At 44.4% G+C, this 288358-nt stretch overlaps 1 pseudogene; it reads right to left on the reverse strand.

Annotated features, from left to right (window-relative positions):
• Positions 1 to 159404: 159404 nt before the first annotated feature.
• Positions 159405 to 159477, reverse strand: LOC134938225 (U2 spliceosomal RNA; annotated as a pseudogene).
• Positions 159478 to 288358: the final 128881 nt, after the last annotated feature.

The following is a 288358-nucleotide window of genomic DNA, read 5'->3' on the forward strand; positions in this document are numbered from 1 at the left end:
AATACTCGTGTGTCCAGCAACGTGTGGTGGTGTCTCCCCCCCATCTGGGTTTCTGCCTGCCGAACCCTGCCAGCAAGAGGTCAACGTGAACTAGCCAAGCAGGTATGCAACAAAGCAAGAGTGGTTTTGCATGTGCCCATAGCTGGTTATAGGTAACATATAGGTAATGTCATTTGAAGATGGAGCGACCTAGCAGTGATAAGCAAAGCTTTTTGATCTTGGTAAAAGCCATCGCCCCCCGCCTAGAGTCTACAATCTGTGATTTGCCTGGCGTCAACTCTTTGTTAATATGGAGAAGTGGTTATAGAGACTTTGCTGGTGATTATGCTTCACTGCTTGATAAATACAGAACACAGAGTTGAAATAAAACACAACTCACCTTCTTCAAACTGATGAGAACTGGATTCACATAAATCAATATCTAAATATATAACAACTGAGTTATCTGTCATATAGACACAGTCAGCATGGCATTCGTCCATTCATGTACTATGTCCCTCTGTGGCCTAAATGTTCTTAAACTTTAACTTTTTGCCACTGTTGTGTAATCCTATTTATTTTAACTGCCAACAGTATCGGACATAAATTGTGACAACCCTTGGACATCTAAATTCAGCCATGTTACCATCTACTATGTGCACCTGTGTCTACTGATGTAACACAGTTTGAAGAGCCATTTCTCTGAGACTTCAAACAACATAAAGTGTTTCAGCATTATGATTCTGTCATCACATAAGCAGACCCTGCAGGCATTAAGGATTCTGTTGCGAGTGGTTAGAGTTGGAATATAGGGTAATATTGTTTTTCTTCTTCACCTCGTCTTGTAAGATATTCAAAGGATACAGAATTTAGGCAAGGCAAAGGAAGACCTGTGGAGGACTTCCAAAATAAAATCATCAGGAATCAAAGCTATTTCAGAAATAAAAAGTACGCTGGAGGCAACTGTTTCCTTCATTTATTTTTCTTTCATTTTATTTTGAAGATGATTGCTTCTCCACTCAACCTCCCCCTGTGATTAAGAAGGATGATTAAAATGCATTTGTACCCCTTCCCTGACCTGTTATGCTTTGTGAAGTAATTTATTAGCACCGAGAGTATTGAGTAAAGAAGTGTCTGGAAAATGTTAAACATACCAACCACAGGAATTCACAAATCTGTGCTATTACATTTTATGTATCTGATATTATCCGTTTGTCCCAAATTTCCAAGGTCTGTGTCCTTCATTTGGATTCTATCAGCCAGAGACGAGCGAACACTGGTTATTAAGCCATTATGCTAAGCACATTTCAATGAGGGCTTTTGGTTTTAACAAGTGAGAAAGAATGCTCTCATAAGAAAGGCAATTTTCATTAAAGATTCATTATGAAAAAAATTACCTGCAGTTGAAAAGTATGAAAAATCTACTGATTCATTTAGCTAACAATAATCCTCCAGCAATTAGAAAATGAATCGCCTGAAAAAGTGTTTCTTCTTCCCAGTCAATAGGCCTCATGTGGATTGAGATTATGAATAATGCTTTGCGTTACAGCAGGAATACAGAACCTGTGGCACTAGAGTCCAACATGGCATGGAAAGACCTTGCTTTTAGCATGTAATATCAGCTCTAACCTCACCACCCATGAATACCATGTACCCGCTCAGCTTTGGAGAAACATTGCTCGCAGGCAGGTTTATTTTAAAAAAAATTTCTAACTAAGAATGGTCGAGTTTTAATCTGAGGTATCTCAGTAGTGATAGTCCTTTATCTATCTGAGGTACCTGGTTAGTAATGGTCCTTTGTCTATCTTAGGTACAGTAGTTCAACAACAATGGTTCATTAACTAACTGATGTACTGTACCTCAGTAGCAATGGTCCATTATATATCTGAGGTACCTTAGGTGCAATGGTCCATTATCTATCTGTGGTACCTTACTAGCAATGGTCCATTATATATCTGAGGTACATCACTAGCAATGGTCCATTATCTATCTGAGGTACCTCACTAGCAATGGTCCATTATATATCTGAGGTACCTCACTAGCAATGGTCCATTATTTATCAGAGTATCACATTTTAAAAATGTACAAACTGGTGAACAGTATTCTTACATATTTTGTTTACTTTTTATTAGTTCCAAATATTATTATTATTATTATTATTCAATTGTTAGCATTGCTGTCTGACAGTAATGAGCCCATAGGCCAAATGAAACGAAGTCCGAGTTGGCCGGAGGTGCGGATTCCCGGCCAAACTTGGACTTTTTTTTAAAGCGGCAATCATGTACAAGGCAAAACGATGCCTTGTAAATGATTGCTGCTTTAAAAAAAAAGGCAGAGTTTAGAACCACAAGTGTTTTATTTGGACAGTATTACCCAGGTAACAAATGGCCAAGGGTACCAGTAAGGGCCCAATATTAGTTTAAAATTGGGCTGATACTCTTTAAATGTGTAGACCTAATCAGTGTCGGACTGGGGTAAGAAGGGCCCACCGGGGTAATGCAGTGGTAGGGGCCCATGCTTAAGGGTGTGGCCAGGCAATAGTCCTGTGCAGTATACAGTAACATATGTATAATGTATAATTAAAGTGCACTAGGATACAGTCTGGAACCTAATCCCTAGAGGAGGAGGTGGGCCCACAGGTGTTCCCCTGTGGGCCAGTCCGACCCTGGGCCTAATCACTTTTTTGGCTGTTCGCCTAGATGACTAAGTAGGGTTACCACCTTCTCATCTTCTGATTCCCAGACATGGAGCATGGCCAGGGACAAGATGCAGTTAAAATTCTGGCCACCGGGATCCTGACGTTCAGGATACTGATGCCTGAATCCCACCAGCTGGCATTTTACAGACGTCCGGAATCCTAACACTCACCCAGTATTCCCACTCGGTTGGTGGGTCCACGCCACCAACTGAGTGGGAATAAAATCTGTTTCGCACAAAGCGTGGTGAACACAGTGTGCCCCTTTTCTGGGATTCTGGCAGATGGGATGACACTGCCGCTATACTAACAGCTGGCATCCTGTCTGCTGTTATATCATACCGGATCCCCAGAGACATGACCAAAACAGCAGTAGGGTTACAACTATTGTGCTGCTCAAATTTCAGTCCCAAAAATGCCCCTTAATATGCCATTACTCCACAAGAACTTTATATGCCATCACACCCCATATACGTTTCTTTTTATGCCATCTACAACATTATAATAATAAAATATAAAAAAAAAACATAAAAAAGAGATGCATCCAACTCTGAATATCAGCAGATGTGAACTATGAGTGATTTTAGACTCCATAACCAAGAGTTTCATTGTTTTGTTACTTACATACAGTAAGGAAGGATTGCGAACATATTACATGTGACCTAGATTAGGTTAAGAAAACCTGCAACAGAATATGAAATTACTCATATCGCTCAATGTACAAATTAATTCAACATATTAGATTAGAAAATTACTTTCCTATGGACAAGCATTACACTATTTTCATGAAAGGTTTACATTAATCACACTTTGAGGTCAAGCTAAAAATAATAAAACAAGCAAATAGTTAAGAATAGAAGTATTACAGTGACCTGATCCCTTGCCGTTAAGGCATATCATGTAAACAACATACTGTATTCCATAAGAGAAGTACAAATGCGATATCAAGGATCCTGCAAAGGGTGATACAGATCTAATAAACAGAGTCCAGAGAACCTTGGCCAGTTGGCAGGCCCAAAGCAAACATTAGGAAATACATGCTGAAGGACATTGTGCTCACATCTGATTGTGGAACAGTGAAGTCACTGTACTTTCTCAGTCGACTTAAATATTAGAGAAAAACTTATAACACTATCATTCAGCTGATAGCACAAAGGGCTGTTGTCACTTGCTATTATCTTACCATTTTCAAATACAGTGTATATGTTCTATGGTGGCCAATCCCGGGATTGGCGGGATCCCGGGATTTTGGCCTAAAATTTGGCGGGGATTGCATCCCGGGATTGGAGCTTCCAATCTCGGGATTCAGAACAATGCTTTTTTTTAATGCCAGGCAGCATCTGAGCCAGTTCAGCATACGGCTCAGACGCTGCCTGGCTCCCCCTGCCCCCGGCAGTGGGACTGTGTGCACTGCGCAGCATGACATGGTGTTAGAGGTCACGCTGCGCAGCACAGCACAAGCCTCGCCGCCTGCCTGTAATGTTGCACCCGCCTCCTGAGGCTCCTGATGCACATACTTACCGTCTGCTGGGCCCGCCGAGAGCACAGCCGCCTGCCGCTCGGACCCGCCAACAGCACCGCTGACATCTGGAGGAAGAGTGTTTTTTTTTTTTTAACCCTAGCCAATCCCAGGTATCTCGGGAATCCCGGGATTGACTGCTTTTCAATCCCGAGTCCCGGGATTGAAAAAATGGCCTGGGATTGGCCTCCCTAATATGTTCCCTTATTGAGTTGTTTTTTTCTATCACTATAATTATTGGTTCTTCACACTGAGCCTAATTCAGATGTGGCTGTTCTGGCAATTGCTGGTGCTATCTTTTGCCGTTTGCAATTGTGATTATATGCTAATATAAGCAGAAGCTATCCTGAACGTAGGGACGCCTTCTGCCGTCGCATAATTTCTGTCCGATGGCATATAATGGCTGATACATCGGTACCATTGTTGCAATTTGGGTCACATTGCAGAATCTGAGTGCCTCTGTAGATGTGAAGGCTGAGCTGCTCTCCCGGTACACAGAGGGCTCTCCAGTAGCAAGTAAGATCGCAACTGCTAATTTATGCATGGCCAGAAAACTCCATCTGAACGGCCATGATACTCCTGTGTTTATCCGACCCCTATCCTTTCACACCCCCAAACACTGTCTTCCTGTCACTCACTTTGCAACTAATTTCTTGGTGTGAATGCAACCACAATTCAATCTCTGCGAGTGCGTATTGCGGCTCAGATGCATGCATAGTAAGAATACATCTATTTGTGCACAATAGCTGCTTTGCTACCGCATAAGACTTAGGCACATTGTGATACTACATTTTCTACATAAAAGATTTCTTCAGGGGTCACACTTTAAATCTCTTGCAGACATAAAATTGGCCACACACATTGCAATTAGATTGTTTTTCTATTTAATTACTTAATAACTGGCACATAGCACTCAATCCAAGTAACTTGCCAAATTGAGTGAAAAATTTGACAATATTCCTCCAAAATCAATTGGGCTGCAGCTGAATGAATTCTATGGGGGGGAAATTGTTGCTCGGTTTGTGCGCAAAGGGACACATTTAATTTCTCCGCCTAATTATTTACGTGCTGCTAAACCCATTACTTTTGGGTATGTCAGAAGTAATGGGAGCCCGATCGGAACAACAATTGAATTGCTCTGTCGAGTGCACAAAGTAATGCAAGGGTTGAATCTCCCACTACTGTATGTGTTATATTCATGGTGAAAGAAAGTCTAAAGCCGTGGACAGCTTCGTGGACAATGTGCCTGATTCCCACACATCGCTCACGATATCATCTAGTGTGTGTATGCACTATGGGGATAATTCAGACCTGATCGTAGCAGCAAATTTGTTAGCAGTTGGGCAAAACCATGTGCACTGCAGGTGTGGCAGATATAACATGTGCAGAGAGAGTTAGATTTGGGTGTTTCTGTGCAGGGTAAATACTGGCTGCTTTATTTTTACACTGCAATTTAGATTTCAATTTGAACTCACCCCACCCAAATCTAACTCTTTCTGCACATGTTATATCTGCCCCCCCCTCCCCCCCCCCCCCCTGCAGTGCACATGGTTTTGCCCGACTGGTAACAAATTTGCTTCTACGATCAGGTCTGAATTACCCCCTATGTCGCTAACGATGAGCGCTCCCATACGTTGTCAGTGCTGTCATCCTCCTTTAGACGATGACATCAGCAGCAAGGGCCATGCTACGGAATGCACCATGGCCCCTGCTCCTGTCCGCCGTCGCTCAGTGACGGCAAGTGTATCCCTGACGATATCATTCTGGGTATACATTGTTTAATGTGTACACAGCTTACTCTTACATCGGTCCTATATTACAGTTTTTTGCAGGTCAAAATTGTAAAGTGTGAGGCAATCACTTTTTTTCACAATCTAATAAAAACAATGAACAGGTCGTTAAGAATGTGACATTAATGTGTGTACCTCTAATTGTACATTGGTGTGACGTAACAGAAAAAAAATCATTTGTTCAGAAGTGAAAGATGTGCATATGACTAGCTGAAGAAGTACCAAATTTAAATGAGTCTGATGCTTCGTTACCTATGTGTCTAATTCTCTCATATTAAAAATATCTGCACTTTTACAAAGTTTTAGTCCACCCAAACCTACTTGTTGTCTGAATCTCCTCCTGATAATAACACTCCCTTCAAAGCTTTGAATGAGCCTCGGGCTGACTAATATTTTTGCTTGAATCAAGCCAGTGCCCAGTCTGGCCCACATGAGGTCTCCATCACCACAGACATATCCTCAGGGGCAAAACTGGTTCTCTTTTTCAATTCTCTTTGTCAATGTGATCATAAATCCTGTTTTTTTCTTAAGCATGTAAACTACCCACTGTTCAAAGCGTTAGAATAAAGTAAGGATGTGCATAAATCACGCCAAGTCCGGACTTGGTCTCCCCATGATCTTGGTATGATTGTCAGTCCTATAAACTTCAGAGATTTAAATGGAGAAGTTTTATGACCGCATTATCCTTGCTTAGGGATATCACCTTCATTAAAATAAAACTATTATTATAGTGGTATTCTGAATTCAGAATGTATCAGCCAAATGAGTGTAACAGCCAACAGTGGTACTAATTGGCTTTGTAAACTAGTGATAGGAATTTGCACTGCAACAATGCACTCCGATTATCCCAAGAATGTCCAATTCTTGAAGTTAAAACTAACCCTAAGAAAGGTTCTCAAATAGAAATCAAACTTCTGGATTATTAGGGTTATTGGACAGAGGGTATGATTCATGTTTGTAAGTAAAGCAAAAAAGCAAGCAACTGGGCAAAACCAGGAACTGGCCGGAGGTGTGGGTTACTGGCCGAACTTTTACTTTTTCTTTTGAAGTGGCAGTCATGTACAAGGCAAAACCATGCCTTGTAAATGACTGCCGCTTTAAAAAAATGTCCAAATATGGTCGGGAACCTGCACCTCCGACCAACTCGGACTTCATTACATCAGGCCCCATGTTGCACTGCAGGTGGGGCAGATGTAACATGTGCAGAGAGCTTTTGATTTGGGTGATTTATAGTTTTTCTGTGCAGGGTAAATACTGGCTGTCTTTGCATGTAACCCACAAATACTAGACAGCTTTAGTTTTACACTGCAATTTAGATTCAGTTTGAACACACCCCACCCAAATCTAAATCTCTCTGCACATGTTACATCTGCCCCACCTGCAATACAACATGGTTTTGCCCTGTTGCTTGCTTTTTTCCTGTGCTTACAGACATAAATTAGGCCCATAGGTGCAAAGGTAGCTGACCCAGATGTGTATACTTTTACCCCCTGACCCTGCAGCTCTCTAGGCCCCAACATCCAACATGAGCTATCTTTATAAATGTAAGTTGAGAACATATTGCTGTTGATACGATTGTAACACTTTATATAAGTAATACCTTCAGAACAAATTTATGAAAACATCAATATAAAAACACACCATAAAAAATAAGAAATTCTATGTTTAGGAGGTTACCATCATCATGGTACATGTACGGCATCAGAATAGATGTAGTTGACCCAAGTACATATTTTCTCACAATGTTGTATACCAATTGCTAGCAAATAATGAAAAAAAATGCCCACACTGATATGCCATGTCTAAACTCCTAAAAGAGATTGGAGAAATTGAGTTTAACAAAAAGAATGGATGACAATCAGTATCTAGAACATCTCCAGGGGTTCAGAAATCTGGGTGAGATGTATCAAGACTCCTAAATATTAGAAACGTGAAAAAGCTATCATCTACCTTTATACATCTACCACCAAATCTATGGAGATTTGTAGTATCCCACAGCAATTAATCAGACACCTGTTTCCATTATCCACCTGAATCGATTAAAATGAATGTTTGTTTGTTTAGTTTAGTATATGCTAGGGTACATTTCTACGTTCCCACTTTGGCCCTCATTCCGAGTTGTTCGCTCGCGAGCTGCTTTTAGCAGCTTAGCACACGCTAAGCCGCCGCCTACTGGGAGTGAATCTTAGCTTCTCAAAATAGCGAACGAAAGATTCGCAATATTGCGAAAAGACTTCTCTGTGCAGTTTCTGAGTAGCTCGAGACTTACTCTGCCAGTGCGATCAGTTCAGTGCTTGTTGTTCCTGGTTTGACGTCACAAACACACCCAGCGTTCGCCCAGACACTCCTCCGTTTCTCCAGCCACTCCCGCGTTTTTCCCAGAAACGGTAGCGTTTCTTCACACACTCCCGTAAAACGGCCAGTTTCCCCCCAGAAACACCCACTTCCTGTCAATCACATTACGATCACCAGAACGAAGAAAAAACCTCGTAATGCCGTGAGTAAAATACCTAACTGCATAGCAAATTTACTTGGCGCAGTCGCAGTGTGAACATTGCGCATGCGCAATAAGCGGAAAATCGCTGCGATGCGAAGAAATTTACCGAGCGAACAACTCGGAATGACCACCTTTATTTGTATATAACGCCTAAGTACCTATCATACACCAGGTAGAAAGTTCAATTGATGCAGTGCTCTCTGTATTTTAGGTTGGTGGAATTGTGGCAGCTCAGTTTGCATTACTTCTACTTAAAGTGACATGTTATTTATACACTTTTCTGTATTGCAAATAAAACTTACACAGATCAGTATTTAATGGTGAACAGTTTACTTACTATTAATTACAGATTTTTTAGTAATAACATGTTTGCTTGCGGAAGTATTTAACCCTTATGCTGTGAAAGCTCCAAGTTTACACTGATGAAAGATATTTCCCTAACAATTTACTTTCAATCGTATTGTGATTCATGGAAAAAAAAAGCTGGCTTTTATGACAAAAGACCCCTAATTCAAGTAATATTGGTGATAACATGAACCTAAAGAAAAGCTGTGGAAATGAAGACCAAAGTGCTTTTTAAAAAAATTGAGTGCATCTGTGCTCTGTTATGGAGCTAAGTGATGCCCACGGCTCACATCTCCCATCTGCCGCTCATGTACATACAGTAAGTGTAAACATGAGACACACATCGGTTGCAGCATCGGACCTCTAAGCAACCTGATGCTGTCTCGTAGTGAGCGGCTCTGCAAAGATGCCGGGCCTCTCCAGGTGTGAACAGTGTCCAAGTCAAAGTCTAGATTTCAGACCAACTGAGAATCAGTGGCACTATTTAAATATTGCATAAGCGTTATCCAACCAAGCTGAACAACCTGGAGCAAATCTGCAAGGCAGGTCGGGCGAAAATCACTCCCAAACAACCTACAAACCAGGTACAGGCTTACCCCAACAGACTTAAAGATATTGTTGCAGCAAAATACGGTTCTACTATGATCTAATCATGTGTCTTTATCCTTCCCCCCTAGTCTCCTACACCTCCTCCTCCCTCCCCTCCTCTGTATCCCCTCCATCTCTCTGTTTTCTTTCCCCTCTTTTCCTGTTACCCCAGTTTCACTCACATCTGCCCAATGGTCCTGCTACCCCACAACTCAGCCCTGCTCCATCCCTCCCTTCCCTGTCACCTCCCCACACCCCCATCCACATCACACTGACCTCCCTCCCTGCCCACCTCCTGCAGTCTCTCCTCCTAGCTCAGGCACTCGCACCATCACCACTCTCTCATCATCCCTGCCCTCAAACTTAATCTCTCATCGCTACAGCAACCCTGATAATCTCATTCACATCTCTCCCACAAACTCATACCCCCTATCCTGTGCCGTCTGGAATGCCAGATCTGTTTGTAACAAACTGGTTCCCACTCATGACCTTTTCATTTCCAACTCCCTACACCTACTAGCCATTACTGAAACTTGGATTACGCCCTCTGACACTACTTCTCCTGCTGCTCTCTCTGCTGGGGGCCTCGCATTCACACACACACCCTGACCTGGGGGTCGCCATGGTGTTGGGGTCCTTTTACCTTCTAGTTACTCCTACCAACTCATACCACCAGAACCAATCCTTACATTCTCTACATTTGAGGTTCATACTATATGCCTCTTCCAACCAGTCCATCTTAGAGTAGCTGTCATTTACCGCCCCCCCTGGTGTTGCTTCCAAATTCATCGACAACTTTGCTTCCTGGCTTCCTTACTTCCTCTCTTCTGACATTCCCTCCATTATCCTAGGTGATTTCAACATCCCTATTAACATCCCCACACAATCCCCTGCCTCTAAACTCCTTAACCTCACCTCTTCACTTGGTCTCTCCCAGTGGACCTCCTCACCCTCCCATGTGAATGGGAACTCACTGGATCTGGTCTTCACTCACCGCTGTGATATTTCTGATTTTTCCAATTCCCCATTTCCCCTCTCTGACCCCCACCTGCTCTCCTTTAAACGATCTCTCTCAACTTCCCCATCTCTGCCTCCCAAGGCTACCATCACTAAGCGTAACATTGAGGCTATTGACACCACATTCCTTTCCTCCCCGTTTGACTCACTTCTCTCTCCTATTCTCTCTCTCTCTCATGCCCTGAACAAGCCACTTCCATATACAATGCATCCCTTACTTCTGCTCTTGACTCGGTTGCTCCACCCACCACTAATCACCCTCGCAAATTAACACCTCAACCCTGGCACACCAAATGCACCAGATATCTGCAAAAATGCTCACGTACTGCTGAGCGACACTGGAGGAAATCACGCTCTAAGGCAGACTTCCTCCATTTCAAACTTATGCTCTCATCCTTCAGTGCTGCCCTTTCTCTTGCTAAACAGTCATACTTCAAGAACCTCATCTCCCAGTCTTCCAACCCCCAGGGCCTCTTTGCCACTCTCAACTCACTCATCTGCCCACCTCCATCTCGTCTCCCTTCCTCACTCTCTGCTCTTGACTTTGCCACTTACTTTACATCCAAAATTGACTCCATACGTAAGGACATCACACCAGACCATCAGTAACCAGCTCTCTCCCATCCCTTGCCACTCCTCCCCATTCCTCCCACCAACTCTGATATCTTTCTCCCATGCATCTGGAGAGGAAGTCATGGCCCTTATTCGTTCCTGTCCCCTCACCACCTCACCACTTGACCCTATCCCCTCCCGCCTCCTCCGCTACCTCTCTCCTTCTGCTTGTTCCCACCTTTCCCACCTTCTCAAAATCTCCCTCTCATCAGGCACTGTCCTCTCTGCCTTCAAGCATGCACTCATCTCTCCTATTCTTAAAAAAACCTACCCTTGATCCAAACACTCTCTCCAACTACTGACCCATCTCTCTCCTCCCTTTTGCCTCCAAACTCCTTGAGCGTATTGTCTAAAACCGCCTTACTTCCTTTCTTTCCTCACACTCACTGCTTGACCCATTCCAGTCTGGCTTCCGTCCTCTCCACTCCACTGAAACTGCCCTTACAAAAGTATGCAATGACCTTCATGCTGCTAAATCTAAGGGACACTACTCTATACTTATTCTACTTGATCTCTCTGCTGCTTTTGACACTGTGGACCATCCTCTCCTACTGCAAATCTTTCACTCCATTGGTCTGTGTGACACTGCCCTCTCTTGGCTGTCTTCCTACCTCTCTGACCGTTCATTCTCTATCTCCTCACATGACTCCACCTCCCCCTCACTTCCACTAACTTTAGGTGTACACCAAGGTTCTGTCCTTGGTCCTCTTCTCTCTCTATATGTTCTCACTTGGTTAGCTCATTAGTTCTTTTGGTTTCCAATATCATCTCTATGCAGATGACACCCAAATCTATCTTTCCTCTCCAGACCTCTCCCCTGCTCTCCTCACTCGTATCTCCAACTGTCTCTCTGCTACCTCTTCCTGGATCTCCCAGCGCTTTCTTAAACTTAACATGTCTAAGACCGAGCTGATCATCTTCCCTCCCTCCCGCATAACCTCACCTCCTACAATCTCATTATCTATTGATGGCACTACTATCTCCTCTACCCCCCAAGTGCGCTGTCTTGGAGTAATCCTTGACTCCTCCCTCTCCTTCAAACCACACATTCAGCACCTCTCACAAACCTGCCGTTTTCATCTAAAAAATATTTCCAGGATCAGACCCTTTCTGACCCAGGATGCTACTAAGACTCTTATCCACTCACTGGTCATCTCCAGACTGGACTACTGTAATCTCCTCCTGACTGGCATTCCTGACAAATACCTCTCTCCACTCCAATCTATCCTCAATGCTTCTGCCCGGCTCATTTTCCTCACCAAACGAACTACGTCTACCTCTCCTCTCTTACTAGACCTTCACTGGCTCCCCTTCCCTTTCAGAATCCATTTCAAGCTTCTCACACTTGCTTACAAAGCCCTCACCCACTCCTCTCCAATCTACATCTGTGATCTTATCTCCCTTTACACTCCCACCCGTCCTCTTCGCTCTGCTAATGCACGATGACTCTCCTGCCTACGGATTACTTCCTCCCACTCCTACCTCCAAGATTTTTCACATGCTGCTCCACTTCTCTGGAATTCCCTACCTCTCCCCCTCAGACTCTCCACCTCTCTACAAAACTTCAAACGGGCTCTTAAGACCCACTTCTTCACCAAATCCAGCCAAATCTCATCCTAACCCTCTGTTCCACGTTCTCTATGTACCCCATCTGTGTCACCCCTGTATGTCTACCCCTTCCCTTTAGATTGTAAGCTCTCACGAGCAGGGCCCTCTTCCCTCATGTGCTTATCCTTTGTCTTACTTTAATAATCTTCAACTGTACCACATCCAGCAGTCTTCTGCCACCTGATACTTATTCCAGTGTCATTTGCTGATGTAACTGTTTATTTACCCTGTACTTGTCCTATACTGTCATCAACTGTAAGTTGCTGTTTTCCTGTTTGATTATTTATGTACTCTGTAATTGGGCGCTGCGGAACCCTTGTGGCGCAATATAAATAAAGGATAATAATAATAATAATAATAATCTAGTCTGAAGGGGTTTAATGCTTCAACAAGCGCCTTGAGTCCTGTTGGTGAATGAGCGATAATATTGTCATTATTATTATCATCAGTTTTTGGTTTGTAATAATAATCACATGAAAATAATGAATTGTAAATTTGAAAATTCACTTTAATTGAATAGAATAAAAATACTCCCCAGGACAATCTGTGTAAGTGTTATTTGTAAATAGACAAATCTGTTGACTTGTGTTTCTCTTTTCTCCCTCCATACAGGAGAAATCAAATGAAAAATACTATTAATACTAGTATTGCCTACTATGCACCTGAGTTATACGCTAGGCTGATTTTTTCTCAGTTGTGCGATTATCGGTAAACTGAGCATGCATCACTGCCACTACGCCCCTGTGCAGCAATTGATGTGCGATTATGCTTGCAGTGAGGATTCATTATCAAGTGATTGACAGAAAGCGTGTGTTATCTGGAAGGTAACAGAGTGTGGTGGTCAAAAATTGCGAGTTTTCAGTATCTTAATAACCGCAGCAGCAGCCACCATGGCTTTCAGTGGAGATCATGAAATTGAATTATCTTCCTGTTAGCTACATTTTGCTCCATTAGCACATTTTATTTCCTCCTACATGCTTGCACAGGCATGGTAATGAGCTGGGTCCAAACCCAGAAATAAACTTTTTACTCTTCCTATTTACCCTTCCATGTCTAGTCCATGTCCATCATAAAATAGCCCTGATAAAAATCCAAACATTCCAAATCATTGCAGTGGCAAAAAGGAATGTTACTTTTCCTGGTCGCATTACAAAAAAATAATACATGGGGGAGAGATGTACTAAGCTTTAAAAAGTGATACATTTCTTGGTGATAAAGTACCAGCCAATCAGCTCCTAACTGCCATGTTACAGACTGGGTTTAAAAAGTGACAGGTAGGAGCTGATTATCTGGTACTTTCCCAGCGTGAGATTTTTCACTTTTTAAGGCTTAGTACTTCTCCCTCATAGGCCCCTATATCAGAGCATCTTTGCCTGGCATGTGTTTGCCTAGTAGTGTGACCAGAAGCTGTCCGAGATTGACCGTAGCGTTATATGCAGACGCACTCGATTTACTGTAGCACTTGCATGAACTGCATTCTATTTTGTTTTCTTTTAATATACAATTTATTGTGTACAAATCTGAGATATTTTTATTTTTTTATAAAAAGTGAGTGGTTGGCTTCAATACATTCAGATTTGTCCTTTTCATTATTTTTTAGGGGGAATCATTTTGATGACAACCTGTTAAAATATTGACATACTGTAGTAAAATTCCATTCGATATCTATTTTCACTTATATAACAGGTCACCCAATAACGGGATTTCTGTTAGTAATATCCAGGTTTTATTTTTATACTTGTGCTCTATGTAATAAATAGTCAGTACACAGGCTTTGCATAATACCTACACTCATATCATAGACATCTAATTCTTGTAAATAGTGCAGGCACACGCATCTAACGTATGCATATAGCATGCAGCGATCTATAAATTAGGTGATTACATTTGTCAAGCTAGTGTTCTGCTTTGTGTACGGTAAGGCAGAGATCATACCTCTGCTGGGCTCTATTAGAAGCGCGAGCTGGTTACTGTCCACAAATCATCCCCGAGCTGAAGTTTTTGGTGGCAGCAGGGAAAAGCGGATGGAAGGAAAAAAAAAATTAGAAAAATTTCAATTTCAGGAGCATTATTATTTTCATTAATCATTGAAGGCGCTGTCACCTCTGTCCTTATACTTTAGAGGGAGATCTATTAGACGGTCCATTTAGCCTGAGCCATATTACCTCATATGTTTTCCTGGCTGACCAAATAAGACTTAAGAGATAAAACAATTTACTGTTCATTATGATCCGTGTCACTGGAATCAATCTATTAACCTACGTTAACTGGATGTGTGCTGGGGCCCCTTGCACGTGCGCTGTGTGGATTAAATAAAAAGAATAAAATAGAATATCTAATTAAATAAATAAATAAAGGAGGGGGGAAGGATGGGAGCAAAAGGGAAAGCCGCGGCCATAAAACGCAGCAGATGTATAATTTGCCAGCCGAATACAACTTCATTTTCCAGCAGTAACGGCTGTGCTCCCTCCATATCTTCATGCAGCCCCTGACCTGTGAAGAAATCTAACAAATTGGCTTCTATTGTGAAGCCAAAAGGTGTCATCAATGAAGGGACGGTTCGCTGGTCCTAAAGTATGATGGGAAATCGTTTGTGTGTGCCGGAATAAAGAGCTGGAGCTTTATGAAGTTAACCCTTCCATGACCAAAGGATCCACTGCCGGTCCTTCAGCAAGAGTGACACCCTAGATACGATCTGTGCAAAGCAGAAAGTTCATTGCAAACCGCTATGCAAACGTCTTCAGCTGGTTGTGCTAGATGGGTTTGAACCCCTTATTGTTGACGCTATGCCATTTTAATGTGTATGCCTATGCAAACACAATACAGTATATAAGGTTACCGTAACCTTTTTCTGCCCCTGACCCACATTATTCCTTTGAATCAACTTTGTGATTGACGATTCAGTTTTTCATCTATAATGCATTTCCGTGAAGTGACTTTTGACTACAAATCAAGTACAGTTATTAAAAATAAAGTAATATATAGCTCATTTATAGCGGCAGTACACATTCAGATCTTAGGATCCTACAGTAAATTCTCTGGCAAGCCATGTTTTGAAATAAGGCCCAAATGATGAAACAAGCCTGCTACTCCTGGATAGCACTGGCAGTGTGATAAAGTATTGTAGATTATATTCTTACACTCAGTTTCAGAGATGTTATAATCGGAGAGTAGTGACATCATCAGTACAGTACGCAGTATTCTAATACGTACTGGGTCCAGTACAAAAATGTAAAACGGATAATAGAAGCAACATTTAACTGTTGTTAGCACATACGATCATGGAACTGGTTATGTCATACAACAGGGGTAGCATAATGTTCTATATGACATGCATATGATTATGTACCCAGTTATCCTGTATATACTGCACAGTTATATGATAATGTAATTTTTTTTTTAAACTACGAAGAAAAACAAACCTGATAAAAAAAAAATCACTTCAAACATGAATTTTACATTTCAATGTTAGAAATATTATCTTCAGGTAGCAGAAAATCAGGCGTAAACAAAATACATTTTTGACCCAATTTTATATGAGAGAACATGATTTATGAAAGCCCCACTGAATGCTTGAAGTAAGCAATGTTACTTTGTTGTGTCTCTGAAACTCCTGGTTTGGCGGAACGTCGCTTGATCCCTTCAGGGTTAAGGGTTAAGGATGCATCCCCTTCTCTCCACCAAGAATAGCATCCTGGCAAGGCTTATGACTTCATTCACAGGCAATGAAATGACTCCTGCTGTGCCACAGGCCACTCTGTCTCTGCTTGAGGGATCATAAGCATCCTCGGTGAGGAAACAGAATCCATAGGTGGTCTTGATGCACTCTTGCACAGCAAAATAACTTTTGAGTAAACTGTAGATGAGTTAAAATGGTCCATTCTGCACAACTCACTCATTCCACGGCTTGTCTCTAATGGTGCATTCACAAATACGTTTTCAGACAAACAGACTGAAAAGCACAGTCCAACCATAAAATATACAATGTTTAGACAGGACAGGAAATGAAAGTACTTCAGAACATATATACAATTCTCCTTTGTGCTTGGAGAATTCCCATTATACATCTATTTTGCAAATAAGTATTTTATATTTCCCTAAAAGCTATTATTACTGACAATGCAAACTTTGCCCAGAGCTTGTAAATATGCACATGGTTACATCTTATCAGAAGGATGCATTCTTATTGGACAGTCAGTTCGCTAACTGCTAGAGGACTGAATTGTGCCAGCTAGCTAGATGCATTAGGGGCAGCCATTTTGTTGGGTGAACCAATATCCTTGTAAATTCAACCAATTTATTAGGGACCTGTGACTTCACTGAGGCCCCATTTATTAATCTGCCATGATGGCTTGATGATGCCACGGTTGCATAGTGAACTCTCCACAAACTGGCTTGAACGCTGCACCAACTTAAAACACCTGCATAAAGAGTGCACTAAGTAATGTATATGTATACTGTATTTGGACAGTGTGCTCTCCTAAAATCTCAACCATACTTGCCTAATCTACCAGGAATTCTGGAAAACATCCAAATTTCAGGAAGTTTCATAGTCTTTCAATTAAGAAGGTCACTCTCATAAATCCCAGCTTTCTTTCTTCTGCAGTTACATGTATCATGTCATTTGTGCAGCAGAGGGCAAAATTGTGGTAGTAACACAAGAAAAAAAAAAATCATGTTGTCAATCCCCACACTTGTCCTTTGAAGTTCATACAGGGATTTTCCAAAATATCTGAGACCCTAAAGACAGTATCAGACTGGAGCATGCAGGGCCCACCAGGAAATTAATTGCAAGGGACTCGTGCTTAGGGATGTAGTCAGTCTCCAGAGGGTTGTGGCCAGCCACCCTAAAGGCTTGGCAAACCATTAGAGAGTTCATGGTCTGGACATTTGAGATATATATATATCATATATATCATATGTCATATATACACACTGCTAGTCCATGAATGATAATGTACCAGACTGCTAATAACAAAATTGCACTTGTTGTAAATAAACCATAGTCATGTGTAGTGTAATGTAATATATGTGAAAGTTCACAGTCTGGAACCTGATACATAGAGGAAGAGGTGGGTCCTCAGGCAGTGGGGCCCACCGGGTTTTCCCCTGTACCCCCCGTGGGCCAGTTGGACCCTGCCTGAAGATGCAACATTGTTAACATAGTAGTACCAGTATAATGTACAGTATACAAAAAAAAAATAAGAAAACAGATTATATACAAATTTTCCAAATAAATTTTAATAGAAAGCTCATCTTTACTAACCCCTTATTTAAAAAAAAGTAATTATCTTCTCTTTTGATTCTTTGTAATCTAAATTAGGCCAACCCAAAAAATAAAAAAATGACACATTAAGTAACAACTGATATAAAATAATCAAGGCTGGGATTACTCAGGGCTTTACTTCACCTCAGTCCGATCACAAGTGCAATTCATGTTATAATGCCTACACACATACCTATACTAAGCATACATAGAATTATGTATATACAGATTGAGCCACCTTTATCTTGGCCTTTAATAGGTTTAACTGAGCTATGGCAGTTAGACTTAGTGGGTCATTCCGACCCGATCGCACGCTGCACTTTTTCGCAGTCATGCGATCGGGTCGGAACTACGCATGCACTGCGGCTGCAATGCGCAGGCACGTCGTTACCCGGAGACGGCCGTCGCTGGGCAACGACAAGAACTACAAAAAAAGACTTTGCAGCGGTGAACGCAAGAAGATTGACAGGCAGAAGACAAATCCGGGCGTCAACTGACCGTTTTCAGGGAGTGGGGAGTCCAACGCAGGCGTGTCTAGGCGTTTGGAGGGCGGATGTCTGACGTCAATTCCGGGACCTGATAGGCTGAAGTGATCCTACTCCTAAACTGCACAAAATGTTTTTGCATACCTCGGCTGCACAAGCGAACGTAGCCTTGCTATGCAAAAATACACTCCCCCATAGGCGGCGACTATCTGATCGCACTGCAGCTAAAAACAGCTACCGTGCGATCAACTCGTAATGAGGGCCTTAATTCCCCTGCTGTAATGACTTAATCCCCTGATGTATTGTTCTCTGTATTGTATTGCAGCTGAGAACAATAGATGAAAGGCTTATGCTAATAAACCATGGTGTGCCTAGACACAACATAGAAGTCAAGATAATCGTGGCTCCATCTGTATGTTATTTTGTTACTTTGTTTCCCTTGTTTGTATCATTGTTCTGTACTGCGCTATGGAAATTTGTGGTGCCTTCAAAATGATTTATTCATCACCAGTTATTTATATAGCACACATATAAATAAATGTAAATAAGCAATAATTATATAATGGAACCGCAACAGACTGTACAGCTATGGTGCTGGTTGAAGATTTGTGTTCTCAATACTTTAAAAGCGCAATATGATCATATCAATGTTTTTTTTACATTCAGTTTCAATATGTTTTGTAAATCTCCAATTATACAATTACCATAAACTGGCACATTACTTTCGGAAGCATTATTAAACCTTATATGCATCGGTCTAGACACCATTAAAACCAATAAAAACAGTTTAATGTGCTTTTCATATGCTAATTAGCAGATGAAGAGGGAATTTACACCTGATCAGTATGAACAAACCATAAGGAGTGGAGGTGTCAGCCTGATATGCCTAGCCTCCATCCTACTGTAGCAGTATGGGACCGCACACCTGCTGCTGGGGGCTGTACACCTGCTGCTGGGGACTGTACACCTGCTGCTAGGGACAGCACACCTGCTGCTGGGGACTGTACATCTGCTGCTGGGGACTGCACACCTGCTGCTGGGGACTGCACACCTGCTGCTGGGGACTGCGCACCTGCTGCTAGGGACTGCACACCTGCTGCTAGGGATTGCACAGCTGCAGGTTGGGACTACACACTTGCTGGGCCTGCACACCTACTGCTGGGAACTCCACAGCTGCTACTGGGAACTGCACACCTGGAAACTGCTGGGGACTGCACACCTGCTGATAGGGACTGCACACCTGCTGCTAAGGATTGCACAGCTGCAGGTTGGAACTGCACACTTGCTGGGGACTGCAAACCTACTGCTGGGAACTGCACAGCTGCTGCTGGGAACTACACACCTGCTGCTAGGCATTGCACAGCTGCAGGTTGGGACTGCACACCTGCTGGGGACTGCACAGCTGTTGCTGGCGACTGCACAGCTGCTGCTGTGGACTGCACAGCTGCTGCTGGGGAATGCACTCCTGCTGCTGGGAACTGCACAGCTGCTGTTGAGAACTGCACATCTGCTGCTAGGAACTGCACACCTGCTGCTGGGAACTGCACAACGCAGTTGTTGATACAGAGATACAGTATATGCATCTCTGTGGTTGGGTGACAGCTATCTGTGTGCTAGGTTTCAGCGTCAACATCCCTATCTTTGCTCACATCCACTGGGCCTATGCTCTGTGCAGAAGGGCTCTGGAAACAGGTGCATTTATGTGCACACTCTACTCTGCCTAACTGGCATGAGAACGCCTTGTTCCACCTGCTCATTTGAATGTAGTGATGCGTCTGAGTTACATATAATTATGCATAGCCTGTAGTTGCATGCACTTGGCTCCAGAGCAGGAACAGGGTGAAAAAATGCAAGGTACACTCAGCAAACAAATTTGCCTTCAGCTGAGCATTGCTTGAAAAGTGTGGAATACCTTTATCTAGAGAGCATCAGCAGTGCAGGAGAAGGGAGATTTTCAACCCTATGCTGGCCTAGCCCCTTGAACATGTGACATCATGATGTCATGCAGAGCCACCAGCACTGGAAAGAGGTGCACAGATGGTGTAATGGTTAGCATTACTGCCTCACAGCGCTGAGGTCATGGGTTCGATTCCCACCACGGCCCTAACTGTGTTGAGTTTGTATATTCTCCCCGTGCTTGCGTGGGTTTCCTCTGGGTACTCCGCGTTCCTCACACAATCCAACAATATACCACTAGGTTAATTGGCTCCCTACAAGATTAACCCTAGCATGGAATGTGTGTGAGTGTACATGTGGAAGGGGATATAGATTGTAAGCTCCATGGGATTGGTGTGAATGGGCAAATATTGTCTGTAAAGCACTGTTGTATATGTGTGTACTATATAAATTACTGGAAATAAATAAATAAATCTACAGGCTGAAAGGTGTGTGTCCAGGAGAGTCTCTGCTGACTTCATGGCCAATCTAGGCTTGCTGCAAGCCCATTGCAATTGTGCATTCCCAAGGGTATTGCACCCCCAAGAGGCGACACCACTTGCACTCTTCTAGTTATGGCCCTGAGTATCAGGGTAGTCACTGCCATCTTAACCAAGAGAGTAAGACAAATTACAGTATGTTCAAAATAGAATACTCGCTATTTGGTTCTGTCTCTTAGGACTCCAAACCCTCTAGAAGAACCGACCAAGCGGACTTACCACTCATGCACAATATCATTCTTTAATCAAGTCTTAAACGTTGTTTCAGAAAGGCGCTACATTCTTTTCCCCCATTAAAATAAATATAATCTTGAGTAACCTCTTTACTGCTGGAAATGTCGAGTCTTTTGTTGACCATTCTAGAGCTGAAAAGGTCAGTGTTAATTTCAGCATAAGACGCTTTATGACTTACAAATTCATTTTTGGCTCAGCAAAAGATCTTTTTCAATATTCCCCACAATGCTCATTATAGTAAAACAGCTTTGCAATAAACTATCATTGTTTGTTTCTGCTGCGGGTTTTACAATAGGACGCATTGCTCCTGAAATATATCGTAGAGCAGGGCTAGCTTGCGAGCTCTAAATTGCCTGTGTGCCTACAGGGACGCTGTGTACAATCATTAGGCTTTAACTGCATCCATTCATTCCAGGAGCAGGTAGCGCGTGTGCATGTGTGTCATAGTGTTTCTCTACGGCTACACTTAAACCATCACCTAGGCATTTATAGTGTCCAACTGGCAGTGGTGTGTCATACAGTAAGTACAATTATAGTAGTAATCAGCTGAGAGAAAATATTTTTTCATTTGTTTGTTTTGCATTCTTCTTACCTATCTTTCCATTTTTTTTAAACTTTGGTTCTTAGAGAAATGTTCCTTTTGCGCAAGCATAAGCATTACATATATTAGCACGTGATTTTTCACAAGACTATACATATCGTGCTATATCAGAAAATTAGAAGGGCTCAAACCTCAAGGCACTATTACACACATAACACAAAAATACAATGGTATCATTATTTACAATATGTTCCTCATAAAGCAGTGAATTTTGATGGTAGTCCTTTTTTTTTCCTTCCAGCACCACCAAGCATTTTTTTCTCCAAAGTTAAAGATGAGGAAAACATGCAATGTAGAAAAAATGTAGACGTGTGTAGACCAGTTTATAGACTAAAATACAATTTTCATCCCAGTCTGCATATGGGTAGAGTAATGTGTTTCGGTGAAGCGTACCAAAACTCACACTCTAAAGGGTGGTATTTTAACATATCAGGGTCTCACACCATGGTTTAAAACATTCCCATCAATAGTCACTGTCTTATATGTGCATATCCCAATAATAATGGATGGGCGTACCCCACTCACTGTTAGTGCAATCAGGAACAAACGCATAAAGGTTTCTTTAGTATATATGGTGATATCAGTGATAGATAAGCATACCCAACTCACAAGAGTGCAGGTGGTTCAAAGCCCGTAAAGGTATCTTTAGTAAATGTCCATACAGATAATCAGAAGAGAGTGCTTTCCAGTGTCCCAGTTGTATATTAAAAAATGGCATTAAAAAAGATGATAAAAAGCATGGTTCCTAGACAATAGGGACACAAAAAGATACATAAAAACTGAAATATCATTCTTTTTTATATAAAGTGGGTTCAAATCAAGTTCAGTCAGAAAAAAAAATGCAGCATGGCATATGTACCTTGTAAGGTAAAATAGAAATAAAAATGGCTGTTGACACTCCTTCTTATCAATGTGTTTTGGTTATGGACGGACCTTTATCAAGTCTTGATATGAGTGTGAAAAGCCTGATATTTAAAGGACAAACAGCCAATGAGCATTGATAGGAAATGACCTCATCAGTTGAACCACAATTAAGTTTAACATTCTACTTTTACTATATAAAACCATTCCAAAATATAGTTTACATCAATAGATAATACATATTTAAATAATACAGATGATTGCATATTAAAATAAGAGATATATACAGAAACAAAACATCGAAAATGTCTCTTTTGACATGGCAATCCGCCTGTTCATTAAACATCTTAGTGATATTTGGTGGACCCCTTTCTTTGAAAGTAAAGCATTCATAACCATAACCAGAAATAACGACACAGAGACTTGAATTTGGCAGAAAATTGCTAGCTATTTATTTGTCCCTAACCATTAGGAAACCTGTAATAAAAGAGATTAATTTAATATGCCGCTCCAGCTGGCATATGGTGGCGGCCCAAAAGAACGGCTCCTTAATCTAAATTAAACTTAAATAACTCAATCCTATAAATTTACTAAAAGCTTACCATAAACCGGTAATAGGTGACAACTCAACCCCCACAGTGACTACCCACCGCTCCTGGGTGCCCTGCCGCTGCCTTCCCGGACGGGTGGTCAAGCGGCCATAAGTCGATGGAGGTGAGTGCACCTAAACCACAACAAACTGTAAAACACTACAGTTTTCTCTACCATACGAAACTGCCGTTCTTTTCCGCCAATAAATAGCCAACGAAAAACAGCCAACAACTTAGAGCCAAAGCACCACGTGCCACCATTTCCAACTACCAGGGCGGGTGGGTGGGAAACCGAATCACCAAGAGACTTAAAATGGCTTCACCTTCCCTATATATATCAAGCCCTCCCCTTAAAGAAGGCTGTACTTTCCTTACAGCTAGGTCCACCCCTCCCCAGATGTTTAACCCTTTCCTCTCCTATGCAGTCAATACTCTCTTCTAAACATCTTAGTGATATTTGGTGGACCCCTTTCTTTGAAAGTAAAGCATTCATAACCATAACCAGAAATAACGACACAGAGACTTGAATTTGGCAGAAAATTGCTAGCTATTTATTTGTCCCTAACCATTAGGAAACCTGTAATAAAAGAGATTAATTTAATATGCCGCTCCAGCTGGCATATGGTGGCGGCCCAAAAGAACGGCTCCTTAATCTAAATTAAACTTAAATAACTCAATCCTATAAATTTACTAAAAGCTTACCATAAACCGGTAATAGGTGACAACTCAACCCCCACAGTGACTACCCACCGCTCCTGGGTGCCCTGCCGCTGCCTTCCCGGACGGGTGGTCAAGCGGCCATAAGTCGATGGAGGTGAGTGCACCTAAACCACAACAAACTGTAAAACACAACAGTTTTCTCTACCATACGAAACTGCCGTTCTTTTCCGCCAACAGCGAAAGACTCATCCCCAACAGTCTTTCGCACCGCCACCATAAACCTACCCTAACTCCTGCAAAGCGAAACCTAGATCCTCCAGAAAAAACATCATCCCCTCATTGGATAGATGTACTCCATCGCGCCGGAAAAGGTGGCTGTCTTTTAACCGACTCCTCGGGTGGCGAACCACCCTCCCACCGTGGGACAGCACCCACTTTGCCACCGCTCCGTTCACCTTTTTCCGGGCCTCATCAATCTGGCGACCATCCGCCACACCCCTCCAACACAATCTTGGCACCATCATGGAAAAAAAAAAACCAACACACAATCGGTCCATGCCGCGGTCACACTTGCCAGATCCTGTATCATGGCCCACCGCAGATCCAAGGATGTCCTCTTCCCCAGGTCGTTGCCACCTAGATGGACAACCAAAAACCCTAGGGACTCCATGCTTGCTGGCCTGACTCACTAACCTACTCCTCAGCTCACCCCACATCATTCCTCGCCAGCCAAGCCATCTGACACCCTGTGCTCCAAGCAATGCCTGAGACCCTTCCGAGGCCACAAACCTGGCCGCCCAGTAAATGTAAGAGTGGCCAACCACCCAAATGGGCAAATAGTCTCCGAACCATCCTGAAGGGAAAAAGAGGGGTAGAATTGATTACTAAGAGGCTTATTAATTGTTTATACTGAAGGATCTGCCAAAAAAGAAAACTTTAGATCTCGCTATTGCAGCAGTCACGGCCTAGCCGACTGCACCATGTTTCGTAGCCAATTTAAAAGCGCAATTAAAGACACAAAGGAGAAAGATCAAATAAAATAAACGAAATAAAAACAGGGGGGGTGGGGGGGGGGGGGAGGCGGGGGTATAAAATGGGAAACACATGTAATAACTCAGCTGGAGGTGAAACGTAAAGACCTGCTGAGGGACTCTGATTAGACCAAATTAGCCGAATTGTAGATTAGAATTCAGTCCGTCAAGTCAGGCAAAAAATCGCAAATAACTCCAGACCCCCGCTGCCGACTCATGCCAGCAACGGCGAGTAGCTAATCCCTGAGTAGGATAAAAAAACAAAAAAAACAAAAGGGGTAACACCAACAGACGCACAACACCATAAAATCACAGAACTGTAACAACATAATACATTGCAAATTTAAACAAAGCCCAAGCGCAAACCGACCTCTCATGTGACGGGGCGAATATATCGTCTATAACTTGACGACTTCCATCGCCCCACCGCCTGTATTTCAGTTCTGGAGCAACCCGCCGCAGCAGCCAACGTCGCTGCGCCTATGCGAAAGGAATGGGCCAAAAACAGTGGGTGGGAGGCCCAAGCCCGCCAAACAGCGACTCAGCATCCATCGAAACTGGTATTTCGTGACTGGCAGCCCATCATAATGCAACAGCCAAGACCCCTCCTTAACGGGTCGCACCACCACGTATTGCCTTGCCAGCCCCACCGGGCAAACGCTCTCCTCCAGCGCTGGAACCATTGTAACCCAGCGCCCTCTCCCCCCTTGATCCGTCTTGGAGCGTCGCAACCTGCACAGCAAGGACCTCTCACCCACTACTACGTCTCCGACCAGCATGCGCGAATCTGCTCTCTTGGAAGGCGCTACCAACTCAGAAACTCGAAAGGCCCCGTGGTAAGCCATTGAGAACGCCAAACTAAACAAAAGCGTCTCAAACCTGGACGACGCGACTCGCCCTACTGCCTCGATGACGGCCGGCAACAACGCCGCATCGATGGGCCACCTCCTATCCGGTGGCGACGGCGCGACTCGCGCCCATCCTTTCATTGCCTTCCGCAGAACCTCGCTTTTTGTTACGTCAGGGACGCCTCGCTGCTTGCAGAAAAATGAGATGCCTGCCAAATACCGCGAAACCACTGCTCGTGACCTACCGGAGACGTAAAGCTGCCACATAAAAGAAAGCATCAGCCGATGCCTGCTCTTACCTTGTTGCTGACGACCTTGGACAAACTCGTCCCACTCATTCCAAGCATGTCCGTAAGTCTTGAGCGTGGCTGGCGCGACTGACCGCAACGCTATACCCTCCAGTCCGGCCCGATCACCTGCCAAACCTAACCGGGACAGTGAAAACCCTGCTCGTTGGCCTCAGGTGCCAACAACCAACACCTCTCCCACTGTCCTCGCGACAAAGCGTCGACAATACCATTCTCCAAACCGGGCACATGTTGCGCGCGGAACCACAGGTTCCTACGCAAGCATGTCAAAAGCAATTGCCCTAGCACCCGCATAACCACCAACGAATTTGCCCTTTGGTTATTAATCGCATGCACCACGCCCAGATAATCGCATCTAAACAAAATGCTGCGATTAGCCAGCCGATCGCCCCAGACCTCCAACGCCACCATAATGGGAAAAACTCCAGAAGCAAAAGGTCCTTCGTGAAACCCCCGCGATGCCATTCTGCCGGCCACGCGCACCAAGATCCCTCCAGATGGCAACCGAATCCAGAGGCGCCCGCTGCGTCGGTGAACAGCTGCAACCTAGCGCTGTCCGCCATTGGGGCCTGCCATATACACACCCCGTTGAAGTCCTCGAGGAACGAGGCCCATATTGCCAAATCCCTCTTAATCTCTGAGGACAAACGCACGAAATGGTGCGTTCTGGCACACCCCGCAGTCGCCCTTCACAGCTTCCGGCAGTACACACCTAAAAGCGAACTCAAATGAGCCGGAAGGCGCCTGGAGCCTTCTTAGGAACCACCCCCACTGGAGAGATGACCAAGTCATCCCCCGAAGGAACACACCGCGTTGTTAAACGCGAAACATTTTCCTTTTGTGGTGGCACGCCCCCCTGCGCGGACTGCCGACCTACCTGACTTGGCCAATCCGCCGTCCGCGCCGAACCCCTGGGAGGACGACCCTGCGTGGTGCCCGTCCGCCCCCGGCTTCCGGGGCTCCTCCGCCTGTAGCGAAGCCCGGGTGACCTTGAGCCCAACCTCAACGTCCTTGAACCCGAAGTCCATGACCTGCAAACCTTCCTGTTGTTCCCTGAATTCCTGATCGTACCTGCGCCACTCCGATCCCGAAGACGTGCGCTGCATGTCATGTATGAGATGCAGGTACCTTATTATATTCGTGTGCTCTGCTGGCCTGTCCTCCAGGTAAGATGCCGCGAAGACCCAGAACCCGGCCATGCAATTATCGAAGGTACGGAATGCCTCAGCCCCGATGCCCTTCTTTGCGCCGCCACCTTATACTCTTTCTTCGTGACCTTCGTCAATACGAACACGTCCACGAAGTCCCCCCTCCAAATCTTCTTGCGGCAGCTATCTCGCAGCCCCCGCAGTACAGCAGTATAGACGAATCGCACGACACCGGGCAAATTGCGAGCTTCTTGGCCCTGCGCGCTTCCTCGCTAAGCCGCTTGCGCCTGTTCCGCTGCCCTCTTGGCGAATTTAGTTGCCCGCTTCTTTGCCCTAGTTGTGCTACTGACTTCGGACGCCTGTGACGACATTGAAGATGAAGAGGAGGAAGAGGAAGAACTACGCGAACTAAAGCTCGTGGAGGAACCCGAATACCGACTGCACCACCTTACCTGATGCCGCCGACTCCCCCGACATGGAATCTTCCGGCGCGTCCAAATCGTTGCCTTCCTCCTCGAAATCTGCCATCGCCTCATCCCCGAGCTCCCTTGAAAAAGAGGAAGAAGCGGAGGACCCCTCCAGTACTCGCGGCACATGCCGCGGCCTCCGTGCTGGGGGCGTTGCGGCCGTGAGCTCCCCCGCGTCCTGCCCTGGACCCTGTTGTAATTCTGCGGCGACCGTCCCGAGCTCACGGCAGGCGCGTGCCACCCGCTGCGCCGCCATAGCCCGCCGGAACGAACAGCCGTTCTAGGGGAGGCAGCCGCGGCTAGCGGCCCTAACACCTTCACCGCTGTGGCCAGGGCCGAGCCAGCGCTCCGGAGGGGTCGTGACTGCCCCAAAGCGCGGTCCTGGGTCCTTCGCCGGGGCCCGCGTGCGACCACGCGCTCGCCGCCCGACATGCGTGTGCCGGGCATCCGACGCACGCTGCCCTTGCGGGAAAGCGGAGGCACCGCTGTCGGCGCCCGCACTGCCCTTGCCTCTGAATTTGTCCCCTCTTCCCGTGTATCGGAACTATCCGATGCCGCAGAGGGGGGGGGGGGTGACCGCCGCGAGTTCCTGCGGCGCGTGCAGCAGCCCCGCGGCCACTAACCCATTCCCTGTCCCCCCTCCTCCCCCGCAGGCCGCTAGATTCCGGCCCCGGGGGAGTGATCTGAAAAGACCGGGAACCCCGCGGCGCAGCAGAGCGCGTGCGCACCGCTCCGCTTGCAGTGGACACGGGCTCGCGCACCTCCTGTGCACGCACCCCGTGACCTCTTGCTGCCGCACCCCTTCTCCTTGGTATCGCACTGCCCTGCCAGTGATCATAATTGCCCTGTCTCCCCTCTATCCCCGGCTCCCGCCGGATTCCGGCTGCCTGGGAGATAGCAGGGGAGACAGCAGGGCCGGCGGCGCTGCTGCGCACACACGTGCGCGGCTAGCGGCGCCAAAGGCGAGCGTGGGCGCGCGCGCACCTCGGGCGCGCGCCCCACTGCTCTCTGTCACCACAAGGCCTCTTGTCTGGGCTCCTGCATTAAGAGCTCCATTAGCTTAACCTGGTTGATCACTGCCTCTCCCCCTCCCTCCCCGCTCCACACCGTGTTCCGGCTGCGGGGGAGAGGGCTGAGGAGACAAGGAGGAAAGCGGCGCCGCTGCGCGCACACGTGCGCGAGCGGCACCGCCGGAGCCGCGCGTGGGTGCGCGCGCGTCCCACCGCTTCCGGTCCGTGCTCTCTCAGCCGAAGCGTTTGGGGATGACGTCGTGCGAGGCCCTGCAACAGGCCTCGCTCAGCTGGCCACCGTCCCCCGCCCAGTGCCCTCCCCCCGCCTGGAACCACTAGCCGGCCCCGGCAAGGGGGAAGAGCTGGGCATCGAACTCAGTCTCCGGTCCCTGGATGAGCGCCCAGTGCGGCGCGCTCCCGCGGGCACCCGGCACTGGGGCTTCCCCGGCCATGCCCGGAGGCAAGGGCTGCTGCCCGCCCACCTCCGTGCGGCCTGACTCCCTCTCTGATCCTCCTCGTCGGCCGCTCCCGCCAGTCACAGCCGGCCCGGCTTCCGCCAGATCCCTCTAGGAGGCCCTAGCCAGCTCGCCCCCGGAACCAGCCCCCACCGCCAGATGAGCGGTAACGGGCTGGGGTCCCGGCGGACCGTCGTGGGCGAGTGGCAGCCAGAGCACTGATGTGTGACCTAAATGCAGGGGGCTGACAATAGAGATGTCTACTGACTCTCTGTCTCAACACAGTAGCTGGAATCATCAGGAAGTGTGAATGACTCGAGTCACTCACTGTTTCATGAGTGGAGACAGCAGCAGCAGCAGCTTCTCTCAGACAGAGGGAGGAAACTCTGTGTCCTGTGTCCTTCAGTCAGTGTGTTCTGCTGTCTTTAGCTGTGATTGGCCAGAGGCTATACCAGGTGACACCCAGTGGGAGGGGGGAGGGAGCAGTCACGACTCACCAGTCAGTGAGTGCTCTGCTGCTGTGCCTGATCCATGTCATGAATCATGATTCATCCTGAGTCTGCCAGTGAGTGAGACAGTTGTACACTGTGTAGACTCAGTGACTCAGTGAATGAATCTGATTCATGCAGCAGGAGGTGGAGCCCCTGTGGTACAGGGCTCTCGGCTCAGTGCTCACTGATCCTGCTCAGTGTGATTGTGGGTGGCAAACTCCCTGGAGGCTAGATAGTGGATAATATAATAAATCCAAGGCCACCTAAAATCATCCAATCAGCAAAGTATGCAAGATAAAAAAAAATGTTTTTATTTGGTTTAGTTACAGAATGAATGATGTGTTTCATGGCTGTTAAGCTTTCTCTCCTCAGCCAAAAGTAATGTCATATTCTATAACTAGTATGCAATAAGTGGTTATTAATAATATATCAACATAACAGTAAATCTATGTTAATATATTATTATCAGGGCATAAGCAGCTGCCTCCCCCAGATACACTGTACAATCACTGCAGCTGAATAACTCCATGAGTCCAGCACTGATCCTCCAGCACTGGCAACTCACTGATTCATGTGCAGTCTCTGCAACACATTCCACTACAGATGAGTCATGACTCATGTGCCGAGACACTGACTCCAGACACTTCACTGAACTGTAACTGTAACTTGCACAGCAAGAATCCCCTAATAAAACAAAGTTTTGCTTGCACTGCAGCACTCACCTAACCGAATCACCAAGAGACTTAAAATGGCTTCACCTTCCCTATATATATCAAGCCCTCCCCTTAAAGAAGGCTGTACTTTCCTTACAGCTAGGTCCACCCCTCCCCAGATGTTTAACCCTTTCCTCTCCTATGCAGTCAATACTCTCTTCAGATTTATGTATTGCAGTAAACAAGTCCAAATGATCTCCCTATGTTGTAATCCAGGGGGGTACCGGCTGTAAAAAAATATGGTTTCAGCTGTTAATGCTGGCCAAAGCACTATAAACATCTTCTATCAGCCGACTCTTGTTCCCCCCAGTCGGGTACAATGTAACCAGGAAGTGGTATGGCCCTGGAACGCATTGTATCCTGGCAATAGACTTTTTCAATGTTTTGATGCTTATCTATCCCTAATATCACCATATACAGTATACCAAAGAAATCTTTATATGTTTATTCCTGCTTGCACTAATAGTGAGTGGGGTACGCCCATCCATTACTATTGGGATACACATATATAAGATGGTGATTATTCATAGGAATGTTTTAAACTGTGGTGTGAAATAAACCTTGATATGCTTAAATACCATCCTGGTCTACACATTCCTATAGTTTTTCTACTATGTATCTCTTCCTCATCAATAAATTTGGAGCAAAACGCTTGGTGGAAGGAAAGAAAAAGGACTACCAACAAAATTGAATCCATCATGAGGAACATACTGTATTAATGATGCCATTTTATATTTTCTGTTATGTGTATAATAGTGCCTTGAGGTTTTTCTGATATTGTATATGTTTACAGGAAATGTGATGACATTTCAGGTTGTGACACAGCCTCGGGCAGCTTCTTCTTTGCACCAGTGTTGTAGAATTCCTCCAATCTTTGTTTTTTACAAATATTGTGCTGGCATGAACCTTAATTAGAAATAATTACATATAAAGAAAATAAAGTGAAATGCTTATGCAATCTATAGCAATATCTGAGTAGATGCAAACACATACGTGCTATAGGTCTAAGAACTATGGTCCTGATTCATAGTTGTGCGCTATACCTACAGACACTGCATGTTCCTATGCAGCAGCTGTGCTAAATTATGCAAAAGCCGCAGGAATGGGGCCATCTTAATCTGTAGGCACACTGGGCAGCTGCTCAAGGGTCCCACAATTCTAGGGGTCTTCGGCAGGGATGGTTGGTGGTCACACAATCCGGCAGCAAGGCAGTATTTATCTGCCCATCAGCCTACAGTCAGACAATGGGACCCATTTATCAAAAAGTTTTAGCTATTTAAAACTTTCTGTGTATGATAAATGATGCTCCAGCCAATTAGCTCCAAACTGTCATTTTTTTAGCACATGAAAGGAGCTGATTGGCTGCAGCACCATCTATCATACTCAAGTTAGAATAGCTAAAACTCGTTGATAAATGGGCCCCAATTAATGGCTATCAACATGCTAATTGGTGGATGGCTAGAGCTATCCCGCAATCACATTGCTGACAGCCATTCACTATATGGAAGCATGTGGATAGACAGCGCAGAACTACAAGAGGGGTAAGTTGTGATTTTTTAAAAACTAATTCTCATGAAAGGGTGCGTAAGGGGCCCCAGTGTATTGCTTTGCCCAGGGCTTACATTGCTTTTAAGACAGTCCTGCGCACGAGACGTTATAAGTAAGAAGATGCTTCCTGTCTGCTTCTTTGATCTGCTGCTGTGTCCGAAGATGCAGCATCGGATCATCTGTGTGTGACCATGGGACATCTGAGTAACTGTTATGTTACTCAGGATGTCTGGTTAAATCACACCGCTGGAGCCAGTAAAGCTATATCCAAGGGCACAGCCAGATGTAATGCGCCTGACATCTGCAGCTGCACTGCGGATGTCATCACTAGCAGGGCCGTCTTTTCATATGGGCTCAATGGGCTCTTGCCCAAGGGCCCCATGAGTATAAGGGCCCTAGGCTGATAGCTGAGGGTCCCCTCTTTCCAGGGGTACCAGATTTTTGAAAATCGGCCCTGGGGAACCGGAGATATCTGACTTCAAAGCAGTGGTCCCCATCCAAGTCTGTTAATTGCAATTCCCAGCCAGATATCTCAGGTTCTGTCTAACTTAGAGTGTTTCTGATGATATACTGCAAAAGTTGGGGCTCTCCTCTTTCAGTAGACACTGGCAGCTTGTCTCTACTATGCACATAACCAGAGATATCAACCATCAAGCAACTGGTCCCTGCTCCAGCTCCACACGCCTAATATGCAGTTTTATATTTTTGTTGGTGGATTGCTCTGGCTCCTGAACGCTGATCCCCAAGTCCCCAGTACCTCCTGACAGGTGAGCTCTATAGTTTTTTTTTTATCCCATTCAAAGCTACGAAATCAATTTCCAGGAACTTGAGATATGAGTCTGCAGTCAAGCAAGATGCCCTCTCACCAGAAAATGATAAATATTAAGCCCATTAAACTTCCTACCCTACCCTACGTATTAAACACCCCATAGCACCCTGGAAGTCATGTACCAGGGCCCCTTCATTCAGCCCAATGCACCCTTCTACAATTTAGTGTTCTCCCTCCCGCCCCTTCTGTGCAGTAAAGGAGTAATTAGCAGAAATTACTGCTCCAGGTCCTACATGCTGAACGGAAGACAGAACCCCCTACCGCTCGCAGGACATCAAAGCTGTCGCTAATAGCACCCTCCACCCCTACTGCTGGAGGATGGGTAGGGGGCCCAGTGCATTGCTGTGCCCAGGGGCCTACACTACTGTTAAGACAGCCCTGAACACTAGTCCTGATCTGCCATGCGTAGTGCAGCTCCTGAGCAGATAAAAAAACTGCAAAAACATCGCTCCAGAGTACAACTCTGAATCACGTGGTATACTGTAGCTAAAGATGTTACTAATAAAGGAATACAAACAATAGATAAGTGTATAAATAATCTGCATATACTGTCAAGAATGTCTTAACATTTTAAAACTCATACTGTATTGAAACATTGGGGCTGATAATTGGGGACATTGGCATCACAAGGGGGGTGCAGGCTGCACCCGTGTGTTATCCGCCGAGGGGTGGAACCAAAATGTCAGCTCCTTCTCAGTGATAGGAGCTGGGTGCTGCACTCGCCTCCTGATACAGCGTAGGAGCCGGCACTGCAGCCACAACACTCCCCGTGGGCAGCCTGCATCTACCAAACCCACCGAAAATGGGTGTTCGAGCAGTGAGGCCATACCACCTCCAATAAGACACGCCCCTTCATATGATGCCATGCCCCCTTCTGTGGCCTGCCACACCGGGTGTCATCAGGGGGAAGTGACGCCCCTGCACTATTGTACAAGTTTGTGCATTTGCAATTAAAAAAATACATTTTCAATAAAAATTAAAAAAACAATCAAAAGATTAAATTGTACAATGTGCCTTTGTTTAATATAAAATAGTGGATTCAATGCAAAAATATTAAAGTTTCAGGTCTTTCCAACTTTTGCACAGCAATGGTACTACCACTTGGAGTGCTATAATTCTAGAATACACATTACTACAAATGTTCCAGACCGCAGTCTCCAAACCCAGATTTGACAAATTGTTTATTTCTATTTAAATAATACAAAATAGAAACAACTTAAATCATTTCATATTTGTTGCCAGACGCTTTGCCTTGAGTATTTTGTTTGTTATTCTGTTATCAAACAAATGCAATCCAACGTAAACCAGCCACCAATATTGCTGTGCAATACGCTAGATCTCTGAAACGTAACAAGACACAAGAGATCCACACACTGCTACTACACCTGAAACTGAAAGGCACTTGCGACACGAAATTTGGAATAGAGTGCTGTATAAATAACATCACTTTGACATTTACCTCTTTGGGTTTTATGAACTCCATTTATTCTAAGTATGTTAGCTGACCGTCTCTGAGTGTTTCTGTCACAGGCTTTTAATTAAACACCTACTCGCTCATTAAGACTCTGTCCTTGGCCAGCACTGGCAGAGGAACAAGGATGTTACAGAGCTTTGGCAGATATCTGTTCGCATTGAGCAAAGGAAAGCTATGAGCAGCAGCTGCCAGCAGCAGGCAGAACAGGAAATAAAGAAATTGGTTCCTTCATCAGTGGCATGTCATTCCTGGCGTGAAGCAGGCAAACACGGGAATAAAAGGGAATCAGAGGGCCATCTGATCCGAGATCTGCGCTCCCCAGTGACTAGGCACGCTCGTAGCTCTGCTGTTGTATGGCTTTATAAAACATTACCTTGAAGGCAGACATGTCCCATCACATAAAGTCTGCGTGTTGTGGGGAGGTAGGGGGGATTTACCACTCAGTATTTGTTATGAAATATATTGATACAACTTTACAGGGAACATTTTTGGTAAATAATTCTTATTGATGCCAACTAAAATAAAGACTTGATATTTTTGAATGCAAACCTTAGTACGACTTTGCATTGCTTCTTTTTGAATGGTGGAGATATTTAACAACACAATACAGGTGCACAAGGAAGAATTGTACTGCAATAGCACATCATCAGTAGGGTAAACTACCGACAGTCTTAACCCAGCTCATGTTTCCTCTTAGTGAGAGAACATTCCTACTATTGAGGGGTAATGTATTAATGATTGCAATATTCCACCAATAAAATTAGGGGTACATTTACTAAACAGTGATAAGAGTGGCGAAGTGAGCCAGTGGAGAAGTTGCCCATGGCAACCAATCAGCACTGAAGTAACATCTATAATTTGCATACTATAAAATGATACAGAGCTGCTGATTGGTTGATGGGGAAATATCTCCACTGGCTCACTTCTCCGCTCTTATCAATGCTTAGTAAATGTACCCCTTAATTTCTTATCACCACATATCACGCAATAAAAAATATAGGGGGAGATGTATCATGCCGCTATAGCTTCTCCTGTTTCAAACTCTTATCGAAGTGAAACAGAAAGAAACACTACCCTCTATGATTGGTCCATAAATGCTATCAGACCACCAATCTCAGTGCACCAACAGATTAACCCTTCATGCTCCTAAATGAGACCTAACCATTGGCCTAGAGTGGTTTATGCTATGCCGGTCAAATAAAATTACCGCTGCACTTCCATCTCAGCCACTGGAGTGAAGGAGAGAAAATCCCCTTTTGTGGTGATCTGTACAAGACCCACAATGCATCAGTCTAGTGTTGTAGGACTGTGTCTTACTGCCTGGCTGGTCTCACTGTGCATGCGTGTGATTTCGCAAACATCACAAGATTTCTCATGTGCAGACAGATCCTAAGAAGCCGCCACAGGTTGTATGCATTCTTGCAGGTAATTCTGGTAATAAGTGAAAAAGAGATAAGCCACAGTACTGTAGGTGCGCTTATTATCATTTTTTTTAACATCTAAATAATATCTCCGAAATCACTTGATGTTTGCAGATAACATGGAGAAAATCACTTTTTGGTGTATTATCTGCTTTGTACATAACAAAGGCCCGATTTATCAAGCCTTGGAGAGGGATACAGTAAATTGCACGGCGATAAAGGACCAACCAATCAGCTCCTTACGTCCATGTCACAGGCTGTGTTTGAAAAATGACAGTTATGAGCTGGTTGGCTGGTACTTTATCTCCGTGCTATTAATTACTCTCCAAGGTTTGATAAATCTGGGCCAAAGTAAGTGTCAAATAGTGTTGCTTAAAGCATTTAGCACTTACCACTTCTTCTTACACCTTCCGCTAACTGCCAGCGGTATGTAGCCTCAATTCCTGTTAGAGAAGGTCTTACACACTCACTTTACTTCTGATTTTCATACCTGACCAAACTAATGCATGGGTGCTAGGGGTCATTACTGGAGAAGGATTCTAAGGCTATAATGGTTATATTGTTACAGCGGCCCCTTGGGGAGTTATCTTTCTCTATGACAGAAGGAGCAAACATTGAAGGATCAATAAGTGACGTTGCTTTTCTGTATCAAATTATTATGGTAAATTACAATTTTACAGCCATATCTAAATTAGCATTAACATACTGTAGCTTAAGCAAGTCTCTCCCTCGTATTAAATAGGTGTATACAATATATTCTTTTAGGAGGATATAAGAATCACCTGATTGTTTACTAAATCTAAAGTGCAAATTTGCACTGAATCAATTGTTAACAATCAGCCAATAGCTTATATCCAGCTAATGCTGGTCAGACTATGAATGCAAATGTTTTATTGGTACCAAGATTTTCACCTTTGAGTAATGCTAGTAAATTATTGCCTGTGTCGTAATAATAGGTAAATCATACTGTGGGGCTGAGTCGCAAAAAAGAGTAAGTAACTTTGGGGCAGATGTATTAAGCCTGGAGAAGTGATAAAGCAGTGATAAGTTCAAGGTGATAACACACCAGCCAATCAGCTCATAACTGTCATTTTTCAAAACCATAATGATTGGCTGCTTCGTTATCACCTTACACTTATCCCTGCTTTATCACTTCTCCAGGCTTAATACATCTGCCCCTTTGTACCTTGGAAAAACCATGCTACACTACAGCTGGGGCAGATCTAAAATGAGAGAGAGATTTGGGAGGGGCATTTCCAAACACCAACGTAAATTGCAGTGTACAAATAAAGCTTTGTGGGCTACATGCAGGAGCATCCAGTATTTACCCTTCATGCAAAATAAATAAATGCATTTGCATTCTTTGCAATCTAGATTATCCAAGTGCAGAGTTACTTGCTTCATTTGCTTTGCTCTCAAGTCAGAATCAGCCAATGTGTGCTCATTGCAGTAACAATATCCATCATTTAGGACTCTTGCCTAATGTATTTCTATAGTATGCAGCTCTGTACTCACAAATGCAGATAAACATTCACTTCAATTATATAGTATATAAGAATCACCTGCTACACGGATACCATTTTAAAATATTTTTGGAGATACACCCCAAGCTGTTCCTCATCCTATTTTAATGACTCTACAGCAGCAGTTTTACATTTGTGAATATTGCCTCTACTCAATACATCTCACAAACTAGAACTATCATAAATAATGTAGGACAAAAACATATTGCTCAGTCTTTTATTCTCCTAATTGTCACTAGTTTCTGAGTTGCTCTGCTGAAAAGTATTAGTGAGCTAATTAAGGTATGCTATGGATATCGTCCAAATCCCCTTCTTAAACCTCTGTACGCTGGATCCTCTCCATCATCTCTGCGCATTACAGCTGCCTTTTTAGTCATCATATTCAGTCCCTCTAAAATAATTCTTCAGGTCACAGTAAGCAAGAAAGGGCTCTAAGGCACGCTATATTTTATAAAAGCATTATGATGCTGATGCCATGCATTGATTTACAAAAAGGCTATTCATTTTTATAGACCTCAGTAGGACTGCAAAAGAGGACCATATCCTTCAGATCATCAGAAGCCGTGAATGATATACTGAGGTTTACTATAATGACAATATAAAAAAAGGTTTTCAGGAGGTTAAGTACATCCGTCCGTTATGAAAGAAATACAGATAAATAAAGTTTGGAAAATCCAACAACATTATAGATTGTTCTCCTGCCGAACATGACTGCAAATAGATCATATATTTTATGCAAGAGCCTACTGCCTGATAGTATTACATGACATTTAAAATATAGATAATTATATATGGAGATAACAGAAACTCAGCTTCTATAAAGGATACATTTCTGAATGGGAGAATTATTTTTTTGCAATTGTTAACACTACTTAGCACAGCAAACATTGACTAGTATATTATCACTATTAACAGCAATAGCATGAATCATAACATAAAATATGTTATATATAAAGGTCCAGACATTGTATTGGGTTTGTTGCAGACTTCACAATTCAGCAAATCATTTATATACTGTATGTATCCAAGTGTAGCTGGATTTTCTGGAAATTACCTGTCTCCTCTAATCTATAAACTTAAACAATGGAAAATATTATTTTCATCTGATTGGATCATGAGCTTTTTGTTGCCGCCATTATATCAGAAGCACAACTACAACTCCCAGAAGTAGGGGCATCTCTAGAGAGGAGGGGACCCATGTGCAGACTCCATGTGTGGGCCACCTCCTCTCCCGTAGCTGTCACGCCGTTGCTAGCGCTCTGAGTCTACAGCTTATGTGCAGGACTCTGAAAAATGGCCGCTGCGCCATTTTTTCGGAGTCCTGTGCATGAGCTGTAGACTCTGGCACTGAGTCTCTAGTGGTCAGTGCACTAGCAGCAGCGCAACGGCTATGGGAGAGGAGAAATTGGTGCAGTGGTGTGCGGTGTGCCCCCCCCCCCACCCGGGGAAACGCCAATGCCCAGAAGACAGGGCACATGACAGCATGACAGGACTGGATCAATCAATGAGCATTAAATGCTTGACTACTTATAAAGAGTCTGATTCTGAGTGGCAGGCACTCAACGTGCAATGCCGGCGGTCATGTAGTTGTGCTTGTTATGGGAGTAGTTCGGGGGTGCAGATGAAGGAGGCAGAGTTCACAGTAGCAGGTGTAGAGGCCATGGGCAGATGAAGGAACTGCATCTGCCATAGGGGTGGTGGTGTATCAGAAAGGTGTTAAAGCATTCACGGATACTAGAAGAGGGTGTCTCAGTCCTTGAACCTTCAGCCAACGAATGTACTACATGGAAGGAGTTTGTAGCACCATTTTCCTAAAGTAGCAGAGAGGCAACCAGCAACAGATGCTGCTGTGTGCACAGAACCAGGCCCAAAGATACAGCCTTCATCTCTGGTGGTCAGATATTTGGAGGAAAATGACCCACCAGCTGAGCATCAGACCGAGGGTTCCATGTCTGTAGGGAGATATAAGAGAGGCATGTAATTTCTTTTATTTTTTATTTTATTTCATCTTTATGGAAAAAAATATATATTATGCCAAAGCCTACTGCCTGACAGTTTTACATGACATTTAAAATATAGATAATTATACCTGGAGATAACAGAAACTCAGCTTCCAATAAAGAATACCTTTCAGAATGTGAGAATTTTTTTTGCAATTGTTAACACTGTGTTTGATCCATCTGTCTGTATGGTTTGCCACACCCCAGCACTTTGTGTTCGGTTAGTCATGGCTCTGTTAGATTATTATTTTTATAAACATTTAGGGATCTATTCACAAAGCAGTGAAAGAGTGGAGAAGTGAGCCAGTGGAGGAGTTACCCATGGCAACCAATCAGCTGCTACATATAATTTTATAGAATGTACTTGATAAATGTTACTTTAAATCTGATTGGTTGCCATGGGCATCTTCTTCACTTGCTCAATTCTCCACTCTTTTCACTGCTTCATGAATAGGCACCTTAATGTATATACTTGTCTTTCTGTTTATATTATGCACTTAATGGTTAATGAGTCTTGTTGGTAGAATGCATATCCGGGCAGTATGCATCTTCAAATTTCTGAAATTCATAACATTCTGGGAAAGAAGCAAATGAATCAACTTCCAGCGTAATAACCATTGTTCAGTGGTCTCGCACTGGAAAATGTGTATGGCTAATTGCGCTAATTAAAAATAAAGAACCAAGTTCATATTATAACTGAATAGACTTATACACCGTTCTTAGTTAGAAACAAATTTATTTTTTTATTTTCTATACTTTATCTTTAAGAAAAATAATTTTCATTAATAAAATATACAAATTAAATCAGTGCTGTTTGAAAAAGTACCCTGGGGTGCGAAATGCGTTAGGGGAATTACTATCCTATCATCCTTGGCAGTATACAGTGTCCAGTGGCACCCGCACTTCACCATCATAGAGGCAAGTGACCTTTTTGTATGGGACATGGACAGTGCTGAAAGTAGGGGGGTATGGGGTGGTATGGAGTACCATTAAGAAATAGAAATATGGTGGTGTTACACAGTACCACCAGCCCACCACTGGGGCATAATTTATAAGGGGCATTTTTGTGTCTGGGACATAAAATGGTGTCGATGGCATAACTGTGTGTGGCATAATATGTAACAGGCATTACGGTGTGTGATATAATATGTAAGGCATTATGGTGTGTGGCATAATGTGTAATGGGTGTTATGGTGTCTGGCATAATGTGTAATGGGCATTACAGTGTGTGGCATAATATGTAATAAGCATTACTGTATGTGGCATAATTTCTAATGGGCATTACAGTGTTTGGCATAATGTGTAAGGGGCATTAAGGTGTGTGGCATAATGTGGCAATGTCCGATTGTCATGTAGCCACTCCCCTAGTTTTGTGTGACTACGCCCCCTCATGACACAAGACCACGCCCATTTTACTATCAGTACTACTAAGAAAAAATTATACTTGCAACACTGGACACGGATTCTATCTACAGCGCAACAGAGAGGCAATACAAGCCGTAGCTAGCCTGCTGAGAAGTAAGCACCATCTGTGAGAGGCAATCTCAATCAGCAGTACAGCTGATGAACAATGTCACAGGATCAGAGACACACAGGTGGGAAGCGGGCGCCTCCGGTGTGAGAAACAACCAGCCGGGAGGCAAGCTCTGTGGCATGTGGCCACTGTTTTAAAATTGTTTTTTATTCTAAAAACAAAGTATAGAAAATAAAAAAAAAATACATTTGTTTCTTACTAAGAACGGTGTATATTTCTATTCAGTCATAATATGCACTTGGTTCTTTGGTTTCAATTAGTGCAATTAGCCATACACATTTTTCTGCTGTTTGTTTAGGAGGCTGAGCGTCCTTTAATTGCACCAATCAGCTTCACTCACTAGGTTTGTGCACACAGACACAACTGGGCTATTTTTGCTGCTGAGATAAAAATAAGCAATTTAATTATTACTCATTTATTAAGTCTGAATTTAAATTGGCCTCGCATTGGACCTGATTCAGAGATGGATGCAGAAGTCCCCGCAGCTGCGTCTATTGGCAGTCACCCATCTGATACTTTATGCAAATACCGCTGCCAAGTCCTTCCGTAGAATTGTACATGCATTGAAGCTAAGACCATCCCTATGGCAGATGCAGTTTCTCCATTTGTGTATGACCTCCTATGTGAGTGGTTGAGAGTCTGTGTACGCGACCACTTTCACTGACATACCCCATGACACTCCCATAACACGCCCACAAGATCGACCATCTCCGTGCATGCGCTAAGCCACCTCCCGGTCACTGCTCAGAAAGGACCACTACATTATCATTACACTTCTCCCTGCATGCTCCTGAGACCATGACAAATTCTAGGTGAATGAACAATGTAGTACCTCTGGAATAAGTACTGGGTCCTGTTCAGTTTAATGTACTGTATTCATTTGTGATATTAAAGCTGTCTTTTTGCAGGTGATGCAAATATTTGTGTTATGGTTCAAAAGGAATAAAAAAAAAAAAGAACTGTACAGTATGTTATACATCAAATAAAGTACCAGCCCGTCATCTCCTAACTGCCATGGTACAAGCAGTGAAAAATGACAGTTAAGAGCTGGTTGGTCGGCAGTTTATCTTTCTCTCCACTTATACTGCTTTTCCACCAAATTCCTGGGACTGACTTAGATTTTTTACCCAGCATTTTCCGGGTCTCACTCTCCAATGTCCCCGTTTCCACTGCACTGTATTCCCGGGTTTTTCCTGTATTAACACTGTTTACACTGAATAGGGAAAACCCGGGAAAGCACAGTAAAACCTGTATTGTCATAGCAACTCTCCATCTGCCTACTCTCTGTGTGACTAGCACCCTCCTCTCTGTGCTCTGTCACCTGTGCCCAGTGCCCAGTCTGTAGCCTGTGTGTGCCCAGCTCTCCCAACAGCGACCAGCATGTACACAAGCCTCTCCCAGCATCTCCTCTGGTCCCTGGGTGATGACATTAGCTACCAGGACCCAGGAGGGACCAATCAGCGACTTTTTGTAAATTCCCGGGTCAAAAATACCAGGTAAGAGCTGTTTGTACAGCAGCTCACACGGGAAAGACCCACTAAAAACCCTGCTTGTGACCAGGGTAAAAATCCCAGGTCATTTTACCCAGGATTTTTGACTTGTAACTGACAAAAATCTTGGGTAGGAGTGCATTCATGTGAAAAACCCTGGGATTTTCATATCAGTGGAAAAGAGGTATTAATCACTCCCCAAGGCTTAGGGCCTAATTCAAGGTTGATTGCAAAACAACATTTTCCTCTAATGGGCAAAACCATGTGCACTGCAGGTGGGGCAGATATAACAGGTACAGAGAGAGTTAGATTTTGGTTGGTTATATTGTTTCTGTGCAGGGTAAATACTGGCTGCTTTATTTTTATACTGCATTTTAGATTTCAGTTTGAACACACCCCACCGAATCTAACTCTCTCTGCACATGTTATATCTGCCCCACCTGCACTGCACATGGGTTTGCCGATTAGAGGAAAATGTTGTTTTGCAATCATCCTTGAATTAGGCACTTAGCACAATATTTCTGCTCCAAGATTGTATAGGAAGGTTTATTAACAGCATAAATAGGGAGTTTAAATTGGAACATCATACAGTAGGTATTCAGCCTTCACCTTGAGTTTACTGTAAATCTGGAAGTTCTATTTCTAAAAAGGCATTCATAAAATTTACAAAAATTTATTGAAGGGCTCCTAAAATGGAAAACAGGTTTACCACAAAAAGCATAGAGTGCAGAGAAGTGGAAGATGTAACAGACAATATAAATATATCAAAAATATTAATAGAACTCACAATGACATAGTTAGTATTTACAACAGAAAGAAAAAAAAACAACAGGACAATTTTTACAAGAGTCCAAGCTTTCAAATTGGAGTGAGAAAGACTTAACGGTAATGTAAGAAGAAATTTTATATGCTTATAGTATTTGCCATAGCAATGTCAAAACATGCATACTGGCCGGATAATGCAGCATATAGTCAGGATATGGCAGAGGACCACACCAAGAAGCACCTGTTAAATACACTTTGAGTGTGTATCTTGCCAATAACTGAGGGTAGAATAGAGGTCCCATTCAAAACGTAGACCTTTTGGATCTATTATACAGATTTATGTGCAAAATAATCATGAAGGGTGAACATGACCTTTGACTGGATAAATACAAAGGTACAGAGCAGCACTGGTAAAGATCTGATTAATGAGCGTGGCAAAATGACTAGTCTGACAGGTTCTGTTGGCAGACATCCAGAAATTCTCACTTGGCATCGAAACAAGTATTCAGCCAAACTACACTGCAACTCAACAATGCCGCTTACATGATACTGTAACAGGTACAATGTTATCAGAGATTCTTGCACTCAATAATCTTATAATAAATATGACTTGTCAACAATGAGCTCTTTCTAAAGAAAGGAAAAAAAAGGAAACTTGTTAGTCTTGTGTCCTTCTTTTCATTGATGTATCTGATTGCTCATATGTACTGTAGAGTTATTGTTTGTATTCAAGCCAATAACTAAAACATAGATAAAAAGTACATCTAAACTTATTCTACTACAAAACTTTGTCCCTTTAACATATAATTGGTTGTTAGTGATGCAAGGCTACTTTATAGCATATCATATTGTAAGTTCATCATCACTGTTTATTTGTATGGCGCCACCAAACCCCACAGCGCCAGACAGTTTGAGTTACAAATCATACAACATACAATTGCACATAGAGACAGAACACGTACAGACAAGGTAAGAAAGAGGTGCAGACATGAGACAGTAGGTGGAGAGGGCACTACTCATGGCAGCTTCTAGCTGAGAGAGAAATGGTAATGCTGAGACAATAGGAGCTACTTGAGCTTGTAGTTGACCTGAGAATGGATAGAACAGAGAGACGAATCAGTGAGATCATGTGCTGGTAGGGCAGGCTCTAGTGAATAGAGTAGGTGTTTTTTGAGAGAGCTATGGGTTAGGACAATTCATAAGTGGGGATCAGTGTGGGAAAAGTCATGGAGGTGGGAGTGGAAGGTGCTTGAAAAAGAGGAGGAGAGGCATATGTCTTAGGAAGATTGAAGAGGGTAAGAAGGTAAAGATGGTAGGGTAAAGATGTGTGATGAGGAGGAGTTGCTGAGGGCGTAGTACAGTAGGTGAAAAGCTTGAATTTAATTCTGGAGGAAATGGGGAGTCATTGTAGGGATTTACAGACTGGTACAGTTGATGTGGTGCGGCATCAGGAGAAAATGAGTCTCACTGCGGAACTGCAGAAAGACAGATTTCAAGATACAGGAGATTTCATATAAAGAAGAGGATACAGGAAGTGTCCATAGCAATGGGTGTGAGATTATGTCTATAACATTAACTATGAGGAGTTTAGGGATGGCAGTGCCTTAAGGTTGTCTATGGGGATGTCGAAGTCCCCCAGAATAATCAATAGGTCAGTGCAAAGGATTTAAAAAAATACAGATGGAAAAGTTGTCAAGGAATCAGGAAACTGGGTCTGTGTGTTCAATGGATGACAGCTATGAACAGGTAAAGTAGACAAAGCTGTATTGTATGGACTTTAAAGGTGGAGAAGGATAGGGTGGGATCAGGTGTGATAATTAGGAAGGTTTAAACAGGGGTGCTGGAATGCCTAATATATCACCTTGTTGGTCATCTATATGAGGAGTGTGGATGAGGCAGAGAGCTGAAGGGGATGAAGTGTAAGAGGGTGGAAATTAGTGTTCAGTAACTGCAAGTAGTGAGTAAGAAGTAAATCATAAATGGATACAGATTTAATTCATAAAGATTTAGCATTGCAGAATGCCCATTAAAAGAGGTGATGGGAAAATGAATAAAGCATAATGAGGTTGGAAGGTTTAGAGGTTCTTGGATGATAGGACAGTTTTTGGTTAAAGAATAATTGCACAGGATCCTGTTTGGGGATATATCCATAGCAACAAGGAAGAGTAAGTGTGTTAAAAAAGGGACCAGGGATGGAGATATGTAGGTGATAGTACCTTTTAAGGGTCCTACACAATGGGCGATTTTGCAATTTTGATGACGAACGATATGATCGGTGATTTTTTAATAACGATTTGGAGCATACATACTGGACGATTTTAATGAACGATTTGAATGATCTGCCATTGCATACAAAGATATCATCCAAATTGGCCTGCAGTGATAAGCGATGATAGACCGATGATGAACGACTGTGGGGATGTGCATCGTTCATCATTGATGCCTCCACATTGAACAAAATGAACGATTTATCATTCATTTTTTATCTATATTGTTCTATAAAATTGCCAAGTGTGTAGGGCCCTTTAGTGTAGGCTAGGCAGAGGTGAGGATGCAAGCAGCAGAGCATATGAAACTACAAGCAGTGGCATAATGAAGGAAAGGTACAGCTAAGATCTTAGGGAGAGCGGAGGAAGAAGTTTGTTCATGAAGTGGTGGTGACTGAGCAGAAGATGTGGTATAAGAGGGATAATAGGGGTGGAATTGGATCATTCTTAAGGAACACTTACATGCAAAAACAGAATGTCATAGATTTAATGAAAAAAATTACATCTTAGAAACTGTCTAAGAAACAAGTAACTTAACATCACAGCTGGGTGGGTGAAATGAATGACCACCCAATTGCAATGTCTAACCGACATATCAAGCTTCCGATTGGCAAGTGTGTATACTGTACTTACCAAATCAGCATCTCTATCGGCATTTGCTGGATCTGTCAGTATAGTGTGTACCCATCACCTGACATGCTCTAGCTGAACTTTGCCTAAATTACAGCCCAATTACGCATAGTCCACTCCCAAGTGTAGATGTGAGTTGTGGCGAATTTCCCATTAGGCACATGAGGCAGGTGCCTAGGGGTGGCACTTGTTTTGGGGCGGTACTTGGCTGCTTGTGTTGGTACTGTCAGCTCAAAAAGTACCAATAACTGCCAAATATTTCCACTGTACTGTACCATATGCCATCTAGAATGAAGCGTAAACAGGAAGGACATGCACATACTGCTCCTGTAGGCTGTCCTACTTAGTAAATATGTATAATAATTTGTTATTATTCTATTACATTGGCTATCATCAAATGAGGGCCTATAATTAATCGATACAATAATAAAATTAGGCAGGCGCGGGGGTTGGGGGGTTGGGCAGCCGTTACTGTTATGCCTAGGGGTGCCCTCACCCCTCAATCCACCCATGAATATAAAGTATACGGCTCTGCCTGGCCAGTACTGCTTATGCATGGTTTCAGGGCATGTGCAGTGTGAGAACACACAAACACTCACATGTTCAATTCAGCATCCGGCCATTAGTAGGCAATGTGGACCAAAGTGAATGAAACAGGTAGGCAAATATATCATTGCAGGCATGCACAGAAGCGGTCATTTAATGCACATTTTAGCTGTCATTAGTAACATTAATAATCCAATATCTTTGCTCCGAACAAACCATATGGTGTGTACACACGGTGAGATTTTTTCTTACGATTTTGACTACATAGTCAAAATCATAAGAAAAGTTAGTGCAGATCGCAAATTGAAAGTCACCTTGCGATCCCGGTTCGATGCCGATGCGCGGTCCCGCGCGGTCGGCATCGCAGGAATAGATAGACTGTGCAGGCAAGTCAATTTTGACTATCTCTATAGAAGAGATAGTCAAAATCGACACTTAGCCAAAATCGCACGTGGGGGTCATTCCGAGTTGTTCGCTCGCAAGCTGCTTTTAGCAGCTTTGCACACGCTAAGCCGCCGCCTACTGGGAGTGAATCTTAGCTTATCAAAATTGCGAACGAAAGATTAGCAGAATTGCGAATAGACACTTCTTAGCAGTTTCTGAGTAGCTCCAGACTTACTCGGCATCTGCGATCAGTTCAGTCAGTTTCGTTCCTGGTTTGACGTCACAAACACACCCAGCGTTCGCCCAGACACTCCTCCGTTTCTCCAGCCACTCCCGCGTTTTTCCCAGAAACGGTAGCGTTTTTTCGCACACACCCATAAAACGGCCAGTTTCCGCCCAGAAACACCCACTTCCTGTCAATCACATTACGATCACCAGAACGAAGAAAAAAACCTCATAATGCCGTGAGTAAAATAACTAACTGCATAGCAAATTTACTTGGCGCAGTCGCACTGCGGACATTGCGCATGCGCATTAGCGACTAATCGCTCCGTTGCGAGAAAAAAATACAGAGCGAACAACTCGGAATGACCCCCATAGTCAGTATCACAAGCACATAATGAGTGTGCTTGCGATACTGACTATGTGCCGACATAGCCCCTGTCGCATAGTGAGAATCGGGCATAGCCCGAATCTCACGGTGTGTATGGGCCATTACAACTAGGTCAAAAGTTTATAATATTACAGAAAAGGAACATTTGGAAATAATCAATTTTATCTTTTGTTTTAATTCTTTAAATTGGCCTCATTTCTTATACAATATAAAGGAAATACTTTTTCAGAATTGATTTTTTTTTTGTTTTGTTTTGTTTTGTTTATTCCACTTCTTACAGTATCTTTATCACAGTTATCACCATAGCACGTATAAAGACAGATTTGATTACAAATGCAATTAATATCTTTGAAATAGATCCCCCCACCATCCTCTCTCTTATTGTTCTTCAAGTATCAATTAAAGCACTGGCTCACCTTAGCCTATCTTAGCGCATAAACTTTAATGTCACTCACAGGAGTTGCCTGCAAGAGAACTAATCAGGAATATTCAAACTATAGGACGCTCTTGCCATTATAATTTATTCAGGCCAACAATGAAATTCTCATTGTCAGTGACACAAAACAATGCAGACAGTGTGCAGACATTGCATCTTTTACAGAGAAGTGTCTCACTCAGTCCATGATTACAATATACTGTAGATGGTGTATGCAATAACTAACTTATCTGTTCTACTAAGCCGATATCAATCTTTTAGCCTTTATTATGTTATTATCTACAACACTTGTGATGATCAATGCTTTTTCTTTCTATCAACAACATTGCTGGTACTCAGAAAAGGTGCCAATACTCCCCTAATATTACATGTCAATCAATACAAGAATTCTAGTCTATCCACACACTCTGATAAATCTTCAGCCAGGTGCATCCATCCTCAAGCAGACAGCTAAATAGCTTTGCTACATTGCCGGCTTTTAGTTGTAACACTTGCCGTCCCACACATTTGGTTTGGCATCCACTACAGGGGCATATGCAAGTGCCAATCAATCAGCCCCTAACTGCCATGTTACAGGCTGTGTTTGGATAATGACAGGTAAGCTGAGTACACACTATGCGACGTATTGACCATCCGGCCAGTCCACTGACCTATCTGAAGAGTGGTAAGTGCACACAAACTCACAAATCGTCAGTCCGATGTTTTGTGCTTGATAACGCAATTGAGAAGGCATTTACATTGCCCACACACCAGTGGCGGAACTAGCGAGCGGTGGGCCCAGGTGCGACAAAATGCTTTGCCCCCCCCCCCTCTCATCCTATCCAAGTCCACCCCCTCACCCCTGGAGAGGATCTGGTGAGGGGGACCTGCTCAGGGCCAGAGAAATGGATACCTAGCAACAGTGCCGTAACTAGACATTTTAGCACTGTGTGCAATAAACAGCATCGGAGCCCCACCCCTGCATGCAAAACAGGGGCAGTGCGCGCCGTAGGCGCGTGCAAAAATACATAGGGGCGTGGTTTCATGGGGAAGGGGTGTGACCACAAAATAATACCAATTCATAAAACGGTGCACAGTAGTCTCCATTATTGAAATTACGCCGCACAGTAGCATCACTACACCAGGTAGAGACCCTTTTACACCTTACGGCGGACAGATTCCCCTTTTTACACATTACGGCAGACAGCGTCCCCCTTTTTACACATAACGGCAGACAGCATCCCCCTTTTTACACATTACGGCAGACAGCATCCCCCTTTTTACACATTACGGCAGACAGCATCCCCCTTTTTACACATAACGGCAGACAGCGTCCCCTTTTTACACATAACGGCAGACAGCATGCCCTTGTTACACATAATGGCAGACAGCGTGCCTTTTTACACATTACGGCAGATAGCGTGCCCTTGTTACCCATAACGGCAGACAGCGTGCCCTTGTTACACATAACGGCAGACAGCGTACCTTTTTACACATTACGGCAGACAGCCCCCCCCAGCCACAACATGCGCCCCCCTGCAAATAATCGATCGTATATTGAGGTGTCATGAAATAACCAACGTTTCAGGGCCCATGTGACAAGCTCTAGGACAAATAGGCAGATTTGAGCATAATGAACATCTGTGCACATGTGCATTCTGGGTGTATAACTGAACTATACCATAATGTACAGACCTATTTTACCCCCCCCACACACACACACACAAGTTAGCAACCACAGTGTACTCTGCTGCTTTGATGGATTAATTCACCTGCTTTTATGGCTCTTATTGGCAGGACTAGGAAGCCCGTTGAATCTTCTCTCCAGCACTAGGGATCCTGCCTGGAATGATGACATCCCCTCCCCACAGGCACGTGAATCGCGGGTAAAATGCCACGAGTCGGCGGAGCCTAATGCCGCGAGTGGGCGGAGCTACGATCGTGACCAGCGTGCCGTTTGTGAGCTCTGATTGGCTCACGAACCGGCACTTCCTTTATTAGACCGGCCGGAGAGCCAGGAGGGACACGGGAGAGGCGCGCGCTATGCGCTCCGTGTCCCTCCAACACAAAGGAGGGGGGGGGAAGCAGGCACTGAGGAGGGCATATGTGGCACTGTGGGGGAATATCTGGCACTGGGGGCATATACCTGGCACTGTGGGGGAATATCTGGCACTTGGAGCATATACCTGGCACTGTGGGGGAATATCTGGCACTGGGGGGAGCAGGCACTGAGGGGGCATATGTGGCACTGTGGTGGAATATCTGGCACTGGGGGCATATACCTGGCACTGTGGGGGAATATCTGGGACTGGGGGCATATACCTGGCACTGTGGGGGAATATCTGGCACTGGGGGCATATGTGGCACTGGGGGGGGGGTATATTTGGCACTGGGGGCATGTACCTGGCACTGGGGCATATGTGGCACTGGGGGGGTATATTTGGCACTGGGAGCATGTACCTGGCACTGTGGGGGAATATCTGGCACTGGGGGCATATGTGGCACTGGGAGCACGGCCCTAGCAACAAGCACTACCCCCTAGCAACGAGCATGACACCCTGAGCATGAAAATCCCTGGCACCATGCATGGAACCAAGAGCATGAAACCCCTGGCAACGAGCAGGTAATTTAAAAGTAATTAGAAGCCTTACTGTAGAACTTAATGTGTAATGGGCATTACGGTGTGTGGCATAATGTATCACGGACATTGTGGTGTGTGTCATAATGTGTCAGGCATTACGGTGTGTTGTATACTATATCACGGGCATTGTGGTATGTGGTATAATGTCTCAGGATCATTGCGGTGTGTGTCATACTGTGTCACAGACATTGTATGTGCTATAATGTATCAGGGGCATTGCAGTGTGTAGCATAATGTATAACGGGCATTGCGATTCCTGTCATAATGTGTCACAGGCATGTGTGGCATAATGTGTCGGGGGCATTACAATGTGTGCATATTGTGTCATGTGCATTATTGTGTGTGGCATAATGTCTGAGGGCCTTTGCAGTATGTGGCATAATGTATACTGGGCATTACTATAAGGAGGAAATATGACAAATAATGTAAGGGGTATGAATCAGGATTATTTTTCTTTCCTGTGGTGGCTAACGTCTGGGCGTGCAGGTTGCAAAACTGGGGTATAAGGTAGTCTTTTCCTGCAATACCACGCCCCTTTACGCGAAGCCACGCCCAATTAAACAAAGCCACGCCCCCTTTTTGGCGGCACGCGCGCATGTATGTCCCTTTACTAGTGCCAATTATGGGGGGGGCGCCAAAGAATTTTTTGGCTTGGGGGAGAAAAATTTCTAGATACGCCACTGATTGAGTCCTACTTTCACTTTTGAAAGGGAGAAAGGGGAAGAGAGGAAGCTATGGGGAAAGGAAGGAGACTGTTGCCCTAATTTATCAACAGCCCTGCAGTGAAGTGATATTTACCGTTTTTTCTCACCGTGGTATATTGATTTTATGCTCAACTATTTAAGATGAGCTCATACCATGATGAACGATATCGTTATTTCCCCTGTCAGCGCTGCTGTTTACTTGCCAGCAGCGCTGACGAATGAATGAAAGCACTGCTGCCTGGCTCAGTGCGCATACGCCGTCCTCTGCAAATTCCGGCACATACGCAGTAGTGACTTCCAGACGCCGCGGCCGTTTCGGGGCTGTGTTCCATGCGGGTGGGAGCTGTGGTACATCCTCTCCACCCCTCGGTAAGTATAATCTTTTTATTAACACTGCCAGCCTGGACACTAGGCACAGAATTCTCAGCCCCCGGCCATGCATCTAAACCTAGCTGGAAGCCTAAAGACAGGGTACCAGAGCATAGCGACGGTCAGCGCTAACAGACGAGAGCAGCAAGTGAAGTGAAAATAGCGCTGCGGGTGCAAAAACATGCTCTGAAGAGAATGATAAATGAGGATGCAATATACCTTCTGTGAAAAGGAGAAAAAATAAAGCCCAAACAAAAACAGTGCAGGGGGATTATACTAAATCAAGAAAAGCATGAAATTTAGGAGCAAACATGGCTTGATAAATGAGGGAATAAATGTTAAATAAAAAGATTGCCTTGAAATAATGACACTTATTTTTTACTTCTGTTGTCAGCCACCATGCTTCTTCTATATTGGTTGCAGAAGGAAGCTCAAGGTACTGTGTTCTTCCATTTTATGAGTATGTGTACTATCTGTATTAACAGTGCTACTATACAGTATATGTTGTATGTGTTGATTTAACACTAGGTTTACACCCTACAGATATGTACATAGGGTGCATAAAAGAATATTGAGACTAGAAAAATAACTTAAGGAAATAGATCAAGGACCCAAAGAAAGAAGACCATGCACAAGGATCTCACAATCTAATTTCTATATAATTTAATCAGATGATTGGTTGCACAGGGAGAGGAATCAGTAGCAGGAAAAAAGAAGTGATAATGCCACTGTATAGGTCATTGGTGTTGCCTCATCTGCTATACTGTGTCCAGTTCTGGAGACCATATCTCCAGAAGGATATAAATACATTAGAGAGTGTACAAAGAAGGGCAACTAAAATGGTGCATGGCCTACATCACAAAACTTACCCTAAACAGCTAAAAGATCTTAACATGTATAGTTTGGAGCAGAGAAGGGAAAGGGGGGACATGATAGAAATTTTCAAATATACCAAAGGTTTTAACAAAGTTCAGGAGGGAAACATTCTTCAAAGGAAGAGAAGTATTAGAACTCGAGGACATACACTGAAACTGGAGGGAGGCAGGTTCAGGGGAAATTTAAGGAAAAATTACTTCACAGAAAGGGTAGTGGATAAGTGGAATAACATCCCATCAGAGGTGGTAGAGGCTAAGACTGTAGAGCAATTTAAACATACTTGGGATAGGCATATGAATTTCCTTACAAAGAATTAAGAATTAACAAAGAATTAAGGTTCAAAAAGGGTTGAGATTACCTAAAGGATAAAAAAAGGGGCAGACTAGATGGGCCAAGTGGTTCTTATCTGCAGTCAAATTCTATGTTTATATGTTTCTAATTACATGTTACTGTATGAGCGCTATGTGCACTCTGCCTGTTGTATTGTACTGTATTTCAGTTCTGCCTATTATATCCCTTAAGCTACCAAGTTTATTTAGTGTTGCAAAAATCCCATGACAATAAATAATTAATACACATCTATTGCGCCTACAAGAATATTGAATGAGATAAAACAGTACCAAAAGAGGATAGATCCACATTTCCCAGAAAGGGAAAGATTCAAAATGTGAATGGGTGCTGTTGGAAAATTATAATTGCTATTTATCTAAGTCTATTGAATTTTATGTTTATTTAAGTTACTCAGAAAATAGAAAGTATTCCGGAGTAGATTAGTTTATATAAAAAGGCTATGTGTGTTTTTTTTATGAAGAGCAAGATAGCAAACATAAAATATAAGCCTAAAATAGCTAAATGTTGGAAACTAAATTACTAATCTTTAAAAAGGACTAAAGTCTGATGTCTCCTACCAGCAGAGAGACACTTAAAAAGATCTCGAGTCCTTAAAAACAGCAGATAAAAGTAATCTTGAAAGTGAATGAAATGCCTCTTAAAAAAGGGTTTTTAGATGTAGAATATTTAATTCTCTGATAAAAGGTACCTTATTTCCTCGGAAAGAACATTACAAATAAAAAATGCACATCTTAAAAGGAAAAGCAATGAGCAAAATTGACCTTTCTAGGAGCAGGTAGATGAGAAGAAGTAGTTTGCTAATCCTAGCTGTCGGTGATTGGCTAGAGAGGAGCGTGTTAAAAATATTTCCATCTGGACTAATCTGCTCCCAGTTGAATGAGCTGAGCCCTTTAGAGTTAACCTGACATTTAGCAATAATTACCCTCTACTGTAACCTTGACCCAATCTACTGCTCTCTTTTTGTGACCAGAGATTCCCCACCTTGACTTGTATGTTAGGGATAGCAAAAATAAAGATATAGAAATATATGAGCCCATTTCAGTTAGGAAAAAAAAGCCTTAATTTCATAATTTACAGTTGTATGTGTTCCTGTGGCTTTTCAAGAGCTGCGCCGATCAAGTAATAGTGACATCGTATTTATAGGATAAAATGCTGCCTGTGCTTCGGCTTGCTACAGACATGCACTTAGACTCATGTCGCCCAGTGTCACCCTGTACAGTGTGCGACAAAGAGGCAATGTTGATAAAGATCATGGAACAATAGCCCAGTGAATTGGATATGAAGAAACGTGTTTAACCAAGAAGACAAGATGCTACAAGATCATGCACAGCTTGGTACTCAGAGCCTAATCCATAAAACGTGAAATCACCTGCAAGCATAAAGATATATTCAATGCTCGTAACATTTAGATTACAATCAGAGGCTAGGACAATATTTGTCATCTTTTGTGTAAGGGTGAATAAGGAGCTAGGCTGGTCCAAATTACAAATTGCAGTAGGGACATCAAACTGTCAGGCAATAAATACCAATAATGATAAATAATAGGGAAAAAAACGGCTAAATGAAAGGTGGTGTTCAATGAACTTAACACACTGGCCCTTTAACCTTTCAGTTAACAAGGTAATCTGATGGGCATTGATTTTTTCCAAACCTATTACTAACAAGGTGATAGAATGATGTCCACACAGATGTACTGAATCAAATATTAAACAAAAGCACAACATAAAATACAATTATCAGTGCCCTTTTCTTTCAGCCGGCTGATTATGACATTACTGAATATGCAGCGTCCAGAGGATTTACAAATAGGCGCGTTCTGCCTTTATTTGGAATCTCTTTATAAATAATTTAATAATAACTGCATTCCTGCTTGACTTTAAAGGAGCAGTTTGCTGATATGCATTCATGGGTTCACTAATTAACTACTTTATTCTGCTGTACAGCAGAGCTAAAAGAGAGGATGGTACAGACTCGAGAGATAAAAGAGCTTGCAGAAAGTGGGAAGCGTCGGCAAGGTGAGACTCAGGCCACTTCACTTGTCATTTATCCCGGGAGGTTAGGGGATAACTAAGCAGGGGCTCAGCCTTCAACCAGTTTTAGAAATTTACAGGTCACCGTGGCATCTAATTTGTGGAAAATGTCTAGGGGAAAAGAAAAAAATGTTCTTTTCAGTATCTTGATAATAATCTCTTTTACTCATTCTTCCTTTTATTTTTTTTTCTACCCCTAAAAAACTAAAGATATTTTGTTTGAAAAAAAAGACAAAAAGATGAATAAAGACAGTGAAGACAAAAAAATGGCATAGAACACAATGAGTGTAAAGAACAAAAGTAAAATCACTAGAGGGAATTCAGTTAATATGTGTATCTGAAGACAAATAAAATCCAGGGCAGGAATTTCTGTGAGCAACAAAAAAAGAAATAACACCTAAAATTAGCCAATGCACTGAGGTAGGAGGCACTTCCTGTATTACATTATATTGCTAGCTTAAACAAACTAGAATCTCAAATCCATTATTCATGTATTGGTTCTTTAGATATGTAGCGCCGACATATTATGATTGTTGTACAGAGAATATGCAATTATTCACATTATTCCTCCATTATTCAAACTATTGAAACATTGAGAGGTGAACCAATTTCTTTAATACTACCCTATTGTTATTTTCTGATTGTTCTCTCTCTCTCTCGTTTTATATATATATATATATATAGTTCTAGATGTGGTCGCACTCGCACAAGAAAAATATAACATCGACTGGGGTGACTCCCAAGAGGTCCAGAGCATGAGTCCAGACATCAACGTATAGAGAGACAGCATAAAGGGGCACTCACCAGAATTTTGCACGTAAAAAGCATTGATTTTTAATTTATAATTATCAAGGTGATTTCACAAAGAGAGAGTTCATTCAACGTTTCGATCCCTCAGGATCATCGTCAGGAAAATGCAGCAAGGGCAGCATGTACAGCAAGTTGCATCTGTTCATATAGATACTGGTGTATATGAACAGATGCAACTTGCTGTACATGCTGCCCTTCATGCATTTTCCTGATGATGATCCTGGGGGATCGAAACGTTGAATGAACTCTCTCTTTGTGAAATCACCTTGATAAGTATAAATTAAAAATCAATGCTTTTTACGTGCAAAATTCTGGTGAGTGCCCCTTTATGCTCTCTCTCTCTCTCTCTCTCTCTCTCTATATATATATATATATATATATATGTACAGTACATGCTAGTGACTGCACATGATGGAGACAGGACCTGAAGGTGACAAACCCTGATTAGATACACCAATGAATCAAGACATTAAGACTGCCAATAGGGGACACAAGGGGGAGCAGGGGTGTGTACCTTTTCTGGATGTCACCTTTCCAGGGGTGACACCAAAATGCCGGCTCCTCCACAGTGACTGGGAGCTGAATGCTACAATGTGACATTATTATGCAGCGCCAGTGGCAGATCCAGGGGGGGGCCCTCGGGCCCGTGACCCCTCTGTCATTTGTGGCCCCATCCGTCCCCCCCCCCCCTGCTTGTGTCACTGAGACACGCTGCTGCTCAGTCCAGCGGCAGCGTGTCTCAGCTGTCAGGAGGAGAGCGCGGCTATCTGGCGGCGTGTTGCAGACTTCAAACCAGCCGCCGGTTCGTGAGCCAATCAGAGCTTGTGGACCGGCAGCCAATCAGGAGCCGCCGGTCCGCGAGCTCTGATTGGCTCACGAACTGGCGGCTAGTTTGAAGTCCTACACGCCGCCAGACATAGCCGCGCTCTCCTCCTGACACCCTCAGAGCCGGCAGAGAAGCAGCAGCAGCAGTAGGCAGCTGCAGAACTGCTGTGGGGGCATTTGTGTAGTATACCTGCTGTGGGGGCATTTGAATACCTGGCACTGTGAGGGCAATTGTATACCTGGCACTGTGGGGGCAATTGTTTACCTGGCACTGTGAGGGCAATTGTTTACCTGGCACTGTGGGGGCATTTGTATACCTGACACTGTGGGGGCATTTTTGGATCTGGCACTCTAGGGGCATTTTTGGATCTGGCACTGTAGGGGCATTTTTGGATCTGGCACCGTGGGGGCATTTTTGGATCTGGCACTGTGGGGGCATTTTTGGATTTGGCACTGTGGGTGCATTTGTGGATCTGGCACTGTGGGGGCAATTGTGGATCTGGCACTGTGGGGGCAATTGTGGATTTGGCACTGCACTATTGGGGGCATATGTCTGTGTATTACGTCTCATTTTAATTGGCCACACTCACTAAATGACTGCGGGCATTACTACAGGCAACATTACTACTGGGGGCAATACGGGCATTGCATAAGGGGCACCACTACTATGGGGTCTATATAAGGGGCACTACCAGTACAGTGGACATTGTATAATGAGCGCTACAACTGTGGGCATTGTATAAGAAGCGCCACCTCACATGCACCGAAGCCGCACGCAAATGTACTTCCCCTTCCATGGTGCCCCCATCATTTTCTTCTGGATCCGCCCCTGTGCAGTGCCCAGCTCCTGTCACTGAGAAGGAACTGGCAATGCAGCCAGAGGCTCCAGGGGCATCCCAGAAAATGTGCAAGACTGTAGAGAGCCTGGCTGGGCCCAGGTACTTTTCAGGGGGCGTGACCTAACCACAAGAGTCACGGCCATGCATCTTTAGAAAAAATTACAGAATAAATTGTATTTTAAGCACCACCCTGGCTACACTGCAGCCCATTAAACAGCAGCATGTCCTGGGCTGAGAAGAAGAGCTGCAGCTGCTGCTGCCAGATAAGAGGGGGTGAGCATGGGACATAGGCCCCCAATGAGCCCCTCCATAAGACTTGGGCATGGGTAATTAGTACCCTTACCCCCTATCGATGCCACTGGGGATTCGGGGCACCCGCCCCAGAGGGACGTAACCTGGGGGGTTCCGTGGGGCCATGCCCCTTTCCATCAGGACATCCCTCCATTTTGGCAGAGTGGCTAATGGCCGTTCCGGGTGTCATCGGCCCTGTTGCCACCACTGCAACTACCGGTTTAATATGCTGTTGCTTCTATGTGTACCTCCAGAGTAACTCTAGCCCACTGAGGCGCAGCTGCCAGGACGTTACCAACAGGTGCTTAATTGGGTTGAGATCTGATTAATTTAGAGGCAAGCGCAATACCATGAAGTCTTCATCATATTCTTGAACCATTTTCAAACAATCCATGAAGTGTGCCAGGAGCATTAAGCTGCTAAAAGAGGTCACTTCCATCAGAAAATACTGTTTCCATGAAGGGATTACCTGGTTGGCAACAATGTTTAGGTAAGTATAGGCCTCAAATTAACATCCACAGCTAAGACCGGAACCAGAGTTTCCCAGCAGAACAATGTCTAAAGCAGTGGTTTCCAAATGAGGTCCTCAAGGCACCCCAACAGTCCAGGTTTTAAGGATATCCCTGCTTAGGCACAGGTGGCTTACAGGGTTATTCAGAGTTGTTACAAAACAAAAAAGTTAGCAATTGGGCAAAACCAAGCTGCACTGCAGGTGGGGCACATGTAACATGTGGAAAGAGAAAGAGAGAGTAAGATTTGGGAGGGGTATGTTAAAACTTAAATCTAAATTGTAGAATAAAAATAAAGCATCCAGTATTTACCTTGCACAGAAACAATATGACCCGCCCAAATCTAAATCTCTCTACACATGTTACATCTGCCCCAACTGCAGTGCAACATGATTTGGCCCAATTGCTATTTTTTTTTTTGGTTTGCTAACAACTCTGAATAACCCCCTTAATTAATACCCCAGTCAGTGCCAAGGCAGGGATGTCCCTAAAACCTGGGCTCCTGGCTTCTTGAGAACTGTGTTTATGAACAACTGGCCTAAAGTATCATACTCTCTCCACTAGCTTGATAGCTCACCTCTATGCATCCTTGTGTTATCTCTTCCTAGGTAAATGATGCACACATGCCTGTCTGCCCACATGATGCAACAGGAAATGAGATTCATTGGAAAGGCAACATTATTTAATTTATCCAAAGGTTAGTTCCAAAGCTCATGTGCCCATTGTAGCCACTTTCAGTGGTAGACACCAGTTAGAATGGGCACTAACCTGTACCCAAAACACAGTAGGGTTGGCTCATGGTATACAGTATATATTTACAGTAATTGAAGTGGAAATTTGGAACAAACAATAAAGAATTTGTTAGTTATTTGATTTTGATAGTATTAGAGTTGAAGCAGTAAGAGAAATGGTCATATATAAAGGCCAACCCAGGTATGTATGTATGGATGTGTGTGTGTGTGTGTGTGTGTGTGTGTGTGTGTGTGTGTGTGTGTGTTTGTATATATCTGTGTGTATTTCGAAATACATTTTTGTTAGGGGTGAGATATTTCGGTTCCCTGGGACCTGAGCCCGCCCAAACTTGGAGTTCCGAGCTTTGATCCGAGCCATGATTTTGGATTCTATATATAGTCCCAGAGATTGGCGCCATCTTCACTCTGGACTTGGAGAGTGCACAGTAAGGACGTGTTCCTTCTGTGCTGTAATTAGGGAAGGGGGCAGGAGAGAGCAAAGAGGGGCAGGAGAGACAGAGGGGTTGCAGGAGAGTTGAGTTAATCTGAGGTGCTGCTTGTGTAAGTGTGCTGTTACTGTGTTAGGGCTCTGCATAGTGGCGCACTGCATATAGGATACTGTGGCTGTGTATAACACCAGGTGTTGTTCTCTTTCTGTAAGCAGCTGTGTACTGCCGTACACTACTGCTATATATCCTCTGTGTGTGATCCAAAGCAAAAAATATATTTCTATTGGTGCGTCACTCTGACTACTAGTACTGCGGCTGCTGTACACTACTGCTATAGTTGATTCATCCTCTGCGTGTGATCCAAAGCAAAAAATATATTTCTGAGTCAATTGAGCGACACTGTTGCTGTACCATATGAAGCATATGTATGTTGTAACTAGAGATGTGCGGCGGGGACTTTTTGTGTTTTGGATCTGGATCCCCGCTCGTGTTTTGGATCTGGATTGGTTTTGCCAAAACCACCCTTTTGGGTTTTGGATCCAGATGATTTTTGAAAAAAACACAAAAACAGCTAAAATCACAGAATTTGGGGGTAATTTTGATCCTACGGTATTAATAATCTCAAATACATTAATTTACACTCATTTCCAGTCTATTCTGAACACCTCACAATATTGGGGTTCATTCTGACCTGTTCGTTCGCTGCTGCGCATGTGCCGGCGGCGTAGAGCGCCGGCGCATGCCAGACGGCCGAAAGCCGTAGCAGGGATGTGATCGCCTCTGCCTGATTAACAGGCAGAGGCGATCGCTGCGCGGGAGGGGGGCTGAACAGCGGCGTTTGGCCGCCGTTTCGTGGGTTTGGTCCAGCCAATGCAGGCGTGGCTGGACCGAACGGGGGGCAGGCCGCAGCGGCTGCGTGATGTCACAGCGATGAGTAGCTCCCGGCCAGCACGCTAATGCTGCACTGGTCGGGAGCTACTCGTGAAGTGCAAAGGCATCACCGCTATGCGATGCCTTTGCACTTCTACGGGGGAGGGTGGCACTGACATGTGGGGTGGGCTAGCCCTGTGCTGGGCGTCCCCCCGCATGTCTGGGAAGATCGTAGCTGTGCTAAATTTAGCACAGCTACGATCAACTCGGAATGACCCCCATTGTTTTTAGGCCAAAAAGGTTGTGCTAAGGTCATTTGATGACTAACCTAAGCGACACAAGTGGGCGGCACAAACACCTGGCCCATCTAGGAGTGGCACTGCAGTGTCAGACAGGATGGTAGTTTTAAAAACTAGGCCCTAAAGAGCACATGCAAAGAAAAAAAAGAGGTGCACCTAGGTCACTGATTGACTAAGCTAAGCGACACAAGTGGGCGGCACAAACACCTGGCACATCTAGAAGTGGCATTGTAGTGGCAGACAGGATGGCAGTTTTAAAAACTAGGCCCCAAAGAGCACATAATGCAAAGAAAATAAAGAGGAGCAAGATGGAATTGTCCTTGGGCCCTCCCACCCACCCTTATGTTTTATAAACAGGACATGAACACTTTAACAAAACAGTCATTTCAGCGTCAGGGTCTGACACACGACTGTGGCTGAAATGATTGGTTTGTTTGGGCCCCCACAAAAAAAGAAGCAATTAATCCCCCCACCAAAAAAGAAGCAATTCATCTCTCCTTGCACAAACTAGTTCTACAGAGGCAAGATGTCGTCCTCATCCTCCGATTCCTCACCCATTTCAGTGTGTACATCCTCCTCCTCACAGAGTATTAATTTGTCCCCACTGAAACTCACCATCACAGGTCCCTGAGTACTTTCTGGAGGCAATTGCTGGTAAAGGTCTTCCTGGAGGAATTTATATTTCATTTTGATGAACATTATCTTCTCCACATTTTGTGGAAGTAACCTCCTACGCTGATCGCTGAGAAGGTTACCGGCTGCACTAAACACTCTTTCGGAGTAGACACTGGAGAGGGGGCAACTTAGGTAAAATAAAGCCAGTTTGTGCAAGGACCTCCAATTGCCTCTTTATCCTGCCAGTATACAGTACATATGGACTGTCTGACATGCCTACTTGGATAGTGTCACCGATATAATCCTCCACCATTCTTTCAATGATGACAGCATCATATGCAGTGACAGTAGACATGTCAGTAATCGTTGACAGCTCCTTCAGTCTGAACCAGATGGCAACACTTGCTCCTGACTGCCCTGCATCACCGCTAGCAGATGGGCTAGGAAATTTCATCCTGTTCCTCGCAGCCCCAGTTGCGGGAGAAAATGAAGGAGGAGCTGTTGAAGGGTCACGTTCCACTTGAGTTGACAATTTTCTTACCAGCAGGTCTTTGCACCTCTGCAGACTTGTGTCTGCTGGAAAGAGAGATACACTGTAGGCTTTAAACCTAGGATTGAGCATGGTGGCCAAAATGTAGTGCTCTGATTTCAACAGATTGACCACCCTTCAATCCTGGCAAAGTGAATGAAGGGCTCCATCCACAAGTCCCATATATGTAGCGGAATCGCTCCATCTTAGCTCCTCCTTCAATTTCCCTAGCTGCTTCTGCAAAAGCCTCATGAGGGGAATGACCTGACTCAAGCTGGTAGTGTCTGAACTGACTTCACGTGTGGCAAGTTCGAAGGGTTGGAGAAACTTGCACAACATGGAAATCATTCTCCAATGCGCTTGAGTCAGGTACATTCCACCTCCTTTACCTATATCGTAAGTGGCTTTACAGGCTTGAATGGCCTTTTGCTGCTCCTCCATCCTCTGAAGCATATGGAATGTTGAATTCCACCTCTTTACCACCTCTTGCTTCAGGTGATGGCAGGGCTGGTTCAGGTGTGTTTAATGGAGCTCTAGTCTTCGGCACACAGTGACTGAATATTGAAAGTGGTCCGCAATTTTTTGGGCCACCGACAGCATCTCCTGCACACCCCTGTAATTTTTCAGAAAATTCTGCACCACCAAATTAATTATATGTGCAAAACATGGGACGTGCTAGAATTTGACCAACTGTAAGTGCAGTACAGTTGCACAATATTGGTGGCGTTGTCTGATATCACAAATCCCCAGGAGAGTCTAATTAGGGTAAGCCATTGTGCGATGATGTCCCTCAGTTTCCATAAGAGGTTGTCAGTGGTGTGCCTCTTGTGGAAACTGGTGATTCACAGCGTAGCCTGCCTAGAAACGAGTTGGCGTTTGTGAGATGCTGCTACTGGTGCCGCCGCTGCTGTTGTAGCTGCGAAAGGCCATACATCTACCCAGTGGGCTGTCACAGCCATGTAGTCCTTAGTTTGCCCTGCTCCACTTGTCCACATGTCCGTGGTTAAGTGAACACTGGGTACAACCGTATATTTCAGGACACTGTACAGTCCGGGAATTGCTTTTCCAGTGAAGTTGAATCTAGACGGGATTTGGTACCGGGGACACAGTATGTCCATCAACTGTCTAAATCCCACTGCACTAATGGCGGATACCGGAAGCTGCTGCTGCCACCAGTCATGACATTGACGATGCAATTCCAGCATCGTCGTCTGCTAAGGCCAATGCACAATGTCATAGAGGGCATGTAAAATCCAAGAAGCAAAAATTAATAATCAGAAAAAAAAAGAAATTATCTGACAAGAAACATAAAATTGGCAATATGCCATTCACACCATGAAGTGGTAAGGAAAGGCTAAGGCCTTGGCATATATTCATGACTGGTGGCTCAGCTTCTCATGAGGATGGAAGTCCCCCTCCCTTTTGAAAAATTAAAAAAATTAAGCTTGTTAAAGCACAGGAAAATACAACTGTGCGTTCAGAGATATCACAATTTCCCAAGGAGTCAAAGTGTGTACGTGGTTGCGATGTCTAGGCCTGACCTTCCCAAGACTGTATGGAAAGAGTAGGCTCCTACCACCATTTGCATGCCCCCTGCAAGTGCTGGGAAGAGCACCACTAGTCCAGTTGCTGATATTAAGATTGAGGATGTCACTGTAGATGTACACCAGGATGAGCCGATGAGGAGGATATAGGTCTAACACCAGCATAGATGTTATGGCCTCAGTAATCTGTTTGCAACAGGGTGACTGCTGTCATATTTCATCTTCCTCACAAAGGACTGTTGGACAGTCAATTGCTTAGTTGAAGTAGTACAAGTGGTCTTCCGACTTCCACTCTGGGATGGCGATCGACTCCCAGCAGCAACAACAGCAGCGGCAGAAGTAGGCGTACCACTCAAGGATCCTCCGGAGGAATCCCGGTTAGGAGAGGACTCGTCAGTCATGCCAGTGACTTGGCTTGCAGGACTACTAATGTTCCTGATTGAGGAGGAAATTGACATTGAGGGACTTGGTGGTGTGGCATGCAGGAGCTTGGGTACAAGAGGAAAAAGGGATTTAGGTGTCAGTGGACTGATTACACTCTTACCCAAAGTTTCTGAACTTGACAATGACTTCTGATTAATGCACTATAGGTGAAGTATAAGGGAGGATGTTCCTAGGTGGTTAATGTCCTTACCCCTACTTATTACGGATTGACAAAGGCAACACACAGCTTGACACTTGTTGTCCGTAGCTAGTACTAGGAACTGGTAGTAGTTCCTGATCTTACATTATTTTTTTCTCCAAATTGTTATTCTCCATTTCACAGGACAGCACCCATTTATTATTACAGCACACAGAACAGTGCCCCTTTATTTTCACAGCACCCCTGTATACTTAGAGCATACAGGGCCAGTGTAATGTTATTTGAACAGCAGCACCCCTATATTTTAAAGCATACAGGAGCAGTGTGCTATTAATTTTTAACAACTGCACCCCTGAATTTTTACACTATACAGGGCCAGTGTAATGTTATTTAAACAGCAATACCCCTATATTTTAATATTTAACAACTGCACCTCTGAATTTTTACAACATACAGGGCCAGCAGCACCCCTATATTTTAAAGCATACAGGAGCAGTGTGCTTTTAATTTTTAACAACTGCACCCCTGAATTTTTACAACATACAGGGCCAGCAGCACTCCTATATTTTACAGCATACAGGAGGACAGTGCCACTGTACCCTGTACAACACAGTGACAGCCAGGACAGCAACACCCATGTACAGCTGCAGCACATGAAACACCAGTGACAGCCAGGACAACACCCGTAACACAGCACAGGTACACCACAGTGACTGCAGCAGCACCCCTACAGAGCACACAGTAACCCCACCCAACGCCACCACCCACCACCCACAGAGAGAGACAGAGGTCTGTCTCACTCACTCTCCAAGTCCAGAGTGAAAATGGCGGCGACACGCGGCTGTTTATATGGCATCCAAAACCCGTGAGAATCCGACAGCGGGAAGATGACGTTTTGCCTCGTTCTGGTTTCCAAGTCTGGCGGGAAGTCCCGAGCTGGGCTTGGATCTGGGCTTGGGACGTGGTGTTCGGGGGAATTCGGTTCTCAGGTAACCGAACCCGCTCATCTCTAGTTGTAACCATTCAAAGAATGTTTGCTGATTATTTTAGTTATAGCATCTAAATAGGCATGTTAGATAGTTCGTTTCAATACTGGCAGGAAAAAGAGGCAATTTGGAGGCCCTTGCACAAACTGGCTTTGTTTTACTTAAGTTACCCACCCTCCAGTGTGTACTCTGAGTTTTTAGCACAGCCGGGAACCTTGTCAGTGATCGGTGTAGGAGGTTACTTCCCCAAAATGTGGAAAAGATGATGATCATCAAAATGAATGACAAATTCCACGAGGAAGACCTTTACCAGCAATTACCTCCAAAAAGTACAGAGGGACCTGTGATGGTGGATTCCAGCGGGAATTAATTTATAGTCTGTGAAGAAGAGGATGTACACTGATGAGGGTGAGGAATCAGATGCTGATGACGACATCATACCTATTTAAAGTAGAGATGAGCGGGTTCGGTTTCTCTGAATCCGAACCCGCACGAACTTCATGTTTTTTTTCACGGGTCCGAGCGACTCGGATCTTCCCGCCTTGCTCGGTTAACCCGAGCGCGCCCGAACGTCATCATGACGCTGTCGGATTCTCGCGAGACTCGGATTCTATATAAGGAGCCGCGCGTCGCCGCCATTTTCACACGTGCATTGAGATTGATAGGGAGAGGACGTGGCTGGCGTCCTCTCCATTTAGATTAGGAGAGAGAGAGAGAGATTGACCTGAGGCTGATACTGTAGAAGAGAGTGCAGAGTTTAGTGACTGACCACAGTGACCACCAGCAGTGCAGTTGTTTTATTTAATATATCCGTTCTCTGCCTGAAAAAAACGGTACACACAGTGACTCAGTCACATACCATATCTGTGTGCACTGCTCAGCCCAGTGTGCTGCATGCCTGCATCATCTATGTATATATTATATATCTGACTGTGCTCAGCTCACACAGCTTATAATTGTGGGGGAGACTGGGGAGCACTGCAGTGCCAGTTATAGGTTATAGCAGGAGCCAGGAGTACAAGACAGTCACATACCATATCTGTGTGCACTGCTCAGCCCAGTGTGCTGCATCATCTATGTATATATTATATATCTGACTGTGCTCAGCTCACACAGCTTATAATTGTGGGGGAGACTGGGGAGCACTGCAGTGCCAGTTATAGGTTATAGCAGGAGCCAGGAGTACATATTATATTAAAATTAAACAGTGCACACTTTTGCTGCAGGAGTGCCACTGCCAGTGTGACTGACCAGTGACCTGACCACACTGACCACCAGTATAGTTAGTAGTATACTATATTGTGATTGCCTGAAAAAGTTAAACACTCGTCGTGTGACTTCACTTGTGTGGTGTTTTTTTTTTTATTCTATAAAAAACTCATTCTGCTGACAGACAGTGTCCAGCAGGTCCGTCATTATATAATATATATACCTGTCCGGCTGCAGTAGTGATATATATATATTTTTTATATCATTATTTATCATCCAGTCGCAGCAGACACAGTACGGTAGTTCACGGCTGTAGCTACCTCTGTGTCGGCACTCGGCAGTCCATCCATAATTGTATACCACCTACCCGTGGTTTTTTTTTCTTTCTTCTTTATACATACATACTACTACATCTCTTTATCAACCAGTCTATATTAGCAGCAGACACAGTACAGTATGGTAGTTCACGGCTGTGGCTACCTCTGTGTCGGCACTCGGCAGTCCGTCCATAATTGTATACCACCTAACCGTGGTTTTTTTTTCTTTCTTCTTTATACATACATACTACGACATCTCTTTATCAACCAGTCTATATTAGCAGCAGACACAGTACAGTACGGTAGTTCACGGCTGTGGCTACCTCTGTGTCGGCACTCGGCAGTCCGTCCATAATTGTATACCACCTAACCGTGGTTTTTTTTTCTTTCTTCTTCATACATACATACTACGACATCTCTTTATCAACCAGTCTATATTAGCAGCAGACACAGTACAGTACGGTAGTTCACGGCTGTGGCTACCTCTGTGTCGGCACTCGGCAGTCCGTCCATAATTGTATACCACCTAACCGTGGTTTTTTTTTCTTTCTTCTTTATACATACATACTACGACATCTCTTTATCAACCAGTCTATATTAGCAGCAGACACAGTACAGTACGGTAGTTCACGGCTGTAGCTACCTCTGTGTCGGCACTCGGCAGTCCGTCCATAATTGTATACCACCTAACCGTGGTTTTTTTTTCTTTCTTCTTCATACATACATACTACGACATCTCTTTATCAACCAGTCTATATTAGCAGCAGACACAGTACAGTACGGTAGTTCACGGCTGTGGCTACCTCTGTGTCTGCACTCGGCAGGCAGTCCGTCCATAATTGTATACCACCTACCCGTGGTTTTTTTTTCTTTCTTCTTCTTACATACATACTACTACATCTCTTTATCAACCAGTCTATATTAGCAGCAGACACAGTACAGTACGGTAGTTCACGGCTGTGGCTACCTCTGTGTCGGCACTCGGCAGTCCGTCCATAATTGTATACCACCTACCCGTGGTTTTTTTTTCTTTCTTCTTCATACATACATACTACGACATCTCTTTATCAACCAGTCTATATTAGCAGCAGACACAGTACAGTACGGTAGTTCACGGCTGTGGCTACCTCTGTGTCGGCACTCGGCAGTCCGTCCATAATTGTATACCACCTAACCGTGGTTTTTTTTCTTTTCTTCTTCATACATACATACTACGACATCATCTCTTTATCAACCAGTCTATATTAGCAGCAGACACAGTACGGTAGTTCACGGCTGTAGCTACCTCTGTGTCGGCACTCGGCAGTCCGTCCATAATTGTATACTAGTATCCATCCATCTCCATTGTTTACCTGAGGTGCCTTTTAGTTGTGCCTATTAAAATATGGAGAACAAAAATGTTGAGGTTCCAAAATTAGGGAAAGATCAAGATCCACTTCCACCTCGTGCTGAAGCTGCTGCCACTAGTCATGGCCGAGACGATGAAATGCCAGCAACGTCGTCTGCCAAGGCCGATGCCCAATGTCATAGTACAGAGCATGTCAAATCCAAAACACCAAATATCAGTAAAAAAAGGACTCCAAAACCTAAAATAAAATTGTCGGAGGAGAAGCGTAAACTTGCCAATATGCCATTTACCACACGGAGTGGCAAGGAACGGCTGAGGCCCGGGCCTATGTTTATGGCTAGTGGTTCAGCTTCACATGAGGATGGAGGCACTCAGCCTCTCGCTAGAAAAATGAAAAGACTCAAGCTGGCAAAAGCAGTAGCACCGCAAAGAACTGTGCGTTCTTCGAAATCCCAAATCCACAAGGAGAGTCCAATTGTGTCGGTTGCGATGCCTGACCTTCCCAACACTGGACGTGAAGAGCATGCGCCTTCCACCATTTGCACGCCCCCTGCAAGTGCTGGAAGGAGCACCCGCAGTCCAGTTCCTGATAGTCAGATTGAAGATGTCAGTGTTGAAGTACACCAGGATGAGGAGGATATGGGTGTTGCTGGCGCTGGGGAGGAAATTGACCAGGAGGATTCTGATGGTGAGGTGGTTTGTTTAAGTCAGGCACCCAGGGAGACACCTGTTGTCCGTGGGAGGAATATGGCCGTTGACATGCCTGGTGAAAATACCAAAAAAATCAGCTCTTCGGTGTGGAACTATTTCAACAGAAATGCGGACAACAGGTGTCAAGCCGTGTGTTCCCTTTGTCAAGCTGTAATAAGTAGGGGTAAGGACGTTAACCACCTCGGAACATCCTCCCTTATACGTCACCTGCAGCGCATTCATAATAAGTCAGTGACAAGTTCAAAAACTTTGGGTGACAGCGGAAGCAGTCCACTGACCAGTAAATCCCTTCCTCTTGTAACCAAGCTCACGCAAACCACCCCACCAACTCCCTCAGTGTCAATTTCCTCCTTCCCCAGGAATGCCAATAGTCCTGCAGGCAATGTCACTGGCAATTCTGACGAGTCCTCTCCTGCCTGGGATTCCTCCGATGCATCCTTGCGTGTAACGCCTACTGCTGCTGGCGCTGCTGTTGTTGCTGCTGGGAGTCGATGGTCATCCCAGAGGGGAAGTCGTAAGCCCACTTGTACTACTTCCAGTAAGCAATTGACTGTTCAACAGTCCTTTGCGAGGAAGATGAAATATCACAGCAGTCATCCTGCTGCAAAGCGGATAACTGAGGCCTTGACAACTATGTTGGTGTTAGACGTGCGTCCGGTATCCGCCGTTAGTTCACAGGTAACTAGACAATTTATTGAGGCAGTGTGCCCCCGTTACCAAATACCATCTAGGTTCCACTTCTCTAGGCAGGCGATACCGAGAATGTACACGGACCTCAGAAAAAGACTCACCAGTGTCATAAAAAATGCAGTTGTACCCAATGTCCACTTAACCACGGACATGTGGACAAGTGGAGCAGGGCAGGGTCAGGACTATATGACTGTGACAGCCCACTGGGTAGATGTATGGACTCCCGCCGCAAGAACAGCAGCGGCGGCACCAGTAGCAGCATCTCGCAAACGCCAACTCTTTCCTAGGCAGGCTACGCTTTGTATCACCGGTTTCCAGAATATGCACACAGCTGAAAACCTCTTACGGCAACTGAGGAAGATCATCGCGGAATGGCTTACCCCAATTGGACTCTCCTGTGGATTTGTGGCATCGGACAACGCCAGCAATATTGTGTGTGCATTAAATATGGGCAAATTCCAGCACGTCCCATGTTTTGCACATACCTTGAATTTGGTGGTGCAGAATTATTTAAAAAACGACAGGGGCGTGCAAGAGATGCTGTCGGTGGCCAGAAAAATTGCGGGACACTTTCGGCGTACAGGCACCACGTACAGAAGACTGGAGCACCACCAAAAACTACTGAACCTGCCCTGCCATCATCTGAAGCAAGAAGTGGTAACGAGGTGGAATTCAACCCTCTATATGCTTCAGAGGTTGGAGGAGCAGCAAAAGGCCATTCAAGCCTATACAATTGAGCACGATATAGGAGGTGGAATGCACCTGTCTCAAGCGCAGTGGAGAATGATTTCAACGTTGTGCAAGGTTCTGATGCCCTTTGAACTTGCCACACGTGAAGTCAGTTCAGACACTGCCAGCCTGAGTCAGGTCATTCCCCTCATCAGGCTTTTGCAGAAGAAGCTGGAGACATTGAAGGAGGAGCTAACACGGAGCGATTCCGCTAGGCATGTGGGACTTGTGGATGGAGCCCTTAATTCGCTTAACAAGGATTCACGGGTGGTCAATCTGTTGAAATCAGAGCACTACATTTTGGCCACCGTGCTCGATCCTAGATTTAAAGCCTACCTTGGATCTCTCTTTCCGGCAGACACAAGTCTGCTGGGGTTGAAAGACCTGCTGGTGAGAAAATTGTCAAGTCAAGCGGAACGCGACCTGTCAACATCTCCTCCTTCACATTCTCCCGCAACTGGGGGAGCTAGGAAAAGGCTCAGAATTCCGAGCCTACCCGCTGGCGGTGATGCAGGGCAGTCTGGAGCGACTGCTGATGCTGACATCTGGTCCGGACTGAAGGACCTGACAACGATTACGGACATGTCGTCTACTGTCACTGCATATGATTCTCTCACCATTGAAAGAATGGTGGAGGATTATATGAGTGACCGCATCCAAGTAGGCACGTCACACAGTCCATACTTATACTGGCAGGAAAAAGAGGCAATTTGGAGGCCATTGCACAAACTTGCTTTATTCTACCTAAGTTGCCCTCCCACAAGTGTGTACTCCGAAAGAGTGTTTAGTGCCGCCGCTCACCTTGTCAGCAATCGGCGTACGAGGTTACATCCAGAAAATGTGGAGAAGATGATGTTCATTAAAATGAATTATAATCAATTCCTCCGCGGAGACATTGACCAGCAGCAATTGCCTCCACAAAGTACACAGGGAGCTGAGATGGTGGATTCCAGTGGGGACGAATTGATAATCTGTGAGGAGGGGGATGTACACGGTGATATATCGGAGGGTGATGATGAGGTGGACATCTTGCCTCTGTAGAGCCAGTTTGTGCAAGGAGAGATTAATTGCTTCTTTTTTGGGGGGGGTCCAAACCAACCCGTCATATCAGTCACAGTCGTGTGGCAGACCCTGTCACTGAAATGATGGGTTGGTTAAAGTGTGCATGTCCTGTTTTGTTTATACAACATAAGGGTGGGTGGGAGGGCCCAAGGACAATTCCATCTTGCACCTCTTTTTTCTTTTATTTTTCTTTGCGTCATGTGCTGTTTGGGGAGGGTTTTTTGGAAGGGACATCCTGCGTGACACTGCAGTGCCACTCCTAAATGGGCCCGGTGTTTGTGTCGGCCACTAGGGTCGCTAATCTTACTCACACAGTCAGCTACCTCATTGCGCCTCTTTTTTTCTTTGCGTCATGTGCTGATTGGGGAGGGTTTTTTGGAAGGGACATCCTGCGTGACACTGCAGTGCCACTCCTAAATGGGCCCGGTGTTTGTGTCGGCCACTAGGGTCGCTAATCTTACTCACACAGTCAGCTACCTCATTGCGCCTCTTTTTTTCTTTGCGTCATGTGCTGATTGGGGAGGGTTTTTTGGAAGGGACATCCTGCGTGACACTGCAGTGCCACTCCTAAATGGGCCCGGTGTTTGTGTCGGCCACTAGGGTCGCTAATCTTACTCACACAGTCAGCTACCTCATTGCGCCTCTTTTTTTCTTTGCGTCATGTGCTGATTGGGGAGGGTTTTTTGGAAGGGACATCCTGCGTGACACTGCAGTGCCACTCCTAAATGGGCCCGGTGTTTGTGTCGGCCACTAGGGTCGCTAATCTTACTCACACAGTCAGCTACCTCATTGCGCCTCTTTTTTTCTTTGCGTCATGTGCTGATTGGGGAGGGTTTTTTGGAAGGGACATCCTGCGTGACACTGCAGTGCCACTCCTAAATGGGCCCGGTGTTTGTGTCGGCCACTAGGGTCGCTAATCTTACTCACACAGTCAGCTACCTCATTGCGCCTCTTTTTTTCTTTGCGTCATGTGCTGATTGGGGAGGGTTTTTTGGAAGGGACATCCTGCGTGACACTGCAGTGCCACTCCTAAATGGGCCCGGTGTTTGTGTCGGCCACTAGGGTCGCTAATCTTACTCACACAGTCAGCTACCTCATTGCGCCTCTTTTTTTCTTTGCGTCATGTGCTGATTGGGGAGGGTTTTTTGGAAGGGACATCCTGCGTGACACTGCAGTGCCACTCCTAAATGGGCCCGGTGTTTGTGTCGGCCACTAGGGTCGCTTATCTTACTCACACAGTCAGCTACCTCATTGCGCCTCTTTTTTTCTTTGCGTCATGTGCTGATTGGGGAGGGTTTTTTGGAAGGGACATCCTGCGTGACACTGCTAGATGGGCCAGGTGTTTGTGTCGGCCACTAGTGTCGCTTAGCTTAGTCATCCAGCGACCTTGGTGCAAATTTTAGGACTAAAAATAATATTGTGAGGTGTGAGGTATTCAGAATAGACTGAAAATGAGTGGAAATTATGGTTTTTGAGGTTAATAATAATATGGGATCAAAATGACCCCCAAATTCTATGATTTAAGCTGTTTTTTAGTGTTTTTTTAAAAAAACACCCGAATCCAAAACACACCCGAATTCGACAAAAAAAATTCGGTGAGGTTTTGCCAAAACGCGGTCGAACCCAAAACACGGCCGCGGAACCGAACCCAAAACCAAAACACAAAACCCGAAAAATTTCAGGCGCTCATCTCTAATTTAAAGTACTAAAGCCAGTTAGTGCACTGCCCATTGCCAGCGTGTTTTGTGGGGGACCAAACAAACTAATAATTTTAGCCACAAGTGACAGCCCCTGTCGCTGAAATTATTGGTTTGTTAAACTGTGCATGTCCTGTCTAATATATAACACTTAAGGGTGGGTGGGAGGGCACATGGACAATTCCATTCTGCACCTCTTTTCTTTGCATTATGTGCTCTTTGGAGCATTTTTTTTGCCCATAGTTTATAAAACTGCCATTCTATCTGGCACTGCAGTGCCACTCCTAGATGTGCCATGTGTTTGTACCGCCCACTACTATCGCTTAGCTTAATCATCCAGCTACCTTGATGCAACCTTTTGGCCTAAAAACAATATTGTGAGCTGTAAGGTGTTCAGAATAGACTGGAAAATTAATGGAAATTAACGTTTTTGAGTTTAATAATACTGTATGAACAAAAACACTCCTAAATTCTGTTATTTCAGCTGTTTTGATGATTTAAAAAAAAAATACAGATCCAAAACCCAAACCTGCAAGGGTGGTTTTGACAAAACCAATCCAGATCCAAAAAACGAAGGTGATCCAGATCCAAAACCAAAACCCCAAAAATGGCCCGGTGCACACCCCTAATTTTTGTGTATGAATATATATATATATATATATATATATATATATATATATATATAAATAAACAAATGTCCTGACTCATTGACATTGATCAATGCCCAGCCCACACCCATGGACCTAGAAGCATGAAATTCGGGGGGAGGGGGGGGGGGGGGGTATATTCCTTCCATGACATAAGCACCCACTGAGCAGGGTTTTTCTGAAATTTCTCCTCTTGTCCGAGGTGATTGGTTGACAAAGCAACATGTCCCAAATGCTGCACTCATCTCTTGAGTGGCAGCTCAAGAGATAAGGCTGCAGCACAGTCCAATATTCAAATAGTGGGAGCCACACCAACTGCCGGTGATGTTTGGTAGCATTTGCAGCGGCAGTTTGTGTGGTTCCCCTATTTGAATATTGGACTACACTGCAGCCCCACCCACCTCTCTAGTCACCACTGCTAAAGTACCACAAATCAGCTCCTAACTGTTTTTTTTCAAACACAGCCTGTAACATGACAGTTAGGAGCTGGTTAGTTGGTACTTTATCACTATGCAATTTATCACTCTCCAAGGCTTTATAAATCCGGTCCTTGGCTCAATTTTTTCATTTTCTCAAACACAGCATTTCAGTTTTGGCCCAAAATGTATTAAGCCTATATAAGTGAGAAAGTGGAGAGTGATAAAGAGTGATAAAGAGTGATAAAGTGATAAAGAGTGATAAAGAGTGATAAAGTACCAACAAATCAGTTGGTACTTTATCAGCTCTATCACTCTTCACCTTATCACTTTTTAAGGCTTAACACATTTGGGCCTTTGAAAGATTAAGAGGAGATGATGTCTCACGCCATGACAGAAGATGGAGCCCCTCTCCTGTCTCAGGTATGACACTCAGCTAATAGTTAGGGAGGTGCATGAGTTAATCGTGAGGCACGTGGTGGACAACTCAGGACTTCTCCATCATTTCCCATGACAGCGAGGGTGACAACTAAACAAGCTCCGCTATGTGCCTCCTTAACATGTACCAACCCTTAATTTATGGTGGTTTATACAAATTTATGGTGGCTGGACAACTGTTTGATTTTGGCTTCAAGGTTAAAGGCAGTGGTGAGCTCTGTGAGAGTTTCGGTGCTGAACATTTCACCGTGAGGTGGTTACGGAAACAGTAGATATCGAAGGTCTACCAAGGTGAAACTGGGCACAACAGCTAATATATATATATATATATATACTGTATATATATATATATATATATATATATATATATATTCAGATACAAGGCAAATAATGTTTATAGTAAAAAAAATCCCTTACAATACAAAGCTTTGGGCAATTTCTCAATAAACCAAGCAGTATAATGCAGAAGCACATTGGTATTAAATAGTGACAATAAATCACCCTTTAAATATTCGACTTAATATTTATACAATCTACTTGTTTGACTTTGATAAATTAATGTGTTCATATCTGTGTTTTCATTCAAAACCCTGTAGGCCTTTCAGATTCTGTCTTTTGGCCGGGATTATTAGTATACATGGCTTCCATTTTGTGTTCTTGTCCTTTCTTGGCCCTTTTACTTCATCATATCCATGACTTTCATTAGCAAATCCATGGAAGGTTTGCACATGAGACAAAGGTGATTTATACCGTTGCTTTAAAAAAATACTCTCTCCAAAAATGTTTTAATTTTTTCAATAAAATATCTTTTCATCTTTATATAAGAGATTCATGATATAAAAGCATTCTGTCTGTCATCAGTTCTTACAATAACATTTTCAATTATAACAACTAATCTCATTTAGGATAGCCAGCTCATTACTTCTAAATGGAAACAAAAACCTAATCATCTACGTATACACAGAATACTGCTCACAAACTATAAAAAGTGAAATAAGTGAAATGGTTGGGCTCCTGTCTCTTTTTCCTGGTAGCTACTCTCTGGTCCAGTGCACTGATTGATGGCTCACACACACACAGAAAACTTGGTAGAAGAAGCTGCTACCACTGGGCATGTGCAGCAGCTCTGCTCTGTCCCTTAAACTGCATGTTGTGGCTGCAGCTCTAGTAATCTTATTATATACCATTGCTATCGTTTTCATAATTTGAGCCGCTTGCTAAGAGGAGGAGGATTTCCTGGCAACCAGAACCCTCCCCTGCATTTGCCTCTGGTTCCGTTTTCAGCAAAACTGAACTACTCATTTAATAGTAACACATTTTCTACATACATTGTAATGGGTGGTCTTCTGGTTACCGGCGGTCGGGCTCTCGGCGCTCAGTATACCGGCGCCGGGAGCCCGACAGCCGGCATACCGACACTTATTTTCCCTCGTGGGGGTCCACGACCCCCATAGAGGGAGAATAAAATAGTGTGGCGCGCGTAGCGCGCCACCGTGCCCGTAGCGTGGCGAGCGCAGCGAGCCCGCAAGGGGCTCATTTGCCCTCGCCACACTGTCGGTAAGCCGGCGGTCGGGCTCCCGGCGCCGGTATGCTGGTCGCCGGGAGCCCGACCGCCGGCCAGCCGTAGTGAACCCCATTGTAATAGGTATGTGCTACATTTCATGATGAACAAAATACAGGGTTTTTGTAGACCTGTATGGAAACAACCACAGGAGGAGAGTAGGTGCCACTCAGTGACATGCGGTGGGGTGAGGCAGGCGAGGCAGAGCCTTTCCTGTCATACTAACGTTTGTGCCAGAGTTTTGACTGTATAAAGTATATGAAACATATGAATAATATGTTAGAAATATCTTCTTTGCATTATTCTAATCATTTTTATAGCCAAAACTCTGGAGTAAAAAGTCTATGGCAAGTGAGGCAGTGCCTCACCTGGCTAACTTTTCCGCACATCTCTGATCAAAACTAAGCAAATTTCCAGGAGTTTATACTGCTGCACCTGTGTATAATGCCCAGATGTACCCTTTGGCTCATATATTGCATGTAAATCTGGCTCTGGGGCTAGCCAGTGCCCCCTGAGCTATTTAGCTCACCGCACGTCCCTGGCTGCCACTAATATCTTATTACAATCGATCAAATTCCTTATTTATTCAGGCATACTTCATTGAGTAAGCTCACTTACAGAGGGGACCGGCATGCTTGCTGGTGATTTCAAATACATGATTACCTGCATTAAATGGGAGATATCATTCTTCTGCTCCATAAAATGTCTGTTTGCTGAAAGTAATGGAATCAGTTTGATGAGTTCCTCAATGCCCAGCACCTAAACCGTGGTTACTACTGTACCTTCAATATGGTATATCACATTATTATGTCCAGGCATTTCTGTTGGACCGCATTACATCATTGCACAATAACCTTACAACTAAATGTAAGCTAACTTAACTTATCTAGAAATAATGACAGAGAAATAACAACACAGACCACTGAAATGCCATTAAAATTGGCCAACCATTATTTATTTTAATTATAATACTAAAACTAAGTATGGTGGCAAATAAGAGAATGGCCGGATCAGCAGTGACATTACGACTTATTGCCGCTACACATGTCCACGACATGACTTTATTTATCTCATTGGCTACGCCAATAAGCGCTGAGCCTCCAACTCTCTCCCCAATACACCGCAATAGGGCCGGCCAGACAGCCAAGCCCAATGACCCCCGATAATGAGGGCAAGAGTATACAATGTATTGGGCAAAGAGTGCACCTCCAAACAGCGGCGCAAAAGCCACTGTAACCAACGTTTTTTCCCACCACAGAGATAGGTTGACAAACCCCAACCAGCAAAGAAAACGAAAAATGGGCAGGAAATGTAAGGTGACCTGGGGAGCGAGGGCGGGAAAATTCTGGACAGAAAGAGGCAGATGAAACCCCTGTCTCTATTAAAATGTCTGATAGCTCCTCCCTAACACTCCCCTTATTCTAATTAAAATCCACCCCCCCAGACCTGTTTAACTGTTTGCTAACCTGCTAATTGTGCAAGGCCCATGCAATCCTACAGCCTTGAAGTTTACAAACGCTTGCGTTATTTGCACTCGCTTTTCATAAACTTTCTATCGGCCGATGTCGGACCGCATGACATCATTGCACAATAACCTTACAACTAAATGTGAACTAACTTAACTTATCTAGAAATAACGACACAGAGAAACAATGACACAGACCACTGAAATGCCATTAATATCGGTCAACCGTTATTTATTTTAATTATAATACTTAAACTAAGTATGGTGGCAAATAAGAAAAAACGGCCAGCCGCTACACATGTCCACGACATGACTTTATTTATCTCATTGGCTATGCCAATAAGCTCTTAGTCTCCAACTCTCTCCCCAATACACCGCAATAGGGCCGGCCAGACAGCCAAGCCCAATAACCCCCGGTAAGGAGGGCCAGAGAATACAATATATTGGGCAAAGAGCGCACCTCCAAACAGCGGCGCAATAGCCACTGTAACCACCGTTCTTTCCTGCCACACCGGCTCGGCAGGAGCCGGTGCCGCCACCATACTACAGCACAACTAACTATACCCTAACTAACTCAAGCCATACCTTCGTCCATCAAATGGACGTCATAAGTTCTCAATAAATGGGCATCCTTAAAACGAATAAGTGGATGGGGGACTACTGCACAACGAAAATCCTAAACGCACTACGGGAATGGACAGGGGAGGAGAGGGGAGGGGAACGACCTGTCCAGAAGTGAAAACCTGCAAAACCTGCCACTGAGGGCATGAGCTAATAGCACCCTCTGGGTTCTCAGGAGAAAAGCAGGGCAAAATCTGACAGGACCCTCACCGTTTAAACGGTGACGAGTGGCCAAAAAAGGCTACAGGTCGAGATCTAGTTGAGGAAAAACAAGCAGACGGGGGAAACAAGACGGAGCGGAGGACACCCTCACAGACTTACACAGAAAATGACATGAAGTCAAGCGAAGGCACCCCCAACACGCCCCGCCGGCCCATTGCTCCGCGAGCAAACTGAAAGCAAAACAAAACTGAAAATTAAACTTTATCCAAATCCCCGGAAGGGCCGGCCCATTATTGGACAGAAACTGTATAGGCATCGGATTTCCAGTGACCAAGCGATTTGATCTTGGCTTCTGAGAAACCCAGTGATGCTGCTGTTGTCGCAGCCCCAATGCGAAAGGAATGCGTGCCATACATTGATGGCGACAAATCCAACGCAAGGAGGCAATTCCATCGAAAGTGGTAGAGCCAATGTGATAGGGCAGGTGATAAGGCAACCCAACGCCTGCGCCCCAGCTACCTGCGCTCAATAACTGCTACCCAATGAGTGAACACTATTCACAAGTGTGGCTGGAGCCAGAATTCAGAAAAGAGCGCTTTTAAGGAGTAAAGTAAGCGCGCACACCTGTCTGAATTGGAAGGCCCTATGCACAGGAAATCGTCCAGATAGTGGGCGACTCCTGTTTCACCCATTCCAGCGCAAACGCACCAATGGAGAAATTAACTAAAAGCCTTGAAAAAAGCACAGGAGACCGAGCAACCCATGAAAAGGCATTTGTCGATGTAATATCCATCGTCCAGCCGAAAGCCCATGAAACAAAACGAATCAGGGTGCAATGGCAAAAGATGAAATGCAGATTCAACATCAACGCATGGGGGCCCACAGCCCTGACTAATTTCAACGCGTCAAACGACTGATATGTAACTGAGGATAGCGCCATAGCGCCTCAGGCATTGCATTGTTAACTGACGTGCCATGCGGGTAAAACAGGTGATGGATTAGTCTAAATGCGCCTGGAGTTTTCTTAGGGACCACTCCGACCGGGATCGGCAAAAGGGGTGAAGCAAAGGGGCCGGCCATGCGACCCAGCTGCACCTCCTTGGCCACTTTGCCTTTCAGAAAGTGGGGAAGGTCTCTGGCCTAGTGTAAGTTCCGAGGAGCCGAGTAAGGGACCTCGCCGCTAATAGGAAGGTGAAATTCCCCGGTAAAACCTTCCAGCAAAAATTGCGCCTGAGGGCAAAGTGGGTACCAGTTCCGCCATTTGCGCATGGCATTCGCCCTGATGGAGGAAAGGGCTTTACTGAGCGCTATTAATGCTGGGTGATCTGCCACCAGAACCCGCATTGGCAGGCTTGGGACATTCCTTCACTGGATGGGACGCTCTGCAACGCAGGCAGCGGTGTCAAAAAACGACATGGGGACCCGGATCTGCAATTACCGCTGTTAAAAGCAAAACAACGACCTTTGGATCTTTTTCCTGCATTGGCCCGAAAGGAACCTCTATCGTGTGGCCGAACAGGCTGTGCAGCAGAGGCTACCTCAAGCTCGAGGGAGCTCTCAGTAACCTCAAGCCACACTTCAACGTCCTTCATTCTGAAGGCTATGATGAGCAGCCCATGCTGCTTGCACCTGAACTCCGTATCATACCGAAGACATGCGAGAAGCATGTTAGAAAGAAACAGACCATGAATCATGTGCAGATAGCGCACAATGTTCATGACCTCTTCGGGGCGCATCTCCAGATAACAGGCTGAGAAGGTATAGAACCCTTTGGGGGAGATTCAAATGTTTGAAAAGTCAGCTGGAAGTCTGTTTTTTCCTATCTAATAGACAGGAAAAAAAAGACACCCAACTGACTTTTCAGACATTTGAATTCCACCCTTTGAGCCAGTTAACATAGGACCTATTAGCAGTGGCGTCATGAGGTGGGTGCGGCCCGCACCCGGGTGTCACCCTTCAATAGGGTGACACCAAAACGAGCCGCGCACTCACACGCACCCCCATCCCCTGACATGAGAAACACTGGTCTACGGCTGAGACCATACCCCCTCCTTCCAGGCCCCGCCTCCTAAAAACCGACACTCTCACCTGTTTAGTGAGATCAGCAGGCAGCGCAGTACAGAGCCGTGCAGGCAGTGCAGTGGCCGACCCTCCCCTTTCCTCCAGAGTACGGACACTCTCTCCTCACTCGGGTCCTGAGCCTGACACACACAAGCTCCGCCTCCCACACTATACTACAGGAGGAAGGAGCTGCTGGTGATGTGCTGCATGATGCCAGCCAGGTAACTTCTATAAATGCTCCATGATTAGCAGAATCGATTTATGAGGTGTGCGTGTGTGTGTATGAGGCTGAATGTGTTAATGGGCATTGGGATGTAGAAATTGTTGGGTTACTGAGTGTTAGGTGGGGGGGGGGGAGCTAATTGGGGCTGTGTTAATGTAGTATGGGTGCCGCTTGTGACTGTAGTATGAGTGCTGTGTGAGCATAGTATGGGTGCCACTGTGTGAATGTAGTATGGGTGCTGTGTGAATGTAGTGTGGGTGCTGTGTGAGAGTAGTATGGGTGCTGTGTAGTATGGGTGCTGTGTGAGCGTAGTATGGGTGCCGCTGTGTGAGTGTAGTATGGGTGCTGCTGTGTGAGCGTAGTATGGGTGCCAATGTGTGAGTGTAGTATGGGTGCTGTGTGAGCGTAGTATGGGTGCAGCTGTGTGAGTGTAGTATGGGTGCTGTGTAGTATGGGTGCCGATGTGTGAGTGTAGTATGGGTGCTGTGTAGTATGGGTGCCGATGTGTGAGTGTAGTATGGGTGCTGTGTAGTATGGGTGCTGCTGTGTGAGTGTAGTATGGGTGCTGTGTGAATGAAGTGTGGGTGCTGTGTAAGAGTAGTATGGGTGCTGTGTAGTATGGGTGCTGTGTGAGCGTAGTATGGGTGCCGGTGTGAGTGTAGTATGGGTGCTGTGTGAGCGTAGTATGGGTGCCGATGTGTGAGTGTAGTATGGGTGCTGTGTGAGCGTAGTATGGGTGCAGCTGTGTGAGCGTAGTATGGGTGCCGCTGTGTGAGTGTAGTATGGGTGCCGCTGTGTGAGAGTAGTATGGGTGCCGCTGTGTGAGCGTAGTATGGGTGCTGGTGTGTGAGCGTAGTATGGGTGCTGCTGTGTGAGAGTAGTATGGGTGCCGCTGTGTGAGCGTAGTATGGGTGCTGCTGTGTGAGCGTAGTATGGGTGCTGTGTGAGCGTAGTATGGGTGCCGCTGTGTGAGAGTAGTATGGGTGCTGCTGTGTGAGCGTAGTATGGGTGCTGCTGTGTGAGCGTAGAGTGGGTGCTGCTGTGAGCGTAGAGTGGGTGCTGCTGTGAGCGTAGTATGGGTGCTGTGTGAGCGTAGAGTGGGTGCTGCTGTGTGAGCGTAGTATGGGTGCTGTGTGAGCGTAGTATGGGTGCTGCTGTGTGAGCGTAGTATGGGTGCTGCTGTGTGAGCGTAGTATGGGTGCTGCTGTGTGAGCGTAGTATGGGTGCTGTGTGAGCGTAGTATGGGTGCTGCTGTGTGAGCGTAGTATGGGTGCTGTGTGAGTGTAGTATGGGTGCTGTGTAGTATGGGTGCTGTGTGAGCGTAGTATGGGTGCTGCTGTGTGAGCGTAGTATGGGTGCTGTGTGAGCGTAGTATGTGTGTGAGCGTAGTATGGGTGCTGCTGTGTGAGCGTAGTATGGGTGCTGTGTGAGCGTAGTATGGGTGCTGCTGTGTGAGCGTAGTATGTGTGTGAGCGTAGTATGGGTGCTGCTGTGTGAGCGTAGTATGTGTGTGAGCGTAGTATGGGTGCTGTGTGAGCGTAGTATGGGTGCTGCTGTGTGAGCGTAGTATGTGTGTGAGCGTAGTATGTGTGTGAGCGTAGTATGGGTGCTGTGTGAGCGTAGTATGTGTGTGAGCGTAGTATGGGTGCTGCTGTGTGAGCGTAGTATGTGTGTGAGCGTAGTATGTGTGTGAGCGTAGTATGGGTGCTGTGTGAGCGTAGTATGGGTGCTGCTGTGTGAGCGTAGTATGTGTGTGAGCGTAGTATGGGTGCTGCTGTGTGAGCGTAGTATGTGTGTAAGCGTAGTATGGGTGCTGTGTGAGCGTAGTATGGGTGCTGCTGTGTGAGCGTAGTATGTGTGTGAGCGTAGTATGGGTGCTGTGTGAGCGTAGTATGGGTGCTGCTTTGTGAGCGTAGTATGTGTGTGAGCGTAGTATGGGTGCTGCTGTGTGAGCGTAGTATGTGTGTGAGCGTAGTATGGGTGCTGTGTGAGTGTAGTATGGGTGCTGTGTGAGCGTAGTATGGGTGCCGATGTGTGAGTGTAGTATGGGTGCTGTGTGAGCGTAGTATGGGTGCAGCTGTGTGAGCGTAGTATGGGTGCCGCTGTGTGAGTGTAGTATGGGTGCCGCTGTGTGAGAGTAGTATGGGTGCCGCTGTGTGAGCGTAGTATGGGTGCTGGTGTGTGAGCGTAGTATGGGTGCTGCTGTGTGAGAGTAGTATGGGTGCCGCTGTGTGAGCGTAGTATGGGTGCTGCTGTGTGAGCGTAGTATGGGTGCTGTGTGAGCGTAGTATGGGTGCCGCTGTGTGAGAGTAGTATGGGTGCTGCTGTGTGAGCGTAGTATGGGTGCTGCTGTGTGAGTGAAGTATGAGTGCTGCTGTGAGCGTAGAGTGGGTGCTGCTGTGAGCGTAGTATGGGTGCTGTGTGAGCGTAGAGTGGGTGCTGCTGTGTGAGCGTAGTATGGGTGCTGTGTGAGCGTAGTATGGGTGCTGCTGTGTGAGCGTAGTATGGGTGCTGCTGTGTGAGCGTAGTATGGGTGCTGTGTGAGCGTAGTATGGGTGCTGCTGTGTGAGCGTAGTATGTGTGTGAGCGTAGTATGGGTGCTGCTGTGTGAGCGTAGTATGTGTGTGAGCGTAGTATGGGTGCTGTGTGAGTGTAGTATGGGTGCTGTGTGAGCGTAGTATGGGTGCCGATGTGTGAGTGTAGTATGGGTGCTGTGTGAGCGTAGTATGGGTGCAGCTGTGTGAGCGTAGTATGGGTGCCGCTGTGTGAGTGTAGTATGGGTGCCGCTGTGTGAGAGTAGTATGGGTGCCGCTGTGTGAGCGTAGTATGGGTGCTGGTGTGTGAGCGTAGTATGGGTGCTGCTGTGTGAGAGTAGTATGGGTGCCGCTGTGTGAGCGTAGTATGGGTGCTGCTGTGTGAGCGTAGTATGGGTGCTGTGTGAGCGTAGTATGGGTGCCGCTGTGTGAGAGTAGTATGGGTGCTGCTGTGTGAGCGTAGTATGGGTGCTGCTGTGTGAGTGAAGTATGAGTGCTGCTGTGAGCGTAGAGTGGGTGCTGCTGTGAGCGTAGTATGGGTGCTGTGTGAGCGTAGAGTGGGTGCTGCTGTGTGAGCGTAGTATGGGTGCTGTGTGAGCGTAGTATGGGTGCTGCTGTGTGAGCGTAGTATGGGTGCTGCTGTGTGAGCGTAGTATGGGTGCTGTGTGAGCGTAGTATGGGTGCTGCTGTGTGAGCGTAGTATGGGTGCTGCTGTGTGAGCGTAGTATGGGTGCTGTGTGAGTGTAGTATGGGTGCTGTGTAGTATGGGTGCTGTGTGAGCGTAGTATGGGTGCTGCTGTGTGAGCGTAGTATGGGTGCTGTGTGAGCGTAGTATGTGTGTGAGCGTAGTATGGGTGCTGTGTGAGCGTAGTATGGGTGCTGCTGTGTGAGCGTAGTATGGGTGCTGCTGTGTGAGCGTAGTATGGGTGCTGTGTGAGCGTAGTATGGGTGCTGCTGTGTGAGCGTAGTATGTGTGTGAGCGTAGTATGGGTGCTGCTGTGTGAGCGTAGTATGTGTGTGAGCGTAGTATGGGTGCTGTGTGAGCGTAGTATGGGTGCTGCTGTGTGAGCGTAGTATGTGTGTGAGCGTAGTATGTGTGTGAGCGTAGTATGGGTGCTGTGTGAGCGTAGTATGTGTGTGAGCGTAGTATGGGTGCTGCTGTGTGAGCGTTGTATGTGTGTGAGCGTAGTATGTGTGTGAGCGTAGTATGGGTGCTGTGTGAGCGTAGTATGGGTGCTGCTGTGTGAGCGTAGTATGTGTGTGAGCGTAGTATGGGTGCTGCTGTGTGAGCGTAGTATGTGTGTGAGCGTAGTATGGGTGCTGTGTGAGCGTAGTATGGGTGCTGCTGTGTGAGCGTAGTATGGGTGCTGCTGTGTGAGCGTAGTATGTGTGTGAGCGTAGTATGGGTGCTGTGTGAACGTAGTATGGGTGCTGTGTGAGTGTAGTGTGGGTGCTGCTGTGAGGGAAGCTTTATGGGAGCTGAAAGGGTGGGTGGATGAATGTGCTAATGGGTGTTGGGAGGAGGGATTGATAATGAATTGGGGAGAGATGGAGTAATGGATGTACGTGGATGGAGTGCTTCAGTAATGGGTTCTTGGACAGGGATATGTTTGCGGTTGCTGTGTAGGGGAGATTAATCAGTGCCACCACCAAGTACATCTAATGCCACCTCTAAGACACCACATGATACCACATATCCCCACATGTCACCACCAAGATGCCACATTTCACCACAACACCACAATTCACCACATGACACCACATTTCAATACATGATACCCCATATCCCCACATGTCACCACATGACACCACATTTCAATACATGATACCCCATATCCCCACATGTCACCACATGACACCACATTTCAATACATGATACCCCATATCCCCACATGTCACCACATGACACCACATTTCAATACATGATACCCCATATCTCCACATGTCACCACATGACACCACATTTCAATACATGATACCCCATATCCCCACATGTCACCACATGACACCACATTTCAATACATGATACCCCATATCCCCACATGTCACCACATGACACCACATTTCAATACATGATACCCCATATCCCCACATGTCACCACATGACACCACATTTCACCAGCTGAGCTGCGGTTTAGTACGCTGCTCATGTATTCCTATGGGTGCTTGTACTTAGACGCACACGTGCACCCTAGTCGTGATTGACGCAAATATGCCAAGCTGCAGGATGGAAGTGTGTAGGGGCAGGGCAATTAAAGGAAGGCTCTTGATACAACCCATGATGCAGATCACACCACCACACCACACCACTGGTCATGCCCCCCACATCACTAGTCACATCCCCTGCGGCAGCACACAATAGGCATTTCATGAATTTCAGCTCCAGGCCCATGTGAACCATAATCTGGCACTGGCTATGACATCAGTCTTCGTGATGTTACCATGCCCGCCAGCGCCGCTAGCAATACTGGGAGGGAGAAGTGGGAGGAGACTGCATTCTGTAGTGCTGCCGCTGCATTACAATAGGGAGGACCTGTAATGCAGTGTGCAGTTCATTGAACTTGGAGTCTCCTGCTGGCTGCTGCTGTCACTCCCTGGCTGGCTGTCAGTCGTTTCAGCTGCCAGTTTGGAGCAGCAGAGCGTACCGTAGCACGCTCCCACTACACAGACAGAAATAGAACGCCTCAATTGTGGACGCAGACAGCGGGAGAGTGATGCTCCCACTGCCCAGAGCAGTAAGGGGGAATAATAAGGGGTAGTGGGAAGCAGTGCTCCAGCTACCCGTAATTTTTGCTTTAATATTTGGGTCGCTAGCGGGTGCGTGTGTATGCACTCATCCATGACTGTTGACATATCAATGGATTTTGGGCCTAATTCAGCATCAGTAGTAGTTTTGCTAAAAGTAGCAAAACTACAACTGCTTTCTCTAGCATGTGGGGGGGCTCCCCAGCACAGGTTAAGGGCACCCCACATGCCAAGTCCGCGCCCCCCCCCCCGCTGATATGCGAGCGCATTGCTATACATAGATGCGCTCGCATTTTAAGGGTAGCCCTCTCCCTCCGCAGCCTAGCTGTAAAGGCAGTCGCCTGGCCGCCATCTTTTGGGTCGCAGCGGCTGCGTGTGCTGTCATGCAGCCACTGCAGCCCGCCCCACATATGGTCCAGAAACGTCTGCGTTGTCCGGACCACGCCCCTGAAACGGTGCATCGACGCCCCGTCACCACCCCCCGCCAAGATTCCGTGTGGTATAATATGGGAGGAAGTACGTGGGGGGTGACACCATGAGTTACCACACCGGGTGACACCAACCCTAGTGACGCCTCTGCCTATTAGCATCCTCACCTATCCCACTCTTCTTCTTGGCTGCCACCAAAGCCTTGCGGGTCTTGGATGTCAAGGCAAAGACCAGGGCCATAACTACGTGTTGGCCAGCGGTGCAATGCACACAGCGCACATGCACTGTGGGCGCAGAACCGCTGGCAGCACCCGCAGGGCCGTTCTGCACTAGTGTTGTCAGCCCACCGCCCTCTAGCTTCTACATCTATCTAGCATCTACAGTGGTGTCCCGGGGGTTACACCAAATGATGCAATGCCAGCGCCAGCAACATGGGAGTGCCCGCCCACCATCCCCGCTGCACAGCCCACTGCCGCGGTGAGAGCATGGGATGACTCGGGACAGGAGTGCTGCAGTGCTGGGCGGGAAGGAGAGACACAGCGCTGGCAACATGATCCGAGGGGCCCGAGACCTTTCGGCACCCCACCTACTGCCGCGGACTGCCCATTGAATGTAGCGGTAAGACATGACAGGCAGCTAGAGGGTGCACTGTGGGTCCGGTCTCCGGACCGCGTTAAGTGTGGGGCCAGGCAGATATTAGCAGCAGTAAGCCGGCGGGGCTGCTGGTGGGCGGAGCTGAGGGGGCTGTGGGAGCTGCATACAGTATTCTCACAGTCAGTAGCCTGAACTGACTCCGCTGAGAGGGGACAGATTGATCTGCAGACTCTACTCTAGGGAGGAAAGTGGGCACAGGAAGTACCACTGACAAAGGGCCCTGCTGGTGCTGGTGGTCTTGGTTGCAAACTGCTGCTCACTGACAGTCAGATCTTTGCCTGTGCAAGTGTGATTAATAAGCAGCTCGTGTCTAGGATCGTAAGCACCAGTGGCTCCCTGTCAGTCTCTGCCCATAACATCCAGGTGTAAGATGGGGGTTGTGTGCCCCCCAGGGCTGAAATTGCATGTGTACCCTGCGGGTGCAACTACCTGCATCCACCCACATTGCCCATTGCGCCGCCACCAGCTGCTGAGCCATTATGCCAGCTTCCCCCACACCTGCACTGAACTGCAGGGATCGGACTGCTCACTGCACCGCAGTAGGGGGAATGCATAATTACAGAAGTAAGGGTCCCACCAATCACAATTTCCACCGCAGCCTGGAGTGTGGAATGCCACTACATCTGCAGTGTCTGCCCAGAGACTAGAGACATGAGGGGTCATTCCGACCTGATCGCTCGCTGAAGTTTATCGCAGCGCAGCGATCGGGTCGGAACTGCGCATGCCGGACGGTCGAAGGCCGTCGTTCCTTAGCGAGCGCCTCTGCCTGATTGACAGGCAGAGGCAGTCGCTGGGTGGGAGGGGGCGGCACGGCGGCGTTTGCCCGCCATTTTGGGGGTGTGGTCCAGCCAATGCAGGGGGCGGCGGGCCGCAGTGGCTGCGTGATGTCACATGCAGCCACTGTGACCAGGGGCAGCAACGAGTAACTCAGCGGTGATGCTTTTGTACTTGTTCTGGCCGGGAGTTGATCGCAACATCAAATTTGTTAGCAGTTGGGCAAAACCATTTGCACTGCAGGTGTGGCAGATATAACATTTGCAGAGAGAGTTAGATTTGGGTGGGGTGTGTTCAAACTGAAATCAAATTGCAGTGTAAAAATAAAGCTGCCAGTATTTACCCTGCACAGAAACAAAATAACCCACCCAAATCTAACTCTCTCTGCAAATGTTATATCTGCCCCCCCCCCCCCTGCAGTGCACATGGTTTTACCCAACTGCTAACAAATTTGATGCTGTGATCAAATCGGAATTACCCCCTATATAAGAGCAAGAAGAGGATTGTAAAATAAAAAGGGGGTTACTTACAGGAGCACAACCTTCTGCTGGAAAATTCTGGAGAGAAAGAGGCAGATGAAACCCCTGTCACTATCAAAATGTCTGCTAGCTCCTCCCTAACACACCTATTATTCTAATTAAAATTCAACCCCCCAGACCTCTTTAACTGTTTGCTAACCTACTAATTGTGCAAGGCCCATGCAATCCTACGGCCTTGAAGTTTACAACGCTTGCGCTATTTGCACTCGCTTTTCATTACCATATCATACTGCAAAAATATTATAACTGGTTTTTTTTTTCCAAGAGAAGCAGAAGGAATGAAGGAAAGGTTGTGACTGATTAAATTCAGCGGGATCTTCATTTTTCATCCCTTGAAGATGTTACAAAAGTACCTTTTAGCTCTAACTCAATTTCAGTTCAAATTTCATGTAACTGTACGAATCTTCTTCACCAAAGAATCCCAGAGCTGTAGTAGTTTCAATTAATTAAACGTTGCAGAGGTTAGTAACGATTTTTTGGCTTCCCAATGATGTCACTTTATAAAGTGGCAAAATTCTTGTGTTTTCAGGCTCTTTATATAAATTATGGGAGAAAATTAGATTTTTTATTGCAGTTAAGAAGGATGATTCTTTATTGACTACAAAACAAAGTACAGCATTGTAGATTTTGGTTCTACACAGGAAGATAATAATTATAGGCAAAACAAGTTCCCTCTCCAGATACTTAGGGGTAAATTTACTAAGGTGGGAGGTTTTTAGAACTGGTGATGTTGCCCATAGCAACCAATCTGATGCTATCTACTATCTTCTGGAAGCAGCTAGATAAATGTTACGTAGAATCTGATTGATTGCTACTATGGGCAACATCACCAGTTCTAAAAAAAAAACTCCCACCTTAGTAAATGTACCCTTTAGTTTGAACCTTGTTTTGCAGTGTTCATTACTAATTGTACTTTAAAATTGTTAAAAAAAATTTTTTGTTGTTTTTCAGCTTTTTTATTTTAGTTCATCACTGTTTTTCACCCTCTGCCGGCAACCTTAGATATTGCCTGAAGCAAAGCCTTGGATCATATTTACAACATCATAAATCCTGGTTGATATGGAATACCGAAATTCTTTTCTTGTTCCTATAATAACAGCTGCTAATCTGGAGGAGATGTGACATAATGGTTGAATAACATGAATCTTTGCAGATGTTATCAACATTGGAATTTTAAACTAATTATTCAATCAGAAAAACATTTGTTGCTCCTGTTTCTGTAATTTTTGGCCACATGTGGTCTGAATTCATTGTAGGTCAAGAGAGAAAGAGAAATTGTGAAACCTTTATTACAGTGCATAATGCTCCTAGGTATGTAAACAGCTTCCCCGTGAAATACTAGTTTTACACTGTCTATGGTTACAGGCTTAAAAAAATGCAGTCAACTCCTCTTTTCCCCATACTGTATATACCTCATGGGGCCAATGCAGATCGCAATGCAGGTCGGCCGTGCTTACACCCACATTGTGCGCCCAGAAGTAAATGGGGAAATTCACCAGTATACTGAGTTGTACACAGCTATGCGACTGCAACCCCCTCCCCCCCCCCCCCACCCCGCCGTAAGCTTGTTTAGAGATGTGTAAGTAATGGCATCTCTCAGGGTGCAGAGCCATGTGGCTTGCAGGGTTCCTGGAACCTGCAGTGGCTCTGCTGCAGTCATCCAGAGCATCCAAGAGACACTGTGGGCAGGCACCCTACAGCCTGTGGAGCTGCCTGAGCATCCTTATGTTGTTCCAGACGTTGCTCTATTTACTAGAGCAACAGCCCCGCCTCCTAGGTATGGTGTCATGGGTTTATAGGGCAGGGTCGGCACAGGACTCTGTTCCGGACCTGATGATTGGTTTTATAGCTGTCATTACACTTGCACCACCATATATTTGGTACCAGAGATCTGTCTGAAAACTGCGGATAAATGTAAGTGCACAACTTTGCCTTTAAATTTACTTTAATATGCCCTTGATAAATTGAACCCCATTACCACCCAGTTACAAGTGGAGATGCAACTGAGTTGTGTGCAACTCTGCATTGTCAATAATTGTAGATGCATAAAGCAAGATCCGTCAGTTCAACTCTGCATTAGCCCTCATTTTCTTGCATCTATAAGGAGGCAGAAATGTATCACAGACTGGTTCATAAGATACACCCAAATAGCCTTAAATAGGCCGGATGGACAGCAGCAAAAACAACACTGGCCAATATTTGAAAACAACAAAGGAAATAATTGAGTTTGCACTTGGTTAATCCCATTCTGTGCAGTGTTCCAAGATAGATATATATATATATATATATATATATATACTAGTGATGAGCGGATTTGGTTTCTCGGAAACCGAAACCCCCCGAACTTCACCCATTTTACACAGGTCCGAGGCAGGTTCGAACCTTCCCGCCTTGCTCGGCTAACCCGAGCGCGCCCGAACGTCATCATCCCGCTGTCGGATTCTCGCGAGATTCGGATTCTATATAAGCAGCCGCGCATCGCCGCCATTTTCACTCGTGCATTGGAGATGATAGGGAGAGGACGTGGCTGGCGTCCTCTCCGTTTATTGTTGAACTTGATTGCTTTATTGCTTAATTGTGGGGAGGACTGGGGAGCAGCTGTTAGGAGGAGTACAGTGCAGAGTTTTGCTGATCAGTGACCACCAGTTTTATCCGTTCTCTGCCTGAAAAAAACGCTCCATATCTGTGCTCAGTGTGCTGCATAATATATCTGTGCTCACACTGCTTAATTGTGGGGACTGGGGAGCAGCTGTATTATATAGCAGGAGTACAGAGCAGAGTTTTGCTGACAGTGACCACCAGTATACGTTGTCTGCCTGAAAAACACTCCATATCTGTGCTCAGTGTGGGGACCACCAGTATAATTAATATTATATAGGAGGAGTACAGTGCAGAGTTTTGCTGACCAGTGACCACCAGTATACTATATATAGCAGTACGATACGGAAGGCCACTGCTGTGCCTACCTCTGTGTCGTCATTAAGTATACTATCCATCTACATTCTATACCTGTGGTGCATTTTAGTTTTGCAGTTTGCTGACACAGTGACCACCAGTATACTATATATAGCATTACGATACGGAAGGCCACTGCTGTGCCTACCTCTGTGTCGTCATTAAGTATACTATCCATCTACATTCTATACCTGTGGTGCATTTTAGTTTTGCAGTTTGCTGACACAGTGACCACCAGTATACTATATATAGCAGTACGATACGGAAGGCCACTGCTGTGCCTACCTTTGTGTCGTCATTAAGTATACTATCCATCTACATTCTATACCTGTGGTGCATTTTAGTTTTGCAGTTTTCTGACAAGTGACCACCAGTATACTATATATAGCAGTACGGTACGGAAGGCCACTGCTGTGCCTACCTCTGTGTCGTCATTAAGTATACTATCCATCTACATTCTATACCTGTGGTGCATTTTAGTTTTGCAGTTTGCTGACACAGTGACCACCAGTATAGTATAAATAGCAGTACGATACGGAAGGCCACTGCTGTGCCTACCTCTGTGTCGTCATTAAGTATACTATCCATCTACATTCTATACCTGTGGTGCATTTTAGTTTTGCAGTTTGCTGACACAGTGACCACCAGTATACTATATATAGCAGTACGATACGGAAGGCCACTGCTGTGCCTACCTCTGTGTCGTCATTAAGTATACTATCCATCTACATTCTATACCTGTGGTGCATTTTAGTTTTGCAGTTTGCTGACACAGTGACCACCAGTATACTATATATAGCAGTACGATACGGAAGGCCACTGCTGTGCCTACCTTTGTGTTGTCATTAAGTATACTATCCATCTACATTCTATACCTGTGGTGCATTTTAGTTTTGCAGTTTTCTGACAAGTGACCACCAGTATACTATATATAGCAGTACGGTACGGAAGGCCACTGCTGTGCCTACCTCTGTGTCATCATTAAGTATACTATCCATCTACATTCTATACCTGTGGTGCATTTTAGTTTTGCAGTTTGCTGACACAGTGACCACCAGTATACTATATATAGCAGTATGATACGGAAGGCCACTGCTGTGCCTACATCTGTGTCGTCATTAAGTATACTATCCATCTACATTCTATACCTGTGGTGCATTTTAGTTTTGCAGTTTGCTGAGACAGTGACCACCAGTATACTATATATAGCAGTACGATACGGAAGGCCACTGCTGTGCCTACCTCTGTGTCGTCATTAAGTATACTATCCATCTACATTCTATACCTGTGGTGCATTTTAGTTTTGCAGTTTGCTGACACAGTGACCACCAGTATACTATATATAGCAGTACGATACGGAAGGCCACTGCTGTGCCTACCTCTGTGTCGTCATTAAGTATACTATCCATCTACATTCTATACCTGTGGTGCATTTTAGTTTTGCAGTTTGCTGAGACAGTGGCCACCAGTATACTATATATAGCAGTACGATACGGAAGGCCACTGCTGTGCCTACCTCTGTGTCGTCATTAAGTATACTATCCATCTACATTCTATACCTGTGGTGCATTTTAGTTTTGCAGTTTGCTGACACAGTGACCACCAGTATACTATATATAGCAGTACGATACGGAAGGCCACTGCTGTGCCTACCTCTGTGTCGTCATTAAGTATACTATCCATCTACATTCTATACCTTTGGTGCATTTTAGTTGTGCGCAGTATATATAGTAGTAGGCCATTGCTATTGATACTGGCATATAATTCCACACATTAAAAAATGGAAAACACAAATGTGGAGGGTAAAATAGGGAAAGATCAAGATCCACTTCCACCTCGTGATGAAGCTGCTGCCACTAGTCATGGCCGAGACGATGAAATGCCATCAACGTCGTCTGCCATGGCCGATGCCCAATGTCATAGTAGAGAACATGTAAAATCCAAAAAACAAAAGTTCAGTAAAATGACCCAAAAATCTAAATTGAAAGCGTCTGAGGAGAACGTAAACTTGCCAATATGCCATTTACGACACGGAGTGGCAAGGAACGGCTGAGGCCCAGGCCTATGTTCATGGCTAGTGGTTCAGCTTCACATGAGGATGGAAGCACTCATCCTCTCGCTAGAAAAATGAAAAGACTTAAGCTGGCAAAAGCACAGCAAAGAACTGTGCATTCTTCTAAATCACAAATCCCCAAGGAGAGTCCAATTGTGTCGGTTGCGATGCCTGACCTTCCCAACACTGGACGGGAAGAGCTTGCGCCTTCCACCATTTGCACGCCCCCTGCAAGTGCTGGAAGGAGCACCCGCAGTCCAGTACCTGATAGTCAAATTGAAGATGTCAGTGTTGAAGTACACCAGGATGAGGATATGGGTGTTGCTGGCGCTGGGGAGGAAATTGACAAGGAGGATTCTGATGGTGAGGTGGTTTGTTTAAGTCAGGCACCCGGGGAGACACCTGTTGTCCATGGGACGAATATGGCCATTGACATGCCTGGTCAAAATACAAAAAAAATCACCTCTTCGGTATGGAATTATTTCAACACAAATGCGGACAACAGGTGTCAAGCCGTGTGTTGCCTTTGTCAAGCTGTAATAAGTAGGGGCAAGGACGTTAACCACCTCGGAACATCCTCCCTTATACGTCACCAGCAGTGCATTCATCATAAGTCAGTGACAAGTTCAAAAACTTTGGATGACAGCGGAAGCAGTCCACTGACCACTAAATCACTTCCTCTTGTAACCAAGCTCCTGCAAACCACACCACCAACTCCCTCAGTGTCAATTTCCTCCTTACCCAGGAAAGCCAATTCTCCTGCAGGCCATGTCACTGTCAAGTCTGACGAGTCCTCTCCTGCCTGGGATTCCTCCGATGCATCCTTGAGTGTAACGCCTACTGCTGCTGGCGCTGCTGTTGTTGCTGCTGGGAGTCGATCGTCATCCCAGAGGGGAAGTCGGAAGACCACTTGTACTACTTCCAGTAAGCAATTGACTGTCCAACAGTCCTTTGCGAGGAAGATGAAATATCACAGCAATCATCCTGCTGCAAAGCAGATAACTCAGGCCTTGGCAGCCTGGGCGGTGAGAAACGTGGTTCCGGTATCCATCGTTAATTCAGAGGCAACTATAGACTTGATTGAGGTACTGTGTCCCCGGTACCAAATACCATCTAGGTTCCATTTCTCTAGGCAGGCGATACCGAAAATGTACACAGACCTCAGAAAAAGAGTCACCAGTGTCCTAAAAAATGCAGTTGTACCCAATGTCCACTTAACCACGGACATGTGGACAAGTGGAGCAGGGCAGACTCAGGACTATATGACTGTGACAGCCCACTGGGTAGATGTATTGCCTCCCGCAGCAAGAACAGCAGCGGCGGCACCAGTAGCAGCATCTCGCAAATGTCAACTCGTTCCTAGGCAGGCTACGCTTTGTATCACTGCTTTCCATAAGAGGCACACAGCTGACAACCTCTTATGGGAACTGAGGAAGATCATCGCAGAATAGCTTACCCCAATTGGACTCTCTTGGGTATTTGTGACATTGGACAACGCCAGCAATATTGTGCGTGCATTACATCTGGGCAAATTCCAGCACGTCCCATGTTTTGCACATACATTGAATTTGGTGGTGCAGAATTATTTAAAAAACGACAGGGGCGTGCAAGAGATGCTTTTGGTGGCCCGAAGAATTGCGGGCCACTTTCGGCATTCAGGTACCGCGTACAGAAGCCTGGAGCACCACCAAACATTCCTGAACCTGCCCTGCCATCAGCTGAAACAAGAGGTGGTAACAAGATGGAATTCACCCCTCTATATGCTTCAGAGGATGGAGGAGCAGCAAAAGGCCATTCAAGCCTATACATCTGCCCACGATATAGGCAAAGGAGGGGGAATGCACCTGACTCAAGCGCAGTGGAGAATGATTTCAACGTTGTGCAAGGTTCTGCAACCCTTTGAACTTGCCACACGTGAAGTCAGTTCAGACACTGCCAGCCTGAGTCAGGTCATTCCCCTCATCAGGCTTTTGCAGAAGAAGCTGGAGACAGTGAAGGAGGAGCTAAAACAGAGCGATTCCGCTAGGCATGTGGGACTTGTGGATGGAGCCCTTAATTCGCTTAACCAGGATTCACGGGTGGTCAATCTGTTGAAATCAGAGCACTACATTTTGGCCACCGTGCTCGATCCTAGATTTAAAACCTACGTTGTATCTCTCTTTCCGGCAGACACAAGTCTGCAGAGGTTCAAAGACCTGCTGGTGAGAAAATTGTCAAGTCAAGCGGAACGTGACCCGTCAACATCTCCTCCTTCACATTCTCCCGCAACTGGGGGTGCGAGGAAAAGGCTAAGAATTCCGAGCCCACCCACTGGCGGTGATGCAGGGCAGTCTGGAGCGAGTGCTGACATCTGGTCCGGACTGAAGGACCTGCCAACGATTACTGACATGTCGTCTACTGTCACTGCATATGATTCTGTCACCATTGAAAGAATGGTGGAGGATTATATGAGTGACCGCATCCAAGTAGGCACGTCAGACAGTCCGTACGTATACTGGCAGGAAAAAGAGGCAATTTGGAGGCCCTTGCACAAACTGGCTTTATTCTACCTAAGTTGCCCTCCCTCCAGTGTGTACTCCGAATGTGTTTAGTGCAGCCGCTCACCTTGTCAGCAATCGGCGTACGAGGTTACTTCCAGAAAATGTGGAGAATATGATGTTCATCAAAATGAATTATAATCAATTCCTCCGTGGAGACATTCACCAGCAGCAATTGCCTCCAGAAAGTACACGGGGACCTGAGATGGTGGATTCCAGTGGGGACGAATTAATAATCTGTGAGGAGGGGGATGTACACAGTGAAAGGGGTGAGGAATCGGAGGATGATGATGAGGTGGACATCTTGCCTCTGTAGAGCCAGTTTGTGCAAGGAGAGATTGATTGCTTCTTTTTTGGTGGGGGCCCAAACCAACCAGTCATTTCAGTCACAGTCATGTGGCAGACCCTGTCACTGAAATGATGGGTTCGTTAAAGTGTGCATGTCCTGTTTATACAACATAAGGGTGGGTGGGAGGGCCCAAGGACAATTCCATCTTGCACCTCTTTTTTCTTTCATTTTTCTTTGCATCATGTGCTGTTTGGGGACAATTTTTTTGAAGTGCCATCCTGCCTGACACTGCAGTGACACTCCTAGATGGGCCAGGTGTTTGTGTCGGCCACTTGTGTCGCTTAGCTTAGTCACACAGCGACCTTGGTGCGCCTCTTTTTTTCTTTGCATCATGTGCTGTTTGGGGACAATTTTTTTGAAGTGCTATCCTGCCTGACACTGCAGTGCCACTCCTAGATGGGCCAGGTGTTTGTGTCGGCCACTTGTGTCGCTTAGCTTAGCCATCCAGCGACCTTGGTGCGCCTCTTTTTTTCTTTGCATCATGTGCTGTTTGGGGACAATTTTTTTGAAGTGCCATCCTGCCTGACACTGCAGTGCCACTCCTAGATGGGCCAGGTGTTTGTGTCGGCCACTTGTGTTGCTTAGCTTAGTCACACAGCGACCTTGGTGCGCCTCTTTTTTTCTTTGCATCATGTGCTGTTTGGGGACAATTTTTTTGAAGTGCCATCCTGCCTGACACTGCAGTGCCACTCCTAGATGGGCCAGGTGTTTGTGTTGGCCACTTGTGTCGCTTAGCTTAGCCATCCAGCGACCTCGGTGCAAATTGTAGGACTAAAAATAATATTGTGAGGTGTGAGGTGTTCAGAATAGACTGGAAATGAGTGGAAATTATGGTAATTGAGGTTAATAATACTATGGGATCAAAATGACCCCCAAATTCTATGATTTAAGCTGTTTTTTAGGGTTTTTTGAAAAAAACACTCGAATACAAAACACACCCGAATCCGACAAAAAAATTTCGGTGAGGTTTTGCCAAAACGCGTCCGAATCCAAAACACGGCCGCGGAACCGAATCCAAAACCAAAACACAAAACCCGAAAAATGTCCGGTGCACATCACTAATATATACACTGCTCAAAAAAATAAAGGGAACACTAAAATAACACATCCTAGATCTGAATGAATGAAATATTCTTATTAAATACTTTGTTCTTTACATAGTTGAATGTGCTGACAACAAAATCACACAAGAATTATCAATGGAAATCAAATGTATTAACCCATGGAGGATATGTTATTTTAGTGTTCCCTTTATTTTTTTGAGCAGTGTATATATATATATATACACACACACACACACACACACACACACACACACACACACACACACACACACACACACACACACAGACTAGCTGTTCTACCCGTTCTTCGCATGGGAGTTTCTGATTCTCACAGTTGTAAATATAAATGTGTAAATAATTTGGTAAATCTATAGAGATGTAATTTTGAGACGTCTTAATGTTAGTAAATATTAATCCATGGTTATTGGCGTTACCCGAGGAGCACCCATAGCAGATACGGTAAAAAGGGACAGGACCAGTTTTGCAGTTTATTAAATTCAAACCACTGTAGGTAAAATCCAAATTTTGATCAAATTGTCTGTTTGGGCCTTATCATTCAAGCAACAGAAGCCAAGCATTGGTAATGATGTCATTACGTCAGCCACCTTTTCATCCCCTTAGGGAATTATTGATCAGTCAGTCAGTCAGTCAGTCAGTCAGTCAGTCAGTCAGTCAGTCAGTGAGGGCTTTCGCGCAGATAGATAGATAGATAGATAGATAGATAGATAGATAGATAGATAGATAGACAGACAAAAACGGAAGAGGCGGCACTCCCAGATGGTAAAAGTGAAAAAAATCCTTTAGTGGTACATCAACATTTCGGGGGGTCTCACTCCGTCATCAGATTTTCCATATATATAAAAAATTGTATATATACTGTGCAGGGTACCACGGTGTGTGCGTGCGTGTGTGTGTGTGTGTGTGTGTGTGTGTGTGTGTGTGTGTGTGTGTGTGTGTGTATTAGAGATGAGCGGGTTCGGTTCTCCAAAATCCGAACCCCCCCGAACTTCACCTATTTTACACGGTTCCGAGGCTGCCCCGGATCTTCCCGCCTTGCTCGGTTAACTCGAACGCGCTCGAACGTCATCATCTCGCTGTCGGATTCTCGCGAGATTCGTATTCTATATAAAGAGCCGCGCGTCGCCGCCATTTTAACTCGTACATTGGAGTTTGAACGGAGAGGACGTGGCTGCATTCTCTCCCTGAAAAGCTCCGTAATCTGTGCTCAGTGTGCTGCAAATATCTGTGCTCAGTGTGCTGCAAATATCTGTGCTCAGTGTGCTGCAAATATCTACATTCTCTGCCTGAAAACGCTCCATATCTGTGCTCAGTGTGCTGCAAATATCTGTGCTCAGTGTGGTGCATTGTGGGGACTGGGGACCACCAGTATATAATTATAATAGTACAGTACAGTAGGCCATTGCTGTATCTTGCAGCTCTGTGTCACGTATACTATACATATCTGTGCTGCATTATTGTGAGCAGTATATAGTAGGACAGTGCAGCATTTTGGTGACCAGCAGTATACATATAATACAGTACAGTAGGCCATTGCTGTATCTTGCAGCTCTGTGTCAAGTATACTATCCATATCTGTGCTGCATTATTGTGAGTAGTATATAGTAGGACAATGCAGCATTTTGGTGACCAGCAGTATACATATAGTACAGTACGCCATTGCTGTATCTTGCAGCTATGTGTCACTTCTAGTATGCTGACCAATGCTCAATATCTGCTGCATTGTTGTGACCAGTATGTATACTGTACTGTGCGACTAGTGTTATACACCTGGTGATTTTATACATCCTGTAATCTGTACTGAGCGATGTGTGAGATACACCTGGGGATTATACACTCTGTATACTGTACTGAGCGATGTGTGAGATACACCTTGGGATTATACACCCTATATACTGTACTGTGTGATGTGTGAAATACACCTGTGGATTATACACCCTATACAGTATACTGTACTGTGCGATGTGTGTGATACACCTAGTGATTATACATCCTGTAATCTGTACTGAGCAATGTGTGAGATACACCTGGTGATTATACACCCTATATACTGTACTGTGTGATGTGTGAGATACACCTGGGGATTATACACCCTATATACTGTACTGAGCAATATGTGAGATACACCTGGGGATTATACACCCTATATTATTATTATTATCCTTTATTTATATGGTGCCACAAGGGTTCCACAGCGCCCAATTACAGAGTACATAAATAATCAAACAGGAAAACAGCAATTTACAGTTGATGACAGTATAGGACAAGTACAGGGTAAATAAACATAGTTACATCAGCAGATGACACTGGAATAAGTATCAGGTGGCAGAAGACTGCTGGATGTGGTACAGTTTAAGATTATTAAAGTAAGACAAAGTATAAGCACATGAGGGAAGAGGGCCCTGCTCGTGGGAGCTTACAATCTAAAGGGGAGGGGTAGACAGACATGGGTGACACAGATGGGGTACATAGAGAACGTGGAACAGGGGGTTAGGATGAGATTTGGCTAGGTTTGGTGAAGAAGTGGACCCCCAGAAGGCCCAAGTCAATACTTAACATTGCAACATTTTACTGGGCTATGCAGGAGAAAATTAAAAATAGGGGAAAGAAAAAAAAAAGAATCGATAACTTCTACTGCTTTCAAAAAGGTCAATGGAAGATGAAATAATGGACAACTACCTAATGGAAGCAAGATACAGTATACCAAACAGTACTTAGCAGAGTTAGGAATGAGTGCTTATGAAATACAGTAACATTTTGTCATAATATTTCAGAAACTGCATGGCTGGTCTCTTACACTCTTTTGCTCTAATACACCATCTGCTTTAGGATTTATATTCAAAAACATTATGTCTCCATAATCCCAAAAATGTCAGTTTTCTTGGAAAGTGGTTTGTTCCTTTGTAAGGGAAAGAGAACAAACGTTCTCAAACAACGGTTTCTCAATTTCTTTTTTCTCTGGGAAGGGATTGTGGATTCACAGGAATATCTGAGCATTTCTGTAATCAGAAAGCAGCGACTTTCTACAAATGTTTACATTAGATTACGTTTGGCAAAAAAAAAAAAAAAGTACAGAATCCCATTTAGGATGTCTTCACCAAATCGTAGACATAAATATGGAAATCGTCATCAAACTTAATGAAGTACACAGATGGTTTAGCTTCAACTTTATGAATAACCATGCCAGTCCTTTTTGAGCCATCTTCTTTGGCATATTCCACGTGCTTGCCCACCAGGCTGTACACAACCTCCCCTGGTTCTCTTTCAGCTGGAGAGGAATAATTTGAGTCTGGCATGATCCGAAGATCTCCTTCTTTATAGTTTTTTTATATATAAAAGTTGATACATATATAAGACTGGGTCCTTTTCATAGGTTATATAATAATAAAACCATGTGTTCATAATAGGTGCTCGTGCTAATACCATCCCTCGCCACTCATCCTTGGAACCATCCTCTGTTTCAAACATATGCTCCACTGCTTTAACAATCATTGTGTCAGCCAAATGGGCTGGTAGAACTTCAAGAGCAGACACCCTTTCATCCTTGTGAAGCTCAAGTCCATAGACACAATCAAATCCATCATACTTTATAAGATAGAGGGAGGGATTCACTGGTACTTGATCCAGAACTGTTCCTTTCCACTGGGTTATTGGCCCACTTCCCTCTTTCCACCCATGCTGTATTCTACAGCCTACAATATTTCGCCTTGGCTGGGAGATTGGTTTACTTGGTCCCATATTGTTTCGATGCTTCTTATGAGATGTTCTTTTCTTCATCATATTTGCAGAAACACCTGCATGTGCTGCATCAGCTCTTGATCGCTGAGCGGCCGCCTTTCCAAATGGAGTCTTCATTCATCTGTGTATTAAAGGGCAGCACGGCTGCCGAACTAGGGTGAAAAGTGTAGTCACTCCAAGTTTGTTGTAGTCCTTCCAGTCTACATGAAAAAGAACCCCTTCCTTTCCACCTTTCAGAAAAACTCCGACCCTCAATTGCTCTGAACAGAAGTCACTTATCTGGGGCAGATAAGATGTGTTTCCCTCCACTCCCCCTGCAGGTGATGGCTGCGACACAGTGCTCCCCTGCAGCCAGTTGCCCCAATCCTCCTCCTCCCTCCTTTGTCAGACTCCGTCACCACCACTGTGCGCTGCTATGGAAGAGCAGCTCCCGCCTCCCTCCCCCTGAACTTCCAAGCCCTCCGCTCAGACACTCCAGAGCTCATTCCCTTCCCTCACCCCATCCCTCTTCACACACTGCCAGATTTGGAGCTGGCTGCTACTATACGGCCGCCTGTTACTCTGCTGCCAGGACCAGGCCTCGCCTTCCTGCCAAATACTGATCCCTCCAGAGCTGCATACTGTATACTGTACTGTGCGATGTGTGTTATACACCTGGTGATTATACATCCTGTAATCTGTACTGAGCGATGTGTGAGATACACCTGGTAATATCTGTGCTCAGTGTGCTGCATTGTGGGGACAACCAGTATATAATTATAGTAGTACAGTACAGTAGGCCATTGCTGTATCTTGCAGCTCTGTGTCACTGCAAGTATCCATTCCATATCTGTGCTGCATTGTTGTGAGCAGTATATAGTAGGACAGTGCAGCATTTTGCTGACCAGCAGTATACATATAGTACAGTACAATAGGCCATTGCTGTATCTTGCAGCTCTGTGTCACTTCTAGTATCCTGATCAGTGCTTAATATCTGTGCTCAGTGTCAGTGCTGCATTGTGGTGACCAGTATACTACAGTACAATAGTCCAGTGCTGTTCTCGTTGCTCAGTGTCAGTTCTCTGTAGTATCATCAGTGATCAGTATAATCAGTTCTCAGTATAATCAGTGCGCTGTTAGACGTGTGCCCGTTTTCCGCCATTAGTGCAGTGGGATTTAAACAATTGATGAAGTTATTGTGTCCCCGGTTCAAAATCCCATCTAGATTCTACTTCACTAGGCAGGCGATAGCGAGATTTTACCAATTAATATCAGTGATTTATAATTATTAATTACAGTGATCTTGCCAAATAATTCCAGTGATTTTGTAATTTTCTTCCAGTGATTTGGACCAATAATACCATTAATTAGAACAAATAATTCCTGTGATATTGAGGTGTTTGTGTCGCTTAGCTTAGCCGTCCAGCGATCACAGTGCACCTCTTTTTTTCTCTTTTCTTTGTATCATATGCTGTTTGGGGCCAATTTTTTTAAGTGCCATCCTGTCTGACACTGCAGTGCCACTCCAAGATGGGCCAGGTGTTTGTGCCGCCCTCTTGGGTCGCTTAGCTTAGTCATCCAGCGAGCTCGGTGCAAATTTTAGGACTAAAAATAGTATTGTGAGGTGTGAGGTGTTCAGAATAGACTGGAAATGAGTGGAAATTGTTGTTATTGAGGTTAATAATACTATAGGATCAAAATTACCCCCAAATTCTATGATTTAAGCTGTTTTTGAGGGGTTTTTGAAAAAACACCCGAATCCAAAACACACCCGAATACGACAAAAAAATTTCAGGGAGGTTTTGCCAAAACGCGTCCGAATACAAAACACGGCCGCGGAACCGAATCCAAAACCAAAACACAAAACCCAAAAAATTTCCGGTGCACATCTCTAATATATATATATATATATATATATATATATATGACATTTTATATATTTTATATATACTGTACTTGTGCAGTTCCCCAATCTCCTTAGGGTGATTCTGTGGTGGGTATCCTATTAGCTGCGGTAATTTGCTGCTCAAAAAAATGTAATTTGGACTAACCAATTCAAGCCCATTTGTTTTGTACAGCAAATTATCCCTATTCACGCGAAAAAACATAGGGTCCATGAAAAGCCATGGATGTACATGTTTCATGGCAGCTACTTTGTAAAAAAATGGTTACTTATTGGGAATTTGGTTTTGCCTCCTTCAGAATCCCCAATAAGCGATGGCATCAAGGCTAACAGATTAGACCTGTTAGTAGCAGTAAATTACTGCGGCATATAGGATACCGCCCTATTTGTATTTGCAGTAACAACAATATGCTTCCATGTACAGATGTCACATTTTGGTGATCTATCTTGGGTTTCATGATTGCTGCAAAATGAACACTGCTCATTATAAATGCCCGATTGTGTGAATGAATTCCAAGGTGGAAGTTGTAATGTTGGAAGGAGCACAACTCTTAAGTAACAAGATGTTATTTGTTAACAGTAGGCCCAGCAAAAGTGAGATAAGTGCAGAAAAATTGCTTCTCCAATTATTTTCACATAAACACTTACTAAATTCCATACAAGTAATTTCAGTAATACTTAAGGAGAATGTCATGACTTTGGCTGTGTGATTCCTGGGGTCAATATGTGTGTCTGAGCTTCCTACTCTCTTAGAGCTCATCAGTTTAGTTCCAAGAAAGAAAGAGTAGTACTTATGTCCAGATTCTAGTGAAATAAACAGCATAAATAATGTCACACACTCAATCTGCCACGTCATGCCTTCTTTTTAATCCCCCAAATAGATTAGTAGTCCTCCAGTGGTCACCAAGCATCGGGCTTGTTGGTACTATCAAGGCCACCTGTCAAAGTGAAGGATTCTCCATGCCTTCCCTAAAATGAGGATGCTTTGTTATCTCCCTTAAATAATAAAAAAAGGCCTTTTTATTCTTGACCAACCAGAACAGCGGTCCCATCATTAGACTTTCTAACACTGTAACCTGGAGGAAATAATGCAAAAGAATGTCTGTCTCAAAGCTCTGGTACCTTAGAAAGATAAGAGATCTATTTTTTCTAGGAGGAAAATTTATTTATAAGTTATTTTCTAATACTACTGGGTAAAACAATGTATATGTCTCAGACACAGAGCCGGCGCAAACTAGACAAATGCATAGGGCATTTGGAATGCTTAGGGGCAAAAGCAGCTTCTGCTGATTAAAATGATATGCAGCATGCCAATATTCTGTGTGTGACTGCAGCTGTATCTGCATACGAAATGCATTACTAATGTGTGGCATTATGTGTATAAGGTGTACTACTTTGTGGCATAACGTATAGAAAGGGCACTACTGTGTGGTCTAATGTGAATAAGGAGCAATATGGTGTGGTGTAATGTGAAAAAGGGGCACTACTGTGAGGAGTAACGTGGTACTACTGTGTGATGTAACTTGAATAAGAGACACTATTGCATGATATAATGTGAATAAAGTTGCATTACTGTGTGGCGTAATTTAAACTGGGGGTATTATTGTGTGGCCATGCCCCCTTCCAGCATGAACACGCCCCATTTTGGGCTGCGCATTGAATGTGCACACTGTTACCGTTTAAAATATAGGGGGTAGGGGCACCAAAATGAGGACTGCTATGACTAAGGGGTGATGGTGCTGAGAAAGGGGTACAGGGTCTGAGGCGGAACTAACAGTGGTGCTAGGGGGCACAAGGCAAAATCTTGCCCAGGGAATCATATTGGTTAGGGCCGGCTCTGCTAAGACCTTCTAAAGAAGACACATGAAGTTACAACTATCACATTTCCTATCAGAAGTCTGATTTGTGCTACCTTAATTCACCATACACATACAGTATGTAAACCTATTTGCAAAAAAGTATCATTTAAATCAGTGCTAAAATAAAAATGTGCTTTACATATTTTGGCTTTGACTACTCCGTATAGTTTAAACCTTTAGATATAATGGCAAGTTATTATTATTGTTCTACAAAGAGGCTAATAACCCCTATCTATAAAAGGCACCAATCTCTCACTATGGAGAGCAGACAGCTCACATTATAAGATTATTCAATAGGAATAATACGTGAGCTCTGTAATCTGCTGCCACATAACATTGACTGTGTGTTTTGCAAATGTACACATGAGGAATTAAGTTGGACTAGAAAGGCTTAGAATGTTTTCTTTGCATGTCTGACCAAGCATATTAATAAGATACATCTATCTGATCAGGGATATACGGAGGTCTGTAGCTGGGTAGTCGGGGAGACAAAAAGTCAATAAAGTAGCAAGGATAGAAGTGTCTTGCAAAAGCTGATTTTAGCATGCAAACTGATTTTAATTGTGGTTTTAATCAATTTAACCACTTGCTGCACTAATGACTAATAAGACTCGTTCTGCACATAACACCCAAGAGAGCTATTCCTGAAAGTCCTGGGCACGGTAGCTGGGGTAACAAGTAGTAAGCTGGATTGCATAGGCCCCTCCATACACAGAGTCTGTGCAGCAGGACACTACACATAGGAAGATACCGTGTATCCAAGCACAAAGATAATAGCCTTCCCTACATTACTGGCCAGTAACCAGAGCACCGTCATTGTACGGAAGCAGCAGGTCATGGTGGCTTCTGCGGTGAATGTGCTGCATGTGGGCATGGCGATTAGAACCAAAGAGGAACAATGCAGGAGATGGCCAGGCAGAAATATAATCAGAACCGATAAATAATCCAGTGTACTGTAAGTAGAACCATGTGAAAGATAAATAAAATATAATAGTAAAAATAAGATAGAGCAGCTGGCTAGCTGAGCTTCAGACGTTCCAGATCATTTATGAGGATTTATCAGTTATCAGGAGCAGGATCACATTCAGAAGTCACAAGTAAGATGGGTCAGGAACAAAAGACCAATCGGTATCAGGGTTAGTATTGGAAGTCACAGGTAAAATGTGTCAGGAACCAGCCTATCAGGTAGATATATACAATAATGATCACACAAATGGATACAAAACATACTTGCCTACTTTTGAGGAAGCATTTCAGGGAGATTGTGAAAGTAACACCTACTGTATTAGTGCAGGCATGTAACACCTACTGTATTAGTGCAGGCATGTAACACCTACTATATTAGTGCAGGCATGTAACACCTACTGTATTAGTGCAGGCGTGTAACACCTACTGTATTAGTGCAGGCATGTAACACCTACTGTATTAGTGCAGGCGTGTAACACCTACTGTATTAGTGCAGGCGTGTAACACCTACTGTATTAGTGCAGGCATGTAACACCTACTGTATTAGTGCAGGCATGTAACACCTACTGTATTAGTGCAGGCATGTAACACCTACTGTATTAGTGCAGGCATGTAACACCTACTGTATTAGTGCAGGCATGTAACACCTACTGTATTAGTGCAGGCATGTAACACCTACTGTATTAGTGCAGGCATGTAACACCTACTGTATTAGTGCAGGCGTGTAACACCTACTGTATTAGTGCAGGCATGTAACACCTACTGTATTAGTGCAGGCATGTAACACCTACTGTATTAGTGCAGGCATGTAACACCTACTGTATTAGTGCAGGAATGTAACACCTACTGTATTAGTGCAGGCGTGTAACACCTACTGTATTAGTGCAGGCATGTAACACCTACTGTATTAGTGCAGGCATGTAACACCTACTGTATTAGTGCAGGCATGTAACACCTACTGTATTAGTGCAGGCATGTAACACCTACTGTATTAGTGCAGGCGTGTAACACCTACTGTATTAGTGCAGGCATGTAACACCTACTGTATTAGTGCAGGCATGTAACACCTACTGTATTAGTGCAGGCATGTAACACCTACTGTATTAGTGCAGGCATGTAACACCTACTGTATTAGTGCAGGCGTGTAACACCTACTGTATTAGTGCAGGCATGTAACACCTACTGTATTAGTGCAGGCATGTAACACCTACTGTATTAGTGCAGGCATGTAACACCTACTGTATTAGTGCAGGCGTGTAACACCTACTGTATTAGTGCAGGCATGTAACACCTACTGTATTAGTGCAGGCGTAACACCTACTGTGTTAGTGCAGGCATGTAACACCTACTGTATTAGTGCAGGCATGTAACACCTACTGTAATAGTGCAGGCATGTAACACCTACTGTATTAGTGCAGGCATGTAACACCTACTGTATTAGTGCAGGCGTGTAACACCTACTGTATTAGTGCAGGCATGTAACACCTACTGTATTAGTGCAGGCATGTAACACCTACTGTATTAGTGCAGGCATGTAACACCTACTGTATTAGTGCAGGCGTGTAACACCTACTGTATTAGTGCAGGCATGTAACACCTACTGTATTAGTGCAGGCGTAACACCTACTGTGTTAGTGCAGGCATGTAACACCTACTGTATTAGTGCAGGCATGTAACACCTACTGTATTAGTGCAGGCGTGTAACACCTACTGTATTAGTGCAGGCATGTAACACCTACTGTATTAGTGCAGGCATGTAACACCTACTGTATTAGTTCAGGCGTGTAACACCTACTGTATTAGTGCAGGCATGTAACACCTACTGTATTAGTGCAGGCATGTAACACCTACAGTATTAGTGCAGGCATGTAACACCTACTGTATTAGTGCAGGCATGTAACACCTACTGTATTAGTGCAGGCGTGTAACACCTACTGTATTAGTGCAGGCATGTAACACCTACTGTATTAGTGCAGGCATGTAACACCTACTGTATTAGTGCAGGCATGTAACACCTACTGTATTAGTGCAGGCGTGTAACACCTACTGTATTAGTGCAGGCATGTAACACCTACTGTATTAGTGCAGGCGTAACACCTACTGTGTTAGTGCAGGCATGTAACACCTACTGTATTAGTGCAGGCATGCAACACCTACTGTATTAGTGCAGGCGTGTAACACCTACTGTATTAGTGCAGGCATGTAACACCTACTGTATTAGTGCAGGCGTAACACCTACTGTGTTAGTGCAGGCATGTAACACCTACTGTATTAGTGCAGGCATGTAACACCTACTGTATTAGTGCAGGAAAGTAACACCTACTGTATTAGTGCAGGCATGTAACACCTACTGTATTAGTGCAGGCATGTAACACCTACTGTATTAGTGCAGGCATGTAACACCTACTGTATTAGTGCAGGAAAGTAACACCTACTGTATTAGTGCAGGCATGTAACACCTACTGTATTAGTGCAGGCATGTAACACCTACTGTATTAGTGCAGGCATGTAACACCTACTGTATTAGTGCAGGCGTGTAACACCTACTGTATTAGTGCAGGCATGTAACACCTACTGTATTAGTGCAGGCGTAACACCTACTGTGTTAGTGCAGGCATGTAACACCTACTGTATTAGTGCAGGCATGTAACACCTACTGTATTAGTGCAGGCGTGTAACACCTACTGTATTAGTGCAGGCATGTAACACCTACTGTATTAGTGCAGGCATGTAACACCTACTGTATTAGTTCAGGCGTGTAACACCTACTGTATTAGTGCAGGCATGTAACACCTACTGTATTAGTGCAGGCATGTAACACCTACAGTATTAGTGCAGGCATGTAACACCTACTGTATTAGTGCAGGCATGTAACACCTACTGTATTAGTGCAGGCGTGTAACACCTACTGTATTAGTGCAGGCATGTAACACCTACTGTATTAGTGCAGGCATGTAACACCTACTGTATCAGTGCAGGCATGTAACACCTACTGTATTAGTGCAGGCGTGTAACACCTACTGTATTAGTGCAGGCATGTAACACCTACTGTATTAGTGCAGGCGTAACACCTACTGTGTTAGTGCAGGCATGTAACACCTACTGTATTAGTGCAGGCATGTAACACCTACTGTATTAGTGCAGGCATGTAACACCTACTGTATTAGTGCAGGCATGTAACACCTACTGTATTAGTGCAGGCGTGTAACACCTACTGTATTAGTGCAGGCATGTAACACCTACTGTATTAGTGCAGGCATGTAACACCTACTGTATTAGTGCAGGCATGTAACACCTACTGTATTAGTGCAGGCGTGTAACACCTACTGTATTAGTGCAGGCATGTAACACCTACTGTATTAGTGCAGGCGTAACACCTACTGTGTTAGTGCAGGCATGTAACACCTACTGTATTAGTGCAGGCATGTAACACCTACTGTATTAGTGCAGGCATGTAACACCTACTGTATTAGTGCAGGCATGTAACACCTACTGTATTAGTGCAGGCATGTAACACCTACTGTATTAGTGCAGGCATGTAACACCTACTGTATTAGTGCAGGCGTGTAACACCTACTGTATTAGTGCAGGCATGTAACACCTACTGTATTAGTGCAGGCATGTAACACCTACTGTATTAGTGCAGGCATGCAACACCTACTGTATTAGTGCAGGCGTGTAACACCTACTGTATTAGTGCAGGCATGTAACACCTACTGTATTAGTGCAGGCGTAACACCTACTGTGTTAGTGCAGGCATGTAACACCTACTGTATTAGTGCAGGCATGTAACACCTACTGTATTAGTGCAGGAAAGTAACACCTACTGTATTAGTGCAGGCATGTAACACCTACTGTATTAGTGCAGGCATGTAACACCTACTGTATTAGTGCAGGCATGTCACACCTACTGTATTAGTGCAGGAAAGTAACACCTACTGTATTAGTGCAGGCATGTAACACCTACTGTATTAGTGCAGGCATGTAACACCTACTGTATTAGTGCAGGCATGTAACACCTACTGTATTAGTGCAGGCATGTAACACCTACTGTATTAGTACAGGCATGTAACACCTACTGTATTAGTGCAGGCATGTAACACCTACTGTATTAGTGCAGGCATGTAACACCTACTGTATTAGTGCATGCATGTAACACCTACTGTATTAGTGCAGGCATGTAACACCTACTGTATTAGTGCAGGCATGTACTGCTACATGTCAGAGGTGTGTCATAAAAATGACTTACAGCTAAATGTAAATGAGCCCAAAGCAGTTAGTGAGATCTACATGTTGATGAAAAGACACTGATACCTTTCTGAGCTTGCTCGTGTATTGTGTTTCATGTGGTTCCATGGACTGTAAGTGGCCACAAGAAACCTTATTTAAAAATGCATGTAGCCATAGGGATCATAACCAATGCAGAGAAATGTCACCGAGATTTCTAGACTCTTCATTCACGGAGTCAGGGAGATTGCTACTATTTCAGGGAGTCTCCCTGACAATCAGGGAGCGTTGGCAAATGCTGTATGATAGGTAAGGAACATGAGACACACAAGGATCTGGCAGCTCGATAAAGGCATCTGGTCATTTAAGCACCTCACAAGTCTGGCTGTGCTGTCAGGCAGCCCGCAGCCATTTTTTTTTATTGAGAGCTTCTGCATGTGGGGGGTGCTCACATTACATGCTCCATATGATTCAAAAATGTTATGCACACACATAGCAGCAGGCCGCACAAATATTGCTTGAGCAGCAACAACACCCACAGAGTTGGCTCCAATGGCTCCTTCAGGGTGCACCAAGTAGAGGGCTGGGTTCTAATGACTTAGTTCTGGCCTTTTCTGGGGGGCACGGTGGGGACAAGAGCCAGCTATGGAGGTGCGTGTGAAGTCTTTCATGCGTTTTCTCACAGCAGCGATCAGGCCTGAACTGCACCGGCGCTGCAGTGCGCTGGCGTATGCCAGACAGCCGACGGCTGTCTCAGCCCTGCGATCGCCTCCGTCTGATTGACAGGCAGAGGCGGTCACTGAGCGGGTCGTCGGCGTTTGAACGCCATTTAGGGGGCGTGGTCCGGGCAATGCAGAAGTGCCCGGACCGTTGATGGGGCAGGCCGCGGCGAATGTGTGATGTCACACGCAGCTGCAGCAACCCTCACAGTGACGGGTAGCTCCCTGCCAGCGCGCAGGAGCTGCGCTGGTGAGGAGCTACTCTTCAAGTACAAAAGCATTGCCACCGTGCAATGTTTTTGTACTTGTGCAACGGGGCAGGGCCTGACATGCAGGGTGGACTAGCTCTGTGCTGGGTGTTCCCCCGCATGTCAGTTAAGCTGATCGTAGATGTGCTTAATTTAGCACATTTACGGTCAGGTCTGAATTACCCCCACAGTGAAAGTAGCATTACCGATAAGGTAATATATCATGGAATTAAGGGGTCTATTTTAGTACCAGCCAATCAGCTTCCTAACTGCCATGTCACAGGTTGGGTTTGAAAAATGACAGTTAGGAGCTGGTTGGATGGTACTTTGGGGGGGTTTTAAGTATTGTTAGCAAACCAAAAACATTAGCAATTGGGCAAAACTATGTTGCACTGCAGGTGGGGCAACTCTGAAATACCCCTTTATCTCCATCCACATTTTCTCATCCAAGGCTTAGTAAATAGACCCCTAAACCATTTTTATGTACTTTTGGGTAGAGCATATATCAGTAGTGGTCAAAGGTGGCATTTTAAATTAGGGTGGTATAAAGTTGGAGCACTATTTATTTAGGGAAATTAATTTAACATTGTCTTATAGTACATTCATCATCACAACACCGCTTAGCCCCTGTTCTCTATCTTTTGTCATCTTCATACCATCTCCCCTTTGCATTACATCATTACTCACCCACATTGGCATTTCTATAATGGGTGCAATGGGTGCGGTGCACACAGGCCCCTGGGTCAGGGGGGCCCACACCGCACGCATTTTAATACTTACCTTTCCGGAGTCCAACGTTGGGCGCTGCAGTCGCGCTGGAAATCACTGCCAAAATGGCCGCCACGCATGAGCAGTACCCAAATTGGTCTCTGGATCATGGCGTGCGCTATGTTTACGGAGACCTGCGCATGCCCATAGACTCTGGCACAATGCCGGAGTCTACAGTGACGTACAGAGGTGGAGTCCCATCCAAAGGTGCACACAGGCCCCCTCCTCTGTTGAAACGCCCCTGTTCACCCACCCACTTTCTTTACATTTCTCACCTAGTTTATCAGCAAATGGACTATGGGTTTGATTGAGTAGTAGCTGGATTTGCAAAGCCGCACAAAGGCAACTTGGCAAATCCGTCCAATGAAAATGCAGAAGGAGGTGTTAGACACCGTCTTGCTGCACTTGTGATGCCAGCGCTGCGACCATATACGGTTGCAATGTTTCCCGCAGATGGCCAGCTGAGTAGGGGTGCCTTGCGAGGCCAGGACGTATGCACTCAGAGTCGTAAATGCTGGCCATGCCGCTCCCGAAAAATGGGGGTGTCACGCCCCCGTTTCAGGAAATGCTGCCATCCCCGCACCACCTCCCGAACGCCTGATTGACAGGCAGAGGCAGAAGAGGAACTGCGTACGATCGCTCAGGACCCTTTCTGCACATGTGCAGAATGGGTCCTGCGCCTGCGCACATTCTCGATAATTGGGAATCTGCATGGGCATCTAGTGCTTAATCAGGCGCTATGTCATGTGCAGAATCACACAACTGCTCTACGGGGGTAACACATGTCTGCAGACATTGTGGATTCTATTACTGGATATGTGATAATAATATCATGCTTGTATTTTCCCTTTATACATTTCCCGTAAAACAATAGCACTATATCTATTACAATATGGCAGCCTGGTGTCCTATTTACTGTATCATGTTAATCTCGTTATTACTTAGCAAACTGTGACAGGGAGCAGTTAGGTGAATTAGTGGCCCTCAAGGGCCTCCTTCTGCAGTCACACTCTTTCAAAAAGGGGAGCCTCTGAACTTTCCCATTATCCTTCATTGAAGGGGTTAATAAGGTTTGTGACTCTATTAGCAGCTCAAGTGAGACAAGAAGCACCATCACAGGGAAGATAAGGGAGGGGAAAAAATAGGAAATTCAGTTTTAGTGGGGGATGACGGCCTTACCTTTCTGCGCTTAATTGGCCGTATTGTCTCCAAAAGTTAATTGGTTACTTAGTCCAGGTAGTTAGTAAAATGTTTAGCTGCGTCAAAAAGCTCAGGCTCCCACTCTTAATGGAGCGTGAAATGGAATGTTTGATGCTGCAAATAAAATCACTGATATTCAAGGATGTTATGGTAGGTAATGCGTTGAAACTGCCATTTAATGGGTCCTGGAAGATTAGGGTAGTGTCAGCTGGAACCGCCCGGTCTTTTTTCTGACATTGTTAGTTGCTTCTTCATTTACTTAACGGCTGTCTGCACTGATTACATAGGCATAAAACTCCCCACAAAAAAACAACAGAGACATGCTCTATTAGCAGTCCAATTAGAACTATTTGCATATTACACTTCATTTCTGCTTAAGCGAATCCCTAATACAACTCTAGGAATAGGAATCAATGGTATATGTAAGAAAAATATCCTCTATATATTATTGTGATATTTCTGGAAATCTATCTATCTATCTATCTATCTATCTATCTATCTATCTATCTATCTATCTATCTATATGTCTCTATCATCTATATATCTAAAAGTCATCCATCTATCTCTCTAATATCTATCTATCTATCTATCTATCTATCTATCTATCTATCTATCTATCTATCTATCTGTGGGGGAGATGTTCGAAGCAGTGAAAAGAAAGGAGAAGTGACCAATGGAGAAGTTTTATAATTTGCATACTATAAAATTATACAGAGCAGCTGATTGGTTGCCATGGGCAACTTCTCCACTGGCTCTTCTCCACTCGTGCGTGTGGGATGCTGGCCGAACTCTGATGTATTTTTAAAGGGGAAATCACTTGCAAGGCAAAACCATGTCTTATAAGTGATTGCCCCTTTAAACAAAAAAAGGTCCGCGTTTGTCCAGCATCCCACACGGTCGCCGAACTTGGGCGTCATTACATCTAGCCCATTGTTTGCTAGCTATCTGTGAGGATGTTGTGCTTGTTTTTATCACTGGAAAATAAATATGATAATCCTTATTGTGTATTTGTGAGTGCAGGAACAACTTCTTTTTCCGAATCTGCCTGAAAATTGCCCATAATATTCATATTTTTCTACACACAGCAGAACTTTTTTTTTACTTTGCCAGCCTTTGAGGAGGAATCACACAGCCTTAGCATGTCATACAGTACAAGATCCCATTTAAGTTCTGGTTCAATTAAAAGCATGTCAAGCAGGATAAAACCAGTGATTAACAAACACCTTCGAGGTCACTTCTGTTTAATATATAGAAAAAAGAGAACAAATAAATTAAAGTTCAAGTGATTTTACAAGCCACTGAATAATAAATCCAGCCTATACTGTACTATGCAATGCTGGTGACAGCATTGGTAACGTTTATAGAAATAATTCTGCTCACTCCATAAATATAAAAGTAGAAAACAAGACTGCTTGTATAATCTTATTAAACAGTAGATGATTCAAGTCCCAGACCGCATTCGTCCTTCCCTCTGAGAATTCTGTGAAAATGTTTATAAGACCCATATTAGTTTCGGTAGAAAACAACAAAGCTTTAGGTTTAACAGCAGATAGTGTTGTAGATAAAGAACCATGGACCTGATCAGGGGCGTTTCTACTAGAGATGAGCGCCTGAAATTTTTCGGGTTTTGTGTTTTGGTTTTGGGTTCGGTTCCGCGGCCGTGTTTTGGGTTCGAACGCGTTTTGGCAAAACCTCACCGAATTTTTTTTGTCGGATTCGGGTGTGTTTTGGATTCGGGTGTTTTTTTCAAAAAACACTAAAAAACAGCATAAATCATAGAATTTGGGGGTCATTTTGATCCCAAAGTATTATTAACCTCAAAAACCATAATTTACACTCATTTTCAGTCTATTCTGAATACCTCACACCTCACAATATTATTTTTAGTCCTAAAATTTGCACCGAGGTCGCTGTGTGAGTAAGATAAGCGACCCTAGTGGCCGACACAAACACCGGGCCCATCTAGGAGTGGCACTGCAGTGTCACGCAGGATGTCCCTTCCAAAAAAACCTCCCCAAACAGCACATGACGCAAAGAAAAAAAGAGGCGCAATGAGGTAGCTGTGTGAGTAAGATTAGCGACCCTAGTGGCCGACACAAACACCGGGCCCATCTAGGAGTGGCACTGCAGTGTCACGCAGGATGGCCCTTCCAAAAAACCCTCCCCAAACAGCACATGACGCAAAGAAAAAAAGAGGCGCAATGAGGTAGCTGTGTGAGTAAGATTAGCGACCCTAGTGGCCGACACAAACACCGGGCCCATCTAGGAGTGGCACTGCAGTGTCACGCAGGATGTCCCTTCCAAAAAACCCTCCCCAAACAGCACATGACGCAAAGAAAAAAAGAGGCGCAATGAGGTAGCTGTGTGAGTAAGATTAGCGACCCTAGTGGCCGACACAAACACTGGGCCCATCTAGGAGTGGCACTGCAGTGTCACGCAGGATGTCCCTTCCAAAAAACCCTCCCCAAACAGCACATGACGCAAAGAAAAAAAGAGGCGCAATGAGGTAGCTGACTGTGTGAGTAAGATTAGCGACCCTAGTGGCCGACACAAACACCGGGCCCATTTAGGAGTGGCACTGCAGTGTCACGCAGGATGTCCCTTCCAAAAAACCCTCCCCAATCAGCACATGATGCAAAGAAAAAGAAAAGAAAAAAGAGGTGCAAGATGGAATTGTCCTTGGGCCCTCCCACCCACCCTTATGTTGTATAAACAAAACAGGACATGCACACTTTAACCAACCCATCATTTCAGTGACAGGGTCTGCCACACGACTGTGACTGATATGACGGGTTGGTTTGGACCCCCCCCAAAAAAGAAGCAATTAATCTCTCCTTGCACAAACTGGCTCTACAGAGGCAAGATGTCCACCTCATCATCACCCTCCGATATATCACTGTGTACATCCCCCTCCTCACAGATTATCAATTCGTCCCCACTGGAATCCACCATCTCAGCTCCCTGTGTACTTTGTGGAGGCAATTGCTGCTGGTCAATATCTCCGCGGAGGAATTGATTATAATTCATTTTAATGAACATCATCTTCTCCACATTTTCTGGATGTAACCTCGTACGCTGATTGCTGACAAGGTGAGCGGCGGCACTAAACACTCTTTCGGAGTACACACTTGTGGGAGGGCAACTTAGGTAGAATAAAGCCAGTTTGTGCAAGGGCCTCCAAATTGCCTCTTTTTCCTGCCAGTATAAGTACGGACTGTGTGACGTGCCTACTTGGATGCGGTCACTCATATAATCCTCCACCATTCTATCAATGTTGAGAGAATCATATGCAGTGACAGTAGACGACATGTCCGTAATCGTTGTCAGGTCCTTCAGTCTGGACCAGATGTCAGCATCAGCAGTCGCTCCAGACTGCCCTGCATCACCGCCAGCGGGTGGGCTCGGAATTCTGAGCCTTTTCCTCGCACCCCCAGTTGCGGGAGAATGTGAAGGAGGAGATGTTGACAGGTCGCGTTCCGCTTGACTTGACAATTTTGTCACCAGCAGGTCTTTCAACCCCAGCAGACTTGTGTCTGCCGGAAAGAGAGATCCAAGGTAGGCTTTAAATCTAGGATCGAGCACGGTGGCCAAAATGTAGTGCTCTGATTTCAACAGATTGACCACCCGTGAATCCTTGTTAAGCGAATTAAGTGCTCCATCCACAAGTCCCACATGCCTAGCGGAATCGCTCCGTGTTAGCTCCTCCTTCAATGTCTCCAGCTTCTTCTGCAAAAGCCTGATGAGGGGAATGACCTGACTCAGGCTGGCAGTGTCTGAACTGACTTCACGTGTGGCAAGTTCAAAGGGCATCAGAACCTTGCACAACGTTGAAATCATTCTCCACTGCGCTTGAGACAGGTGCATTCCACCTACTATATCGTGCTCAATTGTATAGGCTTGAATGGCCTTTTGCTGCTCCTCCAACCTCTGAAGCATATAGAGGGTTGAATTCCACCTCGTTACCACTTCTTGCTTCAGATGATGGCAGGGCAGGTTCAGTAGTTTTTGGTGGTGCTCCAGTCTTCTGTACGTGGTGCCTGTACGCCGAAAGTGTCCCGCAATTCTTCTGGCCACCGACAGCATCTCTTGCACGCCCCTGTCGTTTTTTTAAAAATTCTGCACCACCAAATTCAAGGTATGTGCAAAACATGGGACGTGCTGGAATTTGCCCATATTTAATGCACACACAATATTGCTGGCGTTGTCCGATGCCACAAATCCACAGGAGAGTCCAATTGGGGTAAGCCATTCCGCGATGATCTTCCTCAGTTGCCGTAAGAGGTTTTCAGCTGTGTGCGTATTCTGGAAACCGGTGATACAAAGCGTAGCCTGCCTAGGAAAGAGTTGGCGTTTGCGAGATGCTGCTACTGATGCCGCCGCTGCTGTTCTTGCGGCGGGAGTCCATACATCTACCCAGTGGGCTGTCACAGTCATATAGTCCTGACCCTGCCCTGCTCCACTTGTCCACATGTCCGTGGTTAAGTGGACATTGGGTACAGCTGCATTTTTTAGGACACTGGTGACTCTAAGTCAGTCAGTCAGTCAGTCCCCTCCTCTAAAACTTCTTTTGAAGAATATAAAATTCATTATGATGCTTTGATCCAACATGCCATAATAAAAGTCCTCCCCAAACCAGGTAGGGTTTCTGCACTGCAGGGCTCTTATCACCAAATGTCTCTGCCCAACGTTGATTATAAGATTTTTATTTAGATTATAGCTGATCGGTTTACACTGGTGGTTCTTTTGTTGGTACACCTGGATCACACTGGTTTTGTCTGGGGTAGAAATTTAGTCTTGAATATCCGCAAGCTGCTCACTTACTACAGCGCTTCGATTATATTCATGATGACACCATTCATGTTCTAATCACTTGATGTGGAAACAGCATTTGACCTGGTAGTGTGGGATCACCTGTTTGAAGAATTACACAAATTCGGCTTCCCCCCTTAAATTAGCACCCCCATTCAGTTGTTATACTCTTCCTCGGCATATAGAATTATGGCTAATAAAATAATCTCTGACCCCTTTCCGATCCAAAGGGGCACTCGCCAAGGATGTCCTCTCTCCCCGTTAATATTTCCTCTAGTTTCTGGAACCCCTTATTTTTTCATTACATAATAACCCTCTTTTCTATGGTATCCGCACTGAGTCAGAGGAGCTGCAGCTTTCTCTATTTGCAGACGATATGCTCTTGTTTGTCTCTCGCCTTACAACCTCTGTCCTAGCCGTACTACATGAGGTTGCATGTTTTAGTTCTTTTGCAGGGTACAAAATGAATTAGCAAAAATCAGAGGTCCTTCTTTAACTCACCCTGACCTAATATAACACCATCCTATTTTGAGTGACACTCTTCATATCACCTCATCTAAGCTAAAATATTTAGGTATTACATCACCCCATCTGTGAATACAGTTTGTGCTGCTAACCTTCCTGCGATAGTTGATAAAATCGTTCAAACGACCCAACATTGGATGAACAAGTCTCTGTCACTGCTATGGAGAATTGCTGTAGTTTAAAACATTCTGTTCCGCAAACTTGATTATCCCTTACAAATGCTTCCTCTTCATCTAGTTCTGAGGAACAAAAATGTTCTAAAGCTTTCTTAACCACTTGCCTGGCATGGTCACATCAGATGCGACCATACCAGCAAGTGTTTTATCTGACCTGGTCGCACAGGATGCTACCAGTCAGAAAAAATGTTAGCAGCTGCAGGCATAGGCGAAACTAGACATTTGGTAAAGGGTGGTCCTAGTTGGGCCCCCACTCCCAAAAAGACCTACAAAGCTAATGATGTGGTGGAAAAAAATGGGCGTGGTCACATACCAGAGGGAGCGTGGCTACTGAAAATGGTCCGTGTCAACATGACATGCCGCCTGTTTCTTGTCAAACTTGGAACATTCTTTTCAATTCCAAATGCACCTTACCTATATGATGGATGATCACAATGTGGAACCTCTGGAGAACTGTCTCCTCCTAAGGCAGATGGCGTCTTCAGTCGGTATTCACTATTCATGTAGGAGAACACATCGTCCAGAAGATGCCTGTTTGTGTAGGATAATTAACAAGGTCAGCATCACACAATAGCGGTTCCACCAGACTCACATCCTGCCCCCTGCATCTCTCAGCACACCATCACCTAACCCCTGTGTCGCCTCTCAGCACACCATCACCTACCCTCTGTGTCGCCTCTCAGCACACCATCAACTACCCCGTGTCGTCACTCAGCACACCATCACCTACCCCGCGTCGCCTCTCAGTACACCATCACCTACCCCCTGAATCATCTCTCAGCACACCATCACCTACCACGTGTTGTCTCTCAGCACACCATCACCAACGCCCTGTGTCGCTGCTCAGCACACCATCACCTACCCCATGTGTCACCTCTCAGCGCACCATCACCTACCCTGTGTCATCTCTCAGCACACCATCACCTACCCCATGTGTCACCTCTCAGCGCACCATCACCTACCCTGTGTCATCTCTCAGCACACCATCACCTAACCCCTGTGTCGCCTCTTAGCACACCACCACCTACCCCATGTCGTCTCTCTCAGGACACCATCACCTACCCCGCATCGTCTCACAGTACACCATCACCTACCCCGTGTCGTCTCTCAGTACACCATCACCTACCCTCTGCATCGTCTCTCAGCACATCATCACCTACCCCCGTGTCGTTTCTCAGCACACCATCATCTACCCTGTGTCGTCTCTCAGCACACCGTCACTTACCCCGTGTTGTCTCTCAGCACACTATCACATACCCCATATGTTGTCTCTCAGCACACCACCACCTACCCCCTGCAAAGTCACTTAGCACACCATCAAATTCTATATCTGCCCCCCCCATTAATTCTGCCTCTCAGTGTCTCTCCCCTACATTATATGTCTCTCAGTGTCTCCACCCTTCATTTTGTGTCTCTCATCGTGTCACCCGCCCCCCCCCCCCCCCCTCTATGCCTCTCAGTGTCTCTCTCTTCCCCTTCTAAGTCTCTCAGGGTGCCCCCCTTCTATGTCTCTCACACCATGTCACCCAGATGTGTCTCGCTCTCCCCTCCCCTGTCACTCAGTGCCCTGCCCCCCACCCCTACAATGTCTCTCAATGTGTCACCCCCCCTTCTAATAATATCACAGCAGGGTCACCTCTCTCCCCCCCCCTTTCTCCTTGGAGTCAGGAGCTGGTGGGGTGAGGCAGATGATAGCCGTAGAATCGGGGTGAGGAGGCTGGTTCCTGGAACTGAGGACCGGGAGCCAGCGGAGGTCAGCAGGCGTGACCGTGGTAAGAGCTGGTAGCGGGCGGGAGGACTGGCGTAGCTCCAGTGGGCAGGCGGGCTGTGACAGGAACGAGTGCGGCATGACATCAGCATGTCGCGCCACACACATTTAATCGGAGAGGGGGCAGTGCCGGGGAGCAGCAGGACATACAGCTATAGTCCTGCCGGTCAGCAAATGCATCCCTGACCAGGAGGACACAAATTAAATTAATAAATCATGGATACAGGCTAATGGGTGGTCCGGTGCACCCCCGGACCACCCCCCGCCCAGAGTCGCCAATGGCTGCAGGGAAGGGAAACTTCCCTCCGCTGCTGCTTTCAGAGGGACTAGAAGGTCCCTCTGCCTCCCTGCATCCTCCACCAATGTTGCCGTGCTGCCGATCACTGCTTATCAGTCAGCACGGCAGGACCCCCACCCAGCGGCTGCAGAAAATAGCAGCCGCTGGGAAGTGTAAACCAAGCCCCCTCCTGTCCCCCCTGCGTACTTGGCAGCTGTATTGGGTGTAAAAAGTAACATCACGATGGTTGCAATGTTACCGATGTTACAATGTTACCAATCTTCCCGTCCAATGTTCCGGTGTTTGAGAAAAACTATTTTTTTGGGAGGGGGGGGGGGGGGGAAATCCCCCCCAAATTTTCTTTTGTTTACCTAAAATCATTTTGGATAAAGGTAAATTCTCCATGTTGTTCTTCACCAAATTCACTCATAACAAATGACAATTTCTGAGCTTTTTTTGGGGGGGGGAATCGTCAGTTAAATGGTTAAAACTTATCTGGAGCGAGAAAGGCGGACTTGGTCTTTCTGACATACTCTATAGACATTCTCCCAAGCCAAGGCCTTTTCGTTATATTTCCAACTGGTGTTTAGTTAATTTGCTAAGCTTAAGGGCCCCATACACTACAACGTTTTTGGACGATTTCATGCGATTTCGACCTTTCGGGCCGATATATCGGATGAAAAGTGTCAAATCGTGTGTGTTTTCCATCCAGTCCGATCCGATGCGCGGTCCCGTGAGTGTTGGATCGGATCCCCTAGATCACAAGTGCTGCACTCATGATGTATCGTAATTGCATGGAATCGTATGGAAAAAGTTGTTGTTTTTGTGCCTGCGATATATTGCATGCAATATATTGTAGGACGTTTGACTGGCATTCTCAGGACACTCCCATCAACGGCAGCAGCAGCAGCAGGAGAAGGAGAGCGCATCGGATATATCCGATTTGATAGGATTTCATTGCCCCAAGAATGTATTTAATCCACACTGACCACCAATATCACTGTCCACCTAAAATTCTATCCACCACTGTTTATCACACTGTCCACCAATGTACACTGTCCATTAAAATGGCTACTGCTATTTATATGCCTATTTGGGCCAGCCCCCCTAGCAACCTATTCCAGCCCATCAGATATATTTTATGGTACATGTGAATGCACTGCATGCGATATCGCCGCGTGACATATTGCATGTGCATGCGATAGATTGTATGCAAAAATAGCCACACATGTACCAAATCATATGTAATCATATGGAATCACTCCCGGGAAGCTCCCAGCAGTGCCATAACTAGGTATTTTAGCGCTGTGTGATAGAAACGGCATAGCCCCTCCCCCCATGTAAGATAGGGGCAGTGAAATATATAGGGGCATGGCTTAATGGGGAAGGGGCGTGGCCACAAAATAATACCAATTCATACTACGGTGCACAGTAGTCTCCATTATTCAAATAACGCTGCACAATAGCGCCATTACACCAGGTAGAGTCCCTTTTACACATTACGGCAGCCAGTCCCCCTTTTTACACATTATGGCAGCCAGTCCCCCTTTTTACACATTACGGCAGACAGCACCTCCTTTTTACACATTACGGCAGACAGCATGCCCTTTTTACACATTATGGCAGACAGCGTCCCCCTTTTTGCACATTACAACAGACAGCGTCCCTTTTTACACGTAACGGCAGACAGCGTCCCCTTTTTACACATTACGGCAGACAGCGTCCCCTTTTTACATATTACGGCAGACAGCGTCCCCCTTTTTACACATTACGGCAGACAGCGTCCCCTTTTTACACATTACGGCAGACAGCGTCCACCTTTTTACATATTACGGCAGACAACATCCCCTTTTTACACATTACGGCAGACAGCATCCCCCTTTTTACACATTACGGCAGACAGCGTCCCCCTTTTTACATATTACTGCAGACAGCGTCCCCCTTTTTACACATTACGGCAGACAGCGTCCCCCTTTTTACACATTACGGCAGACAGCGTTCCCTTTTTACACATTACGGCTGACAGCGTCCCCCTTTTTACACATTACGGCATACAGCATCCCTACTGCGCATGCGCAAGGTTCGCAGAGCGCATGCGCTTAGTTATTTTACACAAAAGTAAAGTATTTTACTCACGGCATAACGAGGATTTTTCATCGTTCTGGTGATCGGAGTGTGATTGACAGGAAGTGGGTGTTTCTGGGCGGAAACTGGCCGTTTTCTGGGCATGTGCGAAAAAACGCTGGCGTTTCTGGGAAAAACGCGGGATTGTCTGAAGAAACGGGGGAGTGTCTGGGCGAACGCTGGGTGTGTTTGTGATGTCAAACCAGGAACGAAACTGACTGAACTGATCGCAATGGCTGAGTAAGTCTGGAGCTACTCAGAAACTGCTAAGAAATTTCTATTCGCAATTCTGCTAATCTTTCGTTCGTAATTCTGCTAAGCTAAGATACACTCCCAGAGTGTGCAATGCTGCTAAAAGCAGCTAGCGAGCGAACAACTCGGAATGAGGGCCAGAGTCCGAATACTGTTGAACGTGTTATTCAAGAACATGTACAAAGCTTGGCTTACTTTGCATAAACGTATGCATGCATACAGAGTAAACAATATGTTTTATAGGACTAAGGCCCTCAATCTGACCTGATCGCACGCAGCAGATTTTTGCATAGCAAGGCTGGGATCGCTTGTGCAGCCGTGCTATGCAAAAAATGTTTTGTGCACAAAAGGAGTAGGTCTGGACTTGCTTACCTGGTGCCATCACTTTAGGGTCTCAGGTCCCGGAATTGACGTCAGACATCTGCCCACCAAATGCCTCGACATGCCTGCGTTCGGAAATCCACTCCTCGAAAACGGTCAGTTGACGGCCGGATCCGCCTTTCAGCTGTCAATCTTCTTGCAGTTGCCACTGCGACCACTTTCTTTGTTGGAAGCGTCGCTGCCCAGTGAGAGCCGTCGCTGGGCAATGACGAGCCTGCACATTGCGGCTGCAGAGCAAGCGCAGTTTCCGACCCAATTGCGCGGCTGCGAAAATACTGGAATGACCCCCTAAGACAGGGCTGGCCAAACCGGTCCTCGAGATCTACCAACAGTTCATGTTTTCCAGGCCTCCTGGAGATCTGTAGAATTGTCAGTTAGGAATGAATGCACATCTTAATTTGTAATTTCTACACCTGTGCACCAGCTAGGAGGTCTGGAAAATGTGAACTGTTGGTAGATCTCGAGGACTGGTTTGGCCAGCTCTGCCCTAAGTGGTTATACTGTACAATAGTTTGCACTGCATTGAGTGTTAAATGCTGGCAGAATGATTCTGGTATTGTGTATCTTGATCTGATGTAGGGTTGAGTAGCAGAATGGGTCCAATTTATTTACTTCAAAGAATAGTGCATGTAAAAAAAATACCACATTGCCACACATGCAGGCAAATGCGAGGGGGGTAGGAATTCCGGTTGCTTGGAAACCCCTCTCTCTAGCCCACACCATGGGCCTAATTCAGACCTGATCGCAGCAGCAAATTTGTTAGCTAATGGGCACAACCATGTGTACTGCAGGTGGGGCAAATATAAATTTGCAGAGAGTTAGATTTGGGTGGGTTATTTTGTTTCTGTGCAGGGTAAATACTGGCTGCTTTATTTTTACACTGCAATTTAGATTTCAGTTTGAACACACCCCACCCAAATCTAAAGGGCCCCATTTCACCCAATATATTGGTCCGAATGCCTGAATTGCACTGAAATCGGGCATAATCGGCCTAGTGTATGGGGCCCTTTACTCTCTCTGCACATGTTAAATCTGTCCCCCCTGCACTACACATGGGCCCTCATTCCGAGTTGATCGGTCGCAAGGCGAATTTAGCAGAGTTACACACGCTAAGCCGCCGCCTACTGGGAGTGAATCTTAGCTTCTTAAAATTGCGACCGATGTATTCGCAATATTGCGATTACTAACTACTTAGCAGTTTCAGAGTAGCTCCAGACTTACTCTGCCTGTGCGATCAGTTCAGTGCTTGTCGTTCCTGGTTGACGTCACAAACACACCCAGCGTTCGCCCAGGCACTCCCACCGTTTCTCCGGCCACTCCTGCGTTTTTTCCGGAAACGGTAGCGTTTTCAGCCACACGCCCCTGAAACGCCGTGTTTCCGCCCAGTAACACCCATTTCCTGTCAATCACATTACGATCGCCGGAGCGAAGAAAAAGACGTGAGTAAAAATACTTTCTTCATAGTAAAGTTACTTGGCGCAGTCGCAGTGCGAACTTTGCGCATGCGTACTAAGCGGATTTTCACTGCGATGCGATGAAAAAGAACGAGCGAACAACTCGGAATGAGGGCCATGGTTTTACCCAACTGCTAACAAATTTGCTGCTACGATCAGCTCTGAATTAGGCTCAATGACCACTATAACAATTGCATATAATACAATTTTACTAGAGCTACATGTTATAAAGATCTCCTCAGTATTACAAATAAAATAATTAGCAACACCGATGGATCTTTTAAAATGTGTCAGCCAGTAATTAATACACGTGTGTGCACCAACTAGGAGATCTGTAAAACATGCACTGTTAGGGGTGTTCTGCTATAGACCATCTATAGGGTTAATTATTAATACTGTAATGTGTACATATATCTCCAGGGCAGTTTCCAGGTCCTTTTTTGCCGCTCCCCCAGCCTTGCTCCAATGCTCTGGATTGGTGCCTACATCTAATATAAAGCATTCAGCTCAGGCAGGATGTCCCTACTGCCACATCTAATGGCTTACTGTAATCGCTTGCCCTGTATATGTCAGAATTATTTCACTTGCAGGTATAATACATCTGCCCCACAGTTCCTTCAGCTAACCACTGCTTTAACGGCCCTCCTCCTGTTATATCAGCTACCATAAGCCACCTCCTCTCCTGCTTACACATGCGACTGCCGTAACAAGATATTTTTTATTAGTCCCCTCCCCAGTTGCCAGGGCAACACCAACCTTTGCTGTAGCATAATAAGTTAACATTTCATTAAAAGGTGTTTATAATGCCAAATAGTACAATAACATCACATTCAATAAACATTGCATGGTGTGCACACAGCAGTGTTCCATGGGGTCTATGAACTTAGGGTTCTAAGTAATAAGGCTAAAGCTGGGTACACACTGAACAATATGTCGTATGATCTGGTGGATCAGACTGACAGATCACTCACACTGGCGCGTATGAGGCACTGTGTATGCCCAATTTGTGGGTGCCCACAGTCACTGGCGACGTTGTCAGGTTTGATGTGCTGCAAACATGGCTATATCGCAAGCATCCTGTAGTATGCTAATGAAGGATGAAACATAATTGTTCCTTCCTTCATTAACTTTGTTCCACTGTGCACAGGCAATCTGGTTGACGGGCATAGACGGGCATTCATTCTGATGTCGGAATGAATGCCCATCACTCAAGTGTATGCTGTACCCAGCTTTAGGGCAGGATGTTTTAACATACATCGCCGCCCCTCGCCACCCATCGCAGCGATGTTGATCGCATATGTACTAACATATGCGATCAACATCGCAATGCGGTGATGGAGGCCCCCTGCGAAACCTGTGAGGTGGTCTGCGGGGGGTCTCTGTCACCTCCCAGGAGTCTCCACACTGGCCGCACACCGGGAAGCAGCAGCAGGCTGTCCCCGGCGCCCCCTCCTCCCCCCTGCACCCAGAAGGACCTCCGGCTGCATTGCTAGGGGGAGGAGGAGATTACCTTCCGGGACCAGGGCTGCCTGGAGGAAGGTATGCCGGGAAGGAGGGGGGTCGACGTCTGCGGTGGGGGCGCCGGAGGCGGTGGGTTGCGGCGACCGGCGATAAGAAGCACATAGGCTTCTATAGGGTATTGCCATCCAGAGATGACGATACTCTGAGCGGCGAAAAACCGGTGGTGGGGTCTTAGTACATTTGAAAATGCGGTAAAACCACCGAAAACAGGGGTTTTACTGTATTTTTTCTTTAGTACATCCCGTTCTTAGAGAGAAATCCAGTGGACAGAGATAAAGGGGTCTATTCATGAAGCAGTGAAAAGAGTGGAGAAGTGAGACTCAATACCTACCACCAGACGTCTACTCATGTGTTCCCCCTATTTGTGCTTGTACCAGTTATGTTTTATGTTACAGTTTTATTTAAATGACTGTTATTCTGCTACATTATACTTACACTTGTACTTGTTTTGTTCAGCTCATCATTGTACCTGTGCAACTCGTACTTATATTAATAATAATTTCTTGTCATTCACATTACCCTGACCGTTTGGAAAAATTCCAGGGTAGACTTTGACTCTGTCTAGGCTGCTCTCCCTTCTGTGAAGGCAAACACAATAATAAGTAAGACACATGTCATGGGAACATATCACATGGGCTAGGAAGGTGTAGTATGAGTGGCCGGCGAGCGGGATCCCGGCGGCCAGCATACCGGCGCCAGGATCCCAATCGCCGGCATGCCGGCAGCGAGGAGAGCGCAAATGAGCCCCTACGCCAGTGGTTTCCAAACTTTTTTAAATCACGGCGCCCTAGAACATCAGAATTTTTTTCACGGCACCCATAGGCCAAAAATTTCTTATTGAGAAATTTAGAAAGAAATATTACATTAAGTAGATCACGTTTATATGTCATCCTTAGGGTCAGTTGTGTGGTGAGGGACAAGATTTGCTTCTTTTTGGCCACATATTTTATGACTGGCAGCCACCAGCACTGGTTTTGCCTATTATATTGACCATGAATAATTTGAATTGGTCCTGGACCACCAAACCAGGGCACCCCTGCAAGTGTCCCGAGGCACCCCAGGGAGCCACGGCACACAGTTTGGGAACCTCTGCCCTACGCTATTTATTCTCCCTCCAGGGGGGTCTTGGACCCCCAAGAGGGAGAATAGTTGTTGGTGTGCCGGGTGCCGGGATTCCGGCGCCGGTATACTGAGCGCCAGGATCCCAATAGGCGGCATACTGAATGCCACCCGGACTAGGACAGTAGATGTTTCCCTCAGGAAACAAAATAACATATTGTGCAATATCTGTGACAACTTACTTTGCAGTCTGCTCATCAGTTTGATAGTCGCACCTCCATGCAGACTCTGGATCCTAGTGCCCAGCATGTATGTACAGAGAGGAGACAGTGCAGAGTACTGCTCTCTTAACAGAACAAGCTAAAGACCTTATAACTATTCTATGAGACTGCATTCTGAAAATTAGTATTAAGCTCACCGTGTAACACCAAGCAGCCTAATTTAAGTCTAAGCTTCTGTATTCCTTCAAAGATTATATTGATTTTTCTTCTCATAAGTTCCACAATACAATTGCTACAAGTACCCTGAAATCATTTCTGATCTGAATGTATGAATTCCTATAAGCATAGAAACATATGCCGGAGTATTCACACTCTTAGGGGGAGATTCAAATGTTTGAAAAGTCAGTTGGGAGTCTGTTTTTTCCTATCTAATAGACAGGAAAAAACAGACTCCCAACCGACTTTTCAAAAATTTGAATCTCCCCCATTGAATATCTACTCTTGATAACCTTTCTATTGAACCTAGACACCTATGAGGTTTATACATTTTTGGCCTTTACACCACTCATTTAAAACAACTGCATGGGCTCTTTTCTAATTCCTGAAGGCAGACCTATGACTATAGAATGAATGGTAATGGAACTTACTCCCCAATAGATATCCTACAGTACCTAGAAACCACAGCCCCTTTAGGGGAGAATTAAGTCAATTTCTACTGACTTCTAGATAACCTCATCATCCTGTCAGCTCACCTTTGGCCTTTCTTAGCCATCAGTCCACTTCCATATTTATAGGACACTCTCTCAGTTGCAGATTTGAAGCAGCCTCACTTGACTACAGCATTATTGACTATAAGAGTAGCTTCAATATGGTCTTCTCAGTGAGCCTTTGTGCAGATCTGAGAGACAGAAATATAATTAGGCAATCATCATGTGAGTGCCATTCTTTCCAAGTGGTATCCTCCTGAACAACATACAGCAAAGGAAATGGTAGGACTCTATGATCTGCTAACTTGACTTGTTATAAGGAGTAAGGATAGCCATCTTTACTGCTGCCCAGCTTCCCAACCCTTTTTCGTTGGCTGAAGTTACAACTACAAACATAAAAACTAAAACTAACAATATTAACAGTACAGTCACAAATCTTATCACAATGCAGTCCCAGAACTTCCAATTTCCATTAGACTTACTGCATGCTTACGTTTGACCTTAAGAAAGACTCCCTGACAGAGCTTAGATAAAATGCTTTGTTTATTAGATGGATTCATTAATTTCATGGGTTGGATGTAGTTATAACACTGTCTCTATTTCCTAGGATACATCAAGCATCATAAAAAATAACAATCTGGTTCCCTGGAGAAATAAATGAATCTGTTGCTGGATCCTTACTTCAGTATTTCTTCCTTGTGAAAGTGTTCTATTTCCAGTTCCTTTAATTCTTTTACATTTATTATATGTTACTAGAAATAAAATAAATTGAAATATGAGAGACCAATCATTAGAAACATGAGAGACCTAGGTGATTTAAGTTTCTCATGTTAGAGGCTTAGAGATCATTTGGGCCACTGTACTATAGACATAGCCAAGCATCAGAGTGTAGGCAGACTTGAGGTAGCCATGTAATGGCTTCAGGCCTGTAGACCGTATCTTTCTGGAAGTTGTTCTAAGCAACAACATTACTCCCAGAAGTAGAACTAAGCAACTACATCCCACTGACTGAGTAAAAGTAACAGCTCCTGCTATGTTATGAATCGTGATACACATTCTTTATCAGCTTGGCTGTGGACCTTGGATGAGGCTGGGTAAGATATCTTGGCAGTCGGGATCCCAACAGTCACAATACCATCAGCTGGATCCCTACAATCAGAATCCTGATGGATCGTGGTATTTTTATCCTACCTGCAGCCTAACCCTAACCCCCCTAACACAGCCTAACCCTACTCATCCTCTCCCACATCCTAACCCTAACCTCCACCATCTCTGAAGCCTAAGCCTAACCATCCCACTAGTGCCTAACCCTAAGGCCAGTACTAACCTTCTGAATCCATCAGGATTCTGACCATTGGTATCCCGCTGTTGGGATTCGGATAATTGCTGCTCACACAGGACACTTGGCGATGATGTCATCTCCAAGGGGTCCTGAGCCAGCCAATTGGTAGCCTTTTAGGCATGACCAGGTTCATGAATGACCCGGATCTGCCTTCACACTGCAGCCAACCCATTCGGACCTGGGAATAACCCTGGTCGCAACCTGTGTCACATGACCTTGGTTGACCCATTTACACTGAGCTTGGACCTAGGCTCAGGACCAGCAATAACCCGGGATATCAGAGGACTGTGTGAAAGGGGTACTAGAGATCATAATAATGATAGTACACTAACTTAGCACTTTAAATATCTTTTATCTTTACTGTCAGCCTTTCAAATGAATCTTGTCTATGACTTTGAATGTAGTTGTATATTTGATGTCTAAATAATGCTACAGTGCTTATACCTTGGTAGAAATAGTTTCTAAACACACACTGCTCATTCTTTCTTTGCATGCCGAGTCGACCTAGTTTCACAGGTGATTCGGCTCAGATCCAATTTTACACATTCCCCAATAATACAGGGGTTTTATTTTTAGATTTTTGACTTTGACAAATGGAAGATATGAAAAACAACTGAAGCTGAGAAACGGCTATTTGTAAAATATCTAATTATACTTAATTTTCCTTTAAATAATTTTACTGTATTACTTCATCCTTAAATAGTTCAATTAAAAACCTTTTCCTCCTTACTATTGATTTACATTTTCAGGGGGGTTACATTGCAAAATAGTTTTCCCATGGGGCTGACTCCTAGGAAAGTGCTTCTATATGTTATTTTGGAAATCAGGTGTTGTGAGTTTATGTCTCAATCTGTGTTCTGATTCTGAATACTGCTTTTATTTAAAGTACTGCCCATCCCATCATGCCTTTACTCCAATAAATATAGCTTTTCTGTTCTGACAGAGATATAATGCAGGTATTAATAGGGCCAAAGTAGCAGGCAAATTCAACAGCTTTTGTCAGTCTGAGAATTTGGAGAAACTGACTTAGCCCAAGTGCTAGGAAATTATAAAAGCCATATTATAAATATGGGCCCTGAAAAAGATTGGGCAAAGCAAAAACAAATAACCACACATTAGCAATTTAAAATACTGAATTATGGAGTAAATGTTTTGAACAGCAATATTTTCAATGTTATCGTGTAAACAGCAATGTTACTTCTAGATTGTGAGCTCTCAGGAACAGGGCCTTCTCCACTCATGTGCCTTTCCTTCTCTAACTTACAATATCTTATACTCCGTTTTTCGTAGTTGTCCTATATTATCTTCAACCGTAGGGATGGCCATCAGAGGGCTGCCATTGATGGTTGCCATCGATGGTACCATCGGTGACAACCATCAATGGCACTTGAACCATCAATGGTTTGCTCCACTCAATGGCCATCACTGAAAGGTGCTGGCCGTGCCCAGGGCCAATCAAAAATTGGGAGGTGGGGCTTAGCGGGTATCAGGGGCAGGGCTATGCTCCATGTCCTGGCACCTTGCAAAAAAATAAATAAATATTCGTTTAGGCTGTGCCATCGATGGAGAGAAACCATCTCGTTCTCTCCCATTGATGGCAAAAACATTCGGCATCAGCCACAAACCATCGATGATTTGGAATCATCGATAGTCAATGGCCATCCCTACTGGAATGGGTGCTGCAGATCCCTTGTGGCACCATATAAATAAAGATTAATAATAATAATAATAATAATAATAATAAAAGGCACACTGCACCAGAAGTTTGGGTAGTGTTCTCTTTTAAAATTGGCTTCTAAAGGTGGGTACACACTACTATTAGATATATCTGCAGATCAATTGATCTACAGATATATCTATGTACGGATCGGGCAGTGTGCTGTGCTGTGCATACACACAGCCCGATCCGTCGGGGGACTGACGTCATGAACTGGGCGGGCGCTCGCGCCCGCCCAGTTCACCTGTCAATCACTGCCGGCCGCCGCAGCATGTGTACGGGCGGTCGGACGACCGCCCCGTACACACACAGCGACGCACCAATATATCGTTAGATATATTGGCTGTCGGCTGTGCTGCGCGGCCGACGCGATACGTCTGTGAACGACGGAGTTCACAGACGTATCGCCTGTACACACTGGCCGACGGTCCCGCGATGTATCGGCCGTTCAAGAGAACGGCCGATACATCGACCAGGGTGTACGGGCCTTAAGTAATTTTACTATAATATACAGTACATTATGTTCATACACATATAGCCAATACAGATAAAACATCTACAAGTTCAGCCCATTCTAAACCCTAGTCGGCTTGATCTTGAAAAAAAAGACAAAATACTGTAAAGACTGTAACTACAAGATTTGCATAAAGGCAAGAGAACAAAAAGACTCTTCCTGGGGCACTCTTTGACGTAAATGTGGATAGAAATATAGAATAAAAAATAACTTTTATTAACGTCCTCTAAAAGGCACACTATACTGTAGGTGTACACAGTAAAATTAGTTTAAAATACAAATATAAATGATAAATAAGTCACAAACTTAGCAATACACCACATATCAACTTAATTAACAGACTGTCTAGATTAACAGATTGTCTAGATACATCATCGCTTAGACGGTGATAAAATGGAAGAAGAAAAAGTGCCAGCCAATCAGGTTCAAACTGCCATGTCACAGGCTGTGTTTGAAAAATGGCAGTTAGGAGCTGATTGGCTGGTACTTTTTCACTCTCCATTTTATCACTTTCCAAGCGATGATGATTCTATCCCTGTGTCACAATACAAACATCAGTGCAATGTGATATTAGTTGACTAAATAGTGCGTAACTTTAAAAGGGCCAGTATTATGTGTGATGCCTCAATGTTTCTGCTATACAAGGTTTGCAGGCATTGTACCATGGATGAGAGAGCAGTGATGGCACAATCCTAGGGGGAGAAAAGACAATTCTACTGTCTGTACTAGTAGTGAGCAGAGGCATCCTCTGAGAACAAACCTAATATGTGAAACATATGTCAGAAAGACCCACCCATTCTGGCAAGCAGGTGCCAGTGTCCCAATGCTTTTTTCTGTAATGAACAATATGGTCAAGGTTTGATAATCCCTATTTACAGGAGCGTGACAATACCTTCCCCACTATTTTACCAATATTATTCTTTCATTTTTTTCTGCCAATGTGCAGTATTTATCACCACATATTGTACATTTGTACTAAGATTCATTCACCCTTCCCTCCTGATGTCCTCTCTTCTGGAAAGTGGTGACACAAGTTCATGCAATGCATTACATGTAACAAGCTCTGCTCACTACTAGTACAGGCAGTAGAAGCATCTTTTCTTTTCCCCCCAGAATCACTGCTCTCTCATTGATGGACCAATGCTTGCAAACCTTGGACAGCAGATGCAGTGAGGCAACACTCATAGTTCTGTCCTTTTTATATTAACACACCACATTGCATTGATGTTTGTATTTCTCTTTATCTAATTGATATTTAGGGGGATATCCAATGACCCGCGGTACATTACCGTGGGTAATGATATCGCCAAGGGCTATCCTATTAGCCCCAATAAGCAGGCATGAGCAGCGGCTTATTGGGGGTTAGCTATTGCTGCACCGGGTGCCAGCTCCTGACAGCTCCCGATGCAGTGCTGTACCTCCGGCCACATGACGGCTCCCCCGTCATGTGACCGCTGCTGTGACTGGAAAAGAGGGGGGATTTGGTTCACGGCGCTACCCCGGCTTCCCAGGGGTCACGGTGCCGAGTGCCAGCTTCCGGGCCACGGCACACTTCCTGCAGCCCAGGCCTTCTGCTGCTGTGGTGGGCATGGGAAACTGCAGGTCACCGTGGTTATCAGTAGAGATGAGCGCCTGAAATTTTTCGGGTTTTGTGTTTTGGTTTTGGGTTCGGTTCCGCGGCCGTGTTTTGGGTTCGAACGCGTTTTGGCAAAACCTCACCGAATTATTTTTGTCGGATTCGGGTGTGTTTTGGATTCGGGTGTTTTTTTCCAAAAACACTAAAAAACAGCTTAAATCATAGAATTTGGGGGTCATTTTGATCCCAAAGTATTATTAACCTCAAAAACCATAATTTACACGCATTTTCAGTCTATTCTGAATACCTCACACCTCACAATATTATTTTTAGTCCTAAAATTTGCACCGAGGTCGCTGTGTGAGTAAGATAAGCGACCCTAGTGGCCGACACAAACACCGGGCCCATCTAGGAGTGGCACTGCAGTGTCACGCAGGATGTCCCTTCCAAAAAACCCTCCCCAAACAGCACATGACGCAAAGAAAAAAAGAGGCGCAATGAGGTAGCTGTGTGAGTAAGATTAGCGACCCTAGTGGCCGACACAAACACCGGGCCCATCTAGGAGTGGCATTTTTGTTCTCCATATTTTAATAGGCACAACTAAAAGGCACCTCAGGTAAACAATGGAGATGGATGGATTGGATACTAGTATACAATTATGGACGGGCTGCCGAGTGCCGACACAGAGGTAGCCACAGCCGTGAACTACCGCACTGTACTGTGTCTGCTGCTAATATATAGACTGGTTGATAAAGAGATAGTATACTCGTAACTAGTATGTATGTATAAAGAAAGAAAAAAAAACCACGGTTAGGTGGTATATACAATTATGGACGGGCTGCCGAGTGCCGACACAGAGGTAGCCACAGCCGTGAACTACCGCACTGTACTGTGTCTGCTGCTAATATATAGACTGGTTGATAAAGAGATAGTATACTCGTAACTAGTATGTATGTATAAAGAAAGAAAAAAAAACCACGGTTAGGTCACTGGTATATACAATTATGGACGGGCTGCCGAGTGCCGACACAGAGGTAGCCACAGCCGTGAACTACCGCACTGTACTGTGTCTGCTGCTAATATATAGACTGGTTGATAAAGAGATAGTATACTCGTAACTAGTATGTATGTATAAAGAAAGAAAAAAAAACCACGGTTAGGTCACTGGTATATACAATTATGGACGGGCTGCCGAGTGCCGACACAGAGGTAGCCACAGCCGTGAACTACCGCACTGTACTGTGTCTGCTGCTAATATATAGACTGGTTGATAAAGAGATAGTATACTCGTAACTAGTATGTATGTATAAAGAAAGAAAAAAAAACCACGGTTAGGTGGTATATACAATTATGGACGGGCTGCCGAGTGCCGACACAGAGGTAGCCACAGCCGTGAACTACCGCACTGTACTGTGTCTGCTGCTAATATATAGACTGGTTGATAAAGAGATAGTATACTCGTAACTAGTATGTATGTATAAAGAAAGAAAAAAAAACCACGGTTAGGTCACTGGTATATACAATTATGGACGGGCTGCCGAGTGCCGACACAGAGGTAGCCACAGCCGTGAACTACCGCACTGTACACTGGTTGATAAAGAGATAGTAGTATACTCGTAACAACTAGTATGACTGACTATGACGGTATAAAGAATGAAAAAAAAACCACGGTTAGGTGGTATATATTATAATACAATTATGGATGGACGGACTGCCTGCCGAGTGCCGACACAGAGGTAGCCACAGCCGTGAACTACCGCACTGTACACTGGTTGATAAAGAGATAGTAGTATACTCGTAACAACTAGTATGACTGACTATGACGGTATAAAGAATGGAAAAAAAACCACGGTTAGGTGGTATATATTATAATACAATTATGGATGGACGGACTGCCTGCCGACTGCCGACACAGAGGTAGCCACAGCCGTGAACTACCGCACTGTACACTGGTTGATAAAGAGATAGTAGTATACTCGTAACAACTAGTATGACACTATGACGGTATAAAGAATGAAAAAAAAACCACGGTTAGGTGGTATATATTATAATACAATTATGGATGGACGGACTGCCTGCCGACTGCCGACACAGAGGTAGCCACAGCCGTGAACTACCGCACTGTACACTGGTTGATAAAGAGATAGTAGTATACTCGTAACAACTAGTATGACACTATGACGGTATAAAGAATGAAAAAAAAAACCACGGTTAGGTGGTATATATTATAATAATACAATTATGGATGGACGGACTGCCTGCCGACTGCCGACACAGAGGTAGCCACAGCCGTGAACTACCGCACTGTACACTGGTTGATAAAGAGATAGTAGTATACTCGTAACAACTAGTATGACTATGACGACGGTATAAAGAAAGAAAAAAAAATACCACGGTTAGGTGGTATATAATTATACAATTATGGATGGACGGACTGCCTGCCGAGTGCCGACTGCCGACACAGAGGTAGCCACAGCCGTGAACTACCGCACTGTACTGTGTCTGCTGCTAATATAGACTGGTTGATAAAGAGATAGTATACAACAATATACTACTATACTGGTGGTCAGGCACTGGTCACCACTAGTCACACTGGCAGTGGCACTCCTGCAGCAAAAGTGTGCACTGTTTAATTTTAAATTAATATAATATTATGTACTCCTGGCTCCTGCTATAACAACCTGCAGTGCTCCCCAGTCTCCCCCACAATTATTATAAGCTTTTATACATTGATGTGCAGCACACTGGGCTGAGCTGAGTGCACACAGACTGAGTCACACTGTGTGACTGCTGTGTATCGTTTTTTTCAGGCAGAGAACGGATATAGCAGAGAACGGATATATTAAATAAAAGTTAACTTAACAACAACTGCACTGGTCACTGTGGTAAACTCTGTCTGCACAATCTCTCTCTCTCTCTCTCTCTTCTAATCTATTCTAATGGAGAGGACGCCAGCCACGTCCTCTCCCTATCAATCTCAATGCACGTGTGAAAATGGCGGCGACGCGCGGCTCCTTATATAGAATCCGAGTCTCGCGAGAATCCGACAGCGTCATGATGACGTTCGGGCGCGCTCGGGTTAACCGAGCAAGGCGGGAAGATCCGAGTCGCTCGGACCCGTGAAAAAAAAAGTGAAGTTCGTGCGGGTTCGGATTCAAAGAAACCGAACCCGCTCATCTCTAGTTATCAGGGATTTTGTTTCACCTACCTCAGGCAAATCTAAATCCCCGGAGGCAGCCAAGTTTTCAGAAAACGGGGCTGTTTCTACAGAAAACATACAGGTTTCACTGAACCTGCATGTTTTTGGGAGATAATGTATTTTTTACAGGCGACCAAATTGGACCAAATTTCGGTGAAACATCAGAAAAAAGTGTGAAAAACACCCATTTTTCGCATCAGATGTTGTTTCACCTCTAATTGGATAGCCCCTTAGTATATTGCTTAGTTTTTATTATGTATTACTGTGTGCACAATGGCTCATTTAGCAAACAGGCACAATTGTTCAACAATTTGACACTTTTTCACTAAGAAAAGAAAATGATAAAATACAATTCTGATTATAACTTTTATTACAGGGTAATTGCTACCTTTGACAGATATTCCCTAGGAGAAATTGGAGGGAAGGGCCGAAGGGGGCGTACTGGGCTGAAGAGAGTGATATTTCATAGCTTCTGAGATGGAGATGGCCCTGTGGGTCCGTGTACATGCCCCCTTTCAGCCACACGCACACCTGTAGTGCTACGTCAGGACCATTGTACAGCCCCAGTCTGTCCCTACCTTGATGTACTATAGTAGTAGTGCATGGATAGAGACAAAATGGTGGCTGAGGTGAGGCGCTCAATCAATCTGTTCATCTTAACTAAACGTATACTGTATGTAGCCTTCGAGGCTTCGCAGGGCACCATTACCTATATCAGAAGTGGTTAAAGAGGGAGGAGAGGGCCTGTGTGCATGCTCCATTCTAGCCCCCCTCCTCTCTGGCAGTGCTGTAGATTCTGGATTTGTGCCTAAGTCTACTGCGCATGCACAGGTCTCTGGAAATATGGCGCCCATTCACATACTTAGGGGCAGTTATTGTGCTATACAGTATATGGACAATGCATAGAGACAAATTTGGACCTTTCCTAGAGCAATTATCCCCAGGTAAACAATCTTCTAAGCATCAACTTTATTTCACTCATGTCATCATTATTTTTTATGAAATCAAAAAGTTGGTAACGTTAACTTAATTAGTTGTAATGGGGTACAAGTAGTGTGACAGATTCATAAAAAGAAAATCCAAGTGTTTATTTTTAGCAGAGACGATGGGATGTAATGGAGTCCGAGATTGCCGGAGGTGCGGGTTGCCATCCGAACCCGAATGTTTTTTTTAAATAGGCAATCATTTAAAATACAAAATCATGCCTTGTAAATGACTGCCCTTTTAAAAAAGTATCCGCATTCCACCGGCATCCTGCACGTCGGGCGAACTCGGACTCCATTACATCCCACCCAGCATCTCAAAGCTGCAGCATAAAGTGCAGAATATACTATAATGGACTGTACTATGTTTATCTAAGAGCGTTTGCATGAGCGTTACTGCTGCTTATCACGGTCAGGCAATGCTGCAATATACGCAAAATTAAGCAATTTGTACGTACAAATGTGATAAAGTGCATATATTGAGGTCTTTTTGTGTATTTTTTTTCACTATCAGTTTTAAAGTGCCTTTAATATGCATTTAGATGTAGCTTTAAAATAAATAATGTCCATATATGTTGCCTTAACCACTTTATGTAGATTTTGGGGGACATGTATCAAAGATTGGAGATACATAAAATGGAGAGAGCTAAAGTACCAACCAAACAACTCACAACTGCCATTTTTCAAATACAGCCCATAACATGGCAGAAGCTGATTGACTGATTCTTTATTTCTCTCCAAGGTTTGATGCATCTTCCCCAGTGTTTGATAACAGAGAACAATGGTTTCCAACTGTCAAGTATTTAAAGTTCTGTCATTCTAAGGTGACTTGAATCTAATATGCTATTAATTGATATTGTTTTTTATATATACATATTTTCATTTTAGTAGTACTCTAAGGCAATGTTCATTATTAAGTACTGTAGTCTTATATTTCTACATTTGAAATTTATATTAGAGATGAGCGCCGGAAATTTTTCGGGTTTTGTGTTTTGGTTTTGGGTTCGGTTCCGCGGCCGTGTTTTGGGTTCGACCGCGTTTTGGCAAAACCTCACCGAATTTTTTTTGTCGGATTCGGGTGTGTTTTGGATTCGGGTGTTTTTTTAAAAAAACCCTAAAAAACAGCTTAAATCATAGAATTTGGGGGTAATTTTGATCCCAAAGTATTATTAACCTCAAAAAACATAATTTACACTCATTTTCAGCCTATTCTGAACACATCACACCTCACAATATTATTTTTAGTCCTAAAATTTGCACCGAGGTCGCTGTGTGAGTAAGATAAGCGACCCTAGTGGCCGACACAAACACCGGGCCCATCTAGGAGTGGCACTGCAGTGTCACGCAGGATGGCCCTTCCAAAAAACCCTCCCCAAACAGCACATGACGCAAAGAAAAAAAGAGGCGCAATGAGGTAGCTGACTGTGTGAGTAAGATTAGCGACCCTAGTGGCCGACACAAACACCGGGCACATCTAGGAGTGGCACTGCAGTGTCACGCAGGATGTCCCTTCCAAAAAACCCTCCCCAAACAGCACATGACGCAAAGAAAAAAAGAGGCGCAATGAGGTAGCTGTGTGAGTAAGATTAGCGACCCTAGTGGCCGACACAAACACCGGGCCCATCTAGGAGTGGCACTGCAGTGTCACGCAGGATGTCCCTTCCAAAAAACCCTCCCCAATCAGCACATGATGCAAAGAAAAAGAAAAGAAAAAAGAGGTGCAAGATGGAATTATCCTTGGGCCCTCCCACCCACCCTTATGTTGTATAAACAAAACAGGACATGCACACTTTAACCAACCCATCATTTCAGTGACAGGGTCTGCCACACGACTGTGACTGATATGACGGGTTGGTTTGGACCCCCCCCAAAAAAGAAGCAATTAATCTCTCCTTGCACAAACTGGCTCTACAGAGGCAAGATGTCCACCTCATCTTCACCCTCCGATATATCACCGTGTACATCCCCCTCCTCACAGATTATCAATTCGTCCCCACTGGAATCCACCATCTCAGCTCCCTGTGTACTTTGTGGAGGCAATTGCTGCTGGTCAATGTCTCCGCGGAGGAATTGATTATAATTCATTTTAATGAACATCATCTTCTCCACATTTTCTGGATGTAACCTCGTACGCCGATTGCTGACAAGGTGAGCGGCGGCACTAAACACTCTTTCGGAGTACACACTTGTGGGAGGGCAACTTAGGTAGAATAAAGCCAGTTTGTGCAAGGGCCTCCAAATTGCCTCTTTTTCCTGCCAGTATAAGTACGGACTGTGTGACGTGCCTACTTGGATGCGGTCACTCATATAATCCTCCACCATTCTATCAATGTTGAGAGAATCATATGCAGTGACAGTAGACGACATGTCCGTAATCGTTGTCAGGTCCTTCAGTCCGGACCAGATGTCAGCATCAGCAGTCGCTCCAGACTGCCCTGCATCACCGCCAGCGGGTGGGCTCGGAATTCTGAGCCTTTTCCTCGCACCCCCAGTTGCGGGAGAATGTGAAGGAGGAGATGTTGACAGGTCGCGTTCCGCTTGACTTGACAATTTTGTCACCAGCAGGTCTTTCAACCCCAGCAGACCTGTGTCTGCCGGAAAGAGAGATCCAAGGTAGGCTTTAAATCTAGGATCGAGCACGGTGGCCAAAATGTAGTGCTCTGATTTCAACAGATTGACCACCCGTGAATCCTTGTTAAGCGAATTAAGGGCTGCATCCACAAGTCCCACATGCCTAGCGGAATCGCTCCGTGTTAGCTCCTTCTTCAATGCCTCCAGCTTCTTCTGCAAAAGCCTGATGAGGGGAATGACCTGACTCAGGCTGGCAGTGTCTGAACTGACTTCACGTGTGGCAAGTTCAAAGGGCATCAGAACCTTGCACAACGTTGAAATCATTCTCCACTGCACTTGAGACAGGTGCATTCCACCTACTATATCGTGCTCAATTGTATAGGCTTGAATGGCCTTTTGCTGCTCCTCCAACCTCTGAAGCATATAGAGGGTTGAATTCCACCTCGTTACCACTTCTTGCTTCAGATGATGGCAGGGCAGGTTCAGTAGTTTTTGGTGGTGCTCCAGTTTTCTGTACGTGGTGCCTGTACGCCGAAAGTGTCCCGCAATTCTTCTGGCCACCGACAGCATCTCTTGCACGCCCCTGTCGTTTTTTAAAAAATTCTGCACCACCAAATTCAAGGTATGTGCAAAACATGGGACGTGCTGGAATTGGCCCAGATTTAATGCACACACAATATTGCTGGCGTTGTCCGATGCCACAAATCCACAAGTCTCTAGTTGGCTCTGCAGTAATGATGGATACCGGAACCACGTTTCTCACCACCCAGGATGCCAAGGCCTCAGTTATCCGCTTTGCAGTAGGATGACTGCTGTGATATTTCATCTTCCTCGCAAAGGACTGTTGAACAGTCAATTGCTTACTGGAAGTAGTACAAGTGGGCTTACGACTTCCCCTCTGGGATGACCATCGACTCCCAGCGGCAACAACAGCAGCGCCAGCAGCAGTAGGCGTTACACGCAAGGATGCATCGGAGGAATCCCAGGCAGGAGAGGACTCGTCAGACTTGCCAGTGACATGGCCTGCAGGACTATTGGCATTCCTGGGGAAGGAGGAAATTGACACTGAGGGAGTTGGTGGGGTGGTTTGCGTGAGCTTGGTTACAAGAGGAAGGGATTTACTGGTCAGTGGACTGCTTCCGCTGTCACCCAAAGTTTTTGAACTTGTCACTGACTTATTATGAATGCGCTGCAGGTGACGTATAAGGGAGGATGTTCCGAGGTGGTTAACGTCCTTACCCCTACTTATTACAGCTTGACAAAGGGAACACACGGCTTGACACCTGTTGTCCGCATTTCTGGTGAAATACCTCCACACCGAAGAGCTGATTTTTTTGGTATTTTCACCTGGCATGTCAACGGCCATATTCCTCCCACGGACAACAGGTGTCTCCCCGGGTGCCTGACTTAAACAAACCACCTCACCATCAGAATCCTCCTGGTCAATTTCCTCCCCAGCGCCAGCAACACCCATATCCTCCTCATCCTGGTGTACTTCAACACTGACATCTTCAATCTGACTATCAGGAACTGGACTGCGGGTGCTCCTTCCAGCACTTGCAGGGGGCATGCAAATAGTGGAAGGCGCATGCTCTTCACGTCCAGTGTTGGGAAGGTCAGGCATCGCAAACGACACAATTGGACTCTCCTTGTGGATTTGGGATTTCAAAGAACGCACAGTTCTTTGCGGTGCTTTTGCCAGCTTGAGTCTTTTCAGTTTTCTAGCGAGAGGCTGAGTGCTTCCATCCTCATGTGAAGCTGAACCACTAGCCATGAACATAGGCCAGGGCCTCAGCCGTTCCTTGCCACTCCGTGTGGTAAATGGCATATTGGCAAGTTTACGCTTCTCCTCCGACAATTTTATTTTAGGTTTTGGAGTCCTTTTTTTTCTGATATTTGGTGTTTTGGATTTGACATGCTCTGTACTATGACATTGGGCATCGGCCTTGGCAGACGACGTTGCTGGCATTTCATCGTCTCGGCCATGACTAGTGGCAGCAGCTTCAGCACGAGGTGGAAGTGGATCTTGATCTTTCCCTAATTTTGGAACCTCAACTTTTTTGTTCTCCATATTTTATAGGCAGAACTAAAAGGCACCTCAGGTAAACAATGGAGATGGATGGATTGGATACTAGTATACAATTATGGACGGACTGCCACGGTTAGGTGGTATAAAAAAACCACGGTTAGGTGGTATATATTATAATAATAATACAATTATGGATGGACGGACTGCCTGCCGACTGCCGACACAGAGGTAGCCACAGCCGTGAACTACCGCACTGTACACTGGTTGATAAAGAGATAGTAGTATACTCGTAACAACTAGTATGACACTATGACGACGGTATAAAGAATGAAAAAAAAACCACGGTTAGGTGGTATATATTATAATAATAATACAATTATGGATGGACGGACTGCCTGCCGACTGCCGACACAGAGGTAGCCACAGCCGTGAACTACCGCACTGTACACTGGTTGATAAAGAGATAGTAGTATACTCGTAACAACTAGTATGACACTATGACGACGGTATAAAGAATGAAAAAAAAACCACGGTTAGGTGGTATATATTATAATAATAATACAATTATGGATGGACGGACTGCCTGCCGACTGCCGACACAGAGGTAGCCACAGCCGTGAACTACCGCACTGTACACTGGTTGATAAAGAGATAGTAGTATACTCGTAACAACTAGTATGACACTATGACGACGGTATAAAGAATGAAAAAAAAACCACGGTTAGGTGGTATATATTATAATAATAATACAATTATGGATGGACGGACTGCCTGCCGACTGCCGACACAGAGGTAGCCACAGCCGTGAACTACCGCACTGTACACTGGTTGATAAAGAGATAGTAGTATACTCGTAACAACTAGTATGACACTATGACGACGGTATAAAGAATGAAAAAAAAACCACGGTTAGGTGGTAGGTATATAATAATAAATAATACAATTCTGGTCGGACGGACTGCCTGCCGTGTGCCGACACAGAGGTAGCCACAGCCGTGAACTACCGCACTGTACACTGGTTGATAAAGAGATAGTAGTATACTCGTAACAATTAGGATGACACTATGACGGTATAAAGAATGAAAAAAAAACCACGGTTAGGTGGTAGGTATATAATAATAAATAATACAATTCTGGTCGGACGGACTGCCTGCCGTGTGCCGACACAGAGGTAGCCACAGCCGTGAACTACCGCACTGTACACTGGTTGATAAAGAGATAGTAGTATACTCGTAACAATTAGGATGACACTATGACGGTATAAAGAATGAAAAAAAAACCACGGTTAGGTGGTAGGTATATAATAATAAATAATACAATTCTGGTCGGACGGACTGCCTGCCGTGTGCCGACACAGAGGTAGCCACAGCCGTGAACTACCGCACTGTACACTGGTTGATAAAGAGATAGTAGTATACTCGTAACAATTAGGATGACACTATGACGGTATAAAGAATGAAAAAAAAACCACGGTTAGGTGGTAGGTATATAATAATAAATAATACAATTCTGGTCGGACGGACTGCCTGCCGTGTGCCGACACAGAGGTAGCCACAGCCGTGAACTACCGCACTGTACACTGGTTGATAAAGAGATAGTAGTATACTCGTAACAATTAGGATGACACTATGACGGTATAAAGAATGAAAAAAAAACCACGGTTAGGTGGTAGGTATATAATAATAAATAATACAATTCTGGTCGGACGGACTGCCTGCCGTGTGCCGACACAGAGGTAGCCACAGCCGTGAACTACCGCACTGTACACTGGTTGATAAAGAGATAGTAGTATACTCGTAACAATTAGGATGACACTATGACGGTATAAAGAATGAAAAAAAAACCACGGTTAGGTGGTAGGTATATAATAATAAATAATACAATTCTGGTCGGACGGACTGCCTGCCGTGTGCCGACACAGAGGTAGCCACAGCCGTGAACTACCGCACTGTACACTGGTTGATAAAGAGATAGTAGTAAACTCGTAACAATTAGGATGACACTATGACGGTATAAAGAATGAAAAAAAAACCACGGTTAGGTGGTAGGTATATAATAATAAATAATACAATTCTGGTCGGACGGACTGCCTGCCGTGTGCCGACACAGAGGTAGCCACAGCCGTGAACTACCGCACTGTACACTGGTTGATAAAGAGATAGTAGTATACTCGTAACAATTAGGATGACACTATGACGGTATAAAGAATGAAAAAAAAACCACGGTTAGGTGGTAGGTATATAATAATAAATAATACAATTCTGGTCGGACGGACTGCCTGCCGTGTGCCGACACAGAGGTAGCCACAGCCGTGAACTACCGCACTGTACACTGGTTGATAAAGAGATAGTAGTATACTCGTAACAATTAGGATGACACTATGACGGTATAAAGAATGAAAAAAAAACCACGGTTAGGTGGTAGGTATATAATAATAAATAATACAATTCTGGTCGGACGGACTGCCTGCCGTGTGCCGACACAGAGGTAGCCACAGCCGTGAACTACCGCACTGTACACTGGTTGATAAAGAGATAGTAGTATACTCGTAACAATTAGGATGACACTATGACGGTATAAAGAATGAAAAAAAAACCACGGTTAGGTGGTAGGTATATAATAATAAATAATACAATTCTGGTCGGACGGACTGCCTGCCGTGTGCCGACACAGAGGTAGCCACAGCCGTGAACTACCGCACTGTACACTGGTTGATAAAGAGATAGTAGTATACTCGTAACAATTAGGATGACACTATGACGGTATAAAGAATGAAAAAAAAACCACGGTTAGGTGGTAGGTATATAATAATAAATAATACAATTCTGGTCGGACGGACTGCCTGCCGTGTGCCGACACAGAGGTAGCCACAGCCGTGAACTACCGCACTGTACACTGGTTGATAAAGAGATAGTAGTATACTCGTAACAATTAGGATGACACTATGACGGTATAAAGTATGAAAAAAAAAACACGGTTAGGTGGTAGGTATATAATAATAAATAATACAATTCTGGTCGGACGGACTGCCTGCCGTGTGCCGACACAGAGGTAGCCACAGCCGTGAACTACCGCACTGTACTGTGTCTGCTGCTAATATAGACTGGTTGATATTTAAAGAGATATTAGTAGTATACAACAATACTATACTGGTGGTCAGGCACTGGTCACCACTCCTGCAGCAAAAGTGTGCACTGTTAATTAATATAATTGTACTCCTGGCTCCTGCTAACAACCTGCAGTGCTCCCCAGTCTCCCCCACAATTAATTATAAGCTTTTAATTTATACATTGATGACTGTGCAGCACACTGGGCTGAGCTGAGTGCACACAGACTGAGTCACACTGTGTGACTGACTGTGCTGTGTATCGTTTTTTTTTTCAGGCAGAGAACGGATATAGCAGAGAGAAGTGAACGGATATATTATATTAAATAAAAGTTAACTAGCTGCTGCACTGGTCACTGACTGTGGTAAACTAACTCTGTCTGCGACTCTGCACAATCTCTCTCTATCTAATCTATCTATCTCTATTCTAATGGAGAGGACGCCAGACACGTCCTCTCCCTATCAATCTCAATGCACGAGTGAAAATGGCGGCGACGCACGGCTCCTTATATAGAATCCGAGTCTCGCGATAGAATCCGAGCCTCGCGAGAATCCGACAGCGTCATGATGACGTTCGGGCGCGCTCGGGTTAACCGAGCAAGGCGGGAAGATCCGAGTCGCTCGGACCCGTGGAAAAAAAAGTGAAGTTCGTGCGGGTTCGGATTCAAAGAAACCGAACCCGCTCATCTCTAATTTATATTCACAACAGATATATTTTTTTATAAAGAACTGAGTGTTCTACCTTCGCCACTGGGTGCTCTCAAGAGTAATTCTGATCCCAAGATAACTATTTTTGCATTGCGGTAAAAACAGAGGGAACATACTAGCTTCTTTTTCAGTTTCAGAGATTCAATTTCACAGCAGAGAAACATGTACACTTGCTCTGGTCACAGCACAGCTTCTACCCAGCCTTGGAAACAGTTATCTGTGCTCATGCTGTTTGATAGTAAAATGCATTCAGTCAGTAAGCAGTGATTAAGATTAGTAAAGGATACTGCCGCTATTTATCTGCGAAGTACATGCGCTCCGGGCTGCGTTCTAGGCACCTCAAAAATTATACACTGCAGTGCAAAATCAATATCACTTATGATCTCAACAAGCCCTTCTAACTATTCAGCAGCTAAAACTTCACAGGGAAGTCTAAGGAAAAGCATTAACAATGCACACAAAGGGGAAAATGTAATAGGATGTGAGAATCAGAAAGTGAGAGAATTTGGGAAAAATCTTTTGTTTGTTTTTAAAGTGGCAATTATTTACATGGCAAAACCAGGTTGATTTTGCCATGTAAACGATTGCCACTTTAAGGGGGGGGGGGAAGCAGAATTTTACCAAAATCTCTCACTTTCTGAGTTTCATACCCTATTACATTTTCCCCAAAGTATTTTACTTCTGTTCTTCTAAAAAAATTCAAAAATGTATGGGACAAACGTAAAGTTAAATAGAGACCCATAGACAAATTCACCTACACCCTTAAACTCCATATCATAGAAAATATATAAACAGAATAAAGAAAAATAGGAAATACATTGAAATGAACAGTTAATGGACCATTCGGTTATTTTTCTGTCATAAAAATCTTTTTTTTATGTTTTTATATTTTTAATTGGTTACTAAAATACTATTCACAATGTTGGTTTCCCAAACAATTGAATAATTACATTACTGACTGATATCTACAATCCATATTTTATCTATCTTTTTCAGCGAGGATAAAATGAGAAGCTAATAAATGTTTCTCAAATTATTAAACATAATGTACGCGGTTATGGAAGATAATACATTGCTGGTATTAAAATCAATTCTTATTTACATATTTCCCTTTTGACAGCTTCATTTGCATAGAAAATCCCATTGATTAAAATTTTCTAAACTTTATAATAAAAATAAAGGGTAACAACTTCATTAAAACACTTGTCTTTTGAATGCTGGTATTTTCTTGATGTAAAAGGTATGCAAATACGTTCCTAATTCTTTTTAATTCAAGCAGCTGTACGGTATAATTTATTTCAAATATTGCAGCCAACATTTGGAACAAATAAAACATCAGCATATTGTTGTTGTTTTTTTTCTTTTGTTACTCCTGTTTTGATAACAGGATTGAAATTATTTTCTGTGGAATGGAATTTAGTTTTGTGTGATATATATCAACCTTCAGACGTGATCTACAGTAAAGAGTGGTTCATAATAATAGCTGTAATACAGGTTGAGTATCCCTTATTCAAAATCCCAAATTTTTTGGAACCCCTACTGAGATAATGATATGTATATTATATACTATACTATATATATATATCATTTGTATGTCCTGGCACTCCTCGCTCTCCCAACAAATAGTTAGCAAGGTGCCCTCCAATTAATAATAGCAGAAAGAAATGCAGCGGAATTCCTGAGGACTTTTTATAAAATAAAACCGAAACGTAGAGGAATATCTTGTTTCGTGTTTCTAATGCCAAATGAGTGCTGTCGCTGCATATATGTATGTATGTATGTATATATATATATATATATATATATCATATATCTATATCTAGGTATAACTATCTATACTATTACTAAGAAGAAGAAGAAGAAGAAGAAGAAGAAGAAGAAGAAGAAGAAGAAGAAGAAGAAGAAGAAGAAAATATGTATCTACTAGTCACTTTATGTATGTTTATGTAAGTTTAGCATGCATGTATGTATAATTATTAATTTTGTCTGCAAACCCGAATGTATTAATGAATTATGCTTTGTTTGCTGGGTTTACATGAAATCCCTATGATGGGTAACTACAGAAAGGCTATGAATATATCCAGATAAGTAATTTTCACTAATAAGTATTTTTAGAGCATTCTATTTAAGAGCAGCAACTTAATAATGGTAGTTCCCATACTGTTAAAAAAAACTAAGTATACCATGCAGATACTGTATGTAACCTTTCATTGTAACCACAAACTTTAAAAAGGAAGATTTGATGACTGCAGTTCATGGTATTAGTAATGTGGCGTCTCATTTGTCTACGTTGCAGCATGTTGTATTAATAGCATACAGCGCAGCATTAGACACTCACAGCTAAGCAGTAGGCACGGCGTATTTTATTAATAACAGCTATCAGATTGGAAATGCTGGAATACCCTAAGCTAAAAACACGCTATTCGTCTAAAAACAGAAAACTGCAGGCGCAGCCAACTCTCCTCACATCCTGCACACCAATTATACTAATGCTGATGACATATCTAGTTTAACGCGGACAACATTAAAACAGGCCCTTTTTCCTAGGGAAAAAATCTAATTACGCTGAACCCAAGTACTCAATCAAAGCTGTTATTCTGTGGCTAAACAGCCTGGCGTTAATACAATTTGTGGAGATCTAGGCCGTGACTGTGAACGTCATGTATTAACAATATCTAATGGGAGCTCCCGCAGGTAAATGAATATGCTAACAAGTGAGGTCGCTGCTAAATATTATATCGTTAAGCTGTTTAATTCCAAACAGTCCCTTAATAAATCAATTGACCGAGAGAGCTGATGCCCCTATCAATTATTCAACAGGGCAAATAAATATTTCAGATGATTTGATAGGAAGTCTTGCACCAGTCTTATGGAAAGCTTTGCATTTCATTAGCCTCTTGCTAAAACTTTTATAATGTGGTGTACACATATGGCTCTACTACTGCTCGGATTAGGAAGTGTCTGGACGTGGAATTAAGATGGGTAGAGGATTGGATGTCTGTGCTGTAAAAAATCGGCCTAATGACACAAAAACATCATTTTACTGTCACTCTAACCTTCTACGTACAGTCATTGTGGAAGTTCACCAATACATTGTACAGTAGGATGTGGGCACCACTTCTTCCTATCTGGGCAGTCTGTGAATGGAAGAGTTAAAATATATATATATATATATATATATAGATATATATATATAGATATATATATATACTGTATATATGGTACATCGAACAGTAGATTCTCACTGGTATTCATATATTAATACACTGTTAACCCTTTCTTGTACTGATGGCTAAACTAAGACAAACAATGGATGTTGGTGCTGAATTTAGAGGCAAAATCATTTACATTTCAGCTTACAATAAAAAAGTGTACTCAGGGCCTGTTTCATGTTTGTAAGTAAAGCAAAAAAAAAGTACTTTGTGTCTGGAACAAACCATGTTGCCATGCAATGGGACCAAATACATTTATATATATTTTTTCTGTGCATGGGAATACTGACTGCTCTTGCATGTAGCCCACAAATGTTAGACACCTTTATTTTTACACTGCAATCTAGATTTCAGTTTGAAAACACCCCACCCAAATCTAACTCTTTCTGCACATGTTACATCTGCCCCACCTGCATTGCAATATGGTTTTGCCCAGTTGCTTGTTTTTTTTTTGCTTTACTTACAAACATGAATCAGACCCTCAGTGTATTCCTGTTGTAAAAGTATATAGCAATAGCTTCAAATTGTACATCTCCATTCGTAGGAATAGCTTTTGTTATTTCTTAGTGAGTCAATAACAGGTATTATATTAATTTAGGTTGTTTTATTTGCACAAACGGACATGTATTATTATAAAGGCTAATGTATAAAACATTATACTGTAGCTCAATTAAGAGCAGAAATCACCAGCAATTCGGTTCCGGAAAATGTATAACGCAGACTCCATGAATATCAGTTTTCTGTGGAATTTCCAATCTCATTTTAAAATTTGCTAAATCAAAATGTATTTAGAAAAAACCTGAGACTTCTGGACCCATGTGATTCAGAGCGAGCCATGGTGGATAATGAAAGACTGGGTACACTATACAGACACAAGAAGACAGGAGAAAGTTTTCCCTTTACCCTTGCAGTAACCGGGATTTTAGTTTTTCATCACTGGTCTGGTGTATTATCATGTCTGAGTGAGACAGGTGCTGGCTCTAGGGAGCAGAAAGAGGCTGACAATTGTTCTCTGAATCTCTATACCTGGTATTGTTACATAAAGGAGTAGCTGCAGCACTAGACCCTGTCCCATACTGACAGAACACTTCTTGCTGCCCCTGTTCCTCTCAGCTCAATACGTGAATCTGTTTCAATCACTGGCAGCGTCACACAAGCAGCAGTGCTAGAAGCCTGTGTGCAGACCATCATTGCCTATGCTGTGTTCTGTTATGTCTCAATTCACAGGACCCACAGCTAGTAATATTCTGCTCCTTATTTTTTGAACAATTGTTTGTGATAGTGGGGACAAGTCACAAATAAAACAATGGGACTATTTGACACATATTTACCAGTAAGTTTGTATTTTGCAAGTGGAAATGCACATTACCCTTAACATTAGTCAATGAAGCCTACACAATGCTCTAGTTTCAGGTAAATGAATCTAGCTGCCATTAGTACAATGGCTGTGGGTGACATATACTAGAGTTCACCCTCCACTGGTTCCACTCATCCCATATTTGCTTTTAGCTGGCATGATAAAGGAACCCTTGTCTTAACCCTTCATTGCACATATACCAGTGAATCTTTAAGGTGGTACAGTCAGGAGCTATAGGAAGATCCACTCAAATTCCTAGAAGAAACAGGCTCACCTATACACTGCCCAGATCCAGGAGTCATAAAGCATCAGAATTTACTAAAGTTGAATAGTGAAAAAAGTACTCAGCACTTATCATATGACATTGGTAAAACCTTAATACCCCATTGACTGCAATATGTAATAAGAAGTGAGCATCTTGGATAGGTTAACTCTGCAGGACTACTGTACTTTAGTTCATACCCCACAGATTCAAGGCTTGCATATGCAGAGACATTGGGATGATGCAGATTTCATTGGACATCAGTTTACATAGTGTGTCATGTATGAATGTGCACTATGCATGCTCAGAGAGCAGATGTATGTACTGTATATATGCAGATGCGCAGCTGTGCCATTTTGCACGCATTAAACCTTACAATCATGTAGGCAGAATAGGGCTGTGAAGGGGCTATCTCATGTAGGCAAATGTCAGAAGGGGTTTGGTCATGCAAAGGTGTCCCGTGCAGACCACTACTGACTACACGCTGATGATGATGATGATGATGATGATGATGACTTTCAGGGGAGGTTCAGGGGAAATTTAAGGAAAAATTACTTCACAGAAAGGGTAGTGGATAAGTGGAATAGTCTCCCATCAGAGGTGGTAGAGGCTAAAGGCCTGTACACACTGGTCGATGTATCGGCCGTTCTTTTGAACGGCCGATACATCGCGGGACCGTCGGCCAGTGTGTACGGGCGATACGTCTGTGAACTCCGTCGTTCACAGACGTATCGCGTCGGCCGCGCAGCACAGCCGACAGCCAATATATCTAACGATATATTGGCCCGTTGCTGTGTGTGTACGGGGCGGTCGTCCGACCGCCCGTACACATGCTGCGGCGGCCGGTGGTGATTGACAGGTGAACTGGGCGGGCGCTCGCGCCCGCCCGCCCAATTCATGACGTCAGTCCCCCGACGGATCGGGCTGTGTGTATGCACAGCACACTGCCCGATCCGTACATAGATATATCTGCAGATCAATTGATCTGCAGATATATCTAATAGTGTGTACCCACCTTAAGACTGTAGAGCAATTTAAACATGTTTGGGATAGGCATATGAATATCCTTACAAAGAATTAAGGTTCAAAAAGGGTTGAGATTACCTAAAGGATAAAAAAAAGGGGCAGACTAGATGGGCCAAGTGGTTCTTATCTGCCGTCAAATTCTATGTTTCTATGTTTCTATGACTTGTAGCACAGCAGGACATAAGCTGCTGTTACGGAGAAATACACATCCCTACATGTATAGAACTCTAAAACATGTGCAAATATATTTGTCCATACACTCATCTTCTTAAGATAAGCATATACTATACAATTATCTGGCTGGTTGGAATGAAAATCTGCTAATGGATGAGAGCAAATGACAATGAACCATTTTCTCCCAAACACTGGAAAACTGGCAAAAACTGTTGTTCATATAAATTGGTTAAATCTGTTATTTAATTTGTCTGCACAATAGGTTTTGTCCATTTTCCACTATATGAGAGCATTTGTCATTTGCTGTTGTCCATTACCAGATTCTCATTCCAACCAGCCAGATCTGGCAGATTATTTGCCAGATAATTGTATAGCGTATGGCCAATTTAAATTACACCCAATTCTGCATCGGGCTCATTCCCACTGAGAAGGAGGCAAACCTAATTCTGAGCTGACCACAGCTCCATGATAAGGAGAATGGCAATGTGGTTAGAAGCATCTGACTAATACACAGCTATCATATATGGGATTCAGTCAATGTGTCAACATCTGAAATGTCGCCATGTGAAATGTCAAAATGCACAGAATACAGACGTTTAGGTTTAGGAGCCACTGGGATGGTTAGGGTTAGTCACTAGGGGTAAGGATTAGGGATAGGATTAAAATGCTCTCCTCAGAAGTTTGCACTGGAAGTGCTGGCCACATGACTGTCAAGACTCGGAAGCCGCACTGAAGCCAAGGAACAGGGATGTTATGATGACATGCTATCGTGTTGAAGGTGTCATCAAAGTAGACATGATTAATGTCAACATGGCAATGTTGTCCTGATGCATGTTGACATGATATCTTTTGACCTAACATACCACAATCATCATGGATATAATGTATTACTGCTACTGAGTAATGTAATCCTCAGATTTATTTGCAAATTGTGAGAATATAGAATGGAATAGATTGGCCATTAGAATGTTGGCTTTACATAATTAATGCTAGATATCTTTTATTGTTTGACTTTAATTTACTAACATCACATTCTCGTTATGGCTAGGATGCATCAAGCATCATGTTTTGAATGCGACGCATCCCGCCACTCATTGCATGAATATCAGCATTTATCACCTCTGTATGCATGAAGATTTAAGCAAAAGACTTCTCTCCCGATAAGAGTTGTCCTTTGCAGTGTGGAAACTTACGGCTTTAGGACCTGAGAGTCCATCTGCGCACATGTGCTGCATGGGATGCTGGGAGGGATCCGATTGGATCCCTCTCAGAGGGCAATGTGAAAAAAAGCCCATAGGCTTCTATTGGGTAATGCCATCTAAATATGGCATTACCCACTCTGTCCAGCTTTATTCGTGAAACACAACTTAAAGGCAAATTTCCTTTAACTAGAAAAGGAAATGAGAAGTCACCTTATATTTGTAGGGCCTATATAAAAGCTCTCTTCCTAAAGTCTCATACCTTTCTATTGCCACTGACATCCTCTGGAACTTCTAATATCCATATATTTGACAGCAGGAAGTGCAGTTATATTATTGATCCCCGAAATATGAGCCTGTATGTGTAATTGTTGCTAAAGCTTGTCTTTTCCTATATGAACCCACAGAAATGTATAAGTTAGACATGGCTATTATTTGTCTTTTACCGGTCAGATTTTATTTCTTCATATTAGAGATATATTTATATGAACCTGATGTCATCTTCAATAACTTTGGTAGGAAAGAAGAAAAAAAATGTAAATGAATAATTTCTGACCTTTAAGTTTCCTTGTCTGGTAATTGGCTTCTCCCGCCAGATAGGCAGATTGATTTCTATCAATCATTCATTTAAATTTTATATCTAAAAAAAAAAGGCCCACAAAAGTTAATTATTGTTAATTTGTACATTTAATCCTTTCACTACTGGAATCTTACAATATTCTGCATGAGAAAGTAAAATATACTGGTGTGAGTACTTCTGCTAACTAAATAATAGTCTTTTCACCTGCAGTGGAAGAATTAAAGCAATCAAATAATTAGAATCGGTATATTGATATAGCCCACCTACTGTATGGGAGTAAAGTTGTTGTATCTCTTTATACAGGGCTATAAAGGGATGTTGCAAGGAAGCAGAGAAGGCCATTATTTAATAACCTGCTAGCTACAGGCACAGGCAGAGTTCCTGAGAGTTAGCATGTATTTTTAAAGCGATAACAATCTAACATACCAAAATATAGGCTAACTCAGAGGTTCTCAAACTCAGTACTCAATGCACACCAATGGTCCAGGTTTTAAGTTTATCCATGTTTAGATACATGTGACTTATTTAGCACCTCAGTCAATTTGATTTAACCACCTGTGCTGAGCCATGGCTATACCTAAAATCGGGAGAGTGCTTAGAGGGCCGCACCCATGCCTCCAATTCACAGGCTTTTAAAGAGAACTGAAAAATAAAACCTGAGAGAATGAAATATGATGGATTCAGGTCCTATTTACAGAATTTATAGCAATATTTGATATACTTATATTGTTCAACAGATTGGCACACTTGAGCAATAAAGAATTGTCAAATTTGACATTGTAATTTTTTTTTATTTTTAGTATTTCCAGGGTCATTTTGCTGATCTGCTGCTCTGATCGTGGTGGTGCAGCTATGCAGGTAAAATACTTTGGGGTCTACGTACTAAACCTTGGAGAGAGATAAAGTGGATTGAGATATAGAGGTCTATTTACTAAGCCTTGGAGAGAGAAAGTGGAGAGAGATAAAGTAACAACCAAGCAGCAGCTGTCATTTTTCAAACGCAGCCTGCAACATGGCAGTTAGGAGCTGATTGGCTGGTATATCTCTCCACTTTATCGCTCTCCAAGGAATAGTGAATAGAACTCAAAGTACCAGATAATCAGCTCCTAACTGCCATGTTACCGGCTAGGTACTTTGGGGTTATATTATACGCGCAAGGATCGCTTGGGTATAGCACTTCCTGCTTCGCCGCTTTACCAAGACAAAGCAGAAAGCAGTAGCAATGAGATTTGTAAACATTTTGTTTGCTAAAATAGGAGAGTGAACCCCCTCCGGCAATCCCTGCTAGACCGCCCATAGCGTATCAGCTTGAGCTGATGTGCTGTGTCTCTCATGAAAACTGCTCCAAAAGCCCTTTAAGACATTTAAGTGATACTAAATTAATGTGAAAACTGTGTGAAAACACCTTTTAAAAAAAAAGTTTCAAAATAATGGGGGTAATTCCAAGTTGATCGCAGCAGGAATTTTGTTAGCAGTTGGGCAAAACCATGTGCACTGCAGGGGAGGCAGATTTAACATGTGCAGAGAGAGTTAGATTTGGGTGTGGTGTGTTCAATCTGCAATCTAAATTGCAGTGTAAAAATAAAGCAGCCAGTATTTACCCTGCACAGAAATAAAATAACCCACCCAAATCTAACTCTTTCTGCACATGTTAAATCTGCCTCCCCTGCAGTGCACATGGTTTTGCCCAACTGCTAACAAAATTCCTGCTGCGATCAACTTGGAATTACCCCCAATGTTCCTATGCTTTGAAGAGAATATTGTAATTATTGCAATTTCATTTGTGTTTATTAAACTGTTGACAATTCTAGATCTACCAAGACGTGTTGTATTTTAATAAGAACAAATCAATTTTGTAAAAGCAAACTGTTTAGGAATGCTAACTTAATGTGTAGGTTACCCATGCCTGCTTAGGACTGTGTAGTATAGCTAAAGGAGCCAAACTGCATGTACTCCAAGGCTATATATTATAATAATGTTGTTTTACTGATGAAAGTGTACTTGTTTAGAATTTGTGTGTTTAGGGTGTGTCTGGGATGGGGACCCTTCGCCAAAGAAGAAGAAAAAAGCACACCTATTTGACCTTCAGGTTCTTGAAGTGTACGTGATGGTCCATACCTACCTGAACCACCGAACCCCAATGGTGAGTGTTATACGTGAATATTGTGAATATTTTAATTTTGATTACCAGCAAAGTATCCCTGCAATTTAAGAAGGAAGCAGAAAGCTCTGACATCTGCTGCAGTCCCTCCATTTTCGATTGCAAAATATACTGTGAGGGCTGCTAAATTAGCTATCAAGTCAAGCTTTCCAGAGCTTGGGCTGGTAGCTAACATCATCTTCAGATAGCATTAGCTATTATTACCACAAGGTTTTCATGAGGGAGAAATTAGGATCCCTCTCTGACAATGATGCTTGCAGATGCACAGTAACTCTTCTGGGTCTGCATTAGCAATCACTGTTTGTGTTACACATTGCAAGGATGGGCTCTTTCTGGAGCAGTAATAATATTAATAACCCATTTTTTTTTAACAGAACAGTACACCAAAAAAAGGCTATCAGCGCATGATACATATAGTCATTTAAGCTTTTTTGGACAATGGCCTCAGCTCCTCTAACCTCCTTAATAACATAATTCATGCTCCATGTCTTATCACTTAAACCAGTACTAACCAGTACTAAAATTTTCTTGTATCCACAAGGGACAGCTTTAGTCAGTACTTTATAAGATTCTTGCCCTGATACCTCATCTCATGTATTGTTTTCTATTTTACATTTCCTATCAGCCTAATTTGAAAAAATATATTTAAGAAACAAATATCACCTAGACTTTCACCCTAAGTTAATTACTACATGCAGCTATGCCAGGTAGAGACAATTAGGAACTCAAACTCACTGTATAAAATGTTACCATGAGACAAATGTTACAGTTGAGCCAGGGACTGAGGGCCTAATTCAGCATGGATTGCAAAAGCAAAATCTTTCTCTAATGGGCAAAACCATGTGCACTGGTGGTGGGGCAGATGCAACATGTGCGGGGAGAGTTAGATGTGGGTGGGGTGTTCAAACTAGTGATGTGCAGCGGGCACTTTTCGTGTTTTGTGTTTTGGTTTTGGTTCTAATTCCCTGCTCGTGTTTTGGTTTTGGCTTGGTTTTGCCAAAACCACCCTTTTGTGTTTTGGTTTTGTATCTGGATGATTTTTGAAAACACATAAAAACAACTCAAATTACAGAATTTGGGGGTAATTTTGATCTTACGGTATTATTAACCTTAATAACATTCATTTGCACTCATTTCCAGTCTATTCTGAACACCTCACAATATTCTTTTTAGGGCAAAAGGTTGCACCAAGGTGGCTGTATGACTAAGCTAAGCGGCACAAACACCTGGCCCATCTAGGAGTGGCACTGCAGTGTCAGACAGGATGGCAGATTTAAAAAATAGGCCCCAAACAGCACATGATGCAAAGATGAAAAAGAGGTGCACCAAGGTTGCTGTATGACTAAGCTAAGCGACACAAGTGTGCGGCACAAATACCTGGCCCATCTAGAAGTGGCACTGCAGTGTCAGACAGGAGGGCAGATATAAAAAAAAGGCCCCAAACAGCACATCATGCAAAGATGAAAAAGAGGTGCAATGAGGTCGCCGTATGACTAAGCTAAGCGACACAAACAATTGGCCCATCTAGGAGTGGCACTGCAGTGTCAGACAGGAGGGCAGATATAAAAAAAGGCCCCAAACAGCACATCGTGCAAAGATGTAAAAGAGGTGCAATGAGGTAGCTGTATGACTAAGCTAAGCGACACAAGTGTGCGGCACAAACACCTGGCCCATCTAGGGTTGGCACTGCAGTCGCTTTGCAACAGGGTATATATATATATATATATATATATATCAGTATCACTGGACTGGATTTATACGCCAGTACCACTGTAATTATACAGCAGGATCACTGGATTTATACGGCAGGATCACCGGATTTATATGGCAGGATCACTGTAATTATACGCCAGTACCACTGTAATTATACGACAGGATTACTGGAATCATACGGCAGGATCACTGTAATTATATGGCAGGATCACTGTAATTATTATACGCCAGTACCACTGTAATTATACGGCAGGATTACTTGAATTATACGGCAGGATTACTGGAACTATACAGCAGGATCACTGTAATTATACGGCAGGATTACTGGAATTATACGGCAGGATCACTGTAATTATACGGCAGGATTACTGGAATTATACGTCAGGATCACTTTAATTATTCAGCAGGATTACTGGAATTATACGGCAGGATCACTGGAATTATACGGCAGGATCACTGGAATTATATGCCAGCACCACTGTAATTATACGGCAGGATCACTGGAATGATACGGCAGGATTACTGGAATTATACTACAGGATTACTGGAATTATACGGCAGGATCACTGGAGTTATACGGCAGGAACACTGGAATTATACGCCAGTACCACTGGAATTATACGGCAGGATTACTGGAATTATACAGCAGGATCACTGGAATTATACGGCAGGATCACTGGAATTATACGCCAGTACCACTGGAATTATACGGCAGGATTACTGGAATTATACAGCAGGATTACTGGAATTATACGGCAGGATTACTGAAATTATACAGCAGGATTACTGAAATTATACGGCAGGATCACTGGAATTATACGGCAGGATTACTGGAATTATACGGCAGGATCACTGGATTCATACGGCAGTACCACTGGACATATATGGCAGTACCGCTGGACATATACGTCAGGATCACTGGACATATATACGGCAGTACCACTGGACATGTACGGCAGTACCACTGGACATATACGGCAGCACAGGGGCACCACCACTGGACTGATGCAGGACAACACAGCACCACTGCAATGGACTGGATTTATACAGCAGCACTGGACATATGGCAGCAGAGGACACCACTGTGACTGGTCACTGGACTGACTGATACCCAGAACACTACCACTGGTCTGATGTAGGACAACACAGCAACACTGTAAGGGACTTATTATACAGCAGCACTGGACATATGGCAGCAGAGGACCCCACCACTGTGACTGGACTGATGCATCACAATACACCACCACTGAACTGATGCAGCACAACACAGCACCCTATACAGCAGCACTGGTCCTTATATGGAATTCAAACCCCATGAGAATCCGAAAGCGGGATGATGACGTTTTGCCTCGTTCTGGTTTCCGAGTCAGGCAGGGAAACAAGAGCCTGACTCGGATTCGGGCTCGTGACGTGAAGTCCAGTAGGGTTTGGTTCTCTGAGAACCGAACCCGCTCATCTCTAGTTCAAACTGAAATCTAAATTGCAGTGTAATATTAAAGCAGACAGTATTTATACTGCACAGAAACAAAATAACTCACCCAAATCTAACTCTATCTGCACACCTGCAGTGCACATGGTTTTGCCCATTAGAGAAAGATTTTGCTTTTGCAATCCATGCTGAATTAGGCCCTGAGTGCAGTTATTGCACATTATCCACTGTAAGCATCAACCAAATTTTTTTTTTACTTGAAGCCCGAGGTGCGGTGCTTCATCACCCAGTGTCTGTGACCAAACGTGCTGGGGGCGTAGGATCTTGGACCCTCTCCAAGAGGAGAAGGGCCCCGTTCTCCCCTAACCCTCAGAGCCAAAAGGCCTACTGAGGGAAAAAAGGGACTGTGGGTCCCCCCTTGCCGAAGCGCAGAGGGACCCTCGTGTATCCCCAGGTTGGCCGAAGCTTCCCCCTGGGGATCGATAACAGCCTCCGGCCCTCCTCCAAAGGAGAGGGCCTCAGCAACTAGAGGAGAGGGCGGCCCATAAGGGTCTCACCTAAACCCCGAACAAAAAAACCATGACATGACACTACAAAAACATAAATAAGTGCTGGTGTCGTGCACAAGTGCAAAACACGTGCGTGTGTAAATAAATAAGCCCCAGCCTTCTGGGTATACATTTTTTTTCCCTTGCCCTAGCCAAAAGGCCAGGACTAAGGAAGTGGGTGCAGACAGGAAGGGTCTGAAGTGTTAAGTGCTAAAGTGCCTTAGTGCAAAGGTGGCTCGAAACCCCAGTGCATTTCCGGCACCCCTGTCCCTTCCAGTTCCAGGGGCACAAAACACCTCGAGCTTCTAGCTGCTCCCGACCTCTCAGCCAGACCAAGTTTCATACCCACTCTGTGCCAGGGTCAACCCCCAGTACGAGAGAAGATACTAGACCGGGCCGTTCTCCACTCCACGCAAGGGGCCCTATTTCATCCCCTTAGAAGGACGGTGGATACTAAGCCCAGTTTTTCTCCCCTCTCGACCAGAGGCATCGCCACACCCGGCATGGTACTCCACAAGGTGTTTCTCCATTCCACATCTAGGAACCTCTCACGCTGCTAGTGTAAGAACAGGTACTCCACCCTGTGTTTCCCTCGAGCAGATACTACACTTGATCTCAGCCAAAAGGCAGAGAAGCGATATGTAAGCATCAACCAATAGCATTGCACAACCTACTGTACCTACAGTAAAGCTAGAGATGACTTAGGGGGAGATGCATCAAACCTTTGGGGAGATTTATCAAGCCGTGGAGAGAGATAAAGTACCCAGCTTCTATCATTTATCTAACACAATCATTGAAATGACAGAAGCTGATGGGTTGCTTTGGGCAACTGCTCCACTTTATCTCTCCTCAATGCTTTATACATCTCCTCTCTGAGTCCGGGACTCCCAGACATGCAAATATACCAGAATGCCCTATTAGAGATGAAGCCGCCTTGCTGTTAGCAGCCACTGTGCTGGCTGATCACAATATAGCTGATAACTTAACAGGCTACACAAAGATGGCTGCTGCTGACCAATGGAGAGTCAGACCTCCCTTCCCAGGACCCCAAGGACCTGGAAAGCTGATAAAAGGGTGTGGCTAATTGGAGAAGCCCACTGGCATAGTATGGACCTCGGTGATCCGGCCATTTATGGTTATACCGATGGTGATTGAAACCATTGATGGCAGATAACTATTAAGTATATTACCATTGATAGCTTTACCATCTGCGTTTTTTGCATATAAACAGCAAAACACTGTTAGTAAGAGCGGGGTCTGCTCCAGGCTGATGGCTGACAGCCTAGCAGCTCTGTGCAATCAGGTAAGTGGATATCATTGATGGCAGGAAAACATCTGGTTCTCCTCCATTGAGGGTAAAATTATTTGACATCGTCCTTAGACCAATGTTGGTTTGCAAACATCAATGGCCAATGGCCATCCCTTAGTTGGCGTATATTGGTTGGAGAGAAAAACACAGATAGGGAAGAAGTGAAGAGTGTTCCAAGTGGAGGACAGTCTCTGCAGCTCAAACCCTTGACCTTTCACAGAAAGGGTACCATGGGGATGGAAGGGCAACAGGGAGTGAGTAGAGCCAGCTGTGGAACTACAAGAAACAGCCAGAAACTGCATGTGTCCACTGCTGAGAGTAAGTGGTTCACCAATGTAGGCTCAGCAACGGAACCCAATGAGCTCAGTAATGTATTAAATTGTGTTTTAGTTTGCCATTGGTGTGTGGTGTGAATCAGGCATATGATATGATATGTATCAGGAGGTTAATTAATGTGCCTAAGTGTATTATTCTTATGTTTTTTTACTGTCCTTGTTTAAGTCTACATGGATTCAGGGGGCTATTATACAGACACTTTTTTAGGTTGTATATAATCCTTATTTTGTCTTGAAATTCTCCTCAAAAATTGACATCATAAGTGATCAGGTAGAACTATGGTAATTCCAAATTCAATACAGTACATTTATTTTAACAACCAATTTACTTTGCTATGGTGCTGGCAATTTATCCCTGAATGAATACTGGACTGAGAAGATATGTCCCTGCAGTACTTGGCGGAAATGAAAGCAGAAGTAAGCAATATGAAAGTGTCCTATTTTGAAATGTAAAATCCTGGGATGTACTGTATAACTTAAATAGAATTAAATCATTAAAGCAAGTTCATATTCTATCCACTTCTGATGCTATCATGTCCTCTATTTAACAACAAAACCTTGGTGACCCCTTGGCTATGCAGTAGTTAATTGCAAGAGTCTACGTCCTGAGACGCTTTCCAAGTGTCAGACATCAGTGCATTTGAAACCATATAGTGCAGTTTTATGATATTATTAATCTTTGTTGCAGAAAGCCCAGCAGGTGAAAAAAATGAAGACAATTTAGTAAATAATGGACGCCAGGATGACTTATTGTTTTCCTGCAATGAGGAATAAGAGCAGTTTATTTTCTGACCTTTTACTAGCGGCTGCCAAGAAATCAGAGGTAATAAACTTAGCTAGCTCTTGCTAAAGATGAAGACCTGATTTACGTAAACAGCTTATTTTATTTTTACAACCTTATTCATTGCTAACACTACAAAGCACGTGTTTACCATGTCATTTTATCCTTTCTTCGTCTGTTTAAATAAATAATCAAAAATGTGAGCTCATTCTAATTCTATGGAAAGTTGATAAAGCCATTCAAGAAAGCGGACAGCAATAAGTCAATGGATGTACAATGGATGACAATTATGAAAACTAGTGCATGGATAAACTTGCAAACAAGGTACTCTGTACTGCTACCCTTAGCAGCCAATCATATCCTCCTGTCTTGCTTCAACACCCTCATCAGAATCGACTGACTGTGTCATACATGTCGGCATGGAGGCACAGGGGTTAGCATTGACTCATACAGCTGGAGTCATTAGTTCAAGTTCTAAGGAGGGCCATATTCTCCCTGGATTTGCATGTGTTTCTTCTGGGTGATCCTCTTTCCTCCCACACTAGGGTAAGTCCTCCTAAATTAATTGGAATATTAATTGGATTCTGCTAAAAATTTACCCCACTTTGTGTATGTGTGTGGTGGGATTAGGGAATTTAGACTATAAACTTCAATTGGGAAAAACAAACAAATATTAGTAGTACTACTACTACTACTACTACTACTACTACTACTACTACTAATAATAATAATAATAATAACAAAAATAATAATACATCCTGTGTAAAACCGCAGTAAAACATTGGACGCAAAAAACTTAAGTTTTTCATGATATTCACCATTTTTTTTACAGGCTATCCTATTAGATCGCCCGTAAAAAAATGCCCTTTCTCCCAAAAACACACAGGTTCAGTGAAACCTGAGTGTTTTTGTGAAAAACAGCCCTGCCTTGGCTCAAAAACGGGGCTGTTTCCGCCTGAGGCAGTCGAAGCAAAATCCTCAATAAACTGCGGCTCGCGCCAACTTATCGGGACTAATAGGATAGCCCCGGGCAAGACCTTTAGCTGCATTAATATACCACGGCTAATAGGATATCCCCCATACTGTCAATCCTTCCAACATTTATTACTCTTCCTCCTGCCATATCCTGTCTATAAAAACAATCATATTAAAAACAATTTAAAGGAAAGTATACTTTTTCTAATTTATGCCCTTATTTATCAATGAGTGATAAATTTCACTGTGAGTGAGAAATTGCACCAGCCAATCAGCTCCTAACTGTCATTTTTCAAACCCAGCCCGTGACATGGAAGTTAGGAGCTGATTGACTGGTGCAATTTATCACTCACAGTGAAATTAATCACTCTTTGATATATAAGGGCATTAGCCTGTTATTCCCAATTAAAAATCAAAATATAGTTATTTCATCCAACAGTCTTACGAAAAGCTAACTCTATCACTGAAAGAAATAGAAATATGCCTGTGCAAATCGCAAAATAAATGTGATTAATATTTAAATTCAGTGGGTTTTTGAATATATTAATATCATTTTATGTGAAGATAATAAGTGCACAAGTTTGAGCAGATGGCGATTAGGAGGGGTATATATGCTGTATACAGTACACTACTTTCATCCTGCTTGGCTAGTGCGGTGGTTATGCATATTTCTCAAGCTTGGTGGCCTTTGCTTTGGAAAATACGACGGTCGTTTGTACACAGATTACAGGGAATTACAAGAAGGGCAGCACCATTCAGAGGTGTGTTATCCTTATGATGGGCTATAGAGACCTATCTCCATTAATAAGCCTATCATTTACTATTCCCCACCTCTGCACAATGTAAATTCACAGCAATCCAGGGATAGGCATGATCAGGGGTCAGGCTGCTTATTGCTTTATGATACTGGCAGATTAAAGGTGGACCTAGGTTTATTTTAATTTTGCTCTTGTTTGACTAGAAATGTCTCCCATAGCTCAGAGAGAGCTCTCTTCATTGTACAGCTCATGTCAGTCATTTAGAAATGACATGTTGCCCTGCTGTTGAATAAACATACCCTATACCATATCAAGCCTTAATCACACTGTAATAACTCATCTTACACATAAATGTCGGATGACGATAGAAATCTGGAGTATGAAGACTTTTCTGAAAGAAAAATATTTTTCCCCCAATAATAAAAAAAACAATAGATTTGCATGCAAAATTTGGCATTGCTATCCTACAGTCATTCACATCTGTGCCGTCTCCTCTCTTTTCTGTTGTTTAACCTTGTAGATAGGGACGTAATAGTGAAAAGTTTAAACAGATAAACAATTTGGAAGTAACATCATCAAATCTCTCTTTGTATCTGTGTGTCCCTGTCCTGTTCTCACTAGCAGCACCATATCTCAGTATATTCATTTTTATTTTGTCATTTTCAAGAAAGGGAACAGTAAAATGAGAGTTTTAGGAAGAGAGGGATAAATGAGTTCACAACAGAAAAGCAACAAAAAGTAAAAGCATAAGAAATCACAAATGGGTTTGGTGCATATTTACCACAATGCGCATTTAAAATGTGGCTGTGGCGTGAAATTATCCTCCCTAATCATAATACGACAATGTAAATTACCGCTTGCATTTACCATTGTAGAAGTGCGGGGACAACTTATGAGAATGCTGTGTCGTGGCAAATGGTTTTCAAAGTGATAGCTACTGCTATAACCTTGTTTCTTTGCTCAGACCTGGTGAGCTTAATGTATGGGCTGACGGAGGGATTCCAACATACTTACCTACATTTAAATGTTTCTTCTCTGAGGGAAGCCCGGAGATGAGATGCAGGTAGGTGGAGATGGGGGCTAGGCCGGGCTAGTCAAACCATTAAGTCCCTTGCTGTAAAATGATGCGATTCATGCATATTTGAATAGGGCTAAAATTATGTGATTACTATAGATTTGCATTACTAGGCTCTGCCCCCTCCTCACGGATCGTGGATTCACAGTATTTATCTCCCTATTTTGCCCACTTCACTGGAAAGTGTGTGGGGGGGGGGGAGTTTGTGGGGGACTACCTTAAAAATTGGGTGTCTCTGCAGGTTCCGGGAGATTAGGTACGTATCGGCCAAGCTTTGGATTCCAGAGCTTGGTAAATTCACATTTTATCAGCCCCCATAGAATCCTGTGGGGGATGCTTTTACCCCCCAAAATTGAGGGACTACGTAAGATATCAATCAAATATATCTGCTGTAGTAACTCCTTCTTACCTCCAAGAGATACTTTGTGCATGGTGATCAGCACCAGGAATGGGGGGTGCAAATGTTTCAATTGAGAAAACAATGTACAGTATTCTAATTGATTTCATAATAATCACTTATACTGTAGCACCTACTGTATCTACTTTTATACAGTGAATGGGAAAAGGTGCAGAATGTCCTGGAAAATGTTGTGGTACAGAAGATGTACACTATCTAGATAGTAAATAGGTCGACACCATATGGTCGACAGGTAGAAAAGGTCGACAGATCAAAGGGTGACAGTGGTTAAACTCGACAGGTAGAAAAGGTCAACAGAATCAAAAGGTTGACATGACAATGGTCGATCCAAAAAATGGTCGGCAGATGTATCGACACATCTTGTATATATCAAGTTCTGTAGTGGCTTCGCTCGTCATGCTTCAGGTAAGAGAACTTGCTTTGCTACCACTGTGCTCACCACAGGTTACTATTCCCATTCATAGTCCACATCAAGCAAATTTTGGAACACATCTGAAACCCCCCAAAAATATGTGTTGACCATTTGTGTTGATGTATTGACCATGTCAACCTTTTGAACCTGTTGACTTTTTGTACATGTTGACCTTAAGCACTGTCGACCTTTCATCTGTCGACCTTTTGTACCTATTGACATTTTGTACCTGTCAACCTAATGCATGTCGACCACATGGTGTCGTTCTATTGACTGTCTGACTAGGCAGTGTAGATCTGTGAGTGCTATAATATCCTGTTTATTTCCACTGCATTATATTTATATTGCAATATTTGAGTTCAGTTTCATATGCTCCTGAAAGGAGCTGTATTGCATAATGGGGGTCATTCCGAGTTGATCGTAGCTGTGCTAAATTTAGCACAGCTACGATTAGGAACACAGACATGCGGGGGGACACCCAGCACAGGGCGATGCTTTTGTACTTCAGGAGTAGCTCCCGGCCAGTGCAGCTTTTGCGCGCTGGCCGGGAGCTACTCATCGCTGCCCAGCTTACAGCGGCTGCGTGTGACATCACGCAGCCGCTGCGGCCCACCCTCCGCACGGTCCGGCCACACCTAGGTTGGATGGACCGCGCCCACAAAACGTCAGCAAAACACCGCCGTGCCTCCCCTCCCGCCCAGCGACCGCCTCTGCCTGTCAATCAGGCAGAGGCGATTGCTAGGCAATGACAGCCGTCGGCTGTCAGCCATGCGCCGGCGCACTGCGGCGCCGGCACATGCACAGTTCTGTCCTGAACGCTGCGCTGCGAATAACTACAGCGAACGTTCAGGTCAGAATGATCCCCATTGAGCAATATTAGGAAGGTATTGACATACTACATTACCTCCAGATTTCAGCTTTAAACACAACTAAAATGCACATATATGGATGCTTGGAGTGAATGAAAAAATGATCATCAGCTGCACTTGCTGACATTTGAATCCTTCTGTCCTTGCTGCTCTATCGCCCTGGCAGAAAATACACCAGATTTGCCTGATAGCTGTTTTTGTCCTTGTATTGCTCTAGGTATGGTGCAGTCCAGGAACGGAGCTATCAGCCGATGCTGGAAGCTGCTGTGAGTAGGACCTGGTGGCAATGATTGGAATGTCCAGTTATGGTTCAAGTATGGAATCGGGTATGGCTCTGCTTATTAAGCTTGGCACCAGATATGGCTGATCCTGTAAAAGCAAGCAGGCTTATTAATACTTGCCATATGTTTGTGTTATAACAAAACCTCGCCCTACCTGTTATTCACATCTGTTCAATGACTGGGTATTGATACTACATGCATGTACTGTATAAGTTATGTGATTCCCTGACTATACAATGGAAGTAAATAAAACTACATTTATGTCTGTCACCGTTAGAGTACCCCTCATACTCTTCTCTGCCCTCGATTTCCTTTCTTTTTCCTACTCGACACATAAAACCATAACAAACTGAGATATGTGACAGCAGAACCATTTCAATTTATAGTAAGGAGATTATCTCCTGAGTTCTTGTACAGATACAAGGGAGGAATGTAATTAATTCTTTCCAGTCTACAATAAACTCTGTAACACAATCTCTTCATAGAGAGCAGTTATTAACTTGGATGTTTAAAAGCTGGAGCTGGAAGTCAAGAAGGAAGTGCAGGCTTCTTGTGCTAATGTGTACAACCTTTTACCTCTTCTTACAAGTTGATTTAAGGTTAGAAATGCTCACACCACCTACTCTGCTTTCATTTTGCTTCAGTCTCTCCTCTTGTTTTATTTTCATATGAACTGTACCCATACGTTTTTCTACTAAATGACAAAATAAAGAGAGAGAAATATATAAAATATTATCAAGCACCATGCAATATACTAATTGTATGTCATTATGAAAATCTGCTCTTAGAACAAACTAGTATACTTTAATGGATAGCTATTAATTGATCCAATTGAGGAGTCACTAACCACCTCTCCCACCGCTGCTGCTGCCTCACAGGGGTCACAGGGGGTCATGGCTTGACACACATCACCTAGCTGATTGGAAGTCTTTACCCCAATCAGCAGTGGTATCGAATGCACGTGTACCCACTAGTGATGAGCGGGTTCGTTTTCTCGGAAACCGAACCCCCCCGAACTTCACCCTTTTTACACGGGTCCGAGCCATACTCGGATTCTCCCGTATGGCTCGGTTAACCTGAGCGTGCCCGAACATCATCATCCCGCTGTCGTATTCTCGCGAGATTCGGATTCTATATAAGCAGCCGCGCTTCGCCGCCATTTTCACTCGTGCATTGGAAATGTTAGGGAGAGGACGTGGCTGGCGTCCTCTCCGTTTATTCATTGTTGAGTTGATGCAAATATTTGTGCTTGCTTATATCATTGTGGGGACTGGGGAGCAGCTTTATATTAATATAGGAGGAGTACAATGCAGACTTTTGCTGATCAGTGACCACCAGTTTTATACGTTCTCTGCCTGAAAAAAACACTCCATATCTGTGCTCAGTGTGCTGCATATATCTGTGCTCACACTGCTTAATTGTGGGGACTGGGGAGCAGCTGTATTATATATCAGGAGTACAGTGCAGAATTTTGCTGACAGTGACCACCAGTATACGTTGTCTGCCTGAAAAACACTCCATATCTGTGCTCAGTGTGCTGCTTTATTGTGGGGACTGGGGAGTCGGGACCACCAGTATAATATTATATAGGAGGAGTACAGTGCAGAGTTTTGCTGACACAGTGACCACCAGTATATATAGCAGTACGGTACGGAAGGCCACTGCTGTACCTACCTCTGTGTCGTCATTAAGTATACTATCCATCTACATTCAAATTCTATACCTGTGGTGCATTTTAGTTTTGCAGTTTGCTGACACAGTGACCACCAGTATATATAGCAGTACGGTACGGAAGGCCACTGCTGTACCTACCTCTGTGTCATCATTAAGTATACTATCCAACTACATTCTATACCTGTGGTGCATTTTAGTTTTGCAGTTTGCTGACACAGTGACACCAGTATATATAGCAGTACGGTACGGAAGGCCACTGCTGTACCTACCTCTGTGTCATCATTAAGTATACTATCCATATACATTCTATACCTGTGGTGCATTTTAGTTTTGCAGTTTGCTGACACAGTGACCACCAGTATATATAGCAGTACGGTACGGAAGGCCACTGCTGTACCTACCTCTGTGTCGTCATTAAGTATACTATCCATCTACATTCTATACTTGTGGTGCATTGTAGTTTTGCAGTTTGCTGACACAGTGACCACCAGTATATATAGCAGTACGGTACGGAAGGCCACTGCTGTACCTACCTCTGTGTCATCATTAAGTATACTATCCATCTACATTCTATACCTGTGGTGCATTTTAGTTTTGCAGTTTGCTGACACAGTGACCACCAGTATATATAGCAGTACGGTACGGAAGGCCACTGCTGTACCTACCTCTGTGTCGACATTAAGTATACTATCCATCTACATTCTATACCTGTGGTGCATTTTAGTTGTGCGCAGTATATATAGTAGTAGGCCATTGCTATTGATACTGGCATATAATTCCACACATTAAAAAATGGAGAACAAAAATGTGGAGGTTAAAATAGGGAAAGATCAAGATCCACTTCCACCTCATGCTGAAGCTGCTGCCACTAGTCATGGCCGAGACGATGAAATGCCATCAACGTCGTCTGCCAAGGCCGATGCCCAATGTCATAGTAGAGAGCATGTAAAATCCAAAAAATAAAAGTTCAGTAAAATGACCCAAAAATCAAAATTGAAAGCATCTGATGAGAAGCGTAAACTTGCCAATATGCCATTTACGACACGGAGTGGCAAGGAACGGCTGAGGCCCTGGCCTATGTTCATGGCTAGTGGTTCAGATTCACATGAGGATAGAAGCACTCATCCTCTCGCTAGAAAAATGAAAAGACTTAAGCTGGCAAAAGCACAGCAAAGAACTGTGCGTTCTTCTAAATCACAAATCCCCAAGAAGAGTCCAATTGTGTCAGTTGCGATGCCTGACCTTCCCAACACTGGACGGGAAGGGCTTGCGCCTTCCACCATTTGCACGCCCCCTGCAAGTGCTGGAAGGAGCACCCGCAGTCCAGTTCCTGATAGTGAAATTGAAGATGTCACTGTTGAAGTACACCAGGATGAGGATATGGGTGTTGCTGGCGCTGAGGAGGAAATTGACAAGGAGGATTCTGATGGTGAGGTGGTTTGTTTAAGTCAGGCACCCGGGGAGACACCTGTTGTCCGTGGGACGAATATGGCCATTGACATGCCTGGTCAAAATACAAAAAAAATCAGCTCTTCGGTGTGGAATTATTTCAACACAAATGTGGACAACAGGTGTCAAGCCGTGTGTTGCCTTTGTCAAGCTGTAATAAGTAGGGGTAAGGACGTTAACCACCTCGGAACATCCTCCCTTATACGTCACCTGCAGCGCATTCATCATAAGTCAGTGACAAGTTCAAAAACTTTGGATGACAGTGGAAGCAGTCCACTGACCACTAAATCCCTTCCTCTTGTAACAAAGCTCCTACAAACCACACCACCAACTCCCTCAGTGTCAATTTCCTCCTTACCCAGGAAAGCCAATAGTCCTGCAGGCCATGTCACTGGCAAGTCTGACGAGTCCTCTCCTGCCTGGGATTCCTCCGATGCATCCTTGAGTGTAACGCCTACTGCTGCTGGCGCTGCTGTTGTAGCTGCTGGGAGTCGATCGTCATCCCAGAGGGGAAGTCGGAAGACCACTTGTACTACTTCCAGTAAGCAATTGACTGTCCAACAGTCCTTTGCAAGGAAGATGTAATATCACAGCAGTCATCCTGCTGCAAAGCAGATAACTCAGGCCTTGGCAGCCTGGGCGGTGAGAAACGTGGTTCCGGTATCCACCGTTAATTCAGAGGCAACTAGAGACTTGATTGAGGTACTGTGTCCCTGGTACCAAATACCATCTAGGTTCCATTTCTCTAGGCAGGCGATACCCAAAATGTACACAGACGTCAGAAAAAGAGTCACCAGTGTCCTAAAAAATGCAGTTGTACCCAATGTCCACTTAACCACGGACATGTGGACAAGTGGAGCAGGGCAGACTCAGGACTATATGACTGTGACAGCCCACTGGGTAGATGTATTGCCTTCCACAGCAAGAACAACAGCGGCGGCACCAGTAGCAGCATCTCGCAAACGCCAACTCGTTCCTAGGCAGGCTACGCTTTGTATCACCGCTTTCCAGTAGAGGCACACAGCTGACAACCTCTTACGGAAACTGAGGAAGATCATCGCAGAATGGCTTACCCCAGTTGGACTCTCCTGGGGATTTGTGACATCGGACAACGCCAGCAATATTGTGCGTGCATTACATCTGGGCAAATTCCAGCACGTCCCATCAGCACGTCCCATGTTTTGCACATACATTGAATTTGGTGGTGCAGAATTATTTAAAAAACGACAGGGGCATGCAAGAGATGCTGTCGGTGGCCCGAAGAATTGCGGGCCACTTTCGGCATTTAGCCACCGCGTACAGAAGACTGGAGCACCACCAAACAATCCTGAACCTGCCCTGCCATCATCTGAAGCAAGAGGTGGTAACGAGGTGGAATTCAACCCTCTATATGCTTCAAAGGATGGAGGAGCAGCAAAAGGCCATTCAAGCCTATACATCTGCCCACGATATAGGCAAAGGAGGGGGAATGCACCTGACTCAAGCGCAGTGGAGAATGATTTCAACATTGTGCAAGGTTCTGCAACCCTTTGAACTTGCCACACGTGAAGTCAGTTCAGACACTGCCAGCCTGAGTCAGGTCATTCCCCTCATCAGGCTTTTGCAGAAGAAGCTGGAGACATTGAAGGAGGAGCTAAAACAGAGCGATTCCGCTAGGCATGTGGGACCTGTGGATGGAGCCCTTAATTCGCTTAACCAGGATTCACGGGTGGTCAATCTGTTGAAATCAGAGCACTACATTTTGGCCACCGTGCTCGATCCTAGATTTAAAACCTACGTTGTATCTCTCTTTCTGGCAGACACAAGTCTGCAGAGGTTCAAAGACCTGCTGGTGAGAAAATTGTCAAGTCAAGCGGAACGTGACCCGTCAACATCTCCTCCTTCACATTCTCCCGCAACTGGGGGGTGCAAGGAAAAGGCTAAGAATTCCGAGCCCACCCGCTGGCGGTGATGCAGGGCAGTCTGGAGCGAGTGCTGACATCTGGTCCGGACTGAAGGACCTGCCAACGATTACTGACATGTCGTCTACTGTCACTGCATTCTCTCATTATTGAAAGAATGGTGGAGGATTATATGAGTGACCGCATCAAAGTAGGCACGTCAGACAGTCCGTACGTATACTGGCAGGAAAAAGAGGCAATTTGGAGGCCCTTGCACAAACTGGCTTTATTCTACCTAAGTTGCCCTCCCTCCAGTGTGTACTCCGAAAAAGTGTTTAGTGCAGCCGCTCACCTTGTCAGCAATCGGCGTACGAGGTTACTTCCAGAAAATGTGGAGAAGATGATGTTCATCAAAATGAATTATAATCAATTCCTCCGTGAAGACATTCACCAGCAATTGCCTCCAGAAAGTACACAGGGATCTGAGATGGTGGATTCCAGTGAGGACGAATTAATAATCTGTGAGGAGGGGGATGTACACAGTGAAAGGGGTGAGGAATCGGAGGATGATGATGAGGTGGACATCTTGCCTCTGTAGAGCCAGTTTGTGCAAGGAGAGATTGATTGCTTCTTTTTTGGTGGGGGCCCAAACCAACCAGTCATTTCAGTCACAATCGTGTGGCAGACCCTGTCGCTGAAATGATGGGTTCGTTAAAGTGTGCATGTCCTGTTTATACAACATAAGGGTGGGTGGGTGGGCCCAAGGACAATTCCATCTTGCACCTCTTTTGTCTTTCATTTTTCTTTGCATCATGTGCTGTTTGGGGACAATTTTTTTGAAGTGCCATCCTGTCTGACACTGCAGTGCCACTCCTAGATGGGCCAGGTGTTTGTGTCGGCCACTTGTGTCGCTTAGCTTAGTCACACAGCGACCTTGGTGTGCCTCTTTTTTTCTTTGCATCATGTGCTGTTTGGGGACTATTTTTTTGAAGTGCCATTCTGTCTGACACTTTAGTGCCACTCCTAGATGGGCCAGGTGTTTGTGTCGGCCACTTGTGTCGCTTAGCTTAGTCACACAGCGACCTTGGTGCGCCTCTTTTTTTCTTTGCATCATATGCTGTTTGGGGACAATTTTTATGAAGTGCCATCCTGTCTGACACTGCAGTGCCACTCCTAGATGGGCCAGGTGTTTGTGTCGGCCACTTGTGTCGCTTAGCTTAGTCACACAGCGACCTTGGTGTGCCTCTGTTTTTCTTTGCATCATGTTCTGTTTGGGGACAATTTTTTTGAAGTGCCATCCTGTCTGACACTGCAGTGCCACTCCTAGATGGGCCAGGTGTTTGTGTCGGCCACTTGTGTCGCTTAGCATAGTCACACAGCGACCTTGGTGCGCCTCTTTTTTTCTTTGCATCATGTGCTGTTTGGGGACAATTTTTTTGAAGTGCCATCCTGTCTGACACTGCAGTGCCACTCCTAGATGGGCCAGGTGTTTGTGTCGGCCACTTGTGTCGCTTAGCTTAGTCACACAGCAACCTTGGTGCGTCTCTTTTTTTCTTTGCATCATGTGCTGTTTGGGGACTATTTTTTTGAAGTGCCATCCTGTCTGACACTGCAGTGCCACTCCTAGATGGGCCAGGTGTTTGTGTCGGCCACTTGTGTCGCTTAGCTTAGTCACACAGCGACCTTGGTGTGCCTCTTTTTTTCTTTGCATCATGTGCTGTTTGGGGACTATTTTTTTGAAGTGCCATTCTGTCTGACACTTTAGTGCCACTCCTAGATGGGCCAGGTGTTTGTGTCGGCCACTTGTGTCGCTTAGCTTAGTCACACAGCGACCTTGGTGCGCCTCTTTTTTTCTTTGCATCATATGCTGTTTGGGGACAATTTTTATGAAGTGCCATCCTGTCTGACACTGCAGTGCCACTCCTAGATGGGCCAGGTGTTTGTGTCGGCCACTTGTGTCGCTTAGCTTAGTCACACAGCGACCTTGGTGTGCCTCTGTTTTTCTTTGCATCATGTTCTGTTTGGGGACAATTTTTTTGAAGTGCCATCCTGTCTGACACTGCAGTGCCACTCCTAGATGGGCCAGGTGTTTGTGTCGGCCACTTGTGTCGCTTAGCATAGTCACACAGCGACCTTGGTGCGCCTCTTTTTTTCTTTGCATCATGTGCTGTTTGGGGACAATTTTTTTGAAGTGCCATCCTGTCTGACACTGCAGTGCCACTCCTAGATGGGCCAGGTGTTTGTGTCGGCCACTTGTGTCGCTTAGCTTAGTCACACAGCAACCTTGGTGCGTCTCTTTTTTTCTTTGCATCATGTGCTGTTTGGGGACTATTTTTTTGAAGTGCCATCCTGTCTGACACTGCAGTGCCACTCCTAGATGGGCCAGGTGTTTGTGTCGGCCACTTGTGTCGCTTAGCTTAGCCATCCAGCGACCTCGGTGCAAATTTTAGGACTAAAAATAATATTGTGAGGTGTGAGGTGTTCAGAATAGACTGGAAATGAGTGGAAATTATGGTTATTGAGGTTAATAATACTATGGGATCAAAATTACCCCCAAATTCTATGATTTAAGATGTTTTTTAGGGTTTTTTGAAAAAAACACCCGAATCCAAAACACACCCGAATCCAACAAAAAAATTTCGGTGAGGTTTTGCCAAAACGCGTCCGAATCCAAAACACGGCCGTGGAACCGAATCCAAAACCAAAACACAAAACCCGAGAAAAGTCCGGTGCACATCACTAGTACCCACCTCATACATGATTACTTCCTGGCTTCTCCCTGTGGAGGGAGCAGCCAGGATGGCTCTGCCAAAGGGGAGGGCGGGTGATGCGTCACAAAAGGCACGGGTGGAGGCGAGGGGGTGTTGCGGGGGCATCGTAGCAGGGGGTGTGGCTAGGATGACGCGATTCAGCAAGAATCAAGTCAACAGCCACCCGGACCCCCCACTTTTCTCGCAAAGTGGGAAGCTAGGTAAGGGTTGTAAACAGATGTCGGGAGACTTGCCTATCCCTTCAGGGGGACTGGAAGGGTCACCCAATTTTCGGCAGCCTATCAGCCAATCCGGGACAGTAGGCAGGTATGACCCACCTTAAGCATGTAGAGAATACAACTAGTGAAAGAAAACAGCACCATGAGGTGATATATACTAAGCAGTGATAAAAGTAGAGAAGTGAGCCAGTGGAGAAGTTGCCAATAGCAACCAATCAGCATTGACGTAGCATTAATAATTTGCACACTATAAACATATAGAGAGCAGCTGATTGGTTGCCTTGGGCAACTTCTCCACTTTTATCACTGCTTAGTACATGTCCCATTCAGTGTAGTAACGTATGGTGAGGTCATTGGCTGGAGAGGCACTAGCTAGTATCGGAGCCAGATTTACACACATATACTATATGAACCCGATGATTCATGTGGGCATTATACAAAGCGGAGCACTGCAAATTTGGTGAGTTATGACTATAAAAATGATTATAATAATACAAAGATTATATTTATTATATGTTATAAATATCTTCTATATATTATTCTAATAATTTTTATAGTAAAAACTCTGGAGTGTGCTGGAGTATGACAGGTGAGGTTTTATTCCCCTGCCTTCCGTGACCGTGTCTCTGCTATACTGTATTCAGTTTATTTAATATACTGTAAATAATACTATATATATATATATATATATATAGGTAGCAAACTGTGTAACAAACAGCGGCACTCAGAGACTGACACAGCGTGAATAAAGTGCTGGTGCTTTTAATTCATACCAGCCATGAATTAAAAGCACCAGCACTTTATTCACGCTGTGTCAGTCTCTGAGTGCCGCTGTTTGTTACACAGTTTGCTACCTGCATTAATTCCTCCAGATGGCACCTGAGCAACATATCCATCGCTAGGAGAGTGCCGATCCGACAATTGCAAGTATATATATATATATATATATATATATATATATATATATATATATAGAGATTTTTTTTTATATATTATATATATATACATAGAGAGAGAGAGAGAGAGAGAGAGAGAGAGAGAGAATGAGTCCTTACTAAGCACTGATGGATTAAACTACACCTCTGGGAAAGTATCCCCTGTTAGATAGGGTACAATGTGATAAAGATACAAAAAAGGAGGGATTCCAAAGGGGGCTGGTATAAGCAGAAAGATGTACTTTCTCTGCCAATAGTCACAACGATAAAAAGATACAAATATATTCATAAAAGCATACATAACATAAAATGACTTATAGTCTCTGCTTTGACAATGCAGATAATAATCCACAATGAACAATGATATCCAATATTGGCATCAAACAAATGACCATGTAGATGATGGCGATACAACAAAGATTCTGATTGCAGTTCAGATCAGCATATAAACCCAACGCATTTCATCCATAGGACTTCTTCAGTGGTCTTACATCAATACACAATTATACGATCCTTCTATTTTCAATAATTAGACATAGATGTTCAAATAGAAAGTCAATATGAGAACCTCAACAGATCATGTGATGATTGTTCACAACAAATGAAGTATGGATATATAAAATCCAGTAAACCACTTCAGTGTCATAAACCATGTAAATATCATTCACAGAGGATAGCTGTACATAATTAACTTGCCACAGCCAAATGCTTTGGAATCCCTCTTTTTTGTATATACATACTGTATATATATATATATATATATATATATATATATATACATCTATCATTGAGTGCACTGGGTATATGCAGTTGGATTGCCTTAATCACAAACTAAAAATATATTGATGATCAGATTCAAGTGTGTGTGTGTGTGTGTGTGTGTGTGTGTGTGTGTGTGTGTGTGTGTGTGTGTGTGTGTTTGTTTGGGGAGAGGGGGAGGGGGGGCACATCCCCTGTAGTACCGTAACCTGACTTTTTTGGGGCAGTTTGAGTGTTACAAAACAATCATGGGGATATGTTACTGGAAAACAAGAAATAATTATGATTTTTTTTGGGTGGAATGGAGCTATGAATATGAATATTGATGTATTCTACTTCTAGTTGTTAAACTTTAAAAGTCTGATTGGATTGAAAACAATCCCCGTATTTATGATGTCAAAATTAGCAATTGGCAATTATTTTGCTGTCATAGGGAATAAATGTATACTGATACACATAATATAATGGAAATATCCACATGCATGCTGAATGAAACAAATCTGACATTTAATTCCCATGGCTTAGTTATACTTTCTAACTATATTTGGTTTCAGTGGAAAATTATAATTTCCTCAAGGATTCCAATGTTTTCTTTCCTCTTTCTCTTATATAGGAGGATCACACAGAAGCTGTGAAGCAATAAGCATCAAGTCATGTGAAGGTCAATGAACTTGTCCAGATGGAGCCAGAGCTTGAGAATTGTGCACACCATGGGGGTAATTCCGAGTTGTTCGCTCGCTAGCTGCTTTTAACATTGCACACGCTAGGCCGCCGCCCTCTGGGAGTGTATCTTAGCATAGCAGAATTGCGAGCGAAAGATTAGCAGAATTGCTAATAAATAATTCTTAGCAGTTTCTGAGTAGCTCCAGACCTACTCACGAATTGCGATCTGCTCAGTCCATTTAGTTCCTGGTTAGACGTCACAAACACGCCCTGCGTTCGGCCAGCCACTCCCCCGTTTCTCCAGACACTCCCGCGTTTTTCCCTTACACGCCTGCGTTTTTTAGCAAACGCCGGGAAAACGCTGAGTTGCCGCCCAGAAACGCCCCTTTCCTGTCTATCATTTACCAAACAGCAGTGCGACTGAAAAGCGCCGCAGAAGCCACAGCAAAACAGCTAAGTTTTGTGCTACATAACTAAGCGCATGCACCCTGCGTGCCTTGCGCATGCGCAATTTGCAACTAATCGCAGCATAGCGGAAATCGGCAACGAGCGAACAACTCGGAATGACCCCCCATGTTACATAGTTACTGAGCCCGTGCCACGAACAGGAGTGTCAGAACTCCAGTGCGTTAAGTATATGGGCCCTCATTCCGAGTTGTTCTCTCGCTAGCTACTTTTAGCAGAAATGCAAACGCAAAGCCGCCGCCCTCTGGTAGTGTATCTTAGCATAGCAGAATTGCTAACAAAAAATTAGCAATTTTGCTATTAAGTATTTCCTTGCAGTTTCTGAGTAGCTCCAGACCTACTTCTAGATTGCGATCACCTCAGTCGGTTTAGTTCTTGGTTTGACGTCACAAACACGCCCAGCGTCCGGCCAGCCACTCCTCCGTTTCGCCAGCCACTCCTGCGTTTTTACCTGGCACACCTGCATTTTTTAGCACACTCCCTGAAAACGGCCAGTTTCCGCCCAGAAACACCCATTTCCTTTCAATCACACTGCGATCAGCAGAACGATTGAAAAGCTTTGTTCGCCCGTGAGTAAAATAGCATAGTTTTGTGTAAAATTGCTTAGCGCGTGCGCCCTGCTGTGCATACGCATGCGCAGAACTGCCGGATTTTAGTCTATTAGCAATTCTGCTAAAAATAGCAGCGAGCGAACAACTCGGAATGACCACCATTAGGTGTAATCAGGTAGGTATAGCATCAAGTATACTGCCATACAGAACATAACGTAACAGCACATACTACTGTATTTAATAGTGCTATTCACTGAGCTTAAAAGACATATATAAACCATGTGGTTATAGTCATTGGTACATGTTAGGAGATGTAGGGGCAGTTCCAGAGGTGGATGATAATAGCACCGCCGCTTCGTCTTTGAACCCAGCATCAGTGCAAAAAATGAGATTTTACTTACCGGTAAATCTATTTCTTGTAGTCCGTAGTGGATGCTGGGGACTCCGTAAGGACCATGGGGAATAGACGGACTCCGCAGGAGACAGGGCACTTTAAGAAATAATTTGGATACTGGTGTGCTCTGGCTCCTCCCTCTATGTCCCTCCTCCAGACCTCAGTTAGAGAAACTGTGCCCGGAAGAGCTGACAGTACAAGGAAAGGATTTTGGAATCCAGGGTAAGACTCATACCAGCCACACCAATCACACCGTATGACTCGTGATAAACTTACCCAGTGAACAGTATGAACAACAACGGAGCATCAGATCAACCCTGATGCAACCAAACATAACCCTTATTTAAGCAATAACTATATACAAGTATTGCAGAAGAAGTCCGCACTTGGGACGGGCGCCCAGCATCCACTACGGACTACGAGAAATAGATTTACCGATAAGTAAAATCTTATTTTCTCTAACGTCCGAGTGGATGCTGGGGACTCCGTAAGGACCATTGGGATTATACCAAAGCTCCCAAACGGGCGGGAGAGTGCGGATGACTCTGCAGCACCGAATGAGCAAACACAAGGTCCTCCTCAGCCAGGGTATCAAACTTGTAGAACTTTGCAAAAGTGTTTGAACCTGACCAAGTAGCCGCTCGGCACAGCTGTAATGCCGAGACCCCTCGGGCAGCCGCCCAAGAAGAGCCCACCTTCCTAGTGGAATGGGCCTTAACTGATTTTGGCAGCGGCAATCCAGCCGCAGTATGAGCCTGCTGAATCGTGTTACAGATCCAGCGAGCAATAGTCTGCTTTGAAGCAGGAGCACCCAGCTTGTTGGATGCATACAGGATAAACAGCGACTCAGTTTTCCTGACTCTCGCCGTTCTGGCTACATAAACCTTCAAAGCCCTGACCACATCTAGTAACTCGGAATCCTCCAAGTCACGAGTAGCCACAGGCACCACAATAGGTTGGTTCATATGAAAGATGACACCACTTTTGGCAGAAATTGTGGACGGGTCCGCAATTCTGCCCTGTCCATATGGAAAACCAGATAGGGGCTTTTATGTGACAAAGCCGCTAATTCTGACACACGCCTAGCTGAAGCCAAGGCTAATAGCATGACCACCTTCCACGTGAGAAATTTTAACTCCACGGTTTTGAGTGGCTCAAACCAGTGTGACTTCAGGAAACTCAACACCACGTTAAGATCCCAAGGTGCCACTGGAGGCACAAAAGGGGGCTGAATATGCAGCACTCCCTTTACAAACGTCTGGACTTCAGGAAGAGAAGCCAGTTCTTTTTGAAAGAAAATGGATAGAGCCGAAATCTGGACCTTAATGAAACCCAATTTCAGGCCCAAAGTCACTCCCGACTGTTGGAAGTGAAGGAAACGGCCCAGCTGGAATTCCTCCGTAGGGGCATTCCTGGCCTCACACCAAGCAACATATTTCCGCCATATACGGAGATAATGTTTAGCCGTCACGTCCTTCCTAGCCTTTATCAGCATAGGAATGACCTCATCCGGAATGCCTTTTTCTGCTAAGATCCGGCGTTCAACCGCCATGCCGTCAAACGCAGCCGCGGTAAGTCTTGGAACAGACAGGGCCCCTGTTGCAACAAGTCCTGTCTTAGAGGCAGTGGCCATGGGTCCTCTGTGAGCATTTCTTGCAGATCCGGATACCAAGTCCTTCTTGGCCAATCCGGAACAATGAGTATTGTTCTCACTCCTCTTTTTCTTATGATTCTCAGCACCTTTGGTATGAGAGGAAGAGGAGGAAATACATAAACCGACTGGAACACCCACAGTGTCAGTAGTGCGTCTACAGCTATCGCCTGAGGGTCTCTTGACCTGGCGCAATATCTCTGTAGCTTTTTGTTGAGGCGGGATGCCATCATGTCCACCTGTGGCAGTTCCCACCGCCTTGCAATCTGCATGAAGACTTCTTGATGAAGTCCCCACTCTCCCGGGTGGAGGTCGTGCCTGCTGAGGAAGTCTGCTTCCCAGTTGTCCACTCCCGGAATGAACACTGCTGACGGTGCTCTTACGTGATTCTCCGCCCAGCAAAGAATTCTGGTGGCTTCCGCCATCGCCACCCTGCTCCTTGTGCCGCCTTGGCGGTTTACATGAGCCACTGCGGTGATGTTGTCTGACTGAATCAGCACCGGTTGGTCGCGAAGCAGGGTCTCCGCTTGACTTAGGGCGTTGTATATGGCCCTTAGTTCCAGGATATTGATGTGAAGGCAAGTCTCCTGACTTGACCACAGACCTTGGAAATTTCTTCCCTGTGTGACTGCCCCCCACCCTCGGAGGCTTGCATCCGTGGTCACCAAGACCCAGTCCTGAATGCTGAATCTGCGGCCCTCTAGAAGGTGAGCACTCTGCAGCCACCACAGGAGAGACACCCTGGCCCTGGGGGATAGGGTGATCAGCCGATGCATCTGTAGATGTGATCCGGACCACTTGTCCAACAGATCCCATTGAAAGGTCCTCGCATGGAACCTGCCGAAGGGAATGGCCTCGTATGATGCCACCATCTTTCCCAGGACTCGCGTGCAGTGATGCACCGACACCTGTTTTGGTTTTAATAGGTCTCTGACCTGTGTCATGAGCTCCTGAGCCTTCTCCATCGGGAGATAGACCCTCTTCTGGTCTGTGTCCAGAATCATGCCCAGGAAGGGCAGACGAGTCGTAGGAACCAACTGCGACTTTGGAATATTTAGAATCCAGCCGTGCTGTTGTAACACTTCCCGAGAGCGTGCTACGCTGATCAGCAACTGCTCTCTGGACCTCGCCTTTATGAGGAGATCGTCCAAGTATGGGATAATTGTGACCCCTTGCTTTCGCAGGAGCACCATCATTTCCGCCATTACCTTTGTAAATATTCTCGGTGCCGTGGAGAGACCAAACGGCAACATCTGGAATTGGTAATGACAATCTTGTACCACAAATCTGAGGTACGCCTGATGAGGTGGATAAATGGGGACATGAAGGTATGCATCCTTTATGTCCAGAGACACCATAAAATCCCCCCCTTACAGGCTTGCGATGACCGCTCTGAGTGATTCCATCTTGAACTTGAACCTTTTCAGGTATATGTTCAGGGATTTTAAATTTAATATGGGTCTGGCCGAACCGTCCGGTTTCGGTACCACAAACATGGTCGAATAATAACCCTTTCCTTGTTGAAGGAGGGGAACCTTGACCACCAACTGCTGAAGATACAATTTGTGAATTGCAGCTAACACTATTTCCCTGACTAAGGGGGAAGCTGGCAGGGCCGATTTGAGGTATCGGTGAGGGGGCATCTCTTCGAATTCCAGCTTGTATTCCTGAGACACAATCTCTATCGCCCAGGGATCCACCCAACAAAATACTTTCTTATAGCAAGCTCAGGAGAGCTCACTAAGTAGCACCCAGCTCGTCCGGACACAGATTCAAACTGAGGTCTGGAGGAGGGACATAGAGGGAGGAGCCAGAGCACACCAGTATCCAAATTCTTTCTTAAAGTGCCCTGTCTCTTGCGGGGCCCGTCTATTCCCCATGGTCCTTACGGAGTCCCCAGCATCCACTAGGACGTTAGAGAAATATGCAAAAGCAGCAGGAGTAATTTTGAGTATTTAGTCGCCCACTACCGGCTTTTACGTGATCATCGGCCATCTGTGTAACCCATACTTGCCTACCCTCCCAGAAAGGCCGGGAGGCTCCTGAAAATCATGTGGCCCTCCTGGCACCCCAGAAAGGTGGGCAAGTGTCCCACTTTTCATGCCAGCCCCGGCACTCCGCCTCGGCTGCCCACAGCAGAGAACAAGTGGGCGATCCGAGGGGGGTACGATGATGAGATTTGCGTCATCATAGCTCCGCCCCTCGCTGTACAGTGCCTGTTTTCTCAGCACTGTCTAGCAGGGGCGGGGCTACAATGACGCGACTATGGTGCCACACCCTCGGACCGCTCGCTTTCCCCATCGGCCACACCCCCAGACCGCCCACATCTCCGCCGGACATGCCCCCATTAGCCTACCACGCTGCAGCATCCCGGAGGATGGTGCAGCAACGTAGGCAACTATGGTGTAACCCTGAGGAAGTCTAAATTCGAGGATGCAGCCACTGGCATCAGCACTCCCAGAAAATGGGGATGCAGTAAGCAACATCACAGGCCCAGATATGCATAAGCGCAGATCTTCAAACATCGCCCAACTGCATAATACATTTATTTGCAACCATTCTCACCAATGAGCATTGTGTTGCTAGGCACCCCCTGAAGCAATGTTGCCCTAGGCATTCCCTTATATGGACTATTCCCAGGGCCAGATCCAATGACTGCTCCTACTTATGTTTAGTAAGGGGGTTGCCGCTACCAGGAGGGGAGAGTCGAGCCCTGTCAGCCAGGTACCGACACCTGCACAATGGATCTGGCAGGTGCCAGGACCAGCACATGCGCAGACGCTGCAGTGCAACTGCACATGTGCAAATCCCCGGCCTCTATGGACTGCATCGGCTGCAGCCCATGTAAGCCGGATTGGGCTGTGCCAAAGGCATGAAGTTAGCCAGCTCTCTACTTATCGCAGCCCAGTCTGGCATTCCCAGAGGGAGGAAACGTGACTGCATTGTGTGTCTATGACTGACAGGAAGTCACAGCCAGTCAGGGTGAAGACTGCATCTGGATCACTGACACTGAGAGGGGAGATGGATTTTATCTAGGGTGGGGGGCTAAGCAGCCCATCGGTAAAATCCACCACTGGCAAGATCTGCGTCCCCCCTCAGTTTCACAGGACCCGAATCTCACTAATCTGCGTTGTTGAGTAAACCATCTCTTGCCACTACAGTATCTAGCTTTTAGATTGTGGCTACCTCATTTTATTATGTTGCATGCAACCATGTCCAGGAATAATCTGCGCTGCTTTGAGCTTTCTTGTTATCTGATGGCTACAGGTTTTTCTGTCCAGCTCACTTCAGAACTGGAGGTGCACTGCTATGCAAATGGAAATTGATGATAACAAAAAGTACAAGAAACAAAAATACTTTCAACATTGAAAATAAAACAAAAAATATTGTGCAGAGTTGCAATGAACTTCAGCATCTCAGTGGACCCCACCTACAGCACGCGGTTGAATTAACATTAATAGTTAACATTTTCAATTCCAAATTGAAATTCCAATTCAGTGGTCAGGTAACACTTAGGGGCATATTTTTTAAATGAATTTTGTGTGAGATCCCCCAAGAATAGAAGCAAAATGTAACCATTGCCAGGATGTATGACAGGAGACTGATGGCCATAGCAGCTCCCATAGGTTTCTGTGGTGGCTACCAGGGCTATTTTCTAGGCCGAATGCACCGGAGCGCTGTTCCTGAAGTTCTTTTAAAAAATGATGTCATCAGGAACAGTGTTCCGGAACCGAATGTCAGCGCAGTTGCTATTGGCCTTGAGCACTTACAGAGCAGCCCTTGTACTCAGCACATTGTGTGGCCAGTGCCACGGTCACATAAAGCAGCTGGTCTGAGTCTGTCTACTCCTGATGATCACAACCCTTCCGAGTCTCACTCTGACCCCTGCCAACTTCCTCTATGTCACCATGGGGCAGAGCTACACAACCAGACCTGCTTTGGTGTTTGAATATGTATGTGGTAAGGACCAGTGTCAGTTATGGTCCCGGCAGCAAACTGCTTCTTCAAAGACAGACACCATGATTAACACACTGTGCAGCAGAAGGCAGCTACAGAACAGTTTTTAGATGAGGCATGGAAGTTACGATCCCTGGGCCCTCCTCTAATAGAGGCTTCACTACTGGACTCCTACTGGCATATATCCCCATGCTCAGCTCTCCTCCTTCTCCCCCTGCTTACACAGTAACAGAGACTCACAGAACCTACACATGTGTCTCTTTGCCCTTATCCCTCCCCTAGTGTTCCTCTGACCCCCTACAAAACTGTGCCACTGACCCCCCCTACCCATGTGTACCTCTGACTCACCTCAGCATGTGTACCTCTGACCCCCCCTACCCATGTGTACCTCTGACTCACCTCAGCATGTGTACCTCTGACCACCCCAACCCATGTGTGCCTCTGACTCACCTCAGCATGTGTGCCTCTGACCACCCCTACCCATGTGTGCCTCTGACTCACCTCGGCATATGTACCTCTGACCACCCCTACCGATTTGTGCCTCTGACTCACCTCAGCATGTGTGCCTCTGACCACCCCTACCCATGTGTGCCTCTGACTCACCTCAGCATGTGTGCCTCTGACCACCCCTACCCATGTGTGCCTCTGACTCACCTCAGCATGTGTACCTCTGACCACCCCTACCCATGTGTGCCTCTGACTCACCTCGGCATATGTACCTCTGACCACCCCTACCGATTTGTGCCTCTGACTCACCTCAGCATGTGTGCCTATGACCCTCTCCCCATCTCTTACTGTGATCCCAACAGCATCCCCAACTGTTTCTTAATGCTTGTGGAGCACCAGTCCCTGATTATGTTCCTTAATACAGCCCGGCGGTGCAAAATTTCTTACTGCAGCGACAAGCAGCGATAAGAATTATAATTATCAGTTATAAAACTCAGCAATTATAAATAGGGCCTTTTGCTCTTTATCTCCTACATATACTGTACAAGGGATGTAGTTGCTTTACTGGCGGTCGGGATCCCAGTGGTCAAGATACCGACGCGGGAATCCCGACCGCTTACAATGCCGGCAGCCAGAATGCCGACAAACAGGGGCTATTCCCACTCGTGGGTGTGCAGGACACCGATAGAGTGGGAATAGAACGCGAGCCACTGAACCCACTGCGTGGCGAGTGCAGCGATCCTGCAAGGGGCTGTGTTGCGCTCGCCCTCCACCCCCACCCAGACGGCATTCCTGTGGCCAGGATCCCGTGGTTAGGATGCTGACATCCGGGATCTCAACCACCGGAATTACAGCCCCAACGCTTGTACAATACTGCTGATTTCGCTGACAAATTTCCATATACGGCACAAATTACTATAGTACTGGTTACAGCGGTAATAAAAGCAGTAGTGCATTAATCTTATTAGATATTTTGCTTTAATTTTGGAAACTTCACCTGAAAAATTTAAATAACAATGGGGGTAATTCTGAGTTGATCGCAGCAGCAAATATGTTAGCAAATGGGCAAAACCATGTGCACTGCAGGGGAGGCAGATATAACATTTGCAGAGAGAGTTAGATTTGGGTGTGGTGTGTTCAAACTGAAATCTAACTTGCAGTGTAAAAATCAAGCAGCCAGTATTTACCCTGCACAGAAACGAAATAACCCACCCAAATCTAACTCTCTCTGCACATGTTATATCTGCCACACCTGCAGTGCACATGGTTTTGCCCAACTGCTAACAAACTTGCTGCTGCGATCAAGTTGGAATTACCCACAAAGTCTTTAAATGTTGTTCATCCTTTTGCACACCTGTATAATACACCATGATAGTGATAAGGAACTAATAATAAAAAATCATATTTAAAAAAGAAAAACATACTATAGCTCAGACATAAGTTTAAGGTGACTGCAGAAAGCATGTAAAACTAGTTACCCAATGGCGTAGAGACGTATTTATAATAGTTGCAGTGTGTGCGGTGCACACGGGCCCATGGGGTCCAAGGGGGCCCACACCGCACACCCTGCACCCATTATTCTTATTACTTACCCTCCGGAGTTCCGCTGCGCAGCAGCAGCACTGCAGAAATCACTGGGTACATGGCAAGATGCCATTTTCCCGGTGTTCTGCACATGCATTGTAGACTTTGGGACAGCACTAGGGTCCCTAGTGTCCAGAGCTAAGCGCTGCCAGCTAGAGAGGAGGGGGCCCAGACAGAGACTGAACACGGGTCTCCTCCTCTCTAGAAACGTCCATGCAATGGCGGTAGGAAAAATCTAGAGGTCTAGTGTCTGCATTTTATGGAAGCTAGCATGCTGCCGCAGACATTGCTCCTGGACATAAGCACAATTAACTATGATGTTATTGGAACCAACATATTCCATCTATATTCTCATTTACGTGCTTTTACTAGCTTTCAAAATCATTAATAAAAGTAAATTTTTGACACCAGTAGGTAAGAGATCTAATGGCAATACTGACCAATATCAGTGTTAAAAAAATGGTGGATGTCCAGTGAGGAGGCCCTGCATTAAAACACATTGGCCCAAATGTATTAAGCCTTGAAAGTGATAAAGTGAAGACACATAAAAATAGATGAAGCACCAACCAATCACCTCCTATCATTTTTCAAACACAGCCTGTTACATGGCAGTTAGGAAGCTGATTGGTACTTTATCATGCTTTATCAGTCTCCACTTGATCACTTTTTAAGGCTTAATACATTTGGGCCAGTGTAGTTGATTTGTACAATCTAGAGATGTGCGGCAGGCCCTTTTCGTGTTTTGTGTTTTGGTTTTGATTCTGGTTCCATGCTCGTGTTTTGGATCTGGATTGGTTTTTCCAAAACCACCCTTTCGTGTTTTGGTTTTGGATATGGATGATTTTTTAAAAAAACATAAAAACAGCTAAAATCACAGAATTTGGGTGTAATTTTGATCTTACGGTATTATTGACCTCAATAACATTCATTTCCACTCATTTCCAGTCTATTCTGAACACCTCACACCTCACAATATTGTTTTTAGGCCAAAAAGTTGCACCAAGGTGGCTGTATGACTAAGCTAAGCGACATAAGTGTGCGGCACAATCACCTGGCCCATCTAGGAGTGGCACTGCAGTGGCAGACAGGATGGCAGATTTGAGGGAGTTGGTGGTGTGGCTTGCAGGAGCTTGGGTACAAGAGGAAGAAGGGATTTAGGTGTCAGTGGACTGATTACGTTCTTACCCAAAGTTTCTGAACTTGACAATGACTTCTGATGAATGCGCAGCAGGTGACATATAAGGGAGCATATTCCTAGGTGTTTAACATCCTTACCACTACTTATTACAGTTTAACAGACGCAACACATGGCTTGACACCTGTTGTCCGGATTTGTGGAAAAATAATTCCAAACCGAAGAAGTGGCTTTTTTGTTATTTTGCCCAGGCATCACAATGGGCTTATTCATCCCACGGACAACAACTGTCTCCCCCGATGCCTGATTTAAACAAAGCACATCACCATCAGAATCTTCATCGTCAACTTCCTCCTCAGTGCCAGCAACACCCATATCCTCATCCTGGTGTACTTCAACAGTGACATCTTCAATTTGAATATCAGAAACTGGACTATGGGTGCTCCTTCCAGCACTTGCAGGGGGCGTGCAAATGGTGGAAGGAGCCACCTCTTTCCTTCCAGTGTTGGGAAGGTCAGGCATCGCAACTGCCGACACACTTGGACTCTGCTTGGTGATTTGTGATACCATTTCAGAACACACAGTTTTTTTTCTGTGCTTTTGTCAGCTTAACATTTTTCTAGCAGGAGGCTGAGGGCTTCCATCGTCATGTGAAGCTGAACCACTAGTTATGAACATAGGCCAGGGCCTTAGCCTTTCCTTGCCACTCCATGTCATAAATGGCATATTGGTAAGTCTATGTTTCTCCTCAGACCATTTGAATTAATTTTATTCGGTCTTTTTACTGTACTTTGCCTTTTTGTATTTTAGATGCCCTCTACTATCACATTGGGCATCGGCCTTGGCAGTTGACGTTGATGGCATTTCATTGTCTATGTCATGACTAGTGGCAGCAGCTTCAGCTCTAGGAGGAAGTGGTTCTTGAGCTTTCCCTATTTTATCCTCCATATTTTGGTTCTCCATTATTTTTCTGGAGTTATATAACACAATATGTGGCACATGACAGCGTATCCCTACACCACACAGGGTAAACCCTGTAAAAATTATTTGGATTAAATATTAATAACCCATTTAAATGGTGTAAATAATATACAGCACTGGACAGTACCACTGGACTTATACAGCAGTACCATTGGACTGGATATATACGGCAGTACCACTGGACTTATACGGCAGTACCACAGGAATTATACGGCAGTACCACTGGACTTATACGGCAGTCCCACTGGAATTATATGGCAGTATCAGTGGAATTATATGGCAGTTTCACTGGAATTATACGGCAGTACCACTGGACTTATACGGCTGTACCTTTGGAATGGATTTATATGGCAGTATCACTGGACTGATACGGCAGTACCACAGGACTTATATGGCAGTACTACTGGACTGGATTTATATGGCAGTATCACTGGAATTATACGGCAGTACCACTGGACTTATACGGCAGCATCAATGAAATTATATGGCAGTACCACTGGACATATACGGCAGTATCAATGGAATTATATGGCAGTACCACTGTACATATACGGCAGTACCACTGGACTTATACGGCAGCATCAATGGACTGGATTTATACGCTAGTATCACTGGATTTATATGGCAGTACCACTGAACATATAGAGCAGTATCACTGGAATTATATGGCAGTACCACTGGATATATTTATTTATTTATTAACAGTTTCTTATATAGCGCAGCATATTCCGTTGTGCTTTACAATTAGAACAACAGTAATAGAACAAAACTGGGTAAAAATAGACAGACATAGAGGTATACAATCTATATGCGGCAGTATCACTGGATTTATATGGCAGTACCACTGGACATATACGCCAGTATCACTGGATTTATATGGCAGTATCAATGGACTGGATTTATACGGCAGTACCACTGGATTTATACGGCAGTACCACTAGACATATACGGCAGTATCACTGGACTTATACGTCAGTATCACTGGACTGGATTTATACGCCAGTACCACTGGATTTATACGCAGTATCAGTGGACTTATACGCCAGTACCACTGGAATTATACGGCAGTACCACTGGACTTATACGGCAGTATCACTGCAATTATACGGCATTGTCACTGGAATTATACGGTAGTATCTCTGGATTTATACGGCAGAACCACTGGACTTATACGGCAATTCCACTGGACTGGTTTTGTATGGCAGTAATACTGGAATTATACGGTAGTATCACTGGAATTATACGGCAGTACCACTGGACCTATACGGCAGTACCACTGGACTGGATTTATACATCAGTACCACTGGATTTATACGGCGATTCCACTGGACTGGATTTGTATGGCAGTACCACTGGAATTATACGGTAGTATAACTGGAATTATACGGCAGTATCACAGGAATTATACGGCAGTACCACTGGAATTATACGGCAGTACCACTGGACCTATACGGCAGTACCACTGGGCTGGATTTATACGGTAGTACCACTGGACTTATACGGCGATTCCACTGGACTGGATTTGTATGGCAGTACCACTGGAATTATACGGCAGTATCACTGGAATTATACGGCAGTACCACTGGAATTATACGGCAGTACCACTGGGCTGGATTTATACGGTAGTACCACTGGACTTATACGGCAGTACCACTGGACTTATATGGCAGTACCACTGGACTGGATTTATACGGCAGTATCACTGGACTTATATGGCAGGACCACTGGACATATACGGCAGTATCACTGGACTTATACAGCAGTATCACTGGACTGGATTTATATGCTAGTACCACTGGATTTATACGGCAGTACCACTGGACATATGCGGCAGTATCACTGGACTTATACGGCAGTATCACTGGACTGGATTTATACACCAGTACAACTGGATTTATTCGGCAGTACCACTGGAATGGATTTATTCGGCGGTACCACTGGACTTATACGGCAGTACCACTGGACTGAATTTATATGGCAGTATCACTGGATGCCAGTACAACTGTAATTATACGGCAATATCACTGGACATATACGGCAGTATCACTGGACATATACGGCAGTAATACTGGACTTATACAGCAGCACAGGGACACCACCTCTGGACTGATACAGGACAACACAGCACCGCTGCAATGGACTGGACTTATACAGCAGCACTGGACATATGGCAGCAGAGGACACCACCACTGTGACTGGACTGATGCAGCACAAGACACTACCACTGTACTGATGCAGGACAACTTAGCACCACTGCACTGGACTTATACAGCTACACTGGACATATGGCAGCAGAGGACACCACCACTGTGACTGGACTGATGCAGCATAAGACACTACACTGGACTGAGCAGCACAAGACAGCACTGGAATCGCCACCCCACTTTCCCTCCCGCACAGACACTGAGGAGATACGTCCTCTCTCTACACTCTCCAATGCCGGAGTGAAAATGGCGGCGACCCGCGGCTCCTTAAATGGAATCCAAAACCCGTGAGAATCCGATAGCGGGATGATGATGTTTTGCCTCGTTCTGGTTTCCGAGTCAGGTGGGAAAACCCGAGCTCGGCTAGTGAAGTTCGGCGGGGGTTCGGTTCTCAGGGAACTGAACCCACTCATCTCTAGTACAATCCTTTCAATAATTGCATATAGCTAGGACTGTATTGCTCAGCAATAATACTGCTTTCCTATTCCCATCCACAAAGTAAGGGTCTCAGCAATGTTTCACTCAATTTCAGAACTAATTTTGGAAATAGCACAACATACTCTCCTATTAAATCAATAACACCCATGAGATGTCGTGTCTCTCATACCTTCCCTCCCTAATACATCACTCTATCACCATCACAGTTTCTCACCCCTTTATTCATTTCAAACCGCCCACCCATCTCCTTCCTTAGCACTCAATTAACCATATGAATGTGTGACCCTTCTTTTTAGAAAGAAGCTTTTAGATTAATCATATTATCTTAAATTTCCAAATCTCAGCGCCTCTACGACCTTTTTTTCCTCTTAGAATCCATTATCTTAAACTAGCACAATAATCCTGGCTTTAGGGAGGGAGAGAGGGAAGCAGAAATCAGACCTAATAGATGGCAAATAAGATTAATCTATGATCTAAGTGCCGATTACACTTGGACCTGCCCTTGGACGTCCAGCTGTAACCTTGAGAATCACATCTACAGGGTGGGATTGTGGGGTTCTAGTAGTATGCAGACCTGATTTTGCTAATATGCTGCTAACTTCACCATCTCTTTAAGACAAATGACTATGATTCTCCTATAGAAAATGAAGTCAGTGTTTAAAGGTACTAAAAGATCTCTTTTAAAATCCTTAAAAACCTTAAACTTGATCCATTGTTTTCTATATGACTCCTGCAATTTATCCTGTTACATTAACTCAGTCTTTAGTTATATGAGAACACTGTGACTGTATTCTAAGCCCCTGAATCTGTACATAATTAGAATATGCTGTATAATATACAGTACAGTATGGACTGCATAAATTGGATATACTGTGCAAAGTTTATAACAGGAAGACATAAAAAAAGGCAGTTGTTTGTAAAACTACTCATTATCACATTACTATTTTGATCAACAATTACCCAGACCTCTGTATAATATGGGGTATGCTTCAGTAGGTATCAGTATGTAAACCCGGCAGTCGGGATCCTGGCCGTCAGTATACCGACAGCGGGATCCCGACCACGAGCATGCCGGCGGTGTGGTGAGCACTAGCAAGCCCCTTGCGGGCTCGCTGCATTTGCCACGCTGTGGGCACAGTGGCTCGATGCACTCGGCACAGATTGTATGCTCCCTCTATGGGTGTTGTAGAGACACCCATATAGGGAGGATAGCCTGTGGTGCCGGGGATTTCCGGTGTCGGTATTTCCCCGCTAGTCAGGATTCCAAAGTCGATATTATAATGTCGGGATCCCGACTAGTGGCATGGTGACCTCTTCCCCTTCAGTATAATGTATCATCAGCCGTTCATACAGAGTACGGATAGCTAATTGGCGATCCTGTATCAATATTCCAGATTGATACGGTATCACCACATCCGAAGGAATACATAAAATGATCTAAAAATGAATAGCAATATTTCTTCATGCCAATATGTGCTACTGTGCATGTGTAGTCACAGTATACATCAAGTCCTTGGGGTGAGGGGCTGCTGCTCTGAGGTGAGAGCATGGATGGGAACAGTATAGTGGGAGAATCGAACCATATGATATACAAAGTGAGCTGAAATGCCTAAAATTGAAATTATCATGTTGTATCAGTTTGGGATTTCGATTACAGTATAATGAAATATCAGATATCGATGCCCAACACTAGGACAAAACATTGTTTATCAACTTTTTTCTGTAAATGTTTACCTAACTACCACTAAAACATGTAAATGGGTGGCACTCGATATCCTGGCTGTCGGGATACCGGCGCTCAGCATACCGGCGCCGCGCCGGGATCCTGACCGCCGGGATGCTGACAACTATTTTCCCTTTTGGGTTGTCCACAACACCCCTGGAGGGAGAATAAATAGCAAGGGGCTCTTTTGCACACGCCCCGCTGCCAGCATTCTGGCGGCCGGGATCCCGGCGCTGGTATGCAGGGCGTTGGGATCCCGACAGCCGGGCAGGCGTAGTAGACCCCATGCAAATGTTTAATGAAACTCACTTCTGATGTTATTGTGTGTATTATATTGTGTTCTGATACAGTTCTGGTACTTCCAACAAGTTGTATTACTATAATTATCTCTGGACATAAAAATAATATATGTAAAAAAAACTCTGGATCATGCCATGAACTTATATAACATGCATCCATATGTACGTTCTCTATATACAGTACATGCCTGCCTGATAACTCCTGCTTTTGGTTTTTTTGGTTTCCCAGTTTTGGAGGATTCTACAGTTTTGGAGGATTCTACTACTGACCCGCGATCAGGAAGTTCAGACTGATTTTGGGGGGATTGGGAGGTGTGTTGCTGGAGTGTGGTATACAAGATCTACATTCATTAGGTCTACAGTCATTAGATCGACCCCCTATGGTGAACAGACACAAGATCGACGTGGACAAAAGGTAAGCATTTAAAAGGTCAACACTGGAAAAGGTCGACAGGGTCAGAAGATCAACATGACAATGGTCTACACACTTTTTTGCATTTTGGGGGTTAGTGCGGATAGTTTTGTCATCTGGGACCACCGTTTGGAGAAGCATGTCCTCTCATGTCCTCACTTCTCTTGCCATGCTTCGGGTATGGTGTTTTCGATTGCCAAAAGGTTACTAACGGTTATGATTTGTGACATGGATAGTCAAAGAAGGAACAAGTGTGTCGACCATTGTCATGTAGACCATATGAACCTGTTGAACTTTTTAACCTGTTGATCTTTTTCAGTGTCAACCTTTTCATATGTCGTCCTTTTGTCTATGTCAACCTTGTGTCTGTCAACCATATGGGGTCAACCTAATGACTTTTGATTTAATCCTTGTCAACCTACAGTACAGTTTATTCCGGATCCCATTTTGCTGCAGCACAACATGGAAGTAGATACCTCCACATGATTCTATGGAGATCTTGAATGTTGGGAGTCACCCATTTCATTTGCCCAATGTCAGTGTGTAAAGGTGTAACCAAGGTACCATAGAAGCAAAGGGTTCTACTAACTGTTGCTATGTGGCCCACAAGTTTCAAGATACACCCTAGGTCAGTGTGCTTTAATTTACAGCATTAATAGTTTTTCATATACAGTTATATAAGTATACTACTTACAGTGGGTTGATTAGGCATTACCGGCGCCCGGGATCCCGGCAGTTCACATCCCATCACCAGGATTACGGCCGCAGAATGCCAGCAGGGGAGACGAGCGCAACTAGCAGCACAGGTTCTATTCCCGCTCTATAGGTATCGTGGATACCCACAAGTGGGAATAGTCCCTTTTAGTCGGCATGCCGACTGTCTGGATTGTGTGTGTTCGGGATGCAGGGGGAGGTATTGTGATCGGTGGTCTCCTGTCTGCTGGTCACATAACTACATCCCCTTACAGTATATAAGTTTATAAGTAGTATCGGTTTGGGCTATGTCTAACAGCTCTTTAGCTGTAATGGATCCCTGTAAGTCCAGGTTTACAATATGCTTCAACAAGGTTCTATAACAGATTTAAATTTGAGTTACATTTTAAAACCAAATAACGAAATTGTTTTCTGAATCAACTTGTCTTTTCTTCTCTTCTGGCTGACTTCTCAGTACCTAACTATTGCACACTCTGGCTTTAAATTACGGAGGATGATTGACTATTGATTATTTCAATGTAATCCTCCTCTTACTAAGATTTACAGAGGGTGGTGTTGGTTTAGAAAACAACACATAACAAATGACCATATATTCAACTAATATGCAACTAAGGACAAGATAACATCATCAAGGGGGTGGTAACGAATGGGGAACATTTTCTGCTTTGTTTCTTTGCTTTGATCTTTTTGTATGCTTTGATTCTTACAGTGTACTTGTCACTTATACACAGAGGAAAATGACATTATTCTGGCTAAATATTCTTGAGAATGCATCATATAAATTTACTAAGAACTAGTTTAATCACTGAGGCATAAGGCACATAACTCAGAATAATGTGAACAGTGGTTCAGTGCAGATAATAGATGTCTCTGACGTTGTAGACAAACAGTACATATTAAAACTGTGAATCCCTACTGTCAGTTGTTGCCTTATAGGTAATTGTCTGCACTTAGTATAATATTAGGGCAATGGATATTGTCTGAATCAAAATATAATTCATTATAAATAGGCGATGTTACCATAGTGGACAGTATACTGGATATATATAGTAAGGAATAGATATGAAATAAGTTTGAATGTATGAGGTAATGTTTAGCTGATTTAAGAGATTAGGTTTGTGTATGTGTTTATATAGATATACTGTATATTTGTGTTTTACAGCAAGATGGTAAAAAATAGTGTAGGGAACAGGTTTATTCTGCTCTAGTCATAAATAAGGCCAGAGAGGTTACAGTAAGATCAAGAGTCATTGTAGAGAAAAGGTATTAGGCCATAAATGATAATAGGTATGTGACAGAGCTCTGTTGGTCATTGGAATTCACAGGTGTGCTTACAGTAGATCAGAATCTACTGGTTTGTCTATTGTCCAGTGAAGGTTAAAAGCTAGGGAGTATAAATTAACTACTATGAAAAGAGATCACATCCATTGATAAAACATTGTGTAACCGACCCCAGGAAAACTTGTCAATACAACAGAACTTTGGATGAAAAGACATTCCAGATTTTACAATACTATACTTGCTTAAGGCAGTGTGGACACCACACTTTTATGACACCATGCCTCCGTGAACAGGACACGACAGCCCAGTTCAATGTTTGTTTTATTACACCTTGGAATCTGACAAACCTATAATTACCTATTCCATTGGAAACTATGAGAATATGATAGTTTGAATTGGTAAAATATGAGATAAAAGGACCAGACTTGTAGTTAGGAGTTAGAAGGAAGAGGGAGAGGGAGAAGAAGAAGGAGAAGGAAGGAAGTCAGTCAGGAGGAGAAGTCATGGAGAACATGCAGAAGGAATGATTCTTGGGATGGCAATCTTTAACTTGCAAGTATACATTTTATGTTAGCAATTGAAACTGTTTGTGAAACTTATGTCATGTTGTTTTATGTTATGTAACGAAGGAAGCATATATAATTATAATTAGTATATATATCACTACTGTGTATATCTTATTCTGTACGATTTGATCTGCCTGTAAATAAAGAATCATATAAAAAGAGCGGTAATATTCAAGCTTGAACTCTCTTTAAGGAATCTTAACTTAATAACTTCATAAGTCATATGTATAAGGACTGCATATATGTATCAGCCAATTAGTTTGTAAGCCTGACATAATATATTTGCAGATATATATGATAAATGCATATTAATTGAAATATATCCATATATTAAATACCATATATGATATATTAAATATTAATATTCATAAATATGATTCCATAAATCAATATTGGCGACCACGAATTGGACTTGTTATTACTGAATCTGATTATCTGATCTATAATATTTATGAGGAGTAGCAGATGCTATAAGCTGGCTACCAAATCTGCAGAATCACGGTGGGGATGTATCTATGAAAATTTATTACCATTGTGTAATGTCAATTTTGTATTCTGTATAACCTAGGATAAATGTGTTAGTGCAATATACGTTATTTTAACTAACATAATATCTATTAGGAAGCAGCACCAAAGGCTATAAGCCTGCTGGCAAAATACAAGATCACAGTGGAATAGGTTACAAATGAGAATAAAGAATTTAAAGGCCTAGAATAGAAAATGTGCACAGTGGAAAAGAGTATTTCCAAATAAATGTATAAATGTACCAGGTATTAGAGTTTAACCTTAAGACACCGGTCAATCTTAAGGAGAGGATACCTTCAGTACTAAAAACAAAGAATATATAAATTTAGCATTGAAATGTTAAAAATGCAAAAGTTTTCTGTAGCATTTAGAAAAATGCGCAGAACTGCGGCTCTAGAAGCCAAACAGAAATGTAAAGAAGAATCAGGTTCACGTCTTCGTAAGGCGTGCCTGACCATTAATGCAAAAATGCATTCGTTATTTAAGTCCCTTAAACAGAAAAATAAACAGAAAAAGTTTGGGGCAGAAGCGAAAAGCCTGACAGTTTGTAATCAAATTGTCAAGATCTCTGATGAAGAGATAACATCCAGCAAGCAAGCTGAGATAGAAACACCAAACAGGAATAGTGTTGAGGTATGTGAAACTCTGTACACAGAGTCTACAGGAGTCAGAAATGACTTAATCAGTCAAGATCCTAAAATTAAGGAAAGTTACATGTTGCAGGACTGCATCAATGTGCAGCGCATGGAGTCTGCTATGGTCACACAGACCACCAGCAGAACAGCCTCTGTGGTAAAGGAAGAAAGTAGCAATGTGCCGGATGTGTCTATCATCAGACAGCACATTAATGTAAAGGAGGTAGCAGCAATAGGAGATGTCCCCTATACTGTGTCTAGTAAGGGGGAAGATCATTGTAACTCAGATTATGAGTATTCTGCTGAATACACTCTCAGAGTTCCCAATGTAAATGAAGAATTTGTTATGCCCTTAGGCAAAGGTGAATTGTCAGCAGATTTAAACACTGATAGCAGCAGTACAGTGCACACAGGGGTGGGGAAGTTCCCCATGGTGAAAACTCCCATGGCAACCAGAGTTGCAAACCTTGAAATGTATTCACCTGGAAACATGTTTAAAGGGAAAATCCATGAAATTAATTCAGGAATGCATGTTTACAAACAAAGTTCCCAAACTTATGTAACCCCCACAGAGCACTCAGAGACTTCTAGTGATGGTGCAAATGTTTGCATGCTCTCAGAGAGACCACATGCAGAGTGTCATTCTGCAAACCACACACCAATTAACAATGACAAAAAGGATCACCAGGATGAAAATGTTTTTATGCCCTGGTGCCATAACCATTTTATTACAGGTGTGGAAAGACAGAAAGCCCTGGGACCTGCAATACATATTTGGCAAAGTTTAACAAGTTTCTCTCCCCACAAAAGTAGGTTTTTTCAGAAGCTCCAAGATTCTTCCAAACTAAGGAGCCACACCAAGCAGCAAACGCTATGGTTAAAGACAGTCTGGGACCAGGCTGCATCACAAGGGAGTATGGTCACAAGTGAATACGGTAGTATCATTCCTTTACTTGTTAGATCCAATGAAGCCATTGTTTGCTTTGATGTTCAAACAGCCACAGTTTCCAAATTAAACCTGCATCATATCTGCAGCGACAATTGTGCTGTCATTGACACACAATGTGACAGGAAAGATTGGCACAGGCCAGAAACAATTGTTTGTTTGTTATTCAATCGTTAAAAGACACATTTGTAAATTCTGTACCTGATAACATGCAGCAGATAGGACAGAATGCATAGCAAGCTATGTTAAATCACTGTATAAATATCTGTGATAGTCATTGTATGTATTTTTGTTTGATTCATAGTAATCCTGGCAACCTGTATACAGAATGGTGCAAGACTCCAAAAAGACTCCAATTTACAAGGGAAAAGGTCTTCATTAACCCTTTCATCGCTGCTATCCAGCAAAATCTACATAGCATCCCTAAAGACTGATATATGGACAAATCCTCAAGGAGTTTTCTAGTTTCACAAGAAAGGGGAATGTTTTCATTAACCTTTTCATCACAAGTAATCATTACTTGTCTTTCAAACTACATGTACACTCCCAAAACAGTGTACAGCACATCTCATCACTGTGATTATACAGAACTGTCTCATCCCTTCATATACCTTAATCACATATATGTAAACATTTGTCTGATATATATATATATATTATGTAATTGTATTATATACCTTGTAAATATTTTATGTTTTTTTTTAATATTACACAGTAGATACTACCTATGCTTCCTTCGTAAAAGCTTCAAAAGTAATTAAATATCTAATACAGGATGGTATACCGCGTTATAACAAATTGGGCCGAGATTATTAAGTGGGATGAATAATTCTCTTAATAAAGACTGTCACAAGTCTAAGATAATTATTTGTAGCATAACAGGGTCACTGTATATGCACATGGCTGCATATAAAATAATATTGGATGGAATTAGATATATTTAAAGCCATTCCTAAATGATATTTAATATCTGTTTGAAGCAAAATTATATTCATTTATTGTATTGATAGGATGTTACTATATACACATCAAAAGCATTTTAAATAATTATTAGTCAAAATATAGGTAGGATAGAAAACGCCTTTATATGGGTTAAACTGGTATAAGTTTATGTAAGATTGAGATGTATAAATAGGTACAAGGTAGAATAAGGAGATTTAAGACTGCATGGTAATTTATTCAGTGAGGAAATACAGAACAGAGTAGGTGTACTACTCACAGCCATTTGTGGTACTATTGCCCGAAGACAATTAAGACCTACTATTAACAAGCAAGGAAAGAAAGAAAGAAAGAAAAAAAAAAAAAAAGACTGTTTCATATATGCCTGTTCTATTCAAAATCACAACCTGTTTGTGCAAAAGCAATATGGACACTGGTCACAACTGCGGCATTGGATAAACGCAAAGGAAACAGAACTGCTAAAGACTGTATAAAGACTATTACTATTACTGAGGGTCGTCACAAGTACTGAATGTTCAAGACACAGCACTCGACGTACACAGCCCTCTGCCTCAAACAGCGAAATGGCAAGCAAAGGAGCAGCTGCTACGAAGAATTCTACTTCTAGTAATGGTGCAAATGTTGCAAACGCAAGGCCATAATGCAAACGCAAGGCATCTCCAATTGCAAGCAAACCACGCAGATGACAGTCTTATCCCAGTAAATTGCTACATACAAGAACAGCAAAAATGTCCAAACGTACTGATCCAGATACAGAAAAAAGGTCTACAATTGGGCTATGGTATTCCAAATGTCTGTAGAAATTAGTTTTCCTCATGAATACTGAATAAAAACCTCAGTTTTGTCTGCTTTAGTTAAAAGTAGAATAAGGTTAGGTAAGCTAAGAATTTTTAGAGATTTTTAAAATCATAATGGTTATTATTATTACACTTATGGTATATATTATGGTTACAACGAAAGTTATGTTTGAAGGAATATTTTGAAATGTATTTGGAAGCAATTACGCTAGTTTAATGTGTGGCCAATCAAAAGAATTTCTCATGGCCACAAGGGGGCGACTGTTGCCTTATAGGTAATTGTCTGCACTTAGTATAATATTAGGGCAATGGATATTGTCTGAATCAAAATATAATTCATTATAAATAGGCGATGTTACCATAGTGGACAGTATACTGGATATATATAGTAAGGAATAGATATGAAATAAGTTTGAATGTATGAGGTAATGTTTAGCTGATTTAAGAGATTAGGTTTGTGTATGTGTTTATATAGATATACTGTATATTTGTGTTTTACAGCAAGATGGTAAAAAATAGTGTAGGGAACAGGTTTATTCTGCTCTAGTCATAAATAAGGCCAGAGAGGTTACAGTAAGATCAAGAGTCATTGTAGAGAAAAGGTATTAGGCCATAAATGATAATAGGTATGTGACAGAGCTCTGTTGGTCATTGGAATTCACAGGTGTGCTTACAGTAGATCAGAATCTACTGGTTTGTCTATTGTCCAGTGAAGGTTAAAAGCTAGGGAGTATAAATTAACTACTATGAAAAGAGATCACATCCATTGATAAAACATTGTGTAACCGACCCCAGGAAAACTTGTCAATACAACAGAACTTTGGATGAAAAGACATTCCAGATTTTACAATACTATACTTGCTTAAGGCAGTGTGGACACCACACTTTTATGACACCATGCCTCCGTGAACAGGACACGACAGCCCAGTTCAATGTTTGTTTTATTACACCTTGGAATCTGACAAACCTATAATTACCTATTCCATTGGAAACTATGAGAATATGATAGTTTGAATTGGTAAAATATGAGATAAAAGGACCAGACTTGTAGTTAGGAGTTAGAAGGAAGAGGGAGAGGGAGAAGAAGAAGGAGAAGGAAGGAAGTCAGTCAGGAGGAGAAGTCATGGAGAACATGCAGAAGGAATGATTCTTGGGATGGCAATCTTTAACTTGCAAGTATACATTTTATGTTAGCAATTGAAACTGTTTGTGAAACTTATGTCATGTTGTTTTATGTTATGTAACGAAGGAAGCATATATAATTATAATTAGTATATATATCACTACTGTGTATATCTTATTCTGTACGATTTGATCTGCCTGTAAATAAAGAATCATATAAAAAGAGCGGTAATATTCAAGCTTGAACTCTCTTTAAGGAATCTTAACTTAATAACTTCATAAGTCATATGTATAAGGACTGCATATATGTATCAGCCAATTAGTTTGTAAGCCTGACATAATATATTTGCAGATATATATGATAAATGCATATTAATTGAAATATATCCATATATTAAATACCATATATGATATATTAAATATTAATATTCATAAATATGATTCCATAAATCAATACAGTGTTGCTCCTGTGATAAGCACAAATGGGCAGTAACGTTTTCACAGTGCTTTACCAGCATTCCTAATGCTAAAGCAATGCACGTTACTGGCTTCTCGTCGGTATAAGTTCAATTTGCTGGCTGTCAGGATCTCGGGGGCCAGGACACCACTCCTGGTATCCCGACAAGCGACGATACTGCCAGCCAGAATCCTAGCAAAATAGAACTATTCCCACTCGTGGTTGTCGTGGGAATACACCCTGTGGTGAGCGCAGCGAGCCACCGAACCTGCAGCATGGTGAGCGCAACAAGCCCACAAGGGGACTTTTTGCACTTGCCCCGCTGCCGGCATTCTGGCGGGCAGGATGCCGCTATCAGGATATTGACAGCCGGCATCACGCCCAATGGTAAATCATACTGAATCCCTTTACGTCATAGTGTCAGCCCACCCACTGGTGTTTTGCTTGCATTGCACATCATGTTCAAATTGTTGAATTTTACGCCTCAGAGTCTCCATCTTTCTTTCTTCCCACTCACTTCTTGACCCTATTTATTCTGGCTTCCCTCCCCTGAACTCTACAGACATCACACTTACAGTACTAAGGTCACCCATGACCTTTTCACTGACAAAGCCAATGGTCATTTCTCCTTCCTTATCCTTCTGCTGTCTGCTACCTTCTACACTATCAATTATCCCATTATTCTTTAAATGCTCTATTCGTTTGGTCTCTGTAAATCTACCCTGTCATGGTTCACATCATACCTCATTGTCCATTCCTCTATTATCCGCACTTCTAACCCCACCCCTCTTCCTCTACCTCTTGGCATTCCCCAAAGATCCATCCTAGGGTCTCTCCTCTTCTCCCCCTACATCTCCTACTTTGAAAAATGAATCAGCTCCTTCAGTCTCCATTACAACATTTATGCTGATAGTATTCAAATCTACAATATCTCTCCTGATCTCTCTTCGTAACTTTATTACATCTTATCCTGGGTGTCCTACATGATTTTTCTGAAAGTAAGCATGTCCAAAACTAAAATTCTCATCCCCACTTCCAAGGCCCCATCCTCTCCACCCCCTCTCTCTTTCTGTCATTAACATCTCCCTCCTAGCCATCCTTAAAAGTCTGCTGCATGGGTGTAATTCTTGACCCTTTATTGTTATTCACCCCATACATATAATATATATCTCACTCTTGCAGTTTCCCCCCATCAACATCTTTAAGATAAGAACCTTTCTTACCTCTGATGTTAACTATGCACTTATTATTTCCCTCCTTGACTATTGTAGCCTACTCCTCCCAGGCCTCTTCACACACCATCAGGAACATTGCTGCCTGTTTCAATTCCCTCATCTGCAACTGTAATACCCGAGCAGCGCCAGATCCTTCTGTGATTTAAAGCATTGGATGCCAGGCCATCTCATCACAAACAGCAAGCAATTTATTTAAAGTTCAGACAGTGTGATCACAGTAATAACATTTAATCCATTGTTCTCCCTCCAGCACAAACTTTGTTTCGATTATATCAGATTACAGCTGTTCAGCATTTCCTTCCATTCGCTTCAATGGCATTAACAGCAACAACATTTTTCTAAGTGGGATCTCTTCTGGACTCGTCGCTGGGGGACTTTCATGCCTCACGTGGTTTCCTACCACTCACCCAGACTGTCCTCTCCTGAGACTCACACCTCCCATCCTGCTGCTACTCTCACAATGCGAATCTGCAATCTCTCGCTCTTCCCAGCAGCATCCACACACTGCTGCATAATGCCCCACAGCCCCAGCATGGGCTCTCTTCCCTGGACACTTAGCCTGTGCCCATCATGCCTGGTCAGCTCCCACTCCCCAACTGACAAACTATCCTTTCCTTTGTTCAAAAAAACTCCTCACTTCCTGTCCTACCCCCCTACATGTGGAAGGGTCTGCCAGAACTGGTTTAACTTGTTTGGGTCATAAACTCACCCACTCACTGATAAGAATCAACTGGCCTTTGGAACTTTCCAGTATATCTTGTCTCCTAACATGCCACACAACCTGCTGCTTCCAAATCCATTTCAAACTTTGGTTTTTTAAAGAATAAACAGGTCAATTTAGCGTTAATCTCATATTTAATGCAATTTGGGCACAATATTAATGGCCAGTATTGCATTGCAATATGCGATTGTACCAGGTCAATGTATCAATGAACATCCGCAGAGACATGGGCTCCAAAAGAACTACTATGCATGAGCGTTCCCGCTGACCACAAATGCACAGCTGCCATTTCCGAGGAGGGTACTGGAGGAACTCTCTGCTTGATGCATATGCAATGTGCAGCCCATAGGCCACAGCGGTAGCTGTGGGGGTCAGTCGTATTTGATATACTGTATCTGACAGCATTGCATCCCCCATAGAAACCTATTGGAGAGGTGGCTGCAGGTGGTAATGGAGGCAGGAATACCTGCTGCGGTCCCTTCTACATGTATTCAAGTGATTCTAAATACCTGTGGCTAACCCCCCAAAAACACCTGTTTTTGGCGGATTCTACTGAAATCACGAAGTCAGACTTTCTCCCAATGTTAATGGATGAGACGTTTACCACAAAAAGGGCACTAAGTGTTTCTAGACAATTGAAACAGATTTATTACACATGGTCAAAAAAAGATCAAGCAATAAAAACAATAAATATCAATAAAACAAAATATTCATAGTAGCACTTGTCACCAAGTAGATAAGGACTGTTGTAGGTCCCAAGGTGGAAAATGTTCTTTGGGCGCATAAAAAGTTTATGGGGTATTCTTACCCGGTGAACAGAGATGGAGCCACTGGTGGTATTTTGCTGAGTGCTTTTCCGGATAAGCACTTCAGCAATTTGTTTAAATTGTCTAGAAACACTTAGCGCCCTTTTTGTGGTAAACATCTCATCCATTCACACTTCAAACTTTCAGATCTTAGGGTGATCTGATTGTTCCGCCACACAGGCATCACAAGGGGTTAGTGCAGCTGTTCCTACTCTTTGCAGTTTTTTTCTCCCAATGTTGCCAACTTCACACATTCACTCAAAGCACACCTTTTCATCAACGTTACTTTTTAATTGCAGTTCCTCCTCCTAAATCTCCAATTTTCTCTTCTACCCTGTCCTTTGTTTCTCTCTTTTCATCCTCCACCTGTTTACCCCTCCTTTTAGCATGTACGCTCTCTTGGGCAGGGTCTTCACTCCTCAAAGGAAGCCTAGTTGGCACAGTGGTTAGCATTACTGACTCACATTGTCTCCTAGTCCCTTTCAGCAAATCTATGTAATTGACTGTTGTGCTGAATTCCCCTCCCTGCCACCCACCTCCACTTGCCTGTCAAGATAAAGTGGGTAGATGTATCAAAAATTCTACAGAATACAGGTGGAGAAGTTGTCCATAGCAAGCAATCAAACTTTAACTATCATTTTATAGAATTTACTTGAAGAATGATAGCTAGAATCTGATTAGTTATTTTAGGTATCTTCTCCACTTGTCCTTTTTATAAAGTTTGATACATCTCCCCAGATGTGAGTTGTCTTACTCTCGCCTCTAGTCCATGTCCTACCTAGTTTGACAGTTTACTGATCTGTGTTATTTCAAAGATAAATCAACTTGTGTAGGCATGTTAAATACCCAGACTTGCCGATTCTGATCATTTTTGGGTCAGAATTGGCAAATTATTGATGTTTGAGTTTCCTCAATCTTCAACCCAGGCTATGGGAGACCAGTATGGTGATGCAGGAACTATGTGGCACCCAATACATAAAAGATAATAGTGATAAGGCCTACACTATGGGGGTAATTCCAAGTTGATCGCAGCAGGAATTCTGTTAGCAATTGGGCAAAACCATGTGCACTGCAGGGGAGGCAGATGTAACATGTGCAGAGAGAGTTAGATTTGGGTGTGGTGTGTTCAATCTGCAATCTAATTTGCAGTGTAAAAATAAAGCAGCCAGTATTTACCCTGCACAGAAATAAATTAACCCACCCAAATCTAATGGGCCCTACTCACTTGGCGATGCGCCGCCGAGGTGCCCGACGGCCGATACGGCCGACGAGCGACCCGGCGGCGGGGGGGCAGTGACGGGGGAAGTGAAGTTTCTTCACTCCCCCCGTCACGCAGCTGCATTGAAGTGCAGGCAAATATGGACGAGATCGTCCATATTGGCCTGCATGCATAGCCGACGGGAGACCAGCGATGAACGAGCGCGGGGACGCGCATCGTTCATCGCTTAAGTCTCCACACTGAAAGATATGAACGAGTTCTCGTTCATTTATGAACGAGATCGTTCATATCTTTCAGAATATCGCCAAGTGTGTAGGGCCCTTTACTCTGTCTGCAAATGTTATATCTGCCACACCTGCAGTGCACATGGTTTTGCCCAACTGCTAAAAAAAATCCTGCTGCGATCAACTTGGAATTACCCCCTATATTTTCAATGCCAATAAAATCACTAGTAACATAAAATAATGGATGTGATGTATTTTTACTTGTGTTGCAAATGCCAAAGTCACTAGCACTAACGATACCAGAATCATCCACTTCATATTATTTTTAACTATTATTTTTTTAAAGTAACTGTGATCCTTAATAAAGAGTTTGCTATAGTTTCGTGCCCATACAAACTTTTATTTGTACTCCACAGAGGACAATGGCATTGCTTTTAATTAATAGCAGGCTACTGTATATACTAGAGGTTCACTTTTTTAATGCAAAAATATTTTGCTGCAGCTACAGGCAGCTGTCCGCAGATACAAAGTGCATTGTGCTGCTTACACGTTAAAGTGACAAAATTCACACTGTAACATAAAAGGCATTAAAAAGGTCATTTCAGCAGCTGAAGGTGATGACTTAAATTGATTTAGATTCCTAACTCCATAATTGCATTCACCTAATGGAATCTATGAGCACCGTGTTTCCATATGTAATAGGATCAAGCGAGCTCTGAATAAAAAAACTCTTTCATTTTTCTTGAATTTTATGTTTTTTTTTTTGTTCAAATACTATTATTATTTAAAGAGACATTATCTGGATAAATTATATATTTAAAAAAATATGTGTTTTGGAAAACTGTTCTTATTGAATATAATATAATATCCATTGGTCAAAATAAAGTAATGCTTAGTAGAATCCGTTCCAAGAGGTCAACATGTTTATAATGATATGGGCAGTAGGAGATCTATCTGTATGATTTACCTTGGGTGAGAAAATGCTGTTTCCTCTCACCTTAGTACATACAGTATAAACGGGATGTTGTCATGAACCAATGCCGGAATTCAGAGCATTGGACAGCCCGACAGTCGGCATGCCGACTAACAGGGACTATTCCCACTTGTGGGTGTCCGGGATAGAACCTGAGCCCGCAAGGGGCTTCGTTGTGCTTGCCCTTCCCCCCGAGAGAAGATGTTGTGTGCACCACTCTAGGTTCAGCTGCATTTGTCTGCTTTAAAGGCTTCAGTTAGTATATATGGAACAGAGCTTGGAATGCAGTTCAGGTCACCTGAAAACAACAGTGTTAGTGCTACTGGTATTCCTGAACCAGTAGTCAGATCTGCCAAACTTTAGAACATGATCTTCTGGTGCTGTCATAGCTTCACATAAAATGAAAAACAAAACAAAAAAACAACCAGTGGCTGTATGCATGCCCTAGGGTGAGCTGCCATGCTTTCTGTACACCAACAATATTTTAATATTAATGGTCATTATTGGCTATAATCAGAATGATATTAGTCTTTACAAGACCATATTGTCTACTCCCCAAGAAAATCCAGAGGATCATAAATTTCATATGATTCTCTCACAAAGATGGGACAAGCTTCCCGGATCCTGGCGTCTTGGCCCAGTGAAGTGGGCAGCCTGGAGGCTTGATGACATAATTCACAATGAATGACATTATCTTGTCCCTGCCCCCTACTAAATCTAGGGGATGCAGTTAGTATCCCAGTACTTGGGAATGCCAGCGATCATGTGACCAACACCAGAATCCCAACACTACTCAGAATCCCAGCACCAGAACACTGAATGCCAACACCCGAGGGTAAGTACCAGGCCCCCTGTTAGGGTTATGCCTGTAGGCAGGCTTGAACTGGCCCACAGGGGTACAGGGGAAACCACTGGTGGGCCACACTGCTTGGGGCCAACCATCTGCTCCTCTAAGGGTCAAGTTCCAGACTGTGCACTTGAATTATACATATGTTACCTTATACTGGACTATTATGTATTTTCTACAGTGCATTGCTGTTATTAATCTGGTACATTATCATGCAGGCAGTAGCTGAATTGACTGTATATATTTATGAAGGGGCCCAGACCCTGCACTCTCTATTGGTTAGTCAAACCAATGTGGTGGCAGGCCACAGCCCACTGCATTCCTCCAGTGGGCCCTACATGCCCCAGTCCGACACTGCCTGTGGGGGTTAGGGTTAGGCACTAAAGGGGGCGGCATTAGCCATATCAGCCACACCCCAGAGTCTTAGCACTAGCCTCCACCCCCTGGGTCTTAGCACTAGCCACCACCCCCCCACACTTTCTTAGCCCTAGCCACCACCCCAGCTGGTATAGGGTAGGGGGCAGTGGAGGGGTAAAATAATTACCCCATTCCCTGTTGGTATTCTCATGGTCGGGATGCCGTTGTTGATCATGTGACTGCTGTCATCCCGACCACCGGGATTCCATATCACACCCAAATCTAGCTACATCCTCAATGGCAGTACAGTATATAGTGTATCCATATTTTAGAGACTGGAATTATGTAGGATGCAGTAAAACAATATACTAGATAAGATTGCACACCTTAATGCAACATATGTTTCACACAAGCAAGGAGCATCTAGGCACACATCCTCATATTATCTCATGTCATTTTATTTCAGAAAACGATCACTGCATATCTCAAGAAACATCAATAAAGGGTTAACTGGTGTTCGAATCAGACGATCTGTCGCCATTAAGCCAGGGAGAATAATGAAATGTCATTTAATTTGTCAGGAGGAAAGTGCTAATGTTAAAAGGCATTTAATAAAAGGGGGGATTTTTTAAAGGAAGCCTTTAAGTAATTACTTCGAGTGTCTTCGGCCTGCTCACTGGAATATTTACTTTACGGTCTTGCAGTGCCAAAGTATAATTAAATTAGAACCACATTTACATTTCATCTCTGTTCAAAAGTGTGATTTTATTAACAATTACTTTAGAGATCTGAAGATTCTAATTGTATGTTTGGTGCGTTCTAAATGCTCTCTGTAAATTCCACCAAACTTCACACTTAAAGTTGCAGACACAGCAGATACTGTATTTGAATGTATTGAAAAGTTGCCATCTGCTATATACTGTAATGTTAGGCAGAAAGCCCTGGTCAATAGATGTGGACTGCCAAGCTGTCCCACAAGGCTTTCTGGCTATGTCTACTTCACTACCAGATAGGAAAGGAGAAGAGGGTATAATGAAAAGAATTGATCATGCAGCCTCCTGAAATCCCTCATCACTTTGTGCCAGTCCCAATAAAATGAGTGCACTTTCCCCACTGCGCAGAAACAGATGACTCAGTGAAATAAACAGGTTTGGTTCCACTCATCTAGATACGGTGCGTTAGCTGCTCTTGAGAACATGAGTAAGCACTAGTAGTGAATGATCATGTCCCATCCCTTTGCAGAGCCGTCTTTTTCTACTTTCAATTGATAATCTGCAATAAACAACTGTATAACTGTAATACATTTTAAATCTTATTCATGATTCATTTTATTTGAAAAATATCTGTATTTATTATACAAGAAATAAATGCATAGATTTGATTTTAGTCTCTATATTGTTTGTTATGTGTAAACTTTATTGTGTGTCTTATTTATTTTGTAATACTTTTTCTCAAAACAGTGCTTTAGTAAATCTGGCACTACAAGTACAACATGGTACAGACAAGAAAATAACTTCACATATAAAGATAATATATACATAATTCCATAATCACAAGGACAAGTTATATAACGACACAGAGTACGACAGAGGGCATGGCCCTGCTCCAGAGAGTTTACCTTCTAGGGGAAATCTGGATGTACACTAAGAGGGTGAAGGCAGGAGATTTGGGGAGTGCAGAGATTGCAGACAAGGAGAAGGCATGGCAGGTATCCATGAAGCAATGAGTTAAAAGGGCACATTTTAAGGCTTGGAGGTTGGAGGCAATCTGATTGGGCATGTTAGGGAAGGGTTCAGTATGAATTACTAGCGGGTTATCCCGGTCACCAGTATGCCGTAAGCGGGGTGAGCGCTAGAAAGCCCCTTGCGGGCTCGCTGCACTCGCCATGCTGAAGGCATGGTGGCTCACTGCACTCGCCACAAGTGATAATTCTCGCTCTATGTCGTGGACACCCATAGAGGGAGAATCACCTACCTTGCCTGTGCTGTGGCAGCGGCATTTTACCACTAGTCAGGATTTTGGCGTTGGCATTGTGACCACCGGAATCCCCACTAGTGGTATCTTAACCGTTTCCCGCAGCCAATTCCAGAGGCCGGGGGGGGTGTCAGGAATGGAGTTATTGAGAACTTTGTAGATGAGTTAGAAAGGTATGAATATGATTCTGAGTAGGACAGGGAGCAAGTGAAGTGACTGGAGGGAGTGGGAGCACAGGTAGAGACGCGACAGTGTGAGGTTGGCAGCAAAGTCAGTGATAGATGGAAGAGGGAAGATGTGGGTGATGGGAAGGCCAGAGAGTAGTGGATTACAGTAGTCAGTGTGAGTGATGATGAGAGCATGAGTAAGAGCTTTGTGAGGAACTAAATAAAATTCAAAACCCAATTCTTTTTCTAAATTCACATGTAGACAATGATAGGACAGGTAAGCTCAGAAAGGAGAAAATATAGGTATGGGTATGCAGGTATAAGATTTAGGGGTCTATTTACTAAGCCTTGAACAGAGATAAAGTGGACAGAAGTAAAGTCCCAGCCAATCAGCTCCCAACTGTCATGTTACAGGCTATGTTTGAAAAATGACAGTTAGGAGCTGATTGGCTGGTACTTTATCTCCAGACACTTTATCTCCATCCAAGGCTTAGTAAATAGACCCCTAATTTGTTTTAAAGGAAATTACAAGTATTTTTGTCCTAGTTTATATTCCCTCATAATAATTAGATGATTTGCACATCTTCTTATTTATATTTCTGCTGTTTTGCAATTAAACTCAACAACTCGCGTTAGAGGTTTTTTTTCTTCAGGTTTCAGCAGAATTAATACAACCCCCCCCCCCCATAAGCTACTCTACCCAGTTACACCCCCTCTATACAATCCACACATAACTTTAAATATTTTCTCTTTCACATCTTTGTGACCATAGGTGTCAGAATGGGGGTACAATCTGAGAGGCGCCAGTCAATGTACTTGGTTACGGAGCTCAGTGTGGCATATCTAGGGTTACAAGGGGCAGTGTCAGGATGGAAATAATTCCCTTTCCAGCTACTCCATCTCCTCCCTCCCCACAGCCCTTCTCTACCTGCCTCCAGGGCCCTCATGGGACCCCATTGCTTCCAGCTCCAGACCCTACAGTGTGTGGCTATTTACTCTGTCAGGTAAATGGTGTGGCGAGTAAGTCCAGCTGCCTCTGAGGGGGCGACATTCAGCAATTTAGAGGCTCCATAATGAAATTGTATCTCCCCCCAACCGAAAAAAGGTTGTGGCACCCATGCTCCTGACCCTTGGCCAACATTCCTGTGTGACTGGATCATCAGCCCCAGAAGGACCTCTGCAGTCTGGCTGGACCAGTATGCATTTAGCAGCACTTATCCTTGTGCACCAAAGCCTATTTTCCTATAGATTGTAAGCTTGCTTTGTCTATTATTACCTAGTCTTGTTTTTATTATTATTTTATTCCTAATTGTGAAATGCAACTGAAAATGATGGTGCTATATAAGTAATTGTTAATTAATAATTAATTAATTAAATAAGTAAATCATAAATTATTACCATCATTACCAATCTTTGTATAGAGTATACATTTCTCAGAATGTGAGTTTACAAAGACAGTGCAGATTGCCATTCAGTAGAACAGCGAAGCAAAAGCGGAACTTAAAGGCTGTATCACAACGTCACATCTATGCATAACAGCCAGTTCCACTTCAGTAATCGAATCACATGAAATTCTCTATCTGATACAATCCGCGTAAACCAAAACGAGGCAGAACATTACAAAAAATACAAATATTTAATAAAATATCCATAGAATATAAGCAGCATTGGTTAAAAGCTAGTTTACTTGAAGAAATAAATGCGATGCCATTTGCTCCCTTATACTGTGCTACTGAAATTAAGATAAATGTAAGTGGTCTTATTGTATCCAGAAGAGTATTGATGTATTGGTTGGTAATGATAGCAAGTTCTAAGTTCGCATATTGCTAAATGATCTATAAGAAACGATTCAGTTCCAGTGCCTCGAAGCATATATAAACCACATAAGCATGAATGCACAGTAAGATTGCTTTTGATTTGCTGCCAAATAAGGAGAAAAAAAGGAAATGTGAACTTTTGGTCACATTTTACCTCTAGGCTGTCTGTAAAATTAGAGGGTGAGCCGTCTCTTCAGCTGGTGCTGCAGGATTTGCCGGCAAAACTGAGAAAATCAGATTTGTGTCTTTGTGACAAGATGCAAATGTGAATGTGCAAAAGATACTGTAGGAAGACGTGCCGGAGAATCTCTCTACCATCCAGGTGCAGCTTGTTTTACAACTGGCGCTACACAAGCAACATGAAAGGTTATCTGTGACAAGCTTTTTTTTAGCTATTATTTTCTTCCACCGAAATGCTATTTCTCCAGAAAAAAAAGGTCTTTGGAACAAAATAACAGTAAATCCTGATTGAGATACATAAACCTGCCATTGATATCACATAATATCAGTGTTCTTTCTCATTCAATACAGGAGGTTTAAAGATAAATGGTAGAAAAAAACTGGAAATCCATCTGGCCGGCTGCCTACTCTAATGAATAACCCCACTTTGGCTCCTGCGTTGTAAGCAGAAAGTTCTCTCCCGGCCGCTTTCGTCTGTCATGAATCTACAAGACAGCCGGCATAGTATGAGGGCGACAACAGTGTGCTAACAGTGCACGCACTTCCATTTTCTTTGCTTTCTATTGATTTTCACTTAATAACTGGCGAAATACTAAACGCCAGTCCTGAGTACCTTATAAATCCTGCCTGAGCTTTTTATTGAAGAGAATTTAATAAAAACAACCGTTGAAGCTGAGGGATTTTTCCTTTGGACAAAACAAAGGGGGGAGAGACTGGGAGGGGGAAATGAGATATTTGAATTTTGAAATTGATTTTATCCCATGAAGCTGATAATTAAGGTCATGAGATTAAATAGAAAAAATAAAGCTTGGATTGCCCACACCCTGCAGTTAAATACATAAAGGAACTTACAAGGATCGTGCAAGATTTCTTATTGAAGGGTAATATGGCTTATAGCTTAATTCCCTTCAAATAATATGTGTCTTCTTCACTGACCAGCGCTGCACCCATATAGCAGAGGGCTGTACCTGCTCCTCCTGTATGTAGGGATTCAGTGAGTTTATTTAAGACACACTGCCTGACACTGTACATGGTAAAATTGCATTGCACAAAATGTTTTGTTGTAGTGGATTATCTCTATAATAGGTTCAATGTGATTGGTGCACATTGAAAACCTACTTATCAAAGGCTTTTTTCATAAAAATATGTAGAAACTACAGTTTCTGATTAATTTAATGTTTTGTTGCTAGGTAATAATAGCCTGATGAGGGAGATTTCACAAACATCACCTGCAACAGGCTAATCTAATTAGCATTGCAGATCGCAGTGCCCGTTTTTATCAATGGGGAATATGGTCAGACCCCTACACACCAACCTCAAAAAGCATTGGTTTTTAGTATTTGACCTCCAGATTGCAAAAACTGCTTTATGTTTACAGAGGTATTCTCCCACAGCCTTTGTCTAGCTCTGGAACTAACGCAATGCATACAGAATGAGAGAGAGAGAGAGAGAGAGAGAGAGAGAGACAGTTCAAAAGCATGGAAACTTCTTGCATCATCACGACTCTTCAGTCTGATGGAGGCAATGTTTTACAGACGCAGTCCATTGTATTTGGGCTAATATTCCCCACAAAACACACTGTCAGTTAATAGAATGCATGCCTAGAAGAATTCAAGCCTTATTAAGGGCAAATGGTGTGGTCCAACAAAACGTATAGGTAAACTGGGCAGCTGCACAGAGCCCCGCTATTCTAGGGGCCTCCGAGCAGGGACGGGTGGTGGTCCCACAATCAGAGTGATGAGTTATCATTCTCTACCTACCTCAGAGCTTGCAGCTGGACTGAGAATAGCTGTAAGCATGCTGATTGGTGGATGCCTTGAGCTATCCACCAATCAGAGTGCTGAAAGCCATTCACTGTATGGAAGCATGTGGAGAAACGGCATAGGACCGCAGGAGCGGCATGTGATTTTTTTTTATTGGTTCTCGTTAATGGGTGTGTAGGGTCCTCAGTGCATTGCTTTGCCCAAGGCCTACAATGATGTTAAGATGACCCTGCGTTATATATCCTGCCCTTTGTCACTATATTGAACACTGTAAATTAGAGATGAGCGGGTTCGGTTTCTCTGAATCCGAACCCGCCCGAACTTCATGTTTTTTTTCACGGGTCCGAGCGACTCGGATCTTCCCGCCTTGCTCGGTTAACCCGAGCGCGCCCGAACGTCATCATGACGCTGTCGGATTCTCGCGAGGCTCGGATTCTATCGCGAGACTCGGATTCTATATAAGGAGCCGCGCGTCGCCGCCATTTTCACACGTGCATTGAGATTGATAGGGAGAGGACGTGGCTGGCGTCCTCTCCATTTAGATTAGGGTTGAGAGAGAGAGAGAGAGATTGACCTGAGGCTGTGATACTGTAGAAGAGAGTGCAGAGTTTAGTGACTGACGACCACAGTGACCACCAGACAGTGCAGTTGTTTGTTTTATTTAATATATCCGTTCTCTGCCTGAAAAAAACGATACACACAGTGACTCAGTCACATACCATATCTGTGTGCACTGCTCAGCCCAGTGTGCTGCATCAATGTATATATATATCTGACTGTGCTCAGCTCACACAGCTTATAATTGTGGGGAAGACTGGGGAGCACTGCAGTGCCAGTTATAGGTTATAGCAGGAGCCAGGAGTACATAATATTATATTAAAATTAAACAGTGCACACTTTTGCTGCAGGAGTGCCACTGCAAGTGTGACTAGTGACCAGTGACCTGACCACCAGTATATATAATATTAGTAGTATACTATCTCTTTATCAACCAGTCTATATTAGCAGCAGACACAGTACAGTGCGGTAGTTCACGGCTGTGGCTACCTCTGTGTCGGCACTCGGCAGCCCGTCCATAATTGTATATACCACCTAATCGTGTTTTTTTTTTCTTTCTTTATAGTCATACTAGTTACGAGAATACTATCTCTTTATCAACCAGTCTATATTAGCAGCAGACACAGTACAGTGCGGTAGTTCACGGCTGTGGCTACCTCTGTGTCGGCACTCGGCAGCCCGTCCATAATTGTATATACCACCTAACCGTGGTTTTTTTTTCTTTCTTTATACATACATACTAGTTACGAGTATACTATCTCTTTATCAACCAGTCTATATTAGCAGCAGACACAGTACAGTGCGGTAGTTCACGGCTGTGGCTACCTCTGTGTCGGCACTCGGCAGCCCGTCCATAATTGTATATACCACCTAACCGTGGTTTTTTCTTCTTTCTTTATACATACATACTAGTTACGAGTATACTATCTCTTTATCAACCAGTCTATATATTAGCAGCAGACACAGTACAGTGCGGTAGTTCACGGCTGTGGCTACCTCTGTGTCGGCACTCGGCAGCCCGTCCATAATTGTATATACCACCTAACCGTGGTTTTTTTTTCTTTCTTTATACATACATACTAGTTACGAGTATACTATCTCTTTATCAACCAGTCTATATATTAGCAGCAGACACAGTACAGTGCGGTAGTTCACGGCTGTGGCTACCTCTGTGTCGGCACTCGGCAGCCCGTCCATAATTGTATATACCACCTAACCGTGTTTTTTTTTTCTTTCTTTATACATACATACTAGTTACGAGTATACTATCTCTTTATCAACCAGTCTATATTAGCAGCAGACACAGTACAGTGCGGTAGTTCACGGCTGTGGCTACCTCTGTGTCGGCACTCGGCAGCCCGTCCATAATTGTATATACCACCTAACCGTGGTTTTTTTTTCTTTCTTTATACATACATACTAGTTACGAGTATACTATCTCTTTATCAACCAGTCTATATTAGCAGCAGACACAGTACAGTGCGGTAGTTCACGGCTGTGGCTACCTCTGTGTCGGCACTCGGCAGCCCGTCCATAATTGTATATACCACCTAACCGTGGTTTTTTCTTCTTTCTTTATACATACATACTAGTTACGAGTATACTATCTCTTTATCAACCAGTCTATATATTAGCAGCAGACACAGTACAGTGCGGTAGTTCACGGCTGTGGCTACCTCTGTGTCGGCACTCGGCAGCCCGTCCATAATTGTATATACCACCTAACCGTGGTTTTTTTTTCTTTCTTTATACATACATACTAGTTACGAGTATACTATCTCTTTATCAACCAGTCTATATATTAGCAGCAGACACAGTACAGTGCGGTAGTTCACGGCTGTGGCTACCTCTGTGTCGGCACTCGGCAGCCCGTCCATAATTGTATATACCACCTAACCGTGGTTTTTTTTTCTTTCTTTATACATACATACTAGTTACGAGTATACTATCTCTTTATCAACCAGTCTATATTAGCAGCAGACACAGTACAGTGCGGTAGTTCACGGCTGTGGCTACCTCTGTGTCGGCACTCGGCAGCCCGTCCATAATTGTATATACCACCTAACCGTGGTTTTTTTTTCTTTCTTTATACATACATACTAGTTACGAGTATACTATCTCTTTATCAACCAGTCTATATTAGCAGCAGACACAGTACAGTGCGGTAGTTCACGGCTGTGGCTACCTCTGTGTCGGCACTCGGCAGCCCGTCCATAATTGTATATACCACCTAACCGTGGTTTTTTTTTCTTTCTTTATACATACATACTAGTTACGAGTATACTATCTCTTTATCAACCAGTCTATATATTAGCAGCAGACACAGTACAGTGCGGTAGTTCACGGCTGTGGCTACCTCTGTGTCGGCACTCGGCAGCCCGTCCATAATTGTATATACCACCTAACCGTGGTTTTTTTTTCTTTCTTTATAGTCATACTAGTTACGAGTATACTATCTCTTTATCAACCAGTCTATATTAGCAGCAGACACAGTACAGTGCGGTAGTTCACGGCTGTGGCTACCTCTGTGTCGGCACTCGGCAGCCCGTCCATAATTGTATATACCACCTAACCGTGGTTTTTTTTTCTTTCTTTATACATACATACTAGTTACGAGTATACTATCTCTTTATCAACCAGTCTATATATTAGCAGCAGACACAGTACAGTGCGGTAGTTCACGGCTGTGGCTACCTCTGTGTCGGCACTCGGCAGCCCGTCCATAATTGTATATACCAACTAACCGTGGTTTTTTTTTCTTTCTTTATAGTCATACTAGTTACGAGTATACTATCTCTTTATCAACCAGTCTATATTAGCAGCAGACACAGTACAGTGCGGTAGTTCACGGCTGTGGCTACCTCTGTGTCGGCACTCGGCAGCCCGTCCATAATTGTATATACCACCTAACCGTGGTTTTTTTTTCTTTCTTTATACATACATACTAGTTACGAGTATACTATCTCTTTATCAACCAGTCTATATTAGCAGCAGACACAGTACAGTGCGGTAGTTCACGGCTGTGGCTACCTCTGTGTCGGCACTCGGCAGCCCGTCCATAATTGTATATACCACCTAACCGTGGTTTTTTTTTCTTTCTTTATACATACATACTAGTTACGAGTATACTATCTCTTTATCAACCAGTCTATATATTAGCAGCAGACACAGTACAGTGCAGTAGTTCACGGCTGTGGCTACCTCTGTGTCGGCACTCGGCAGCCCGTCCATAATTGTATATACCACCTAACCGTGGTTTTTTTTTCTTTCTTTATACATACATACTAGTTACGAGTATACTATCTCTTTATCAACCAGTCTATATATTAGCAGCAGACACAGTACAGTGCGGTAGTTCACGGCTGTGGCTACCTCTGTGTCGGCACTCGGCAGCCCGTCCATAATTGTATATACCACCTAACCGTGGTTTTTTTTTCTTTCTTTATACATACATACTAGTTACGAGTATACTATCTCTTTATCAACCAGTCTATATATTAGCAGCAGACACAGTACAGTGCGGTAGTTCACGGCTGTGGCTACCTCTGTGTCGGCACTCGGCAGCCCGTCCATAATTGTATACTAGTATCCAATCCATCCATCTCCATTGTTTACCTGAGGTGCCTTTTAGTTGTGCCTATTAAAATATGGAGAACAAAAATGTTGAGGTTCCAAAATTAGGGAAAGATCAAGATCCACTTCCACCTCGTGCTGAAGCTACTGCCACTAGTCATGGCCGAGACGATGAAATGCCAGCAACGTCGTCTGCCAAGGCCGATGCCCAATGTCATAGTACAGAGCATGTCAAATCCAAAACACCAAATATCAGTAAAAAAAGGACTCCAAAACCTAAAATAAAATTGTCGGAGGAGAAGCGTAAACTTGCCAATATGCCATTTACCACACGGAGTGGCAAGGAACGGCTGAGGCCCTGGCCTATGTTCATGGCTAGTGGTTCAGCTTCACATGAGGATGGAAGCACTCAGCCTCTCGCTAGAAAAATGAAAAGACTAAAGCTGGCAAAAGCAGTAGCACCGCAAAGAACTGTGCGTTCTTCGAAATCCCAAATCCACAAGGAGAGTCCGACTCCAATTGTGTCGGTTGCGATGCCTGACCTTCCCAACACTGGACGTGAAGAGCATGCGCCTTCCACCATTTGCACGCCCCCTGCAAGTGATGGAAGGAGCACCCGCAGTCCAGTTCCTGATAGTCAGATTGAAGATGTCAGTGTTGAAGTACACCAGGATGAGGAGGATATGGGTGTTGCTGGCGCTGGGGAGGAAATTGACCAGGAGGATTCTGATGGTGAGGTGGTTTGTTTAAGTCAGGCACCCGGGGAGACACCTGTTGTCCGTGGTAGGAATATGGCCGTTGACATGCCTGGTAAAAATACCAAAAAAATCAGCTCTTCGGTGTGGAAGTATTTCACCAGAAATGCGGACAACAGGTGTCAAGCCGTGTGTTCCCTTTGTCAAGCTGTAATAAGTAGGGGTAAGGACGTTAACCACCTCGGAACATCCTCCCTTATACGTCACCTGCAGCGCATTCATAATAAGTCAGTGACAAGTTCAAAAACTTTGGGTGACCGCGGAAGCAGTCCACTGACCAGTAAATCCCTTCCTCTTGTAACCAAGCTCACGCAAACCACCCCACCAACTCCCTCAGTGTCAATTTCCTCCTTCCCCAGGAATGCCAATAGTCCTGCAGGCCATGTCACTGGCAATTATGACGAGTCCTCTCCTGCCTGGGATTCCTCCGATGCATCCTTGCGTGTAACGCCTACTGCTGCTGGCGCTGCTGTTGTTGCTGCTGGGAGTCGATGGTCATCCCAGAGGGGAAGTCGTAAGCCCACTTGTACTACTTCCAGTAAGCAATTGACTGTTCAACAGTCCTTTGCGAGGAAGATGAAATATCACAGCAGTCATCCTGCTGCAAAGCGGATAACTGAGGCCTTGACAACTATGTTGGTGTTAGACGTGCGTCCGGTATCCGCCGTTAGTTCACAGGGAACTAGACAATTTATTGAGGCAGTGTGCCCCCGTTAGCAAATACCATCTAGGTTCCACTTCTCTAGGCAGGCGATACCGAGAATGTACACGGACGTCAGAAAAAGACTCACCAGTGTCCTAAAAAATGCAGTTGTACCCAATGTCCACTTAACCACGGACATGTGGACAAGTGGAGCAGGGCAGGGTCAGGACTATATGACTGTGACAGCCCACTGGGTAGATGTATGGACTCCCGCCGCAAGAACAGCAGCGGCAGCACCAGTAGCAGCATCTCGCAAACGCCAACTCTTTCCTAGGCAGGCTACGCTTTGTATCACCGCTTTCCAGAATACGCACACAGCTGAAAACCTCTTACGGCAACTGAGGAAGATCATCGCGGAATGGCTTACCCCAATTGGACTCTCCTGTGGATTTGTGGCATCGGACAACGCCAGCAATATTGTGTGTGCATTAAATATGGGCAAATTCCAGCACGTCCCATGTTTTGCACATACCTTGAATTTGGTGGTGCAGAATTTTTTAAAAAACGACAGGGGCGTGCAAGAGATGCTGTCGGTGGCCAGAAGAATTGCGGGACACTTTCGGCGTACAGGCACCACGTACAGAAGACTGGAGCACCACCAAAAACTACTGAACCTGCCCTGCCATCATCTGAAGCAAGAAGTGGTAACGAGGTGGAATTCAACCCTCTATATGCTTCAGAGGTTGGAGGAGCAGCAAAAGGCCATTCAAGCCTATACAATTGAGCACGATATAGTAGGTGGAATGCACCTGTCTCAAGCGCAGTGGAGAATGATTTCAATGTTGTGCAAGGTTCTGATGCCCTTTGAACTTGCCACACGTGAAGTCAGTTCAGACACTGCCAGCCTGAGTCAGGTCATTCCCCTCATCAGGCTTTTGCAGAAGAAGCTGGAGACATTGAAGGAGGAGCTAACACGGAGCGATTCCGCTAGGCATGTGGGACTTGTGGATGGAGCCCTTAATTCGCTTAACAAGGATTCACGGGTGGTCAATCTGTTGAAATCAGAGCACTACATTTTGGCCACCGTGCTCGATCCTAGATTTAAAGCCTACCTTGGATCTCTCTTTCCGGCAGACACAAGTCTGCTGGGGTTGAAAGACCTGCTGGTGACAAAATTGTCAAGTCAAGCGGAACGCGACCTGTCAACATCTCCTCCTTCACATTCTCCCGCAACTGGGGGTGCGAGGAAAAGGCTCAGAATTCCGAGCCCACCCGCTGGCGGTGATGCAGGGCAGTCTGGAGCGACTGCTGATGCTGACATCTGGTCCGGACTGAAGGACCTGACAACGATTACGGACATGTCGTCTACTGTCACTGCATATGATTCTCTCAACATTGATAGAATGGTGGAGGATTATATGAGTGACCGCATCCAAGTAGGCACGTCACACAGTCCGTACTTATACTGGCAGGAAAAAGAGGCAATTTGGAGGCCCTTGCACAAACTGGCTTTATTCTACCTAAGTTGCCCTCCCACAAGTGTGTACTCCGAAAGAGTGTTTAGTGCCGCCGCTCACCTTGTCAGCAATCGGCGTACGAGGTTACATCCAGAAAATGTGGAGAAGATGATGTTCATTAAAATGAATTATAATCAATTCCTCCGCGGAGACATTGACCAGCAGCAATTGCCTCCACAAAGTACACAGGGAGCTGAGATGGTGGATTCCAGTGGGGACGAATTGATAATCTGTGAGGAGGGGGATGTACACGGTGATATATCGGAGGGTGATGATGAGGTGGACATCTTGCCTCTGTAGAGCCAGTTTGTGCAAGGAGAGATTAATTGCTTCTTTTTTGGGGGGGGTCCAAACCAACCCGTCATATCAGTCACAGTCGTGTGGCAGACCCTGTCACTGAAATGATGGGTTGGTTAAAGTGTGCATGTCCTGTTTTGTTTATACAACATAAGGGTGGGTGGGAGGGCCCAAGGACAATTCCATCTTGCACCTCTTTTTTCTTTTCTTTTTCTTTGCGTCATGTGCTGTTTGGGGAGGGTTTTTTGGAAGGGACATCCTGCGTGACACTGCAGTGCCACTCCTAGATGGGCCCGGTGTTTGTGTCGGCCACTAGGGTCGCTTATCTTACTCACACAGCTACCTCATTGCGCCTCTTTTTTTCTTTGCGTCATGTGCTGTTTGGGGAGGGTTTTTTGGAAGGGACATCCTGCGTGACACTGCAGTGACACTCCTAGATGGGCCCGGTGTTTGTGTCGGCCACTAGGGTCGCTTATCTTACTCACACAGCTACCTCATTGCGCCTCTTTTTTTCTTTGCGTCATGTGCTGTTTGGGGAGGGTTTTTTGGAAGGGACATCCTGCGTGACACTGCAGTGCCACTCCTAGATGGGCCCGGTGTTTGTGTCGGCCACTAGGGTCGCTAATCTTACTCACACAGCTACCTCATTGCGCCTCTTTTTTTCTTTGCGTCATGTGCTGTTTGGGGAGGGTTTTTTGGAAGGGCTATCCTGCGTGACACTGCAGTGCCACTCCTAGATGGGCCCGGTGTTTGTGTCGGCCACTAGGGTCGCTTATCTTACTCACACAGCGACCTCGTTGCAAATTTTAGGACTAAAAATAATATTGTGAGGTGTGAGGTATTCAGAATAGACTGAAAATGAGTGGAAATTATGGTTTTTGAGGTTAATAATACTTTGGGATCAAAATGACCGCCAAATTCTATGATTTAAGCTGTTTTTTAGTTTTTTTGGAAAAAAACACCCGAATCCAAAACACACCCGAATCCGACAAAAAAAATTCGGTGAGGTTTTTCCAAAACGCGGTCGAACCCAAAACACGGCCGCGGAACCGAACCCAAAACCAAAACACAAAACCCGAAAAATTTCCGGCGCTCATCTCTACTGTAAATATGTATCTGTGTAAATCTATATACTGTTTCCCTTGATCTGTACTTATTTATATCTTGTTGTCAGTTTTACTCTCTTGCACAGTGCTATGGAACCGTTGTCGCACTTTGTAAATAAAAGATTCTAATAATATTTCTGCCTCTTTATAATGCGTGCTGCACAAACAGAACACACACATATTAAAAGCTGAAATGATTGCATTTCTATGCCATATTTTGCGGAGAATATACCAGGTGGTAAATAAGGATGTTGGTTGTATAAAAGAGGCAGAAGGAGTAAGAATAGGAAGGGAGAATTTATATTGAAGTACCATGATTTTTTTCTAAGATAAAGCAATTATGTCTAACTTATTTTTGGTCACTATTTCCCTTTAATATACTTAGCATTTATGTAACAGAGCTAATGCATTCTGTGACTTGATTAATTGAGAAGCTAGAGACCATCCTTAAGAATAAAATCTAGCTAATGAACCAGTTTATATAAATGCTGCAGAGGCGCCACCAAATCCCTCAAATGAAATTAGCAATTTGTAACAGCCAGTTCATAACTCATAATAATATTCACACCAGCTTTTTTTTCCGCAGCCACTTCCACATGTATGTTGCCCCTTTAATTGGTCAGCATAAAGGTGTATCGCCGTGAAGTTAATTCATTCTATTGCTTTACAAAAGGTTGTTGTAGCCAGCTCTGATTGTGACAAATGGTTTACTATTAGGAATGTTCTGTAATTATTGTTTGGTGGTACCTCAGACCGATACATCATTAACATGATAGAAGACCTTTAAGATCAGCAAAAATAACTAAATTAATAAAAATAGCTTCATTCGAGGTCCTGTCACAAATCCAATACTCAGGACAATCAGGTATCACTGATACTTCAGAGACGGAGCACAGCCTAAAAGTAAGACTTACGCTCATGTGCTGTCCTTCTAGAAATATACGTGAGTATGAGTTTTGTCTTGTTTTAGACCTTATCAGAGATGATGATGTCCTTAAATTTGAAGATTGTTTATCAAACCAGAGATTGTGAGACTAGAGCTTGTAGACAAGCACTTTTGAGAATGTCACTTCTTCACTGGATAAAAAAAGGGCACATTCTACGGCTTATTTAGTGATATTACATTTAGGTGCAAAGTTTGCTCTGAACCCAAGTAAAACAATCACCAATTAGCTTCTAACTGACTACTGCAATGAAGCTAGACAATGATAGCAAGAATCCTATGTTGGGTGCACACGGAAAAATCTGTTTGACTACATTGCTTAGAAATTAATCAAGGATCTCTCCGTGTGTATGCCCATAGCGATAGTGATGTGCGTCCCTGCACGTTACTATTGCTGACTCTAAATTTGGCATGCATGCATGCTGAATCTAGTAGATCGCTCATTTCACTGCTATGTGAAGCTAGCGCCCCCCCTGTCGCCCTCCACCCCCCCACTCTCCCTTGCTCACCACACGTGTGCTGAGTGGGGGGGGGATGTGTGTGTGCTGAGCGGTCAATGATAGATCGCTCAGCACACATCTCTCCGTGTGTACGGGGCTTTACTGGCTAAAAGCAATCTAAGACCTAAATGCAAATCAACTAAATGAAACAACCTGGCTATTTTTTGTATGTGTGATCAATTTCCTATAAAACTCCTGTGTTAGTTTCCCGTTCACAGGGAATGTGTTCTATTCAATTCTCAAAGAATAAATATAAAAATATCAGGGAAAGCCACTGTTCTTCCCATTTGTGTCAGTTCTAACTTAAGGGGGTAATTCAGAGTTGATCGCAGCAGCAAATTTGTTAGCAGTTGGGCAAAACCATGTGCACTGCAGGGGGGGCAGATATAACATTTGTAGAGAGAGTTAGATTTGGGTGGGTTATTTTGTTTCTGTGCAGGGTAAATACTGCCTGCTTTATTTTTACATAGCAATTTAGATTTCAGTTTGATCACACCACACCCAAATCTAACTCTCTCTGCACATGTCATATCTGCCCCCCCCCCCCCTGCAGTGCACATGGTTTTGCCGAAGTGCTAACAAATTTGCTGCTGCGAGCAACTCTGAATTAGGCCATTAGGTGGTCATTCCGAGTTGATCGCTCGCTAGCAGTTTTATCAGCCGTGCAAACGCTATGCCGCCTCCCACTGGGAGTGTATTTTAGCTTAGCAGAAGTGCGAACGAAAGGATCGGAGAGCGGCTACAAAGTTTTTTTGTGCAGTTTCTGACTTTCTGAGTAGCCCTAAACCTACTCAGCGCTTGCGATCACTTCAGACTGTTTAGTTCTTGTTTTGACGTTACAAACACGGCCTGTGTTTGCCCAGCCACGCCTGCGTTTTTCCTGGCATGCCTGCATTTTTCCTGGCACACCTGTGTTATTCCGAACACTCCCTGAAAACAGTCAGTTGACACCCAGAAATGGCCACTTCATGTCAATCACTCTGCGGTCAGCAGTGCAACTGAAATGCTTAGCTAGACCCTGTGTGAAAGTTGAAACTACATAGTTCGTTGTATAGTACGTCGCGCGTGCGCATTGCGCCGCATACGCATGCGCCGAAGTGCTGTTTTTTTGCCTCATCGTTCCACAGCGAACAAATGCAGCTAGCGATCAACTCAGAATGACAACCTAAGTTCTAAGAGACATGATGAAGAGGTGGATTCATGCCCAAGCAGAATGCAGGGAAGGTGTTTAATTGATTGCAATGAATAAATAAAGTAGCAAATATGGACCTCAGAAGGAAATATTTCTATAGTCATCTTTTAAAAGATTAAGGACAATTTAAAATAAAACACAGTTGCTTTGTTATTGCCCCATTGTGCCAGGTTTATATTATGCAATATGGTGATGTCATTTACATGATGCAATGTTCAAGGAATCCACAATTACACTGAGCTAATTATACATTCTGAAATCAGATCCAATGGGAGATCAATCAACCCTGAAACTATGAAAATTGGAAAAGACCATGGTGATATGCCCATGGCTAGTTGGGAATACCAGGGACCTATTTACTTGCTGCACCACTTGCCAAAGGAGACATGGTAATGCCATTATGGGGGCATGGTTGTGCCTTCTCAGCAGCTCATGCACCCACATAGGCTCATTGTACATTGCAACCACTCTCCCGGTCCCATGGCACCCCTGCCCCATATATGATGATAATCTATTTTTGCTAACATAAAAGCAAAAACAAAAAGGTAACTATTGCACATACAGATTGGCCTTCATGTATATTATGAGTATAAAAAATGGCTTGTGGATTTGTACATTCCATGGTGCAGTGGGTAAGTAGTGTGACCAAACTGTACCCAAATTATTTTTACATGCAATGTTGAAGGGTACTGTATGTAAATGCCAACGGAATTCCCAAAAATGATATGTTTACTGGATATAATAATGCTCTTTTGATTGGTTGTAATGCCCATCATTCTCTGTTTCATTAATTTTAATATAACAACTTTTTGCTTTTTCTCCAGCTACTATTCAGCAAATTTTAACTTATAATGCAAAATAAATTAGAATAAGGATAATTATTCCATCTAGGCAAAAAAAAAAGAAACTTTATAGTTTTGTTGAAACTCAAAATGATGACATTGCCAGAGGCAAATCTCTAACACCTGGTTCTGTGAATTATGCAGGTAAAATGTATTACATGAATTCTAAGTATGGCGGCACATAGGGGCGCATGCTGAGTAGCAAATAATTAGTGTTTAATTCACAAGTGCAAAATGCATCCTTGACATAGGCGCATTTCGCTTATCTTGCAGAGATGGCCATATATGCAAGATGCATCCAGCTTGTCAAGGTCAGCAGGTGTGCCTGGTGTGCTCCTAAAGAGAACAGTAGCATATATGCCTGGTTACAACAAGGATATCAAAGGACATAGTAATCACCTTATTTAATGTCATATTTGCCCACCTTTCCGTTGAATCACGGCCTTGATGATGCATTTTGCATTGAATTACATTATCATGGCTCCTCCTTTATCTGGAGGCAGGGCAACAATGGCAAAATTTATAGTTCCATGGTCAATACCTACATCTCCTACCAGGACCTCACCTCCATGATCTCATGGAGTGAATCATTAAAATGCTGGTAAGTAGGCTTAATGGTGGTAACAGTACTTGATACGGTGATAAAGTAACCATTTATGTTGTGACATTTTTGTTCAGTAGGGACTGTAAAATTGTAGCTGATTATTACAGATACTTACTATGGTACTGATGGTAGTTCTGTAAGTATCACTTCTGTGTAGCATGTTCTACTGTCTTCTGTCTATACAAAAAGAGATGCTCTGACTGTAGAAATTGTGAGCCAGTGACTCGGAAGAATTGCAGGATGCTCTCTGCCTTAAGATGTGCCTCTCCTTAGACCAGTTCATGTTTCCTCTCTCCATATCTGAACAAGACATTTTAAAAAATCTGTCATTCATTCCCTGAAGGCAATTTTTTCCCCAAAGAAAATCAAATGTAGGAAGTAGCCTCTGCAAGGGTAATTTAACAAAATGCAATATGAAAGCGAGGATTCTGTTCTGAGGCAGAATTACAATTCTCTTCCGCATGGTACTGCATGATCTTTCACTTGCTGGAACTTAAAGCAATTTATCTGTATTCAGTAAAAGTGCAGGGATGTACATACTATTACAGTACTGTATATCGGCAAGGTTTATTTCTAAAGTAGCAACTTGTTCTGCATAGAACAATGTAAATATAAGGATAACTGACAAGTCGGATTCACATTTTGCTTAAAAAGAATAAAAACCTTTCTTGGCAGAACAATTACTGGATTTTCAGAATATTTAAAAAAATATATATAATACATATATATTTCTCGGGATTTTTTTTGTATATTTGGCTGGTCTGCAATTTTAAAACAGTACAAAAATACTCATCTAACCAGGGGCGTTTTAAGAGAGGAGGGAACCTGCTTGCAGCCTCCATTGCGGGCCCCCATCTCTCAGGCAGCTAGTAGACTGTGACATAATGCATGCACAGGTCTACGTGAACATGGCGCTCACGCCTTGTTCACAGAGATATCTTCAGTGCGCATGCACGCAGTGACTATTCGCCGCTGCTCAGCTAAGCAGAGCAGTGAGTGACAGGAGCCTCACAACTGACCCTCCCCCCCACTGTGGGACACTGTAGCCCGCGAGTGTGATAGCGGGATAGTCCCAAAAAAAGGGACTGTCCTGTAAAAATCGGGACAGTTGGGAGGTATGTTTATATATATATATATATATATATATATATAATACTATATATAGTCCATAAAAAAGGTCAGTGGCAGCTTTTCTGTGGACTATATGTGATCCTGCCTTGCAATAAAACTGCTAAACGTGAGTGCTTGTTCTATGTTTCTTCTTTGAAAAGTGAGTGTTCTTGCATTTTTAAATTAACCTGGCACCACCATCATTATCTCTTTGTGTCTATGGGCGGGATGTATTAACATACATCGCAGCCCCTCGCCACCCATCGCAGCGATGTTGATCGCATATGTACTAACTTATGCGATCAACATCGCAATGTGGTGATGGAGGCCCCCTGCGAAACCTGTGAGGTGGTCTGCGGGGGGTCTCCACTCCGTCACCTCCCTGGGCTCTCCTTCTCCTCAACTGCTGGGAAGCAGGCAGCAGGCTGTCCCCAGCACCTCCTCCTCCCCCCTGCAGCTGGAAGGACCTCCAGCTGCGTTGCTAGGGGGAGGAGGAATTTACCTTCCAGGTCCAGGCTGCCTGGAGGAAGACATGCCGGGGTGGAGGGGGGTAGGCATCCGCGGTGGGTTGCGGTGGCCGGTGAAAAGAAGCCTATAGGCTTCTATATGGTATCGGCCACCCAAAGATGGCAGTACCCTGGGCAGCGAAAACCCGGCGGCCTGGTCTTAGTACATTTGAAAATGCGGTAAAACCCCCGAAATTGGGGGTTTTACCGCATTTTCCCCTTAGTACATCCCGCCCTATGAGTGCTGTCTTGTCCATAATATATAAATATATATATATATATATATATATATATATTTATACTGTATATATGGGATGCAATCAATTTGCCGGCTGTCGGGATCCTGGCCGTCAGAATACGAATGCTGGTATCCTGACAGCCGACAATGCTGACAGCTGGAATCACAGCTAACAGGGGCTATTCCCACTCGTGGGTGTCCACGACACCCATAGGGTGAGAATAGAACCTGTGGCAAGCGCAGCAAGGCAACAAGCCCGCTGCTCTTAGCGCTCGCCCCACTGCCAGCATTCTAGCGTGCGGGTGCGGATGCGGACTGCCGGTAAATAGTATGTATTCCTTATATATTATCATTATTTTATTTTGTAAGCCATACATTGTGCTCCCATTTTGGGAGTGACAGTGTTACTAAAAGGTAACGTTTGTAAGTTATATAATATATGCCGGTTTGTAATGCAAAAATTGCTGCTGAATCTGTGAACCCAAAATAAAATCATCTAGAGTACCCCGGGCATGAAGCAGCCATTCTGAGGAGAAGATCTGTACTGTGTGCCTAAGATAAGATCAGGAGCACAGCTCGGTGCAGTAGTAGCAATCTGTTTAGGTGTCTGATATTATCGTACAATGGCCCTCATTCCGAGTTGTTCGCTCACTAGCTGCTTTTAGCAGCATTGCACATGCTAAGCCGCCGCCCTCTGGGAGTGTATCTTAGCTTGGCAGAATTGCGAACGAAAGATTCGCAGATTAGCAAAAATAAATTTCTTAGCCGTTTCTGAGTAGCTCCAGACTTACTCAGCCATTGCGATCAGTTCAGTCAGTTTCGTTCCTGGTTTGACGTCACAAACACACCCAGCGTTCGCCCAGACACTCCCCCGTTTCTTCAGACACTCCCGCGTTTTTCCCAGAAACGCCAGCGTTTTTTCACACACTCCCATAAAATGGCCAGTTTCCGCCCAGAAACACCCACTTCCTGTCAATCACAGTACGATCACCAGAAAGATGAAAAATCCTTGTTACGCCGTGAGTAAAATACCTAACTTTTGTGTAAAATAACTAAGCGCTTGTGCTCTGTGAACCTTGCGCATGCGCAGTAAGCGACTAATCGCAATATAGCGAAAATCGGCAACGAGCGAACAACTCGGAATGAGGGCCCATGTTGCGGCTGTTTTGGCCTAAGAAGTGCTTGCCCTCTGCAGTCTATATCAATACTGCAGCATGTATCTTCATTTTTGTGGAAGTCAAGTTAACAAATGGTTAAGTCCGAGTGCTATCACATTTCCGTGGCATGTTATAAAAAGAATACTTGAGGTCCACTCATATATCTTTTGCCGTCTGACACATCTCAATACATGAGATGCAGTGCTCTTTGAAATCTTGTGAACCAGCAAGGAGTCTTTTAAAACCATGTTATAACAGAGAGAACCTTTCTAGATGATAGGCAATCCCCAGTTTACACAAATAATTGAGCTGCCACACACTGATAACAGAGAAATATGTTCTGTATTATCTGAAGAATTGCACAGAGAAATTCTGACATGGATGACCTTTTTAGGGCAAAAATAAAGACCCAGCAGTCCCGTTGAGCAATCAGGTAGGGGAGTAAAGTGACTCAATTCAATGCTGAAACACAAAGGTGAGAAGAGTCATAAAGGAGAGAATTTCAGATTCGCAAGGAGAGATCGCTTTGTCTCCTCCTATGAAACATTGGCAGCCTCGCACTGTCTAAGCGGCAGAGCTGAGATGTGTGTGATTACTAAATCTGGTTGACAAATTAAAATCCAGCCTTGGGGGGCCTGGATAATAACTTCATTAAGCTGAGAACTTTCCCTGGCAGAAGATAAACAGTGTAGAAGTAAGGTGAACGTGTCAGCGCAGACTTCTCACATAAATTCTGCTAGGTTATTATTAGGGAAATTTGATCTACAAGTAGCTTTGTTTCTGTAATTATACTGCATGCAAAATGAGCAATGACATCAATACTCAAGTACAATTGTAGCCTAATACTATGATGTCATCAGATAGTCATACTGCAGACATATACATGCAGTAGAGCTCAGTACGCATTCGCACTAAATGACAGAAACCAATAAGAAATGTACTTTCACTGTCTGACTTGCACTAGATGGATAAAAGCTAATTGTTGATTGGTTCTTAGGCTTTTTAGCATAGAATTGCATTTGGAATAGACAGCCAGATCATTGCTATTGGACCATCTAACATTTTGGTAACTAGTCACAAAGCAAAGTTTTTAGGGGGACATAAGACTAAAGTGAGTGTCTGATGTTGGCATTATCTATTGGCAACAAGCTCTGAAAAGACAAGCATTTCAGCCGGGCAGCCCCCATTGTGAATAACACAGCAGCTCTTTCTGCATGACATTACATAGGAAAGTGTTTAATAAATGGGCCTCAATATATACAGTAAAATCGGATTTTACAAATATAGTGTATATTTGGTGACTGTTGTGTTAACATTTCATTTGGTGATGTCGACATTATTAAAATGTTGACCGGTAACGTTGACATTCTTAAACTGTGGACAGGTGAAATGTCTACACTTTCAGAATGCTGACACAGGGTTAAGCTGCAGGTAGTAGGGTTAGGCTGAGTGGGGAGGTTTTGGATAGGTACTAGAAATTTGGTTAGAGTATGGTGTAGGGTTAGGGATAGTGGTAAAATACTTAGTTTAACACCAGGCGATCGGAGGTCTGACCAGGAGTAGAAGTGACCGTCACATGGGCCACTGGGACCCAGAAGCCACGCTGGAGGTGGGGATCTTTCCCAAGGCTATGTGTGATACCCGAGACTGGGGACTTAATTTAACCCATTAAGATGGGTAACAATGGATAACAGAAATAATTCCCCAGAGTTGCCTTCCCCTTGGTACTGTTTATTAGTATAAGTTGGGGGGTAATGGTGGCATTGGGACCCCGGAGGAGCCAGTAAATAGCAAGCCAGACCTCACGCGCGGCTGGCGGGACAGATACGGGGACTCTGGAGAAGAGCTTAAAAGAAGGAGGAGAGCTCGAGCAGGGGCGGTTGGTGTGTCGTCGTCGCTGAGAGTTGACGGAGGGAGAACGCCACGGCAGGACTGACGGGGACAAGACGGAGATCGACCCCGGAGCGCAGCAAATGAAATCCAGACTTACCGTAAGAGTTGCGGATGGTGATAGTCTGGACGGCTGAACAACCCTGCAGGTCATCGGACAGTGCAACGCCAAGACCGAAAGAAGGAAGGAGGAGGCGGCTTCCCCTGAGTGACAGGAGCGGGGACGGCCACAGTGAGACGCGACCAGTAAGAGCACAGCAGACAGGCGGAGAGACATAGCAGCACCTCCCTTGACAACCAAGTGTGTTTAACCTGTCAACTAAGGTATTTAGCCCAATGTACTATTGCCCCGCATTGCAAAACAAAGGGGGCCACCAGGGCAGCTTAGTGCAGCTTCAGTCAGAGAGAGAGAGACTGTCAGAAATCCTCTCCTACATTTGAGACAGAAACACTAAAGTACAGTAGCCCTTTTGACTCATCCATTGTCAGGAATATCTATAGTGCAAATACAGTTAGCCTGCCACTAGATTTACCTTAGGCATAAGACTGCACAGTAGTCCGCCTTACTCAGCCATTGCATGGAACACTTGTAGGATAGTTATCCTAAATTGCTAAACCCAGCATACTCAGTGCAGCTCCCGTCCAAGAAGAGGATAGCAAAATTCAACAGATTGAGAACCTATTATTTACGGGCTCATCCACGGTAGTTTATTTAGTTACCGACAACCACTGTGAGGTAAACTCAACCATATCCGACTGTCCCAGTATAGGCAGCGAAGGAGCAACTGACCTCATTCATTAATAGATGACGGACGGATAACACTCGAGTGGTAGTACTGTTCCTTGAAAGATGCTCCTACAGCGAAAATACACTTATAACCGATATTGAAGGGAGTACTGTTACTCTCCTAATTAGAGTCAACCATAAAAAGGAAAGACCTGCTGAAAGAAAGCTACTAAATAATTAATATCTATTGTTATAAAAGCCTGTATGTGCACCAACGTACGAATATTCAGCTGAACTAAAGGACTTATGGGAAGTGGCCGTACCTAAGACTTAAGGGATATCAGATGTGGAGTTATAATATTGTAATTGCATAAGTTTAGATAATGTTCTTATAGTTAGTGCTATACGGTATGATATTTTATTGTCTGTAGTTGCTACAAGGTATGATATACTAACCATTATTTAGGTCGTGGAAGCAGATCGTGGTGACATCACCAAAATATTCCAGGTTCCAGATTAATAAAACAACTTATTGAATGTTATTCAGTCGTCTGTAAATATATTCTCGGTAAATGGTATCCAATCATTGTTCTCACTCATCACGACAGCAGCTATAGAGACCTGCGGAGAAAACAGAAACGAAAGGTAAATTCAACGACACCTTCAACACTTACCTGATACTTATTTCAATAAATAACATTAAAAATAACCGCAACGGAGTATCACAAAAAGGTTATTTAATTGGCGTCACGAACAGGATTCACAACCCAAACCGGGGAAGACTACATTAAAAAAAAAAAAATATGTCCAAGGCACAAGCTTAGTCAACAGGAGCTTCTAACGGAAGGCAAAGAGAAAGTGATTGCCTATGCCAGTCGAGGTCTGCAGAAAACTGAACGTAACGACGCTAATTAAAGTGCGTTCAAGTTAGAATTCCTAGCGTTGGTCTGGGCTATTACAGAAAAATTTTGGGATTACCTTGCTGCCACGCCGTTTGTGGCATACACCGATTGCAATCCCCTAGCACATTTGGCTACTGCTAAGATGGGAGCCCTAGAACAGTGATGGTGTGCTCGCCTATCAAATTATCAGTTTACCATCCAATATCGGCCAGGACACCACAATAACAATGCGGATGCACTGTCGCGACTCCATGATAAAGGGGAGATGGAAGTGGAAGACCAATGGGAGTCTGTAGAATTGCCCCCCTTCCAAACAAAACGACCATCAGTAATCCAACATAACTGTATCTCCAAACAGCAAAGAAAGGAAGTTGAAAGCCCTATAACCGAAAAAGAATGGAGCCACTGGCAGGGGTGGCAAGAAGAGTACCCACCTTTCAGGCAATTAAAGAAACTAATACAACAAAAGAAAAGCCTATCCAGGTCCGAAAGACAGGCAGCTCCACCAGAAGTGGTGAAATTATGGAGACAAAGAGATCGGTTGGAGGTTCGACATAAGGTTCTAGTCCGGAAAAGTATTGACCCAAAAACTCACCTAGACAACATTCAAATATTAGTTCCATCAACCAAAGCATCTATTCTGTTAGAGGCCTATCATAATCGATCAGGACATTTCGGTAACAAGAAGACTGAGGCAAACTTGAGACAACGGTTCTATTGGATCGGATTAAGACGAACCGTAGAGGAATGGTGCAAAAATTGTTCCGAATGCAATCTCAGAAGAGTACCTCTAGCTACCGAAAAGGCTCCGCTACATCTGATCGTCAGCCATCAACCGCTAGAATTGGTTATGATTGATCACCTAAAACTCGAAAAGAGCAGGTTGGGATACGAATATGCTATTATGATCGTAGACCATTATACTAAATTTGCAGTAGCATTACCAGTAAAAGACCTGACAGCAAAAACAACAGCAGAAATCTTTTGGAGAGCCTTTGTACGGCCCTATGGGTTTCCAGATAAGATCTTGACTGATCAAGGACCGGCTTTTACGTCCAAATTGTTTCAGGAATTGTGCCTCTTGTACAAGTGTAAAAAATTAAAAACGACGGCATATCACCCGCAATGCAACGGACTTTGTGAGAGAACAAATCAAACGCTCATTCAAATGTTACGTGCCCTTCCTGCACAGCAACGACATGACTGGCCCCTACTATTAACTGAGTTGATGTTTATCTACAACAATACCGTACATAGCTCTACATGCTTTACGCCGTACTATCTACTGTTTGGAAGACAAGGAAAGTTACCCGTGGATATCCAGTTAGATGTAGAAATTGTTACTGAGCCATTTCTGGAGACAAACTGGGTGGCGGAACACCAACGTCGCATGAAAGTCGTACACGCGCTGGTAGCGCAGCATAGGGAAATAGTGCAAGAACGACAAGAGAAGAATTACAACCTGAAAGCACATGCCGAACCTTTACCCATCGGTTGTAGAGTATTAAAACGGAAAAATCAGCAACAAAGCAAATTAGATTTCCAATGGGAGCCTATTCCGTATCGAGTAGTGGAGGAGCCAAATCCTGAAATCTCAGTATACCGTATCATACGAGAAGACGGAACTCAACAGAAACTAGTTCATAGAGATCAACTAAAACCTTGTCTCAGAGGACCAGAAACCGAGGATGAGGTCTCCTCATATCCGGAGAGAAATTCGATTGAGAGAATTCCGATCACGGAATCCTACCCGGATGTAATGATGAACGTATGTTGGCCCACATGGGGATTATTCTTGGCTCCAGCCACTTTAGAGATAACAGAAACTGCAGATGAAGAAAATACTAACTCTGAAATTCCTGAAACCCCTTTAGTGAGGCGTTCTGAAAGGAGTACTAGAGGAAAGTTACCCCTTAGATATCAATTTTAAAGTATCTTAGTTAAGTTACGTTGGCCAGAAGTTGAATGTTACATTAAGGTTAAGGATTGAATGTAAATGTGAAAATACAGTGCCCTTAATAGAAATATAGACATAAATTGCAGATTGGTGTTTAGGTGTTTTAGTACCAATTCAGTGTGGATAATTGTACTAGCAACTACACCCAGGTTACAGATGCGTAAGGATACGCATCCAATTGCCGGGGAGGTATGTGATACCCGAGACTGGGGACTTAATTTAACCCATTAAGATGGGTAACAATGGATAACAGAAATAATTCCCCAGAGTTGCCTTCCCCTTGGTACTGTTTATTAGTATAAGTTGGGGGGTAATGGAGGCGTTGGGACCCCGGAGGAGCCAGTGAATAGCAAGCCAGACCTCACGCGCGGCTGGCGGGACAGATACGGGGACTCTGGAGAAGAGCTTAAAAGAAGGAGGAGAGCTCGAGCAGGGGCGGTTGGTGTGTCGTCGTCGCTGAGAGTAGACGGAGGGAGAACGCCACGGCAGGAATGACGGGGACAAGACGGAGATCGACCCCGGAGCGCAGCAAATGAAATCCAGACTTACCGTAAGAGTTGCGGATGGTGATAGTCTGGACGGCTGAACAACCCTGCAGGTCATCGGACAGTGCAACGCCAAGACCGAAAGAAGGAAGGAGGAGGCGGCTTCCCCTGAGTGACAGGAGCGGGGACGGCCACAGTGAGACGCGACCAGTAAGAGCACAGCAGACAGGCGGAGAGACATAGCAGCACCTCCCTTGACAACCAAGTGTGTTTAACCTGTCAACTAAGGTATTTAGCCCAATGTACTATTGCCCCGCATTGCAAAACAAAGGGGGCCACCAGGGCAGCTTAGTGCAGCTTCAGTCAGAGAGAGAGAGACTGTCAGAAATCCTCTCCTACATTTGAGACAGAAACACTAAAGTACAGTAGCCCTTTTGACTCATCCATTGTCAGGAATATCTATAGTGCAAATACAGTTAGCCTGCCACTAGATTTACCTTAGGCATAAGACTGCACAGTAGTCCGCCTTACTCAGCCGTTGCATGGAACACTTGTAGGATAGTTATCCTAAATTGCTAAACCCAGCATACTCAGTGCAGCTCCCGTCCATGAAGAGGATAGCAAAATTCAACAGATTGAGAACCTATTATTTACGGGCTCATCCACGGTAGTTTATTTAGTTACCGACAACCACTGTGAGGTAAACTCAACCATATCCGACTGTCCCAGCATAGGCAGCGAAGGAGCAACTGACCTCATTCATTAATAGATGATGGACGGATAACACTCGAGTGGTAGTACTGTTCCTTGAAAGATGCTCCTACAGCGAAAATACACTTATAACCGATATTGAAGGGAGTACTGTTACTCTCCTAATTAGAGTCAACCATAAAAAGGAAAGACCTGCTGAAAGAAAGCTACTAAATAATTAATATCTATTGTTATAAAAGCCTGTATGTGCACCAACGTACGAATATTCAGCTGAACTAAAGGACTTATGGGAAGTGGCCGTACCTAAGACTTAAGGGATATCAGATGTGGAGTTATAATATTGTAATTGCATAAGTTTAGATAATGTTCTTATAGTTAGTGCTATACGGTATGATATTTTATTGTCTGTAGTTGCTACAAGGTATGATATACTAACCATTATTTAGGTCGTGGAAGCAGATCGTGGTGACATCACCAAAATATTCCAGGTTCCAGATTAATAAAACAACTTATTGAATGTTATTCAGTCGTCTGTAAATATATTCTCGGTAAATGGTATCCAATCATTGTTCTCACTCATCACGACAGCAGCTATAGAGACCTGCGGAGAAAACAGAAACGAAAGGTAAATTCTACGACACCTTAAACACTTACCTGATACTTATTTCAATAAATAACATTAAAAATAACCGAAATGGAGTATCACATATGCACCAGCCCTAATTGTGCAGGACAAGGTTGAAAAAAGTTTTATATATCATACACTAAGAAGCTGAACTCATAAGCAATTACGATAGCTGATTTCTGCTCATATCTCCATAGGCTGCAAGCACAAATGGGGAAATGTGGTGAAAGACAACTCCTGGGAAGCCACCATAAGCTGTTCCAGCAGCAGCTCGCATGCATTGAATCAGCCCCACTGTTTTTTATGGAGGTAGAGGTATGTCTCTTAATGAAAATATGTCATACTATATGTCCATGATAATAACTGAAGCCACAGAAAAAGCTGTGGAGAGACCAGGGGTATATTAAGAGTAGAGGTGATCATTGTGTTGTTCGAACCCCCTCCTCTCTGGCTACCAACCCATATATATATAGACTCTGGGCTGCTGCTGTCCCTGAGTCTATTGGGTATGTGCAGGTTTCCAAGAAAATGGCATGGTGGCAATGTTCCCAGTGATTTTTCTACTGCGCATGCGCATATCACCAGGAAAATGGCCACCATGTCATATTTCCATTTATTTGTGCAGTGCTGCTGCTGCCACTGCTGATATACAGTAGCACTCCGGACAGGTAAAGACTGAAGAACACGGGTGCAGGATGAGCGGTTTGGGTCCTGCTTGCACCACTCACCCTGCACACATTATAGATATGCCACTGGGAAAGATAAATACACCCCTTTTACCTATCATATATACAGATGATAATAATAATAATAATAATAATAATAATAATAATTATTATTATTATTATTATTATTATTACAAAAACATAAAAATCTCAAATCTGACAATGTTTGCCTCATGAATTAATTATAATTCCTTTAGTTACGAATAGTGTGTAATTTTTATTTACAGTCTACAGTATATGGAATATATAGAGGAATTTCTCTTCTACTTTAGAAATAAACAGCACATTCTACATTAACTATTAGAACTAAGCAAAAGAGAGAAATGTGATGGGAAGAAACAGCTGCATCCATATGGGTTTATCCAGTGACTTAATCCATGGAAATGCAGGAAGAGAGGATTATGATATGTTATGTTATAGATAACACATCCCAGTGGCAGGTGATCTGCAAGATGCTACAGGAAAATGAAAGGACAGCACATTTCTAAGTAGAATTGAATGTTCTGTGTCTTTAAGTGAAAGCTGCACTGTTGTTGGGCAAATAAATTTAAACCACTTAACATGGCAGAGAAGGTCAGGCAAGCTTATTAAAGTGATCATAGCGCTACGGCTATTGCGATTGACCGCTGCTCTTTGGAATCACCAATAATCAGGTGCCGGGAGCTGTGTTTGCTGAGAAAGGTCATCATTCATTTTTCCGAAGCATTAATATCTTTTGTTTGTTTGGCTCAACATGAAACAGGGATCGATAGAGGTAATTCACAGAGCAATTAGCCCCTCATCTGTCAAACTGCATCTGGGTGTGTTTAACAGAAAAGGCCGTTGGAAAGGTTTAGCAGGAGGAAAGTGCTTTGGCCCAGTCAACAATTTATATGCATGCATGACACGCTGCATGTATATCTGAGAGGAATGAAGCATGCCATATCCTTTGGGACAGATATATTGTAAGCTCTAGACAACGTGCAGTGACAGAATGTGATCTCACTGCACACTGACCTGGACAGATTACTCTAACACCAGCATCCTTTCTGTGTCTGAGTTACAGCACATTAAAACAGTACTGCCCATTTACACACCAGAAAAAAACAGAAATTCCTTTGTGTATGATGATCAGCCTTTACCTTTAATGCATGGTCCTTATGAAAAATTCATTCTGCGGGTTAGCAATTTAAGCATTGCATCGCTACAATCTGTAACTTTTATATGATGAAAAGTTGAAAAATAAAAATTTCTTAAAAGCATTTTGTCATTACAGAAAAAATCTAACTAACAGAATTGTTCCACGAATGAAGTAAGAAGAATAAACCCTGAAATTTGTCACATTTTCTGGATAGTATGCATACAGTATGAGAGGAGGGGGTCAGTGAGCAGTCTCCATGCAGGCCCCTCCTTTCTATGTGACACAGTAGTAGTAAGTAGACTCTGTGCACTGTGCTAAAGTTTACTATGCATGCCCGGGTCTACGGGAACATGGCTCCCCCATCATGTTCCCTATGACTTCTGTACTGTGCAAGAGAAAATTGTAGCCGTGCCATTTTCCCAGTGATTTGTGCAGCGGCATGGCAGGACTTCAGTCAGATAAGTATACTAAATTGGAGCAGGGTGAAATATGGCACGTGTCTCACATTTCCAGCAATATCTTTCCAAATATGGCATTGGCGTCATATTTCCCATGATTTCCTCAGAAATATAGTACCAACACTTATTCCTGAAGACATCACAGGAATAACAGCACAGGAGGCTACTATTTATGTAAATGCAATGGTTGCATAGCAGGGACGTGCGGTGAGGTAAATGGCTCAGGAGACACTGGCTAGTACCAGAGCCAGATTTACACACAAAATATTATACACAGGTGCAGCTGGATATTCTGCTGGAAATTTGGTGAGATTTGATCAGAGATGTGAAGAAAACTCCAGAGTTTTGACTATAAAAATGATTAGAATAATACAAAGAAGATATTTCTAATATATTCTTTGTATTTTTCGTATACTTTATATAGTCACAACTCTAGCTCAAACGTTAGCATGACAGGAAAGCCTCTGCCTCACCTGCCTCACCTCACCGCATGTCACTGGTGCATGGTGTGCAGTGAAAAGGGGACTCAGTGGCTTGTGCCCTTTACCCATTAAAGATACATCATTGGCTGCTAAGGTCTTTTGCCAGTCACACTGCATGTTCCACAGACCCTACTCTCAGCTAGATTGCACAAACCACATTGTGAATTACATTTCCCAAATCCTTTGCCAACCAGACTGACTAGACTGCACAGCCAAGATCTGAGAGTGACATTACACAGGCCCTAGAGCAGGTTAACTCCTAGCAGAAACAGTATATGGGACTTATTATTATTATCCTTCATTTATATGGCGCCACAAGGGTCCGCAGAGCCCAATTGCAGAGTACATAAACACGTTATCAAAACATGAAAATGGTGACTTACAGCTGAAGACAATATAGGACAAGTAGAGGGTATGTAAACATATCTGCATCAGCAGACGACACTGACATAAGTGTCAGGGTAGCAGAAAACCACAAGATTTGGTCAAAGATGGTTTAAGCAGAAAGATAAGCACATGAGGGGTTGAAGGCACTGCTTGTGAAAGCTTACATTCTAAAGGGACGTACAACCAGTGTCGGACTGGGGCATGTAGGGCCCACCGGGGAAATGCAGTGGTAGAGGCCCATGTTAGGGGTGTATCTGTAGGGGGGGGGGTGGCCTGCCACCTCACTGGTTTGACTAACCATTAGAGAGTGCAACGTCTGTGCCCCTTCATAAATATATACAGTAAATTCATCTACTGCATGCATGATTTTGTACCAGATTAATAACAGATTAATAACAGCAATGCACTGTAGAAAATACATCATAGTCCAGTATAAGGTAACATATGATGTAACGTATGATGTATAATTCAAGTGCACAGTCTGGAGCCTGATTCTTAGAGCAAGAGGTGGGGCCCCAGGCAGTAGGGCCCACCGGTGGTTTCCCCTGTACCCCTGTGGGCCAGTCCAAGCCTGCGTAGAAATAATCTGCAATCACATGTGAACCATCTTGAAGGTTTCAAGGCTATCAATGAAATCAGAGTATATCAATTGGTGATGATCCATTAATCTCCAAACAGCATATACTTCAAGCTGCGGTACCGAGCTGAAGTTATATTATTAATGGGTATCCGTCACCTGCACAAGCTGGAAGTAGACATTATGTTATTTGAACCAACATTTAGGATATGTCACCCAGGGCCGTAACTAAGTTTGTGCCAGTGGTGCGTTGCACACAGCGCACCTGCACTGAGGGCGCATCTGCTGGCACACACATGTTGCTGGGCCGCACAAATATTAGAGCGCCCAGCAACCTGGTTTATTATTTCCGGCCCTGGCAGCTATCAGCTGGCTCTGTGCAGAGCAATGTGAGTGTGTGTGCGCGCCTTCTGAGCTCTGCTGCTCCCAGTGCTGGCGAGGTGCGCTGTCTGCCGTAATATGTAAAAAGGAGACGCTGTCTGTTGTAATATGTAAAAAGGGGGCTCTGTCTGCCGTAATGTGTAAAAAGGGGGACTCTGTCTGCCGTAATGTGTAAAAAAGGGGACGCTGTCTGACGTACTGTGTAAAAAGGGGGCTCTGTCTGCCCTAATGTGTAAAAAGGGGGGCTCTGTCTGCCGTAATGTGTAAAAAAGGGGACGCTGTCTGCCGTGAAAGTGTAGAAAGGGGGTCTGTCTGCCGTAATGTGTAAAAAAGGGGATGCTGTCTGCCGAATGTGTAAAAAAGGGGATGCTGTCTGCCGAATGTGTAAAAAAGGGGACGCTGTCTGCCGTAATGTGTAAAAAGGGGACGCTGTCTGCCGAAATGTGTAAAAAAGGAGACTCTGCCGTAATGTGTAAAAAGGGGATGCTGTATGCCGTAATGTGTAAAAAAGGGGACTCTGCCGTAATGTGTATAAAGGGGACGCTGTCTGCCGTAATGTGTAAAAAGGGCTCTACCTGGTATAGTGGCGCTACTGTGCAGTGTAATTTGAATAATGGAGACTACTGTGCACTGTAATATGAATTGGTATCATTTTGTGGGCCTTCCCCGTGAAGCCACGCCCCTATATTTTTTGCGTGCGCCTATGATGCGCACTGCACCTATTTTACATAAACGGGGGGGAGCTGATGCCATTTCTTGCACACAGCGCTAAAATGTCTAGTTACGGCACTGATTTCACCTATCAATTCACTCACAACCAGTTACACCACTGACTGATTTATTCCACTATTTCTTATTGTGAGGACAGGCTGCATTGTCTTACCCCAGAAAATGGCTACAGCCACCATTTTAGGTGAAGGATGCTCTATAAAGTAAAGGGAAAACTTTCCTATAGTTGTATGAAATTCCTGCAGTTCTTTCAATGGAACAATTTGAATTTTAGGCCAATAGTTCAGTTTTCAGCTAACTGATTCAGAAATCTTTTATGAAAGGTTCTAATCAAAGATATATAAAATGTAAAAAGACATTTTAAGGGTATGAAAAGCCTTTTCCAATGTGTGTTTGTGTCAATGTGATATTTTATTTGTAAAACTTGCTTTTAAAAACATAATTTTTAAAGCAATTTTGTTCTGAATCACAGTATGTTCTTTTACCATGACCTGTGGCAACCGATTTGCTAGGCACTTAATAATGATATTTGTAGAAATTTTACATTTGCAGAAACGCTCCTCAAAAGTCTTTTCTTTATATGCAGAATACAAACACCAAACCGTATCATACTGAACAAAACAATATCCCTCTGTGCAATTAACATGCATTACAGACAGTTTGAGGTCATTTTCACAGAAAAAAAAATGAGAATGGAACAATTATCTAATGAATTTTTTGATTAGTCAGGAAGAGTCGGAATAATAAGCATTTTCTAGGTATGTAAGTGGTGTTTAGCAATACAATGCATGAGGTTTTACCAGCTGGAGACTACAGTGGGCAGTCTTCTAATGGACTTTCCACATTAAAAGCACACATCATTGGCTTCAGTGTCTCTGTCTGCAGCGATAGTGCTGTATCAGGGTTTTCCCAATTCTATCAATACAATCTAAACTACATTCCAAGAAGCTTCACAGCGAATTGAGTGCTAATGAAATGATACACTCACAACTGTACTCCATGCTGACTTCAGCTGAGGAATACACAAGAGGCCACTTGTTAGACTGACTGGGATAAAAGCTTCATCGCTAATTCACATATGTATAAGATACAGTACATAGGTCACTTCCCAAAAATCATCTCTATATATTCCACAGTGAATTAGAGACAAATACAGGGTAATACAACAAATAGAGACAATGGTGAGGAACAGAATGATAGTTCTACAAATAACGTAATTTGTATTTATTAATAGTATTATTATTATTATTATTATTATTATTATTATCCTAAATCTCTCTGCATGTTACATCTGCCACACCTGCAGTGCAAAATGGTTTTGCCCATTTGCTTGCGTATTTTGGTTTGCTAACAAACAAACCTGAATTAGGTCCTATGTACTTTAAGTTGTTACTGGGTACATTACACTAAAGCAGGCAGAGATCCGCATAGGCTCGAAGCCACATAAGCACCCTGAATTTTTGTGACATGTGTTGAGGATAGGCAGGGCTAGCCTTAGTGATGGACAGTTGTAGTCAGGTGACCGATGGGTACCTATTAGGGATAGGTAGGAGGAGTATACACAGGGGTATATAGGTCTGTGATTAGGCAGCCATCTTCCTCTTGCCATTTTTTCCTTTGGATGTGGTAAGGTGTCTGCTGTTACAGCTTTTTTTTTACCTCAATATTGTCTCCTTCTCACCCTCTACCTTTTTCACCTGTGCCAGCAGCGTGTATAAGACTGTCACCCCTGCGCTATGCCCCGTCCCAGGAGAACTGCGCCCCCTCCCTGCCGGCTCGTTGAAGCCGCTCGTCCTCTCACTGCGGCTGGCTATCGCCGGCCGCGTGTATGCGTGGTCCCCCCTTCCGTTTCTCCGCCCGCTGGAGACAGTGTCCTGCTCTCCCCGGGCGGTGGTTATTCAGCTTCGGCGGCCGCACACGGAGCCCGGCGCATCGGTAGAGCCGCGCGCGCCGGGGCTCCGGCATCCCCGGGCGGGCGAGCCTCTCTGTCCACGGCCGCAGTGAGCGGGTCAGATGACCCGTCGAGCGGGTACAGCGGCGCCGCACAAGGGATGGTGCTGCCGGGGCTCTCACCAGCCAGCTCCCCTGCGGGTGCCTGGCTGGTCCAGGACATAGTGTCCCTGCCGTCGGTATTAGGTGCAGCTCGGGGGGCGGGGCATACTTGCACACAGGCATATGTGGGTGGGGGGGATACCCTTTTCCCCCCACTATTCCCATGGGTCCCGCGGCCGCGGGGGGTGGGGGGGTGTCGGGTGTAGACGTGCAGGCGTCTGGGATTCACCCAGGGGCTCTCCCGGTATCCCAGATCCTGCTGCCGCCGGTTAGTGGCTTGTGGCCCAGTGAGGCGACGCCATCTGCTGGCCAGCTCATGGTACAGCAGATGGGGTCAGGGCACAGTTCCATGGCCGCTTCATTTGCGTCCCGAGGCGGCGCATATCAGGCTGCGCCCACAGGTTTCCTGCCGGCTGCTTCGGTGTCGGTGGCCTGGTCGGGGGCACTGCAATTCCCGGTCATGACTTCCGGGGCGTCACCCGATTTCCGAGGGGGTCGGGCCCCTTTCTCGTCCCCTTATTTGGCGTTTACGCACGCGCAGGGCTCGGTGACATCCTGGCCCACACCTAGTGGTCCGGGGTTTGCTCCTTGGGGGGGTTCTTACGCCGGCGGGTTTAACCCCGGGGCCCTCGCACAGACGCCTTACTGGGCGGCGCCGTTTTCTCAGGCTCCGTCCAATTGGCACGCTGGGTTTTCCGCTCTGGCTACATGGCCTCCAGCTCTTGGCACAGCCGTGGAAACGGCGGGCTCTGCGACCTTGGGCACGCCTGCCCCGGTTTCACAGCCCCCCATTTATGCTTCCCCCCCTCCTTTGCCGCCGGTTCCCCCTCCCCCCGCGGCTCCCGTTTTTGTACCTCCCCTCCCCCCCCTTCTGTTTCCCCAACAGGTGCCGGTAGGTCAAGGGGGGTCTCTCCCCCGGGCGGATCGTCTGGAGCCATGGCAGCAGCAACGTCCAGTGACACACAGCCGGGAGTGGCGCAGCAGGCTGAGCAAGTGGGAGTGGGCGCAGCGGGGGGGATCTCGGGTCCCTGAAGAGGCGCCGGCCGGCCCCGCCGCTGCGGCAGAAGAAGTGGGCAGTCCTTCCGGAACGGGTGAGAAAGTTAATTCTTCTTCTGATAGTTCTTCTTCCAGCTCTTCTTCGGATACTAGGTCTTCCGGGTCCCCCAGGCGCCCGCGGAAACTAGCCAGGCTCATTGCGCATCGCTTACACAAAAAAGATAAGAAGGCTAAGGGCACGGGTCCGGCAGTCACGCAGGACCCTCCGCGTTTTACGGAAATGGTGCACTGCGCAAACACTGCGGTCACCAGGGGTTTACGTAAACGGATGAGGGAGAAGATTAGGAAGGGTAAATATGTCGACATGTTCACCCTTACGGATGACATGCGGAAGGCATTCGATAAGGCCAAAAAGGTCGGAGGCATCGGTGAGAATGCATTTCGCAATTTTCATCAATGGCTCCGAGGGTTTTTAGTGTTCACAGCGTGCTACGCCGAATCGAGGCCAACGGAGTATCACAACACGGTCAAGTATTTGTTCTTGGTGCACAAAATGTATTTGACCTCCAAGGGTTACGCGTGGAGGGACTACGATGAGAAATTCCGTCGTAACCAAGACGGTAACCCGACACTACCCTTGGGGTTCAAAGACGTTGAAGTCTGGTTGGAGGTCACTCAACATAATAAGCCTCTTTATGAGGCCCAGGGCGGCAAACCGGGTTCGGGTGTCCGGCCGAGCCCGCTTCTGGGTAATAAAGGTAAATGCTTCGCTTTCAACGAGGGCAAGTGTTCTCGGGGTTCTAACTGCCGTTTTCGCCACTCATGCAAGGTGTGCGGCGGGGGGCACTCGGCCAAGGATTGCCCGTCCCCTTCCGGTTCCCGGCCCTCTGACTCTGCCGAGGTGCCTGGAAGTGGAAAGTAAGGCATTTTCTCCCATTAACGTCCCCGAATTGGCTAAATGGTTGGGTGCTTACCCCGACGTTACGTCGGGTTGTTCTTTGTAAACGGGTTCCGTAGCGGTTTTAGGCTTCCCATACCGGATTCGGTCCTCGTGGTCTACAGGCTCAATCTGAAATCCGCGCGCGATTTCCCCTCAGTGGTCGCCCATAAGGTGCAGGCTGAAATCAAGTTGGGGCGCATGTGCGGCCCTTTCCCATCCCCTCCAATACCCCGGCTGTGCATCTCTCCGTTAGGGGTGGTTCCCAAGAAAGCCCAGGGTCAATTCCGCCTCATTCAACATTTGTCGCACCCCCGTGGTGGCTCGGTCAACGACGCCATCCCGGAGGAGGCTTGCAGGGTGCGATATCAATCCTTTGATGTGGCCCTGCGTTTAGTCCAGAGGGCGGGTCCCAGCGCCCTCATGGCCAAGCTGGACATTGAGTCCGCGTTCCGCCTGCTGCCCATACACCCCGATTCCCTTCGTTTCCTTGGTTTCAGGTTAGGGGGTGGGTTTTACGTTGACAGGTGCTTGCCCATGGGGTGTTCCATTTCTTGTGCCTACTTTGAGAAATTCAGTTCGTTTTTACATTGGTGCGTGGTGTCAGCCTCCGGCCATACGGGGGTGGCCCACTACCTAGACGATTTTCTCTTTGTGGGTCCAAGGGAGGGGTCGGTTTGAGGGGACGTGCTGGGTTTAGCCCAGAGTTTGTTCGGTCGCCTAGGCTTTCCCGTGGCCTCGGATAAGACCGAGGGGCCCACGGTGTGTCTCAGTTATTTGGGCATCGAAAGCGATTCAGAGGCCGGTTGCTGCCGGCTTCTGGCTGATAAGGTGCACAAATTGCTGGGTCTTATAGAGCAATGCCTCCTCAGTCGTAGGGTCAGATTACCTAGGGTTCAGTCGTTACTTCGGTCTCTTAATTTTGCGTGCAGGATCATACCCATGGGTCGCGTTTTCTGCCGTAAACTCGAGAGAGAGCCATGTCAGGGGTTCGGAAACCTCACCATACGATTTACATTTCACGCGAGATTAGGGAGGATTTGAGAATCTGGTCCACTTTTTTGGTTTCTTTTAACCGGGAGGTGTTATGGCCAGCAGAGCGTTGTTCCAACGCCACGCTGCAACTTTTTACCGATGCCGCAGGGGGTTCGGGATTTGGGGCTTTTTTCAGGACAGAGTGGTGCACCGCGCCTTGGCCTTCAGCATGGGTCTCCCGAGGTTTTACAAAGAACTTGCTTCTTTTGGAATTGTTCCCGTTAATAGTGGCCGTCGAATTGTGGGCACTTAGCTTGTCGGATCGGAGTATTGTGTTCCGCTGCAACAATCTGGGAGTCATGCACGCTGTTAATAACCAGCGCTCGTCCTCTCCGGAGGCGCTGCGCTTGTTGCGTTATTTGGTGCTTAAGTGCTTGAGGCATAATATTCATTTCACGGCTGTGCATGTCCCGGGGGTTGACAATAGAATTGCTGATGCACTGTTGCGTTTTGAGTTCGGTAAGTTTAGGGAGCTGGTTCCCGATGCTGCTGTTGGGGGTCTATCGGTTCCGCCCTCCCTGTGGACAATCATTGACTAAGGCGGTGGATTTGCCTTGTTGCCGGTATGTGGGCCGAGGGGGCAATAGGTGAACAACGCCCCGGTGAGTGGGACTTGCCCATGCGGGCTAGATACCGGCTTAGGTATGGAAGCCTGGTCTCAGTTTGGCTAGGCTTGCGCCTGGCTTCTGGAAGGTTGATATGTGTGTTATATTATGCGCCTGTTGCGCGAACCCAGAAACGTGTTTTACCCGTCGGTTCTTGAACGGCTAGCGTTCAGGAATGGAGGGTGTGAAGTGAATTTTAAAATTTTCCTCCGAGGGGGCCGAATTACAATTGGCATCACACATGGTCCACGGGAGGTTTTTTGAGTTTTCTCCTTCACTCGGGTTCTTTATGTGCATGTTTAGTTATGTTCTCTGTAATCTTTATAGTGTGCTGACAGTAGGAATTTTCTTTTGCAGCTACTGTGGACGTCTCGGATCAGATTTGGCTTATTGGCCATTCTTTCATTTTTTGGGCGGAGAGGCATCCTATGGCAGGGCGAACAGGCGAATTTTTTGGGGATAAGGTAGTCAGATGGTTGGGCGTTAGAGGTTTGCGTTGGATGGGTTTACTTCGCTTGCTGTTTCGCCATGAGCGAAGGTGGGGGCGGCCCGGCTGGATTGTCATTCACCTTGGGGGGAATGATATGGGTCAAGTCAAGGGCATAGATCTCATCCTGAGTATCAAGGGCTGGACTTAGTGGCATTGCGGGCATCCTGGCCCCGAGTGGTAATTGTATGGTCTGACATGGTGCCCCGTTTTCACTGGCAGGGTGCTGTTCGTTTTTCCGCAGTTGAGAAAGCGAGGAAGAAAGTTAATTCTGCGGTGTCTGTATACGTGCAGGCGATAGGGGGTTTAGTTGTTAGGCACCCGCTCTTGGTTCTGCGCAATGTACAGTTTTATAGGGAGAATGGTGTTCACCTTTCCCCTGCGGGTATTGGTGTGTTTTTGGAAAGTATCTTCAGAGTAGTGTCGGGTTGAGTCTTTCTGTTGGTTTTGTTTGGATGGCGGTCTGCGGTTTTTTGTTAAAATCCTTGTTGTGGCGGAAAGTCGCTATCAGCCAGCGGTCAAAGTTACATAAGTGGTCACTGTGGGGCACCCCCTTTTGATTGAACAGCGAGTGTGCCCTCCCCTTGCGGGTGGACTACGGATGTTCCCGTGCGGGTTCGTCCACGGCTCTGCTAAAGTAAGGGGGGTGAGTCCTGCACAGTGCGGGTTATGTTAAGGAGGCGGTTGTGAGTCCCCTCCTATTTTATTGTTTATTATAGTTGACTGGTGCTGGTGAGTTGGTAGCGCCTTTTCTCGCCATCCTCCAATATTCTTAGTTTAAACGACAGGTCATCAAACAATAAATATCTGTTGACCTTTAAATCTAGCAGTTGGTGTCCGTCTGGTTATTTCTTAGTGATAAGCTAGCTAGTTATAAATGTTAGGTGCGTCAGAATAAAGTCATGGGTGGCTTATACAGTATTTTTTCTGTATAGTCTTTAATGTAAAGTTTTAATTTCTTTCAGTTGATTCATTTTTCTATCTTTTGGAAATAATTTAAGATCTCTCGATTGTAATTTTCTGTCAATATCAAGTCAATATTGTTTTTACCTGTTGCTGCGGGGCCCATAGTCTGGTGCCTACTCTGTCTATTTGGTAATCTGGCATTGCCCCCCAGGGCCGGCAACAGAAATCTTGGGGCCTGGTACAATTAAGTCTCTGCCCCCTCCCCCCAACCATTTTCTTTTAAAATTGAACCCAAGAAAGATTTGGTACATATATATATATATATATATATTATACACACACACATTAGAGTAGAATAAAATATACATACTTAAATACCATACAAGTGTACCCCACCTCAGTCATGAGAAATACAGTGTTGCTGATAACGCAGCCGGACTCTTCTGCATGCAGCAAGATCGCACTGCAAGAACGATCGCTCCTCCTGCTCTTCGATCGCTGGAAGCAGGGAGCGTGAGAGGAGCCGGCACGGTCACAGTCAGCATCACGTCTGATGACGCCAGGATAGCGCCAGCATCTGTTACCATGGTGCATGCGCTGTATGTGCACATTAATGGGGGCTGCCGGGGGTTGATGGGGATGAGATCGCGGTGGGGGTTGTCGTATGGGGGATTAGTTTAGCCAGTTAGCCTCATTGTTAATGTTCCTAAGGCTAACTGTGTAGCGGTGGCCAGCCAACATGCAAATAAAAGGCGACGCTGCTCCGTTTTACATGTCTCTGAGCCTTGGGGCCCCTCTGAACCTTGGGGCCCAGGATGGCTGTCCCCTTTGACCCTCTCTGTTGCCGGGCCTGCTGCCCCCCACCATAAAACATTTGGCCCCTTAGTTATCTTATAGTCTATTTTGGATCCCACTCTATTGCCCCCATCCCCCCAAGGTTTGCATGTACTGGCCAGCATTGCCGTAACTAGACATTTTAGCGCTGTGTGCAAGAAACAGCATCGGCGCCCCCACCCCATATACAAAACAGGCCAGTGCGCTCCAAAAATATAGGGGTGTGGCTTCATGGGGAAGGGGTGTGCCCACAAAGCTCCCTTTTACACATTAGGAAGGCAGAGTCCCCCTTTTTTACACATAAAGCAGGCAGAGTCCACTTTTTACACATTAAGCAGACAGAGTCCCCATTTTACACATTAGCCAGCAGAGTCCCCCTTTTTACTAGAGATGAGCGGGTTCGGTTCCTCGGAATCCGAACCCCCCCGAAATTCACCCATTTTACACGGGTCCGAGGCATACTCGGATTCTCCCGTATGGCTCGGTTAACCCGAGCGCGCCCGAACGTCATTATCCCGCTGTCGGATTCTCGCGAGTTTCGGATTCTATATAAGGAGCCGTGCGTCGCCGCCATTTTTCACTCGTGCATTGGAAATGATAGTGAGAGGACGTGGCTGGCGTCCTCTCACTTTGTTTCAGGGGGCTGCATATCATTATTCTGGGGACCAGCAGTATTATAGGAGGAGTACAGTGCAGAGTTTTGCTGACCAGTGACCACCAGTATTATACATTGACTGCCTGAAAAATGCTCCATATCTGTGCTCAGTGTGCTGCATATATCTGTGCTCACACTGCTTTATTGTGGGGACTGGAGACCAGCAGTATTATATAGGAGGAGTACAGTGCAGAGTTTTGCTGACCAGTGACCACCAGTATACGTTGTCTGCCTGAAAAACGCTCCATATCTGTGCTCAGTGTGCTGCATATATCTGTGCTCAAGCTGCTTTATTGTGGGGACTGGGTCCCAGCAGTATTATATAGGAGGAGTACAGTGCAGAGTTTTGCTGACCAGTGACCACCAGTATACGTTGTCTGCCTGAAAAACGCTCCATATCTGTGCTCAGTGTGCTGCATATATCTGTGCTCACACTGCTTTATTGTGGGGACTGGGGAACAGCAGTATTATATAGGAGGAGTACAGTGCAGAGTTTTGCTGACCAGTGACCACCAGTATATGTTGTCTGCCTGAAAAACGCTCCATATCTGTGCTCAGTGTGCTGCATATATCTGTGCTCACACTGCTTTATTGTGGGGACTGGGGACCAGCAGTATTATATAGGAGGAGTACAGTGCAGAGTTTTGCTGACCAGTGACCACCAGTATACGTTGTCTGCCTGAAAAACGCTCCATATCTGTGCTCAGTGTGCTGCATATATCTGTGCTCACACTGCTTTATTGTAGGGACTGGGGGCCAGCAGTATTATATAGGAGGAGTACAGTGCAGAGTTTTGCTGAGCAGTGACCACCAGTATTATACGTTCTCTGCCTGAAAAACGCTCCATATCTGTGCTGCATTGTAGTATATAGTAGGAGTACAGTGCATAATTTTGCTGACCACCAGTATATAATATATAGGAGTACGGTACAGAAGGCCACTGCTCTACCTACCTCTGTGTCGTCAAGTATACTATACATCCATACCTGTGGTGCATTTCAGTTTTGCACAGTTTGCTGACCACCAGTATATAATATATAGCAGTACGGTACAGTAGGCCACTGCTCTACCTACTTCTGTGTCGTCAAGTATACTATCCATCCATACCTGTGGTGCATTTCAGTTTTGCACAGTTTGCTGACCACCAGTATATAATATATAGCAGTACGGTACAGTAGGCCACTGCTCTAATTACCTCTGTGTCGTCAAGTATACTATACATCCATACCTGTGGTGCATTTAAGTTTTGCACAGTTTGCTGACCACCAGTATATAATATATAGCAGTACGGTACAGTAGGCCAGTGCTCTACCTACCTCTGTGTCGTCAAGTATACTATCCATCCATACCTGTGGTGCATTTAAGTTTTGCACAGTTTGCTGACCACCAGTATATAATATATAGCATTACGGCACAGTAGGCCACTGCTCTACCTACCTCTGTGTCGTCAAGTATACTATCCATCCATACTTGTGGTGCATTTCAGTTGTGCGCAGTATATATAGTAGTAGGCCATTGCTATTGATACTGGCATATAATTCCACACATTAAAAAATGGAGATCAAAAATGTGGAGGGTAAAATAGGGAAAGATCAAGATCCACTTCCACCTCGTGCTGAAGCTGCTGCCACTAGTCATGGCCGAGACGATGAAATGCCATCAACATCGTCTGCCAAGGCCGATGCCCAATGTCATATTAGAGAGCATGTAAAATCCAAAAAACAAAACTTCAGTAAAATGACCCAAAAATCAAAATTGAAAGCGTCTGAGGAGAAGCGTAAACTTGCCAATGTGCCATTTACGACACGGAGTGGCAAGGAACGACTGAGGCCCTGGCCTATGTTCATGGCTAGTGGTTCAGCTTCACATGAGGATGGAAGCACTCATCCTCTCGCTAGAAAACTGCAGTGCCACTCCTAGATGGGCCAGGTGTTTGTGTCGGCCACTTGGGTCTCTTAGCTTAGTCACACAGCTACCTCATTGCGCCTCTTTTTTTCTTTGCTTCATGTGCTGTTTGGGGACTATTTTTTTGAAGTGCCATCCTGCCTGACACTGCAGTGCCACTCCTAGATGGGCCAGGTGTTTGTGTCGGCCACTTTTGTCGCTTAGCTTAGCCATCCAGTGACCTTGGTGCACCTCTTTTTTTCTTTGCATCATGTGCTGTTTGGGGACTATTTTTTAAATCTGCCATCCTGTCTGACACTTCAGTGCCACTCCTAGATGGGCCAGGTGTTTGTGTCGGCCACTTGGGTCGCTTAGCTTAGTCACACAGCTACCTCATTGCGCCTCTTTTTTTCTTTGCTTCATGTGCTGTTTGGGGACTATTTTTTTGAAGTGCCATCCTGCCTGACACTGCAGTGCCACTCCTAGATGGGCCAGGTGTTTGTGTCGGCCACTTGTGTCGCTTAGCTTAGCCATCCAGCGACCTTGGTGCACCTCTTTTTTTCTTTGCATCATGTGCTGTTTGGGGACTATTTTTTAAATCTGCCATCCTGTCTGACACTGCAGTGCCACTCCTAGATGGGCCAGGTGTTTGTGTCGGCCACTTGGGTCACTTAGCTTAGTCACACAGCTACCTCATTGCGCCTCTTTTTTTCTTTGCATCATGTGCTGTTTGGGGACTATTTTTTTGAAGTGCCATCCTGTCTGATACTGCAGTGCCACTCCTAGATGGGCCAGGTGTTTGTGTCAGCCACTTGGGTTGATTAGCTTAGTCACACAGCTACCTCATTGCGCCTCTTTTTTTCTTTGCTTCATGTGCTGTTTGGGGACTATTTTTTTGAAGTGCCATCCTGCCTGACACTGCAGTGCCACTCCTAGATGAAAATCAAAAAATAAAACAAGGTAAATGGGCGCCCGTAGCCTTCATCCCTATGGGAACTTCCTAATGCTGCACAATTTGGCAAAAAGGGGAAAGTTGCTGACCCCCAAAAAACGAAATAAGCAGAAAAAACCAATCTGTGCGCAACAGGATCACATTTAGATATAAATTGTTTTATTAATAATCCAAAATATGGATGAGAAAAATAAAATATAATATATATTCTTCAGGAGTGACCACACAATATAATAAAACAATTATCACAAATAAATGTTAAACCATCTAAAACTCATAAATGAAACCCGCAAAGATAACACAGTATCTCTGAAATAGAACTAATCTGAACTGATGTTGGTATAGTAATTCAGAATATATTCCCCAAATGATAATCACAATACAGTGCACTGATTCATTGGTTATGAACTGTCCACATAGGCTGGCCAGCCTGTATTTAAATGAGATGTAATTCACCAAAGGGTTCATCCAAAGAAGTCAGTTAATTTGTATGAATAGTGTCTGTGACACAATACTGGATTTAGAGTAACGAAGAAAAGGTCACCGTGCAATTGGACCGCTTACATACCAACCAATTGAGTAGCGTAGGTATATAACGAGTGTCCCATCCAGCCGAGCGGTATTTATCCTCCCCGTGCCGCTGATGTAAGGAGCTGTTTGTTGGGGATAATTATGTCAGGCAACCGTCTTGTGCTGCCTCTTACCGACACCCGCACTGGTTCGCTTGCTGGGATCACCCGAGATCTCCGCTGTCTGTACTCCACGTATCGGCATTCACTGCGCTGCCTGGGTGCTAGCCAGATAGCGCGGCTGGGTAATCCTTTAGAGCCGGAATCCAATGTACAGAAATATACGGAGTCCTTGCAACGGGTTTTGAATATTATAATTACCCAGCAATAGGGCAGTAGTAGATGATCCAAATGAAGAGGTCACTCCAAAGCTGTCAACTAACGCGTTTCTCGACCATTAGCCCCGGTCGTTTCATCAGAGGTAGATAGCCCCGGGTGTCGGTAAGAGGCAGCACAAGACGGTTGCCTGACATAATTATCCCCAACAAACAGCTCCATACATCAGCGGCACGGGGAGGATAAATACCGCTCGGCTGGATGGGACACTCGTTATATACCTACGCTACTCAATTGGTTGGTATGTAAGTGGTCCAATTGCACGGTGACCTTTTCTTCGTTAATCTAAATCCAGTATTGTGTCACAGACACTATTCATACAAATTAACTGACTTCTTTGGATGAACTCTTTGGTGAATTACATCTCATTTAAATACAGGCTGGCCAGCCTATGAGGACAGTTCATAACCAATGAATCAGTGCACTGTATTGTGATTATCATTTGGGGAATATATTCTGAATTACTATAGCAACATCAGTTCAGATTAGTTCTATTTCAGAGAGACTGTGTTTTCTTTGCGGGTTTTATTTATGAGTTTTAGATGGTTTAAAATTTATTTGTGATAATTGTTTTATTATATTGTGTGGTCACTCCTGAAGAATATATATTATATTTTATTTTTCTCATCCACTCCTAGATGGGCCAGGTGTTTGTGTCGGCCACTTGTGTCGCTTAGCTTAGCCATCCAGCGACCTTGGTGCACCTCTTTTTTTCTTTGCATCATGTGCTGTTTGGGGACTATTTTTTAAATCTGCCATCCTGTCTGACACTGCAGTGCCACTCCTAGATGGGCCAGGTGTTTGTGTCGGCCAGTTGGGTCGCTTAGCTTAGTCACACAGCTACCTCATTGCGCCTCTTTTTTTCTTTGCATCATGTGCTGTTTGGGGACTATTTTTTTGAAGTGCCATCCTTTCTGACACTGCAGTGCCACTCCTAGATGGGCCAGGTGTTTGTGTCGGCCACTTGGGTCGCTTAGCTTAGTCACACAGCTACCTCATTGTGCCTCTTTTTTTCTTTGCATCATGTGCTGTTTGGGGATTATTTTTTGGAAGTGCCATCCTGTCTGACACTGCAGTGCCACTCCTAGATGGGCCAGGTGTTTGTGTCGGCCACTTGGGTCGCTTAGCTTAGTCATCCAGCGACCTCGGTGCAAATTTTAGGACTAAAAATAATATTGTGAGGTGTGAGGTGTTCAGAATAGACTGAAAATTAGTGGGAATTATGGTTATTGAGGTTAATAATACTATGGGATCAAAATGACCCCCAAATTCTATGATTTAAGCTGTTTTTGAGGGTTTTTTGTAAAAAAACACCCGAATCCAAAACACACCCGAATCCGACAAAAAAATTTCAGGGAGGTTTTGCCAAAACGCGTCTGAATTAGAGATGAGCGCCGGAAATTTTTCGGGTTTTGTGTTTTGGTTTTGGGTTCGGTTCCGCGGCCGTGTTTTGGGTTCGACCGCGTTTTGGCAAAACCTCACCGAATTTTTTTTGTCGGATTCGGGTGTGTTTTGGATTCGGGTGTTTTTTTTAAAAAACACTAAAAAACAGCTTAAATCATAGAATTTGGGGGTCATTTTGATCCCAAAGTATTATTAACCTCAAAAACCATAATTTACACTCATTTTCAGTCTATTCTGAATACCTCACACCTCACAATATTATTTTTAGTCCTAAAATTTGCACCTAGGTCGCTGGATGACTAAGCTAAGCGACCCTAGTGGCCGACACAAACACCGGGCCCATCTAGGAGTGGCACTGCAGTGTCACGCAGGATGTCCCTTCCAAAAAACCCTCCCCAAACAGCACATGACGCAAAGAAAAAAAGAGGCGCAATGAGGTAGCTGTGTGAGTAAGATAAGCGACCCTAGTGGCCGACACAAACACCGGGCCCATCTAGGAGTGGCACTGCAGTGTCACGCAGGATGTCCCTTCCAAAAAACCCTCCCCAAACAGCACATGACGCAAAGAAAAAAAGAGGCGCAATGAGGTAGCTGTGTGAGTAAGATAAGCGACCCTAGTGGCCGACACAAACACCGGGCCCATCTAGGAGTGGCACTGCAGTGTCACGCAGGATGGCCCTTCCAAAAAACATTCCACAAACAGCACATGACGCAAAGAAAAATTAAAGAAAAAAGAGGTGCAAGATGGAATTGTCCTTGGGCCCTCCCACCCACCCTTATGTTGTATAAACAGGACATGCACACTTTAACCAACCCATCATTTCAGTGACAGGGTCTGCCACACGACTGTGACTGAAATGACGGGTTGGTTTGGACCCCCACCAAAAAAGAAGCAATTAATCTCTCCTTGCACAAACTGGCTCTACAGAGGCAAGATGTCCACCTCATCATCATCCTCCGATATATCACCGTGTACATCCCCCTCCTCACAGATTATCAATTCGTCCCCACTGGAATCCACCATCTCAGCTCCCTGTGTACTTTGTGGAGGCAATTGCTGCTGGTCAATGTCTCCACGGAGGAATTGATTATAATTCATTTTAATGAACATCATCTTCTCCACATTTTCTGGATGTAACCTCGTACGCCGATTGCTGACAAGGTGAGCGGCGGCACTAAACACTCTTTCGGAGTACACACTTGTGGGAGGACAACTTAGGTAGAATAAAGCCAGTTTGTGCAAGGGCCTCCAAATTGCCTCTTTTTCCTGCCAGTATAAGTGCGGACTGTGTGACGTGCCTACTTGGATGCGGTCACTCATATAATCCTCCACCATTCTTTCAATGTTGAGAGAATCATATGCAGTGACAGTAGACGACATGTCCGTAATCATTGTCAGGTCCTTCAGTCCGGACCAGATGTCAGCATCAGCAGTCGCTCCAGACTGCCCTGCATCACCGCCAGCGGGTGGGCTCGGAATTCTGAGCCTTTTCCTCGCACCCCCAGTTGCGGGAGAATGTGAAGGAGGAGATGTTGACAGGTCGCATTCCGCTTGACTTGACAATTTTGTCACCAGCAGGTCTTTCAACCCCAGCAGACTTGTGTCTGCCGGAAAGAGAGATCCAAGGTAGGCTTTAAATCTAGGATCGAGCACGGTGGCCAAAATGTAGTGCTCTGATTTCAACAGATTGACCACCCGTGAATCCTTGTTAAGCGAATTAAGGGCTCCATCCACAAGTCCCACATGCCTAGCGGAATCGCTCCGTGTTAGCTCCTCCTTCAATGTCTCCAGCTTCTTCTGCAAAAGCCTGATGAGGGGAATGACCTGACTCAGGCTGGCAGTGTCTGAACTGACTTCACGTGTGGCAAGTTCAAAGGGCATCAGAACCTTGCACAACGTTGAAATCATTCTCCACTGCGCTTGAGACAGGTGCATTCCACCTCCTATATCGTGCTCAATTGTATAGGCTTGAATGGCCTTTTGCTGCTCCTCCAACCTCTGAAGCATATAGAGGGTTGAATTCCACCTCGTTACCACTTCTTGCTTCAGATGATGGCAGGGCAGGTTCAGTAGTTTTTGGTGGTGCTCCAGTCTTCTGTACGTGGTGCCTGTACGCCGAAAGTGTCCCGCAATTCTTCTGGCCACCGACAACATCTCTTGCACGCCCCTGTCGTTTTTTAAATAATTCTGCACCACCAAATTCAAGGTATGTGCAAAACATGGGACGTGCTGGAATTTGCCCATATTTAATGCACACACAATATTGCTGGCGTTGTCCGATGCCACAAATCCACAGGAGAGTCCAATTGGGGTAAGCCATTCCGCGATGATCTTCCTCAGTTGCCGTAAGAGGTTTTCAGCTGTGTGCGTATTCTGGAAACCGGTGATACAAAGCGTAGCCTGCCTAGGAAAGAGTTGGCGTTTGCGAGATGCTGCTACTGGTGCCGCCGCTGCTGTTCTTGCGGCGGGAGTCCATACATCTACCCAGTGGGCTGTCACAGTCATATAGTCCTGACCCTGCCCTGCTCCACTTGTCCACATGTCCGTGGTTAAGTGGACATTGGGTACAGCTGCATTTTTTATGACACTGGTGACTCTTTTTCTGAGGTCTGTGTACATTTTCGGTATCGCCTGCCTAGAGAATTGGAACCTAGATGGTATTTGGTACCGGGGACACAGTACCTCCAACAAGTCTCTAGTTGGCTCTGCAGTAATGATGGATACCGGAACCACGTTTCTCACCACCCAGGATGCCAAGGCCTCAGTTATCCGCTTTGCAGTAGGATGACTGCTGTGATATTTCATCTTCCTCGCAAAGGACTGTTGGACAGTCAATTGCTTGGTGGAAGTAGTAAAAGTGGTCTTACGACTTCCCCTCTGGGATGACCATCGACTCCCAGCAGCAACAACAGCAGAGCCAGCAGCAGTAGGCGTTACACGCAAGGATGCATCGGAGGAATCCCAGGCAGGAGAGGAATCGTCAGAATTGCCAGTGACATGGCCTGCAGGACTATTGGCATTCCTGGGGAAGGAGGAAATTGACACTGAGGGAGTTGGTGGGGTGGTTTGCGTGAGCTTGGTTACAAGAGGTAGGGATTTACTGGTCAGTGGACTGCTTCCGCTGTCACCCAAAGTTTTTGAACTTGTCACTGACTTATTATGAATGCGCTGCAGGTGACGTATAAGGGAGGATGTTCCAAGGTGGTTAACGTCCTTACCCCTACTTATTACAGCTTGACAAAGGCAACACACGGCTTGACACCTGTTGTCCGCATTTCTGTTGAAATACTTCCACACCAAAGAGCTGATTTTTTTGGTATTTTCACCAGGCATGTCAGTGGCCATATTCCTCCCACGGACAACAGGTGTCTCCCCGGGTGCCTGACTTAAACAAACCACCTCACCATCAGAATCCTCCTGGTCAATTTCCTCCCCAGCGCCAGCAACACCCATATCCTCCTCATCCTGGTGTACTTCAACACTGACATCTTCAATCTGACTATCAGGAACTAGACTGCGGGTTCTCCTTCCAGCACTTGCAGGGGGCGTGCAAATGGTGGAAGGCGCATGCTCTTCACGTCCAGTGTTGGGAAGGTCAGGCATCGCAACCGACACAATTGGAGTCGGACTCTCCTTGTGGATTTGGGATTTCGAAGAACGCACAGTTCTTTGCGGTGCTACTGCTTTTGCCAGCTTGAGTCTTTTCATTTTTCTAGCGAGAGGCTGAGTGCTTCCATCCTCATGTGAAGCTGAACCACTAGCCATGAACATAGGCCAGGGCCTCAGCCGTTCCTTGCCACTCCGTGTGGTAAATGGCATATTGGCAAGTTTACGCTTCTCCTCCGACAATTTTATTTTAGGTTTTGGAGTCCTTTTTTTACTGATATTTGGTGTTTTGGATTTGACATGCTCTGTACTATGACATTGGGCATCGGCCTTGGCAGACGACGTTGCTGGCATTTCATTGTCTCGGCCATGACTAGTGGTAGCAGCTTCAGCACGAGGTGGAAGTGGATCTTGATCTTTCCCTAATTTTGGAACCTCAACATTTTTGTTCTCCATATTTTAATAGGCACAACTAAAAGGCACCTCAGGTAAACAATGGAGATGGATGGATACTAGTATACTTATGGATGGACTGCCGAGTGCCGACACAGAGGTAGCTACTGCCATGGACTAACGTACTGTGTCTGCTGCTAATATAGACTGGATGATAATGATATGAAATCAATATATATATGTATGTATATATAATATCACTAGTACTGCAGCCGGACAGGTAGATAATATATTTATTAGGTAATGATGACTGATGACGGACCTGCTGGACACTGTCAGCTCAGCAGCACCGCAGACTGCTACAGTAAGCTACTATACTATAGTAGTATGTACAAAGAAGAAAGAAAAAAAAAAACCACGGGTAGGTGGTATACAATTATGGATGGACTGCCGAGTGCCGACACAGAGGTAGCTACAGCCGTGGACTACCGTACTGTGTCTGCTGCTAATATAGACTGGATGATAATGATATGAAATCAATATATATATGTATGTATATATAATATCACTAGTACTGCAGCCGGACAGGTAGATAATATATTTATTAGGTAATGATGACTGATGACGGACCTGCTGGACACTGTCAGCTCAGCAGCACCGCAGACTGCTACAGTAAGCTACTATACTCTATAGTAGTATGTACAAAGAAGAAAGAAAAAAAAAAACCACGGGTAGGTGGTATACAATTATGGATGGACTGCCGAGTGCCGACACAGAGGTAGCTACAGCCGTGGACTACCGTACTGTGTCTGCTGCTAATATAGACTGGATGATAATGAGATGAAATCAATATATATATATATGTATGTATATATAATATCACTAGTACTGCAGCCGGACAGGTAGATAATATATTTATTAGGTAATGATGACTGATGACGGACCTGCTGGACACTGTCAGCTCAGCAGCACCGCAGACTGCTACAGTAAGCTACTATACTATAGTAGTATGTACAAAGAAGAAAGAAAAAAAAAAAAACCACGGGTAGGTGGTATACAATTATGGATGGACTGCCGAGTGCCGACACAGAGGTAGCTACAGCCGTGGACTAACGTACTGTGTCTGCTGCTAATATAGACTGGATGATTGATAATGAGATGAAATCAATATATATATATGTATGTATATATAATATCACTAGTACTGCAGCCGGACAGGTAGATAATATATTTATTAGGTAATGATGACTGATGACGGACCTGCTGGACACTGTCAGCTCAGCAGCACCGCAGACTGCTACAGTAAGCTACTATACTATAGTAGTATGTACAAAGAAGAAAGAAAAAAAAAAACACGGGTAGGTGGTATACAATTATGGATGGACTGCCGAGTGCCGACACAGAGGTAGCTACAGCCGTGGACTAACGTACTGTGTCTGCTGCTAATATAGACTGGATGATTGATAATGAGATGAAATCAATATATATATGTATGTATATATAATATCACTAGTACTGCAGCCGGACAGGTAGATAATATATTTATTAGGTAATGATGACTGATGACGGACCTGCTGGACACTGTCAGCTCAGCAGCACCGCAGACTGCTACAGTAAGCTACTATACTCTATAGTAGTATGTACAAAGAAGAAAGAAAAAAAAAAAACACGGGTAGGTGGTATACAATTATGGATGGACTGCCGAGTGCCGACACAGAGGTAGCTACAGCCGTGGACTAACGTACTGTGTCTGCTGCTAATATAGAGTCTAGACTGGATGATAAATTATTGATAATGAGATGAAATCAATATAATATCACTAGTACTGCAGCCGGACAGGTACTATATATATTTATTATGTAATGACTGATGACGGACCTGCTGGACACTGTCAGGTCAGCACAGCACCGCAGACTGCTACAGTAAGCTACTATAGTAGTATGTATAAAGAAGAATGAAAAAAAAAAAAAAACCACGGGTAGGTGGTATACAATATTATATATATATATATATAATATACAATTATATATATATATATATATATATATATATATATATTAAACTGGTGGTGATTGATTATTAAACTGGTGGTCACTTCAGGTCACGTTGCAACTTGCAACTAGTACTCCGAGGCCTAAGCAGACAATCACAAAATATATTATTATACTGGTGGTCAGTGTGGTCACAACAATGGCAGTGTGGCACTGACTCTGCCAGCAAAAGTGTGCACTGTGACTGTACGTTATATGTACTCCTGAGTCCTGCTCTCAGACTCTAACTGCTCCCCACTGTCAGTGTCTCCCCCACAAGTCAGATAATACACTTACAGTCACACTATCTATTATCTAATCTAGTATAAATATCACTTCAGCAAGTAGTATAGTAGTATACAGTATAGTAGTACTCCTCCTAATAATGCTCCCCAAAATAATGTGTCTCTCGCTTCTCTAAACGGAGAGGACGCCAGCCACGTCCTCTCCCTATGACTCTCAATGCACGTGTGAAAATGGCGGCGACGCGCGGCTCCTTATATAGAATCCGAGTCTCGCGATAGAATCCGAGCCTCGCGAGAATCCGACAGCGTGATGATGACGTTCGGGCGCACTCGGGTTAGCCGAGCAAGGCGGGAAGATCCGAGCCTGCTCGGACCCGTGTAAAAAACCTGAAGTTCGGGCGGGTTCGGATTCAGAGGAACCGAACCCGCTCATCTCTAGTCTGAATCCAAAACACGGCCGCGGAACCGAATCCAAAACCAAAACACAAAACCCGAAAAATGTCCGGTGCACATCACTACTTTTTTTTTACACATTATGGCAGCAGAGCCCACTTTTGTTTACACATTAGGAAGGCAGAGTTCCCCTTTTTACACATGAGAGAGAGAGAGCGAGAGTGTGTATGTGTAGGTATTATACATACCTGTGACCAGCTGGCAGACCTCTCTTCTTCTCCTTCATGCCCTACTCCTCCTCCCTCCGGTTAGCAGCTCCTCGCAGGGCAGGGTCCAGGGCAGTGTGGGAGACTCAGTAAGCTGGGTGAGACATCTGACATCAGCACGTTTCTCCTGAGTTGCAGAGGGTGGCGATCCGGCATCAAGAGGCGGACAATCATGTCCCAGGAGCCAGAGCCGGTCATAGCCAATTTGATGCCCTAGGCAAGATTTTGGCTGGTGCCCCCTAGCACTGCCGCTAGTTCCGCCTTTAACCCAGCACCCCTCTCCCTGCACAGCACCCATCACCTGGCAGCACAGATCATAGCAGCATAACATGCCCTCTGTTCATCACTCTAGGGGGCATGCCCAGCAGAAAGGTGATGTTGCTTCATCCTCTCCCACGGACGCTCCCAAAAAGCCAACTTGCGAGTAGTGCCTTATACAAATTATTGCCACAGAGTAATGCCCTTTAGCACATAATATAAGTTTACACATAAGTATTTCTCCTTTATATATAGATAATGCCCCTATAAACAGAATCACCCAGACTCACCGCCCCTGTGTCCCTCCAGCAGCAGGGCTCTGAGGCAGGCAGGATGGCTGGTTCAGTCTGCAGCACACAGGTGAGGGGGACTGTGGATGCTGCTGCTCCTCCATCCATTCCTCTCTCTCGCCACGGCCGCTCCCATGATGCCATGCGTGAAGGTCACGCAATGTGATGCCGTTGCTGCCGGAATTCACAGTCTGGAATCAGATCTGGGACTCCCAGGGGGAAGGTGAGGGAGCCATCACCGCAACTGAGGACAGCCCGCTGCCGCTACTGATCAGTGCAGAGGCTGGGACGCTGTGGAATGAAGCCGCGGAGACCAGACGGGCAGCAAAGTCTGATTGTAAAGAGGTGAGAGGACACTGAGGAGTTGTTGGTAGTTGCGAGTGGGCGCCGTCAGATTGGATTGCGCTGGCGGGGTGATTGCAGTGGCAGTGCCACATATGATCACCCTGATTGCCCGCCGCTGCCCGCATACTGAGCCGTCCCTAGGCAGCGCTCCTGAGTCCCTTGCAGCAACAGAGAGACGGGAGATAGGTGCTAGCGGGAGTGAGTCGGACTGGAGATAGCGGCTGTGCGGGTTAGCTGTGTGCTGTCAGATGGTGCGCCCTCAGTGCATTTGCGCTGTGGGCAAGGCACCATTGGCACACACCTAGTTACGGCCCTGCTGGCTAGCGGCTGTTCTAGAGCAGCATGTGCCAAAGTTTCGAACCAGAAAGCAGTGTGTTTACTTTGGGCTATCACACTGCTTTCAGCTCTTCTTCAGGATGGGCTCTTATCCTGGCAGAAGCAGAATAGTAGATTTGCATGAATATATTCATTTTCAAGTTTATTTATTTATTTATTACCAGTTATTTATATAGTGCACACATATTCTGAAGCGTTTAAGATAGAATATTTGGCCATCAGTCCCTGCCCCAGTGGAGCTTATATTTACTACCACATGTACACACAGACACATTCATGCTAGGGTTAATTCTGTTGGGAGCCAATTAACCTACCAGTATTTTTTTAGATTGTGGAAGAAAACCGGAGTACCTGAAGGAAACCCATGCAAGTGTGGGGAGAATATACAAACTCCACACAGCTAGGTCCATGGTGGCAATCGAACCCATGACCTCAGCATTGTGGGGCACTAATGCTAACCATTACAAGTTGCACATTTTCTTGAATAATATAACATCTGTGTTATAAATATGCAACATAGTGATAATTCAACAGTCAGTGCTAGGTGATGGATGTGTACTTACCAGTCCTGCCTTATGTTCTTACTACTGGCCTGATTCTGATGTGGATGGTATTGCACAGCTGCAAGGAAGTGGTTGTGCAATACCGTAAAACTAACATTCAAATGCTGTAGGAGGCTTCTGTAGGACATACACGCCCCCGTTTGTAGAACGGTCCCAGTTGTCACCCCCATTCTGCTCCCAAACGCTGCACCTGCGCAGGCTGAGAAATATTGGTTTAGTACATGAACCATCGTACTTAACCTGTCCTCTGACCTCACTTTTTAAACTTCCATCTCCCTGTTTGAGTCTGCCTTCTACCTTTGCTCTACGAGCTTCCATCTTCCGTTTGGGTTCTGCTTTCTGCCCTCACTCTGCATTTCTTCATGTGCTCATTTGTATTTGCTTTCTAAACAAGTTTTTCTTGTAATGCTCGGTAGTATGCTGGTCTCTGGTATCAACGCTGTCACACGCTGTTGCTGAATGACTACTGTAAGTGTATATTGTTGATATCATTTTTACAGGGTCTATGATGACCTCGAAACTACAAGTCAAATAAGCAAATCTGAGAAAGAGGCATATGTTATTATTATTGGGGTGTAATAGCATATGCTGGTGGTCGGGATGCATGACCGACCGCAGCATCCCGACTCTTAGAGAGTAATTAATTTACTCCTCCCCTGTCCGCTAAGATAGTGACGGCTAGGGCTAAGACTCAAGGGGCACAATCCTAACCGGAACCCCAATACTTACCTCCAAGATGTCGGTGGTCAAAGTTCCAGCGCCGCAATTCGAGAGGTGTCGGTATTCCAGAGTCGGTCATCTGACCTCCGGCATCCAGAATCCTGGAATGCTGACTGCATCCCTATTATTGCTCAGTGAATGTTGTTATTTTTTGAAAAGTGCCCTTGTAATAGGAATTCTGTTCAAGCCAATAGGTATGACATTCTAAATGCTTGTGACATGGGGAACAAGGACACAGAAAGAGGATGGGACAGACACGGTGGGGAAGGAATGGAGTCAAGGCTGGGAAGATAGGAAGAGGGTAACATTCTTACCCTGCATTCCATGGAAGCCCCCGAATCTGTGTGGAGGAAGCTGCATGAAGAGGAGGAAAATGGAGGGGATGAACAAGAGTGGTGCAACCAGGGTAAATGGACGTGCACTGATCCTACAAAGCTACAGGCAGTACATGTTCCAGCTTACAAAGGTACTGGTCAAAATATTAAGGCCAGAGGCAGCTCCTAAGGTGAGGCTACAGCGCAGTTCAAAATTCAAATAGTGGAGCCACATCAACTGCCAGTGAGTCGGGCGATGTTTGACAATGTTTGAGGTGGCAGTTGGTGTGCCCCCCGCCCCCCCCATTTGAATTTTGGACTGCGCTGCTGCCCCACCTTAGGAGCCGTCACAATTTGGGATCACTCCTCTGCAACACCCCTGTGAGTGTACTGCGCCACCCCAGTGCTCCATTATGAACAACCCCCATTAAATATGTAATAATACATTTTGCCTTTCCACCTGTAGCAGCACATTCTCCATCTTCTCTGCAGCTGCACACTCTCCCCCATAACAGCATGTTCAGGGCTGCAACTAGGGGTGTCTGCAAGGTACTGGGTGTCTGAAACAGAACCCTGCAGCCTGCACTGCCATCCAGATCTGTACTTCTATTTGCTGATGGCCCCACCCCCTTGTTGTCATATCATGATGTCATGTGTTTCGGAGTCAGGGCTGGGGAAGGGTGTAAAGTCACCTTGCTTTGGCACTTAGCATATTGGGCCCATGTCATGTAGAAATGTACACAAACCCAATGGTTTTCAAACATCTCCGATGTTTGTAGTACTGCACATGCGCAGGACTCATAATGTATATGTGCAGGACGGGTCCTGCGTCATTGCTGCAGTCATTTGGGGGAATATTGCCTCCATTATGTAGGTGTGCTGATTCTGCAGTAAACACAGATTTCCTGGTCACGTCATCGTGAAATCCCCGGCCATCCTGAGTAACCTGAGGGTTACTCAAATGGCCAATGTTCATGCAAAGTGATCCAATGTTGTTTCTTTGGATGCAGCAGAAGATCAGAGAAGGCAACAGCTGCACAAGACACCTCCTGCTGCATTAGCATATTTTAGTACAGCCGCTGCTGCTGTACGAACAGCATCAGACCCATTGTCCCCCTGTAGCACATTGACACATTCTTCCCATCTCCTCCTCAAAACCAATTACCACAGTCTGCCCTAAACACATGTACACACATACACACTAGGGTTCTTTTTTTTTGTTGAGCCAATTAACCTACCAATATATATTTGGATTGTGGGAGGAAACCGGAGTACCTGGAGGAAAAGCACGCAAGCTCTGGGAGAATATACAAACTCCACACAGTAATGCTAGCCATTACACCATCTGTACTGCCCATCACCTAGTTACTCTGATGGCATGTAGTGGGCATCACAACAGATAAGATCCCAGCGGTCAGAAGACAAGCTCCAGAATCCCGATAACTGTAAGAATGTCGATGCCAGAATCCCAACAGCCGCAATAGCGAGCGTAAGTATGCTGGGAAGCATTAGGGTTAGGCTATGGGGGGAGGGTTAGGGTTAGGCTGCGGGAAGTGAGGGTTAGGGTTAGTTTAGATGAGCGCACGTGCCGGGAATTTAGGCAGTTGGGATGCCGGCGTTGGTATTCTGACCGCGGGCATCCTGAGTGCCTATCCCGCTCTGACAAGACAGTGAATCACAGTGTAGCAACACAGGCCTGCTTTTAATATTGTGTGGTTTCTGGACACTCCTGCATGTGTACCTTTCACTCGAAATCAAGCCATTTCAATGGGGTTGATTCAATTATTATTATTATTGTTGCTATTATTTATTTTTATTATTTAGGGACCAGTTGTCTCATCCCACAAAAAATTGCATATGTGGCAGCTATAGTTTCCCGGGACTTTCCAATTTTGGCTTGCAGTCTCATAGGGCTGCGGCTGCATACTGTACAAACATCTGCAAGTCCGGGTTGAGATGGGGACAAGAAGAAGGTGAGATGAGATGACATTTCCAGAGATTATGCACCGTTGCAACATCACTCCACCCTGATGTACATCCGTACGTCTCAATATAGGACTGATATGCCCACTTTCAGTGTCTACTGACACTGCTGTCATGTATTTAATCTACTTCTGATTTTATTGATTTTTCATTCTACAAAACCCTTTTTTTAATCTTATATGTTTCAGAGTACAAGGAGGAGGAGCACACACTACATACAGCACAGTACAGGGAGGGAGCACACACTACATACAGCACAGTACAGGCAGGGAGCACACACTACATACAGCACAGTACAGGGAGGGAGCACACACTACATACAGCACTGTACAGGGAGGGGGAGCACACACTACATACAGCACAGTACAGGGAGGGAGCACACACTACATACAGTACAGGGAGGGAGCACACACTACATACAGCACAGTACAGGGAGGGAGCACACACAGAGCCGGCCCTAACCAATATGATGCCCTAGGCAAAATTTTGGCTGGTGCCCCCTAGCACCACCGCTGGTTCCGCCTCTGACCTTGCACCTCTTTCCCACCAGCATCAACCCTCACCCATAGCAGTCCTTATTTTGGTGTTTGTACCCCCTATATTTTAAATAGGAATAGTTCGCACATTTGGCACACAGCCCAAAAAGGGGTGTGTTTTTGCTGGCAAGGGGCATGACCACACAATAGTAACCCCAGTTCCAATTACGCCACACAGTACTGCAACTTTATTCACATTTGATCATGCGATAGTGTCCATAATTCATATTACATCCCACAGTAGTATTACTTTACCTTATAAACATTACTCCTCACAGTAGAGCCCCTTATTCACATTACATCACACTGAATTGCTCCTTATTCACATTACACCACACCCTATTGCTCTTTATTCATATTAGACGACACCGTAGTGCCCTTTCTATATGCAACGCCACATAGTAGAGCACCTTATACACATAATGCCACACAGTAATGCATTTATACACATAATTCCACACAGTAATGCCCCTTTATTTATTAATGCTCTTTTACACATAATGTCCCTTACATATATGCTGCACATTATTAATTCCCTTATACACATAGTGACACACACAGTGCCCCCTACACATTTGCTGCACATTATTAGTGCCCCTATACACATAATGACACACATACAGTAGTACCCGGTTACACATATGCCGCACATTATTAATACCATTATACACATAATGACACACATAGTGCCCCTTACACATATGTTGCACATTATTAATGCATTTTTACATGACACACATAATGCTCCTTACACATATTCTGAACACTACTGCACAAGAACCAACCCACTCACATGCACACAGCACTCACACTGCCACTAACACTGTGACCTCTGCCTCTGCTTGGATACAGATGTGTCCTCATAAATCTTGCATCAATGCTAACATCGGGCACCTTTTTTTATGAAAATGCATCTTATTTGCATTGCTATGAGGCTAGGATGCACAAGCAACTTCTGCTGATTAAAATGATATGCAGCATGCCTATAAGCTGTGTGAGACTGTGGCTGTATCTGCATAAGAAATACTACACACAGAATATAGGCATGCCGCATATCATTTTAATCAGCAGAAGCTGCTGATGCCCCTGGGCATATCAAATGCCCTAGGCAATTGCCTAGTTTACCTATACCTATGGCTGGCTCTGAGCACACACTACATACAGCACAGTACAGGGAGGGAGCACACACTACATACAGTACAGGGAAGGAGCACACACTACATACAGCACAGTACAGGGAGCTAGCACACACTAAATACAGCACAGTACAGGGAGGGAGCACACACTACATACAGCACAGTACAGGGAGGGAGCACACACTACATACAGCACAGTACAGGGAGGGAGCACACACTACATACAGCACAGTACAGAGAGGGAGCACACACTACATACAGCACAGTACGGGGAGGGAGCACACACTACATACAGCACAGTACAGGCAGGGAGCACACACTACATACAGCACAGTACAGGGAGGGAGCACACACTATATACAGCACAGTACAGGGAGGGGGAGCACACACTACATACAGCACAGTATAGGGAGGGAGCACACACTACATACAGCACAGTACAGGGAAGGAGCACACACTACATACAGCACAGTACAGGGAGGGGGAGCACACACTACATACAGTACAGGGAGGGGGAGCACACACTACATACAGCACAGTATAGGGAGGGAGCACACACTACATACAGTACAGGGAGGGAGCACACACTACATACACCACAGTACAGGGAGGGAGCACACACTACATACAGCACAGTACAGGCAGGGAGCACACACTACATACAGCACAGTACAGGGAGGGAGCACACACTACATACAGCACTGTACAGGGAAGGAGCACACACTACATACAGCACAGTACAGGGAGGGGGAGCACACACTACATACAGTACAGGGAGGGGGAGCACACACTACATACAGCACAGTATAGGGAGGGAGCACACACTACATACAGTACAGGGAGGGAGCACACACTACATACACCACAGTACAGGGAGGGAGCACACACTACATACAGCACAGCACAGGGAGGGGGAGCACACACTACATACAGTACAGGGAGGGAGCACACACTACATACAGCACAGTACAGGGAGCGAGCACACACTACATACAGCACAGTACAGGGAAGGAGCACACACTACATACAGCACAGTACAGGGAGGGGGAGCACACACTACATACAGTACAGGGAGGGAGCACACACTACATACAGCACAGTACAGGGAGGGAGCACACACTACATACAGCACAGTACAGGGAGGGAGCACACACTACATACAGCACAGTATAAGGAGGGAGCCCACACTACATACAGCACAGTACAGGGAGGGAGCACACACTACATACAGCACAGTACAGGGAGTGGGAGCACACACTACATACAGCACAGTATAGGGAGGGAGCACAGACTACATACAGCACAGTACAGGGAGGGAGCACACACTACATACAGCACTGTACAGGGTGGGAGCACACACTACATACAGCACAGTACAGGGAGGGAACACACACTACATATAGCACAGTACAGGGAGGGAGCACACACTACATACAGCACAGTACAGGGAGGGAGCACACACTACATACAGTACAGGGAAGGAGCACACACTACATACAGCACAGTACAGGGAGGGAGCACACACTAAATACAGCACAGTACAGGGAGGGAGCACACACTACATACAGCACAGTACAGGGAGGGAGCACACACTACATACAGTACAGGGAAGGAGCACACACTACATACAGATGTAGCCACCTTTATCTTGACTGTTTCTCCGCCGAGACGGGCGTTTAGTCACGCTAATGCGATAGCTGAGTTTAATCACAGGCAGGCGCGTTGAGGCGATCTAGATACTCATCATGCATTACACATCTCCACCACTGTGTGGCTAATGCTCCACTAATCCAGTACTTTCGATCGTACAGTATAGCGGCGGATTGATCTACAGCTCTGGCAATACTGTAGGCGTAACGGGAGGCGGTGGAAAAAGTATGGAGTACTGTACAGTACTGTATGTGTATGGAGACGCAACTACAGTAATTGTGTAAAAGGAAGAATGTACAGTACAATGTATAAACACCGTGCTTTTAAAATATATGAGCGTCTGAGTTCGCTAATGCATAATGGGAATGGAGGACTAGCAGAAGGCGGAGGAAAACACCGTGCTTTACAAATGCGAGCGTCCGAGTCCTCTAAGGCATAAACCAACAGCAATGGGGCGGGGGGCGGGCGCTGTTTGCAGTACTTTCACACATGAAATTGGAAATCTCTCATGAGGCGTCGTGGGCTAGGGGTGAAGGCTCCCACCTCCCTCGCTGGGGGTCCAGGGTTCGAGACCTGATGTGCTTTCTTTCTTTTTTTTTTTTTTTTTTTCTGTATATTTCATATATATTCTGTATTTTCATATATAGCCACCACATTACATACGTAGCCACCACATTACATAAATAGGCCCATCATCATGGACAGACATTGGGCAGCTATAGGGCTGAAGGACTTTGCATTGGAGATTGTCCCAGAGCTGACTGTGAGTGCAGCCTGATCAGCTGACATCCTGAGAACAAGGTACATCCTGCTGCTGTCCAGTACCCAAACCATATACTGTGACCTGGGACGCCCTAACCCTTACACTAACATGATAACACAAATAATGTAATTCAAAATAACCTCTCTGCCGGGTCCCCTTCAGTGCTCAGTCTGGCCAATTCAGTGAGAGCGTGGGAGCTAAGGTGGTGGCAGGTATAGTAAACCCGGCTCTGACCATCACTATGTTGCTGCTCCTGGGTCGGGCTTGTTTTAAGAGACCTTTGGCCAGGGCCAGGGAGAGAATGCTGCTGGTTAATTTTCTCCAGGTACCCCCTGTTGGTAGAACAGTTTCACCACTTTTCACGGCTAGCGGCACCTGGAAGTCCTTTCTAGCCTAACTTCTGGATTGCGTTCCAATGAACCACAAGTACTGGAAGCAGTGGGAGCCAGCCTAGCCTGTGTGTGACTCGGCCTGGCTGAGGGGGGTATGAGACCGGACCTTTGGAATCTGTCATGGTGTGCCCCTGTGCTTGAGCGTTGCCAATGCTGCAGCACCACAAAGTAATATCTATTATTTCATGCTTATGGTATTCATGGACAATTCTAACATGTCCTGCAACCATCATTATATTAATGGGGAGGAGGCAGGGAAAAGCAAGGGGTTTGCAGTTCTATGGATGATGATTTTGGCAAATGTTTAACAGTGAGATTGTCACCAAGTCAGCTCCCTCTTCTGCCTAGGCCTGGCACTGGGCATAGATATATCCAGGCTATTCACAATTATTGTATTGCTAGATATTTAGGGTACTGCATTAATTTTTTTATATATATATACTGTATGTGCTAGCTCAATTTGAAAATTTATTTGGACATGTTACTTATTTTCCTAAAATCGCTGTTACTTTTAAATTGAATGTTCTGTTTTTAGTTATGCAAAGAATATATGTATTTCATTGGTGTTCTATGAACATTTCTGAAAGTCTATAGTACTGTATCTCACAAACTGAAAAGATGTAGATTACTGTCTGTCTCTCCTGGGTTCTAAGGTGTATACTTAGAATTTTCACTTTTCAGTCTGGTCATTGCCTTTTATCAATGTGAGAGTACTCCGGTTGTTTTGGACATCATTCACAATGAAAATGTGCTTTTCCCTTTCTTACCTTTGAAGTTAACCATCAGAGACTACAGTAACCACACTGGATTGATCATAATTGGTCAGGTGAAAGGGAATGGTCAGAAACCTAGGACCTGAAAAGTATAATTGGTTTTATGTTCAGCACAAAATAAAGCACTATTGTATTCCACTTGTCCAGTATGGCTGTGATCCTTTTTCAGTAATCAGCTGGTTCACAAACTGTTTCAAAATACAGATATCATGTCTGACTCTCTCTCTTTCTCTCTCTTTCTCACTAGCTCTCTCACTTTCAGTCTCCATCTTTGTCTTCATTAAACTTATTTAAAGCCTCTTATGCTTCAAGATCTAAAAGTACTGTGTACTTGTCGAGATTTGATTGAAATCTCTTAACTTAGTATATGACGCACCTGTAGATCATCCTTTTACCACGATCTAGGCACCTTTGCAGATCCATACATTTCATTTTATTTGATATTTAATCATGCAGTGAGACTATGAAACTCCCATTTTGTAAAGATTCTGTAACAAATTGTTCTTTTGTACCAATGCCAAACTTCCAGACTTTAAAAAAAAAAAAAACTATAGCTAGGAAAAGTCTAGATAAAATTCAATGAATGCAAAATTAGAGACCCGCTAATAAAATCCTATTTTCCTGACACTTTAAGTCAATGCAAAAATAATTGTGAGAATATAAAAGGTTTTTTATGGTCAATTATTCTTGTCTTTAGTAAGTATCTATAATCATAACCACCTCGGAATAGGTAATAATCTTCAATAGGCAGAAGGAACTTCCCTGCAGTGCCATAAGACGGTAAAACGTTATCACTTTCATGCATAAAATATGCCAATATTGAAAGAATGCCGATGTTAAGGTCATACGGTGAGACATCTTTCTCCAAGGTGATATACTATGCAACTTTATTGGCTTATGACATGCTCACTGATTTGCATTATATATACTTGGCAAGCGTACCAAGAAGACTTTAGTGCCTTCTTCTTATGGGTATAAAGATATCAGTTAAAAGCATTAAATGAATTTCAAGAATAGTAGTAGGCTTTAAAGCACTGTATAAGACACAAATTACACAAGGACAAATCGCAATAAATATCAGGTTAATATGGTTTTCTAAGAACCGTAGGGAAATTAAAAATGTCTAGGATAGATATAAGATGATTTTAAGTATATAGCCAAGGCTTTTAAATTTGACTATAGGTTTTAAATCAGGTATATATATGGCAAACTCGATGGTTCATCCGGTTCTACCTACTATAAAATTCTGCAGATAATGTATAAATGGAAAACAGTGAACAGTTATTCTTCAGAAGAATACGTAAGTCTTCAAGAATGACAAACTGTTTTTCAGTATGTAGACTAGGGCGTGGACGCTAGATGAAAGCGATGCAGCCGTGACTGCTTGTATTACAGATATATTTAAGTTGCAGAGTATCCACGGTTTACTAAAATGTTTTTGTTCCATTCTCTTACACATCCTAAAAGTTCTGCAGTATAGTTCAGACAAGTTCACGCAGTGATGGATTCCCACATCTATACCACCTTTAAGTTTCTGTTCAATGTGGGTATTTATGATATTGGCTTTAATAAACTTTTAAATGGAATCCATAAGTATTAGAAGATTTACAGTCTTCTGTATGATCTATAAAAATGCCCTAACTTGTCCAGATCCTGCCTGTGCTATCATAACCATTTAAAAGGTTTATCTCTTCATCATAAAAGCAGTCTGGGTTTTATAGGCAATAAGTATGCGCCTTTGTTTCCTATTGGAATACAGAACATTTTTAGGTCAGATATATGAAAATTGGGCATGAAGTTAAATGAATATATATATATATATATATATATATATATATATATATATGTATATATATATATATATATATATATATATATACCTGTACACTGTATAAAACAGACCTTTGTAAAAAAAAAAAAGCATTTGTTCAGTGGCTCTTACACCAGCAGATCATGTTCAGTGATACGTCAGATGCAATATTTACACAGTTTATAGGGTAACAGTTATTTAAAGGTCCTGTTAAATATTAGGTCCTAAAAAATAAAAACCCAACATTTTCTGCAGAATACTTGGCCTTCTAGAGTGCAGGAAACAGATGCACTTACAGGCTCCGGCACTATATCTGTCTGGGGAATTGAGTGGGTTCTGTAGACTGCTGGCTCACAGGTACAGTATAAGACCAAAGTCATCTAATCAGAATTATAATTGCAAGGAGGCAGGGGAGATTCTTGGTTCACCACATATGTTGACATGCATAATGTTGACATGTGCATAATGTTGACATCTACCATGTTGACATTCATCATGTTGACACTGATGAAATGTCGACAAAACATCCCTGGTGGTCTAGTGGTGACTTATGTAGTACAGTGGGTACAGCGACTCCAGTGATCTCTTCTATGTCCAGCAGTCAGCTGATGAGACCTTACGGCGGAACCAGCGCTTGATGTGAGCGGTATCGCTAATCCCTAGCTCTCCCCCTGGTGCCTAACCCTAAACTCCTCTCCAGTAGACTAACCCTCTGCTCCCAGTCCGTGTAGAATGTCGGTCTTTACTTATGTCGAAAATTCACATGTCAACATTGTGAACATGCCGACGTGTTCAATGTTGGTATATTAACAATGTTGACATCAGAACTACCAACATGGTGATGCAGACCAGTGCCGTAACTAGACATTTTAGCGCTGTGTGCAAGAAACGGCATCAGCGTCCCTCCTTAATGTAAACCAGCGGCAGAGCGTGCCGTAGGCGTGTGCAAAAATATAGGGGCGTGGCTTCACGGGAAAGGGGTGTGACCACAAAATAATATCAATTCATAATGGTGCACAGTAGTCTCCATTATTCAAATTATGCCGCTCAGTAGCGCCACAACACCAGGTAGATCCCCTTTTTACACATTAGGGCAGACAGCATCCCCTTTTTACACATTACGGCAGACAGCGTCCACTTTTTACACATTACGGCAGACAGCGCCTCCTTGCCTCCTATTTACACATTACAGCAGACTGTGTCCCCTTTTTTACACATTACGGCAGACATCGTCCCCTTTTTACACATTACGGCAGACAGCGTCCTCTTTTTCCACATTACGGCAGACAGCGTCCCCTTTTTTACACATTACGGCAGACAGCGTCCCCTTTTTCCACATACGGCAGACAGCGTCCTCTTTTTCCACATTACGGCAGACAGCATCCCCTTTTTACACATTACGGCAGACATCATCCCCTTTTTACACATTACAGCAGACAGCGCCTCCTTTTTACACATTACGGCAGACAGCGTCCCATTTTAGTTTTTACACATTACGGCAGACAGCGTCCCCTTTTTACACATTACGGCAGAAAGCATCCCCCTTTTTACACATTACGGCAGACAGCGCCTACACATTACGGCAGACAGCGTCCCCTTTTTACACATTACGGCAGACAGCGTCCACCTTTTACACATTACGGCAGGCAGAGTCCACCTTTTACACGTTACGGCAGGATAGGTCCCCCTTTTACACATTATGGCAGGCAGAGTCCCCCTTACACCCCCCCCACCCCCACCCTTAGAGTGTAGTGTAGTGTAATATAGTGTAGTGAAGTATAGTGTAATGTAGTGTAGTGTAGTGTAGTGTTTTATAGTGTAGTGTAGTGTCTCATACCTCCCAACATGACCCTCTCCAGGAGGGACACAATGCTCTGCTTCTGGACTTTCTCTTTCTCTATGATTGCCGACACCTGTGTTGAACAGGTGAATGGATAAAAAGGCGTTTCAGCACAGGTGCTGGAAATCATACATTATTAGGGAAGTTCAGGAGCAGAGCATTCTGTCCCTCCTGGAGAGGGTCATGTTGGGAGGTATGGTGTCTGTGTAGGCACTTACGTGCTGTTGCCGGCTCCTGACTCCTCCTGTCCACTTCACAGGCAGCAGAGATCAGCCGCAGCGCTGCCGGGACCTCAGCAGCAGCGGCGGTGGCTTAAGCTGGACACATTTATCTAGCTGCTTCTAGAACATAGGTCTGCAAACTCAGTCCTCAGGACCCCACACAGTGCATGTTTTGCAGGTAACCCAGCAGGTGCACAGGTGTATTAATTACTCACTGACACATTTTAAAAGGTCCGCAGGTGAGGAGACTTGCAAAACATGCACTGTGTGGGGTAATGAGGACCGAGTTTGCAGACCTATGTTCTAGAAGATAATAGATACAATTTGATTGGTTCCTTGGGCAACATCACCAGTTCTAAAAAAAAACCCTACCACCTTAGTAAATTTACCCCATTGTGACTACATCCCCAATGCTACACTGTTCAAAGCACTTGAATGCAAGAATGACATATGAAGGATGTATACTCTAGGTAGGCTGACATTTCACTAAACCTTTTTACACTCATACATCAAGCCAAATAAACTTCCCTAGCAGACTCTGACCTGTCACTTGCAGAGATGTTTGAACCCTCGCCTGTGAATGTTGGACAGATGACCCATACATTTGCAATTTAACTGGCTGGGGATGTGAAATTGGCAAGAGAGGCTTTTCTTGTAATCTTCTTATCATCTCTTTGCTGAGTGTCTGTGAAGAGGAAGCACTGTTGTCGGTGCCTGCAAGGACTTGGGGTTAATGCAGGGAGCGTGAAGTATCCTACAGTTTGTTTGACCTAATAAACAGTCATGTGGACACAGAGAGAACTATTTATTACCGTCTAACCCTACATTCAGCCAGGCTCTTATAGATTGTACGTTCTTAATACTGTAGTGTAAGCTCTGCAGCTATATGTCTGACCTGCAGCTCTCACATCTCTATAAACTGGGCTTGAAATTAACACCACATAGCCAGTATTTGAGATTGCACTGACATATGTTAAATGGCTATGGCCTGGAAACGTTCAGGTGCCTAGATAGAGGTGATATAAAATTTTAGCTCAACACATTTTAAAACACATAAAGTAAAGATCCATTAAAATAAACAGAATGAATTTTTTTCAAGAGCTCCACGGTCAATGTGTATTACACATTGTATACAGAGAGCTCCAATAACCAATGTAGTAGATTTGTAAATTCTGTATTGGCGATGACCATTCCATTGTGTGCCACACATACAGTGTAGCTCTGTTTATTCCTGTATTAATGTCATGATGTTCCCTTTATTATCAGACCAGCATAGCAAATATTGTTATATGCACATTTATTTCTCACCACCTAAAATACATTCTTCTTTCATCTGCGTTTTATTAAATAATACAGTATTACATACATACATACATACTGTACATTTGACATCACTGAGTGCTTTTACGGATCACAGAAATACAAGATGATCTTGTATACAGTGTCTGATTAGGCTGCAGATTAGGGGGCACAGATTTTGGGGACACATGTGAGTTTCTGTCTGCAGTGAGTTCCTTTACCCCGCTGTCTGTGAATTGGTGCCTGGCTCCCTGCTCTTCTAAGCTAGAGATGAGCGCCTGAAATTTTTCGGGTTTTGTGTTTTGGTTTTGGGTTCGGTTCCGCGGCCGTGTTTTGGGTTCGAACGCGTTTTGGCAAAACCTCACCGAATTATTTTTGTCGGATTCGGGTGTGTTTTGGATTCGGGTGTTTTTTTCAAAAAACCCTAAAAAACAGCTTAAATCATAGAATTTGGGGGTAATTTTGATCCCAAAGTATTATTAACCTCAAAAAACATAATTTACACTCATTTTCAGCCTATTCTGAACACATCACACCTCACAATATTATTTTTAGTCCTAAAATTTGCACCGAGGTCGCTGTGTGAGTAAGATAAGCGACCCTAGTGGCCGACACAAACACCGGGCCCATCTAGGAGTGGCACTGCAGTGTCACGCAGGATGTCCCTTCCAAAAAACCCTCCCCAAACAGCACATGACGCAAAGAAAAAAAGAGGCGCAATGAGGTAGCTGTGTGAGTAAGATTAGCGACCCTAGTGGCCGACACAAACACCGGGCCCATCTAGGAGTGGCACTGCAGTGTCACGCAGGATGTCCCTTCCAAAAAACCCTCCCCAAACAGCACATGACGCAAAGAAAAAAAGAGGCGCAATGAGGTAGCTGACTGTGTGAGAAAGATAAGCGACCCTAGTGGCCGACACAAACACCGGGCCCATCTAGGAGTGGCACTGCAGTGTCACGCAGGATGGCCCTTCCAAAAAACCCTCCCCAAACAGCACATGACGCAAAGAAAAAAAGAGGCGCAATGAGGTAGCTGACTGTGTGAGTAAGATTAGCGACCCTAGTGGCCGACACAAACACCGGGCACATCTAGGAGTGGCACTGCAGTGTCACGCAGGATGTCCCTTCCAAAAAACCCTCCCCAAACAGCACATGACGCAAAGAAAAAAAGAGGCGCAATGAGGTAGCTGTGTGAGTAAGATTAGCGACCCTAGTGGCCGACACAAACACCGGGCCCATCTAGGAGTGGCACTGCAGTGTCACGCAGGATGTCCCTTCCAAAAAACCCTCCCCAATCAGCACATGATGCAAAGAAAAAGAAAAGAAAAAAGAGGTGCAAGATGGAATTATCCTTGGGCCCTCCCACCCACCCTTATGTTGTATAAACAAAACAGGACATGCACACTTTAACCAACCCATCATTTCAGTGACAGGGTCTGCCACACGACTGTGACTGATATGACGGGTTGGTTTGGACCCCCCCCCAAAAAAGAAGCAACTAATCTCTCCTTGCACAAACTGGCTCTACAGAGGCAAGATGTCCACCTCATCTTCACCCTCCGATATATCACCGTGTACATCCCCCTCCTCACAGATTATCAATTCGTCCCCACTGGAATCCACCATCTCAGCTCCCTGTGTACTTTGTGGAGGCAATTGCTGCTGGTCAATGTCTCCGCGGAGGAATTGATTATAATTCATTTTAATGAACATCATCTTCTCCACATTTTCTGGATGTAACCTCGTACGCCGATTGCTGACAAGGTGAGCGGCGGCACTAAACACTCTTTCGGAGTACACACTTGTGGGAGGGCAACTTAGGTAGAATAAAGCCAGTTTGTGCAAGGGCCTCCAAATTGCCTCTTTTTCCTGCCAGTATAAGTACGGACTGTGTGACGTGCCTACTTGGATGCGGTCACTCATATAATCCTCCACCATTCTATCAATGTTGAGAGAATCATATGCAGTGACAGTAGACGACATGTCCGTAATCGTTGTCAGGTCCTTCAGTCCGGACCAGATGTCAGCATCAGCAGTCGCTCCAGACTGCCCTGCATCACCGCCAGCGGGTGGGCTCGGAATTCTGAGCCTTTTCCTCGCACCCCCAGTTGCGGGAGAATGTGAAGGAGGAGATGTTGACAGGTCGCGTTCCGCTTGACTTGACAATTTTGTCACCAGCAGGTCTTTCAACCCCAGCAGACCTGTGTCTGCCGGAAAGAGAGATCCAAGGTAGGCTTTAAATCTAGGATCGAGCACGGTGGCCAAAATGTAGTGCTCTGATTTCAACAGATTGACCACCCGTGAATCCTTGTTAAGCGAATTAAGGGCTGCATCCACAAGTCCCACATGCCTAGCGGAATCGCTCCGTGTTAGCTCCTTCTTCAATGCCTCCAGCTTCTTCTGCAAAAGCCTGATGAGGGGAATGACCTGACTCAGGCTGGCAGTGTCTGAACTGACTTCACGTGTGGCAAGTTCAAAGGGCATCAGAACCTTGCACAACGTTGAAATCATTCTCCACTGCACTTGAGACAGGTGCATTCCACCTACTATATCGTGCTCAATTGTATAGGCTTGAATGGCCTTTTGCTGCTCCTCCAACCTCTGAAGCATATAGAGGGTTGAATTCCACCTCGTTACCACTTCTTGCTTCAGATGATGGCAGGGCAGGTTCAGTAGTTTTTGGTGGTGCTCCAGTTTTCTGTACGTGGTGCCTGTACGCCGAAAGTGTCCCGCAATTCTTCTGGCCACCGACAGCATCTCTTGCACGCCCCTGTCGTTTTTTAAAAAATTCTGCACCACCAAATTCAAGGTATGTGCAAAACATGGGACGTGCTGGAATTGGCCCAGATTTAATGCACACACAATATTGCTGGCGTTGTCCGATGCCACAAATCCACAGGAGAGTCCAATTGGGGTAAGCCATTCCGCGATGATCTTCCTCAGTTGCCGTAAGAGGTTTTCAGCTGTGTGCGTATTCTGGAAAGCGGTGATACAAAGCGTAGCCTGCCTAGGAAAGAGTTGGCGTTTGCGAGATGCTGCTACTGGTGCCGCCGCTGCTGTTCTTGCGGCGGGAGTCCATACATCTACCCAGTGGGCTGTCACAGTCATATAGTCCTGACCCTGCCCTGCTCCACTTGTCCACATGTCCGTGGTTAAGTGGACATTGGGTACAGCTGCATTTTTTAGGACACTGGTGACTCTTTTTCTGAGGTCTGTGTACATTTTCGGTATCGCCTGCCTAGAGAAATGGAACCTAGATGGTATTTGGTACCGGGGACACAGTACCTCCAACAAGTCTCTAGTTGGCTCTGCAGTAATGATGGATACCGGAACCACGTTTCTCACCACCCAGGATGCCAAGGCCTCAGTTATCCGCTTTGCAGTAGGATGACTGCTGTGATATTTCATCTTCCTCGCAAAGGACTGTTGAACAGTCAATTGCTTACTGGAAGTAGTACAAGTGGGCTTACGACTTCCCCTCTGGGATGACCATCGACTCCCAGCGGCAACAACAGCAGCGCCAGCAGCAGTAGGCGTTACACGCAAGGATGCATCGGAGGAATCCCAGGCAGGAGAGGACTCGTCAGACTTGCCAGTGACATGGCCTGCAGGACTATTGGCATTCCTGGGGAAGGAGGAAATTGACACTGAGGGAGTTGGTGGGGTGGTTTGCGTGAGCTTGGTTACAAGAGGAAGGGATTTACTGGTCAGTGGACTGCTTCCGCTGTCACCCAAAGTTTTTGAACTTGTCACTGACTTATTATGAATGCGCTGCAGGTGACGTATAAGGGAGGATGTTCCGAGGTGGTTAACGTCCTTACCCCTACTTATTACAGCTTGACAAAGGGAACACACGGCTTGACACCTGTTGTCCGCATTTCTGGTGAAATACCTCCACACCGAAGAGCTGATTTTTTTGGTATTTTCACCTGGCATGTCAACGGCCATATTCCTCCCACGGACAACAGGTGTCTCCCCGGGTGCCTGACTTAAACAAACCACCTCACCATCAGAATCCTCCTGGTCAATTTCCTCCCCAGCGCCAGCAACACCCATATCCTCCTCATCCTGGTGTACTTCAACACTGACATCTTCAATCTGACTATCAGGAACTGGACTGCGGGTGCTCCTTCCAGCACTTGCAGGGGGCGTGCAAATGGTGGAAGGCGCATGCTCTTCACCTCCAGTGTTGGGAAGGTCAGGCATCGCAACCGACACAATTGGACTCTCCTTGTGGATTTGGGATTTCGAAGAACGCACAGTTCTTTGCGGTGCTTTTGCCAGCTTGAGTCTTTTCAGTTTTCTAGCGAGAGGCTGAGTGCTTCCATCCTCATGTGAAGCTGAACCACTAGCCATGAACATAGGCCAGGGCCTCAGCCGTTCCTTGCCACTCCGTGTGGTAAATGGCATATTGGCAAGTTTACGCTTCTCCTCCGACAATTTTATTTTAGGTTTTGGAGTCCTTTTTTTTCTGATATTTGGTGTTTTGGATTTGACATGCTCTGTACTATGACATTGGGCATCGGCCTTGGCAGACGACGTTGCTGGCATTTCATCGTCTCGGCCATGACTAGTGGCAGCAGCTTCAGCACGAGGTGGAAGTGGATCTTGATCTTTCCCTAATTTTGGAACCTCAACTTTTTTGTTCTCCATATTTTATAGGCAGAACTAAAAGGCACCTCAGGTAAACAATGGAGATGGATGGATTGGATACTAGTATTGGATACCTGCCGACTGCCGACACAGAGGTAGCCACAGCCGTGAACTACCGCACTGTACACTGGTTGATAAAGAGATAGTAGTATACTCGTAACAACTAGTATGACACTATGACGACGGTATAAAGAATGAAAAAAAAACCACGGTTAGGTGGTATATATTATAATAATAATACAATTATGGATGGACGGACTGCCTGCCGACTGCCGACACAGAGGTAGCCACAGCCGTGAACTACCGCACTGTACACTGGTTGATAAAGAGATAGTAGTATACTCGTAACAACTAGTATGACACTATGACGACGGTATAAAGAATGAAAAAAAAACCACGGTTAGGTGGTATATATTATAATAATAATACAATTATGGATGGACGGACTGCCTGCCGACTGCCGACACAGAGGTAGCCACAGCCGTGAACTACCGCACTGTACACTGGTTGATAAAGAGATAGTAGTATACTCGTAACAACTAGTATGACACTATGACGACGGTATAAAGAATGAAAAAAAAACCACGGTTAGGTGGTATATATTATAATAATAATACAATTATGGATGGACGGACTGCCTGCCGACTGCCGACACAGAGGTAGCCACAGCCGTGAACTACCGCACTGTACACTGGTTGATAAAGAGATAGTAGTATACTCGTAAAAACTAGTATGACACTATGACGACGGTATAAAGAATGAAAAAAAAACCACGGTTAGGTGGTATATATTATAATAATAATACAATTATGGATGGACGGACTGCCTGCCGACTGCCGACACAGAGGTAGCCACAGCCGTGAACTACCGCACTGTACACTGGTTGATAAAGAGATAGTAGTATACTCGTAACAACTAGTATGACACTATGACGACGGTATAAAGAATGAAAAAAAAACCACGGTTAGGTGGTATATATTATAATAATAATACAATTATGGATGGACGGACTGCCTGCCGACTGCCGACACAGAGGTAGCCACAGCCGTGAACTACCGCACTGTACACTGGTTGATAAAGAGATAGTAGTATACTCGTAACAACTAGTATGACACTATGACGACGGTATAAAGAATGAAAAAAAAACCACGGTTAGGTGGTATATATTATAATAATAATACAATTATGGATGGACGGACTGCCTGCCGACTGCCGACACAGAGGTAGCCACAGCCGTGAACTACCGCACTGTACACTGGTTGATAAAGAGATAGTAGTATACTCGTAACAACTAGTATGACACTATGACGACGGTATAAAGAATGAAAAAAAAACCACGGTTAGGTGGTATATATTATAATAATAATACAATTATGGATGGACGGACTGCCTGCCGACTGCCGACACAGAGGTAGCCACAGCCGTGAACTACCGCACTGTACACTGGTTGATAAAGAGATAGTAGTATACTCGTAACAACTAGTATGACACTATGACGACGGTATAAAGAAAGAAAAAAAAATACCACGGTTAGGTGGTATATATTATAATAATAATACAATTATGGATGGACGGACTGCCTGCCGACTGCCGACACAGAGGTAGCCACAGCCGTGAACTACCGCACTGTACACTGGTTGATAAAGAGATAGTAGTATACTCGTAACAACTAGTATGACACTATGACGACGGTATAAAGAATGAAAAAAAAACCACGGTTAGGTGGTATATATTATAATAATAATACAATTATGGATGGACGGACTGCCTGCCGACTGCCGACACAGAGGTAGCCACAGCCGTGAACTACCGCACTGTACACTGGTTGATAAAGAGATAGTAGTATACTCGTAACAACTAGTATGACACTATGACGACGGTATAAAGAATGAAAAAAAAACCACGGTTAGGTGGTATATATTATAATAATAATACAATTATGGATGGACGGACTGCCTGCCGACTGCCGACACAGAGGTAGCCACAGCCGTGAACTACCGCACTGTACACTGGTTGATAAAGAGATAGTAGTATACTCGTAACAACTAGTATGACACTATGACGACGGTATAAAGAATGAAAAAAAAACCACGGTTAGGTGGTATATATTATAATAATAATACAATTATGGATGGACGGACTGCCTGCCGACTGCCGACACAGAGGTAGCCACAGCCGTGAACTACCGCACTGTACACTGGTTGATAAAGAGATAGTAGTATACTCGTAACAACTAGTATGACACTATGACGACGGTATAAAGAATGAAAAAAAAACCACGGTTAGGTGGTATATATTATAATAATAATACAATTATGGATGGACGGACTGCCTGCCGACTGCCGACACAGAGGTAGCCACAGCCGTGAACTACCGCACTGTACACTGGTTGATAAAGAGATAGTAGTATACTCGTAACAACTAGTATGACACTATGACGACGGTATAAAGAATGAAAAAAAAACCACGGTTAGGTGGTATATATTATAATAATAATACAATTATGGATGGACGGACTGCCTGCCGACTGCCGACACAGAGGTAGCCACAGCCGTGAACTACCGCACTGTACACTGGTTGATAAAGAGATAGTAGTATACTCGTAACAACTAGTATGACACTATGACGACGGTATAAAGAATGAAAAAAAAACCACGGTTAGGTGGTATATATTATAATAATAATACAATTATGGATGGACGGACTGCCTGCCGACTGCCGACACAGAGGTAGCCACAGCCGTGAACTACCGCACTGTACACTGGTTGATAAAGAGATAGTAGTATACTCGTAACAACTAGTATGACACTATGACGACGGTATAAAGAATGAAAAAAAAACCACGGTTAGGTGGTATATATTATAATAATAATACAATTATGGATGGACGGACTGCCTGCCGACTGCCGACACAGAGGTAGCCACAGCCGTGAACTACCGCACTGTACACTGGTTGATAAAGAGATAGTAGTATACTCGTAACAACTAGTATGACACTATGACGACGGTATAAAGAATGAAAAAAAAACCACGGTTAGGTGGTATATATTATAATAATAATACAATTATGGATGGACGGACTGCCTGCCGACTGCCGACACAGAGGTAGCCACAGCCGTGAACTACCGCACTGTACACTGGTTGATAAAGAGATAGTAGTATACTCGTAACAACTAGTATGACACTATGACGACGGTATAAAGAAAGAAAAAAAAATACCACGGTTAGGTGGTATATATTGTAATACAATTATGGATGGACGGACTGCCTGCCGAGTTCCGACTGCCGACACAGAGGTAGCCACAGCCGTGAACTACCGCACTGTACTGTGTCTGCTGCTAATATAGACTGGTTGATAAAGAGATAGTATACAATACATACAACAATATACTACTATACTGGTGGTCAGGCACTGGTCACCACTAGTCACACTGGCAGTGGCACTCCTGCAGCAAAAGTGTGCACTGTTTAATTTTAAATTAATATAATATTATGTACTCCTGGGCGCTCCTGCTATAACAACCTGCAGTGCTCCCCAGTCTCCCCCACAATTATTATAAGCTTTGCCTTTTATACATTGATGTGCAGCACACTGGGCTGAGCTGAGTGCACACAGACTGAGTCACACTGTGTGACTGGCTGCTGCTGTGTATCGTTTTTTTTCAGGCAGAGAACGGATATAGCAGAGAACGGATATATTAAAATAAATAAAAGTTAACTAACAACAACTGCACTGGTCACTGTGGTAAACTCTGTCTGACTCTGCACAATCTCTCTCTCTCTTCTAATCTAATTTCTAATGGAGAGGACGCCAGCCACGTCCTCTCCCTATCAATCTCAATGCACGTGTGAAAATGGCGGCGACGCGCGGCTCCTTATATAGAATCCGAGTCTCGCGAGAATCCGACAGCGTCATGATGACGTTCGGGCGCGCTCGGGTTAACCGAGCAAGGCGGGAGGATCCGAGTCTGCTCGGACCCGTGAAAAAACCATGAAGTTCGTGCGGGTTCGGTTTCAGAGAAACCGAACCCGCTCATCTCTATTCTAAGCGTTGTGTACATTATTTAATGATGTCCCGCTGTCTCCAGTATATGCCCACCTATCTGCAAATAAGCAGCTGCAGCAGAGAAGCTCATATGCCCATAGATTGTAAGCTTGCGAGCAGGGCCTTCCTACTTCTATGTCTGTCTGTTTTTACCCAGTTTTTGTTCTATTACTGTTGTACTAATTGTAAAGTGCAGCGAAATATGCTGCGCTATATAAGAAACTGGTAATAAATAATAAATACATAAATAATATGACTAGCAACCTAACACAGTAATAGTTCAACATGAATTACAACTTTTCACTGAAGTTGTGGGTGGGGTGGGATCTACAGGCTGCTAATACCCCTTTCAGACCGCCTGAGGAGCATCTCACCCAGGAGCCTGACACGGAAGCTCCCAGTGTGCGACCCGCCTCAGGCGCCCTGCTGCTGTCTACAATCCGGAATATTGCGGTGACATGGCGGGGGCGTCGATTGGAGATCACATGACCTCCAAGCGCCGCCCGTACACACACAGTGAATGGGAAACGGGTCACATCGACATGGCTCCCGTTCACACCACACAGTGAGCTGGGTTGAACACGAGTTCAACCCTGCTCACGACCAGGGTTGAAATAACGGGTCGCTCAACCCAGTATTTCAACCCTTGCACCTTTCAGACCGCACCTGAACACGGGTTATGCACACTTATGTTCCAATAACCCGTGTTCATAGGTGGCAGTCTGAAAGGGGTATTAGAAAGAGGTGGGTGGATGGCTTTGAGAAATGGCTGGAGAGCAAGTTGTCTTCCCTGAGAGAACGAGGAAAGGGCTTTGTTGGTTGAATTTATTGCAATATTATTGATTGCTATCAGTTTCTGAAAACTATCTGTATACCAATTGGCTGAGGGGGTTATTCAGGTTTGTTGGCAAACCAAAAAAGTTAGCAATTGGGTTAAACCATGTGCGCTGCAGGTGTGGCAGATATAACATGTGCAGAGAGAGTTAGATTTGGGTGGGTTATGTTGTTTCTGTACATGGTAAATACTGGCTACTTAATTTCTACACTGCAATTTAGATTTCAGTTTGGACATACCCCACCCACATTTAATTCTCTCTGCACATGTTACATCTACCCCATCTGCAGTGCAACATGGTTTTGCCCAATTGCTAACTTTTTTGGTTTGCTAACAAACCTGAATAAGGCCCTAAGTTTGTAAGTTTGGCCTGTCGCTGACATGTTAAGTAGATGACATAGCTCTTGAGTAATAACATCACTGGCAGTGGTGTGTAGGGGGCGGGGTCTGAGCTCAGACCATCTGTCAGTAACTGTACTGTGGCCGTTACTTAGTAACTGTGGGGTAAATGTATGAATTATGGGGCAAGAGGTATCAGCGCATCTTATGTGCGCTGATACAACCCCCCACCCCCACATGTATGAGGTATGCTATGTGCCCCTGTCCTTATTGGGCTATCTAAAAGATAGCATGCAGATGTGCAGGGCAATGTATAAACAGTCAGCAGTGCTGACCATTACAACACCTGCAGCTATTGATGTCGATGCTCTATCTCCCCAGCAGGGACAGAGTTGTCCCTGGCTGCAGCGGCTGCCGGCTCCAGGATGCGCACAGGATATCTCACGGTAATAGATAGATCCCGCACATGCACAGTGGAGCGAGGCGGGCAGAGAGACAGAGCGCAGCAGCACTAAGCTGTGTGATCAGGGGGCATCACCAGAGGGGGGGAGATTTGATTAGTGATGAGCGGGTTCGGTTCTTCGGAATCCGAACCCGCCCGAACTTCACCTTTTTTTTACACTGGTCCGAGCGACTCGGATCCTCCCGCCTTGCTCGGTTAACCCGAGCGCGCCCGAACGTCATCATCCCGCTGTCGGATTCTCGCTAGACTCGGATTCTATATAAGGAGCCGCGCATCGCCGCCATTTTCACACGTGCATTGAGATTGATAGGGAGAGGACGTGGCTGGCGTCCTCTCCGAGTCCGTTGTATTATATTAGAACTTAGTTAGTTATAATTGTAGGGAGGATTGGGGATGGGGAGCAGCTGTTAGGGAGTACAGTGCAGGGTTTTGAGTTTAATCAGTTGTTTCTCTGCCTGAAAAAAAATGCTCCACCATATCTGTGCTCACTCAGTGTGCTGCACTGCTGCATGATATATCTGTGCTGAGTGCACTGCTCACACTGCCTAATTGTGGGGACTGGGGAGCAGTTATAGCAGGAGTACAGTGCACAGTTTTGCTGACAGTGACCACCAGTCCAGTATACGTTTGTCTGCCTGAAAAACACTGTGGTGTTTTTTTTTTCTTTCTTCATGCTAGTTTGTTTAGCAGTCTGCTGACAGTGTCCACCAGGTCCGTTATACAGTATATTATATATATAATTAAGCACTAAGCAGCAGTACGGTAGGCCACGGCTGTACCTACCTCTGTGTCGACTCGTCACTCGTCGTCCATAAGTATAAGTAATACTATCCATCCATCTACATTGTATACCTGTGGTGTTTTTTTTTTCTTTCTTCATACTAGTTTAGCAGTCTGCTGACACTGTCCACCAGGTCCGTTATACAGTATATTATATTTATATATAAGCACTAAGCAGCAGTACGGTAGGCCACGGCTGTACCTACCTCTGTGTCGTCACTCGTCGTCCATAAGTATAAGTAATACTATACTATCCATCCATCTACATTGTATACCTGTGGTGTTTTTTTTTTCTTTCTTCATACTAGTTTAGCAGTCTGCTGACACTGTCCACCAGGTCCGTTATACCCACAGTATATTATATTTATATATAAGCACTAAGCAGCAGTACGGTAGGCCACGGCTGTACCTACCTCTGTGTCGTCACTCGTCGTCCATAAGTATAAGTAATACTATACTATCCATCCATCTACATTGTATACCTGTGGTGATTTTTTTTTCTTTCTTCATACTAGTTTAGCAGTCTGCTGACACTGTCCACCAGGTCCGTTATACAGTATATTATATTTATATATAAGCACTAAGCAGCAGTACGGTAGGCCACGGCTGTACCTACCTCTGTGTCGTCACTCGTCGTCCATAAGTATAAGTAATACTATACTATCCATCCATCTACATTGTATACCTGTGGTGGTTTTTTTTTCTTTCTTCATACTAGTATAGCAGTCTGCTGACACTGTCCACCAGGACCATTATACAGTATATTATATTTATATATAAGCACTAAGCAGCAGTACGGTAGGCC

This window comes from Pseudophryne corroboree, chromosome 6, assembly GCF_028390025.1.
Source record: "Pseudophryne corroboree isolate aPseCor3 chromosome 6, aPseCor3.hap2, whole genome shotgun sequence".
Classification (NCBI taxonomy): domain Eukaryota; kingdom Metazoa; phylum Chordata; class Amphibia; order Anura; family Myobatrachidae; genus Pseudophryne; species Pseudophryne corroboree.